This window comes from Eleutherodactylus coqui, chromosome 5 (assembly GCF_035609145.1).
Source record: "Eleutherodactylus coqui strain aEleCoq1 chromosome 5, aEleCoq1.hap1, whole genome shotgun sequence".
Taxonomy (NCBI): Eukaryota; Metazoa; Chordata; class Amphibia; order Anura; family Eleutherodactylidae; genus Eleutherodactylus; species Eleutherodactylus coqui.
The window spans coordinates 243,331,789-243,620,146 of NC_089841.1; the positions used below are offsets into that span (position 1 = coordinate 243,331,789).

General features: G+C 46.0%; 4 protein-coding genes across 8 annotated transcripts; 2 read left to right on the forward strand and 2 right to left on the reverse strand.

The window, feature by feature from the left end:
* The first annotated feature begins 10,072 nt into the window (after positions 1 to 10,072).
* Positions 10,073 to 79,309, forward strand: TMOD1 (tropomodulin 1). Of its 3 annotated transcripts, XM_066604400.1 has the most exons (11): positions 10,073 to 10,184; positions 35,695 to 35,857; positions 36,190 to 36,346; positions 39,008 to 39,127; positions 56,851 to 56,940; positions 57,845 to 57,975; positions 65,984 to 66,091; positions 69,657 to 69,800; positions 70,768 to 70,912; positions 72,076 to 72,134; positions 74,463 to 79,309. In XM_066604400.1, exons 2-11 carry the CDS (start codon positions 35,738 to 35,740, stop codon positions 74,463 to 74,465), a joined length of 1,077 nt encoding a protein of 358 aa, XP_066460497.1. In that variant the 5' UTR covers positions 10,073 to 10,184; positions 35,695 to 35,737; the 3' UTR covers positions 74,466 to 79,309. The 3 variants fall into 3 exon arrangements, with proteins under 3 accessions (XP_066460497.1, XP_066460495.1, XP_066460496.1); XM_066604398.1 differs by lacking the exon at positions 72,076 to 72,134; XM_066604399.1 differs by lacking the exon at positions 74,463 to 79,309 and having other exon boundaries at positions 72,076 to 72,140.
* A 7,551-nt stretch (positions 79,310 to 86,860) lies between these two features.
* TSTD2 (thiosulfate sulfurtransferase like domain containing 2) lies at positions 86,861 to 113,100 on the reverse strand. The gene is made up of 9 exons (XM_066604401.1): positions 112,478 to 113,100; positions 106,802 to 107,121; positions 102,419 to 102,527; positions 99,265 to 99,387; positions 97,634 to 97,739; positions 95,369 to 95,484; positions 94,081 to 94,239; positions 90,341 to 90,479; positions 86,861 to 89,376 (listed from the first exon to the last, which is right to left on the reverse strand). The coding sequence occupies exons 1-9, from the start codon at positions 112,655 to 112,657 to the stop codon at positions 89,147 to 89,149; spliced, it is 1,482 nt and encodes a 493-aa protein (XP_066460498.1). The 5' UTR covers positions 112,658 to 113,100; the 3' UTR covers positions 86,861 to 89,146.
* A 1,928-nt stretch (positions 113,101 to 115,028) lies between these two features.
* On the forward strand, positions 115,029 to 142,622 carry NCBP1 (nuclear cap binding protein subunit 1). 2 transcript variants are annotated; one of them, XM_066604402.1, is made up of 23 exons: positions 115,029 to 115,140; positions 117,048 to 117,136; positions 117,802 to 117,902; positions 120,370 to 120,529; positions 122,156 to 122,263; positions 123,242 to 123,363; positions 123,907 to 123,976; positions 124,085 to 124,300; positions 125,268 to 125,365; positions 127,281 to 127,344; positions 128,965 to 129,075; positions 129,372 to 129,436; positions 130,788 to 130,850; positions 132,035 to 132,109; positions 135,107 to 135,210; positions 135,908 to 136,030; positions 136,141 to 136,243; positions 136,732 to 136,825; positions 136,975 to 137,078; positions 139,146 to 139,260; positions 140,193 to 140,315; positions 140,404 to 140,517; positions 140,601 to 142,622. In XM_066604402.1, the coding sequence occupies exons 1-23, from the start codon at positions 115,107 to 115,109 to the stop codon at positions 140,712 to 140,714; spliced, it is 2,370 nt and encodes a 789-aa protein (XP_066460499.1). In that variant the 5' UTR covers positions 115,029 to 115,106; the 3' UTR covers positions 140,715 to 142,622. The 2 variants fall into 2 exon arrangements, with proteins under 2 accessions (XP_066460499.1, XP_066460500.1); XM_066604403.1 differs by having other exon boundaries at positions 120,373 to 120,529.
* A 34,988-nt stretch (positions 142,623 to 177,610) lies between these two features.
* XPA (XPA, DNA damage recognition and repair factor) lies at positions 177,611 to 192,469 on the reverse strand. 2 transcript variants are annotated; one of them, XM_066604404.1, is made up of 7 exons: positions 192,391 to 192,469; positions 188,392 to 188,652; positions 187,326 to 187,436; positions 185,015 to 185,120; positions 183,964 to 184,129; positions 182,222 to 182,339; positions 177,611 to 177,812 (listed from the first exon to the last, which is right to left on the reverse strand). In XM_066604404.1, the coding sequence occupies exons 2-7, from the start codon at positions 188,573 to 188,575 to the stop codon at positions 177,664 to 177,666; spliced, it is 834 nt and encodes a 277-aa protein (XP_066460501.1). In that variant the 5' UTR covers positions 188,576 to 188,652; positions 192,391 to 192,469; the 3' UTR covers positions 177,611 to 177,663. The 2 variants fall into 2 exon arrangements, with proteins under 2 accessions (XP_066460501.1, XP_066460502.1); XM_066604405.1 differs by lacking the exon at positions 192,391 to 192,469 and adding an exon at positions 192,129 to 192,381.
* Positions 192,470 to 288,358: the final 95,889 nt, after the last annotated feature.

Genomic DNA, 288,358 nt, shown 5'->3' on the forward strand with positions numbered 1-288,358 from the left:
GATCGGCTTAGATACATCAGCTCGGCAGACAGTATCACACATGCTAGTTGCCCCCACTAGTAATAGTGACCCCCCCCCCCCAGTTTTTCCAGCAGTAATAATGACCCCCCCACAGTTGCCCCAGCAGTAATACTATTGGAGGTCGGTATTACTGCTGGGGCAACTGTTGGGGGCTAGTATTACTGCTGGGGAAACTGTTGGGGGTCACAATTACTGCTGGGGCAACTGTGGGGGGGGGGGTCAGTATTACTGCTGGCTGCTGAGGCAACTGTGGGGGGGGGTGAGTATTACTGTTAGGGCAACTGTGAGAGGTCAGTATTACTGCTAGGGCAACTGTGGGGGGCCACTATTACTGCTGGGGGTACCTAGTATGTGTGATACTGTCTGCTGAGCTGATGTATCTAAGCCGATCCTGTGTGATACATCTGCTCAGCTGACATACCACACAGGATCTGCTTAGATACAGCAGCTCTGCAGACATATACAAGCCGACCATTTGTGATACATCTGCAGTGCTGCTGTATCACACATGATCCACCTCTATTGAACTAGTAGACAGTCTCTCCTGGCCCCGCCGAGGTCCCATCTCCTCTAAGCTCACTCTACAGCAGGAGAACATCCTGTACTGTAGAGTGAACTTAGTCTCTCCTGGCCCACCTCCTCTGTCTATTAGTTCAATGGAGGTGGGCGGGAGCTGTGCGAGGTCGGAACTACCCTCATCGGGAGTTCGCATACAGAGGGGGGAGGCGCAGGGCATTGCAGCACAACGGCGCCATCATACTACTTTCAACATCAGTTTACAAAGTAAGAAACAGACATTATAGCTAATATTCCTGGTGTTTTGAGCCCCTGTATGCTGTGCTTCACAATGGTTAGTGAAAGGAAAGCATTACTAATATAAACCAATTTCCTCCTGTGTGACCGGACAACCCCTTTAAACGTAAACCTCACAGACCACCAGGCACCTTTATGTATATGCCTGATTACCCGCAGTCGATTGCAAATGAAAACGCTCATGAAATCGCGTCATCCAATGTTAAGTCTGAATATGTTTCTAATGACGGGTCTACCATTGCTCCTAAAGGAATGTCATGTCCAGTTGCACCCTTCAAGTCTTTAACTAAAGACAATCGAGACGCTTATTGCCTCTTTTGCTAGTTTATCTATTGCATCTGTTACTACTAGATTTACCACCACAGTTTCTGCAGCTATTCCAGAATTCCGGCTAAACAATGGGGAAATGCGTCTCTCCCTATACAAAATAATACGCCATAAGAACCTTCTTACTAGCCACTAGGCATCCATCCTTCTTTACCCCTCAAACCTAAGAAGGGAATATTTCAACAAACTGACACGCGAGACAACTGTGCCACCACAGACGGAAGGAGCGTCTTATTACCAATCATTATTTCTGGGGACAGTAGGTGCATTCCATGTGGAAAAAAGCTATGGGTTCATCCAGGAACAAGAACTTCATATTTTGTCTTTGTAGACTGAACAGATGTAAAAAGATCTGAAATTTCAGCCTGTCTCCACAATTTACAAAAAGGTGAGCTGCTGGATTACCAAAAAACGGAAAGCGCAAAAGGTCCCTGGGCCGCCAGTGTCATTGCACGTGTTCTGATAGTACTGCTAACTGTTCAGGAAACGGTCTACCTCTAAGTAACGTAATGTAACTCTGAAATACGCTTTAAAGTGAAGTAACTCTAGAACTGCACTGAAAAGCCGAAGTCTGTTCTCATTGTAAGAAAATAGACTGTTCCATGTTTTCACCGTTAATTCAGCCTCCTTCCCACCATTTAACATCTGCACTGAGGTACCGCACTGCACTTCAGGGGAAAGAAATGTTTAATATTTTTCCCATTTTTGTTTTATTATTTTGTCCGGCACTGGCCTTGGTCTGTATACAGACTGACATCACAAACTTGACAACTGCCCTTTTTTCCAGTGGAGAACCGCACCGGAATCACATTTTTTCCTGGGAGGAGAGCAGCACCATGACAACCAGCTGCTTTTCCGCTACTCCCTATCCTAGGTCAGGTCTGGTTTGCTGCAAAATTATCCCAGACAGATGTCTGTCCAGCCTTTGTTTGAAGACTTCTATTGAAGAAGAACTCGCCACCTCCCATGGCAACCTGTTCCACTCATTGATCACCCTCATAGAATTGTAGAGTTGGAAGGGACCTCTATTGGATGTTCTGTAATGCTTAATTTCCCCTGCAGCAAAATACACATTTTCCACCTTTCCATAGCAATAATGATTGATCATAGAGTTCTGGCAGTATAATGTAAGTAGGGGTTGTCCATGTCACACAATCCCTTTCAGGTTTACTGCGAGTAATGTGCCTGTACTTATCAATAGCCATGACATGGCTGTATAAGATTGGTATGGAGTCTAGAGATGAGCGAGCGTACTCGGCCACGCCCCTTTGTCGCCACGAGCACCGCGATTTTCGAGTACTTCTGTACTCGGGTGAAAAGATTCGGGGGGCGCCGTGGGTGAGTGGGGGGTTGCAGCGGGGAGTGGGGGGGAGAGGGAGAGAGAGAGGGCTCCCCCCTGTTCCCCGCTCCTACCCCCCGCGCCGCCACGCCTCCCCCCGGCGCCCCCCGAATCTTTTCACCTGAGTACTGAAGTACTCAAAAATCGCGGTGCTCGATCGAGTAATTACTTGAAACGAGTATGTTCGCTCATCTCTAGTATGGACAAATATATTTCTGTAACAAAGTTAGGAAAATGTTCACATTGCTAATAAAACTTTTCAACTTTGTTAATTTTTGATTGAAAAAAAATATTGCGCAGTTAAAAAATGTTCTTGATGCTGTTTTTATTTCCAAATACTGTTCATATCCGCTGATTGTTATGCTTCGTACTGAATACAGTCGCTTCTATTACAAGCTGCGTTCTTTTATTTTTCCAATAGGTGGCATCATTGAACAATGTAGAGAAGGTCAGAGTCCGGTCTGTTCAGAGGATGAACGCTCCATCCGTTTCTTGTGAATAACACATAAAATGTATATCCTTAGGCTACTTTTACACGGCTGAGCGTGATATTGGGCCGAGAAACCCTATATAATATCGCGCTTGTCAACATGCATTTTACCCACAGATGCAAGGGATTTTTCATGTAAAAATGCCACGCATCACTTCTGTGAAATTCCGATCCTCCGGCGCTGGTTTCACGCACGTCGGAGGAATGTGAAGTGCTTCCCATTGATTTCAGTGGGAAACATCACACAGCATACAATGTGTTTGATTGCCCCCATTAAAAATAATAGGCAACGCGTTGCAAGGGGCTCGAAACAATAGGACAGACAGCGATTTTTTTTTTTTTGGCCAAAGGATGGGGACTGCAGACTGATTTATTACTGAATTCAACTGGATCTGTATACAAACCTATCCAGGGAGCTCCCTCTAGTGGCTGATGAACACATGGCATTTCGTTCATTTTACTGGATTTCTGAGTAAGGGTGCATTCACATGGGTGAGAAAGTTGTGCGAGTTTTGTGTGTTCGCATGAAAATACAAGCCATTACTTGTAGCGGGTGTATGTACACGGGCGATTTTTCTCTTGCAGCAACGCTGCGAGATGTAAATGCCACAGCATGTTCTTTTTTTGTGAAAAGAACACGCAGATGTGTAAGCACACGGACGGAGTGTCTATGTACTGTGCGAGTTGTGCCCGAGAATGTTAGGCGTGACTCGTTCTCACCGGTGTGAATGCATCCTAAGGGAAGCATAAGATTCATAGATCTATATCATAAAACAGAGCTCTGATCTCTATAAAGAATTCTGTTCTGGTGAGGACCCAGTGGTCAGGGTGCACATTAGCACCACTGACAAAGTTAGAGGTAGGTGGAAGGTTTTTAAGAACTATTTCAGGGACCTAAGCTATATGTTTAGAGCAAGGACCTCCAAAGTGGTATTTTCTGAAATACTATCTGTGCCACAGGGGCCGCAATAGGGGGTCACCTATTACTACCGGGGCCACAATAGTTTCTACCGAGGCCACTGTGGGGATCACCATTACTACTGGAACCAATATAGGGGGTTGCTATTAGTACTGGGGCCACCAATATAGGGGGTCGCTATTACTACTGGGGCCATCAATATAGGGGGTCGCTATTACTACTGGGGCCACTGTGGGGATCACCATTACTACTGGGACCAATATAGGGGGTCGCTATTACTACTGGGGCCACTAATATAAGGGGTTGCTATTAGTACTGGGGCCACCAATATAGGGGGTTGCTATTACTACTGGGGCCATCAATATAGGGGGTCGCTATGACTATTGGGGCCACCAATATAGGGGATCGCTATTACTACTGGGGCCACTGTGGGGATCACCATTACTACTGGGACCAATATAGGGGGTCGCTATTACTACTGGGGCCACTAATATAAGGGGTTGCTATTAGTACTGGGGCCACCAATATAGGGGGTCGCTATTATTACTGGGGCCATCAATATAGGGGGTCGCTATTACTACTGGGGCCATCAATATAGGGGGTCGCTATTACTATTGGGGCCACCAATATAGGGGGTTGCTATGACTACTGGGGCCACCAACATGGGTGGGGTTGCTATTACTATATGGGGTGGATTAGTTGTGGAATTTATAGTAGCTGTAGCAGCAAAGTGAATCATTCACATGGTGTGGAAACAATCTGTACAAAACCCCTGTGGATATTGACATGTGGTGCCAGATTTAATTCCACAACATGTTCATTTTAAATATAATGTATATCAATAGCCCATCCAGCGCTCCTGAGTTCCTCCCTGTGTGTTTTTAAACAGCCCTGTCCTATTTATAACGATGGAGGTAAAAATCATATGTTGTAATAAGCCACACCCCTGACCACACCCTCTTTTGGTAGGGGTGTCGCACCGTAATAATTTTTTCCCAGGGGTGTCCCAAGGCTGAAAAGGTTGGGAAACACTGCCCTAAGGGCTCAGAACAGTGAAGCACATTTATATAATAGACAGAATTAGGGAATTTAGAAATGAATAGAGTTTGCAGGACAGCCTTGCATATCTATATTACACCATGCAGGACAGAGCTGCGGAGCTGCACTGTCCTGCATAGTGTAATAGAGATCTGCAGAACAGCCTCAGACATTGGAGCTGTGCTGCCCTGCCTAGTGTTAGAAATGTGTCAGATCTCGCCCAACATCAGAGCTATGCAGGAAGATATGAATGTGGATTGGAAAGGGTTAAGGCTGGGTTCACGCGGGGCAGACATTCCACAGCAGACCCGCAGCATAAGGCATCTTTCACACGGGCTACAAAGTCATCGCTGCAAATCGCATGTATGTGAGGCTGATGGATTCCAATGGGTTCTTTCAGGCTACAAAGCATCTTATGTGAAGGAACCCGTGAGCCTCACATACATGTGATGTTGCATCACTACACAATCGTGTGATTCTGTAGTCCGTGTGAAACACCTAAAGTCTGAGTCAAAACTCCCATCATTTGGTGCAGGTTTTAATGCGGATTTTGGTGCAGAATTCACCCCCTCATTGGGAAGAGGTAAATTCTACAATTAAATGCCGCACCGCATGTCAGTTTCTGCGCCGGTCTTGTGAGGAGGTTTTCTGTAGCGTGCGGCTGCGGTTCTCAAAATCTCATCCGCTTAATTTCCGTGTGGAGGGTTCACATTGAAGACCCATGGCAGATCCGCCACGTGTGCCCCCGGCCTAGGGGTCCATTTAGACGAGGGTCCATGCAGCCGATTTATACAGGCAGATACATCGTTGGCTCGTTCAGGCGAGAAATAGTTCCGTTGTTCACAATCACGGTATGAATGAATGAATGAACGATTGCTATTTTAACTGAATGATAAGTGAACGAGCCAACAACGTTTTTTAGTCCTGCATAGGAAGAACGACAAACAAAACATGAGGGGGAATAGTAGAGGGCACCATCCAGTCAGCACACCATCAGGGGGTATAGTAGAGGGCACCATCCAGTCAGCACACCATGAGGGGGTATAGTAGAGGGCACCATCCAGTCAGCACACCATGAGGGGCTGTAATAGAGGGCACCATCCAGTCAGCACACCATGAGGGGGTAGAGTAGAGGGCACCATCCAGTCAGTACACCAGGAGGGGGTAGAGTAGAGGGCACCATCCAGTCAGCACACCATGAGGGGCTGTAACAGAGGGCACCATCCAGTCAGCACACCATGAGGGGGTAGAGTAGAGGGCACCATCCAGTCAGCACACCATGAGAGGGTATAGTAGAGGGCGCCATCCAGTCAGTGCATGGTTTGGGGGTATAGTATAGGGCACCTTCCAGTCAGTGCATGGTTAGGGGGTATAGTAGAGGGCACCTTCCAGTCAGTGCATGGTTAGGGGGTATAGTAGAGGGCACTATCCAGTCAGTACACCATGAGGGGGTATAGTATAGGGCCCCATCCAGTCAGTACACCATGAGGGGGTATAGTATAGGGCACCATCCAGTCAGTACACCATGAGGGGGTATAGTAGAGGGCACCATGCAGTTAGTACACCAGGAGGTGGTATAGTAGAGGGCACCATGCAGTTAGTACACCATGAGGGGGTATAGTAGAGGGCACCATCCAGTCAGTACACCATGAGGGTGTATAGTAGAGGGCACCATCCAGTCAGTACACCAGGAGGGGGTATAGTAGAGGGCACCATCCAGTCACTACACCAGGAGGGGGTATAGTAGAGGGCACCATGCAGTCAGTACACCATGAGGGTGTATAGTAGAGGGCACCATGCAGTCAGTACACCATGAGGGTGTATAGTAGAGGGCACCATCCAGTCAGTGCATGGTTAGGGGGTATAGTAGAGGGCACCTTCCAGTTAGTGCATGGTTAGGGGGTATAGTAGAGGGCACCTTCCAGTTAGTGCATGGTTAGGGGGTATAGTAGAGGGCACTATCCAGTCAGTACATCATGAGGGGGTATAGTAAAGGGCAGAATCCAGTCAGTACACCATGAGGGGGTATAGTAGAGGGCAGAATCCAGTCAGTACACCATGAGGGGGTATAGTATAGGGCACCATCCAGTCAGTACACCATGCGGGGGTATAGTATAGGGCACCATCCAGTCAGTACACCATGAGGGGGTATAGTAGAGAGCACCATGCAGTTGGTACACCAGGAGGGGGTATAGTAGAGGGCACCATGCAGTCAGTACACCATGAGGGGGTATAGTAGAGGGCACCATGCAGTTAGTACACCAGGAGGGGGTATAGTAGAGGGCACCATGCAGTCAGTACACCATGAGGGTTTATAGTAGAGGGCACCATCCAGTCAGTACACCATGATGGGGTATAGTAGAGGGCACCATCCAGTTAGTACACCGTGAGGGGGTATAGTAGAGGGCACCTTCCAGTCAGTGCATGGTTAGGGGGTAGAGTAGAGGGCACCAGCCAGTTAGTACACCATGAGGGGGTATAGTAGAGGGCGCCATCCAGTCAGTACACCATGATGGGGTATAGTAGAGGGCACCATCCAGTCAGTACACCATAAGTGTATAGAAGAGGGCACCATGCAGTCAGTACACCATGAGGGGGTATAGTAGAGGGCACCATGCAGTCAGTACACCATGGGGGGGTATAGTAGAGGGCACCATGCAGTCAGTACACCATGAGGGGTATAGTAGAGGGCACCATCCAGTCAGTACACCATGATGGGGTATAGTAGAGGGCACCTTCCAGTCAGTGCATGGTTAGGGGGTACAGTAGAGGACACCAGCCAGTTAGTACACCATGAGGGGGTATAGTAGAGGGCACCATCCAGTCAGTACACCATGATGGGGTATAGTAGAGGGCACCATGCAGTCAGTACGCCATAAGGGGGTATAGTAGAGGGCACCATGCAGTCAGCACACCATGAGGGGGTATAGTAGAGGGCACTATCCAGTCAGTACGCCATAAGGGGGTATAGTAGAGGGCACCATGCAGTCAGCACACCATGAGGGGGTATAGTAGAGGGCACCATCCAGTCAGTGTACGGTTAGGGGGGTATAGTAGAGGTCTCCATCCAGTCGGTCAGTGCACGGTTAGGGGGGGTATAGTAGAGGGCACCATCCAGTTAGTACACCATAAGGGTGTATAGCAGAGGGCACCATCCAGTCAGTGCACAGTTAGGGGGTATAGTAGAGGGTACCATCCAGTCAGTGCACGGTTAGGGGGTATAGTAGAGGGCACCATCCAGTTAGTACACGGTTAGGGGGTATAGTAGAGGGCACCATCCAGTCTGTACACCATGAGGGGGTATAGTAGAGGGCACCATCCAGTCTGTACACCATGAGGGGGTATAGTAGAGGTCTCCATCCCGCACGGTTAGGGGGGTATAGTACAGGTCTCCATCCAGTCAGTGCACGGTTAGGGGGTATAGTAGAGGTCTCCATCCAGTCAGTGCACGGTTAGGGGGCATAGTACAGGTCTCCATCCAGTCAGTGCGAACGGTTAGGGGGTATAGTAGAGGTCTCCATCCAGTCAGTGCGCACAGTTAGGGGGTATAGTAGAGGTCTTCATCCAGTCAGTGCACAGTTACGGGGTATAGTAGAGGTCTCCATCCAGTCAGTGCGCACGGTTAGGGGGTATAGTAGAGGTCTCCATCCAGTCAGTGCACGGTTAGGGGGTATAGTAGAGGTCTCCATCCAGTCAGTGCACGGTTAGGGGGTATAGTAGAGGGCACCATCCAGTCTGTACACCATGAGGGGGTATAATAGAGGTCTCCATCCCGCACGGTTAGGGGGGTATAGTACAGGTCTCCATCCAGTCAGTGCACGGTTAGGGGGTATAGTAGAGGTCTCCATCCAGTCAGTGCACGGTTAGGGGGCATAGTAGAGGTCTCCATCCAGTCAGTGCGCACGGTTGGGGGTATAGTAGAGGTCTCCATCCAGTCAGTGCGCACGGTTAGGGGGGTATAGTACAGGTCTCCATCCAGTCAGTGCGCACGGTTAGGGGGTATAGTAGAGGTCTCCATCCAGTCAGTGCACGGTTAGGGGGTATAGTAGAGGTCTCCATCCAGTCAGTGCGCACGGTTAGGGGGTATAGTAGAGGTCTCCATCCAGTCAGTGCACGGTTAGGGGGTATAGTAGAGGGCACCATCCAGTCTGTACACCATGAGGGGGTATAGTAGAGGTCTCCATCCCGCACGGTTAGGGGGGTATAGTACAGGTCTCCATCCAGTCAGTGCGCACGGTTAGGGGGTATAGTAGAGGTCTTCATACAGTCAGTGCACGGTTAGGGGGTATAGCAGAGGGCACCATCCAGTCAGTGCACGGTTAGCGGGTATGGTAGAGGTCTCCATCCAGTCAGTGCACGGTTAGGGGGTATAGCAGAGGGCACCATCCAGTCAGTGCACGGTTAGGGGGTATAGTACAGGTCTCCATCCAGTTAGTGCACGGTTAGGGGGTATAGTACAGGTCTCCATCCTGCACGGTTAGGGGGTATAGTAGAGGTCTCCATCCAGTCAGTGCACGGTTACGGGGTATAGTAGAGGTCTCCATCCAGTCAGTGCACGGTTAGGGGGTATAGTAGAGGTCTCCATCCCGCACGGTTAGGGGGTATAGTAGAGGTCTCCATCCAGTCAGTGCACGGTTAGGGGGTATAGTAGAGGTCTCCATCCCGCACGGTTAGGGGGTATAGTAGAGGTCTCCATCCAGTCAGTGCACGGTTAGGGGGTATAGTAGAGGTCTCCATCCAGTCAGTGCACGGTTAGGGGGTATAGTAGAGGGCACCATCCAGTCTGTGCACGGTTAGGGGGTATAGTAGAGGTCTCCATCCAGTCAGTGCACGGTTAGGGGGTATAGTACAGGTCTCTATCCAGTCAGTGCACGGTTAGGGGGTATAGTAGACGGCCGGAGTTGATGTGACAGTACCGGCGGTGATGGAGCTCGGCCGGCAGTAGTTCGCCCCGCTCTCCTCACTACTACAGCCACAGCTTGTAGTTCATACACATCTCCATGCGGACACATGATAAGCGGCTCCGCCGCCGCCCCTCACATTCACCTGCCGGCAGCCGCCCCCAGCAGAGGAGCCGCGGCTGACGTCACGTGATTGGCAGCGCAGCGCCTCCTAGCCGGGCTCCCGCGGCAGCAGCTGCTGAGTTCTCTGTTGCATCTTCTCCTGGGCAGCAGCTCCTCACAAGACTTCGTCGGGACGAGTGCCGCCCGTCCGGTGCCCGCAGCCTTCTCCGCCGGGTAAGGAAACTCTCTTCTTACAAACTGCCGCCGCGTCTTGTGAAGTGCCGAGCAGGACCATATCTGGGCAAAGTATTCCTCTGTCACCAAAGGGGGGACTGCGGGCCCCCCTCTATAAATAGCCGGAGACAGAGGTCCACGGGGATGGAGACAATGCCCACTGGTCGGGATACTGCCCTGCGCTGGGTTCAGGGACTGCTGCCATCTCTATGCCAGCTGGGCATCAATATGTCCAATACTAGTATTCCTGAATCTTACTTTATGTATCACTCAAAAATACACTGGGGGGGGGGACTGTGACAATCCGCTGATACACTGGGGGGGGGGGGGGGGGGGGGGACTGTAACAATCCACTGATACACTGGGAGGGGGGGACTGTAACAATCCACTAATACACTGGGGGGGGGGGGGACTGTAACAATCCACTGATACACTGGGGGGGGGGGGGGACTGTAACAATCCACTGATACACTGGGGGGGGGGGACTGTAACAATCCACTGATAAACTGGCGGGGGGGGGGGCTGTAACAATCCACTGATACACTGGGGGGGGGGGGGGACTGTAACAATCCACTGATACACTGGGGGGGGGGGGACTGTAACAATCCACTGATACACTGGGGGGGGGGGACTGTAACAATCCACTGATACACTGGGGGGGGGGACTGTAACAATCCACTGATACACTGGGGGGGGGACTGTAACAATCCACTGATACACTGGGGGGGGGACTGTAACAATCCACTGATACACTGGGGGGGGGACTGTAACAATCCACTGATACACTGGGGGGGGGGGACTGTAACAATCCACTGATACACTGGGGGGGGGGACTGTAACAATCCACTGATACACTGGGGGGGGGGGGACTGTAACAATCCACTGATACACTGGGGGGGGGGGACTGTAACAATCCACTGATACACTGGGGAAGGGGGGGGGGACTGTAACAATCCACTGATACACTGGGGAAGGGGGGGCGGGGACTGTAACAATCCGCTGATACACTGGGGAAGGGGGGGGCGGGGACTGTAACAATCCGCTGATACACTGGGGAAGGGGGGGCGAGGACTGTAACAATCCGCTGATACACTGGGGAAGGGGGGGCGAGGACTGTAACAATCCGCTGATACACTGGGGAAGGGGGGGGCGGGGGACTGTAACAATCCACTGATACACTGGGAGGGGGGGACTGTAACAATCCACTGATACACTGGGGGGGGGGGGGGTCTGTAACGATCCACTGATACACTGGGGGGGGGGGGGACTGTAACAATCCACTGATACACTGGGGGGGGGGACTGTAACAATCCACTGATACACTGGCGGGGGGGGGGGCTGTAACAATCCACTGATACACTGGGGGGGGGGGGGGACTGTAACAATCCACTGATACACTGGGGGGGGGACTGTAACAATCCACTGATACACTGGGGGGGGGGACTGTAACAATCCACTGATACACTGGGGGGGGGACTGTAACAATCCACTGATACACTGGGGGGGGGGACTGTAACAATCCACTGATACACTGGGGGGGGGGACTGTAACAATCCACTGATACACTGGGGGGGGGGACTGTAACAATCCACTGATACACTGGGGGGGGGGGACTGTAACAATCCACTGATACACTGGGGGGGGGGGACTGTAACAATCCGCTGATACACTGGGGAAGGGGGGGCGGGGGCTGTAACAATCCGCTGATACACTGGGGAAGGGGGGGCGGGGGCTGTAACAATCCGCTGATACACTGGGGAAGGGGGGGCGAGGACTGTAACAATCCGCTGATACACTAGGGAAGGGGGGGCGAGGACTGTAACAATCCGCTGATACACTAGGGAAGGGGGGGCGAGGACTGTAACAATCCGCTGATACACTGGGGAAGGGGGGGGCGAGGACTGTAACAATCCGCTGATACCCTGGGGAGCTGTGACGATCCGCTGATACCCTGGGGGGGGGGGGGCTGTGACGATCCGCTGATACCCTGGGGGGGAGGGGGCTGTGACGATCCGCTGATACCCTGGGGGGGAGGGGGCTGTGACGATCCGCTGATACCCTGGAGGGGGGGGGGGGCTGTGACGATCCGCTGATACCCTGGAGGGGGGGGGGGGCTGTGACGATCCGCTGATACCCTGGAGGGGGGGGGGGGCTGTGACGATCCGCTGATACCCTGGAGGGGGGGGGGGCTGTGACGATCCGCTGATACCCTGGAGGGGGGGGGGCTGTGACGATCCGCTGATACCCTGGAGGGGGGGGGGCTGTGACGATCCGCTGATACCCTGGAGGGGGGGGGGGCTGTGACGATCCGCTGATACCCTGGAGGGGGGGGGGGCTGTGACGATCCGCTGATACCCTGGAGGGGGGGGGGGCTGTGACGATCCGCTGATACCCTGGAGGGGGGGGGGGCTGTGACGATCCGCTGATACCCTGGAGGGGGGGGGGGCTGTGACGATCCGCTGATACCCTGGAGGGGGGGGGGGCTGTGACGATCCGCTGATACCCTGGAGGGGGGGGGCTGTGACGATCCGCTGATACCCTGGAGGGGGGGGGGGCTGTGACGATCCGCTGATACCCTGGAGGGGGGGGGGGCTGTGACGATCCGCTGATACCCTGGAGAGGGGGGGGCTGTGACGATCCACTGATACCCTGGAGAGGGGGGGGGGCTGTGACGATCCGCTGATACAGTGGAGGGGGGGGGGCTGTGACGATCCGCTGATACCCTGGGGGACTTTTATCAATTCTTGTCCCGCAGATGCACCTTGCAGATTACTCATTGTTTCAGTGTATGTTATACAGCAGACACTATTAATACGCTGGGGCCGCAGTATGTAGAACCGCACAATGAACAGTTTGTAGGGGGCTTCATTGTTGGCAGTGTTGCTCAGAGGATTCGTCACGGGACAATGCCTTGGGGTTAAGTTATATAATATAATCCCATACCCAGAAGTTGTTTTGCTACAAAACCCGTCCTGCGGTTCCATCTCAGGCAGATATACAAATGAGGAGAGTTGTGGTGATTAGATGAACGGTCTTGTCACCGGAGACCTTAAGGCTGGATTCACACAGGGCGGATTTGCCACGGTTCTGCCGCAGCAGATCCGCCCTCGGCAAAACCGCCCGCAGCCGCTAATCTCGGGATTAGCCAGCCATGTGGACGAGGTTTCCCCGAAACCTCGTCCACACGGGACAGCTAATCCGCTGCGGTAAATCCGGTTGAAACCGCGGCTGCGGCGGCCACAGCCGCGGTTTCATAAGCAGCAGCATGTCTATTTACATTCGTTTTTTTGTTTATTTATGTTACGGCCGCGTTCTCCTCTATGGGAGAGCCGGCCGCAACGGAAATGCATGCGGCCGGGCCGCTTCAAAGCCGCCGCGGCTTAAACCGCGGCGGTTCTCCCGGCGGAAATCTTGCGGTTTTTGCTGCTGCCAAACCGCGAGATTTCCGACGAAAATACGCCCCGTGTGAACCCAGCCTAAAAGTGGTTCTGCCCTTGGCCAATAAAAGGCTCTCGGAGGCTCCTTGTGTGTAGTGACCTCTTCTTCCGCTTGTGTAGAGCTTGTTGACCACTAGACGCCTCTACGACGCAGAGAAGAGATTTCACCCCGTTACCAGAGTCAGAGAGGGGAACATTATTGGGATGTGAGAAGCTGGATGGTCGTATCCATGAATTGTCCCCCACCGGCTGTTCTAACCAGACTGTTAGGAGGTGTTGGCACCAGTGGATGTGTGAGGGCACACAAGGTGACCGGGCTCAGGACGCCCCCTACAGACCACCAGTAGAGAGGAGCGTCTGACCAGACTGTTAGGGAGTGTTGGCACCAGTGGATGTGTGAGGGCGCACAAGGTGACCGGGCTCAGGACGCCCCCTACAGACCACCAGTAGAGAGGAGCGTCTGACCAGACTGTTAGGGAGTGTTGGCACCAGTGGATGTGTGAGGGCACACAAGGTGACCGGGCTCAGGACGCCCCCTACAGACCACCAGTAGAGAGGAGCATCTGACCAGACTGTTAGGAGGTGTTGGGACCAGTGGATGTGTGAGGGCGCACAAGGTGACTGGGCTCAGGACGCTCCTACAGACCACCAGTAGAGAGGAGTGTCTGACCAGACTGTTAGGAGGTGTTGGACCAGTGGATGTGTGAGGGCACACAAGGTGACTGGGCTCAGGACGCCCCCTACAGAACACCAGTAGAGAGGAGCGTCTGACCAGACTGTTAGGGAGTGTTGGGACCGGTGGATGGGGGCACACAAGTTGACCGGGCTCAAGATGCGCCCTACAGACCACCAGTGCAGAGGAGCGTATAACCAGACTGTTAGAGGGTGTTGGGACCAGTGGGTGTGTGAGGGCACACAAGGTGACCAGGCTCAGGACCCCCGAAGGACCACCAGTAGAGAGGAGCGTCTGACCAGACTGTTAGGGAGTGTTGGGACCAGGGGATGTGTGAGGGCACACAAGGTGACCGGGCTCAGGAACCCCCCGACAAACCACCAGTGGAGAGGAGCGTCTGACCAGACTGTTAGAGGGTATTGGGACAAGTGGGTGTGTGAGGGCCCTACAGACCACCAATAGAGAGAAGCGTCTGACTTGACTGTTAGTAGGTGTTAAGACCAGTGGATGTATGAGGGTACACAAGGTGACCGGGCTCTGGACGCCCCCTACAGACCACCAGCAGGGAGGATCGCCTGATCGCCCGACAAGCACGATGTACTTTAACTGCTTCGTTGTCCGCCATTCAGAGACAGGTTGCGCCATCGTTACACTCCTGTGTCTGTTGGAACCATTTCAGGCACTTGGCTGAAGAAAAATTGGTCTCACGGTGCCCACTACATGTACGGCGTATGACGCCCACCGTCGCTGTTTGCAGTGGTGTCGTGAACGATGAAACTGGACTGCTACAGAGGGGAGCCGGGTTGTCTTCAGCGATGAGTCCAGGTTTATGTCTGTGTTCTTCTCTTGAGACCTCGGGGTGGGTGCCTTAATCTTGCTTTTGCTGTGGAGCAGCACACTGCCCCCTGCTGGTGTGATGGTCTGGGGGGCCATTGCATACGACAGTCGGTCACCCCTAGTAGCGGATCGGGGAACAATGACCGCTCAGCAATATGTTCCGGACATCCTGCAGCCACGTGTGTTCCTTTTATGGCGGCTTCCAAGAGGTGGCAGGATAATGCTCGGCCGCACAGACAAGGGGGTCACAGGAGCCCCCCTAACATTGTCACACTTCCGTGGCTGCCCGGGCGCCAGATTTTATTTAAAGATAGAGCATGTCTTTTTTTTTCCTTGGTGTATGCGCTTTTCACACGTCGTGTGAGAGGCACCGTTGGTAATGTAAAGTTAGTTACCGCATGTAATATGCAAAATTTGCGCATGTGATACACGGGAAAACCCCTAGTATAAGAGCAGCGTAAGTCCTCGTGTCCACGGGCAACCACGGATTCGGAGTGGGGAATCCCACAGCGGATTCCAGCTGTGCCTGCAGACATGAGGCAAAGAATACATTTACTCACCTGTCCGGACGTAGCGCGGGTCTGCTCCGTCGCAGACGGATCTTCTTTCTTTGGCACAGCAAATGCGCTCGGCACTCCGGCCGCCGTGCCATGCGCCGGGCCTTTTTACTTTTTAAAAATCTGCTCTTCCGCGGATCCGCCGCACTTCCGCAGTGTCAGCTGCAGCCGTGTCGCAGACCGGACAGCCTCCATTGACTTCAATGGAAGTCGTCCCCATGGGATCCGCAGAAAAATGAGGCATGTTGCGTTTTTTTTCCCGCGCGTGCGATCCCCACGCCGGGAAAAAAATGACATCCGCAGGTATTTAAACTGGCGCTACCATTGCTCTATTACCACTGAAGTGCCGTGGTAGGTGCCTTCTGACAAAATGTGTTCCCTTTGTTCTACATATAGACATTCTGCAATAATCCAACTGGATGCATTATATATCCACAGTTTCTTATCTATTGTTCTGTGTTATCAGCCATTCCAGGATGGGAAGAGTCTAAATAACTGTAATGGGAAGCTACAGATATCGGATAATATTACAATCTACTACAAGTTTTACTTTTATGAGACTTCTACTATAGATTTAGTGACCCTCCTGGACAGACGGGCATCTAATGAGCTCACAAAACCGAGACCGCCCGTGTCAGAATGACCTCTCTGTCCGTGAAGCGTCTGGTTTTGTAAATCACCTTTCATCATTGTATTTACTGAATGATCTGTGTCATTCTTATCGACTTTGGCGCATTGATGCCGCGATGACAAGTATTTTCCAGTAATACCCCCGCATTTACTGGCACACACGTAATCGCTCTGCCTTATTATGGGAAAGTCTTTCTGGGGTCTCAGAAGCCGGATATAATGTTACAGCATTTAGGACATTTTTATAATGTGATACGAATGAGGCTTCTCTTCTGTTGGAAAATGGAAGGTGCCGGTGCTGCCCGTTGGCCAGAGCGGAGAGCGGGTACAACGAGTGTCTCTTGCTCTGGAGCATGTCACACACAAGGCCGACCACCTCATTTTATGGAGCCCGCCGGCCGTGCAGCAACCTAAGGATACTCCACTCACCCAGCCTGCAGCGGTCTGAGGTGGCAGCACAGTCTGTGACCACTGACCTCTCCCCTCCCGGCTGCATGCTGAGGTGAGAGGTCAGCGGACATAGACTCAGCTGCTGCGTCCACTCCAAAGCTGCAGGCTGAGTGAGTGAAATGCTTATAAGGATGCTGCCCATCCACTAAGTGGGTCGCCATGGCTGCTGGGGCCACTAAGTGGGTCGCCATGGCTGCTGGGGCCACTAAGTGGGTCGCCATGGCTGCTGGGGCCACTAAGTGGGTCGCCATGGCTGCTGGGGCCACTAAGTGGGGCACTATTGCTATTGGGGCCACTATGGGGATCATTCACTACTGGGGCCAATATTATTACTAGGTTCATCTTAAATACTGGGGCAACCAATTAATAATAATGGGACACTTGGGGTGTCACCATTATTACCGGGGTCAATATTACTACTGTGTCCACTATGGGGGGGCACTATTAGTATTGTGTCCACTATGGGGGGGCACTATTAGTATTGTGTCCACTATGGGGGGGCACTATTAGTATTGTGTCCACTATGGGGGGGCACTATTAGTATTGTGTCCACTGTGGGGGGGCACTATTAGTATTGTGTCCACTGTGGGGGGGGGGGCACTATTAGTATTGTGTCCACTGTGGGGGGGGGGGCACTATTAGTATTGTGTCCACTGTGGGGGGGGGCACTATTAGTATTGTGTCCACTGTGGGGGGGGCACTATTAGTATTGTGTCCACTGTGGGGGGGGGGCACTATTAGTATTGTGTCCACTGTGGGGGGGGGCACTATTAGTATTGTGTCCACTGTGGGGGGGGGGCACTATTAGTATTGTGTCCACTGGGGGGGGGGCACTATTAGTATTGTGTCCACTATGGGGGGGGGCACTATTAGTACTGTAGCCACTGGGGGGGGCACTATTAGTATTGTCCACTATGGGGGGGGGCACTATTAGTATTGTGTCCACTGTGGGGGGGGGGGGCACTATTAGTATTGTGTCCACTGTGGGGGGGCACTATTAGTATTGTGTCCACTGTGGGGGGGGGGCACTATTAGTATTGTGTCCACTGTGGGGGGGGCACTATTAGTACTGTAGCCACTATGGGGGGGGGGCACTATTAGTATTGTGTCCACTATGGGGGGGGGGCACTATTAGTATTGTGTCCACTATGGGGGGGGGGCACTATTAGTACTGTAGCCACTATGGGGGGGGCACTATTAGTATTGTGGCCACTATGGGGGGGGGTCACTATTAGTATTGTGGCCACTATGGGGGGGGAAGTCACTATTAGTATTGTGGCCACTATGGGGGGGCACTATTAGTATTGTGGCCACTATGAGGGGGGCACTATTAATATTGTGGCCACTATGGGGGGGCACTATTAATATTGTGGCCACTATGGGGGGGGGCACTATTAGTATTGTGGCCACTATGGGGGGGGCACTATTAGTATTGTGGCCACTATGGAGGGGGGGGGCACTATTAGTATTGTGGCCACTTTGGGGGGGGGGCACTATTAGTATTGTGGCCACTATGAGGGGGGGGGCACTATTAGTATTGTGGCCACTATGGGGGGGGCACTATTAGTATTGTGGCCACTATGGGGGGGGGCACTATTAGTATTGTGGCCACTATGGGGGGGGCAATATTAATATTGTGGCCACTATGGGGGAGGGGCAATATTAATATTGTGGCCACTATGGGGGAGGGGCAATATTAATATTGTGGCCACTATGGGGGAGGGGCAATATTAATATTGTGGCCACTATGGGGGGGGGGGCACTATTAATATTGTGGCCACTATTAATATTGTGGCCACTATGGGGGGGGGGCACTATTAATATTGTGGCCACTATGGGGGGGGCACTATTAATATTGTGGCCACTATGGGGGGGGGGGCACTATTAATATTGTGGCCACTGTGGGGGGGCACTATTAGTATTGTGTCCACTGTGGGGGGGGGGCACTATTAGTATTGTGTCCACTGTGGGGGGGGGCACTATTAGTATTGTGTCCACTGTGGGGGGGGGCACTATTAGTATTGTGTCCACTGTGGGGGGGGGGCACTATTAGTATTGTGTCCACTGTGGGGGGGGGGCACTATTAGTATTGTGTCCACTGTGGGGGGGGGCACTATTAGTATTGTGTCCACTGTGGGGGGGGGCACTATTAGTATTGTGTCCACTGGGGGGGGGCACTATTAGTATTGTGTCCACTATGGGGGGGGGCACTATTAGTACTGTAGCCACTATGGGGGGGGGGGGCACTATTAGTATTGTGTCCACTATGGGGGGGGGCACTATTAGTACTGTAGCCACTATGGGGGGGGGCACTATTAGTATTGTGTCCACTATGGGGGGGGGCACTATTAGTATTGTGTCCACTATGGGGGGGGGGGCACTATTAGTATTGTGTCCACTGTGGGGGGGCACTATTAGTATTGTGTCCACTGTGGGGGGGGCACTATTAGTATTGTGTCCACTGTGGGGGGGGGGCACTATTAGTACTGTAGCCACTATGGGGGGGGCACTATTAGTATTGTGTCCACTATGGGGGGGGGGCACTATTAGTATTGTGTCCACTATGGGGGGGGGGCACTATTAGTACTGTAGCCACTATGGGGGGGGGCACTATTAGTATTGTGGCCACTATGGGGGGGGGCACTATTAGTATTGTGGCCACTATGGGGGGGGAAGTCACTATTAGTATTGTGGCCACTATGGGGGGGCACTATTAGTATTGTGGCCACTATGAGGGGGGCACTATTAATATTGTGGCCACTATGGGGGGGCACTATTAATATTGTGGCCACTATGGGGGGGGGGCACTATTAGTATTGTGGCCACTATGGGGGGGGCACTATTAGTATTGTGGCCACTAGGGGGGGGCACTATTAGTATTGTGGCCACTATGGGGGGGGCACTATTAGTATTGTGGCCACTATGGGGGGGGCACTATTAGTATTGTGGCCACTATGGGGGGGGGGGCAATATTAATATTGTGGCCACTATGGGGGAGGGGCAATATTAATATTGTGGCCACTATGGGGGAGGGGCAATATTAATATTGTGGCCACTATGGGGGAGGGGCAATATTAATATTGTGGCCACTATGGGGGGGGGCACTATTAATATTGTGGCCACTATTAATATTGTGGCCACTATGGGGGGGGGGGCACTATTAATATTGTGGCCACTATGGGGGGGGGGCACTATTAATATTGTGGCCACTATGGGGGGGGGCACTATTAATATTGTGGCCACTATGGGGGGGCACTATTAGTACTGTTGCCACTATGGGGGGGCACTATTAGTACTGTTGCCACTATGGAGCACACTATTACTGTACAGTTTCACAATTACAATTACTCCTTTGAAGGCAGCCATAAGGCTGATGTGGCCCTCAGTGTCAATGAGCTTGACTTCCCTGCTCGAGAGGACCTGCCCTGACGTTCACTACACAGTCAACCCACTGATTTGAATGGGCACTGTGTGAGGGTAATTTTACATGGAGCAAAGAAGTTTACAGTTTGCAGCGTTGGCAGCCAGTTTAAACACAGATAAATAGTTTATTTTTTACATGATTGTTCAGTCATTCATGATTGCGTACTCCTGACTTGATACAAGCCGTAGTTGGTAGTAGTGGCGATTCCCTTATAGTGTAACTGTAAGTGAGGCTGGCCTCAATTCAGACATTCGGTGTGCACACCATATAGATGCAGTTAATAACGGGCCTATTACATGGAAAAGTGCTACGTCAAAGGGACTTGGACTATTTAGCAAACTCCCAGCGGTCACAGTAACAAACTGGGATTTTAATAAAGGGTGCAAGTATATGTGATAGAGATACTTAGAGTGGGTCCATACGCTATACTCAGCTCGACCGTATTCATAGTAGTATTTATCTCGCCAAGGACTGTGTATTGTATCATGTGATCTGTATTTCTGTGCAATGGGACTAAATTTAGTGATATCGTTATCTCCTCTTGTGCACAAAGTATTATTCCCAGGGTCTAGCTGACCGTAGCTAGTGCCAGGCTGTTTAAAGGTAAGGCTGCCTGTCAACAGGCGAGTTTGAATTGCGTTCCCCGTGGCGATAATCCGGCCACGGGGAACGCAGGTCATGCTCTCCATAGCGTTGCTATGGCGGGCGCTTTCCCCCCCTGTCCACTAGTGGAGAATTATTGCTATTCTCCGTTTGCGGCCAGCATGCTGCGATTTGCCGCGATTCTCCGCGGTCAGCCTATCTATTAAATAAGGCTGACAGCGGAGATCCGTCTGCCGGATCCTGCTCCCGGGCGGTGGAGATCCGCCGCAGGATACCGCAACGCCTGTGGACAGGCAGCCTAAGGTTCATTGCTGAGTAATTATCATCATAACCTTGTTCACTTCCATTCCTTTGTTTGCAAATATTGTATATTCTTGTTACCCCAAATAGTAGTGCCAGCACAATAAAACAACAGTTACCCCTAACATTACGCATGGTTCATAGACTCATCCATAACACAGTGTAAGTAATATAAAACAACCCCAGTCACATTCAGTGCCCGCAGAATACAGCACTTATTATGGAGTAATCTGCCATCACAAGAATAGCCCATACAAATGTGCCAATCATAACAGGGCACATATTTGGCAGCCTCGGTGCCCCTTTAATCCACACTTATCTCCATGGTCGTGCTCTGCTCTCTACTTCTGTAATCGGAACTCACAATCAGCCACAATTTAAATGTAGCGATCAACTCCTGTGCCAGTCTGTGCAAAGATCACTGCTGGAGAAGACAGTTTGTGTCCTGGGTGAAATTCGCACAGAATCCTGTATGCCGGTATGACATGGGGCTAGGTCGATCTGTTAGGAGCCTTCTGAGACCTGTGAAGCTTGTTCACTCTTCTGATATTTCCTCTGCCCTACTTTTGCATATAAAAAAAACCCTAAAGCTATCTAAATGGACCCTGGGAAACTCACCTGCATCTTCTACAGTGTACACAAAAAGAGGGAAAACGGTATAAAAGAGGACTGATAAAGTCGGGGGAAACGGTAACCTAGAAATGGACACGGGGGAAGTAATGAGCAAGAAATGAAAAGGAGAACACAGTGTATGGGACGGGCCTAGCAGAGTGTATGGGACGGGCCCAGCCGAGTGTATGGGACGGGCCCAGCCGAGTGTATGGGACGGGCCCAGCCAAGTGTATGGGACGGGCCCAGCCGAGTGTATGGGACGGGCCCAGCCGAGTGTATGGGACGGGCCCAGCCGAGTGTATGGGACGGGCCCAGCCGAGTGTATGGGACGGGCCCAGCCGAGTGTATGGGACGGGCCCAGCCGAGTGTATGGGACGGGCCCAGCCGAGTGTATGGGACGGGCCCAGCCGAGTTTATGGGACGGGCCTAGCCGAGTGTATGGGACGGGCATAACTGTTTCTAATACCAGAAACTTTGTCACATTCCCACCTGCACTAGGATATTATGTATATTTTTAATGCTCTTTTCATTTCCTTTTTGTCTCTGACAGCTGGCACCTGCCGGCAACAGCTTCACAATTCTGAGAGCAGCATTTAAAGACCCTCAGCACCCCAATTCCCCTCAGTTCAATCATAAAAGCAAACAGTCACCAAAAACTGCACAATTGCAACTTTTTTCAGTGCATTTTATATAGCATGTTAAATGATACAATTCAAATGTACAACCTTTCTTTACGGAACAAGCCTTCATGTAGCTGTGTAACTGAGGAGGAAAAATAGGAGAAAACAAAGAAGGGCTGCAGCAGGAAGGAATTAATTCTGACTTGGAGCCTGTGAGGGGAATTAATGCTGAGTGGGGGTGTATATGCGATGATATTACTGAGTGAAGACTTATGAGGGACAAGTATTACTGAGTGGAGTCTGTATGGCCATTATTACTGAGTACAGGCCTATGAGGGACATTATTACTGAGTGGGACACTTTTACTGTGTGAGGCCTACAGGAAGCACATGATGGGGATACTATTACTGCGTGGACCACCACAGGTGCCATTATTAGTACCTACGGTACTGTGGCTAGGTAAATTGTGTAGACATTTGGCAAACAAAGACAGGTGGTTGGGAAATTGTCCAAGATGATTTATCAAATTCTGCAGAGACAAGTTGTAGCCAGAAGAAGTCATCATGGTGGTCTAGGCCAGATGGAGAAGAAAAGTGAAAGTAAACCATCCAGTCAGAGGGAATGTGACCTGTGAAAACTGGATATAACAGCTCTGTAATCACTTACACAGTCTGCTACGCACCTGTGTAGGGCTGGCATTTACCACTATATGGTCATTGTATGGGGAGGGGGTAATATTGGTCTTTGTATGGTGGTTTTCTTGTTTTTTTTTGTTTTCCAGCAACACTATGGTTGTATTATGTGGTCACAGTCTTGAGGTATTATTTGATGCTGATATAGTACTATTATCGCTCTTTGTAGTGGTCTTTATTTAATAAGAGTATGCTGGTACCAATCACTATCGGGTTGTTATTGGTGATCACAGTCTGACCCGGTGGACCCCCCCCCCCCCTCCCCCACTGCGAGTGTCTCGGCTGGCGCGCATGCGCAGTGCTGGGCTATAACGCGGATTCTTGCCATACTTCCACAGTGCTCACTGCGGAAGTGTCACTGTAAGCACGGCTTCCATTGACTGCAATGCAAGTCGTCCGTGGGATTTTTCGCACCAAATAGAACATGCTGCGATTCTCCCCCCGAGCGGTAAATCGCAGTTGATTTCCGCTCGTGGGCAGGTAAGAACCTTTTAACATAGCATGTCTATGGACGGACATTGCTGCGGAATTTGCAGTGGGCAAATTCCGCGGCGAAAATCTGTCCATGGGCATTGGCCTAAAGCTGGAAAGCAATCTATTAGCATGTGCTGAAAGCAAACAGCTACATCATGCCTGTAGGCCCTTCCTAGGCTTCTAGCTGCCTAGGTTACCCATCTGCATAATGCCATTGCATTGGTGGGGGGGCGATGGGGACAGAGGGAGCTCCCTCCCTCCGTCTAACCATGTAGATGCCATTGCCATTACTGACCACAGCATCCAGGAAGTTAAATGGCCGGGATCACTTCTCTCTAATCGTGGCCATTACATTGAGAGCCTGGCTGCTGATCATGTTGGGCACAAGACATTAATGTCTGTCATAGAGACTTGAAGGAGTTTTGTCGTTAAAACAAAACCCCGTCCCCCAGCTGATCCCTGCCTAAAATAAGACATAAAGGCATACTCACCTTTTAGTGTGTCCCCAGGATGCAGCTGACAGCCGGCGCTGGCATTGGCTGTGACTCCTGGATAGACAGGCTGGGTGGAAGCATGTGACCACTGTGGCTGATCTCAGGCCGCAGCGTTATGTGCCCAAACTCCTGGCATCATGGTAGCCAGGATATGAGCGCTAATGCCAGGAGCACTGACGGTGATGCTGCGGCTACTGATTGCCCACAGCGGTCATATGCTTCTACCCATATACTGCCCTGGCCAGAAAGTTAAATTGCTGTTTAGTGCAGTCACGTGACCTATCTGCAATTTCTGTCACTGGCTTACATCGAGGAGGCGGTGTACAGTTTAGGATTTCTACTGGGGAGCAAGAGGTAAGTTGGGAAACACTTCTTTACAGCGGGAAAACCCCTTTAGGGCACGCCAGGCTATGATGTTCATTTACTTCATGGAGGCTTAATAGGTTTAAAAAAATGGGGCCCCTTAATGTATACCTTCAGTCCAAATATGTTCTGCGCTTTGTAGAAAATCTGCTGCAGTGAGTTATGCAGGCCACATAGACTTCTTCCCTACTACCACCCTCATGGCTGCGCCTGGTAGTTGCCGATTCCTGTCAACTTGTGTTCGCCGCACTAGCTGCTGGTTTTGGCCCATCTACAACATGGGGCCACTTTGTAATTTTTTTTTACGGAGACTCATTGGGTTCCTAATCCACCCCCGGCGGTGATTATTCTGTCCTCACACATTTAGGTTAGAACAACGGCATCGGCACCGTGTAGAATATCCGCAGGGTGGCACCGTGTAGAATATCCGCAGGGTGGCACCATTGGGGACCTTGGCTGAGACATTATTGTCTGATGTTACGACCAGGGATGGCACTCGGGGAATATTGGGGTGGGAATTCCATGCAAAAAAACCCAAACAAACTGTAATCCAATTAAGCCAATAAAACTCTGACTTCACTATCTGTATAAGATTTTCCGATTTGTGTTCCCAAGACAACAGCCTCCACAAACATCACAATTTGTGCCTAAATTTGGTATTCTTCCAGTGGGTCAAATCCCACCTACAAAGCCTTTACTGGTGGATGAGGAGCCTGTGACTGTATCTCTGCCATGTACAATAACTGTCATCTACGTCTGACACACGTCGGCTCATATGTGAATGCCATTGTAAAGATTTTACTGATGCGCTCTGTAAACCTCCTTCAGCTCCAGCGCAGCGAACACTGATGTGAGGGGTGAAGACTGGGAGCTTACATACAGTAATGTCATCAAGGGTCTCCGAAATGCTTAGGTTTATATACAAAAATGACTCAATGAACGCTTTCAGGTATTATTAGAGATGAGCGAGCACCAAAATGCTCGGGTGCTCGTTACTCGAGTCGGACTTTCCGCGATGCTCGAGGGTTCGTTTCGAGTAACGAACCCCATTGAAGTCAATGGGCGACTCGAGCATTTTCCATGCAGACCCATGCTCGGTAGCTGCCTGCGTATCTCTCTCTCCCCCTCTCCCCCTCCGAGGTGCTCGAGTAACGAGTACTTGGAGTATGCTAATGCTCGGTGAGCATGCTCGCTCATCTCTAGGTATTATACAACTATATAAGGCATTGGGAAAGTATGTTGGGGCTTTCTGCAAATTTAAAAAAGGCAAGATTTCCCCATCTTTCTGCACTCAATACCTCATGATGGCAAAGTGAAAAACTGAATGTTAGAAATCTTTGTCATTTAAGGGAAAAAAAATGAACTAACACTTTTGCATTGACAGAAGTATTCACGCCCCGTACTCAGTACTTCGTTGAAGCACTTTTGGCAGTGATTCCAGCCTCCAGTCCTCTTGGGTCTGATGGCACAAGGTCTGCACCTCTGGATTTGGGGATTTACTGCCATTCTTCTCCGCAGATCGCCTCACACTTCTAGATAGATGAGTAACCGTTTACACGGACTGATTATCATCAAGTTTTTATAACTACAGAAAATGAATGACGAATGCTAAGCGAACGAATTATCATTCATCATTAATTCTTGACCGTATTTACGCCGATCGATTATGGTTTCCCACAATGCAATGATCACCTGAAAAATAATAGTTCTATGTAATAGAGCTCTAAAATCACAAAATTGATCACTCCGTTACACCGAATGCTGAGAATGGATACATTAGGGGCCATAAAGCAAAACAAGGACGTAAATTCTTCCACAAATGGTAAATATTTAGTAGTTTTTTTTAATAGACAGGAAGTAAAAGGTCATCTGAGGGCCGTTTCACATCTTTATCGGAACCTTCTTTTTTTTTTTCCCCATCCCAAAACCGGGCACTAATGACTAGGCTCTATTCTCTGTGTATTGCGTGTGAAGGAGCCTTAAGGGTGGTTTTACACGAGAGATAAAATCGCGAGAGTAAGTACAAACGCAGAATTATGAAACCGATCATTTCAATGGTTTCCCTCACATTTGCGATGTATTTAGTCATGTGATATTGCGATTTAAAAAAAAAAATTATAATAATAATCGCAGCATGGTTTTTCTTTTTTAATCTCTCATGTTTCCCTATGAGCCTCCTTGTTCTTACATTGCAACGCACAAATGTACGATTATCACGTGATGCGTTTTTAGCATTAGAAAGCCCTATTGACTTTCGCGATGGGAAAATCACAAGGTGCAATCGCCCTCCGGGACGAGGTTAGCAGAATGTTCTGCTGTATTCAGGTCTGCTCTCACTATAAAACACAATAAAAAATGTTTGGAGAAAAAAAAAAGGTGTAAATAAAGAAAAATGCGCTGCTATCATTCGCTCTCTTCCATTATAAGGGCGGCTTCACACGGACGTATTTGTGCCTGCAATACGCAGAGAATAGATCCAATTGATTTTCAATGTTTTTTTTTTTCTCATTTCCCCTTTTTTGGGGCAAACATAAAAATAGAACCTGCTCTATTTTGTGCACATTTAAGTACCAAAGGGCCCCAGAGAAGTCTTTAGGGGTGCACATATATATATTATACACAAACTAACATGTCTGCCTGCGGGGCCGAGCACGGACACGGGGAATGTAAACGAAGTGGAGGAGTCTTATGTCTAAGCTCTTCACTTGTCACTTTCCAGGGATTACTTTTACAAGGTGAGGGGAGAGTTAGCAGCATAGCTGGAGAGCCGTTACTGCCGCAGACCTGCCGGTGGGGGACACGTGCCAAGTCCAAGCTGTTATTAACAATTAATGGATACATTTCACCAAATACATTCTTCGACATTGAAATTGCAACACGGAGAAGGAAAAGCGGTAAGTCTATGCAAATCGAGGAAGCTGAAGGCGTCACTAAGATTTGTGAATGATCACATTTACAAGTACCGCGCTCCAATGTATCCAAGCCTGATTGAAAGCGATTTTGGGGCTTTTCAGCCATATGAAACCTCCAAAATCGGATAAAGTCTTGTGAGGCGGTTGTGTAACGCTTCCTGTTCTTCGAGTTATTGCCACTGGTTGTAAACTGAGAGGTACAGAATCCTTGAATTGGGAGACCTTGGTTTATGACTCCAGCAGATCGCTATACACGTAGGCCGAGATGACAATGATGTACAACATTCATGTCTGGGAGAAAAATGATGACGTAGAATGACAGCAAAAGGTGCACAAAGGCAAACCTGTTCATGGACGGCGCGTCAGATTAGGAGAATGGCGTGTGGTGATCCATTCTGTACTGCGAGTGAAATTAGAACTGGCATCCCAGCCTAAGGTGGCGAACAGTGTCCACACAAACCATCAGAAGGTGCTGGCACAGTAGAGGCCACGAGCCAGACATTCATGACAGTCTCTCTATTGACCTCACACCACCGTTCTCAAAGGCTAGCATGCTGACGGCAATGGAGGCTGGAATGGAGGTCTGTCCTCTTCAGCAAGAAGTTCCGCTTTTGTCTTGGATGCATTGTCCTATCAGTATGGCCCATATATGGCAGGAATCGGGTTACTCCCCTCATTGCAAAATAAAGTACTATCATATAATATCATATAAAAAAAACAAGCATCTAGAAGGAGTTTTTTGGAATCAAATTAAACTTTTTTTCTCTGTGTGATTGTAACATTGATATAAGTGAGTGATTACAATGTCAGAGCAAAACAACAATTTATTGCAGAAAACTTAACCCTTGAAGGGAGGCTCTACTACCCTGTTAAAGGGGTTGTCCCGCGCCGAAACGGGTTGTTGTTTTTTTCAATAGCCCCCCCGTTCGGCGCGAGACAAACCCGATGCAGGGGTTTAAAAAAAAAGACCGGATAGTACTTACCCGAATCCCCGCGCTCCGGTGACTTCTTACTTACCTTGCGAAGATGGCCGCCGGGATCTTCACCCACGGTGGACCGCAGGTCTTCTCCCATGGTACACCGTGGGTTCTGTGCGTTCCATTGCCGATTCCAGCCTCCTGATTGGCTGGAATCGGCACACGTGACGGGGCGGAGCTACGAGGACCAGCTCTCCGGCACGAACGGCCCCATTCAGAAGGGAGAAGACCGGACTGCACAAGCGCGTCTAATCAGGAGATTAGATGCTGAAATTAGACGGCACCATGGAGACGAGGACGCTAGCAACGGAGCAGGTAAGTGAATAACTTCTGTATGGCTCATAATTAATGCACGATGTATATTACAAAGTGCATTAATATGGCCATACAGAAGTGTATACCCCACTTGCTGCCGCGGGACAACCCCTTTAAGCTGCCTCTAGCTTGGATACAAGATGTGATATGGGCGGGCATGGAGGCTCTAGTACCCTGTTGTATTTACTCTAGCTTAGATACAAGTTTTTATACAGGGGGCATGGAGGCTCTAGTACCCTGTTGTAACGCCTCTAGAAGTGATATGGACAGACATGGAGGCTCTAGTACCCTGTTGTACCACCTCTAGCTTAGATACAAGATGTGATACAGGCAGGCATGGAGGCTCTAGTACCCTGTTGTAACGCCTCTAGCTTGGATACAAGATGTGATACAGGAGCACATGGAGGCTCTAGTACCCTGTTGTACCACCTCTAGATTGGATACAAGATGTGATATGGAAAGACATGGAGGCATACGTGTTCCATATGGTATCCTGCGGCATATCGCTCTACATTTGCGGTTACCGCGCCACTAGATTGTGCAAACTCATAGGCTGTCAAAGTTGGCGTCCCAGATGGTCCCATACATGTTCTATTGGTGATAAATCTGGTAACCAGGTAGCCACGAAGTGTGACAATGCTGTGGGGGCCCCTGTGACCCCCTTGTGTACAGCTGAGCATTATCCTGCTGGAAGCCACCATGAGAGGAACACGTGTGGCTGCAGGATGTCCTGAACATATTGCTGAGCTGTCATTGTTCCTTGTACCACTACTAGGGGGCCGACTGTTGTATGTGATGGTCCTCAGACCATCACACCAGCAGGGGGCAGTGTCCTTCAGTGCAAAGGCAGGATTGAGGCGCTCACCCCTAGCTGTCTAGAAATAAACAAGGCCGTTGTCAATGCGCAAACTAAACCTGTATTCGTTGCTGAAGACAATCCGTAGCAGTCTAGTTTCATCATTCACGCCACCACTGCAAGTGGAGGCAAAAGTTGGTGTCAAATTCAGTACACATAATAGACACTGTAAGTCCTTATAATGTAATTATAATAATTGGTCTCACAGTGCCAATTATGTGTAATAATAATTATCCTATTATAACTATTTCCAGACACTTGACTGAAGATAATTATCCTTCAGCCAAATGCCTAGAAATAGTTCTAACAGACACGGGAGTGTAACGTTTGGGCCACCTGCCTCTGGATGGTGGACAACAAAAGAGTTGGAGCTGCTCAGCTTGTTAGAAGATCGTATGATCTTTTCTACTGGTGGTCTGTCATGGGCGTCCTGAGCCTAGTCACCTTGTATGAGTGCCCTCGCACATCCACTGTTCCCAACACCTCCTAACATTCTGGTCAAAACGGTCGGTGGTGGGCAATTTGTTAATACAACCATCCAACTTCTCCCATCCCAATAATGCACCCCTCTGACTCTGGTAACGGGGTGAAATCTCATCTCTGCGTTGTAGAGGCGTCTAGTGGCCTACAAGCTCTACACAAGCGGAAGAAGAGGTCACTACACACAAGGAGCCTCCGAGAGCCTCTTATAGGCCAAAGGCGGAGCTGCTTTTAGTGCTTCAGGTGGCAAGACCGATCATCTAATTATACCACAACTCTCATAATTTGCCTATCTGCCTGAGATGTAACTGCATGCCAAGTTTTGTAGCAAAATGATAACTTCTTCCAGGGGATGTTTTTGTTTTTTTTTTTGTTTTTTTTACAAAGAGTGTACAATATATAACAAAAGGAGCTTCTATACAAAAATACATTTTGTACAATAGATACTTTTCCATTTAATGCATCTAGCAAAGAAAGACCCTTTTGTATTAATAACATAAATATGGTGTCTTAATAACCCTGGTTTTAGTGTATGTTGATGTGATAGGAGCTTCACATTGTTGCTTCTTCATTCTCATCCATCTCCCGAGTTTATACCGTTTCACAGAGAGTGGGCATTTGAACACAAGACATCATCCCTGTGTTACAAATCAGTCCAATAATAAAGCTGATCTGCTATAAAAAAAATAGCAAAGGCATTCAAAAGAAAGCTAAACAAGATGAAGTTGTTTTTGACTGAAGGATTACCCCAGCAGAAGGTGGGAACATTAGTCCCATACAGTAGCCGATATCAAGGATCAACCAGGACTTTACATCCTGCAGCTCAGAAACTGCTGTTTCCAGAGATCATTAAAGAGGCGATGGGGAATCTAGCAGAAATGCCAAAACACAAAAAGTACAGGAGCTGAGGAACTTCCAGAACTGAATATTAGAGAGCCAACGCATTGTGCACACAACCATCGCTTTCATCACAGGTGGAATCTGTTGAGAAGATATTTCAATATTTTTTCCCCCCAGATATTACATTGTAGAATCAATACCGATGAAATGGGAAAGATCTCAAGATTGGATGTATCAGGATTCTTTATTTGCTGGAGGGCTTTATCATGGCTGGGCTACCGGGCCCGGATACTTCCTTGATGTGTCACGTTTGTTAGCTCCTTGGTATGTTTTCAGTTGGCCAAATTCAAAGAGTTAACCCTTGAGCTCAAGGAAATCTTGCAAATCACATACAGGATTGAATGTGATAGGAAGTTATCTGTTTTATAAGTTAGTAAGCTGAAGAATTTATACAGTTTTTAGACAAAGACATTTGAAACGAGGCTAGAACACGCCTCACTTGTAAATGTGTAGAATTTCTTAGAATTCTCATTGGTTATTAAAAACTTAGCAAGAAGTGAAGTGACGTCTCTTTGAAGGCAGGACTTCTCTCAGGCCGATTGAAACTGTTTCTCATGAGACCTCTGTAAACGGCCTTGCATTCCTGTGATTATTTCTATCATAATATCTGAATTAGTGCTAAGGAAATATAGAGAAATAAAGAAGGGCAGGATAGAAGTCAAGACGGAGGATAGAAAACATTATGGCTTCTCTTACAGTTTCCTTAGTGCTTCACACACTTTTGAAAGAGGTGATGGGAGTTTTCAAAGGTAGTTTACAAACCTTATCCGTCTCTGAAGAGCTTGTACATTGTCTGTCTGGTTTTGGTACCTCTAACATTGCTCTGACTGTTTCTGGATCAGGATGCAGGTAAATGACCCAGGTATGGTACAGGAGATAGAGAGAGCATGGCTGAATTCAACAGAAAGTGGCTAAGTCCAATCAAATTCTGTAATGTCACCACAGCCATACACCAGAGTGTCATCTGCGATAACTTCCACTCCAGGCAGTCATTATTAATTGCACACACAAAATACATGCTTGGGAATGTACCCATTGAAATCAATGGGCTCTCCATGTTCTGCGTATTGCACACAGACGTATTTGCGCAGGCAAAATTGTGCAATACGCAGAACATAGAATTCATTGATTTCAGTGGGTTTGTTCAAAAAAACGCAGCATGTTCTATTTTCCTGGCCATTTGCTCAAGAAAGAACTCATTAAACTAATTAGCCATTTTTTTAGCGTACTAATTAGCGTTTCTTCCGCGCACTACTTGCACACTCAAAAAGTAGGGAAATGACAAAACACACGGAGAAACGCCACAAACATTCCACAAATGCATTGCAAGTACGCATGCGCTCGTGTGAATCCGGCATACGGCTCACTTACCTCGTTAGCCGCAGCTGGAGAGGCTTTAGTAAATACTATAATCTCAGGCTCCATCTATCAGCCGGACGACCATGGTTTCTCTTATTGCCTTGCTGGATAACATTCATGTTGAGCCGTTCTATTCTGTAACTCTTAATACTCTGCTGTGATCTACCTGCAGGAATACATGGAGAAACCTTTAGGGAGCTTTAGGAGGATTAAAGGGGTTGTCCCGAGGCAGCAAGTGGGTCTGTACACTTCTGCATGGCCATAATAATGCACTTTGTAATGTACATTGTGCATTAATTATGAGCCATGCAGAAGTTATAAAAAGTTTTATACTTACCTGTTCCGTTGCTGGCGTCCTCGTCTCCATGGTGCCGACTAATTTTCGCCCTCCGATGGCCAAATTAGCCGCGCTTGCGCAGTCCGGGTCTTCTGCAGTCTTCTATGGGGCTCCGTGTAGCTCCGTGTAGCTCCGCCCCGTCACGTGCCGATTCCAGCCAATCAGGAGGCTGGAATCGGCAATGGACCGCACAGAAGAGCTGCGGTCCACGGAGGAAGAGGCCATCTTCAGCGGTGAGTAGAGAAGTCACCGGAGCGCGGGGATTCAGGTAAGCGCTCCGGTGAGCTTTCTTTACCTCCCTGCATCGGGGTTGTCTCGCGCCGAACGGGGGGGGAGTTGAAAAAAAAAAAAAACCCGTTTCGGCGCGGGACAACCCCTTTAAGGTTATCGAGTGTGTCTTGTGGGCTGGTATTTTGGGAAGCATGCGCTCACCTTTCTTAAGTCCAGCTTCTATTACAAAGCCGAAGAATCAGTGTAAAGGTTAAAAGTCATCCGTGAAACTGAAGAAACAGGCAGGGATAACTGATGTTTGCATCGCTCTCCAAAGTTTGTTACACAAAGCTGTAAAGGGGTTTTCCAAGAATGTCAGCGTGTCGTATTAACAGACGGCATGATGATATAAAAGCCCCTGGTTGTGTGCAGACATAGATGACGGTTCAGAGCCAGGGGTTATTTAGGATGCAGTGACGTGGTCATGTAAGTACTGGATGTGACGTTACCTGTGGCAGTATGGTTTACATACAGACATGGGGATTTTATCACGTGCAGTAATGGTAGAATGGAAATTGCCCCTAGGGTGCAGCATATGATAGAGAGGGAGAAGTTGCACTTGAGGGGTACACAAATTGTTGGTGCTTGTTCCTGGGCTTTAATCCCACACTACAGAAGAAATATGGCATGGGATTAAAGCTCCTGCAATATAACAGGAGCAGATCGGGTCCTCAGCTGTAAGTCATAGCCGAGGACCCTAAGGAGAAGGCAAAAGCTGTTTTGAACTGCTCTTGCTTTCTCTCTTGCAGGCTACATTGCACTCAATGAGCGCTATGTAGTGACTAAAGAAAGTGGCCGTGATGCTCATGCTAGTCAACTCGGTGATCATGTGATCGCTGGGTGCCCCCTGCTACAGCAGAGCTGTGGGGTCTTAGCAGATGCAGATCAGCTCTGTTAGTGACTATTGTCACTACAACGAAATGTATTTCCCTGGAACTGGGGCTCTTATGGATGCGGCTCCTATGGATGCCTTAGCTACAGTGGAAAAGTGTGAAATTTAGAAAAAAGACAATGTCAATGACCCCCCGAAGTCTTATATGATGTCATGGGTAACATAGATGTAAAACAGATTTAGTTACAAAGACAAATTTAAAAAAAACTTAATAAAATAAAATTTTAAAAAAATTTATATATTACGAAGACAACCCACTGCTGACGCCAATCTAAACTGTTCCAATGCGCCCTGTAATCCAGGACTATGCAAATTATATAGCAAAATGTCCCCCCAAAAAATGAGGAACCCGTTCCTGTTCTTTATTTTAGCGTAAATATACTAATCTTAAAAAAATAAAAAAATTTATTTATAGTTACTTATTTTTTACTCCTAATAAAGCTAAAGCCCGGACGGAAAAAAGATCTGTGAAAGAAGATATTTAAAAAAATAGTTCTGATATGTCATGAAAATCGAAATGCAGCAAAAATAATCTTTGGTAGCTTGTGAAAAAAATTGGGCCAGAAAACCACCACATGGGTAAAATTTCTAAAAAAAAAAAAGGTATCTGGTCCTTTTTAGGATTGAAGCACCTTGGTCCTTACAGGGTTAATATCAACATTTCCTTTTTGTTAGCCATTAAGGGCACCATTACACAAGTGCTGGCGGCTGCCCCTAGCACGTCTGTCTTCCTGTTAATTGAAATTAGCGTTAACTTTTCTTGTGTAATAGTGTACTTACAGGCTATCAGATCTACACGACTTATGGCCCACTTAGACACAACGATTATCGCTCAAAATTCACTCAAAAGCCGTCTTTTGAGTGATAATCGTTGTGTGTAACTGTACTTGCATCGTGCAGTTTTCGTTCTCCCGTTGCTCATCGCTGTCTTTCAGCGTGCTGACAATGAGCCTTATCAGGGATTCACAGCAGGATACAGCTGATACTATTGTTTCAGCTGTATCCTGCTCCCTGATTACAGGCTGGGTATGAAGAACACAGCGGTCCAGCTCTGTTCTCCATACCGGGCACGGAGCGCTCAGGTGTATAACAGGCGGGCGCTCCGTGCAGAAAACAGCTGGATGCAGAAGACACCCCGCTTGTCTTCTGCATCCTCCGCTGGCAGCGCAAGGTGATGATCGCTCATCTTGAGCTGTAAATGACACAACGATCATCGCTCAAAAGTCGCTTGAGCGACATCTTTTGAGCGATAATCGTTGTCTAAATGGGCCTTAATTTGTTTGTCTTACAGAGAGTAATAGCAATTTTGTTTAGACCAGCTAACACACGACCAAAACTTGTTTCTTTAGAAAGTTTTTCACTTTAAATAGTCGTCTTATGTGCTAGTAGGTTTCCGTAGGTATTATTTCTGTTGATCTGAGTACTTGATCAGTACCAGATTGTCACAGTACTGCATTCAGTTTCACAGGGTGGGTCTAGCGCTGGTCACTAAAGATGAGCGTGCCTACTTGGTAAGGCAGTTACTCGAGCGAGCATCGCTCTTCTCGAGTAACTGCTTAGTGATCCGAGCAGGCTCGGGTGGGCTGCGGGGGGGGGAGCAGAGCGGGGGGAATGGAGAGAGAGAGATCTCTCTCATTCTTCCTCCTGCTCCGCTCCCCTCCGCAGCCCACCCGAGCCTGCTCGGATCACTAAGCAGTTACTCAAGAAGAGCGATGCTCGCTCGAGTAACTGCCTTACCAAGTAGGCTCGCTCATCTCTACTGGTCACCAACCCATCTCAGTGGGATTGACTATCACATTAATGTGTATGAAAGACCTGAATGGGGTTCCCGATCTGTTTAGACACTATTGTGAGGATTGATTGCAGCAGTTAAACAGTTAAACAGTGCTAATCTCATTGTGGCCATTGCCAGCGGTGGTCAGCTTGGCTTCTTGATAAAAAGTCATTTATGTAGCGCCAACATATTCCACGACTCTGTACACAAGTATATTGACTTCTAGCGGTTTAATAGCAGATTGTATAATATAATTAACGCTCTCATTACAGCTCCAATTTTTACTGAAAAACAATCTTACAAAAAGTCAAGAAAATGATCCGCAGAACCGACTTGGAGAAATATCGGGATGTGGATGAGGAGGCGATCTTAAACAAGCTAACGGAGGAAGAAATAATCGCTCTGGAAGGAGAACTAGCAGAATTAGATCCAGATGTAAGTATCACTACTTCTATCCTGATATACTTCATCTGCAGATACAGACATCATTTCAGGATATAACCCGGCACATATCACACATGGTTATTGTATTGTTGTACTATTAGTCAGCGCTTCACATTCTATGAACGAATTGTGCGCAATAATCGCCCCATGTAAATGGCCCCAGACTGGAGCATTCACTGAGGTGGACTGGACACAGAAAGGCTCTTCAATAGAAACAGCAGGTGGCGCTATTGTAACATCAGTTCTGGAATATTTAGAGAGAGAAACTTTAATAAATGTTTTTTTTAGTACGGGAGAAAATGTTTTTTTTTCTTTCTTTTTAGAATATGTTATTGCCTGTTGGCTTAAGACAAAAGAACCAGACAGACAAAACACCAACGGGACCCTTCCAGCGAGAAGCTCTGCTGGGCCATTTAGAAAAACAAGCTAAGGAAATGAAAGACAGAGATGATTTGGTGCCTTATACTGGAGAAAAGCGAGGTATGTGTTGTGTCTGCTGGCAGCCTTGGTGACAGCTATGTGAAGAGGAAGATGAAATAGAACCCAGCGCTTCTATTAAAAGTCATTGTGTAGACACTGTTGGGCTCTTTACAGGGCAGTGCAAGGAATAACTCCACCATACTGTCTGTCCTACGGTCAAGCAAAGTCATGACAGCCAAATGTTGCATATGTGAGAGGAGGATGAACCGTCCCTGCAGCTGTTTAACCCTAATCAGATTAAGGGAGCTTTCACACCGGACGGAATAGGTCGCACGACGCACCACAAGCCGCGGTAAATTCTGCAGGCTACCTGCGGGTTTTGATGCAGAATTGAAAATGGCTTAAAACCTGCCTGCAATCCCACATCAAAATCCACTGTTACACCTGCGGGTTTTGGTGTGGAATTCCACAGGTGCGGATTTGGCTGCGTCCTGCGGCGTAAACCTGTCCCGTATGAAAGGTCCCTGGGGCTCATTCACACCTGCTTTGATTTCCGTTTTGGATTTCTGTCTCTTTTATCCATTTTTGGAGCAGAGACAGAATTAAACAGTCCTGTTTTTTACCCCATTGATTTCAATGGAGTTTTGTAAGGAGAAAAAAAAAAAACGGAAATACTTTCATTTCCGTTTTTTTAAACTGAACATACAGCACTGCAGGCTGCACTATTTTTTATTAAAAAAAAAAAAAAAACGGCAATGAAGGAAACTGAATTATTTCCTTATTTTTAAAAATTGAAATCAATTGTATAAAAAATGGAACCATTTAATTCTGTCTTAATGCTGCAAAAACTGAGAACAGAAATCCAAAGCGGAAATAAAAGCAGTTGAGAAACGAGCCTTTAATAAAATGTTGAAGCTGTGAAGAAGTTAACTTCATCCCTGCAGGTTATATTTGGCCTTGGTGAATGGCTGTCGGTGACAGAACTGGACTGTCCCTTTTGTTCCCTTGTCTGGCAATCGCTGGGGCTCCAGTAACTCCTCCTTAGAACAAGCCAGAAATAGACACTATGTAACATTCCAGTCTTTGTGCTCTGCATATGTGTCGTCTCCGGAGGACCTCATAGAATATGTGGCTCTTATCTTACTTTTAAAGGTTTCTAAAACTTCTTCAGACCCTCAGCATTTTTTTATGTCTGTAAAATTAATGATTTAAGGACCTCCGAGGGTTCCCAGGCTTTACAGAGAATCTAATTCGGGGGAATGGGGGTATATATTTTATAACACAAACCGATAGCATTCAAAAAATGTTCTTTCCAAAACATAACTATTAAAAGAGTAAAAACCAAATAAAGAAAAACGAGACAACTCCACTCAGAAGTCGGGGCCAACTCTCCGGGTGCAGTTTTTATCATGCCCGGTGCTATATAAATGCTATATAGAGCGCTGCTTCTAGCATGGCTGTGAGCTCTCGCTGCTGGATGGGAGCTGCTCTCTCGTCGGCCCATTTACACAAGCAGCACATACACTTAACATCCATCTCTATTTTTTTTGTCCTTTTACATTTTATTAGTAGTTATAGTTTGGGAAATCTATATCCAGTGACTATCGTCACTACAGGGGATGTTTCCCCTGTAACTCAGGCTCCTATGGATGCCCCAGCTACAGTGGGAAAGTGTCAAATAAAAAAAAACACATATGAATGTCCCCCAGGAGGTCTTATATGATGTCATGGGGGACATGGATAGTACAAAACATAATTACATACATGAGTAGATAAAAATTACACAATAAGAGAACAAATCTATACAGAAGAAAAAAAATAGCCCCAAACCGACGCTATAAGCGCCCTGTAATCCAAAACCATATGTACTATATAGCAAGATGTCCGAAGCAAAATAAGGAACCCGATCCTGTACTTTATTTAAGCATAAGTATACAAATTAAAAAGATAACTATAAGGCTGCATTCAGACGAACATATATCGGCTCGGTTTTCACGCCGAGCCGATTATACGTTGACCTCGTGTGCAGGGGGGGGGGGGGGGGGATAGAAGAGCCAGGAGCAGGAACTGAGCTCCCGCCCCCTCTCTGCCTCCTCTCCGCCCCTCTGCAATATTTGCAATAAGGAGAGGCGAGGCTAAGTTCAGAGAATTAGCCTGCCCCATTCCGCCTCTCCCCACTGCAAATAGTGCAGAGAGGCGGCAGAGAGGGGGCGGGAGCTCAGTTCCTGCTCCTGGCTCTTCCATTCCCCCCCCCCTGCACACGAGGACAACGTATATCGGCTCGGCGTTAAAACCGAGCCGATATACGTTCGTGGGAATGCAGCCTCAATGTTAAAAAAAACTTTTCTTTAGGTTTTTACCCCCAATAAAACTAAAAAAATGGGGAAAAAAGTCAGTGAAAAAGAGATAAAAAAAAAATAGCCCTATATGTCACAGAAACAAACGCAGCAAAAATAATTTTGGTAGCTGAAGGGGAAAAAAGGGCAGTAAAATCACCACATGGGTAAAATCCCTAAAAAGTGTCTGGTCCTTTAGGGCCAAAACACCCTGGTCCTTAAGGGGTTAATAAATCTTCTGAATTAGTTCAAGAGCATGTTTCAATTAGTAAATGAATCCAGCTTTGCACATGATTGGGTGTTCTAATTGTAATTAGTTGCCCTGATAATCGTTAGACATGTAGGGTACGACATATACATATAACAGCTGGTTCATTTTTTCCAGGAAAACCTTGGATTCCCAAGATTAAGCCAGTAGATCCGGTTTTAGAAAATGTAACTCTTGAGCCAGAACTGGAGGAAGCTTTGGCTAATGCCTCCGATGCTGAGCTATGTGATATTGCAGGTGAGTATGAGCCTAACCAGAAGAAGAACTATTCAATCTATTGTATTTACTTTAGTGCTTTAGTGTCTGCTGTAGGAGTTAAGTCATGTGAGTGGCCACTAGGTGGCTTAAGGGCCGACCCCTTAAAGGGGTTGTCCAGGGTTAGAAAAACATGGCTGCTTTTTTACAAATATAGCGCCATCATTGTTCATTGGGTTGTGTGTAGTATTGCAGCTCAGCTCCATTGAAGTGAAAGGGAGCAATACCTGAGCTGCAATACCAGGCACAACGTACGGACAAGGGAGGCGCTGTGTTTAGAAGAAAGCAACCATGTTTTTCTAACCATGGACAACCCCTTCAAAGAAATGACTGTCAGAAAAGGGTCCCTTCTGCCCATTAATCAGGAGATACTTGTCTAGGTGTGTTTCCAGGAGAGAAAACTTTCAGAGCTTTTGTGCCTGAAGTCCATTTGCTGACAGGGAAGGACGCCCCTAGACTGATACCCTTGAGGATATGATTAATGGATACTTTGCTAATGTTATGTTAAGGCATTAGGCCGATTGTTACGTTGGATTCAAGATCCTGTTTTAAGGCCCTTTTACACGTAACGATTATCGTTCAAAAAAATCATTGGTTCATACGAATTTGAACAATAATCATTCAGTGTAAACATGGTCAACAATTGAATGGCGAAGAAGAATTTGTTCGCTTTTCATTCATCATTCATTTTATGTAGGCATGAAAATACCATAAATACTCGAGTATAGGCCGAGTTTTTCAGCATATTTTTTTTGGTGCTGAAAAAGCCCCCTCTGCTTAAACTCAAGTCAGGGAAGGGTTAAAAAAAATCTCCATACACTCCTCCCAGCCGGCATCTGTGTTCCCCATGACAGAAAGCTGCTTCAATTTCTGTGTTTCCTGCTGCAGTGCAGCAAGCTGCTTGAATTTTTCTCACTGTCACCTCCCCCCCTTCCCCCGCCATCCTTTTTGCTCAGCTCTGTCATCCCCCGCCATAAGCTCTGTGATTGGATCGAGCTCCGGCTTTGATTGGCTGGCGCTCGATCCAATCACAGCGCTTACTTACACAGTGCTGACGGCGGAGGATTTAAAAGCTGAGCAGGAAGATAAATGGAAATCTCCATTCTAAAGCAGCTTGCTGCACCGCCGCCGGGGACACAGACGCCGGCTGGGAGGCGAGTATGGAGGTTTGTTGTTTTTTTTACCCAGTATATACTGTAGTATAGCTCGGCTTATACTCGAGTCAATAAGTTTTTACTAGTTTTTTGTGGTAAAACTTACTGACTCAGGTTATACTCGGGTCGGCTAATACTTGAGTACATACAGTAATCTTTCGCACATGGTGTGCGTGAACCGTATTCTGTCAGTCATTCACATTCAGTGGTACAGTGAACAATGGGCGAACACAATTGTGAATGATTTTTCTGCCTGTAAAAACAAGCTGCACGAGTGAACTTTGTCGTCATTCGCTCACGCGAACGGTTTATCGCTTCATGTAAAAGGAGCCTTAGTCAGAGGCCAGGCGGCCAGGTATTGTTTTGTTGGCTTCTGCGCTGTGATGCCTCTAACAGTGTGATTACTGATGAACTAGTGTAATAAAAGCCTAGTATATCCATCTTTTACTAAAGTTACGCTTTGGATGTGACTTTCTGATGTGTTGCCACCCATCTGATGGAGGAAAGATGGCGCTCCCCGGAGCCAATAACCTCCAACTTATCACACTAATGTATAAATATTCTTGGCTATGAACAGGAAAAGAAAAAGCTGTAGGATAGCCTAGACAGATAATGAGAATAACTGGGTGTAATCTTCCATCTGATCTATAGCCGCACTTAAGGGCCCATTACCATGATGATCAGCCGTTTAAAAAGTCATTGCAAAGCAGAAGCTGCCGGCGTAACGGATCAGAAAATAATTGACCAGTGCAAGCGGAGCTTTAGTCAACTGCTTAAATGACTAATTAAGAAACAGTACAGGCAGTAGTGTGCCACTACAGATATGCTTCCAATATGCTCTATTGCAATCAGTACCATTCAGTAGGACGTATTCGATATATATAAAACAATATTATCTGGTCCAAATCTATGTAATACTGTTTATTATAGGAAGATCTAAAACATATTAACGTTTACATGCAAAGTTTGTGTGTGCCATTGATCTATACCCAGTCTGGTCCTCTCTGCGGCAATCCATGCCATACTGACCTTTATGCATACCAATACATCTGGACTCGTTTAAGACAAAGCGCCAATTGAATATCTGATTGTTCTATACATTTATCTATTATTCCTTGTACACTAGTTTTCTGGTGTCCTAAAGTCGCATTATTGGCGCACACCCCCAGCTTCAGATTTACTGCATTGTATGCCAGAAACGGGTCTACATTATAGCAGAAACCTTTGCCAGCTGGGAGCTGGCGTAGGTTGCCATGTGGCGCACAGAGGTGCCACCAGTTGAGACAAATGTATTTAAGAGGCTGTTGCGTCTTTCAAACGTCCAAACTCAGGAATTCAGACAGAACTCAGACGGCATTGCAGAACTCAGACAGAATACAGACGCTGAGAATCAGACTTCATGGACAGACTTTAATGCTTGCCGACAGGCGAACTCAGACGGAACCTCAGACAGAACTGCAGGATGGAGAGATGGACTACATACTCGCGGATAAGTGCACAAAACACTCACCTGCACACCTAGCCAGATGGAGTAGCTATAGAATGTACAAGGTATGCGTTCGTATTTTGGCCAAGATACTTAAGCCCACAAGCCCGCTTCAAGAGTCCTCATCTCGTGGGTCCCTACTCTAACAATACAACTAACCCCAGGAAACCTGTCTGCATGTGGGGCCCCTAGGACCCCACGCTGGAACTTGGGGTTCTGCCTGCATCATAGATGAAGGATCCACCGCAGGACACAGTTCACACTACACCTACGGAAACCTAGAGACACGCAGGAACATGACACTGATCAAATCAAAACGCACACTGAACATGCCCGCTCACACCTCATGTTCGGCACCCTGTTCAGACACGCAGGAACATGACACTGTTCATACTGAACATAATGAACAAACAGAGGAAAGACCAATAGCCAACAGCAGAGGAGCTGGTATATATGAGCAGCAGACCTAAGGGATTGACTGATTGGGGAAATCCACACCCAGCCCAATCAATCCCTCCTGTGAAACTGAGCTGCTGAAAGACCCTGTAGAACAACAGATCTCAGCAGAACGCTCTAACAGCTTTTGCCTCTTAATACATTTGTGGCTCATAAACTGGTATATGAAACCCTGGCCACAGTAAATGTGCCCCTTTTGATTTTAATCCCTTAGAGACCAGACTATTTTATGCTTTAAGTACCAAACTATTTTCATCGTCGCATTGCAAGAGCCATAACCCATTGACATAAGCGTACTTTAAAAAGAAAATTGATGACATCCATCAGGAAATAAGTTCCAAATTCCAGACTAGCCCTGACCCTAGTCTTGTCAGCATGGCATATGGCTCCTGCTTACTGTCTGTACTCAGACCAACGACAGAGGAAGAAGTCTCCAAATTGATTTCCTCTGCTCGCCCCACCCCCCTGTGCTAGCTACCCTCTCCCCTCACACCTCCTCCGATCCCTCTCCCCAGTGGTCATCCCCCATCTCACCACTATATTCAACCTCTCTGACCTCTGGCATCTTTCCCTCTTCTTTCAAACACGCCATCATATCCCCACTGCTAAAGAAGCCGACTCTTGATGCAACTGACGCTGCCAACTACCGACCCATCTCTAATCTCCCCTTCATCTCCAAACTACTACAACGCCTAGTTTACTCCTGCCTTGTAAGCTATCTATCAGAGCACTCTCTCCTAGACCCCCTACAGTCTGGCTTCCGACCCCAACACTCGACAGAAACTGCCCTTACAAGGGTATCAAACGACCTCCTGACAGCCAAATCGAGGGTCGATTACTCCCTACTGATCCTCCTTGACCTCTCCGCAGCATTCACCACTGTTTACCACAAACTCCTCCTCAGAATGCTTCGTTCCATCTCCTGGTTTTCCTCCTACCTATCTGACTGCTCATTCAGCTTCTCCTTTGCTGGCTTCACTTCCCCTCCTCTTCCCCTCGCTGTTGGGGTCCCCCAGGGCTCGGTCTTCGGCCCCCTCCTTTTCTCTATCCACACAGCCCCTATTGGACAGACCAGCAGGAGATTTGGCATCCAATACCACCTCTACACTAATGACACCCAGCTATACACCTCTTCCTGTGACATCTCTGCACGTTTCCTCCAAAACATCACCGACTGTCTGTCCGCTGTCTCTAACACTATGTCCTCTCTCTACCTAAAACTAAACCTCTCTAAAACTGACTTACTGGTATTTCCACCCTCCACTAACGCCACCATAACTCCTAGACAACATGCCCGCTGCCTTGGGGTCATATTCGACTCTGATCTCTCTTTTACCCCCTACATCCAATCTCTGTCCCGAACATGTCAGCTGCACCTCAAGAACATCGCAAGAATCCGCTCTTTTCTCACTGTGGACACGCTAAAAACGCTTACTGTTGTCCTCATCCACTCTTGGCTCGATTATTGCAACTCGCTGCTGATCGGCCTCCCCTGCACCAGACTCTACCCTCTCCAATCCATCCTGAATGCGGCAGCCAGGCTCATCTTCCTGTCCAGCCGATACTCGGACGTCTCTGCCCTGAGCCAGTCACTGCACTGGCTGCCCGTCTAATACAGAATTCAATTTAAACTCGCTACCTTCATCCACAAAGCCCTCCACAGTGCAGCGCCCCCTATATTGCCTCCCTCATCTCAATCCATCAACCAGCCGGGGCTCTCCGCTCTGCTAATGAAACCAGACTGAGCGCCCCTCTAATTCGAACTTCTCATTCCCGCCTCCAAGATTTCTCCAGAGCAGCACCGGTCCAATACAATTGGAGCTGCTCATGCTTGTCGGACAGTCAGACGCTCCTCTCTACTGGTGGTCTGTAGGGGGCGTCCTGAGCCCAGTCACCTTGTGTGCCCTCACACATCCACTGGTCCCAACACCTCCTAACAGTCTGGTCAAAACGGCCCAGATGACAGGCAGTTCATCGATACGACCATTCAGCTTTTCCAATGCTGTGCCCCCTCTCTAGTAATCAACAAGCTCTACACAAGCGGAAGAAGAGGTCCCTACACACAAGGAGCCTCTGAGAGCCTTTTATAGGCCAAGGGCGGAACCACTTTTAGGACCTCATGTGACAAGACCGTCCATCTAATCACCACAATTCATCATTTATAGATCTGCCTGAGGTGTAACTGCATGCCACATTTTGCAGCAAAATGACGACAACTTCTAGGGATTGGAGTTTTTTTTATATCAAATAGTGTATATATACGCTCAGTTTAGCTGAGCATGTCTTTTGCATGTAGCGAAGGGAGAAAGCCTTTGCCGGACACCACTAGCGTAGCAGCAGGTTATCTCTGCAAGACTAAAAAGGATCGAGCAAGTTGAAATCCAACTGCCTGAGACTTACTTTCCCCAACGTCTGCCATTGGGGGAGAGTTGGGAGGCCGCCATACACATTAGATATGTGTAACATCTTTTGTCAAATATATTGTAGCTGGGCTTGAAGGACTACAAAATAATACAATTTTTCACTGTTTGTCTGTACAATGGCCTAAATTTTGGGCACTAAAATGGGTTTATACTTTGGGGCAATGAGTACAACCGCATTATAGAATTATTATTAGAGGCTTTTTGCAGATAAGATATGCCCTTAAGGGTGGTTTCATATCTGCGCTGGAGACTCAGGGAAAGGGAATCCCCACAGAGGAACGGCTCTGTCTCAGGATGGAACCAAACTATTCTGGATGGACTCCATTGACTATAATGTGGTTCGCCCGCTTTCCACCCAGCTGCCCCGATTTGGGACATGTAGCGCTTTTTCTTCCAGTATTTTCAGCCATGTCTGTGATGGAACATCCGAACGGCGATTCCAACGCAGATGTGAAACCCCCCTAATACAATGAGAATAGTTGTGTAGGATTGTTATTAATGTTTATATTGTGCTTTATTAGGTGTATTAGGTGCTATTTTACGGTTTTCCTATGTGAACAGTAAAGCTGTGACAAATAATGGCCATTGTATCATCGGGATGCTACAATAAGGTAACCTCCCCGTCAGAGAGGTTTGATCTCAGCAAGGCTCTTCTTAGTTTTGCAGACCTAGAGAAGCTTTAGAGTGTTATTGCCAAAATCCTAATGGATCTTTAATGTGATACTCCAGTTTAATTACATTAGCAGAAGTGGACTATTATCTCATGCTGGAACATTGCGGCCGGTGTTTATCGAGCTTTGCTGTGTCTCACTGGGGGTCAGATGTCTCACCGTGAGAAATGAGTTTTCTTCTAGGGTTCAGTAACTCTTACCTCCTGTGAATAGCCAACTTTGCCTTGGTGTCTTGGTATTTTAAGAGCAGGGGATATACTGTACTATCTGATGGCCACTGAAAAACATTGTAGGGCTTCTTGTGGAAGTGGTGGAGCCTCTAAGGAGTTGGCACAGAGGAACCACTGTACAGCGCCCCAGCACTGGGGTTTGGGGGTACAGTTTGCTGTCGCTGCAGTCATTGTGAAATGGACTTGAGTTTGGTGTTTGAGAAAAATGACGCTTAGATCATTAGATGTCCAATTAGTAGACCGGTAAAACGCACTGCACTCGCCATTTCAACGTCTTGCAAGCTTCTTACGTGGCCATTAAATGCAACTTTAAGCAAATTGCTTTGCGGTTTCACATTTTTGAGCTGTAAGGATCCATTTTTTTTTATTTTTATGGACAGGCAGCAAGTCTTTTTGGCTCGGTTGTTGGGACTTGTCCGTCCCCTAGAGATCTATGTATACATCTGACCAGGAACAGTACCTACGTGTCGTTTGTATGGTTTTTTTGTGTTTTTGTGAGTTTCCCATGCAATATCAGGTTTTCTTACGATACTTCAAAAAGACTTCTAGGCTACATGGCTTTCTTTTGAATTCATTCCTAATGTGTCATTACGTTGTGAGCCCCTCTGGGCCCAGGACTGGCTAACCAATGAGAAATAATTACCTTCTATGGGAACCTCTGTATGTTCTATTTTCCTTCTTTGCCTGACCGAAATGTGTGCGCAAAATACGGAAATTTGACTTAACACATTAAAATCAATGGGTTTTATTCTTTGCATATAGCGTGCAAATTCGCCCGTGTGAAGCCGGCCTTAGAGCGCATTCTCACTGGTCCAAACAGTGTAGCAGAGAGCTACACTGTGTAGCAGCACAGGAACGATTAATGTTGGGACAACCTGTCGGGCATCTGATGTCCGACAGATCATCCCATGTAACACACCCTTAGGCCACATTCAGATAAGCCTATTTTAGCTCCATATTTGGTCTGTGTTTTGCAGTCCAGAATACGGAGTTAGTCTTACTCTATGAATCTACTCAAATGGCTGTATTCTTCACATCCGTTTATTAAAAGTGCAGCATCAGCTATTTTTTGTGTTTTTTGCCTCTCTATTGCTATTCTTTTCTATTTGGCAACTGCAGATCAGTCTTTTCCAAGTAGAAAATAACATATCCGGAGGCAAACACAGATCGGATAGTGATAAAACCCTGATGACACGGGGGACTGATATCATCTATAACTTATCCGTAATACGGATCCATATTACGGACGGCTTACAATAGGCTCGCCTGAAAGCGGCCTTATAGAGTAAGAATTCCGTGCCACTAGATGCGGCGTATCCTATAATCCTCCAACAGGTGCGATACATTTTTACTCGTCCGACCGCTATGTCGTGTCTACTTTCTGAGGATTTCAGGACACAAACCTGACAAGCGATGGTCCGTCCTTACTGCTGTAGGTGACTTGGTCGTGAGTCACGGTTGTTATGTGAGCTCTATTGATTTGCTGCTATTTTTGCTAGTAGTGAATTAGTTTTGTCTATTCCTGTTCACGGCAATTAGTGGATATGTGATACTATGGTGATTGCCTTAGAGTTGGCGTGTTATCTCCTATCAAATGTTTTATTCACACTTTTTTGACCCATTTTTCGTGTGTGTGTGTGATATATATAGCTAGCTGTACGCCTAAAGATATTCCTTTTTGATTGGATGAGTTTTTCAGAATTTTTTTTTTTTATTTTTCAATTAAGGCTAAATCTAGAAAGGGTCAAAAATGAATAGAGGCTAGGGGGCCTTATGCATGGACGGGTTTCTGCTTTTTGAACGATCATCGCTGTAGGAGCCATTTAAATTAGCCTTTTTTACATGCACCAATATTCTTGATCACCGCTCATCAAAAGGCTTGTTTAACCCTTTCCAATCCGTCTGAAGACATTTTGATTGAAGACTGTACAGCTCCGATGTTGGAGGACATCCGGCAGGGTATTCTTACTGTAGATTACGGGCCACTCTGTTGTCGGGGGGCCTCTCCAGCATGTCCTATACCGCAGTACTGGCTCTAGCCAGCAGATGGCGCCATTGTATAATGGCAGAAAGAGAAAGCCCCCTAGGAAACCCTGAATCCAAAATTGGATTGCAAAGGGTTAAATGGACTTCACACAAGACAATGCTGGTTGTATGGGGGAAAAACTATCCTTCATATGACCATTTATCCCCTATACACTTTCATCACTGTTGGCACACCTCTCGTTAACATGGGGAGATATGCTGCCGATGATTGCAGCGCTGATCAGCCGCCACACGAGCATTGACACATTCATTGGTTGATCACATGGCCCGATGCTTGGTCAAATGGCTATTCCAAGAGGATGTATGCCTTATCGAGGGACTGTGTAGAAGTACCTTAAGGCTTTTAGTGACATTAGCGTTCCGACCTCCATGTTGACATGAACAAGATGGATATAACAAATCCTTTTCATCATTTGTGAAGATACATTATTGCATTGTCATGGATCAGTTCTTTTATTGCCCCCCCCCTCCCCCCTCCATTGACTTCCATCAGGTTTTCGTTCGTAGTTTTCTTTAACTGTATAGAATATAAGAGCACTCAAGGCTATTCGGACTATTCAAAAGCAACAAGTCTTAACTAGAAAGAAAACTGCAATTTGTAAACAAAACCTAATAAAAGTTGTTGGACTTTTTGTTGACTTCAGATGCTAAAAACTTGACAGATTGCTATTGTGTTTTGTGTCCCTTGAGAATGTTAACGAGCCAATTAGCAGTTTGTGAGCAGATTTCTCCCTCTTATATAGCAGATTTTCCAGTTCACTTCTTAACAACCTCCATTTCTTGGAAGTCGCAGTGGGGCTTGTAAGACAATGCTTATAATACACCATGTTGATTATTCTTTGTTATGTCCTTTTCCAAAAATAAGATCACAGACCTCTTGGTGTCTTCTGTTGCTATGATGGAACAACATTAGTCTAAGTGAGTTTGTCCATGCTGTACATATTATAGCCTGCAGTTGTTACACAGCCACATAACAATCCTCCTCCTCATGTTAGCTGGTGCCAATAAACAAGTACACAAGGTTCTGGTATTAGTGATGTGAAGGCAAGAAGGTGACATTCTGGGGTACAGTTAAGAACATTCCTACAGGAATGTGATTGTGGACATGGCCTTCTCAATAATCTCCATTCAAGGTTTTTAATCATTTCTGTTTTTGGCAATTTCTTAGGTATATTTCTTCTAATTATGAAACTAATATATTTTGTAACTTACCTGTAAAATGCTCCTCCAGTCTCCCATCCCCAGCCTTTACAAGTCCTAGATGTTCCAGTGTTATGACCTGGACAGGATGACGTTGTGTCTATAGCAGGGGTGCACAACTACGTCTGCTCTTAGAGCCACATTGCCATATGGAACCACTACCAAGGGCCACATGGGTATTCCCATGGTACATCCTGAGTATATGCCATCATAAATTGAAGTAAGTCCCACTTCTAGGACTCCCAACCTATTAAGCGAATGGGGGCTACCTTCCCCCTCAATTAGCAATACAGAGAGTAGGATACAATGCATGGATGATGGATATCAAGGTAACGGCCCGGCATTTCTTAAGTCCTATAAACTACAATGGAAAGAGCTGCCTGCATATGCAATACCTCATATACTCACTTATGGATGCCAAACGTGTAAAGAGACTTTGTTTTACTAATATACAATACGTCCTTAGTACTCGTCCTAATATATAGGGGACCCAGACATGGCTACACAGTGCACCCTTAGTACTTGTCCTAATATATAGGGGACCCAGACATGGCTACACAGGGCACCCTTAATACTTGTCCTAATATATAGGGGACCCAGACATGACTACACAGTGCACCCTTAGTATTGTCCTAATATATAGGGGACCCAGACATGACTACACAGGGCACCCTTAGTGCTTGTCCTAATATATAGGGGACCCAGACATGGTTACACAGTGCACCCTTAGTACTTGTCCTAATATATAGGGGACCCAGACATGGCTACACAGTGCAACCTTAGTACTTGTACTAATATATAGGGGACCCAGACATGGTTACACAGTGCACCCTTAGTACTTGTCCTAATATATAGGGGACCCAAACATGACTACACAGTGCACCCTTAGTATTGTCCTAATATATAGGGACCCAGACACGGCTACACAGTACACCCTTAGTACTTGTCCTAATCTATAGGGGACCCAGACATGTCTACACAATGTATCCTTAGTACTTGTACTAATATATAGGGGACCCAGACACGACTACACAGGGCACCCTTAGTACTTGTCCTAATATATAGGAGACCCAGACATGACTACACAATGTATGCTTAGTACTTGTCCTAGTATATAGGGGACCTATATATGGCTACACAGTGCACAGTTAGTACTTGTCCTAATATATAGTGGACCGAAACATGACTACATAGTGCACCCTTAGTATTGTCCTAATATATAAAGGGCCCAGACATGAATACACACTGCACGCTTAGTACTTGTCCTAATATATAGGGGACCCAGACATGGCTACACAGTGCACCCTTAGTACTTGTACTAATATATGGGGGACCCAAACATGACTACAAAGTGTACCCTTAGTACTTGTCCTAATATGTAGAGGACCAGACATGACTATACAGTGCACCCTTAGTACTTGTCCTAATATATAGGGGACCCAGACATGGCTACACAGTGCACCCTTAGTATTGTCATTGTCCTAGTATATAGAGGACCCAGACATGACTACACAATGTATCCTTAGTACTTGTCCTAATATATAGGGGACCCAGACATGACTACATAGTGCACCCTTAGTACTTGTCCTAATATATAGGAGACCAGACATGAATACACACTGCACCCTTAGTGCTTGTCCTAATATATAGGAGACCTAGATATGACTACACAGTGCATCCCTAGTACTTATCCTAATATATAGGAGACCCAGACATGGCTACACAGTGCTCCCTTAGTACTTGTCCTAATATATAGGAGACCCAGACATGACTACACAGGACTCCCTTAGTACTTGTCCAAAAATATAGGGGACCCAGACATAGCTACACAATGTATGCTTAGTACTTGTACTAATATATAGGGGGCCCAGACATGGCTACACAGGGCACCCTTAGTACTTGTCCCAATATATAGGGGACGCAGACATGACTACACAGTGCACCCTTGGTACTTGTCCTAATAAATAGGCGACCCAGACATGGTTACACTGTGCAACCTTAGTACTTGTCTTAACATATAGGGGACCCAGACATGGCTACACAGTGCTCCCTTAGTACTTGTCCTAATATATAGGGGACCCAGACATGGCTACACAGTGCACCCTTAGTACTTGTACTAATATATAGAGGGCCAGACATGGTTACATAGTGCACCCTTAGTACTTGTCCTAATTCATAGGGGACCCAGACATGGCTACACAATGAATGCTTAGTACTTGTCCTAATATATAGGGGACCCAGACATGACTACACAGTGCACCCTTAGTACTTGTCCTAATATATAGGGGACCCAGACATGGCTACACAGGACACCCTTAGTACTTGTCCTAATATATAGGAGACACAGACATGGCTACACAGGGCACCCTTAGGACTTGTCCTAATATATAGGAGACCCAGACGTGACTACACAGTGCACCCTTAGTACTTGTCCTAATATATAGAGGACCTATATATGGCTACACAGGGCACCCTTAGTACTTGTCCTAATATATAGAGGACCTATATATGGCTACACAGGGCACCCTTAGTACTTGTTCTAATATATAGGTGGCCCAGACATGGCTACACAGTGCACCCTTAGTACTTGTCCTAATATATAGGGGACCCAGACATGGCTACACAGTGCACCCTTAGTACTTGTCCTAATTCATAGGGGACCCAGACATGGCTACACAATGTATTCTTAGTACTTGTCCTAATATATAGGGGACCCAGACATGACTACACAGTGCACCCTTAGTACTTGTCCTAATATATAGGGGACCCAGACATGGCTACACAGGACACCCTTAGTACTTGTCCTAATATATAGGAGACACAGACATGGCTACACAGGGCACCCTTAGTACTTGTCCTAATATATAGGAGACCCAGACATGGCTACACAGTGCACCCTTAGTACTTGTACTACTATATAGGGGGCCCAGACATGGTTACATAGTGCACCCTTAGTACCTGTCCTAATATATAGGGGACCCAGACATGACTACACAGTGCACCCTTAGTATTGTCCTAATATATAGGGGACCCAGACATGACTACACAGTGCACCCTTAGTATTGTCATTTTCCTAGTATATAGAGGACCCAGACATGACTACACAATGTATCCCTAGTACTTATCCTAATATATAGGAGACCCAGACATGGCTACACAGTGCTCCCTTAGTACTTGTCCTAATATATAGGAGACCCAGACATGACTACACAGGACTCCCTTAGTACTTGTCCAAAAATATAGGGGACCCAGACATGGCTACACAATGTATGCTTAGTACTTGTACTAATATATAGGGGGCCCAGACATGGCTACACAGGGCACCCTTAGTACTTGTCCCAATATATAGGGGACCCAGACATGGTTACACTGTGCAACCTTAGTACTTGTACTAATAGATGGGGGACCCAAACATGACTACACAGTGTACCCTTAGTATTGTCCTAATATATAAGGGGCCCAGACATGGCTGCACAGTGCACCCTTAGTATTGTCCTAGTATATAGGGGACCTATATATGGCTACACAGTGCACAGTTAGTACTTGTCCTAATATATAGGGGACCCAGACATGGCTACACAGTGCACCCTTAGTACTTGTCCTATTATATAGGAGACCCAGACATGACTACACAGGACTCCCTTAGTACTTGTCCAAAAATATAGGGGACCCAGACGTGACTACACAGTGCACCCTTAGTACTTGTCCTAATATATAGAGGACCTATATATGGCTACACAGGGCACCCTTAGTACTTGTCCTAATATATAGAGGACCTATATATGGCTACACAGGGCACCCTTAGTACTTGTTCTAATATATAGGTGGCCCAGACATGTCTACACAGTGCACCCTTAGTACTTGTCCTAATATATAGGCGACCCAGACATGGTTACACTGTGCAACCTTAGTACTTGTCCTAATATATAGGGGACCCAGACATGACTACACAGTGCACCCTTAGTATTGCCCTAATATATAGGGGGCCCAGACATGACTACACAATGCACCCTTAGTACTTGCACTAATATATAGGGGGCCAAGACATGGTTACATAGTGCACCCTTAGTACTTGTCCTAATATATAGGGGACCCAGACCTGGCTACACAATGTATGCTTAGTACTTGTCCTAATATATAGGGGACCCAGACATGGCTACACAATGTATGCTTAGTACTTGTCCTAATATATAGGGGACCCAGACATGACTACACAGGGCACCCTTAGTACTTGTCCTAATATATATGGGACCCAGACATGGCTACACAGTGCACCCTTAGTATTGTCCTAATATAGGGGACCCAGACATGACTACACAATGTATGCTTAGTTCTTGTCCTAATTTATTGGGGACCCAGACATGGCTACACAATGTATGCTTAGTACTTGTCCTAATATATAGGGGACCCAGACATGACTACACAGGGCACCCTTAGTACTTGTCCTAATATATATGGGACCCAGACATGGCTACACAGTGCACCCTTAGTATTGTCCTAATATAGGGGACCCAGACATGACTACACAATGTATGCTTAGTTCTTGTCCTAATTTATAGGGGACCCAGACATGGCTGCACAGGGCACCCTTAGTACTTGTACTAATATATAGGAGACCCAGACATGACTACACAGTGCACCCTTAGTATTGTTCTAGTATATAGAGGACCCAGACATGACTACACTGTGTATCTTTAGTTCTTGTCTTAATATATAGGGGACCTATATATGGCTACACAGTGCACAGTTAGTACTTGTCCTAATCTAATATATAGGAGACCCAGACATGACTACACAGTGCACCCTTAGTACTTGTCCTAATATATAGGGACCAGACATGGCTACACAGTGCACCCCTAGTACTTGTCCTAATATATAGTGGACCCAAACATGACTACACAGTGCACCCTTACTACTTGTCTTAATATATAGGGGACCCAGACATGGCTACACAGTGCTCCCTTAGTACTTGTCCTAATATATAGGGGACCTAGACATGGCTACACAGTGCACCCTTAGTACTTGTCCTATTATATAGGAGACCCAGACATGACTACACAGGACTCCCTTAGTACTTGTCCAAAAATATAGGGGACCCAGACGTGACTACACAGTGCACCCTTAGTACTTGTCCTAATATATAGAGGACCTATATATGGCTACACAGGGCACCCTTAGTACTTGTCCTAATATATAGAGGACCTATATATGGCTACACAGGGCACCCTTAGTACTTGTTCTAATATATAGGTGGCCCAGACATGGCTACACAGTGCACCCTTAGTACTTGTCCTAATATATAGGCGACCCAGACATGGTTACACTGTGCAACCTTAGTACTTGTCCTAATATATAGGGGACCCAGACATGACTACACAGTGCACCCTTAGTATTGCCCTAATATATAGGGGGCCCAGACATGACTACACAATGCACCCTTAGTACTTGCACTAATATATAGGGGGCCAAGACATGGTTACATAGTGCACCCTTAGTACTTGTCCTAATATATAGGGGACCCAGACCTGGCTACACAATGTATGCTTAGTACTTGTCCTAATATATAGGGGACCCAGACATGGCTACACAATGTATGCTTAGTACTTGTCCTAATATATAGGGGACCCAGACATGACTACACAGGGCACCCTTAGTACTTGTCCTAATATATATGGGACCCAGACATGGCTACACAGTGCACCCTTAGTATTGTCCTAATATAGGGGACCCAGACATGACTACACAATGTATGCTTAGTTCTTGTCCTAATTTATAGGGGACCCAGACATGGCTGCACAGGGCACCCTTAGTACTTGTACTAATATATAGGAGACCAAGACATGACTACACAGTGCACCCTTAGTATTGTTCTAGTATATAGAGGACCCAGACATGACTACACTGTGTATCTTTAGTTCTTGTCTTAATATATAGGGGACCTATATATGGCTACACAGTGCACAGTTAGTACTTGTCCTAATCTAATATATAGGAGACCCAGACATGACTACACAGTGCACCCTTAGTACTTGTCCTAATATATAGGGACCAGACATGGCTACACAGTGCACCCCTAGTACTTGTCCTAATATATAGTGGACCCAAACATGACTACACAGTGCACCCTTACTACTTGTCTTAATATATAGGGGACCCAGACATGGCTACACAGTGCTCCCTTAGTACTTGTCCTAATATATAGGGGACCTAGACATGGCTACACAGTGCTCCCTTAGTACTTGTCCTAATATATAGGAGACCCAGACATGACTACACTGTGCACCCCTAGTACTTGTCCTGATATATAGGGGACCCAGACATGGCTACACACTGCACCCTTAGTACTTGTCCTAATATATAGAGGACCCAAACATGACTACAAAATGTATCCTTAGTACTTGTCCTAATATATAGGAGACCCAGTCATGACTACACAGTGCACCCTTAGTACTTGTCCTAATATATAGGGGACCCAGACATGGCTACACAATGTATGCTTAGTACTTGTCCTAATATATAGGGGACCCAGACATGACTACACAGTGCACCCTTAGTACTTGTCCTAATATATAGAAGCCCTATATATGGCTACACAGGGCACAGTTAGTACTTGTACTAATATATAGGGGACGCAGACATGACTACACAGTGCACCCTTAGTATTGTCCTAATATATAGGGGGCGCAGACATGACTACAAAATGTATCCTTAGTACTTGTCCTAATATATAGGGGACCCAGGCATAGCTACACAGGGCCCCCATAGTACTTGTCCTAATATATAGGGGACCCAGACATGGCTACACAATGTATGCTTAGTACTTGTCCTAATATATAGGGGACCCAGACATGACTACACAGTGCACCCTTAGTACTTGTCCTAATATATACGTGACTCAGACATGGCTACACAGTGTACCCTTAGTACTTGTCCTGATATATAGGGAACCCAGACGTGGCTACACAGTGCACCCTTAGTACTTGTCCTGATATATAGGGGACCTAGATATGGCTATACAGTCTGGATCACCGATATAAAGGTTGCAAGATGTTTTTCATTCAACAATTCTTTTTTTTTTTTGTGAATGCCATGCAGCGTCTTTGAAGGTGCCATTAAAAACAATGGGTGAGGTATTCCGTGGGTACACCAAAAGATAGAACACGTTGCGATTTTCATCCTTGCATCATCGCTGTAAGGAAAAAAAGTGCTTATGTCTGTGAATAATTCCATTCCAAAGAATGGCAGTCATATCCGTGCGAGCTCTGTGCTTCTTCCAACATACAAAACTCACGCAAGATTTGCCCTTGTAAATGTAGCCTAACACAGGAAAGGGCCAGCTCTACCAGGGCAACGGGCAGCCTTTGTTAGAGGCTCTCCACTGTGAGGTCTATATACCCTTATTAAAGGATGTATATATACACAGGTCGAGGATGGCCTGAACAAACGGCCGCACCAACAGCTGTTACTACTTGCAGTCTTTCTTGTGGTCATTCATTTCCATGTTTCTGGCAGCCCATCCATTATACACAAAGGGATGTGCTGCCGACTAGTTTGGATTTTTATGCCTACATAAGTGACTTGCTGAGTGGACAAACTTTTTTTCGTTTGTCAGCTGATCGAGGGAATATTTACACAAAGTAAAGGTTGAAAGTTTGAATGATCATCCTTCTGTGATAAGGGGTATTTAACGTGCAGATGAGGTTAATCAGGTATAAGATGAATATCAGGATCCAAAGATGTTTGACGCACTAAGTGTGGGAACAATCTCACCTAGCTGCACATCGGGACTAAAAATATCCATCCCGCTGTTTAGCAAAAGGAAAAAAGTTATAGCTCTCCTGGAAAGACCTGAAAATCATAAGATTCTTGGTACCTTGCATCAGTGCTATGGGGATTCCTGGTGAACTTGCATCCCGGGGAAGCCCCAAGTATACACCTGCTATTATGCAGATTTATTTATACTAGAGGGAAGGATGGCAAATATTAACTGTGTATGCGTTTGTATATATTATTTCATATTCCATCTGTCTCCCTTTCAGCTATCCTAGGAATGCATACTCTGATGAGTAACCAACAGTATTATGAAGCCCTTGCAAGCAGCAATATAGTCAACAAAGAAGGACTAAACAGTGAGTTTGCTTCAGTATTAAAGGGCCTTCATGTCTTTTGCTATAATCTGTCAGCTTTGAAGGCAGTTTATTATTGTACTGAACATCTTGTGCTCCTCTACCAGAGAGGGTTGACACTATTATCACAAAAAAAATACTAGCAAAGGTAACCAGGGCATGGCTTATCACAACTTATTTTTTTACCTCCTTTATTCTTGCAGGAACTAGTAATATTGGTCCCAATTGTAACAGTACCCCCAGTAGTGGTTCCAGTAGTAATAGGGCACCGAATACTGGCTCCAGTAGTAATAGGGTCCCCTCCCCATTGTAATACTGTGGCCAGGCAGCCCCCATAGCATCAAGTATGTTACTCATTCTGTCTATCTCCCATCCAGCTGCTCTCCTGGAATCAGAGACTGTAACCCCTGGCCTCTCCTCCCGGTGTCTGCGATGCGTACAGAACACAGATGCCGGGAGGAAAGGCCAGGGGTTACAGTTTCTGATTCCAGCAGAGCAGCTGGATGGGAGCTAAACAGAGTGAGTAACATACTCGATGTGGTGGGGCTGTCGCCCGGCCCTACTTGCAGACAGCAATTACTTTTTTTTAACCAGCCATTAATATATCAGTAAAAAATAAATCGTGCCCTTTATGGCCTTTTCATTTAATTCCCGACCGAGCTGATTAGTTACCCACCAGGCGGTAACCCTACTTTCAGGTAGTTTCTTTGATACGGTTTCCTATTGTCCATATACAATTTGTATTATAGATACTGTTCGTTTACAAGGCCTCTCTTGGCCCTGCACTAGTTTTTGCATCAAATGAAGCGTAATGAAAGTAGTAACTTACCTGCAGGTATGGAGTTGTAAAAACACAGTTTAAATAATGCTATAGTCACAGTCTTCCACTATTTTACCCTTTATTTAGGTGTGATTAAGCCAACGCAGTATAAGCCAGTTCCTGATGAAGAACCCAATTCTACAGATGTGGATGAAACATTGGAACGAGTAAAGAACAACGATCCTGACCTAGAAGATGTTAATCTGAACAATATAGGGGTACGTATGTAGTCGTCAGGTAAAGTGTACCTTATACAACTATAGTATGTCCTAAAGTAACTGCTGGAAACACCACTACATTAAAGGGGTTGTCCCGCGGCAGCAAGTGGGTCTATACACTTCTGCATGGCCATAATAATGCACTTTGTAATGTACATTGTGCATTAATTATGAGCCATACAGAAGTTATAAAAAGTTTTTTACTTACCTGCTCCGTTGGTGGCGTCCTCGTTCCCATGGAGCCGACTAATTTTCGCCCTCCGATGGCCAAATTAGCCGCGCTTGCGCAGTCCGGGTCTTCTGCTGTTCTCTATGGGGCTCCGTGTAGCTCCGCCCCGTCACGTGCCGATTCCAGCCAATCAGGAGGCTGGAATCGGCAATGGACCGCACAGAAGAGCTGCGGTCCACGGAGGTAGAGGATCCCGGCGGCCATCTTCACCGGTAAGTATAGAAGTCACCGGAGCGCCGGGATTCAGGTAAGCGCTGTGCTGTTCTTTTTTTCAGTCCCTGCATCGGGGTTGTCTCGCGCCGAGCGGGGGGGGGGGTTGAAAAAAAAAAAACCCGTTTCGGCGCGGGACAACCCCTTTAAAGGTTAACCCCACTGCAGTGACTGCATATACAGTATGATGATTAGTGTTGTGTACCTATGAATAATCTATATGTGTTTTATTCAAACAGACCCTGTCACCTACTTTTAGTCCTATGAGGTAAGCTTATGCGCTGAAAGTAGGTGACCCGTTGCGTCCGGGGATGTAAGGGTTATACTTGCCTTCTATGTCATACCCACGGTCTCTATGTCATTCCCACACTGGAAACTTCTGCTCATCGTATTAAGCGGCACTATTAAGTATTCCACCCACTATAAAATTAGAACGGGCGGACTACTTGGTGCGCCACGCAATACATTGAGCGACTGCTTCCAGCGCTGACACCGGAGGAACAATAGGGAGACTAGTATAACACCTAAATAAGATTCTGCGGGTCACCTATTTTTAACCCATAAGCTTACCTTATAGGCCTAAACGTAGTTGACAGATTCCCTTTAACCCCTTGAGTGGCGGGTTTCCTACCACCCTGTCGTGCCGACCAGGGCAGGTTTTTTAAAATGGTCAAATCATTGAATTTCAACTAATTTTGCAGTTGCGTCTCAAGAGCCATAACTTTTTCATTTTTCCATTGACATGGCCATATAAGGGCTTGTTTTTTGCGGGACAAGTTGTGATTTTTTTAAACAGGGGGGAGGAAAAAAAGAAATGGGGGAAAAAAGAAAAAAAGGGGCCATGTCATTAAGGGGTTAAATAATGTATTAACTTCCTTCTCTGGGTCATTACGACGCATGGATACCACATGTGTGATTGTATTTTTGATTTTTTACAAAGTAAAGGGAGACAAGTGTTTTTATAATTTTTTTATAATTTTTTCTTTTTTTTAATTTTTATTTAATTTCTTTTTTTTTTTGTCCCTTTAGGGGACTTCCACAGGGACCCATCAGGACCCCCTGATCACATTCCGGGGGTCCGATGGTGACAGCCCTTTACATGCTGCAGTGACAGCCCTTTACATGCTGCAGTCACATAGACTGCAGCATGTAAAGGGTTAACATAGCAGAGATCGGAGGTTTTCTCTGATCTCTGCTGTAAGAGCTGGTACCTATCTGTCCTCTGACAGCCAAGCACCAGCTCTTCCTGCCACAGAGATCATCGGCTTGCTTCTGACAAGCCGATGGTCTCTATGGCAACCTGTAAACAAAGCAGGAGATTGCCGGCAGATTGGTAATATCTTCTGCTGGTTTTTCAAAGCCCTTGCTTTGTTCTCTGTGGGACTGTGCAGGCAGAGCACACTGTCACAGCTTGTGGCATTGTGCTCTGCAGCTCCCATAGTGATACATAGCCCGGAAATCTTCCGGGCTGTATCGCTATGAGCAGTGGAGCTCGTCCCGGAAAATTTCCGGGCGTGCCACTCAAGGGATTAATATCCACCCTTAAGTAACCATCACTCTGTGTCAATTCAAACTGCCAAGCAACCAATTTTCATTCAGTCTAGGTGACCGAATGAAATATACCAGTTAATCAGCCATAACATTTAAACCACCTGTCTAATAGTAACATAGTATGTTAGGCTGAATGAAGACAATGTCTATCTAGTTCAGCCTGTTTCAGCTCACTCCCCCCCCCCCCCCCCTTTGGTCCAGTGGAAGGCAAAAAAAAAAAACCGACCAATCAATTTAGCTCATTTGGAGGAAAACAAATTCCCTCCTGACTCCAAAATGGCAGTCAGAGTAAGCCCTGGATCACCATTTGAGATCAACAACCCCGTTGGTCACCTAATGTCTATATCCTGTAATATCATAGCGTTCTAGAAAGGCATTTAGTCCCCTCCTAAACTCCTCTATGGATTTTGCCATCAGGCAGAGAGTTCCATAGTCTCACTGCTCTTACAGTAAAGAACCCCCTTCTGTGTTGGTGATGAAACCTTTCCTCTAGACGTAGCGGATGTCCTCTTGTTACCGTTGCAGTCCTGGTATAAACAGATCATGGGAGAGATCCTTGTATTGTCCCCTCATGTATTTATACATAGTTATTTTCCAGGGTGATGAATCCCAATTTTGATAGCCTCTCTGGGTATTCCAGTCTTCCCATTCCGTTTATTAAATTACTTTCCCTTCTTTGAAACCCCTCCAGCACTGTAACATCTTTCCTGAGCACTGTTGTCCAGAACTGTACACAGTATTCCATGTGAGGCCTGACAAGTGCCTTATATAGTGGGAGGATAATGTTCTCATCCCTCGCTCCTATCCCTCTTTTAATCCCCCCTTAAGACTTTATTAGCTTTTGCAGCAGCTGACTGGCATTGATTGCTCTAGTTAAATCTACAGTCAACTAGTACCCCCAGGTCTCTTTCCATATTACTTTTTCCTAGCAGATCCCCATTTAGTGTATATTGGTGACATCCATTTGATATTTTGCTGTGCAGTCCCTCTATCAGGTCATTGATAAATATATTGAACAGAATGGGGTCTAATACTGAACCCTGTGGCACCCCGCTACCAATGTTGTGCAGGTCCGCCTCGTGTTACCTAAACCACTCTGACTTGTCAAGGCATGGACTCTGCGAGGCCTCTGAAGGTGTTCTGTGGTATCTGGCACCAAGGCAGATACCCCAAGAGTAGTTTTACTTCTGTGGCACTTGACAAGTCAGGAGTACTGCAGTGCAGTAGCAGAAGAACAGGTAGAGACCTATTGGATATACAAAGCCAAGATCAGGACGAGTGGAGTTCTTACACACCAATAAGACAGGCAGTGCTTCAGGGCAGGCAACAGACAAATATACTGTGGTGGAAGTACAGGCCAGCGGGCGCGTGTAAAAATGCCTACGCCCGTGTGAAAGAGCCTTTAAATAGAGAAAGTAACAGAAAGACGCATAAGAAATTGGCCAATTGATGAAAAGTGCAGGAATATGTAAGACACTCCGTGTACTGGGAGGCGGGCTGCAATGTCTTCAGATGCCAAAGCCTCTTTGCTATAGATATAAGCTAATACATTGCCTCCTTTCAGAGGAAACTCTGAACGTGAGAGCTCTGTCTAATGGAACTGAAGTACCTTAAAGGGGTGGTCTCGCGAAACCAAGTGGGGTTATACACTTCCGTATGGCCATATTAATGCACTTTGTAATGTACATTGTGCATTAAATATGAGCCATACAGAAGTTATACACTTACCTGCTCCGTTGCTAGCGTCCCCGTCTCCATGGTTCCGTCTAAATTCGCCGGCAGCTTGCTTTTTTAGACGCGCTTGCGCAGTCCGGTCTTCTCCTTTCAGCACGAGCCGCTTCAGTGTGCTCCCCGCTACAGCTCTTCTGCGCATGCGCAGATGAGCTGTCACTGCTCGGGAGCGCGCTGGAGCGGCCATTCTGTACCATCCTCTGTTAGAGGAAGGTGCAGAGCCGCCCAGCTGTCCGGAGAAGCCGCCCAGCTGTCCTGCCGTCCAGCTGTCCTGCCGTCCAGGTAAGTGATGGGCCGGGGGGGGCTGTCGCTGCGCCGGGGGGGGGCTGTCGCTGCGCCGGGGGGGGGGGGGGCTGCCGCTACGATGGGGGGGGGCTGTCGCTAGGCCGGGGGAACTAGCGCTGGGCCAGGGGGGTAAGTGATGGGTCGGGGGTGATGTTCACTGACAGGTGAAGGCCCCGGAGCCCAGCGCTGGGCTCCGGGGCCTTCACCTGGGCTCCGGAACCTAGCGCTGGACTCCGGGGCCTTCACCTGGGCTGAGGGTCTAGCGCTGGGGAGCTGGGAGCGTAGCGCTGGGGAGCCGGGGGCTAGCGCCGGTTACCTGCTGCCTGGCGGTGGGTGACTGGTCGGCGGCTGCGGGGCGTCTGGTCGGCGGCTGCGGGGCGTCCGGTTGCCATGGAGACACAGCTGGCAGCGTCTCGGGAGCGCGCACGTTGGGCTGCAGCGAGCGACGGGGAAAGAGCCGGCGGCCATCTTGGGGAAACTTTTATAAGTTGCTGAAACGCTGGAACGGTAAGTACGAACCAGCTAGAAATGTCATTTACAGGGGTAATTAGTAATGTATGTTTAATTAGGGGGACTGGGCAAAAAAAAAAAATCACTGCTTCCTCGAGACATCTCCTTTAATGGATTCCCTTAAGTTATTATGGCGTCTCTGTGCAGTGGAGACGCTAAGGGCTGCCAAAGAGAACTGTGAAACCTCAAACATTGGGGCAGATTCAGTAGTGCAAATAGCACAAGTTTTTTTCCTCAAAAAGTCTTCCATACCTTGCACCGCATTATGGAAGGCTGTCAGTCACTGATTGGACCGCCCACTGGACTCCTCAGTGTGTCAGGAACTGGGATTTAAATAAAAATGCCAGTAAGGGTTTATTCCAGCGTGCATATATCAGCTGGGTATTCACGCCGGCCGATATACACTGTCCCTCTCTGCAGGGGGAGGAGGCGGGCCGGGCCGGAAGCAGTGCACTGAGCTCCCGCCCCCTCTCAGCCCCTCCCCACTGTTTGCAATGGGAGGGGCAGGATGGGGGCGGGGCTATCACGTTCTATTGACCCTAATAGCTGAATGTTCACGCTGCAGAATTCCAACGCGAAATTCCACAACATAAAATAAACCGCAGAATGTACTATTTGCCGCGGAAATATGCGCGGCCCGCTTCCATTGTAGTCAGGCGGGCTGCGCACAGCGGATCCAGGAGGTAAGTATGGGGTCCTTGCAGAGCGCCGTGACAGACTCCGCTGTGAAATTCCGCTGGCGGAGTCCATCACGGCCGTGGGCATGGGCCCTTAGGGTGCGTGCACACAGGCTTTTTTCTGTTTTTTGGACTGACAAAGCTGTCTAAAAAAATTTGACCCAAATGGCACCAAATGATTGCAGTGACCATACGCAGATGGACGGTGCGTCCGAGTACTAAACAAACATCACTGCATGTCCTACTCTTGTCTAGTTTGCAGAAGACCATATCACATGTCAGTGTGCGGTCTTTTGGGTGCAACTTTTAAATCGCCCACGTGTATGTACCCTTATACTGAATCTTTGCCCAAAGACTATATAACAATCTGTGCAGCTCTGCCTATTCTACACCGCACGGCTCACAGATTGTACTCACAGCTCTGTGACAAGTTACCTGTATATGATCTGCTGCTAACAGCTCGGTGCAGAGAGTACAGGATACCTTTATAGCTCTTGTGGAATCTATACCTTAATGTCCAGAGAGCTTTTGGCAGCATGAGGACTTAGGACTTAGCATGGCGATATTAGAAGGTTTTAATGCTATAGCTGATCAGTGGCTGTCTACCTTTGAACACTTAAAACTGACACTCTGGCAAAAACACATTTTCCCATCTCTGCCCCTCTCATCTGATTGCCTGTCACACTCTGCCCAAGGTATATTGCAGCCACTTCCATGCAGTGCAGCCCCCTGTCTGATGCTTATCAGGCACCATCTTGAGAGTGCGATTTTTATTTTTTATTTTTTTTTACTTTCAGTTTCACATTATTCCATAGCAATTAGCTGAGGCTATACCATTTCTGGCTGCTGGGAGGGGGAGAGTTTAATTATCATTACCTTCTATAGTCACCTAAATAAGCTACAGCCCATAAGTATGCAGTCGGGAGGATGAGCTAGGATCTCCCCTATTATACCTGTGTGATCATCATCAGTAACTGTGACATCAGTGTATGTGTCCCCCCTCTATGCAGGTTCTGTGGTAGATCCATGTAACAGCATTACACACACTAAGAATTTGAGTAGAAAATGAATACATAACCCCAAGTAGATCGGAGCTGGTCAGAATTAAGATCACATAACCAGCTGAGGTAAAAGAGCCCGGGAGATTCAGACAGAAGGAAATAACTAACTAAGGTAACACTAGCCAACTTACATATATACTGGAGGATACTAAAACATCATGAATGAATTAAAAAAATCAGCGGGTGGCCCTCTAAACAATTTCATAATCCTCTTCTATTAAAGTAAAACCCGTAGCAACCAATCACAGGACAGCTCTTATTTCATATTCTGGGCTTGCAATATGTAAGCTGCACTGTGGTTGGTCCTTATGGGAAACAAAGACTGTTTTACTTTTAGACAGTCTGATTGTTAGAGTTTATAATAACATTTATTTGCACATATTTAAGAAATACAGTTGTAATAAATAGAATAGCGCCACCTGCTGTTCATATACTGGATTTATTATTCTACCATGAGCCCTAGGATATCTGGGGATAGAAACTGTGTTAGTGGTGTAAATACAATAAACTGTTTACAATTGTGGGCTGAGTTTGGTGGCACAACCCCTTTAACCCCTTAAGGACATGGCCTATTTTGGGCTTAAGGACGCAACGATTTTTGGCGGATTTTAATCTCTATTTTTCAAAAGCCATAACTTTTTTATTTTTCTGTCTACACGGTCGTGTAAGGGCTTGTTTTTTGCGTGGCAAACTAGTTTTTTGGGGTACATAAACCTATATTGTAAACTTTTTTTTTTTATGATCGTAGGGAGAGAAAACATCAATTTTTGCCTAGGATAAAAAGCATGTTTAACCTATTGTACGTGTCGTTACGGACACGACCATACCAAATATGTGGGAGTTTTTTTATGCTAATATGAGAAAAAGCCAAAATGAGGTGTTTTTTTTTACAACAGACTATAGTTTTAAGAGGTTTTTCAGGATTCCTGCTTCGTACACGACACAAGGAATCCTTCCAACAAATGTTTCCAAGCAGATCATTTGAGTTATGATTCACTATATACAGGTGTGGCGACTGCCTTATTGTGTGAAGCTTGTGGAAGGCTACCCAAAATGTTCGCCCCAAGTTAAGGCCCATTTACACGGGCCGATGATCACTAAAAGATTGCTCATAGGACAGTCTGAGTGACAGCTTTGAGCGATCATTTTGCATAAACTAATTAAGTGTGCAAATGAAGCCCTAGCTGAAAGCAGTAATTAGCCCGATGGCTCTTATCTGCAGTCAGATCCTTTGTTCTCCAGTGGTAAACAATGCTATCAGCACTCTCCGTGGAGAACTACTGATAAGGCTGAATGACGATTTTTAGGTTGGACTGAATTTAAGGATCAGCTAGCAGTGCCCAAAAAGCGCACGATGGGCGCACATTTAGACGCAACGATTATCGCTAAAACGATCGCTGATTAGCGCTTTCTTTTTTTTAAGCAATCATCGGCTGGTGTAAATGGGCCTTGAGACAATTTAGCGGCATTGCTATCAAGTACCAACCACGTGTATGTAAACTGGGAATGTGATGAAGGAGATGAAAGCTGAAATATATCGCGGTCTAGTTGTATTCAGATATTTGACATTCTTGTAATATAGCAGTGACTCTAACTGACCTGCGAGAGGCGATGTGGACTAGGATTACATGCCAGGAAATGTGAAAAACGGAGTTTTAATGAAAGTGTCTGAACTGTATGTAAACTTCAGGCTTCGCTGCACCCGGCTATAAATAGTCATTATTTATTTCTTCTAACTTGTATTCCATTTCTAGAACATTCCTATACTGGTATTAAAGGAGTATGCCGAAGCAATGAAAAGTAATACGCATGTGAAGAAATTCAGCATTGTGGGAACCAGGAGCAACGATCCTGTGGCATTTGTAAGTAATGCAAGATTCCTACAGAACAGTGTCAACGCCTAGTGGACTCGATTCCACAATGGATTGCTGCACTTCTGAAGGCCAAAGTAGCACGTCCTATGTGCTACTAAATAGGCGTCTCTAATAAAGTGGCATTCACGATATGTCTCCTATAGAGCTTTCCTTTTAAAGTGGAGCGGATTGGAATATATGCAAGAACTGCATAAGTAGCCTTTCCAAAATATCCTAGATGCTTTCTTTAACCATAGGAATGACTTAAAAATTACCCACAGCGGATATCTGTGTTCTGTTGGTCAATCAATGGGCCGCACATTGTCTACAGGAGGTTAATAGTAGAAGGGAAACTTTTGTGACAAAATGTAACTTTTTTCCAGTAACCACGTTAGAAAACTACCATAGCCGCAGGCACCTTGCTTCTTGCAGCATTCAGTTGCACTTTGGTCATTCACTTAAAGGAGGTTATCCCGCCGCCCAAACTGAATTTTGTTTTTTCCCATTAATACCCCGTGGAGTAAAAGTATCACACACTACAGCATTACACATAAAAATCATATTCTGCTAACCTTTTTATTCCTTTTCTTCCCCTTATAAAGCTGGACTGAAGAATTTTTTAAAGATGGCGCCGCTGGGTAGTTCCCATGATGCACTGCTGCCTCTCTCTCCTCAGCGTGCACGCTCCCGATGACACCGGTCACATAACTGGAAGACCGGCGTCGTCATAGGAGACGCACGCTGACATGGTGAGAGCGATATCGGGCTGTGATTGACGGCCCGATATAGCTCTCTCCCTCCGCAAGTCCCTTCACTGCTTTGAATGGAGCCGGCAGCCGTCCGGCTCCATTCAAAGCAATGGGAGAACAGGGAGAGCAGTGTGAGCTCCTGCTACTGCTCTGACAGCTGTAGTAAGAGATTTCTTCATCTCCCCAGCATGTCCCCTCATCACTGGACATTGGGACAATGATGTGACAGTGTCCAGTGATGAGGGGACATGCCGGGGAGATAAAAGAATCTCCTGCTACAGCTGTCAGAACAGTAGCAGAAGATCGTGATCTCTAGCAGCACTTACAATAGCAGGGGATCAAGATCCTCTGCCCTTGTAAGTAAGTGAAAGTAACACCAAACATGCAAAAAGTAACACCACACACGTGCCCCCAGTGCCCCCCCCCCAGTGTCTCCTTTCACAGTGCCCCCATACAACCCCCCTACCACACAGTGCCCCCCCCCCCCCACACACAGTGACAGCACTCAACAGGGACAAGTCTATGTGACAGCACCCAGCGACGACAAGTCTATGTGACAAGTGACAGCACACCCCACAGCGACAAGTCTATGTAACAGCACCCCCACCCCCGACAACAAGTGTATGTTACCGCACCCCACAGTGACAAGTGTATATGACAACACCCCACAGTGACAAGTCTATGTGACAGCACCCCACGGCGACAAGTCTGTGACAGAAATTTCCTCCCTGGCAAGTGTAGTGTGCCAGCAACCCCCCCCCTCCCAAAGCCTAGTGTTATGTGACAGCACAAACCCCCCACTAGTGTAAAGTGATAGCAGTCCCTAACACACACACACACACCCGCCAAGTGTAATGTGACAGCACCCCCCCCCCTCAAAGCCTAGTGTAATGTGACAGCACCCCCCCTTCCTGCCGCTAGTGTAATGCGACAGCAACCCCTCCCCCCCCACACACACCTGCCAAGTGTAATGTGGCAGAACAAAACTCCCCCTACGAAATGTAACGCGACAGCACCCCCCCACCCACAAAGCCTAGTATAATGTGACAGCCCCTCCCCACCCCACCGCTAGTGTAATGTGACAGCACCCCCCACCACTAGTGTAAAGTAACAGCACCCCCTAACACTCCCCCCGCTGCTAGTGTAATGTGACAACACCTCCCCTCCCCACACCCGCTAAGTGTAATGTGACAGCACAAAACAACCTCCACCCCTACCAGATGTAATGTGACAGCACCCTCTAACACCCCCCCCCCCCCCCCCGTTGCTAGCGTGACAGCACCTCCCCCCCCCCCACACACACCCGCCAAGTGTAATGTGACAGCACAAAATACCCCCCACCAAATGTAATGTAACAGTAACCCCCCACAAGCGTAGTGTAATGTGACAGCACCCCCCCCCCCCCCTCAGAAGACAGACAGAAATTTGTCGTAACCAGGGACGGCGTAAAGGTAAGCATAGGGAGGGGGGAAACTCTGCTAGGTAAGTATATATCTTCTGTTTGGCTCATTTAGAATGCATGTTGTATATTACAAAGTGCATTGTAATGGCCCTACAGAAGTATATAGATACACTTGCTATGGTCGGACAACCCCTTTAATTGCAGACCTGAACGCCCAACAGACCACACACTCTTCCAGTTCGGCCCTTTTCTCCTTCCACAGAAACGGCCCCTCTGTAGGTAACGTAAAAGAATAACAGAAGAGTGCAGCGCTTCATACAACGTTGTACACAGTGAGCAGGTAAACGGCAGCGCTCTCACCTGGTCAGATTGTGCAGTACACCATACCGCTGAAAGCTTTTAGATATAAAACATTCCTCTGTTTCCCCGCCTGCTGACCGGAGCCGTAAGAGAAACCTCCAGAACCTATTGATAGACAGCGAAGGATAGCGGGTCCGGCTCTGTAATGCACAGTATCAATAAATGTATTCATCGAACCAGGCTGCTGTCAACCCACTTTCATCAGCGGCTGAAGTATCTGCTGGCTTATTATTCTCCAGCATCCCCCTTCTATAGGTTACAGAACCGCAGCCTTAAACAGTTAGACTTTCTTAGGTTTAAAGTGAATATCCACCTTTCATCACAATCATGGTATAATAACATAAGTTTAGTGCTGCACAACTTAGTATGTAACTTTATGGTGATCAGAACTTTGTTTTTCTGATACAGAGCTTCAAATCCCCTGCATAGATGTAGATGTTCCCTTCAGCCGCCACTAGAAGGAGCTAACTGCATAATGCTTGTCAAAAAACCATCCCTCCCCTAGAAGGAGTTGTTGGATCGGTGACACAGAACGTCTGTCCCCTCAGTGTCAGTGTATTCTTGCACCTGCAAAAGATAGAACATATGGGTGGCAATGGACCCAGTCGCGCAATTTTTCTACATGCAAAGTTTGATTTTATATATCACCCCCCCCACACACACACACGCTTAAAATTCGTTCGTGTGACTGCACCCCGATTCTACATCAGAATATGCATTTAGACATGAAGAGTTTGGTAAGTAATTCCGCAATGCCAAATTCTGCAACGCTCATGTGGAATTATAGCGTTCATGTGAAAGCACCCTTATAACTGCAGCTATTTATTGTGCAGACGTCCCTATTATATCGCTACTCTCCTGGTCCCTTATATAAGTTTGAAGCACTCTGTATATGGGTAGGACATACAAGGAGGCCAGACCATGGTGCGCAGGGAATGATCGCTGCCATTCTAGCAGTAGATTATTAGACTGTTATTTCTAGTCACGTGTAATTACTGCCTGGGTGTAACAGGGGGCAGTTGTGAGTACTCTATGCTGATCTAGGGCTTTTTCTCTGTTGAAGGCTTTTGCAAATATGCTGAAGGTCAATGCTACACTAAAGAGCTTAAATGTGGAGTCTAATTTCATCAGTGGAAGGGGAATCTTAGCCCTTGTCGAGTCACTCCAGAAGAACACATCTTTGGTGGAGCTGAAGATAGACAATCAGGTACGGGGAGAAGTGTTCATATCGATGCTTTACAGTAATTAGTCTGTATCTTCCCATGAGCCGCTCTTCTTTATAGAACAAGATAAAGATGTTTCTGAGTAAATTCCAGCCACAATTGATATATCATGACCGCTTTTCCATTTGAAAAACCCACGCTAAATTCAAAATGGCAGAGTTCAGATGACCGCTGAAAGTCTCCTCTACCAAAAAATAAAGCCTCCCTTCCAATTAATACTTTCACAATTTTTCTTATAATTACACCAGTTATACAGGTGTGTCCAGACTTTTGCCTCACCCTGCAATAAGACGTTACGTTAAAGGGCTTGTGCCAGGTTTGAAGTTTATTCCCTATTCACAGAATAGAGGAAAACATTCAGATCTGTGAGGGTCTGACCACTGAGACCCCATTGATCCTGAGAATGGGCTCCAGCATGTGCACAAGCTCTCTGATTTTCTCAGCAGGTGGCGCTGATGGTATTCTTTCAGCTGGTATCCCAGGAGGACACCCGCTGAAAGCTCTGAGAACAATGCAGCTGTTTGCATATACAAAACAGCTGCTTTGTTCTCTGACTTATCAGCGGTGTCCCACTCTGCCTGCATTAGCTCTTAAGTAGCTAATTAGCTACTTGAGTTATGCAAAGATGATCGCTCAGAACTGTCACTCAAACTGTCATGTGAGTGATTTATCTTTCAGTGTAAATGGGCCTTTAGAGGCCGACTAGCGGTCTGCAGCACCTACTTTTATGTTGATAAGCTGCATTGCAGTCAAAAAGCAGTGAGGAAAGACGCTCAGTGCTCTACTAGGGGTTCTTGGATTCATTAAGTCTCATTTTTAACTTTAGTCGCCTATATTGAAGTTCTGATTTGCAGTATAAGGATATAGGACTAGTATAAGGAATAGCTGTGCAAACAGAATATCCTAACTATTTCCACACAGTAGTAATTATTTTTGACAACTTTCTTCTAGAGCCAACCGCTTGGTAATAAAGTGGAAATGGAAATTGCAAGTATGTTAGAAAAAAATTCAACACTCCTCAAATTTGGTTATCACTTCACTCAGCAAGGACCGAGACTGCGAGCGTCTAACGCCATGATGAACAATAACGACCTCGGTAAGATGACCTGTGACCCCATGCAGTACAGTGTATTACTGCATAACGTATCTGACATATGTGCTAAATGTTTGCAGTGTTTACATTTTTGCTTTCTTCTGCAATGCAGACCTGTTTTGCTGAAGGTCTTGAAGACCCCTTCAACGCCAAGTATTCTTATAGAAGATCTTAATATATTTAGCGCTTACCACTAGCTAATTACCAAATTAACTTCCCGATTGTTCGTACAGAAAATAGAAATCAAAAGTTTAACAACATATAGTTTATGGGGATGCGCTGACCCTCTTTCTATCAATGCATCGGTAATAATAACCCATTTTTATAAACTGGCCCCAAAGTTCTCCTAAAAACACACATTTTACTAGAATGAACATTATCTTGAGCTCCAGTTATTAGGTTTTGCTGTTATTATCATTAGTAATGATGCTGTTAGACACCCAGCTCTGCATTGTAATAGTGGTTGTGGATAACAGAATGAAGGATTGCATTTAAGAAGGTTTTCCAGGCAGCGCCGTGGTCAGAGCGGAAGCTGCTGCTCCGACCTCTGTGTAGTGGCCGGCACTTGTAATTACAGGCATAGCTCTCTCTCATTGACATCAAAGGGAGCTGTGCATGTAATTGCAGGCTGGGGTCCCATTGATTTCAGCAACAGCTGAGCCTGCGATCAGGAACGCCGCCACTACACAGGGGTCAGAGCTGCAGGCTCCACGCTGATCCCGGCACTGACAGGCAGCACTGCCTGGAAAACCCCATCAAGGGCCTTTTACTCAGGGTGATAATCGGCTGAACCCATCATTGTTCAGTGTAACCATGTTCAGCAGTTGAACGACAAACGATACTTTTGGTAGTTTGTTCATCATTGTATCTTTTAGGAAAACCTAAAATACTGTTTTTCGACAGCATATAGCCTCCTCTGGACAGAGGATGTGCTGCCAAGAGTAATGTAACTGTATGAGAGGGGGAAGAAGCCAAAGGTTTCTTGATAATTACAAGATATAAATGGAATTAAACCAACTTCGCTCAACTTCCTCTATCAGGAGGTGCTTATTAAGGGCAATTTATCTGCCGGTGTAAAAGGACCCTTTAGAACATGTGACCTGTATACTTGCATCATGTCTGTGTATATTACAAATGGGTCAGTGTGATCTGCTTCTTGTTTGCAGCTCGTAGACATAGATCTGATGGGCCGTGGCATAACTTTTCAGCTCTGGACCTGGAGGATGTATAAGTATAGATAGAACCTCTAGCCCTTCCTCTTGGCATACCTTCATGATCTGTTCTCTGGTCTGCCACCCTCCGGCTCTTCACAGCATTGCTGTAACTTTGCCTTCTTCATTTCACCACAATGCTTTTTCTTCTGCTCAGAACTTCATTCATTTGACCTTTCTCTGTACTTATTTTTACATGATTCTCAATCATTTGAATTGCCATTGCATTGTTTAAATACTAAAGTCTAGCTGGCATCTATAGGTCCTATGATACATCGCCTCTGCTCCTTGTAGACTCAGGTAGAATCCTGCTACTACTTATAGCCAAACTCAGTAGAAAGGCAACAAGAGTCCTAATAGGTCAGTGTGAGGCTACATGCACACAAGCGGGAATCTTGCACAAATTTTGTGCGTTTGCAAGACGTTGTGCGTGAAGCCACCCTAAGTGCTGCTTTACAGGGACGTATTTGCAGTGAATAGAAGCCATCGATTTCAATGGGTTCGTTCAAATGAGCTTATTTTATGCGGGCATTTTCGGCTGCGCAAAAAAAAAGAGCATGCTTTATCTTTTTGTGTATTTGCAAATCAAAGCTACACTTAGTAGGCAATGAGGGGTGTGCAAATGCACAGGAAGGGGATGCGTGAAACACTGCGCAATTCTGCTGGAAAGGGAACTCCTCTGGAACTCCCTAGATTAATTGAGCATTTCAAGCAGTGCGTGTTTGGGCCCTGCGTGCAGAGGAGCATGCCCTGCGGGCAGAAAAGATACAGCGGGCTATGCTGACACGAGTGCAAAAGAGCCTAGCTCATAGTTCCAAAAAGTTGTGCTACTGCGTGTGAAGCCGGCCTGAGAGAACAGGGTAGGAGTACTTTAAAAAATGTCTGCCCTTCTTCCTCCCCGCACACACCTAGATTACTGGGCACATAAGACATGGCGTGATGACCGCAATAGTTGTATTCCACCTGTGCTGAAGTTGTTGACGTGCGGAGTTTAATTTGTCCGTGTTCTTGACTTCTGCTTACTTTAAAAGTAGAATTTTATTTTAAAAAGCAGCCCAATAGAGTGATATATTTAATAATTCAGCATGTTGCTAGATGTTAAGTAAAGGATCTTTAACCCTTTGCAATCCAATTTTGGATTCAGGGTTTCCTAGGGGGCTTTCTCTTTCTGCCATTATACAATGGCGCCACCTGCTGGCTAGAGCCAGTACCGCGATATGGGACATGCTGGAGAGGCCCCCAACAACAGAGGGGCCAGTAATATACAGTAAGAATACCCTGCCGGACGTCTTCTGACATCAGAGCTGTACAGCTTTCAATCAGAATGTCATACAGTGGATTGGAGAGGGTTAATATAGTGAGACTACAAGGCCATGTTTACATGGGGCAGACTTGCCACATTTTCCGTGCGGACCTTCAGTAGCATCAAAGTGGGTGGGATTTTCAAAATTGTGTCTATATGCCAAGGAAAAAAATCTGCACCAAACCTGTGTGGAAATTGACACGAGGGGCGGAATTTAACTCTGTAGAATGTCAATTCTAGCACAGAATCCACCTCTTATAATGAGAGGGTGAAGTCCGCATCAAAATCTGCAGCAAATGGTGCAATTATTGATGCACACTTTCTGCTGCGGGTCTACTGTGGACATTTCACAGCAAATTCATCCCAAGTGGCCATAAGCTAGAGATTATTAGGATGGAACTAGCAATCGTCTTATTACTTTATGTAGAACGGAATATTTTACCATTGTCTTCCACACAGTCTGATATATGTATTTTGGCAATGAACTGCTAGCATTTTCTAATTTTATTTCTACTATTTTTTTTCTTCCCCCTATAGGAAATTTGCACTAGTGATTGGTCAATCAATTATATAATTGACTGCAATACTTCAGTATTGCAGTCCATTCTATAGCTGCAGGCAATCTATTAGGCCATCTTACAGGCACGGCTTAATAGGCTGAAATACATGGCTGCCCTGTGGGTCTCCCCAAGGCTCCAGACTTCCATGACACCTGAATCCTGAATGGCAGGCGAGCTGTTCAGGTGACAGCGGCAGCCCCCTCTGTTGGGATTTTTTTTAACCGCCGCTATAATAACTAGGTTTATAAAGGATTAACTACTGCAGTCAGAGTTATCCCCAATCCCAACAGTTGCGGCCGAGTCACAGCTGTCAAAGACAGCTGACACCCACCATGTATGGAGCGGGCTCAGCTCCCCAAGCCTGCTCTCTGCCTGTACGTCACAAGTCATTATAAAGGAGGGGTTAAAATAGAGAATTTTGTTAATGAAAGTACAGAAACGTGACTGTCTGTAACATTATAATGTGTTTTTCTTATCAGTGAGGAAGAGAAGGCTGGCCGACCTGGATGGCCCAATTTTTCCAAAATGCCGAAGTGGGGTGTAAAGTGAAGGTGAAGAGAGCAGCACACCGCCGGACCCTTTCCATGGGAGTTTATGGCGGGGTGCAGAATCCTAATACCAGAGTGAAAGCCCAACAACTGTGTTTCATACCTCAGTACTCCGCAGTGCCTGATCGTAAGCACCGTGCAATCAGATGTCACCAAGGAGCAGAAGTATACAACCACCATCCAGAACTTCTGCTGCCTCTTAATGGCAGACCAGCCTGATATTGTGACGCATTCTATTGTTGGTGTTTCTTGTATATTTGGGATCAACACATTGGTTAGTCACATAGATACAGCTCGGTACGTAGCATTGCATATGATTGGCCGGTGAACAACCCCCATTGATTATACCTATAAACAAACATACATTGTGCTTCGCCACTAGAAACCCGCACAAGCTGTTAGAGGATTGACCCAACTCCAATCACAGCAAATCAATATTTGTATGACCGATGGTCTAGAATATTCCTGATATTACTGAACACATCTTCAGTATGAGACCCTTGTAAAGGTAACATTCCTTTACACAAATTTAGATATATTTTCAGAATGATCCCCCTCAATACTAATTCTTTTTTCCACATTCCACATATTTTAAGAGTCAAAATTGACACTTCATTTTACGGAATGTAATAATGTATTCTTCACACGGCATAACGTTCTAAAAATGTATATACACACAGTTAGATGTAAAATCAGGATATCAGTTTACGACTCGCCATTAGGTCTGTAGAAGCAATGCGACAATCACAATGTATTTACATATACCATCATGTGGCCATATGGATCAGTAAGCTGATAAAGTAAATAGGCCACAATGCCCAAATCAGGATAAATGCAGCCATTTACTGTCTGCCCTATTTCTATTAGAAGATATCCAGCAGCTATAATAAACAGTAACTCTAGGATTAACCCCTTAATGTCACAAGATGTACGTTTACGTCCTGATTGGGTGGCCCTTAACACAACAGGAGTAAACTTGTGTCATGGGGATGGTACACACTCAAAACTGAGCCTGTGTCATCATAGAACGTGACCCGGTTGTGACTAACAGCCGATCTCCTACTGCAACAGCGGGGATCGGTGAGAACACCAATGTCCCCTGTTAACCACTTAGATGCCTCAATTAATGTAGATCGCATTACATGAAGGATTCACAGAGGGAGCGCGCTCCCTCTGACGTCATTGGCCCTCCACTATGTAATCATAGAGGACTGATGGGTCGACATGGCAACCACACCCCAGACAATGGCATCAGACAATGTGATCGCTATCGTAAGCTATAATGCATTGCAGTACAGAAGTACCGCAGTGTATTATGAGAGTGATCATAGCTTTTCTGTTTCGAGTCCCCTGTAGAGTCATAAAAAAAGTTTAAAAAAAACAAAACTTTTTTGTGCATTTTCCCCTCTTTACATATACATATGTAAAAAATTAAAAATTCCACATGTTTGGTATCATCATATCCTATACAATAAATTAAACACCCTGTTTATTCTGCACGGAAAAGAAAAACGGAGCAAAAATACTTATTTTGGTAATTTCTCTTCTAAAAAAAAAAGCAATAAGTGATCAAATAAGCTGTATGTACCCCAATATGGTAACAACAAAACTACAGTTCTTTTGCCAAAATCAAGCCCTCATATGGTCCTTTTTACAGAAAAATAAAAAAACGATGAAAATCCACCCCAAAAATCATTCCATCCTTATGGCCATGTTCTTAAGGGGTTAAAGAGATTACCTGATAGGACCAGCACCTTCCATAGTGTATGAGGGTCATAGAGGAGACCCTTCTCTCCATTAGTAACGTGGGAAAGCCACTGCAAAGACCAACTCCCTCTATGGAGGACTCAACAGGATTATGGATGACAAGGGGCTCATTCATATGATCTGTAATCCAGAATCATGCTGATATAAAATGTATGGCTCCCCGCAGCGCCCCCCTATGGATAAAGACATGGGGGGTTCAGGCTTGCAAGTGGAGGGCTTAGTCAGAAAATGACATTAAATCAGGTTTTTACTATACACTTTTAATTTTGATGGGGTTTCTTTCACTCTTTGACTATTGGCAGTAAGAGATTATATTTGAGATTTCTCAACCAATCCAGTGCCATTCATTTCACCTGCTATAAAGCGCACACCCTGCTGCACTGACTATAGAGGAAGGAAGTGTGTGTCTCCAATGTAGGCACCCAGGGAAGGTATACATGGCTACAACATAAAGACCAGACACATTTATCATCTATATACCTAAATCTAACAAAACTAGAATCCCTTTAACATTTGATGATGCCCAGCCTGCCACATATCAATATACCACAAGGCGGCAGCAACCTCAAACCAAGCAGTGAGAGAATTAAAGGGGTTGTCCAAGATAGTATATATTTTATTAACACCAGGTCCTATACGCAAAAAGTAACAAACCAGCTAATACCTCTTCCAGCTCCCCATCGGCAGCTCCAGGTTTCCTCTCTGACTTATTGTTTTCAGGCTGCAGCAGCCTGTATACAAGACCATTACTGTGCTCTGTTATTAGCTGCAGCAGCCTGTATACAAGACCTTCCCTATGCTTTGTCATTAGCTTCAGTAGCCTGTATACAGAACAATCACTGAGCTCTATAATTGGCTGCAGCAGCCTGTATACAGGACCATCACTGACTTGTTTATTGGCTGCACCAGCCTGTATACAGGACCATCACTGAGCGGTTATTGGCTGCAGCAGCCTGTATACAGGACCATCTCTGAGCTCTCTCATTGGCTGCAGCAGCCTGTATACAGGACCATCACTGAGCTCTGTTATTAGTCCTGTATAAAGGCTGCTGCAGCCAATAACAGAGCTCAGTGATGGTCCTGTATACAGGCTGCTGCAGCCATCACTGAGCTCTGTCATTGGCTGCAGGAGCCTGTATACAGAACAATCACTGAGCTCTGTCATTGGCTTCAGCAGCCTGTATACAGAACCATCTCTGACTTGTTTATTGGCTGCACCAGCCTGTATACAGGACCATCACTGAGCTCTGTTATTAGTCCTGTATAAAGGCTGCTGCAGCCAATAACAGAGCTCAGTGATGGTCCTGTATACAGGCTGCTGCAGCCATCACTGAGCTCTGTCATTGGCTTCAGCAGCCTGTATACAGAACCATCTCTGAGCTCTGCCATTGGCTGCAGCAGCCTATCCAGTAGAGAAGCAAATGGCAGCATCAATGGTGTAGCAAAAGAATATAAAGTATTATTGCTCCATGCAGCAGGCTTGGTCTCTGCATTTTTTTGTGCATACGGAGGTGTGCTGTGGGACTCTCCTTTTGTTACATTGGCTGCAGCAGCCTGTGATGTCCCGTACACAGGCTGACTGCAGCACGTAAACAGTACATTAGAGGAGACCCGGACCTGCTGAATAGGGAATTGTGGGGAGTCGGGAGAGGGGAGTAGTAGCTCGTTTGTTATTATTTTTTTACCATGGAGGACTTAGTTTTAACAAAAAATATTATTTTGGACAACCCCTTTAATGCCTACGCATATATCATCATGACAGGTAATCAAACCGTAGTGTTACACGCCAGCGGTGCCGGCCAATGTGCTGTTTCCATATATATAATACTTGAGTACAATGTGTTGAGGTTTTCCTCTATTCCATGATGTGCCTTTAAATTTATTGTTCTGTTATTTATGGAACAAAACCAGATTTGGAGATAATACTGTAATTAATAAGCGTTCCATCCAAGAATGAAGACTATCATTGCTGAGCAATGCCTTACTATTGCTATGTACTTTCATCTGCCAGTCGTTATTTCGAGGCTTCTGTTTGCTTACAATGTATTTAATTCAGCGGCTGTTTTTAATGTACACAAGAATATGTTACACTGTAGTAAATAAAATTTAAAGGTGTTTTCCAGTCAGCGCCAGGCTACATCAGGGTTGGAGCAGAAGCCGCTGCTCCGACTCCTGTGTAGTGGCGGGCACTTGTAATTGTAGGCGCAGCTCTCACTGAAATCAATGGGACCCAAGCCTGCAATTTACAAGCACAGATCCCATTTAGTTGCAATGAGATCTGTACCTGCAATTACGAGCGCCGGCCACTACACAAGGGTTGGAGCAGTGGCTTCTGTTTCAACTCCAGTGTAGCCGGAACTGACAGCCAGCACTGTACTGCGGATGCCATTTCCTTGTCACTTAGTAGTCCCCATGTCACTTGAGTACTGTATGATTTATATGTACCATCATGACGGTCAGGCAGTCTATTTAAAAGCAATCTGTCATCAGGATTTTAGGTCTGAAACTGCCAACAGAGTGCTCATCATTGGTAAATCATTCCAGAGTCTAAAAACATACATCTAACCCTTAGCGCCTTCTATGATAAGGACCTACCTCAAGTCACGGGGTGGTCCGCTGGAGCCCTGAGTCACTGGCCTCTCTCAGCAGAATCGTCGCCTTCCCTGGCCGCTGATGTCAGCACATGCTGTACGGCTCCGTATTTACACATGTGCAATAGGCTGAGATGTCTACCCCTTAAGTTCAGAGGTACACTGCACATGCGCCGGCAGGCAAAAGTGAATGGTTCTCACACCTGACGGCCGGGGAGGCAGCAATTGGCAGAAAGAGGGCATCCATAAAGTGGTGACTCAAGGCTCCAGTGGCCCACCCCGTGATGAGTCACTAGTAGAGATGAGCGAGTATACTCACTAAGGGCAGTTGCTCGAGCGAGTATCTCCCCGCTTAAGACAAAAGGTTCGGCTACCGGCGCGGGTGAGCGGTGAGTTGCGGCAGTCAGCAAGGGGGGGGGGGGGGGGAGAGAGAGATCTCCCCTCCGTTCCTCCCTGCTCTCCCCCGCAGCTCCCTGCCCGCCGCCGGCACCCGAACCTTTTCTCTCGATCGGGCAGGTACTTGCTAAGGGCAATGCTCGCTCGAGCAATTGCCCTTAGCGAGTATACTTGCTCATCACTAGTCATTAGCATAGAAGGCATCAAAGAGTTACGTTTTTTTAAGGTTCAGGAGTGATTTTCCTATTTTACACATAGAGGTGTCTTTGGGGTGTCATGGCTGCTAGCGCTCAGATAGCAGTTTCAGACCAAATATTCTGATGGCGTTCGTGATATGTTGGCTTTCCCCAAGTAATAGGCACAGAGTTGGACTGAAAAGCCTTAAAATGAAAAGTATAAATTACCCCTTAAAACACCCTTTAACGACCGCATTAAGGAAGGTGAAGGAGTTGCACCAGTAATGACGAATTTCCCCCATATGTCAATCTTTCCAAGTTTGAAGAGGTCATCCGTGTCCTATGTAAAAACCATGACCTTACTATTGTGTGCCGTGTTGAGTGGTTGCCAGTGTTCATGTACCAAAGCCTCAGTATCCTTTGATTGTACAATAAACTGTATGCCGATACCGCTTCGTCATCTTTATGTTACTGATTAGGCACTGCGCATTCTATCGCTATGACGCACCGTTAAAGACGCACTCCAGGGGGATTTATTTTCGTTCTTTACAAACTTAAGTGTAATGACCAGAGTAAGGCCTCCGTCACACGGGCGACACAATATCATCGTGAGAAAAATCACAGCGGTATCGCATCGGTGCTCCGCCATTTTGTGGCGTAGCACCACGTACGAGGATTTTCAGGGGAGGGTTTGAAATATAAGCCCTACCTCAAAAATAAGCCCCATCCACATAAAAAAAGAAAACCTATATAAAAAAACACATCACCTCTCCGGCGCTGTCAGGCTCCGCTGCATTTTCTCCCCGGCCCCCGAAACTGTTCTTCAGCAATTTTTTTGTGGCCGGGGATTGGAAAATCCCTGCACTACCTCTAATTGGCTAAGCTCTGTGACGCTCAGCCAGCCAGTGCCAGTGCTCAATGAACCAACCACAGTCATTTATTGATTTTCCAACGCCCGGTCAGAAGAGATGCTGAAGAACAGTGCCGGGGACTGGGTAGATGATGTAGCGGAGCCTGACAGTACCGAAAAGGGGTGATGTATGTGTTTTGTTTTTTTTCTATGCAGCTAGGGCTTAGTTTAGGGCTTTGACAGTAGGATTTCCTACGGCCAGGAAAGGATTTCCTACTGTCAAAGTTGCATCGCACAAAAATCGCGTTTTCATGCGATGCAACAGAAAGGAAGGCTCCATAGGGAAACATGGGCTACAAAACTTTGCATATATCACGCGCATATCGCAAAACCCCCGGGGCTTTTGACTCGCAATGTCGCATGCTACAAAACATAGCAAACGTGAAGGAACACATGGGAAAGCACGGGCTTCACATAGATGCAAGTTGTAGCATTATCGCAAGAAAATCACGTGACTTTGTCTCCCGTGTGAAGGAGGCCTTAAGGTCGGTTAAGGGTGCATTCATACGGGTGAGTTGCATGTGCGAGGTCCATCCGATAGCGATGTGGACGGAATTCGTGCTGGTTAATAACACATTGATTTCAATGTGTTTATTCACATGAGCGATTTTTTTTTTTTTTTTTTTTTTGCTCACAACAGTGCTGCAAGATTGAAAGAAAAAAAAAATCACTGCATTTTCTATTTTGGGTGATTCCTCATAAGGAATCATCCATCATTTCCTATGGGATCTTGAAAAAAAAAAGAAAAAGCACATGGCACTCGCAATAAACTTGACAAGCCTCGTAATAATGACTGGGAAGCCTAAGCCACGAGTGTTGCAAGGCTTGTTAAAAGGTCTGACATTGACTTGCAGGAATGCTGCCTACCAATAGGTGGTGCTGTAGAGGCATTGTTCTATCTTTCCAACTACCTCCTTACATCCAACAGATCACTTTGTGGATGTTTCCTCACATCTACATATTTTTACTTACCCCACATGATCTTCACAAGATGCAGTATCCGTATTTCTCCAGGAAATACCATTTAGGGAAGATTTTTCATTGTACCCATTCAGTAGGGTTGCTTCCTGTACTCATGTATGAACATGGAGTGGGGAAACGCCCTTTGCTGTCATGGTTTTGTGCTAAGAAATTGGCATCAGAATTGAGTGTTTTTCTTGCAAACGGGAGGTCATAATTATTGGTTTCCTTGCTGTAAAGCACCATATCGGATGATGCCCAAAAGCATGAAAGTGTTGGCTGCTTGCTTCCACCACTAGGGGCTGATCAGTGTATGGCACACTTTTAGGTCAAGAGGAGACAAATTCAGATGTGTAGACTGGCCACTTATTGGTAAAGACAAACTACTAAGATTTTTACAAGTTGGGGAATTGGTGAGCAGTGATCTGCAATAATGCATTGCACACAGACAACTATTGGCTGGATGCTCATTAGGCTGACAGCTATTTCTCCCAACTTCCCCAACACACATGGACATGGGGCTTGCGGCTTGGGGCATGCGGAGAGGGAGGGGGGGTTAAGCTGCTGGTAGACCCCTCCGGCAGCACCTTCTCTCCTCCCTTGTGAACAAAATGGTTGGGCAAGTTAAAATCTAACACTCCTGACCCTACCTTCCCCTGATATCTGCCACTAAGGGATAGTTGGAATATCTCCGACACATTAGATGACCAGCCAGCTTCAGCCGATGTTCAACTAACGTAAAGTCCAGCTCAAAAGGGGTTTTCCAGGCAACGCCTGCTGTCACAGCTGGGATACACAGCGGTCAGAGCGGAAGCCGCTGCTCCGAACCCTGTGTAGTGGCTGACGCTCATAATTGCAGGCGCAGCTCTCATTGAAATCAATGGGAGCTGCAGTTGTAATCACAGGCTGGGATCCCAGTGATTTCATTGAAAGCAGCGCTGGTCATTACACAGGGTTCGGAGCAGCAGCAGCTTCCGCTCCAACCCTGGTGTATCCCGATTGTGATAGCAGGCACAAAACCCCTATGCAAAAAAATGCTCTGGATTATGTATCCGCCTGCTTTTCTAGTTAAAAATTATGATAGGCACATTATAAACTACAAACCTGCACCAATATTGTTACGGTATCCTACCCGGTGATACGCCAGCCTGAAGGGACAAAAGGTTTTAATAAAGATTTATGGAAAACCCTGTGCACCCTCCTTGTAGCTGGCAAACCCAGTTCATAGGCGAGAGGATTCACTACACGTGATGACAAAGGGCCCCACGTAACGCGGCGCCAGCTTCAAGGATGGGACCCTTAATTTGAGATTTTTAGAAGACAGGTATACCTTCTATCCCACCCTGTAAGGTTCAGATACTGACAGACTCCTCCCACTACGCAACTGCATACGAGCCCCTGTTGCTTCCAGGTTCTTCTGTACTTCTTTCCATACCCCCTGCAGCGCATCTGTGGCGACGACAGCTGCAGGACAGCCAGACGGAGTAGAAATAGCTGTAAGGAAGCAAGGGTGCTAACCATATACGCAAAGGAATGGAGATACCCCAGTGGAAGAACAAGTAAATTTGTTTAGCGCGAACTCTGCCAACGGCAGGAATTCTGCCCACTGATGAGCCTTTTCGCTAGCAAACAACCGTAAATATTGCACTAAATGCTGGTTCTTCCGCTCAGTCTGACCATTAGTCTGCGGGTTGAATGCTGACAAGGAAAGCGACGTTCCCAGGTTTCTGCAGAAGGCTCGCCAAAACTGCGCAACAAACTGAACCCCGCAGTCAGATACAATGTTTTCGGGAACCCCATGTAGGCGAATGATGTCTTTTACAAAAATCTTGGCAAATTCTATTGCCGAAGGTAGCTTCTTTAACGCCACGAAATGTGCCATCTTTGAGAAGCGGTCGACAACCACTAAGATAGTGGTGAACTTCTGAGACTCAGGTAGATTGGTGATAAAATCTACCGATAAATGCGACCGCGGTCGAGAAGGTACCGGTAACGGTCTCAAAGGCTCCTCCGGACGACAATGACTTTTATTGCGAGCACAGACAGAGGATCCCTTAACAAAGTTGCGGATCTCTCAAGACATGCCTGGCCACCAGTAGTGTCTAGTACAAAGATCCAAAGTTCCCTGAACCCCGGATGGCCTGCGAAAACAGACGTATGAGATTCTTCAATGACTCTAAGACGTAAGGTCTTTGGCACAAACCATCTGCCCTCCGGCACCCTCGAAGGAGCATCCTGCTGACAGTTCTGTGGTTGAGGGACGAGGTTAGATTCTACAGCTGCCACCACCACCCCAGGTGCCAAGATATTCTCAGGAGTCACTGTCTCACTTTCTGGCAACCCGAAATTCCGTGACAGGGCGTCTGCCTTCATGTTCATCTCTCCCGGAATATAAGTCGCAACAAAATTAAACCTGGCGAAAAACAACGCCCACCTGGCCTGACGAGCTGGGACTCTTTTAGCATTGGCGAGATATACCAAATTCTTGTTATCGGTATACATGGTAATAGGGTGTCTAGCCCCCTCAAGATGGTGTCGCCACTCTTCTAGAGCCCACTTAATCGCCAATAACTCATGATTACCCATGTCGTAGTTACGTTCTGCCGAACTAAACTTCCATGAAAAGAACGCACAAGGATAATACCCAGATCTCCCGCTGACTTCCTGAGACAATACAGCCCCCGCCCCAACTTCAGACGCATCAACCTCAATAAAAAATGGTCGCCGCGCGTTTGGTTGTACTAACACTGGGGTAGTAGTAAATGCTCTTTTTAGATGACTAAAAGCCTCTAGGGCCGCAGGCGACCATCTTACCAAGTCGGCCCCCTTCTTAGTAAGATCGGTCAAGGGTTGAGCAATAACTGAGTAATTGTTAATGAATTTACGGTAAAAATTTGCGAAACCCAAAAACCACTGGAGAGCCTTAAGGTTGTCTGGTCTGACCCATTGGGAGATTGCTGCTACTTTATCAGACTCCATCCGAATCTCCATGGGTGAAATCACATAACCCAGGAAAGATACTTGTTTAGTACCAAATAAACATTTCTCCAACTTGACAAAAAGTTGGTACTCACGCAAACGGGTCAGAACCAACCTCAGGTGCCGCAGAAGTGAATCCCAGTCTGGAGAATACACCAGAATGTCATCGAGATATATGACCAGAAATACCCCCAGGAAGTCGAGGAAGACCACGTTCATAAAACCCTGGAACACAGCGGGGGCGTTACAAAGTCCGAAGCACATGACCAGACATTTAAAATGTCCTAACGGGGTGTTTAACGCGGTCTTCCATTTATCTCCTTCTCGAATGTGAATTAAATTGTAAGCCCCCCTTAAGTCCAGTTTGGAGAACCAGTGGGCCACTACCACCTGATTCAACAAGTCCGGAATCAGGGGCAAGGAGCACTGGTCCTTCACTGTAATTTTATTCAAAGTCCGATAATCCACACAAGGCCTCAATGTCCCATCCTCCTTCTCCACAAAGAAGAGACCTGCCCCGGCAGGGGACCTGGATGGCCAGATATGTCGTTTGGCCAGAGACTCTGAGATATAGGACTTAAGGGCTTTGTGCTCACGCCCCGACAGATTGAAAATGGCTCCCTTAGGGATGGGACTGTCGGGAATCAGATCAATACCACAGTCCCACTCCCTATGGGGAGGCAAAGTCTCAGACAGTTTTTTAGAGAATACGTCCTGAAAATCCGACAAATACTCCGGGACAAGCACGGCATCTGCTGAGCACATGGCTATAGTAGTTAAGTGATTATGACAGGACGACCCCCAATGTGTCAATTCCCGTGTGGACCAATCAAATTGGGGGTTGTGCAGTGCCAACCAGGGCATACCAAGCACCACATCAACAGACATCTTTTCCAGAAAGACAGATTCTCAGAAAGGACAACACCCACAGTGAACTGTAGGATGGGAGTCCTCCATTGGACAACACCTGCGGAGAGAGGAGTCGAATCAATACTGGTGAAGCGTATGGGGGGCTTTAGCGTAAATAAAATTCGGTCATCAGAGGTCTGACAAAATTTAAATTAATCAGATTGGCGGCAGCACCTGAATCAATAAAGGCTTGACTGGACCGAATAAAATTCCGGAAGCTAACCTGACAAGGCACCAAAAACTTAGGGAGTACCTGTGATCCTAGGCGATCCTCCCGACAATCTCCTAGGATCTGTAGTTTTCCGGCGGTTCAGACTGATTTTGCCGTTGCTTCTGTGGACAGGTTGCTACCCGATGTCCGGCTTCCCCACAGTAGAGGCAAAGACGGTGAGTCATCCGGAACCGTCGCCGTTCCTCCGGACTTAGCTGGTCCACTTCTATAGGCTCAGCACCAGGAGTTGGCATGGGAGAAGTAGGAGCGGGTCTGCAGGACTCCCTAGTTTTACAGGCCTGACGTTCCTTTTTTCTAGATCTCAGTCTTCTGTCAGCTTTTATTGCCAATTCCATCGCCTCATTAAGTGTTCAGGGAGCGGGATGGGAAATAATTAGATCCTTGACAGCATCAGAAAGACCCAACAAAAACACATCTTTGAGGGCACCATCATTCCAGGAGGTTTCACCGTCATACTGTCTAAACTTAGAGCAATAGTCTTCAGCACACTGCTGCCCCTGACGCAAAGCCATGAAGTGAGATACTGCTAACCCCGCCTGGTCCAGTCCATCAAGAATACCTCCTAGTTCCCGAAAAAACGAATCAACAGAATGCAGGCAAGCCGAGCTCTCAGGTAAGGAGTAGGCCCATGTCTGGGGGGGGGGACCCCGCAGTAGGGACATGTCCTAGAACTTACCCGCAGCCCCTGTCCCTGCCTACTTGCCTCCACTCCTGACTAGCCCCAGGCGGGCAACTGGGCGGCGTTCCCTGCTCTCACTAGGGACCGAGAGGGGGGACTGGCGTACCATGATGGAACAGGTAGAATACCGACAGGAAGGGCAGATGAAGAAAACCAACAGGAAATACACGCAGACGGAGGTAGATGGAGTAACCTGGCAGAAATAGCAAAAGCTGAAAAAAACAGGAGACTGACAGAGGCAGGATGCTACCACGCTGAACAGAAACCAATAACTGGCAGTGAATGGACCTCACTGCCAGCCTTATAAACAGAAGCCTCCGCCCAGGGGCGGAGAGGTGGAGGCGACTACCACCTAACACAATCTCATAAACAAGAGCTCGTGCATGGAGCTGCACTCACAGGCACGCACGCGCATGTCGCCGCCCAGACCCTCGAGCGCACGTACTGTGCGAGCAGCCACCCACGCCGACAGCCGGACAACCAGCCGGGGGGGACGCGCCCCGACCGCGGGACCCAGCGCCCCGCGAGGACCCGCAGCCGCTGCATGGTGACAAATATTTTGCTAGGATTAAGTTGACACTGGATTTGTCTTGTGTAGGACAATAACGAGGGCACATTAAAAAAAAGTCTACATTTTTCAGACAATCTTGACACAAGTTATTATTGAGCACATCAGAGAGTTGCATGTTTGTTAATGGTTCATGGAACAAAGTAATTGGATGTCCAGAGGCACATAGAACTTGGGCTTTATTGTTTTATCATGGGGTTGATTAATACAAAACAACTCAAGTTATGTAGGAAGGCCAATCAGATGCATGGCGGGAAGTAGGACTGCAGCATTTACGGTAGGTGCTGCATATCTTCGCACATTCCATATTCTGAAGCTTCATCGCCCCCGTCATTTGCTGGTGACATTAAAAGGCCTTGTTTCAATCTGTCATCAGTATAACTTAAGGTGCTTTTACAAGGAACCATTACCATTCGGATTCCTGCGGTCCAGTGAGAATCTAAACTATTATAATCGTTTAGTGTAAATGTATGCGCCGAATGAGAAGTCATTTACTTCTCGGTCGTCATCCAGTTTTCGCATGCAGAAAACTAAACAATGTATCATCTGATGTAACTGGAGTGGGGCAAGCCAGAATGATTCCCGACTCGCTCACCTCCATTCAGTCAGCAATGCTCACCCCTGTCTAAAACCACAGAAATGATTATCGCTCCGACAAACTGTTGCCAGACTAGAGATGAGCGAGTATACTCGCTAAGGCACATTACTCGAGCGAGTAGTGCCTTAGCAGAGTATCTCCCCGGGGGGCCGGCTGGGGAGAGCAAGGAGGAACGGAGGGGAGATCTCTCTCTCCCTCTCTTCTCCCCGCTCCCCGCCGCAACTCACCTGTCACCGGCGCCGGCCCCCGAATCTTTAGAGACGAGCGGGAAGATACTCTGCTAAGGCACTACTCGCTCGAGTAATGTGCCTTAGCGAGTATACTCGCTCATCTCTATGCCCGACAGATCGTCCCGTGTTCAAGCACCTTAAAGACTTTTTTTTTGCCTGGTCTCCTCGGATCCTACTAAGAATTGCAGGAATTACACTTTTTTGTTGTTGAATGAAATTCTAAGCTGGTGCCATCATTATATGCAGTCCTGAGATTAAGAGGCACCAGCTCGTTACTGAATAGATCTGCTGATATACTGTGATGGACTGATATGCATCCTCCATGTGTGGATGAACAAGGTTACAGAATGCATTGTTAACTGGAAACACATTTCCTTCATTTTAATTCCTACATATTGTAATAAACCTGATCTCGTTATTTATGGCTTGCTAAATGTATTAATACAGTAGGATACTGTTCTACAATTTAGAGGGGTTTACGGGCTTTTTTCATTGATGTCCTATTTTAAGGCCCTTTTACACGCAATGATTATTGCTGAAAATTCTTCCAACTGGCCAAAAATGAGCGTTAATCGTTACATGTAAACGCAGCTTTGTGCACTTCTTGTTTGAACAATGGATTTTAGCTCTGTGTAAAATCCATCCTTCAGCCTCTGCATTTTGCTCATTTTTCAAAAGACTGCAGGATACACAGTGTACTCATCGGGTTTTGCTTTGCATACATAAGGAGTACACTGTGTACTCTGCGGGGAGAACAATGGAATCTGCTGCAGATGTTTACAAGGCTAGGCATGTCATTAAACACACGCCCAGCTGAGCAAACAACTCCTGAAAGGAAATAGATTTTTAAAGGTCCTTTTACATGCAAATTAAGATTATTAAAGTGTTAATGGCCATTAACACTTTATGCAAATACAGTGTTAAATCTTCCAATCTTTAAGCCAGTTGAAGGATTATTTTGGCATGTCAAAGGACCTTTATTTTAGGTCATCAATAACAATGATCCGCTCAGGTGTACCACTTGGGACCCCAGCTGTTTGGGAAGCCATTGTCATTGGAAAAACATAGGGTAAGAGCGAAAGCAGGAAGCTCAGACCCCTGTGTAGTGACCGGCGCAGCTTCTATTAAAATCTGTCAGCTGCACCTGCAATTACCAGCACCGGCCACTACACGTGTGTCGGAGCCATGTGCTTTCACTCCATGCTGTGTGGTTTGCTGGTAATAGAGGACGTCTGAACAGCTGATCGATCCGGGTTCCAAGCAATGCACCCCAGCCAATCAAATATTGATGACCTATCCTGAAGATAGGTAAGCAATAAAAATAGCCCAGAAAACCCCCTTTAAATATTCTAAAAATAGTGTAAACCTGTAATAGCACTTCTATTCGTTTTTAAGCATCGACAGTGCTTAGATTTTAATTAGATCGACTGATTATATTTCTATTTCTTCGCATTATAAATGCAATAAAGGCATGTGAATATTTATGCAATACATGTAGAGAACCATTGGACAAAGAAGCAGAAGCTTCATAAATCCGCCCCTGCAACTTCGTCGTCTTGGCTGGCGTTTCATTTTTGTACAAAACATTGTCCTGAAAACACGGTAATTAGACAATTCTAGCTAAACCTTCTCTATGGGAATCTTGGTTCTCTGTTCCGTACATTCACATTCTTCTTTGAATTGTTGCTGGCACAAGTCAGTCTGTGGCTGGAGCCCTTTCTCTTGGCAGGCAGGGCAGCATGCAGTATGGCCTCCCTCATGGCATGTCAAGCAGGTCAAGACCAACTGGCAGCACCGAAGAGTAGAGCATAACTTGTACTTGTCCCATGCAGCGCCACAGTAGCGACAGGCTAAGCAGACAAAAATGACAAAAAGACAAGATTTAGCTCTATTTTAAAGGAGTATTCCCAACTTAAGACACTTATGACATATTTGCAGGACATGTCATTTAGGCCCCCTTCACACGGGTGACAAAGTCGCACGATTTTGTCGTGTTGCTACAATCGCATGTATGTGAAGTCCATGCTGTCCTATGGGTTCCTTCACACATGCGATGTTTTGTAGCATGCAACAACCCGACACAAAAACCTCACGGGTCCGGCAATATGTACGTGACTTATGAAGTTTTGTAGCTCATGTTTCCCCTATGGAGCCTTCCTCTCTGTTGCATCGCATCGCACGAAAATGCGATTTTCGTGCAGTGGAATGCAACTTTGACAGTAGGAAATCCTAATGTCAAAGCCAAAAATACACATACATAACCTTAGAAGCGCTCTCCGATGCCGCAGCAGCTTCTCCCCTGGTCCCGTCACGGTTTCTCTTCTTCATCTTGTGGCCGGGGATTGAAAAATCCCTGCCTCCTGAAAATGCTGGCTGTGATTGGTTGACGCTTAGCCAATCACAGCCATTCATCAAGCACTGGCTGTGAATGGCTAAGCGTCAGCCAATCACAGCCAGTGCTTCCAGGAGGCATAGATTTTTCAATGCCCAGCCAGAAGATGAAGAAGAGAAACAGTGAGGGGACCGGGGGAGAAGCTGCCTCAGCGCCCTGGACAGTGCGGGAGAGGTGATGTATACTTTTTTTTTTCTTCTTCTTCTCCAGCTTATTTTCAGGGTAGGGCTTATAATCCCCCCCCCCCCCCACACCTGAAAATCCTCGCATGTGATGCTACAAAGTCACGCAAAATCACATTATTGCTGCGAGAAGACGCAGCGAAATCGCATGGACCGGCGATGCGATATCGATTCTCACGGCAATGCCATGTCACTCGTATGAAGGAGGCCTAATACCCAACATATATGGGTCCTACTTACTAGATATGATGTCATCATTAGAAGATATTGTGAAGCGTCCATCAAACACAAACAGTTTCCCTCGGAAGAATCCATCTGGGAATTGTTCTAGGTATTTGTGAATGCCTCCTTTAAGTTGGTAGATTTCTTTGCACACAGCCTATTATAAAAATAAAAAACAATGAGACGTACTGGAAGCCAATCAGGTTGTAGCATGCCGTTCAAGGTTTCTGCATTATGCATAAGAGGCACGCATTAAAGGAAGATATTTATAAGGACGTTTCCGTGGCTAATGTGGAATGGGATCTGAAGCCACTGCTCCGGACCCTGTGTAGTGGTCGGCGATTGTAATTGCAGGCTGGGATTTCATTGATTTCCATGAGAGCTAAGTCTGCAATTACGAGTGCCGGCCATTACACAGAGCTCGAAGCAGCGGTGTCCGCGCCAACCGTGGTGTAACCAGACACTGACAGACGGTACTGCCTGGAAAAACCCTCTACCATAACCCCCACTGGTGCATGATGAGCCTAAATGTATGAAGAGGTGTATGTCTCCTTATACGTTAGGTACTTCTCAGACCATCTATGTACAGTACCTACATGAAAATCTACGTGCGGGGGGAAATTTCTGGTCAAATTTACACCAGTTGCTGCCGTAAATGACACATAAATCGGTTGGGCCGGTGTGGCCCCACCCCCTCCCAACATAACACACTCTCTTTAAAGAAAAAGTAGCGTACAATGGGGGGAAAATAAAGTCACCACATTTTCTTGCAAGTAATGCACCAATTTTTGCTACAGTTTTATCCAAGTTTATGCTTTAGTAATACCCCCTTCACATTTTTCTACAAGATACAGATGCAGTCTGATTCTATTAATGCCAACAAGATGCCCATAAACATGCGGGGAAGCAGCAGGATTGGGATATTAGAGAGTTCAGTTGTAAATAGTTATCGCTTACAGCAGCAAATATCAAAACAGGCGCTCATACATAGTAGAGCCTAAACATGGGAACGTACTTCGAGAACAAAGTAGTATTTTTGTTACTATTTGGCAACATTTTAATCTCTATAGGAAAAACAATGGTGTAGATTTACTAAACTAAATGGGCCACAAACTGCTGTAGATGCCTTGGCAGATTACTTGGTAGATGTCTTGGCCAGATTACATGTTCTAGACATTTCTTTGTGCTTTACTGGGCAGTTCTAAAAAGGGTCTATAAAAAGTAGTGACTAAGGAGGAGGCTGAAAATGTGACAAAGTACACCAAAATTGTGGGGCAAAATACTGGTCTAAAGAAAGCCATCCAAAAGTGGCCCAAGGAAAAGTGTCCAATGAGTAGTATGTGCTACATTGGTAGATCTAACATAGTATGTAAGGCCGAATGAAGACAATGTCCATCTCGTCCAGCCTGTTTATCCTCCTGTGTTGTTGATCCAGAGGAAGGCAAAAAACCCCAAGAGGCAGGAGCCAATTAGCCCTTTTGGGGGAAATTCCTTCTCGACTCCCTAATGGCAATCAGACTAATCCCTGGATCAACCCTTAATAGTTCCTACCTGCCTGTATACCCGGATTAACAATTAACCTAAGATTTATATCCTATAATATCCTTCTGCTCCAGAAAGACATCAAGTCCCCTTTTAAACTCCTCTATGGATTTTGCCATCACCACTTCCTCCGGCAGAGAGTTCCACAGTCTAACTGCTCTTACAGTAAAGAACCCTTTTCTATGTTGGCGATGAAACCTGCTTTCCATTAGATGTAGCGGATGCCCTCTTGTTACCGACGCAGTCCTGGGTATAAACAGATCCTGGGAGAGATCCTTGTATCATCCCCTCATGTATTTATCTGGCACATCTTCTGCCTGCATGGCTACATTTAAGGCAGTTAAAAATAAATTTCCCCCAACGCCTTTTAAGTCCTTTTTTTTTATATATACATATAAATAAATTCTTTATTTTTTAATTTTGGTAGAATGGGTAGGGGTTACAACAAAAATAAAGGTAAATCAGTGGATAATCACATTACAAATCAATCGATCCTGTAAGCAACAAAAAAACAGTGACAGCTCTGCTAAAAACACTAGAAACATCAGAAAAAAGAAAGCTACAACGCATAGAACACTTATGCATGGCGATCACATAGTAAAATGAAAACAATCCAATGGTTAGGGGGTATCAACAGGTTATGGTGGTGGGCCAGGGACTCCGTGTAGAAAAGTGAACCAGGGGTTCCAGAGATTTGTGAATTTCTCCAGGTCACCTTCACGTCTGGCTTTGACTTTCTCAAAGGAGCATATAATGTTCACCTCATTATACCACTCTAGCGTGGAGGGACTTGTGTGGTCTCTCCAGTATCTGGGGACAATATTTAACTAAGAGGCCTGGGATGCCCATGTTCAAGAGGACGATCTCAGGTTTAGGTCCTCTTTTAACCTCTTAAGGATCAGGGTGTATCAGTCCAGAAGAGCCAGAGACTTTAAGGCCGCTCTCTCGCAGGCGCTTGTAAGAACATGCGTTTTTGACAAGCTTTGACTGCGTTTTCAGCTCAGTTCTAAACGTAGCCGAGCAAGCCAATAATGTCAGAACTGAAAAAACACGGTCAAAACGTGGCGACCACATTCTGCCGCAGCGCTGACAACACCTCATTCATTTTGCATGAAGATAGAACAGACAGCGCTTGAAAAATGCAGTGTTAAAAACCCTGTGTTTTATGGCATGTCTGAGAAGCCCCATTGAAATCAATGGTAGTGTTTGACAGCGTTAACCTCCGCGCGAAAAAAAAAAGCAGCGTTAAACGCTCGAAAAAAAGTGAGTGACCTCAGGATTTTACCCATGTGGTGGTTTTACTGCCCTATTTGCTTTTTTTCAGCCAAAATTATTTTTGCGGCGTTTTTTTCCCCCATGAGATTTAGGGCTATTTTTTAAATACATTTTTTCATTGATTTTCATCATTTTTTTTAATTTTAATTTTTACTAGGAATAAAAAGTTGAAAAAAAAAGACCCCAAACGATTATTTAATTTATAGTTTTCTTTAAAATTAGTATATCTACACTAAAATAAAGGACAGGATCTGGTTCATTTTCTTTTGTATGTTTTGATATACAATTTGTATAGTCTGGGATTACAGGGTGTATATGGGTATATGGCGACAGTTTAAGTTGGAGTCGGTGGCGGGTCGTTTTCTATATATATATTTTTTTTTTTAATTCTGTAATTTATTTTTGTCACTATTTGTTCTAACATCTATGTCCCCCATGATGCCACATAACACCTTTGGGAGTCATTTACATTGTCCCTTTTTTTCTTTTTTATTTCACACTTTTCCACTGTAATTTAGGCATCCATAGGAGCCCCCGTTACAAAGAAAAACATCCCTCTGTAGTCACAGTAGTCACCAACAGAGCTGATCTGGGTCTGCTAGGACCCTGCAGCTCTGCTGTGGCAAGGGGTGACCCAGCAGTCATGTGTTCGCCAGGTTGAATAGCGGGAGTGACACTTTTACTTTCTCTATTCACTACACAGTGCTCATTGAGCCCTATGTAGCCTGCAAGAGAAAAGGCAGAAGAGGTTAAACACTTTTGCCTTCTCCTCTGGGTCCTGCTAAATTGCAGCAGCAGCTTTAATCCTGTGCCATATTTTTACTATTGGCCGAGGATTAAAGCCCAGGAACAAGCGCCGTAAATTTACAGTTCTAGCTCCTTAATGGGTTAAATTAGCAAAAGTTGAAATCAAGAAGAATTTAAGAAAAAGATGATATCACCTTTGACCTGAGATAAGCAGAACCCCGTTCGCAGCGAATTCCTCCGGTACAGTACATTAGCACAGTTTTATCTTTAAAGAAGTCCAAGTTTTGATCCACATAGTTTGGGAAGTAGCTGAATTTCCTGATGTCTGGAGCGAGGCAGTTCTGGAACTGTCCCTAAAAGGTGACATTAGTAAATGGAACATTTATTTAGAATTAGGACAGCAAGAAACATCCAGAACATTAGTTTACATGAACACATTATCGTCCAGGTCAAAGGATTTTATATAGAAATGGTGTAGCAGCACCAAGAATAGACCGACACGGGGATTTATCATCATGTTTTCTGGCAGCTTTCCTTCCTTTCTCCACCTCACAATAGGTTATGAATAGTTCATCGTCCGGGGTCTGTAGCTCAGGACCCCGACCGATCAGCTCAGTGGGCGCATGCTGTCAACGCCTACACAGGGGTCGGAGCGGAAGTCTTTACACCGACCTCTGTGTAGTAGCCGGCGCTTGTAACTGCAGGCACGGCTCTGATGGATTTCAATGAGAACCGTGCATGCAGTTACAAGCGCCGGCCACTACACAGAGGTTATCGTGGGGACTTCCGCTCCAACCTCTGTGTATTTGCAGAGCATGTGCCCACTCAGCTGATCGGTCGGGTTGCCGAACGATGGACCCCGAACAATGAACTATTGATAACTTATTGTGAGGATAGGTCATCAATAGTATTCTACCTGGAAAACCCCTTTAAAAAGTGCCATAAAAAGGTGTGTTGGCGGTCGTTAAAGGGTTACAGCATTTGCTCACCTTAAGGAGTGTGAAGCAGTTGAGCTATCCTTCCCTACTTGCCCTGCACATGCTCAGTATACTGAGCACCACGGGACACGCAGGGACATTTAGCCTACATTAAGTATTTTCTTACATTATTTTGTGGTCATCTGGTGAGGCAGAAGCTGCATGATGTTTGTATTAATCACGAATGGGCTTTTATGGTTTCCATTTATCACAGCTACACATTAAATAACCAGCGGAGTTGTTGATCCGGGTCTTAGAGTCAGGTAGGAACTTTCAAAACGTTGATCCAGCAATTATTCTGACTCCCTTTATGGAGTTGGGAAGGAATTTTTCCCCTAAATGGGCTAAATTGGCTTCTGCCTCATTGATTTTTTTGCCTTCCTCTGGATCAACAAGGTGGGGGGTGGACTAGGTGGACATTGTCTCCCTTCAGCCTGACATACTATGTTACAACAGTGTGGACATGTACTCAGGAAATCTCACCATTCCGGCTATGAATACATACTATTTTGCTCTCATAAAAGTTGCGGCAGTCCAATAAAACGGTGTCCTTTTCTTCTTGTGGGTCAGACAAATACCACTCCACTCTCTTATGGAACTCCTCCGGAGTCAGATGTGTGGCTGAGGCAATCAGAAGTTATGTTAATTTTTATAAAAATTGCATAAATACAGTAATATACAGTGTTTTTAGTGATGACCTTTCAGTTTATTCTACACATCTATATATATATATAAAGACGAAAGCCCTCACTGACTCACTGACTGACTCACTGACTGACTCACTGACTGACTCGCCAAAAGTTCTCCAACTTCCCAATGTCGTAGAAACATGAAATTTGGCAGAAGCATAGATTATCTCCAAAATAGGAAAAGTAATTGGGTCCCAACTCGATTATTCAATTCTAGCGCAAAAGAATTGGCGTTGAAATTTTACGTACGGAATCTAAATCTGTCACTTTCCAATGTCATAGAAACTTAAAATTTGGCACGAGCATTGATTATGTCATAAATGGGAAAAGTTAATGGGTCCCAACTCGATTATTCAATTCTATGCGCAAAAGAATTAGCGTCCTAAATTTTACATGCGGAATGTAATTTTTTCACTTTCCGGTGTCATAGAAACGGGAAATTTGGCGCGAGCATTGATTATGTCATAAATAGGAAAAGCTAATGAGTCCCAACTCCATTATTCAATTCTATGCGCAAAAGAATTAGCGTCCAAATTTTACGTACGGAATGTAATTTCTTCACTTTCCGGTGTCATAGAAACAGAAAATTTGGCACGAGCATTGATTATGTCATAAATAGGAAAAGCTAATGGGTCCCAACTCGATTATTCAATTCTAGCGCAAAAGAATTGTCGTCGAAATTTTACGTGCAGAATGTAATTTTTTCACTTTCCGGTGTCATAGAAACGGGAAATTTGGCACGAGCATTGATTATGTCATAAATAGGAAACGCTAATGGGTCCCAACTCCATTATTTAATTCTATGCGCAAAAGAATTAGCGTCCAAATTTTACGTACATAATCTAAATCTCTCACTTCCCAATGTAATAGAAACATGACATTTGGCACGAGCAGTTATTATGTCATAAATAGGAAAAGTTAATGTGTCCCAACTCGATTATTCAATTCTATTCGCAAAAGAATTAGCGTCCAAAATTTTACGTACGGAATCTAATTTTCTCACTTTCCGGTGTCATAGAAACGGGAAATTTGGCATGAGCATTGATTATGTCATAAATAGGAAAAGTTCATAGGTCCCAACTCGATTATTCAATTCTAGCGCAAAAGAATTAGCGTCCAAATTTTACGTGCGGAATGTAATTTTTTCACTTTCCGGTGTCATAGAAACGGGAAATTTGGCACAAGCATTGATTATGTCATAAATAGGAAAAGTTAATGGGTCCCAACTCGATTATTCAATTCTATGCGCAAAAGAATTAGCGTCCAAATTTTATGTACGTAATCTAATTCTCTCACTTCCTGATGTCATTTTATATAAAGTAAACGTCACATGGTTACCTCCACGTGGTGTTTCCTGGGTAACGCAGAGAACTATGCAAAATGGTGAACATATGTTTTTTCTCAGTATCTCTAAAGTAACCACGACTTCATAAGATTTTCCGTGTGAACACCAGATAAACACCAGTACCAAATTAACTCGGGCGAAGCCGGGTATATCAGCTAGTTCATATATAAAGGCATCCATACTTCCTGGAAGTCTTTATATGGAAATGGTAATGTTTTATAGGAAGGTTACTATAACATGAACCGTTGTAACTTCTGGAATTCGTCCACATTACTACATGTCCAACTTCAGTGGGGCACTTGGGGGCTTCCTGAGTATGTCCGTAAATGACCGCTATCAGTGCCATCACTATCCTAAACCAGCATATTAGGCCAAGCACAGAGTAAGCTACCGTTGATTCGCTTAGGCCACAGCACCTTCAGTGCCACAGGCCAGGCTCATGTGAGCATATTTGAATTGCCCATTACGCACGTGATGTACGAGTGTATAATACGCGGTACATCCTGGCACTTTAGCCTAGTATGGTGGTTTAGGATAGTGATGGTACTGGAGGTGGTCATTTAGGGCCGTACACAAAAAGCTTCCAAGTAGATGCAATGCTTTATAAAAGCCAAAATGCATCACGCTGGTACGCAGAATCGGAAATTTAAAGAGTGCAATATCGGTCATGATATCATGCTTGTCCGTGTGAATACACCCGTCATGGCAAAACATACAGGAGAACATACTCACATACCTGTTTCTTTATAACTGACTTTCTGTGGATCGACACCCATTGGCACAATTTCCCGGAAAACCCCAATGCGAAGATCAGGAAAGCAGTGGGCACCCCCATCACTCCTCTGCAAAAGCCACACGAAAATAATGAGACAAGTCACTAAAAAACGTATAGATTACAATTTTACACACAAATTAGAGGGACTCTTCATTCTCGAACCCAGTGGGGATTCCAGAATGTATATCTTAGGGCTTATTCACACGAGGGTATATCGGCCGGCCAATATACGCTACCATCTGATGCACTGGATTCTAATGCATCATATCACACGGTCGTATTCCTGTGGCGTAAAAGCGCTCGGCCGGGCCAACACAGCACCAGACTATTTTACGCCGGGCAGGAAAGATAGTCCTGGAACTATCTTTCCCAGCCAGAATACATCAGCCGCTGCATACATTCCCATGGGAGCCAATGACAGCGGCCAGAGAAGGGAGGTGCAGGGAGTTTATCAGAGTGACTGCTAAACTCCCTCCCTCTTCTCTTCTGCTCTCCGCCCCTTGCCGGCCGCTTGCAATGGAAGGGTGTGGTATGGGGGCGGAGTTAGTTGCTAAGCTCCGCCACTCTCATTACTAACTGCCGACAGGGGCGGAAAGGGGGAGCGAGCTTAGCAAACTAGCTTCCGCCCCATCTCCTCCCCTTGCCGAGAGCCAGCGAGGGGGAGGCAGAGTGAAACGGTCTTTCCCCGCCCAATGGCATTGCAGGCTCGGTGTATATGCGCCAGGCCCTTTAGATTTGTGTATGCGTTTTTACGTCACCGGCGGGCGAACGTAAAAACGCATATGCCCGTATGAGAGTGTCGTTATGCGCATTTAGCAGTAAAACCCTTTAAACATCCTATATATTTTAACCCTTTGGTGACGGGACTATTTTACGCGTTAATGACTTCCCGTATTTTCTTTATTTTTTTTTCATTGTCTAATCACGAGTGCCATAACTTTTCTTTTTTTTTCATTGACATAGCCGTATAAGGGCTTGTTCTTTGTGGGACAAGTTGTATATTTTAATGGAATCATTTGTATTTCAGATTTCATTCTTACGACGTTCAACATGCAGAATAAATAATTCGGTAATCGGCATGTAATAGGCGTTAAACAGCAGGAACTGTGAGTTTTTCCGGTTTCTGCCATTAGAGCAGGTGCCAGGTTGTCAAACTAAAGTGCTGATGAAAGCCGATCACTTAGCCAGAAATCGTGTGGATTGTCCACAAAAGGAAAACCTGCATCAAGTCCAAGACAAAAAAGGACGTTAAAATCTGTGCCACTGGGGCGAATTTCGACGCGGTTTTTGATGCAGATCTGCAGATTTCATCCCTTTAACTGAAAGAGTGAAATCTGCTGTGGATCAGTATAAAAAAACCACATCAAGATTTGCACCAATGGGGTGGATTTTGCCCCTTGGTCGTGGGTTTCATGCAGATAACTCGCCCCATTTTCTGCCGGGTGTGAACATTAACGCAAGTATGAAATTCTGGACATAAAAACTGAATGGCGTTCCAAGGTGGACAATGTCTACAAGTAATCCTTGGTTTACAGGTTCTCTGCTTAGATACATTTCGTCTACATAGAAGCCACCTAAATCTTGACTCTTACCTTAAAATCATCCAAGCACATCTGTTTAAACAAAGGGTGCGAGAGCATGGTGTCCATATAAAGCCTGGTGGACACTCGGTTTCCTCCTATTGTTCCATTAATTCCTTCCGAGGCGATGCGAATCTAAAAAGCAAAAAAATTAATCATAGCAAAATGAATGAAAGGCAGCCAGCCAGGATAAACATACGCAGGGTCTGCCGCCTCGGAATGTAGACGGGTTCGCTCTTAGGGTGCTTTTAGACGGAACGATTACGCTGCTCAACAGTATTTTTGCATCAGGTGTGCAATATATCACTTCTTATGGATTTTTGGGTGTAGAATCCGAATGTACCTTTAGAAATGATGCATCACGTAAGGTTTTTATGTAATTTAGATTTTTTTAAAAAGGATTTTGTGCTCATTTTCTTTATATAAAATAAAATCAGTGACTAAGCTAAACTCTTTATTGGATTGTAATACACAGTGGATGAAGTTCTAAAAATGGTCACTAGATGGCAGAACAATGTAGTTGAGCAGGAAGGTTACCGACATGAGCCTATCTGTACCGCTGTTTAGTGTTTGCTGTAATCTGCATGAAGCACTTCTCTTCATTCTTATCAATACTGTATTATGGTCTATGTAATAATAGTGCTACGTATCTCAGAAATGTGATGTGATAGATAGAATCTATCAGCACCCCAAAATTAGTCAAAATCAACCTGTTTCCAAACCAGATACAGAAACATTATTTTGATTTGTTGACCAGTGTAATTAGTCAAAAAAATCGTTTAAACGAGCAAAGGTGAATTCAATAGGAGCTGTGCCTGCAATACCAACCCGGGCCACTGTATATGGAGGTCGCTAAGAGCTTTTGACTCTGTCATCACTGACAACTGGATAATAGCTGATCATTAGGGGTCCCGAGCTGCGGACCCTCACCGATCAACTATTAATGACTCATCCTGAAAATACGCCATCAATTGTTTAGGCCCGGGAAAAAAAAAACTTTAAAAAGGTGCTTTCCCACGAAAAATATTGTTTATAGTTAAATGCAACCTGTAATGTTAAAGGGGCTGTCCCGCGCCGAAACGGGTTTATTTTTTTTCAATAGCCCCCCCGTTCGGCGCGAGACAAACCCGATGCAGAGATAAAAAAAACAAACCGGGTAGTACTTACCCGAATCCCCGCGCTCCGGTGACTTCTTACTTACCTTGTGAAGATGGCCGCCGGAATCTTCACCCTCAGTGGACCGCAGGTCTTCTGTGCGGTCCATTGCCGATTCCAGCCTCCTGATTGGCTGGAATCGGCACACATGACGGGGCGGAGCTACGAGGAGCCGCTCTCTGGCACGAGCGGCCCCATTCAGAAGACAGAAGACAGGACTGCGCAAGCGCGTCTAATCGGGCGATTAGACGCTGAAGATTAGACGGCACCATGGAGACGGGGACGCCAGCAACGGAGCAGGTAAGTGAATAACTTCTGTATGGCTCATATTTAATGCACGATGTATATTACAAAGTGCATTAATATGGCCATACAGAAGTGTATACCCCCACTTGCTTTCGCGGGACAACCCCTTTAAGCATTTTTTGTACATACACGTATTTTAAATGTTCCTATCCCAAATATTCCAGGACTGAAGGCCCTTTTAGACGGAACAATTAGTAAAAAAAAAAACGCTCAAACGAGCAAAAGTGAAGGATAATCATTCAATCTAAGCGCAGCCGACGACTCAACGGCGAACGATAAGCATTCATTTTTCATTCACCGTTTCGTTATGCCGATATAAAAATGGTTGGCTTGTTCGCTTATCATTCAGTTTAAGCAGCGCTCATTCTGTCCCTCTCATTCTCGTACACTGCGAATGTGATGAACTGAACGATTTCTCATTTAGCAAGCCGATGATGTATCTGTGGTATAAATAGGCCGCCTGGCTACGCTGCATTGTTCACTTGTACAAATGATAATTGTTTGGTGTAAAAGAGCACAAATGTTAGAATAGCGCCACCTGTAGTTTCTAATCTTGGTCCATCTAAGGTGGTCGCACATGCTCAGTCTTGCTTCTCTCTCCGCCCCACTGGGTACGTGGAGGGACCCCTTATAAGCAGAGCGGCAGCTTCTGAAGCTCCTGTGTCTTTTCAGATGTCTTTTCTGATGTCAAAGTCGACGTTGAGCGAGAGGTAAGTGAGACGTGAGCGTTACTGCGGAGAAGCAAGACTGAGTAGTGTGACCACCTTGGAACAATTAGTGAGGTGGCGCTATTCTAACGTTATTTCTGGAATATCTGGGAAAAGAAACACTTTTAATAAGTGTGTAAAAAAAAAATTTAAATGAAAGGGAAGCTGTCACCGGGTTCATGCGGCCCAAACTGCAGGAGGCATGAACCTGGGGTAGGAGTGCACTGTGCCCCTATGTAATTGTTAGGACAGGCTGACACAAGTGTAATGTAATAGCATATTATGCATGTGATGTACATGTGTATAGTACGCGGTGAATGGGGTCAATAAAAGGATATCGATCTAGTCACACTTCTGTATATTCATTGCATATAATACGCGCATAAAAAAACCCCCAAAAAACGCAGCATGTGCTATTGTTCCGTGTCTTAAGCATGATGGAGCCCTATTGTTCTCTCTGGGCGCCTAATAAAGGCATGTGTGCGGCATTTATACACAATGAAGCTAGGTGACAGTGCGTGAAATTTACATAAAAAAGAAACAAGTCAGGCTGCGCACAACAGCGTGCGTGAGAGACGCTGTCATGCGCAGTCAAAAATGGCTGCCATACACAGTGATAGGCCGGCTGCACAGTGGTAAAATGCTACGGCCCCAGTCTGAAACGCTGCAGTGTTTCAGAATAAACACATTTTAAAGTTTGAATTGGAACAGAGATCTTGAGTCAAAGAGGCGGGTTGTTGCACTGCTCTCCGCCCACCAGCAGCATATAGACTGACTGCTCTCTACCTACTTAGGGAGAAAGCTGTCAATCGGCATGACAGGTGTGGGGAGAGGCAGACGCACTCCCCTTCTTTGCATCAAGATTCTATTCCAAGTCAAAAACTTTAAAGTCTGCTTATTCTGAAAAATGGCAGCGTTTCAGAATACCGCTTCCGTGCGGCCATGGTGCTTGTTGATACACTTGCTGACAAGTTCCCTTTAAGTTAGAAAGCGCTTACCTTTCCTGTGAGATGCAGCAGCTCACACAAGGTCCTCTGCCAGTCACAGACCCACTGCGGGTCGCTGATATCACAGTAGCTGTAATAGAGGAGGACTTCCCCCGACTCACTGCGGAAGAGAAGGACAAACTTCATAGCAGGACAACATCCGGAGCTGCAACTAACAAGGAGGGCTCACCCTTCAGAAGAATCGCCAGCAGACCCAACTGAGGAGTAAACATTTAGTAACAAATATGCAACATTATGGGTGGATTTGGCGTTCGTACGGCGTGCAAATAGAATACGTTTCAGCGCAGCTTTACAATTAAAAGACGGTTTTCGTGAGATGCAACATGCAACTTTTACAGTAGCAAGTCCTACTGTAAAAGCCCTAAAATAAGCCCTAGCTGCATTAAAAAACACCATACATCACCTAACAGGCGCTGTCAGCTCCGCCGCGCATCTCCTCTGCTCCTCCGGCAGACTTGCTTGTAGTTTTTAGTCCGCGCTGCCTGGTTTAGAGGTTCAAAATCCCCGCCTCCAGGAACTGCTTTCTGCGATTGGTTCTCGAGTGCCGCGGCTCAGCCAATCATAGCCAGAGCTCGATTCAGCCAATCACTGCAGCGCTGGCTATGATTGGCTGAGCCGCGGTGCTGGAGAAACAATCACAGCCATCGCTTCCTGGAGGCGGGGATTTTAAACCTTTAAACCAGGCAGCTCTGACTGAAAACTGCAAGCAAGTCGACCGAAGGTGCAGAGGAGATGCGAGGCGGAGCTGACAGCGCCTGTTAGGTGTTGTATTGTGTTTTTTTTTATGCAGCCAGGGCTTATTTTTAGGGTATATTTCAATCCCGCCGAAAATCCTAATAAGAGAGCACTACAAAGTCGTGCAACTTTGTAGCGACACAAAAATCGCGATATCGCCGTGAGAAAATGCAGTGATATCGCACCGAACACAGATGCAATATTGCTGCAATTTTCTCGCTGTGATATCACTGTCGAGTAAGAGAGAAAAGTGGATTCCAGAGGAATGGGAAATATATAGTGTTGTAGTAATAATAATATAAATGTATTGTTGGTTATTTTTTTTGTTTTGTTTTTTAAATCAGCCTATGCAAACATATATATATTCATATATCCACCTTCATAGAAAATAGCTAGCAGTGAAATGGATAACTGGTTCAATACTGTACAGTGTGTGTGTTGCTTTCTTGTACTGGTATCTCCAACACACCCCTACACACATTTCTGTAGACAGTTTTAAGGCCTGAGATGTGTTTCTTATAAGAAAGGCCTGCAATGCCCACCGGTCATAGGGGGGGGGGGGGGGCTGCTCCTTATCTCCTCCCCTGGATTCCTTGGTCCAGATTGGAATATTAATAAAGTCTATGCTACTTGGGTATATAGGAATTACGTGTTCACATAGCAACATACACCTGGGGCGTAAGCATATGTTAATCATCAGCGTCGTTACATACTAGGCCTGAGTTGTTACGATGTTGGGAGGGGTATGCATGTAATTGGTGCGTCATATTCAGTATAACTGTATTGTACTTCCTTTCAATAAAGCAGAAGGGTATGGGGGCTGACGGAGAGCATCCGTGAGTTTAAATACATATATTCATGCATGAAGCTTCTCATTATAACCAATCTGAAGCAAACCAGTGAAATCTTCTGGAATATGATTTATTCCCATGACAATAGGAAGGACTTCTTGTTGGAACCACTTCTGGCTTTGGCTCAACATGTGGTCACAAAAATCTGTGTGTGAAACCATCCTTAGGCTACTTACACACAAGTGAGCGCTATGTCACGCCGAGAAACTTGGTCCAATATCACGCCGATAACTTCTGTGAAGTAGCGAACCTCCGCCACGGCTTGCAGGTGCATTAGAGGATCAACAAGTGTTTCCCATTGTTTTCACTCATGTGACAATCTCAGCCGTGTGAAACCGGTCTTAGGCCAGTGCATTAAACAGTGGATTCTATGCAGAATCCGCATCAAACCCTTTGCGAAATACAGGTCCTAAAGTTCCCAACTGCCTCCAATGGAAATCAATGCTGGAGTAGCAGTTCTAGACACGGAATCAGTGTCTGAAAATCTGCATGCGGATCCACAGCTGCGACACATGAAAATCTGGGGCAGAAATCCATGGCAACCATGCACATTGCTGATGCTGAATATCCTCTGGCTGTCTTCTTTGTGTTGCCATTTTATTTGTCACAAAATATTAAAAATAATTGCATGCATTTCTTTAAAAGTCATCTGTGCTTTTTTGGGTAGTGTTATTTGGTCAAACGTGCAAGATTTTTTGGTAATTTGTTACTGCATTGAGAAAACATCAGAAAATAAAGCGCCTGACCCCGGGGCATGCGGCCATTTTGGAAAAAAAAAACATGTACCCCCAAAAAATAAGAACAATGCCAATGCAAAAAAATTGCTGTTTGTCGTGTGTTTCGTAACCGCATACGAAATTACTGCTAACATCTAGGAGTGGGATTTTTTTTCTCCCAATTAAGCCCCCTGCACACAGGCGGAAATTCTGGAATATGAGGAAGTAGATATATTGGATTCATGAAGAATATATCTATATTTGTAGAAGAGCAAACAAAATGGAATAATACTGGCATTGGTATACAAAATGCCTAACTTTTATGAAAACAGGTCTCCTGTCCACTGTCCCGAAAATATAGATATGGCGGATACTCACTACATGAGTGCCGCGCTTGTCCCTGCAGGCAGCCTTAAGTAGCAAAAACTCCAAAAGTGGCACATTTTTGCTAAAAAGCCTAAGGTCACTCCCACACATACGCTATTTACTGCGATTTCAAACACCGCTGTAATCGCAGTACACCGCTCACATTGATTTCAATGGGGCCCTGCAGACCTGCGCTGAAACGCGGCATTTACTAACGCTGCGATTTTCGAGCCCTGTCTGCTCTATTTTGGTGCGTTTTCCTGCTTATTAACGCACCTCCTCACCCATCACAATGATGGGGGTGCATTAAAAAGCGCTTTGAAATCAGTAACCTGCGTTCGAAAGCAGTGGTAAGAATCACGGAAAAACAGCTAAATCAAAATCGCTGCGTTTTGCCAACGCCATGTGTGAGATCGGCCTAAGCGTGATGCCGACCTTACTGAGACAAATTAGGTGAGAGGAGGAGATGCTGGCTGGCTGGGTGGGTGGGGCTATCAAATTTTTAATGCATGAGCGGAGCGTTTTTTTGCAGAGTGAACCAGCCTTCTTTGCGCGCATCAGTGTATTTTACTGTACTTATTGCCCCCGCAAAGCATTTGCATTCGCGCGGCAAACAAAGACACAATTAAAGTGGCTGATTAGTCTTAATGGGTTTCAGATGTGATTTCTTTCCTGTGCAATTTTGCAGTGTTTTACGCATTTACGCACTTTTGTGCAACCCCCATTGACTTCTATGGGGAATTTTGGTGTACAAATACGCAGAAAAATAAAGCAATCTTCTATTTTTTTTTTGCACGACCGAAATAGTAATATATAGTATGTAAGGCCGAAAAAAGACATATGTTCACCCAGTTCAGCTTATTACCCTCCAATGAAATGTGTGCGCGAAATACAGAAATGTAAACGAACACATTGAAATCAATGGGTTCTATATCCTGCGTATTGCACACGCAAATACCGCCATGAAATGCCAGCCTTAATTCCACATATTTTTTTCTAATTTAAGAGACTAATTAACAGCTCCCTCACACGGGCATATTTGCGTGTGCAAAATTTACACGCACAATACACAAGGAGAATAGAGCCTATTGATTTCAATGGGTTCATTCTCAGGTGCGTATTTAACTGCGCTTTCAGTTGCGCAAGAAAAAATTACAACATGCTCTATTTTTCTGAGTATTTGGGCACCAAAGATCCCCACAGAAGTCAATGGGGTGAGCGCAATCCGCAAAGAGATGTGTGATACAGTGCGTAATTCCGCTGGACAAAGAACATCTGGAACTCATTAGCCTTTTCAATTGTTGTCCATTTTTTGGTGCGCGCTAATGAACACGCCTTGTGGGTGCAAAAAGTACAGTAAAATACGCCAATGGATGCGCAAAAAAGTATAGCATTCTGCTAAAGCGCACGCAAATACACATGGACTTGTGTGAAAGGGGCCTAAAGGCTAGCAGGAGTCTTCAAGAAATTGCGCTCTGCTTCTTCCGGCTGACACAGCGATTGACTTGTCTTGGCAGCAATTAAACAGCTCCATACACAACAACGCTGAAAGAAATCCAGAAAAGCTATACAGAATATCTCCGGACTCCCCCCTTCTAGACTATGCAACTTCACACAGGTAAGACATTGGCGTGGCAGACATTGGGACGGTCCACATGTCTCCGTACACATTAGGCACCGTTCACATACACCAAATGTTGCATTACCTGGTTGGCGCTTCTGTCTTGTAACACTTCATATCTGGTAACCAATCAGAAACCTTGTGATTGCTCCAAGACATGTGGGTTGAGGCATTCGTGTTATTATCTGAGTAGTCGCTGCGCGGCAGACTGGTAGCAGCGGATTCTTCTAAAAGGCTTCCAGTTTGCTGTAAAACTTCCGTTGCGTGTTGTGCGGCGACATGTTTGTGAATAGTTCTCAGGTCTCTAAACTCATGTCCGCAGCACTTCCACTTGGTAAACCCATCTCGGACAGTCGGAGGCGATGCACTTGGTGATCGTAAGTCTTTAACAAAAAGAGCGAATGCCTGTAGATGAAGAAGGCCGCAGGTTACTCACGCCGGTCACCAATGTGGTCTCATAAGGGTAACTTTTAGGGCTAATGCCCACGGACGGATTTCTGCCACGATTTACACGGCGAAAATCTGCAGTGTTGCCCCGCAGCTATTAGGTTCTATTAAACCTAATAGCTCAATGTTCACGTTGCGGAATTCCGCAGCATGAAATAAACCACGGCATGTTCTAAATGCCACGGGAGTCAATGGAAGCCGTCCGTCACACTATACTTCTGCTGTAGCACAGTGGAAGTATCGCGCTCCGTCTTCCGCATCATATGACACTGCCAGTGCGTCATGCATTGTACTGCGCATGTGTGCCGGCCCTCCATGTGGGATGCGTACAGCAGATCCGAAGTAGTAGCTATGGGGGTTTTGGGGGGGCACCGTGGCAGACTCCGCTGCGATATTCCGCTGGCAAAGTCCGTCAGGGCCGTGGACATGAGCCCTTACGTGGGACATCTGACAGCCGTCCAGGAGGAATGATCGCTCTTTGAATGGAGCTGGAGCGGATCGGAGATCTCTACTGGCTGCCCCCACCATTCAGAGTAAACAGGCAGCTGTACATAGATGAACGACTACCTGTTTATAGAGTACCATGGTCACTTGGATTTTGGGTGAGCAGAAAGCAACTCCGACAAGTATTTATATGGGACGACAGTCGACCGTAATCGCTCTCTTGAGCAATGACTTTGGGGACTATCGACCCATGAAGAAGTACCCTAAGAGGCGACAACCAAACAAGGACAATATAAGGGTACAGTCACCCAGGGTGGTAATGGCCCAGCAGAGAGTTGGCCCATGACGAAGAAAATAGCCCAAGCTCTGTACTCCACGGCATCCGTCTGCCTAGATGTTGAATGGAGCAGTGGGGTGCATGCCCAACCACTCCACACTATGGTCATGCAGTGAGGTGTAACAGGGGGTCCCACTGGTACGGCCCCCAATCATCAGACATTTCTTACCTGCCCTGTGAACCAGTGATACATGTCCACTGTGGGGAAAACCCCTTCAAAAAATATTTTAGAGAGGACCTGTCATATGTCCATGTCAGTGGGGCTGGCTGCAGAGCTTGGCCCGTGGCCCTGCGGACTATCGCTGCCTGTCTTTTGCAACCCATTTGCCTGTTCGGGCTCCTCTTAGATCTGGCTCTTGGTACAGTGAATCTGTCAAGTGGGTGGTCTCTTCCGCTCACAGTCAATGAGCGGCATAAGGTTTCCTCCACCTACTGACATCACCCATTGACAGTGAGCTGGGAAAACCAAACCATCCAGATATATGAAGCGTCTGCAAAGGACCTCCAGCTCATCGAGGGATCCAAACGTCAGAATCCCCCAAGTATGCTATCTATATAGTATGACTACAAGCTACTGCAGGGCTGATTTGCAGCAGATTGTCCGCAGCGGACAGCAAGTCTGCCACCAACCTGCGCCATTTAGTGTGGGCTCTGAAGCGGGTTTTAGCACGTATTCCTGTGCAGTATTCATACCATCATTGAGGAGAAGTGAGTTCCGCAGTGGAAACGGTGATAAAATTGAAATGCTGCGTATTTGAATTCCGCACATGTCAATTTCCGAATAGGTTTTGTGCAGAGTATTTCCATAGTTTGTGGACGAGATCCTCAAAATGTCATGCCCTTTGCTGCTACTGTAAATGCCTGACAATCTGCCGTGTGTGAGTATGCTGCTATTAAAATTCTGCGATTGTAGCAATATTGGATGCAGCGCTATTAACTGCAGAGCAATGGAACCACAGCTCCAACATCATGGCTGTCCAGGCTACAAGCTGCTGCAAGTCTGGCAATGAGCGGTCACAGCGCTCCTAGCTGGATTGGAGTGCGCATGTCAGATAGTCAGCTGAAGATTCCGGTGGACTTGTGTAGTTGGTCTGAAGAGCCATTTACACTGGACGATATCATGCAAATTCACAAATTATTATTCAAATGAACGAACATGTGCAATAATCGTTACATCTAAATGCACAACATCATTTACTATTTGTTTGTTGCTCCCTTTCAGCCAACATAAAAATCATCGCTGGCATCTTGCTGCATGCAAACTCTCTCCGCTCAGTGTATGGCCTCATGTCCACTGCACACGCAGATTCCGCCCGTGCCCGCGACCGCGACCCTGTGTACCTGTCCGTATCTTCTTTCTTCTGTACTGCGGATGGGTGCGGATGTGCCAGCTGGCACACATGCGCAGTACAGATTTTTTTTTTTTTTAAATCTCCTGCTCTTCCCGCGGAATCTGCGGGCCGTCTGCAGTGTCAACTGCTGACAGGCTGCGGGTCGGACGGCTTCTATTGACTTCAATGGAAGTCGTCCATGCAGGAACCGCAGTAAAATGGAGCATGCTGTGATTTTCATCGGCGAGTGGAAACCGCAATTGGTTTCCGCTTGTGTGCATGAAGAATCGTTTTTCCATAGACGGCTATGGAGGGTTATTGCTGCGGAATCCAGAGGCGGACGCCTGCTCTGAATTACGTAGCAAGAAGCCACCCGTGGAGACATGAGGCCTATTACATAGAATGGGAAGAGCTGAGAGAGAAGCCAGCGATACTCAGCGGTGATCTGCCTGCCTTAACCCTCTGCACGAGCGGCAGCAACTAGAGGGGACGTTGGCGCTCATGCAGTCGTTTAGCCGACAATCAAAAGGATTAGATTTGAGTACCCATATCCGTCGCACATCGATGCTGTATGGGCATTCGCAATAGCGTGTAGTAATACTATAGAGATATTGCGCACATGATTCTCTCGTGTGGGAGGCTTCTGACATTTGTTATATCCATCATTTTGTGCTTATGTAATGGCCTCATGTTGTGATGGTGACGGAGCTCGGTGTGGGATTACTTGATTTCCTCTGCTACGACTGCGGGCGGCTCACACAAGCGTTATACGCAGTGAATGGAGTCAGTGAAAGTACGTTGATTTCTATTGACCGCATCACACTAGCGGTTTTCATTGTGTATAATACGCACGTAAAAAAGAAGGCAGCCTGTTCTACTCTACAGCGTAATATGCGCGATAGAGCCCTACTGTTCTCTATGTGTGCGGAATAAACGCTATACAGACACAGTTACATTGCATATGTGCGGTGTTTATACGCAACGTTGCTAAGCAGCAGAGCAGGAAGTAAAAAATAAAAGAAACCAGGAAGACTTTTTTCTTCAGTCATGACAACGTGCATGAGATGCGCTGTCATGCCAATGTAAAATCGCTGCCCTAAGCAGCAATATGCCTGCACACCGCCGGCTCACACAGCGGTAAAACGCTGCGTTACATGTGTTCGTTTTTTGTCAGTGATGGTCGCCTTTTTCTATTTTTAATATGTATGAAATAAAAGTTTTTGTAACGATTTCCTGAGTCCCTGGATTGGCAGGAGGTCCTCTGCAAACGTCTCAGCTTAACAACACATCTACTTGACACAGTCATGAGTCCGGGCATGTATTCTTAGGGCTCCCACCCACTTGCCTTTTTTTTTCTTTTAAAGCTGCGATATCGTTCTATTTTTTTTCTTACGCGATTGCCAATGGGACTTTCTAATGTTAAAAACGCACTACACAAAAATCACAAAGCACAAACTTGCGATGCGTTTTTAACATTAGAAAGTCCCACTGACCATTGCATTAAAAAAAACGCAAGTGGGTAGGAGCCCTTATACTTACCTTCCCCGTCATTCCCCCGGGGTGTAAGCACTGGAAGCTGCTGCTGCATTGAGAATGTCGTAGAATTAAAGCGGGTGGACTATTTGAATTACGCGTCAGCCTTCAACGTTCACACTGGGGAGGTAAGTATAACACTTACATCCCAGGACTCAGGCGGTCACCTGCTCTCAGCCCATAAGCTTAGAGCTAAAAGTAGCTGACTGTCCCTTTAAATCCATGTGAACAAGGCCTTATAAATCTATCAAATAATACTCTACAACTAGAAGCCTTGTGAACAAAGTGTTATCGGTACTAGTCCTGTTACCAGGTCTGGGAGGACCTCACTGTAGCAAGGCCGGGTTCACATCCGTGCGGTAACCTCCGTTCGAAGGTTTTGTTGCCGATTCGGCACAAAAAAAAATGGAACAAATAGCATGCAGCGCTTTTTCTTCCGGTAAAATGCCTGGGCGGAAACCAAATGGACCCCATTATAGTCAATAGGGTCCGTTTGGCGCAGTTCGGTTCAGTTATAAGACGGACCCGTTCGGTCAGGGGATTCCCACCTTTCCTGCTCCCCAAACAGAAAAACGAAATCCCCACCACAGATGAGAACGCAGCCTTATCTGACCTTGTAATGCTATGGAAAAAAAACAACTTTAGGGCTCATGTCCACGGGCGTATGGATAAAACGCTGAGGGTCTCGCCACAGTGTTTTACCGATTTGTATATATCGGCTCTGCTTGCAGAGACTGCGTATGGCTGCATGTGCTCTGTGCATGCCCCCGTATCACACACACACACGGACATGCGCAGGGTGACTTTTGAAAAAAAATTCTCCACTCTGTTTCAGAGCAGCGATACATATGAAACCGCCACCCATATGCAATGTATTGTGTGTGGACAGCGTCTAAAGTGTACAGGGCTCAGGCTGCGAGGCACGCAGAGAAATAGAGCATGCGTTATTGATTTCTCTTGCGTATCGATACTCAGTGTCCACACGCCAGTGTGCATGGATCAACGAAAATCCACTGACCTTCAATAACTCCATTCACCGCGTCCGTGCAACGCCTGCGTAATAGACAGTGAAAACACGGTCGTGGACATGCGTCCTCAGGATGATAAATCTATCTGTAGAGGTTCTGTACACTAGACATTCTTTCATGTAGTATTAGGCCTCATGTCCATGGGCGGGTCGGATTCCGCGTATGGCAGTCCATAGAAGAATCTGATCCTGCCTGTGGCCGTGGCAGAGGACCCTGCTGTTTTGGCAGGCGGTGGCATCTGCACAGACCTCTGTACTTCTGAGTTTTCTGTACTGTGGACAGTTCGCACGGCTCGCCGTCGGATGCACGCACATTTTTTTTAAACCTCCTGCTTTCCCGCGGGATCCGCGGCCCGTCTGTAATCCAATTGCAGACAAGCCGCGGATCGGATGGCTTCCATTGACTTCGATGGAAGCCGTCCCGCCGGGATCCGCACTGAAATAGAGCATGCTGCGATTTTTTTTTCCGGACCAAAAGGTCTGCAAATCAAATCCGCACGCTTTTTTCCATTTGCGGACGACCATGTATTCTATTGGCAGCTTGATTTGCGGATGCCCCGCAAATCAAATCCACCGATGGACACTGGGCCTTACATATGAGAGAAGGACTTCCGCCACGTAGGCACAAATACAGCCACGTACCTTCTTTTTTGCGTACATGTACTTCTTCCTTGTCTTCACATCTAGTCCTGCTCTTAAGGTGCTCTCCGGCGTGGGCGCTGCAGATCCATTCAAGTCTACGTCAGGGAAGCCCAGGTCACAGCAGTCCGGCTCGGGGCGACAGAAGACATCTGCTCCGTGGTAGCAGGAAGACAGGGACATGGTCTTAGTAACAACACAGTAAAAAAACAACAAAAAGACAATATTGTGTCAATATAAAAGTATCTTCTGAAGGCACGGAGAGCGGACAACGGTTGGCTCGTTACATGAAAAAGACGAAAATCTAAAAAATATAAAAAGCTCTTTTTTCTGTGGCTGGGAGTCCACGAGGCAAGTTGTTTGCAGGAGTTTGTCAGTCCTGGTAAAGTTATCGGCCGTGGATGGGTAAGGCGCTGACGGAGCCAGGGCTGGGCTTGGGTGGTATCACAGTGTAGGGGGCCGCAGTGGCTGCATGCCCACCCTGCCTGCACTAAACTGTCAATGAAGCTGAGGAAAGCATGTCTGCAGCAGCGCCTGCCCTCCCCCCCAGGAAGTCCAGCAACTTAGGGATCAGCGGCAATTCCCATTTCTTCCGCTCATCCAGCCTGCTTGCACGGTCCCTTGCACTGATCTCCTTGCAGGATCCGATCTCAGCAACCCGGAAAGGACTAGAAGGACGGCTGCTCTTTTTTTTTTTTTGCACCACTTTCGATTGCCTGTTAATGAGATAAAAATAAAAGATTTTTAACTTTTTTGCACTTTTTATTTATTTACTTTCCACCAATCAAATCAAATGAAGCAGTATGCCGGCCTCGCACGGGCCTATCTGCACGCGAATAAAAGGGGTTCGTTCACATTTCCGTATTTTTCCTGCGCATTTCATTAAAAAAAAGTAGAACGTGCTTTATTTTTCTGCGTATTTGCGCGCCAAAAGTCCCCATAGAAGTCGACGGAGATGTGCGAATGTACGTGCAGTACACAAGGAGATGCGTGAAGCGCTGCGGAAATTGTGCCGGAAGTCATTAGCTATTTCAATCAATGAGTTTTTGTTTGCCGCACAAACGACGTGCCCGCTGCTGAGAAATACACTGATGCGCACGCAAAAAAAGCATCGTTCTTTACGCAATTACGCAGCGTTTGGCCGGCCTTAGTATTATAGAACAGGTCTTTACAGCTAGGGATCATTCACACGCATTTCATCCGTGCAAATATGCTGCGTGTTTATATGACTGAAATGAGCCCACATGTTCCGCCCGCCCTGGCACGTTTTTCTGTGCGCAAATGCGCATTGATTTTGTGGTAAATGCGCAGCGGCTCTGCAGGTTTCCCGAGGGGATACGCGCCCCCTTGGAGTTCAATGGGCTTCTACGGTGCATAATACGCAACAAGATGGGAAGGGCAGCGTGTTTTTCCGCGGTCGCACATCACATGCTAAATACGCGCATGCGAGCGAACCCCTTGAAATCAATGGGCTTTATTCTATGCGTATTACACAGGCAAATTTTGTGCGCACAAATACGCCCGTGTGAAGTCGGTCTTACGTGTATTTATGTGCGCTGCATTTTTCAACATGCATGTCCGCTTTTTACAGTATTTTGCGGGCGTGCATGTGCAAAAAACCCTGTGAACACGCGACCTATACTTCAGTGGCCAATTACATTTAATATGGGCTATAGGGCTAATTGATTTCAATGGGTTTGGTCACTTGTGTTTTCTTGCGTGACCGAAAAGTGCGCGCAAAATAACACACATGACCGGACCCATTGAAATTGGTTCTATTCACGGTTGTATTGCATGCGCAAATTTTGCACAGGTAATACTAGGTGCACATGGATCCGTGTGAACAGGCCCTGAGGGTTAATACGCAGCATATTATGTGCGTAATACGCAGTGAACCGAGACCAATGATTTCGCTGGGTTCATTCACGGCTGCGCACTTTTCATGTGACGTCAAAAAAAGTGCAGCATGTCCCATCTTGGTGCGCGCTACTTCCCGTAATAACCTATTGAAATCAATGGGTGACCGTAAATGCGCAGGAAATACGCCCGGAAAAACGCGTTTTCACTGCGTATTTACACGTAAGGCTACAACGTATTTCGCCCTGGGAATATGAACTGAAATCCGCATACGCCTGTGGGAATGCACCCGAAGATGGGGTATGCTGCGATCTTTTCCAACGCAAATAATTAATTTGTGGCCGAAAAAATGCGCAGTTGTGAGTGGCCGAATATGGGTCAAGGGGCTACTGGCATCATTTTTATATATATATACACACTAGTAAGTCCAGAATGCCGTAAACTGACACAGACAGCGCGCTTTACGGCCCCACCCCCAGAGCCCTCACGCCGGCAGCTCTTTCAGCACTTTTTCTACACTCCCTAAGCCCCCTGCCTTTCCGGAAGCCCACGCGCTCCAGCACCATAGACACCCCACTGTTTTGGCTAGAGCGTCTCCTCCGCCGTGTGGGATAGCGGAAGTGCTTGTACCCGGCTTCTCTCTGGTCCTACAGGAGTAGCTTCGAGAAGCCGCCGAGCCAATCACAGAGCGCGCCTGCGGAAGTCTCGCGAGATCTGCGCCTCACTGGCGAGTGCTCCGCACTGCTCAGTGTGAGGGAAGCGTTCGGCCGCTGCCATGTCCCGGAGGAGGCACAGCGACGAGAATGATGGTGAGAGTCCCTGCGGGGGGAGCGGAGCCGTTATTATCATGCTCTGTCATGGTCTCGGTAGATAGCCGGAGTACTACACGTACCAGCACGCCCTGTCTGCCGTCCGGCGCGGCGGCCGTGTGCTCTCCCGCTGCTCACTGATGCGGTCCCTACTAAGGACTCTTTCCCTGCTGGTCTGCAGCAGCCTATTGTTCTCTGTTAGCAGCCTCCTCAGGCTGGAGAGAGTCTCCTTTTGTCTCGGTCTCTTTTGAATGGGTTTTGGCCCAGAGAGGAGGCCGTTGGTTCTGGCTCGTGTTGCTGTGTGGCCCCTGCCTGCAGCCTTATCTTACACCGGTGATTTCTGGAATGTTCCGGGGCCCGTGCAGGGATCTGTGTTCTGTAATCCTGCCAGTTGTCACTGCAGGGGCCCCTGAGGGCCCGTAGATCTCAGGCATCCAGTACTGACCGTCAGCCTTGCCCCTTCTGCACGTGAACTCCATATCCTCTGCTCTGTAGATGGGGGATCTTCAAAGCCCCCACTGGTTTACGTTGAGGAACGTTTTTCCGAAATTGTTCCCCAATTGTTTTTACAGTTTTTCACAGACTGATGACCTCTGACCTTCGTTGCCTCTGAGAGACTCGGCCTCTCTACCATGCTCTTCTTATACAGTCATGTGACTTACTAGAACATTGACTCCCCCAGCTGTCTTCCATTAGTACCGCTTACTTCTGCGGTTTCCTATGCAGATGGCCGCGATTCGTCCGCGTGAAATCGCACGCGGAAACCAATCGCGGGATGCTCTATTTCTGTGCGGGTCTCGCAGAAGCCCGCACAGAAATGTCACCAGTGGTGGTCCGGCTCATCTCTGGCGGGCAGACAGCACCGAGAGGAGATGCCGGGAGCCGGTGAGCCGCAGGTCTCTGCAGTGGCATGGGACCGCAGCGGGATCCGACCCGGCCGTCTGCAGGCGGGCAGATCTACAAATCAGAGCATTCTTTTTTTATCCCTCCTACGCAGCACCCCCGACATTTTTGGAATTGCGGTTGTACAGCAGGCAGCTTTTAGGGCTCTGACGGATTTCTGCCGCATCTCGCTCGCTGGAAATCCGCGGCGTTATCCCGCAGCTATTGGGTTCTGTTGAACCTAATAGCTTTCTGCCTTTCAATGTTCTACCGCGGGATTCCGCAGTGTGAAAGAAATCGCGGCATGTTCTATTTGCCACAGAAAATACATGTGGCCGGCTTCCATTGACTACAATGGAAGCCATCCGTCACGCGATACTTCCACCGTGAGCACAGCGGAAGTATCGCGAGAATGTGTGTCACTGCCGGCACATGTGCACCAGAAGGGACTCTAGCGGCAGATCCGGAGAGGTGAGTATGGGGTCTTCGTGGGGCGCTGTGTCTGACTCTGCTGGTGTAATCCGCCCCGGCCGTGGGCAGGAGGCCTTAGAGCTTATTCACACAGACGTGTCTGCAGTAATAATCCGACCTCACGCAGATGACGTTCCCTGGAGAGCTGCACCCACATGTGTCCAGGCGGCCGCCGGCTCTTGTGAAGGCGACTCTTTAGAGTCCATAGGAGGTTTCCCATAGCAGATGATCAGCTGAGGATCTGCACCAGCTGCTGCGGGTTTCACCCACTCATTTGAAGAGATGGGATCGGCACTAACGCTGCCATAAATTAACAGAATGCAGATTTAAAATCCAAATCATTAGTTTTTCGCACTGATTTACTGCATATTTTTCTCTGCAGTGCGGACAAGACTTTACAAATCCCATCTAGATTGCTGTTACTCTAAATGCTGTGGGTTTCCCATGTGGAGGGTCCGCCCTGTGTGAGCACGGCCTTAGGAGATCCCATTATGTGTCACAGTAACACGTGTCTTAATCTGTTGTGACTGTATTACTGTTCTTGTTTCCCCTAGGAGGACAGCCGCATAAAAGGCGGAAAACCTCAGAACCGCTCGACATCGAAGATCGTCTTGAGTCGCTCATATGTAGAGTTGGGGAGAAGGTAAAGGTCCTCCTCTTGATGGCTTTGGGTGCGCACCGCCGTGTTGTGGGGATAACGATGCGCTCTGCTGCGCTATTTCTATAACTCCCAGTCAGATTGATGGGAGTTACAGAAACGACGTAGAGCTGCCACGGCAACCGTTTCCGTAGCATCCGGCGAGGTGGTCAGGAGACGGGCGCAGGTCTCTCATCTCAGCCAGGAGTGGAACCATTTTTAGAGTGGCAAGAAGGTTTATCGAATTGCATCACGACTCTCATCATTTGTATATCCGCCTGCGGTGTAAGTGCTTGCAGCAAAACGACAACTTCTAGGGGCGCAAATTTTTTTTACATTTTTTTTTTTTCCTGTGTGCGTGATTTGTTCCCCTACTGCCTCCAATGTTAGGGGTACATTCACCCGTTGCAGAAATGCCGCATATTTGTGTTATTTCCTCACCAGATCTGCAGCACAACCGCAGTTTAGTTACAGCAGAAATCCACAGTAATTTCTTTTCTTTTCCTCTACGTGATTTGCTTTTATCCCATTCACTTTAGTAGTAAACGTTTCCACTGTGTGGGGGTGGGGGACACTATATGTATGTCATGTACCTAAAATGATCTATTTAGTAGTGTGTTTGCTGAAATGCTCTGCACTGTTGAGTCATTTATGATTTGTTTTATCCTTAGAGTACATCATCACTGGAGAGCAACCTGGAAGGGCTGGCCGGCGTTCTGGAAGCTGACTTGCCAAACTACAAAAGCAAAATCTTGAGAATTCTTTGTTCGGTGTAAGTTTGTTTGTAGGGCAGACAGACATAGACACAGCTAGGTAGACTTTTGGAGCCAGTTACACCACTCCATGAATCAAGCTGAAACATAAAGTGTCGTAGCAATGATGCTTCCATAGATGACAGTAATGACTAGGCCAAATACATGGATGCATTAAATGCCTGGTTACCGAGATTTGTCATATGGCCCTTTTACACGGGACGAATAACGTTCAGAATCGTTAGTCGTTCCATGTAGAGGCCTGCAGCGACTGAACGAGATTTATGCAGTCGTTCAGCTTCTGCATGCAAAAAACTGAATGACGTACCGTTCAAAAGTGAACGTTTGCTGTTTACACTGAATAGCTGTATGTTTACTGTGAATGGAGATAGGCGGGGGGAGAGCGCTTCTCACTCCACCTCCATTCTGGCAGCGCTGTGAGCGATCTCAACAATACTCCTACTTGTATAACAGCACAGGAGCGAGTATTACTGGGACGCCCAACAGCACGTCCCATGTAAAAGCACCATTAGAGTATCTCCACTTTTAATTCTTATCACATACTGTGCAGAATCTCAAGAAGTATTGGTACCATTCCTTTGTAACCATTAAAACAGAGATTTCATTATCTGACTGAGATAGCTTTGTCTCAGACAGCTGGTTCGTTGACTCTATTAGAACTGTAACCTAAAAGGTCTTTGAGTGTGCCAGCAACACAGTGTGCAGAAGCTCAATGCCTCTGTTACACAGATTAAGAGTGTCAGCTCATGAGGCGCAGGTATAAACTTCTGAGATGCATAAAGGATGATTAGAAGTGGAGTTCGCCTTTATTCCCCTTAGCAACATTCGTACATGTAGGATGGATGTGCACAGGAATAACATGGCGCAGGCTCAGCCCACGGCCGTGGGCATGAGCCTTAAGAGTGCTATTGCAGGAATAGTTTGTCATCATCTCGGGACAACAAACAGAAATCCCATATAATTACAGAAAACAGTATATAGGGACTGACTCCTGCAGTGTAATATCCAAGATCCACCAGTCCTAGTGGAGACTCTCAGAGCAGCACCAACCGTCGTCTGTATAACCCACTCTAAGTAGCTGACAACATATGCCAGATAGTTAATGAAATCCATCTAGCACAGTTAAGATCCGTCCTATGAAGGAACTATTTTTATTTTATTTTTTTTTCTTGTTCCCATGATGGAATAGGAAAATGAAAAGCAAAACAGCAGAGCGAGCGAGGCCTAATTTAATTACTTTTTTAATAAAACACTCGGTGTGGGATTATTAGCATGATCTTCTAAATATTCAGATTTTACTTAAAGGGGTTGTCCCGCGAAACAAAGTTGGGGTATACACTTCTGTATGGCCATATTAATGCACTTTGTAATGTACATTGCGCATTAATTATGAGCCATACAGAAGTTATTCACTTACCTGTTCCGTTGCTAGCGTCCTCGTCTCCATGGTGCCGTCTAATTTTCAGCGTCTAATCGCCCGATTAGACGCGCTTGCGCAGTCCGGTCTTCTCCGTGTTGAATGGGGCCGCTCGTGCTGGAGAGCTGCTCCTCGTAGCTCCGCCCCGTCACGTGTGCCGATTCCAGCCAATCAGGAGGCTGGAATCGGCAATGGACCGCACAGAAGACCTGCGGTCCTCCGAGGGTGAAGATCCCGGCGGCCATCTTCGCAAGGTAAGTAAGAAGTCACCGGAGCGCGGGGATTTGGGTAAGTACTATCCGTTTTTTTTTTTTCAACACATGCATTGGGTTTGTCTCGCGCCGAACGGGGGGGCTATTGAAAAAAAAACAAAAACCCGTTTCGGCGCGGGACAACCCCTTTAAGAGATCGGAAAAGGGTGTGTTTGTAATATCCAGGGCTCCAAAACACACTTTTCACTTCTACTTTATTGCTTCTCTAATACACTGCAGTTTTTCTGCATTGCAGTGTATTGTGCCAATCGGCGTTGCCCTATTATGCTCTGTCTTACAAGAAATATCAGCCTATTGTGTCTGCTATAGTGACCAGTGAAAACCAGAATCGCTCAAGATTTTTTTTTTTTAGTTTGTGTGTCTTGTAATAAATGATTTAAAATAACCTGATTTTAAATGTAAAATGTTGACGTTAATGTGTGATTATTAGAGATGAGCGAGTAGTGCCTTAGCCGAGTATCTCCCCGCTCGTCTCTAAAGATTCGGGGGCCGGCGCGGGTGACAGGTGAGTTGCGGCGGGGAGAGAGGGAGAGGGAGATCTACCCGCTCTCCCCCACCGGCAACCGACTCTTTAGAGACGAGCGGGGAGATACTTGGCTAAGGCACTACTCACTCGCTCATCTCTAGTGATTATAGGAAATGTATCACAGTAGGCACACACACACACTTTGGATGTATCTTTAATCTGTAATTTGTATGCCTGCACTCTGTATAGACGTTATGGCTGGGCAATTATGAAATGGCTAATTATTTTATGTCGCTTCATCTCGTAAAAAGCAGCGCTCGTAATCTGCCTGAGAAAATGACGGTTTACACTACACTAGTGGGACTGCTGAATGCAAGAAACTACAATTTTGGTGGAGAGTTTGTAGAAGCCATGATCCGTCACCTGAAAGAAACCATCAAGTCCAACGCCTACATGGAGGCCACGTATCTTGTAAGATTCTCAGACTTGTTTTGTAGAACACTTTGACTAGCAATACCATTTGCGTGTCCCCAATGTAATCCTACCTTCGTTTGCATATGCACTTATAAATCACGGTTAAATAATCCACGGTGCCGCTGTTGAACAATCTTTATTTAGATGTGTTCAGTTAGCGGGCACCAGGAACTACTTGCTTTGTTGACCACGATGTCCTGTCGGCCTTTCCAGTGTTTCACGGACATGAGACGACAAACTGTCAGTGAATGCTGGAACCATAGATTTTAAAGGGGTTTTGCCATGGCTCAAAATTTCTTCACAATCACTCTGTCCTTCCTGGTTGCTGCTAACTAGAACATGTGACCGCTGCAGCCAGTGATTGGCTGCAGCAGTCACATGTTCTCGTCAGCTGCAACCAGGAAGGACAGAGTGGTTGTGAAGCAATTTTAAGGCCTAGGAAAACCACTCTAAAGAGGTTGTGTGGTTACCGGACGACATTCCCCCTATACCACCAACTGTGTTAAAATGAAAAAGAATTAGCTGTACATGCCATCCTCTGCCATAACGATCCAGTGCTGTGGCCCCGCCGCGGTCCTGGTGGGTGTTGTTGAAGATGATTTCATTATTCTATGTCTGCTGCAGCCAGTCGGTGGCCACAGCATCACCGTTCCAATCTCGTGGCATCATGGCTCCTGGGATGTGATTGCTGATGTCTGGAGAACCGGGTGGTGACGTTGCAGCAGCGGTTCTGTGATATCCTGTAATGACATTGACGACAAACATCAGGAGGACGGCAGGGCTACAGCGTTAGATTGTGGCAGCAGAGAACCGATAAATTCATCCGACTTTGTTAGCACATTTGTAGGAGGAATGTTGTACGGTAACCAGGCAACCCTTTAAATGAGTCCAAACTGAGACCAATTTGGTCTTTGACCCGGTTTCTATCAGTTTCTGGTGTTTTTGGAAACCACAAATATTCCTGACCACACCATTCTGTCCCCCAAGAATACTGAAGACGAGAGGAAGACTTCCCAAACGCAGGTCAGAGTGGTCAACACTTGACTGATTAAAGATCGTGATTGCCATTTTCTGCTATTCTGATGGAGGGCTGTGATGAAAAGGCCGGGCACACACAATAAATCTATGTGAACCCAGCCTAAGATCTGCTCATGGCAGAAGGACTTCTTGGGTGGTGGATGTGTTTGTGTGTTTCATTTTTTTTCTTTTTTTTTTTTTGTGTGTGTGTGTTTAGCGATTTGCTCAACAGTTCGCCAAAAACACAGTGGTTTGCCCCAATTTCAACAGAACCGTGTCAGAAATAACTATTCACTGGAAATCATTAGAATCTTGTGGTGTTTTTGTATAAAGCACAGCAAAACCACAGTTTATTTATTTTTTCTTTAATTCTGTTTAATGAAAACCTGTTATGTGAACCGATGACAAGTGAAAACCTGATGGTTCTCGCCTCTTTTCGGTTAAAAATATTGACTCCAATTCTGAACTGAACTCTGCCTATCTATGTTTGGGGAAAAAAAATGATATATTTGTAGTCTAAAGATTTCTGCAAGTTTCCAGTAATGGGTTGCATCTTTACTAAGAATCTTAACTTGTTTTTATTTTCCCCCTTGAACCAACATAAAGGTCCGCTTTTTGTCTGATCTGGTGAATTGCCATGTTATCGCAGCGCCCTCCATGGTAGCAATGTTTGAAAATTTTGTTGGAGTCACACAGGAAGAGGATATACCGCGGGTAAGAATTGTTTGAGTGCTGTGTACAAAAATGTGTCTCGACTCTTTGAGTAATCTTCGGTTACTAACATGTACTTGTGTGGTAAAGGCATAGTATCTCTCACCATCCATGTGGACAATGGCTCATATTGTGAGAGATCTCGCTCCTTTCGCTACATTAGTATGAAAAGAAAAATTGAGCGCAATTCTTGTTTTATCTGTTTTTTTTAATGGTGGTCGGGGAAGAACAAGCACCCTGTGGGGCCGCCTCTATTCAAAATGTAATAGCAGATTTGGGGATTTAATTACAAGCAAACTACAAAAGTCAGCTGCGCAATCTGCATAACGGCAAAAAGAGGAAGGTTCAAAGTTGTTGTTTTTTTGTTGTTTTTTTTTGCCCTACTTCAGGGCTAGGCTGAGGGTTTCATTTACAGTTTTATGGTCCTGTTATGCATGTACACATGTTTAACAAATTTTCTGCGCCACTCGTAAATTTGCTTGTGAAAAGGCCGCTAGTGATCGGAAGATTGTGGATTTGCAGATCACAGATAATAAATTACATATCGCCTGAATTGTTTCACATTCCCACCAGCTGTCTCATATCAGGATCTGTCATTACATCTCCAGCACACACATGTAGAATCCTTATACGTCTTTGCTAATCTACAAGGTACCACCTGTAGATTAGTTTCCTCTGATCATGTGAATGTTTGGAGCATTTGGATGGGTTTGGTGACTCCATCGGCTACAATATTAGTCTTGAGTTCCACCTCACAATATTATAAACAAGTTTCATATTTTGCTCAGCGATTGGTAGAACATCAGAGATGGTGCTCCAGTCGACAAAAAGTATAATCTGCCTTAATGTTTAGCCTTGGGGAGCCAAAGGCACCCAAAATATTTTTTTTCGTATTGTATATGTGCTTCTCTGGGGTCCCCAGAGTGCAATATTGCCTTATTGGGAGTTCACTTTAATTCTCCATATTTTGTTTTTTCTTAGGTGCGATCTGATTGGTACGTGTTTGCTGTTCTTTCTTCCTTGCCTTGGGTCGGGAAAGAATTATATGAGAAAAAGGATGTAGAGATGGACCGTATTTTATCACAAATTGAAAACTACCTCAAGTAAGTTTCAACTGTCTATTTTCTGGTCCTAGATCAACACACCAATAGTGAGCAGTTGGCACATGGTCTGCAATTACAAAATATATATCCTGTTGTTTCTGCAGGACATAAGGTATAAATATTCCCTTTATGATCTCGAATGGGTAACTCAACAAATATTCCTGTCATACAATTGTGCTATTAGGCCCCCTGTCCGCGGGCGGCGATAAATCACTGGCGAATCATGCTGTCTGAAGCTTTCCATAGCGTTGCTATGGAATGCGCAGCCACAGCGTCCATGAGCGGAGAATCATAGCGGTTCTCCTCTCGCAGGATTCAAATTGCAGCATGCTGTGATTTGCCGTGATTCTCCGCAGTGAGCCTAGCTGTCAGATGGGCTCAGTGCGGAGAACCGTTATCTGTCTCCTACTCCGCAGCGGAGATCTGCCACGGGATATCGCTACGCCCGTGGACAACCAGCCTTAAACATGGCTGCCAGAGGGTCAGATTTGGACAGTGTGGTGTTTCTTAATGAAAAGCTCATACAGTTTTTATCCTTTTTAGGCAACGTCAAAAAACCCATTTGCCTATGTTACAAGTATGGTCCGCAGATAAGCCTCACCCACAAGAAGAGGTAGAGTAACAAGTCGTTTTTTGTTTTTTTATCTAGCTTGGAATGATCAGTTAGTTGTTTGACGCCATAAATCGGGGTTTTCGTTTTTTTTCTTTCCCCTCTTTCCAGTACTTGGATTGTCTTTGGGCACAGATTCAAAAGTTGAAGACCGATCGCTGGCAGGAGAGACACATATTGCGCCCATACCTTGCTTTTGATAGCATATTGTGTGAAGCATTGCAACACAATTTGCCACCCTTCACCCCGCCACCTCACACAAAGGATTCTGTCTATCCCATTCCAAGGGTCATATTCAGAATGTTTGACTACACAGATGCTCCAGAGGTAACTTGTGGTACTTGCTTTGTTTTGATTCTATGTATATTTTCATTTTTATTGCTTAATTTACAATTACCCAAAAAACACAAGTAATTCATAAAACAACCATAGAATAAATTCATAAGTACAGTGAGATGTAGGTTATGAGACAAGGTAGAAACCAGCATAGCAATGTACAGTACATGGTTGACAGGAGTACATTGTAGCTGTGTAAGCTAAAGTTCATTGCCTTTCGGTAAGATTATAGTACTGCCTATGGCATGATGGATTAGTCAGTCATTAAAATACAGTTTTTAAAAAAAATATTTTTATTAACCATTGCAGGACCAGTGAATACATTTAAATGTCCCGTGGTCGTGAAGTTTGTATGGGACTGGCTCGGAATATTAGTCTGCTCCATACCTGGTGGCTGTTGCTTACAGCCCGCGATAATTGCTGCAATTAGCTCTAATCACAACATTTTAATTGTTTAGACGCTGCGGTCAAAGCTGACTGTGCTTCTAAGCAGTGGGAGGGTGGGACCCCTTCTCGCAACCCAATGACGGTACTGAGGGGCATGGCAGCCTGGAGTCTATTGAAGGCTCCCAGGCGTGCCATGCATAAATGCCTATCAAGCATGTCCCGTGTATGTGCTCTTGTATAGAAGTCTGATTTTCATACCACGCACCAACTTCACTGGGTGACGGAGCGGGCTAGTTTAACATAAAATGCATCGCCCAGTTTGTTGTCGCCTCCCCAACAGCACCGTAAACCCAGTTTATGGTGCTGTGGAGTAGTGACGGGTTCCCTTTTAAAATCAATTTAAATGTAATTCTTGGCATTGGTTTCACATGTGTTGCATAGTGCTATCACAGTGGTTTACCTGAAATCTTTTCAGTGCATGTAAATGAGTTAATTTATATTCTGTTCGTTTCTTGAAATGATGGTAATCTGCACTTTTTGTGTTTTTTGCTTTATTTTTCTTCACTTTTAGGGTCCAGTAATGCCTGGATCTCATTCTGTAGAGCGATTTGTTATAGAAGAAAATTTGCACTGCATCATTAAATCACACTGGAGAGAGAGGAAAACCTGGTAAATGAGGCTTTGAAACTTTCTGTGCAGTTGTTTTTGTGTATTTTTATAAAGGGTATCGATTTTGTATTAGTTTTTCTCATGCTGTATTTTATAGTAGAGACTGGGTGTAAGAAGCCATGTTTTTTTCCAGTGCAGTTTTGTAGCTATTTTAACTCTTTCTCTACTAATGATCTGTTTCATACATCCTTGCTAGTAATCTCTCTCAGTCTGCATCCCACTTAGAGCAGCGATCTTAGTCTTGTTTTAAAGTCAAGGTCACTGCTTTAGGTGGAATCTTGCCCAAGATAGAGCAAGTTGAAGTGCACTTCTAGGTGAAGGAGGAGAGGCACAGATCCTTAAATTATATTGGTGCCCAAAAGCGTGATCCAAGTAGAAATGTAGGTGCACAGTACTTCCTATAGTGTGTGTGTGTGTGTGTGTGTGTACAATGGTTCAGACGTCTACCTTCAAAAAGTATGTAGGCTTTGCAGGATTTCAAAAGTGGGAAAATCTTCCTGCCTACAAGAGGTGTAAAATGTTTGAAACCCCTTGGCAAAGACAGGGTTAAAGGGAACATGTCATGTTAAACATGCAGTCTGATCTATTGCCAGCATGTTCTGGAGCAGGAGACTGAGCAGATTGATTATATAGTTTTGTGGAGAAAGGTTCAGTAGAACTTGGGTTTTTGAAGCCCAGTGGGGGAGGTCCTACTCGGTCATTGACCACCTTCCTTGTATAAGTGTGCATTGAGAGATTGCCGCCAATCACTGATAGGACCGCCTAGCGGACTGGTAAGTATAGAAAGAACATTAAAAAAAATAAAACACAAGCTATACAGATTTTTTTTCCCCCATAAAACTATATATCCATCTGCTCAACTCATAGTAACATAGTATGTAAGGCCAAAAAGACATCTGTCCATCCACTTTAGCCCACTACCCCCCAATGTTGATCAAGAGGGAGGCAAAAAAAAGGTAGAAGCCAATTTTCCCCATTTAAGGGGAAAAAAGTTTCATCCTGCCTCCAATCTGGCAATCGGAATAATCTTTGGATCACAGACCCTTCTGAAGTTACTCCTTCTGCCCTGTAACTTGCTGACCACAGGGGGAGGAGATAATTTGCAAATACTGTGTATAGGTCAGACAAATAGAACAAACTTGGAGCAGACAGTATTAAAACATGCCATATATCACAGTGCCTCTCCTGGATGATAAATATGGTGTTTTTTTTTTTGTTTTGTTGTTTTTTTTGACTGTTTAGTCTTAAGTTTATACTACCTATTAGATGGTTAAGTTATTCAATGTATTTTGGCAGTTAAAATAAGCCACGCCCCCTTTTCCACGATTGGTGAAAAATTATCCATCATTAATGTGCTGCATTTTTGTGACGGTTTTCAGACACAATATCCTTGAAAAAACTGGCACATTTTCAGTAGTTAATCTGCGCATTTGTAGTTGAAGGGAATCTGTTGCCATATTTATGCTGCCATGTCTGAGGGCAGCATTAACCGGTGACTTGGAACCAGTGGACTCCAGTAACCCTGTTTGCTGTACTTCTCATAAAACCAGAATTTTTGTGCCGCAGTTCATGAACTGCATCACTCTGGGCGAAGAGGGGCTTCATCCACAAGGGAATGTATTGTCTGCAGCACATCTGTAAAACTTGCAATGAATCTTGCCAGACATAAGGGAAGTCAGGTACTAAGAGACGGCCATTTAGATGAATGGGAATCCTTGTAATCCCAGGACGGCTCAAAAGACTGGCAAAACTGCAGCTGCTCTTATTGAGCCTATACAGGGGGTCCTGAGTGAGCTACCCCATATTGATGGTCATATGAACAGGAGTTGTGTTCTTTGCGCAGCCCCTTTAATCCTGGTGTACAATGTTCTTTGTGGCTGCTTTCCTAACACTTGCTTTTGTAATCTTATTTCAGTGCTGCACAGCTTCTTAGCTACCCTGGGAAGAATAAGATCCCCTTGAATTACCATATTGTTGAGGTATGTCTTACAGAAGAAACCTTTTTATTTATTTTGGTCCTTTCAGTATACACATGTTGGTGAATAAAAAGCCACAAAAACATAGTGTGAAGGCCCGTTTACATGGGATGACTAGCATTCAGAGTTGTTCAAATACCAACGCTTCCGCGGGTAATTGAACAATAGTCGTCTCATGTAAATGCATGCAGACACTGGACGAGAATCGTATAGTTTCTGCATGCAGAAACCTAAATCACAAGCCGTTCATTGTAAACAGTCGTTCAGTTCTGAACTACCGCCTGCTTGCAGTAAATGGAGGTGGGCGGAGGGAAAGTGTGCCCTGGCCGCCCCAACTCCATGCTGGCTACGCTCTAAGCGATCCCAGGAATGCTTGCTCCTGTGTAACAGGAAAGGAGCGAGCATCACTGGGACACGCTGTCGGGCATTGTTTGCCTGACAGTTTGTTCCCTGTAAATGGGCCTTGACACTAAAAAAAAAAAAAAACGCACACAAAAAACTGCCGATTACTATCCAAATTCAAAAAGACTTGTGTGTTACGTAAAGAACAAACAACAAAGCATATATATACAACTTAGTATTATGTAGAACTATCTTGCGATTCTGAGATGGCAGTAAGTGCATAAATGAGAGTCAAGTACAAAGTTGTAGGTATCCTTGGTGACCAATGTATAAATTGACTGGAACTTGGTAAAATGATCCAAATAAAGTTTTGCTTACCTTGTAGCAGTCCAGTTATAAACGCAGTACTTCAGAGCACTTAGAGTAATAGCAGTTGGTATAAACAGCTCAAAACATAATGTCACCTTTTAAGAAATGCACAACATGCAGGTGGCTCATCTGAAAGAGCCCTAAGAGTTCTGATGGTCATTTAAGGATGCCATTGAGCACAAAATAGGTAAGCGGCGAAGGGATCTCTGCAAGGAGACCTGAAGCTTAAGATAGTTGTGACCTGAAGCTAAGCAATACAAGCAACCAGTGGATAGACCAACTCTATCTATATTTTTCAGTCTGATGTAGATCCCACTCCAAAAAGATGGTATGCCTCCTGCTGGCCATCCCCATCCATGTAACAGTCTGTGCAACAGGATCATCTATAGAACCCTGATCCTTCCAAACCAGGAGAAATCCCCATGGCTCCAGGAGTCTAAATCTATATTACATACGACTGCCAAAGGGGGAAAATGAGTGGTAAATAGTTGAGAGATTAGAGGAAATTTTTATCCCAAAGTAGGTAACCCCATTAGTAGGCCAGACAAAAGGAAAACTGAAGTTTAATCTAGGTACAGATTGAGGCCTTAATGAGACCACTTACTTTTTTCCTAATTGGAAGCTATATTTAGAATTTGGTCCAGTCGCTGAACCAGCGGGATCCGCCCCTGCCGTCTGCAGGCGGCCCTAAGTAGAGGTTTGAGATAAAGCTACTGTTTAAGAAAATATGGGCCTCGTTGTTGCAAGGTTTGAGACCGGGAAGACCAGGAGATCCTGTCTAAGGCTTTTTTTTGGCCATTCCAGGACCTGATGATATGGTGGATTTGTTGAGATTGTAGCAATCTGTGTACTTGTTTGATCTTTGACTTTGCATTATACTAATATATGCGTTATTTTTATTTCTTGCTGTAGGTCATCTTTGGAGAATTGTTTCAGATTCCAGTTCCCCCACATATAGAAGTCATGTACACAACATTGTTAATTGAGCTTTGCAAGCTTCAACCAGGATCGTTGCCACAAGTGGTATCCTTTTTGAAGTATAAACAGTTAGCTGGGTAGCACTTAATTTGAGGCACCAACAAAAAGGGTCCGCAGGAGATGCAATGGACTGTCCAATATGAGTTGCATTTGTTTCGGGTTCTTATGGACCAAAATATATAGAAGGATTATATGTGAATACAGCTTGTCAGCTATCGCACTTTCTAAGTATATAGCAGACATATGCATCAGCTACCCTTTGTCTGTTTTATGAGCGGAGGCATTTAAAAGGTTTTTCATGTTTTACGATGCATCATCATTTTTCTTAATGACGAAAACAGCTCGCCCAAGCCACTGAAATGCTGTACACTCGCTTGGATACAATGAATGTAACTTGCATTGACAGGTAATTCACTCCTATATTGCAGCATGCAGTGACCGAATTATGGAGCATTCTTTACCCCCTTCATACCCCAGGGCTGGAATATAAGCCCTTTGTGGGAAGCAGTTTTTGCTAATGGGTGTCATTTACGTTCTATGGTTGGTGTGCCTCAAAAACAAAGCCCACACCATCCGGAGTCCGCTGTGACTGACAGCCATCCTTCCTCTTTAACAGGAACGCCGATTCCCGCTGTTAAGCTCTCTGTGATGTCATCGGCCCTTTGCTATATAATTGCAGAGGGCTGGTGGGTTGCTATGGCAATGGTACCAATAAAAATGACAACTAGTCGTGCAAAAACAAGCTTTATCCCAGCTCCGTCGATCAAAAAATATAAAAGTTATGGGACTTTGATGGATGCAGTAAATACTTTTTTTTTTTATTTTTATTGCGCATAAACAAAAATAACAAAAAATATGTATGTGATTGTAGTATTGTCGTAATCGTACCAACCCGCAGAAATTATCCTGTCATTAATTTATTCCATATGATTGACACTGTAAAAAAAACACAATTGCTGTTTTTCTTCACTGCTCTCCAAAAAATACCAATAAAAGCTACACTTCGCCATGCAAAAGCAATGCCTTATACGGCCATATCAATGGAACAATAAAAGTTATGGATTTGGAAAATTGGAGATAAAAATCCCCCCCAAAATCAGGCCCAAATGGGCCATCAAGGGGTTAATTGGTAAAAGCAATGCAGTTTGCTTCATCAATCTCTTTTGGAAAAACCATATAGGCCGGCCTCATACGAGAAAGTTTGAATTGAGGAATTTGCGATCGTCACCCACACGGACAATCTGTGGCATTCCACACGCATTCAAACAAATAGAGCATTCACATGTCCCTCACGAGTGGACAGCCACTGCGATTTCCGCTCAGAGAGAAAAAACAAAAAAATCGCTGAATGCTCTATTTTTGCATGGATTCCACACGGACGGCTTCCACTTAATTCAATGGAGGCCGTCCGACCCTTCCGCAATTGATCTTATGGACCATCCGCAGTACAGATTTTACAGGTACGCGCAGATGCCAGCCGGGCACAAGCTCTGATTCTGCTGTGGGCTCCCGCATGTGGAATCCGACTTGCTTGTGGTAGACCGGCCTTATTTACAATGATGGTAATATAACAAAACCCATGCACCTAAGTCACTTGCTTTTAATGATGGCATTCAGTTATGTCATCACCTTCAATGTCCAGGATATTGCAGCAGTAAGTGTGGTGTTGTATTAAAGTAAACCTGCTAGTTTTAATTGTGCATTAATTGTGTAAAATTATCCTGTAAATATAACTTTTTTTTCTGCTTCTCCTCTAGGTTCATAAATTGGCTTTCTCACCACTTGAGTAACTTTCAATTTAGATGGAATTGGGAAGATTGGTAAGTAAATTATGTCCAGTGATGCGTCCTGCCAAGTGCTGATCATATAGTCGGCCTGCAGGACGTTTAAACAATTATCTCACATATTCTGTCCTCCATAAACTGTACTGAAACACTGTAGGCTTTAGGCTGCCTGTCCACGGGCGTAGCGATATCTTGCCGCCCGGGAGCAGGGGAGAGATGACTGTTCTCCGCGGTGAGTCTATCTGACAGATAGGCTCACTGCGGAGAATCGTGGCAAGTTGAAGCTGCCCTTTTCATAGCAACGCTATGGAAAGCGTTCACTGCGTTCCCCGCAGCCGGATTATCGTCGCGGGAAACGCAAAGAAAATTCGCCCATGGACAGGGAGCCTTAGGTATAGCGAACCAGTTACCATTATCTCACCTATAAAACTGACTTCATTGGCTGGCGGGGGGTGAAAAATCAATCTCCTCTAATATCCTCCCTTTCTTTTTCTTTTATGAGCCCCTGTTCCTCTGCAAATAGGTTCCAGTGTCATTATATAGCTAATGGAAACTGGCTGAGAAGAGTCGTGCTGATTCCTTAGCTACTGGGAGATTCTTGGGAGCGCGATCTCCTATGTAACATAGGATGTGATAAGTTACCTGTCAAGAGAAAGGGGTGTGAACAGCTCAGCAGCTCATGAATCTGTTGGATTCTACCGTGTCAGATGACTCCTCATTTATATACAGCGCAAGATAACTTTGGGACCTAAATGCGGAGGAACATGGGCTCATTGGGGGGGGGGGAAAGCACATAGAAGCGACTGATTTTTTTTTTCATTCCCTGCAAGCTATTGAAGTTAATTTCTGGGCTGAGATGGTGGTGACTAGAGATGAGCGAGCGTACTCGCTAAGGCAAACTACTCGAGCGAGTAGTGCCTTATGCGAGTACCTGCCCGCTCGTCTCTAAAGATTCGGGTGCCGGTGGAGGAACGGGGGGGAGATCACTGTCTTCACCCCCCGCTCCTCCCTGCTCACTCCCACAACTCACCGCTCTTCCCCGCCGACACCTGAATGTTTAGAGACGAGTGGGCAGGTACTTGCTTGAGTAGTTTGCCTTAGCTCGTCTCTAGCGGTGACAGGTTCCCTTTAAAGTTTCGATTAAACAATCCCTTATACTATTGAGTACTTTCAAAAATGCTTATACTGTGGCTGATTATTAGTATCTCTCTGTGTTTTAGGGCAGATTGTCTTTCACAGGACTTGGATAGACCTAAACCCCAATTTGTTCGGGAGGTCTTGGAAAAATGCATGAGGTAATTGATAGTTCATCAGTATGTAAAAACTGGATTTTAATTACTTGCCTAAAATCCATTTCTGATCGCGATCCTTGGGGACACAGAAACCTACGGTATAGGTGCTGCCACTAGGGGGCGACCCTAAGTACACCAAGGCACTAAGCAAAGTCACTTTTGTACACATGCAGTAATATAAACGTAGATTAAAAAATTAGGTTAACGAATACAAACTGTACTTAGAAAACTGAATGTTACCCTGTAAAAACAGAAAAGTGAGGATCCATTTTGGGAAAGACTTCCAGATAGTGGAAGATGAAAAAGTTGGCTGCTTGCTGTGTCCCCAATGAATGTGAAAGGGAAATGGATTTCACGGTAGGTAATCTTATTAGTTTTCTTGTCTGTGTCATTGGGGATCATAGACTTTAGAATGTTCTAAAGCAGTACCCATGGGGTGGGATAAGAAAAGCTGAGTGTGGTCTGTGGTCCGTGACTTGCAAACACATATAATCGGGTGATTCAACAGAAGATGCAGGGAATGTATTCTCAGATTTAGAAAGTGTGACGAGAATACTAGTAATTGGCTCCCTGCTAGAAAGGTGGAGGTTCTGTGCTGAATTGTCCGGAAAGTGTCTGTCACTCTCTATAGCAGTGCTCCCCAACTGTAGTCCTCGGGGACCCCCCAACAGGTCATGTTTTCAGGATTTCAGGTAGTCTTCCTATGGAAAGGTTTTCAGCGGATGCCTCAGGTATCACAATCAACTTGGCAATGTGAGTCGCTCCAAATAACGAGTGCAATGTTGCAAAAGAAAAGACTTAAGATTTAAGCGGCTTGACAAGGTACAATTGGGGACCGAAATGTAGCCTGTATGGTGTTTTTTGTTTGTTATGGGAGAATAAAGGAAACTTCGTGACTTTTACACCCATGAATGCTGCCACATTTGCTTTCTACATTGGTGTGCGGATTCGGTCCAGATCTGGGTGGCTGGTGCATTATTGAGGGTCCCACCACAGGAGTGGTTGTTATATTGTACTTCTGGTAATAGCTGTACTTTGACAGTACAATAATAGCGCCTTATTGCTGTTTGTGCAGGAGAACACAATCCACTATGTCCATATGCCCTATGAAGTACACTCATAGTAGTGGACAAAAAAATAATAATCCGTCTCCTGGAGGTTCTCGGAATGGAATGAAAGGTTCTCTGTGTGATTGTAACGCTGATATAAGTAATTACAGTAACAGAGCAAAAGGAGAATTTATTGTGGGAAACTGACCCCTTTAAAGGGGGAGGCTCTAGTACCCTGTTGTACCGCCTCTAGTTTGGATACAAGATGTGATATGGGCTGGCATGGAGGCTCTAGTACCCTGTTGTGATGCCTCTAGCTTGGATACAAGATGTGATATGGGCTGGCATGGAGGCTCTAGTACCCTGTTGTGATGCCTCTAGCTTAGATACAAGTTGTGATATGGGTGGGCATGGAGGCTCCAGTACCCTGTTGTACCTCCTCTAGCTTGGATACAAGATGTGATATGGGCGGGCATGGAGGCTCTAGTACCCTGTTGTGCTGCCTCAAGGTTGGATACAAGATGTGATACGGGGGGCATGGAGGCTCTAGTAGTACCCTGTTGTGCTGCTTAGATACAAGATGTGATATGGGTGGGCATGGACGCTCTAGTATCCTGTTGTACCGCTTCTAGCTTGGATATTAGTTGTGATACTGGCAAGCATGGAGGCTCTAGTATCATGTTGTACTGCCTCTAGCTTGGATACAAGATGTGATAGTGGTCGACATGAAGGTTCTAGTACCCTGTTGTACCGCCTGTAGCTTGGATACAAAATGTGATACGGGCGAACATGGAGGCTCTAGTACCCCATTGTACCACTTGAAGCTTGGATGCAAGATGTGATACAGGTGGGCATGGAGGCTCTAGTACCCTGTTGTACCGCCTCTAGTTTGGATGTGAGATGTGATACGGCGGACATGGAGGGTGTGCCATACGTATCGCTGAGATGTCATTGTCCCTCATACCACTACTAGGGATGACCGACTGTTTGATAAAACTCCCTCCAGACCATCACACCAGCAGGGGGCGGTGTCCCGCTCTACAGCAAAGGCAGGAATGAGGCGCTCACCCAGAGGTCTCCAGACATGAAAACGTCCGTCAGTGCCAAAACTAAACCTGTATTTGTTGCAGAAGACAACCCAGTTCCACTCTGTAGCGTCCAGTTTTGTAGTTTGACACCACAGCAAACGGCGACGGTGGGTGTCAGAGGCCGTACACATAACTGGTGCCATGATCCCAAATGTCCTTCAGCCGAGCACTTGAAAATAGTTCCGACAGACACAGGAGCCTGTAACAATAGCGCCACCTGTGTGTGGATGGTGGACAACAAAACAGATGGAGCTGCTCATTTTTGTTAGACCACCAGATCATCTGATCATCCATCAGGGGGTCCTGAGCCCGGTCGCATAGTGTGCCCTCACGCATCCTCTCGCCCTAACACCTTCTAACAGTCTGGCCAGATGCTCCTCCCTACTGGTGGTCTATAGGGGGCTCCCTGAGCCCGGTCACCTTGTGTGCCCTCACACATCCACTGCTGCCAACACCTCCTAACAGTCTGGTTAGACACTCCTCCCTACTGGTGGTCTGTAGGGGGGCGTCCTGAGCCCGGTCACCTTGTGTGCCCTCACGCATCCTCTCGTCCTAACACCTTCTAACAGTCTGGCCAGATGCTCCTCCCTACTGGTGGTCTATAGGGGGCTCCCTAAGCCCGGTCACCTTGTGCGCCCTCACACATCCACTGGTCCCAACACCTCCTAACAGTCTGGTCAGAACGGCCGGTGGGGGCAATTCGTAGATACGACCATCCAGCTTCTTACATCCCAATAATAACTTTTTTTTTCTTTCTTTAAATGTGAACAAGTTTTTTTCATAAATGATCATTCACAAAGTGAAGCGTCAGCGCCGTGTGTACGTGGCCATGATATGTATGTTTTTATTTCTGTTTTTCTTAGACTTTCTTACTATCAGCGGATATTGGATATTGTACCTTCGTCCTTTTCTGCTTTGTACCCAGCTGAGCCAAAATGCATATTCAAGTATGGCGATGAGAGTAGCAGTAAGTTTACGTCTTTTATGTCTGCTTCTTGTATGTTTGTGCAGTTTATAACAATTTTTAATGTATTTTCTAAAGAATTTTGTGACGTAGGTCTGAAATGACCGTTTTTCAAGTTTATCTCCAACATTTTATACGCAATTCTAATTCCCTCACATACCTCACAGGAAAGTCCTAGATCAAACAGTAACTTATAATTAAATTCCATAAAAACAGATTTAATAGAAAATATTTTTCATCGTATGTGAGAAAAAAAAAAATATAATATGTATAACAGAGCTAAAACGTATGTACTCTCCTCTCCGATATCATCCACTAGTCGCAACTCAATGCTCCTCAAATGTAACCCAAACCACGGACGTTACCACGTGGCATGACTAGAATAGTTGGGGAGAGAGCTCGCTGCATCGTGGTGCCGTCTCATGTACAGTTATACAAATCATTGCACTTTGAATCATATGTATGCAAACTTCTACAGCATGCATCGTAGGGTTAAACGAGGTCCCATTGTAGCACTGCACTCCTTAGTGGCGTGACCTGTTGCGGCCAAAGTCGCCATGTAGCCCTTTCCTTACTCTTCAGTACCTTATTGAATCTATTGATGAGTCTTACCCCGTTGTTTCCATTATAACTTTCTGTAGAGAAGTCCTTACCGTCTTTTATTAATATGACTGCCTGCATTTTCTATACCCCTTTTTAGGCGCTCTACCTGGGTATGCGGTTGCGATTAACTTGACCAATGCCATCAAAAATAAGGCAGTCACTGAAGACATTTTTAGCATGTTAAAAGATGTGCAAAACCCCAACCAAGACGATGACGACGGTAACGTGTTTTCTCATCTGTTTTGTTTTCGGAACCTATGTGCATATATCCTAAAGTACCAACTAGGTTCTCTATGGGCAAACAAAGATTACATGTAGGTTTTCTTTCAGATGAAGGAATCAGCTTTAACCCGCTGAAGATAGAGGTGTTTGTCCAGTCCCTGCTCAACCTGGCCTCAAAATCATTCAGCTATTCATTCAGTGCGCTTGCAAAGTAAGTAAAATGACTTATTTTTCCTTTTATTCGGTAACCTCTAGTAGAACCGTACAGACGTAAAGGAATCCATCACCATCCTTGTTGCAGCCTGCTTTTAGTGTCGGTCACACTAATTTCAGTGATACGTCTGCCGTGTAGATCTGTGCAGTAATTTGGAAGAAACATATATTAGTAGTAGTCGCACACAGAGGGCTACAGAAAATAGTCCTCCATATAGATGAGCTGCGGCTAGTCCCCATGCACAGTAATAGGCAGACAGCTGCCGATCCGTGACCGGAGGCCTTAGGTGAGGATAGCTTCAGCTCAGAGGTACAGAGGACTAGTCTGCTGGTGATTACTAATTGAATGGAAGTCTCTCCCAAACTACAGCAGACCTATTACTGCAGTCTGTTGCTGCCCATGGAGAGCGTAAATGTGGTGATGGGTTCCCTTTAATAATCAGCTACATAACTAGCACTTATTTTACTTTTTTTTTTTTTTTTAAGGTTTCATGAGGTATTTAAAGCTTTGTCGGAGAGTGACGAAGGAAAGCTCCACATTCTAAGAGTGGTCTATGATGTCTGGAAGAATCATCCGCAGGTGGGAGTCCATAGATGGCCCCCTATTATCCCAATCCTCCTATACTAACTAGCCATTTAGAAGAGTAAAAAAGGGTAACAAGAAGTTCAGGTATAAAAGCAGCATCTTAATGTTTAATAAGTGGGGATTTCCCTTCTTCTCTTCTGCAGATGATTGCAATACTCGTGGATAAGATGATCCGGACTCAGATCGTTGATTGTGCTGCTGTGGCCAACTGGATCTTCTCCCCAGAGTTATCCCATGACTTTACAAGGTGACGCAACAAGAGATCATTTACTTGCAACTTCAAGTGGCTTTCTTTCAGAGTTCCCTTGTGCTTCAAATGAAAGGAAATCTTATTATAGCCTACGATAATCTGGAGAATGTGTGCCAATGTGGCTCCCTGCCAGCCTCTCCTTGCCTGGCTTGATTGATGGGTCTCTCGCTGTATGTAAATAGTCAGAGACCTGCTGATCTAGTGGGAAGCGGCCCGAATGACTTTTCCTCAACCTATTTTCACTTATCTTAATGGGAATTTGTCATATTTTACCACCTAACCCATTTAAAGCACAATATCACTCATGAAAAAGCCTTCTATACACAGTTCCATTAGTGCCCATTAGGTCTTCATATTTGCAGAACACAATTTAAAGACCATCTGATTGAAGGCTGTACAGCTCCGATGTTAGAAGATGTCCGGCAGGGTATTCTTACTGTATATTACTAGCTGCTCTGTTGTCGGGGGCCTCTCCAGCATGTCCCATACCGCAGTACTGGCTCTAGCCAGCAGATGGCACCATTGTATAATGGCAGAAAGAAAAAGCCCCCTAGAAAACCCTGAATCCAAAATGGGATTGCAAAGGATTAAACATCCTGCACTAACGACTCATCAGTCCAGTGGGCATGCCCACACTTTTCCAGCTGTCTAAAGGATTCTTTGAAACTCGGCACTCAAGGGCCATTTACAAGGGACGCTTATCGCTCAATATTAGTTCAAACAAACTAACTTGAGTGATAATCGTCCCATGTAAATGCAAAAAAAATCATTTACTATCCGTTCACTTCTCATTCTCACTGACTTTCAGTCGGTATATAAAATATCACTGGATTGCTGGCTTCTTGTTGCGTATAAACACTCCCTTCTTCACAAAGAAGGTGAAGCGCTGAGCAAGAGGCCCGCGATCCAGCAGTGATCTCTGCCTGTGTAGATGCTCTGCACGAGCGCTAACTACTGGCAGTGACATCAGCACTTGTGCAGTCGGTTCGATGACCGTCGTCTCGTCTAGATGGGACATTACCTTTTATTAAAAAAAGACCAAAGCTCTTTACCTTCTTCATCAGGCACACTTTCTTCGTGTGTTCTTGATGCAATAGATGCCCTGTCAGAGTGCTGCCATCTTGTGCCACAATATGCCCACTTAGTGCAACCCACAAACAACCAACCCCGTTCTCCATTTATGTACTTGCTGCCGACTTCATATCGGCTCTTAATCTTTTCCACAAAAAATAGTACCAACTGCTTCACCACTGTGTACAGATGGCAACATAAATCAGTGCTTTTATGTGTATGGGTGTGCTCACACAGTGCGTTTTTGATGCAGAATCTGCAGCAAATCCTCATCCCCTAACTTCATTGGGAATCCACACCATACTCTACAGGACATGGATTTTTTTTCACGTGCAGGAGAAAAAAAATGTGACATTTCAATTTTTGATGCAGATTCCACTCCTATTCCATTGAAAAGGGCTAAATACATATGCGGATTTGTTGCCAATTTGTTTAGACAGAATCCACAGCTCAGATGCAGATTTCTGCAGTAGTTTTTAGAGGCAGAATCTAGGTAGAAAAATTTGCGTCTGATTCCGCCGTGTGAAAATACAACAAAAGTAATTGGAAAGTCTTGGAAAAGTGGGGACTGTTTAAGCAGTAAAGCAGAGACCAACTCATAAATCCAGGGTCTGCTCTTGAGCACGCTCGGTAAGGTGAGCTACTTGAGAGAGCCTCACTCATCTCGACTAACTGCCTTCTACTCCGAGCATGCTCGGGGGCGGCGGCTGGGGGAGAGAGATCTCTCTCACTCTCTCCCTTGCTCCCCCCCTCATCCCTGAGCATGCTTGGAGGAGAAGGCAGTTAGTCGAGATGAGCGAGGCTCTCTCAAGTAACTCACCTTACCAAGCGTGCTCGCTCATCTCTAGTTATTGGGTGTCCATATACTGTACAAGGCTGTATATAATGCAGATGACCAAAGCATGAACTATAGGGGCTCATGAGACAAGTGCTGTTACTCTGATGTGCAAAACTCTTCATTCATGAAAGCTTTTGTGTTTCTTCCTTTCTTAGGTTATACATTTGGGAAACTTTGCATTCCACAATTAGAAAAATGAATAAACATGTCCAAAAAATCCAGAGAGAGTTGGAGGATGCGAAGCAACGGCTAGCCAAGCAGCACAAACGGGTGAGTAACCAAGACTGAGTGTAGCATGAAAGTGTGGCAGTCGCCACGATGGAGTCATTTCTTTAAAACGCTTAAATCCAAATGTCGACCTTAAACCATGGAGAGGGATCGTGTACGCAGCAGCTGTTACACGCTCACTGATGCTTCATTGAGTTTACATTTGTCAGGTTTATCGGTCTGCTTGAGGCCCTTTTACACAGAAGGATATTGTTCAAGAGCTTGTTAGCTCATTCACTAATCGTTCAGTTTAAATACCGATCGTCATTCATTCTCATTCACTAAGGCCAGATTCACACAGGCGAGCGCGATATTGGGCTAAGAAACTCATCCAAAAGTGCTTCGCATCAGTTCTGTGAAATTGCGACCCTCGGGTGCGTGATTCACACACGCCAGAGGATCGCCGCTGATTTTGCCCGTATGAATGTAGCCTAATACAGTGAATGTGAATGACTGAACAATGTCTCATTTGAAGAAGCCAACAATGTATCTGCCCAAGCAAACTGTAACATTGTCTACTTGTTCAAATGAGAAATTGGCAGGTCTAAACGGACTGTTACTCTAATGAGAAGATAAAATAACTTAAAGGGAACCTGTCACATTCCCACAGCACCATAAACTAAGTTATAGTGCTGTTAGCGGGCCTGACAGGAGGTTGGGTGGGGTATTTCTTACACCCGCCTGTGATCCAGTGGTGTCCACCTCTGAAGTCGGCGAGCAGCACGATTATCTGACTCTTCTTAGAGTCCCGTATATATGCCCTCCTGTACAAGTCTATGGGGAGCGCTCGCACAGGAACCTGAAGAGTGAGTAGTTTATGGTGCTGTGGGGGATGTGACGGGTTCCCTTTAAAGATGCAGATAACTGAAGTAGATCTTAAATCTCCTGTACCCTAAATACAAGATGTAAAGGGCAGATGTGTGGTCTGTTTTCAGAGAGACAATGATGACGACAGTGGAAGAGAGGACGGACCCCTGGAGGAGCAAATTGAGCGCTTACAGGAAAAAGTGGAGTCGGCGCAAAGTGAACAAAAAAATCTCTTCCTTGTAATTTTCCAGGTATTGTAAAGTTAAAATGATTTTTCCTAATTGCTGTCCTAATTCCTCCACCCACCTCCAGCCTGAAGGGTTTGTTTCTTCCTTGCAGCGTTTTATTATGATCCTCACAGAGCACTTAGTCCGTTGTGAAACAGGAGGCATTGATGTGATCACTCCATGGTATAAGAACTGCATAGAGAGACTTCAGCAGATCTTCTTACTGGTTGGTATATTGTTGATTGTAGGGCGTTGCATATATCCGACACGCACAGATTTCTCATACTCTGCTTTTCTCCTTTTGTTTAGCACCATCAGATAATCCAGCAGTACATGCTGACTTTGGAGAACCTCTTGTTCACGGGAGAACTGGACCATCACATTCTGACTGTCTTTCAGCAGTTCTGTGCGTTGCAGGGATAAGTGGTGGCCGACCCGGCTGCGGTGTCTCTGCAGTACAGAGGGGGGGGGAACGTGTAAGGAAGAGACTGTAGCAATGGTTTTATCGAGAGCGATGTCATTGATATGATGAGACAACTGGGTGCAGACGTCTGTAGTATTTAAATTATCTGGCTTGTTAGCGCTCTTAGATATACTGTGGGTGCCATATTAGGTGTGGTTGGTACGAGCTCGGAGGATCAAGCACACGTAACGCATCAGGCAAGGTGTTGCAGAAGCTGACTGTCTTTATTATTTGTTCACCCCTTTCTATATTATTTTGAGGAGATACAATCTCCCCCCCCCCCCCCCCTCACAGTCGGCCGGTCATATGAAATAGCAAGTTTTGTGATGACCTACAACCAGTTGTAACTTGTATTCGTATCAATCCGTTTAGCATTTCACCAATTAGCCCATTCTTCTTCTTCTTGGTGGTTCTCAGCAGATATTTTAACTCAAAGCTTTTATGTTTATCTGGCATGTGTTATGTTAAGGTCGGGGTCACACGGCGACCGTATGCGTAAAATACTGCGTCAGTCACTCAGTGTTTTACCGCTGTGGAGGCCCATCACCACATACGGCAGCGACTTTGTACTGCGTGTAACAGCGTATCTCTCACACGCTGCCATGCGCAGGCTAACTTTTTTCTTTGTTTGCTTAAATTTCCTACACTGACTCTAATTGCATATGGACAGCGTTGATTACGCACCCATAGAGCGCAATGGGCTCTTAATACACGGCAAAATATACGCGCGTACAAAAAGAACAAAGTGTGTTCTAACACACAATGAATATTCGCTAATGTGAACGGGACCAATGAAAATCAATGTACTTTCATTGACTCCGTTCACTGCGTATCACGCGGTAAACTTGCGCTCATGTGAGCTCGGCCTAATAGACCTATACATTACAGTGCTTACATAATAACTATGTAAGATAGTTTGAACTGACTTGTTATCCTTAAGGCCGGTCTGAAACGACTGGATTTGAACTGCATATTCCGCAATAGTATGATCCGTGGTCATACGCTGTACATTGGATTACACAATTTCACTCACATTAGCGGGTCGGAATGGCGTAATCCGCTCACGCAAAATAAAACCTAGCGTGTTCTATTTTACCCCGGAATGCGCGACCATAGAGCCCATTATGCTGTATGGGCACGGATATACCCGCAGCCCATATACGATAAGAGAAGGCGCGGGAAACGCAAATAGGAAAAGGTTGTACTGCGCATGACCACCTGCATGAGTACGCAGTTCATTACGCGGCTGTACGCAGAGACCCCATCAGGGCTTATAGGTGGAATCCAACCCGCTCGTGTGAGCCCGACCTCGCACCCGCTGAAGATACCTTGGTGCAGTCCAAGATCTTGCATTTCATGCTAACTTCTCTCTTTTCTCATTGGATAAGGAACAAAGACAAATCTGCATCCTTAGTGACAGGTCTGTGTCTGATCTGGGTCTTCTCTGCAGAGCTTTCCAACTGGTTCTCCTAAAATAGTTTCTATGTATCTGAACTGAACTTCTTCTTTTAAGGGATAAATAATAAGAATAAAGCAGCTGGAGACAAGGCAGAGAATACTTCATTTCTCCAACCGGATTCAGATTGGAACCCTATGAACTAGTCATAATGCCGTTTTGTTTTGGGACGGCCATGATGCTTTTAGCTCTCATGCTCCTCCCACCTCCACCTGTTTGTAGTTATTACCTATTTTATGTTGTGCTAGATCTCCTTGTTGTACGTCGATTAAGTAGATATTACAAGCCATTGTCCTGATTTGGATTTTATTTTCTTTTCTCTACAAATGTTATTTTTGCTTGCATTTTCTTCTCAAATGTATTTTTGTTGAAAGTGTCTCGATTTAAATACAAAAAGATACTTTTGTTTTTATTTGCTCTCTTCTGTGTTTCATTTAACTCTTTGAAATGGTGATTTAGGCCGCCTGCAGACGGCCGGGTCGGATCCCGCTGCGAGAATTCTCGCAGCGGGATCCGACCCGAGCCCCTGCAGGGACCAATATGTGGCACTCAACTTCTCCCCCGGCTCTGATGTGCGGGCTGCTGGCAAGCCGGCGCATGAGTGGAGCCGGTGGCCCGGGAGTAACGTTTCTGTGTGGGGCTCTGCCAGACCCGCACAGAAATAGAGCATGCCGCAATTTGTTTTCTGCGTGTGGTTTCACGCGGACAAATCGCGTCCGCCTGCATAGGATTGCGTATTGTAATGCAATCCTATGCAGGCGGGCAGTGGCGGAAATTCAGCGAGAAATCCCACCGCAGAATTTCCGCCCGTGTGCGGCGGCGTTACTCTGCCGAGAACAAAATGTGCTTTTAGACGGAGCGAATCGTTTGCTCTTTACCCATCTGTTTTTTGTTTTGTTTTGTTTTTTTAATGGAGGTATAAAGGTCGTTGTTTGTTCGTTCTCATCGTTCAGCCTTTCATATTCGTTTTTACAGCAAATGTGGAATACTGAATGATGCTTGTTTAAACGATCTGCCTGCCTAAACGGGCTGAACGAGAACAAACGAGCTAGTGGAGACGCCACTCGCTTGTTCAAATGAGAATAGTCTCGTGTAAAGGCAGCCTTACATCACAGGTAGGATTACGCTGAAGGGTAGAAGCCCGTATATAGCTAATGGCCCATTTACACGTAATGATTATCGCTTAGAATTCGTTCAAACAAACGGATTTGAGCACTAATCGTAAATGTGCAAAAATTGCTCACCGTTCAGTCAGCTTAAAATACCCCATTGACTCACTGGCTTCTTCTTTCATGTAAACGCTCAGCGCTTCACTTAGGCGTCGAAGCGCTGAGCGAGAAGCCCGCGATCCAGCGGAAAGTCTGTGTCAATGCTCTGCTCAAGCGCTGATGACCTTGGCGGTGATATTGCCAGTTGCTTGAAAGACTGTGGGCCCGTGTAAAAGGGCCATAACACAGGATCCAGCATTCACAATAGGTGATCAGCTGTGACTATATAGTCCTCTTCCGGCACAACGACCTCGGCGCAGATCAAAGCATGGCTAGAACAGTCTCCTATACAAGTCAATGGGTCCCCTGTCTATTGTATAAATGGCCCATGAAGCTGCCATAAAGCATATCTCTAAATGCTGTTAAATGTAGCTCAGGAAAGATGGATGCCCCCCTGGTAACAACCCTACAGTCAGAAATAAAAACAGATTAGAAAAAATGTAATGTGTTTCTTTATCTGGTTTTATTTAAAGAAAAATGTACTGATGTCCCTATAAAGCAACACGGACATGCGCTGACTGCGAGGCTGTTTTTTTTATCAAAGGGGTTTTCCAGGACCTAAAGGTTAAATGGGCTTAAAAACAAGAAAAATTAAATATTCTCCTATCCCAGCCGCTCTTTGTTCAGCGCTGCCGCCCGACACATGGAACTCGGAAGCAGCGGGCGCTCACGTGCCGTTCGTTGTGCATGTGACCACTCAGCCACTAATGGGACTTAGTAGTGATTCTTCCATGACTTTCACTGACTACAGCTGTAACGTGCGCAACGAACGACACATGACCGCACAACGCTTTTTCCAGGTTCCAAGTGGTAAGCACTAGACTGAGAGCAGATGGGATAGGTGAGGATTCAACGTTTCTTGGTTTTAAGCCTGTTAACTTTTTTTTTTCTCCTGGAAAACCCTTTTAATACAGGTTTAAGATTCTGCTACTTAATTTTTAATTATATTTTTTGATGACCGGTTTCCAAATTTCCTATTAGTTCAGTCTTTATGGCACATCAACTTCCTAATGTGCAGTTTTTGGCTCTGTAGGCGTATGAAGATCATAGTTTTCTTTCATATAGTGTCTCACAACACATCCATATGTCAAACAAGGTTCCAGGATTCGGTGAGACTGTCCCATATTGCCAGCACCCTTCTGCCCTTATTGATACACCCTTGTACTGCCAAAATAGCTCTGACCTGTTGCTTCAAGGACTTGTGAACTTCTGAAGGTGTTCTTTGGTATCTGACGCCAAACTCTTAGCTGATCTTCTACTCTCTATAAGCACCACAGTTGGGGTCTCTGTGGATCAGACTTGTTTATCCAACACGTGCCCAAGTCCATTGAGCTCTGGGGGACCTTGGCCATGTCAACACCTTGAACCTTGTCATATTCCTCAACACATTTTTCTGCAGTTTGGTAGGTAACATTATCTGGCTGAAAGAGGCCACTGCCATTAGAAAATACCCTTGGTCTGAAGGGGTGTACTTGGTCTGCAACAACGTTTAGGTAGGTGGTACGTGTCCGGGTAACGGTCACATGAAGGCCAGGCTCCACGGTTCCCGAGCATCAGGATGCCATATGATGCCATCTGTTCACCGGTTCAGTGATGCACATGTACCCAGATGTATACAGCATGCTAAAGACAATGTGATTCATCAGACCAGACTACTTTTATTTCTATTGCTCTGTGGTCTAATACTGGTCCTCTTGTGCCCATTGCCTCCTAGCAGTGGCCAGGGGTCAGCGTAGGTCCTCTGTTTGGAACAAGGTCTGATGGTCTTTGTATTTTGAAACCTTTTTTATCATTCGCACTCGCTCTGCTGTAGGATTGGTGTTTTTTTTTATCATCAGTGGAACTTTTTACACCAGTTTTCTAGCAGCCTTCTCCAACCTAAAGATGCAAGTTATTTGAAAAGTGGCATATTAACTCCATCTTTAAATATGTCTAGAGCTATGGAGTTACTTTGTACACCACCCACCTACTGGAGTGAAACTGGCAAATTTTGCGACTTAAGTTGCAAATGTTTTCAAGTTCTGACCAAGCAGTAAGCCATGCCTACTTTTCTAGACACTTCTTACTGTTGCCAAAAAGAACAGATATTTACACCTCTTGCTCCACTTATCAACAATGAATCTTTCTAAGGCCCATGTCCACGCGTAGGTCCGATTCCATATGCGGGAGTCCACTGCAGAATCCAACCCTGGGTCTTCACTGCAAATGTGTGCGAAAGCGCCAACACACACGCGCAGTACAGTTTTGTTTTTGTTTTTTAAATCTTTCTATGGATCGGATGTCTTCAATTGACTTCAATGGAAGCCGTCTGTGCAGGAACTGCAGCAAAATAGAGCATGCTGCGACTTGTTTACTGGACCAAAAGGTCTGGAAAGCAAAGCCACATGCTTTAATTCAGCTGCGGTCAGCCATGTTTTCCTATGTGTGGCGTGAAAAGCGGATCGTCCCCAAGGATCCTGCAGTTTAAATTTGCCCGTAGACATTGGGCCTAAATTGTGTAACGGAGTCCAGAATTCTGGGGCAATTTTTGACATCATATTTTATGATTCTTCTAATACATTACTATATCCCAATAGCGTAGTGCATTAGAAGGCCTACAAAGCTCAGCCATAGCGTGCGTCTCATAGGCCACTGTAGCTGGCGGACACAGGCTTTATTGAAGTCTATGGCTGCCATAACAACCCATCGAGACCCTCACGATTACAATTTTAAAAACTGTCAGAATTGCTGTTTTTGTGTCTGGTCGCCTCCCAAAACACATAATAAAAAGCAATCCAAAACTTACACGTGCTTTCTAAAAGGTAACAATGAAAACTACAACTCTTCCTGCAAAAAATAAGCCCTCACCAAGCTCTGCTGTCAGAAAAATGTTATGGGTCTTTAGCATGGGACAATGCAGACTTAATTGGTTTTCTTTAAAAAAAAGAAAAAGTTTAACTCTTATTGCAACATTTAGTACCCAGTGCGGGGAAGCAGAAATCCTAGACATAGTAACCTCAAAGCACACACCCGTAATGATAAAGCTACAAAATAAACACCCAAAGGGCACTGGTTTCACATGGAGATTCCCATCCTTCTTAACCTGAGACTAAAACTGCCTAGCAGCACTTCAAATGTGGTGCTAGATTACACGGACCGAAACAAGGAACACCTAGCAAACCCCACCCTATTCTGGCCAACGGCAAAAGCCTAATGGGATACATGTCCAATCTACGCAAAAAGATAAACTCACGCTATGATGAAGCGAGTCTCAAGCTACACAAAACATACATTTCTACAGCCAAAACAAAGAAAAATGGCAATTTCCTAAAGCTGATTTTGATCTCTGGCTAGATAGGAAAGAAAGTACGAAAAGCAGGCTGGCTTCTAGCAAGTAGTGAAAGGTCAGCATTAGCGAACGTACTCGGTGCGGGTGTTTTTAGACTCGAGCACCGCTTTTTGCCAAGTAACTGACTACTCGGACGAAAAGATTTGGGGGGCGCATGGAGGGAGAGAGAGAGCTCCCCCGTTCCCCACTGCTATCCACCACGCCGCCCCCCCGAATCTTTTTGTCCGAGTAGTCAATTACTCGGAAAAAGCGGTGCTCAAGTCCAAAAACACCCGAACCGAGTACGTTCGCTCATCTCTAGTCAGCACCCCAACACACATAATATTAATGGTAGATGAAAATGGTCAAACAAAAACACCTAGGGGGGAAATAAATGCAACACTATATAAGCCCCAGACAAGCAATATGGAACACAGGAAAGAAGTCCGAAAGAAGGTTTTGCTGCCCACCCTAAGTCAACCACAACGTGTGTCACTAAATGAAAAAGTAACAGAAGAGGTCAAACAGGTAATAACACAATTACCCAACAGTAAAGCACCAGGCTTGGATTGATACCATGGGGAAGTCCCTCTTAACCATAATCTCCCCCATACTAACAAATCTCTTCAACCAAATAATGCAAACTAGAAAACCATGACAAAGCCAACCTAGCGCACACAAAACTAATCCCAAAACCAAACAAAGTTGTGCAGCTCCCAGAATCATATCGCCCAATATCACTAATCAACAAGATGTCAAATTTATTGTCTAAAATCATGGCCGACAGCAAATATAACCTCACTAGTAAGCCTGGCACAGGTGGGTTTGGGAAAGAGCGGTCGGCAGTCACAAACATCCACAAAGACCTGGCAACACTCGACGCCATACAACAAGTGTGCCTAAATCATTTGACCCAATCTAAGAAGCACAACCCAATTCTATTAGCATTGGATGCAGAAAAAGCATTCAATAATGTAAGCTGGGACGGCCTGCACTTGGCGCTAAACAAAATGAACATTGAAGGAGCCTTTAGAACTTACATGGACAGCCTATACCGCAACCCCAGAGCGAGAATATACACACACCAGGTTTCCTGTCAACCCCATTTAAACTTCACAAGGGCACAAGACAGGGTTTCCCGCTATTCCCTCTACTATTCTATGTGGCACTAGAGCCACTTTGCAAAAGATTGACCGAGTCAGATATGTATAAGGGCACAAATATTGTCTCCCACGAATTGAAGCTTGCCCTATTCGCAGACGATATCCTAATGTTTCTAGAAGACCCAGAAATGCATCTGAAGCCACTATTAAAAATTATAACCGAATACGGGGCCTTCTCGGGCTATGAAATAAACCCCTGAAAAGTGAGATACTAGAACTAGGCTTGCCTTGTCCTACTACATTATGTACGTCACTCGGTTGGCAGACCACCATAGCAAAACCCTTTATCACGTATTTAGGCATCAAAATGAGAAAGACACAACATTGGGGGCGTGGCCTGGATGGAGACCGGAGCGGTTGCACTCCTCTGAGTTCCGAGAGAAACGGCCGTAAAAAGCTACTAAAAAGCGCATAGAGAGAGAAATCCTTTACCCTATAACCCTCCGGAGGACCCAGGAAAGTATGGCAACCAGGAGGAGAACAAAAACGGGACCGCAGCGTCTCACCTCATATTTTACAGCCCGAGCAGGAGAAGGAGGACGGGAGGTGAGAGAGACTGAGCCGCGGCGACCAGCCGGAGGGACAGAACGAGGAGATGCCTCACAGAACAACAGAGGTAAAAGCTCTCCCCCCGCTCCCCTGCACATGGGACCTCGCAAAAGCCCAGCACAGGGAACTGCAAACCCTGAAAACAGAGTAGCAGCGCTAGCAGGGTTAAACAAGATGGCGACTGCCTCCCCTACTGTAAACACGCTTCCCGCGCTCCAAGTGCCACAGCAACAAGAGACACTAGACCCTAACAGCCAAAATCCCATGTGTAACCAGGAGAGAGAGGGACAAAACACCCAAAGCCTGGAAACAGACACTCTGATAGATAACAGTGACGATCCGATAACGAGCATGAGCTGCTCAAACCAAGCTGCGTCAGAGCGATTTATAAAACAGATGATCTTAGCTCTGAGAGGCTAAGACCTACAAAAAGATCTACTATCGGTGTCAACAGCTCTAAACAACTCATTAGCAGAAATAGGAGTGAGAGTAGACCACATGGAGAACAAGTTTGCAGAATTTGCATCCTCGCACAATGATCTCATCGACGCACATTACAATGTTGAAGATGAGCTAGAAGCGCTAAAAAAACAAAGTAGCAGACCGAAGACAGAAACAGGCGCAACAACCTGAAAATCAGGGGAATTGCGGAAACAATAACCCAGCCTGAACTGAAAGAATACATCCAAAAGCTTATAAAACAAATCCTCCCAGATACAACCACAGAGGAGAGAATTATTGATAGAGCGCATAGACGGCCCCGCCCAAAATCAGCGCCTGACCACCTCTCAAGAGATGTTTTTGTGAGGATACATTTTTTTCATGTAAAAGAAGCCTTGCTATACACACTAAGTAAAGAAACAACCCTCCCGACTCCCTACGAACAAATTAAACTATTTACAGACCTCTCACAGATGACTATACAGGCCAGAAGAAAATTCAGAGATATCACACAAGCTCTGCGTGACAACAAAATCATGTACAAGTGGGGCTTCCCGCCTAAGCTAATCATAACGAGAAATGACAAAACCCACGTTATCCAAAACCCCGAACAAGGGCAGCAACTCATAACTAAATGGGGGGCCCTACCGAAACGGGGAAATGCCCCAACACACCTGGACACCGAGTGGAACAAAACGCCTAACCGCTGACCAGGAATAGGTCACGAACACCACAGCAGTCCCAGAATCTGGAGGCTGAAATATAAACAACCAAGATTCACTCCTCTCTTTAAGTTTATTATAAGAAAGGCCGGAATATCACAATGGCTGGACACTTTCCCCCCACCAGAAAGAGTGGCTACCCTATACGGGCGCTCATACGTCCAAAAAGGGAAACAGCCGCTCTAACATTTACAAGTTTGTTCTTACCCATTTATCTAGGTTATTTCTTCCCTTCAACCCTATCCACCCCAAGATGGAGGCGCACTTGACCTCTGGACTGATCCACACAACAAGAAAAGATGCCAGGGAAAAACATCTGAACGGGAGAACCCATCAACACCCCGAATGGAAAGGTCAGAAAAAGACAAACGAATCCACGAACTCAAAACAAGGTAAAAACACTAAACCATGGATACAAAATTGATGTCCCTTAATGTGAGGGGATTGAACTCCCCTTAGAAGAGACCCGCTGTGTGGAGAGATGCCCTGGCCGCTCACGTAGATATCCTATGTTTACAAGAGACTCATTTTGTAAAAGACAATCACCCGAAATTTTCTCATCCCAAATATCCGGTGATATTCATGTCTAACGATGAGAAAAAAAAAGCAGGAGTCCCCATAGCGATCAAAGACTCTATCGAATTTAAACTGCATAACTCTGTCATTGATGAAAGGGGCAGATTTATTATATTAGTATGCGAAATTGATGGGTTCTTAATAACGCTAGTCAATATATATGCACCGAATGCATCCCAGATAAGATTCCTTAACAAAATAATGCGGAAAGTTGGGAAGTGTCAAAAGTGTCAGCTTTTATTGTGTGGAGATTTTAATATAATCGCCGATAAAACTCTAGATACCAACAGCAGAGGAAGACTAAATGCTCCTACGTTATCCCCATGGCTCTTAAAAGAAGAGCTATATGATGCATTTAGATGCATAAACGCAAACACGAAAGAATACACTTTCTATTCCACAAGACACAAAACCTTCGCCAGAATTGATATGTTCCTAACAAACTTCTTTTTATTACCAAGAATAAAAAATGCCTCGATAGGCACAGCCTCTTGGTCAGACCACGCTCCAATTTTTGTATCACTGGGGCTATCAAAATCAGAGCATATCCCAAAAATATGGCGGAACAATATCTGCCTAATGAAGGCTGACCCTTACAGAACTCAAATCCGCTCTGCTATCCAGGAATATTTCGCAACTAACGACTCCCCTGACTTGGGCCCGTTCACATTATGGAACGCGCACAAGTCAGTCATAAGAAGTATAATGATTAAACAAGGATCCCACCACAAAAAAGAAAAAACAAAAAAATTGAATGGCCTCCTTACATAAATAAAAGAACTAGAAAAACAAGTACAACAAAACCCGACGGAAACAATACACAAAAAATTGTTAAACACAAGGCAACAAATAAGAGACCATCTATTGCTAGACCACGAGAAACTGCTAAGAGCATACAATACCACCTACTACTCAGACAATAATAAATTCAGTAGTTATATGGCCTGCAAAGTAAAGCAAAAACGCATTAAAGCTAGAATACCGTTCATCAAAGCACCAGACTCGGAACACAAAACCAGCAACCCAAAAGATATAGCGGAGGTATTCTCCAAATTCTACGCAAAATTATATAATCTAAAAAACGAAGACCTAACAATACAACCCAATGAAGAAAGAATTAAGGAATTCCTGAAAGACATAGACCTACCGAAGGTGGATATAAAACAATTGGAAACACTTAACGCCCCTATCTCCGTCCAGGAAACACTCAAAACAATTAAATCCCCCAAAAAAGACAATGCCCCGGGCCCTGATGGGTATTCTAACGAGTACTACCAAATATATGGGGAAGAGTTGGCCACGAATCTTACTAAAACCTTCAACAACGCCATGAGGCTTGGGGAGCTACCCACAGAAATGCTCCAAGCTGCAATAGTAACTATCCCAAAACCTGACAAAGACCATTCCTCACCGGCAAATTATAGGCCAATTTCCTTATTGAACAGTGACACGAAAATATATGCAAAAATCCTAGCCCAAAGATTAATGGGAATCATCCCAAGCCTGGTACACAGCGACCAGGTGGGCTTCACACTGGGCCGAAAGGCGTCGGACGGCACAAGAAGCATAATAGACCTCTTGGCCGCGGTGACGAAGCTGCGAACGCCTTCTCTGCTCCTAACCCTGGATGCGGAGAAGGCGTTCGACAGAATTCATTGGGGATACTCTTTTGCTGTACTAGAAAAATTTGGATTCAAGGGGGAGATATTCGGAGCTATACAGGCCCTATATTCATCCCCAACGGCAAAAGTACTGGCCAATGGTGTCCTGTCTAGTAGCTTCCACATCACTAACGGTACGCGCCAGGGATGCCCCCTCTCCCCCCTACTATTTGTACTTACGATAGAACCATTCGCAGAAAAAATCAGAACGGACCCGGAAATCAGAGGTATCCCACTTCCACTCCGCCAACACAAAATTGGCTTGTTCGCGGATGATGTCGCACTGATCATGACTCACCCTTTGACATCCCTCAGAGCAATTACAAAAAATATAAATGAATTCGGACAAGTATCATACTATAAAATAAACGCCCATAAATCCCAAATGTTAGGTATCAACATACCAAGAAAACAAAAAAAACCATCAAGGAAGAATTCCCATATTCGTGGGAATCAGAGGAAATCCCTTACTTAGGACTTAAACTTACATTACCCCTAAACAACATGCCGATAAGCAACCTAAACTCCTTACTAAGCTCTCTACAAAAAGACCTAGATAGGTTTGAAAATACAGAACCCTCGTGGTTAGGAAGAATGGTACTATATAAAATGATGGTACTACCAAAAATCCTTTATATATTTAGAACCATGATACTGCCTATTCCCCAAAAATATTTAAAACTCTTGCAAAACCAAATGTTAACATTCATCTGGAAAAAAAAGAAACCAAGAATGGCGGCCTCCATACTATTTGCCTCCAGAGGAAGAGGAGGAATGGGAGCCCCCAATATCACAGCTTATTATAGAGCCACCATAATCCAACAACTAAACGCCTGGTGCACCCCACAAAATAACATAAGCTGGCCAGAATTTGAAAAACAATTAAACGGAGGTGGTAGGCTCCGCACTTTACTGTTGTCGGCTGCAATTGACCCAAACACAACAATCTCAAATAACCCAACGATTAAAGCCTCACAAGAAGCATGGTTGACCATAATTGAAATCTCCAAATCCCACCTCCCGAAGAAACAAATACCACTCCCAATAGACGTACTAGGACGATTGATTCCCAACCTATCACTAAAAAACTGGAAACAAAGGGGAATTAAGTTACTGACAGATATCCAAAGCGACTCTAAACTTAAACCCTTTGAAATATTGTGTAAAGAAATAAAACTTACCAATTCAGACCTTCTACAATATCTATATATATAAAATTGAATGTATGTCTGTCTGCGTGCGTGTCTCAGTGTCTGTTTGTCCTTTATGCGCTACTACACCATTCATCCGATCGCCATGAAACTTTGGGAAGTTGTTGAGTACACTCCTGGGAAGATTATAGGCATAGTACAAATATCCTACGATAAATAGCGCGCGAGCGTCGTCGAAAGTTACGCCCCCCCCCCACGTAGATCGAATAAGTAAGCCACCTGCTATTGTGATGTCATCACTGATGTCATCAACATCGGACGCCCTTGAACATGCCCCAACATGTTCTATAAAGCTGCATTGTGATGTCATTAAGGCTGTATTATGACACGTACAGCTTGGAACCACTAGAGCACGCCAGCCAATTACCATTGGAGTTGGAAGTGGGTAAATAAGTACTAGGATATCTTCCTAAGAAGCCACAGCAGCCGGATAAATTGTATGTTCCACCCAACGGCTATTTTATTCAGCCCGCAAGGGGGAAGCAGCGGCCTACAAAATCTAATTCTCTCATTTCCTGATGTCATAGATAGATAGATAGATAGATAGATAGACTGTATGCAATAACCCTGATAGATAGATAGATAGATAGATAGATAGATAGATAGATAGATAGATAGATAGATAGATAGACCCCAGCGGTCCCCCAGCAGTAATAATGCCCGCTCCCCCCCCCAGCGGTTCCCCCAGCAGTCATAATACCCCCCCCAGTGGTCCACCAGCAGTCACAATGCCACCCCCAGCTGTCCGCCAGCAATAATAATGCCTCCCTCCCCCCAAGTGGTTCCCCCAGCAGTCATAATGGCTCCCCCCCAGCGGTTCTCCTGGCAGTCATCATGCCCCCCTTCCCCCACAGAGAATTTCCTGGCAGTCACCATGCCCCCCTCCCCCCAACGATTCTCCCAGCAGTCATGCCTCCGCTCCCCCGCCAGCGATTCTCCCAGCAGTCAGAATGTCTCCCATCCCCCCCCCAGCGATTCTCCCAGCAGTCAGAATGTCTCCGATCCCCCCAGCGATTCTCCCAGCAGTCAGAATGTCTCCCATCCCCCCCCAGCGATTCTCACAGCAGTCAGAATGTCTCCCATCCCCCCCCAGCGATTCTCCCAGCAGTCAGAATGTCTCCCATCCCCCCCAGCGATTATCCCAGCAGTCAGAATGTCTCCCATCCCCCCCCCAGCAATTCTCCCAGCAGTAAGAATGTCTCCCCCCCCCCCCAGCAATTCTCCCAGCAGTAAGAATGTCTCCCCCCCCAGCGATTCTCACACAACGGCTATTTTATTCAGCCTGGAAGGGGGAAGCAGCGGCCTACAAAACCTCAGTGGTCGCTGCTGCCGTCATCTAGATATATAAAAACGAAGTATGTATGTATGTCTGTCTTCGCAGCAACGCGCGACGGGTACGCTAGTGTTCTATAAAGCTGCATTGTGATGTCATTAAGGCTCTATTATGACACGTACAGCTTGGAACCACTAGAGCACGCCAGCCAATTACCATTGGAGTTGGAAGTGGGTAAACAAGTACTAGGATATCTTCCTAAGAAGCCACAGCAGCCGGATAAATTGTATGTTCCACCCAACGGCTATTTTATTCAGCCCGCAAGGGGGAAGCAGCGGCCTACAAAATCTCATTCAGGTAGGTAGGTTCAGTTCTTGGAGGTTGGGGAATGCTTATGGGCAAGGCCTTATGTCTCATCCCAACTCGATTATTCAATTCTAAGCGCAAAAGAATTAGCGTCCAAATTTTATGTACGGAATTTAATTCTCTCACTTCCCAATGTCATAGAAACTTGAAATTTGACACGAGCATTGATTATGTCATAAATAGGAAAAGTTAATGGGTCCCAACTCGATTATTCAATTCAAAGCGCCAAAGAATTAGCGTTCAAATTTTACGTACGGAATCTAATTCTCTCATTTCCTGATGTCATAGATAGATAGATAGATAGACTGTATACAATAACCCTGATAGATAGATAGATGGATAGATGGATAGATGGATAGATGGATAGATAGATAGATAGATAGATAGATAGATAGATAGATAGATAGATAGATAGATAGATAGATAGATAGATAGATAGATAGATAGATAGATAGATAGACTGTATGCAATGACACGTACAGCTTGAAACCATAAATACTAGAGCACGCCAGCCATTTACAGTCAGTCTCCATTGGAGTTGGAAGTGTACTAGGCTATCTTCCCAAGAAGCCACAGCAGCCGGATAAATTGGATGTTCCACACAACGGCTATTTTATTCAGCCTGCAAGGGGGAAGCAGCGGCCTACAAAACCTCAGTGGTCGCTGCTGCCGTCATCTAGATATATAAAAACGAATGTATGTATGTATGTCTGTCTTCGCAGCAACGCGCGATGGGTACGCTAGTAGGCAAATAAAAAGCTTCCTTTCAACCAACAAACAACTCTCGTTAACACTGCCTATATACCTATACAACTTACTCTATTTACAAAAGCCACTAAAGAACAAACTAAAACACTGGTATGAAATACTAAACGGAGAAGCCTCAGAAGAACCTAATAAACAGAAAAAAATTCACATACTTAATTGGGAAAAAGACCTAAAAATCTCATATAGTTTAGACTATTGGATCAAAACATGCAATTGGGCCCACAAATGCACTCTAAGCGCCAAGCTATTGGAAGTCCATCAAAAAACTCTCACGAGATGGTACTACTCTCCCCTGAGACTTGCACAACTATTTCCAGGGACCCCGGGAAACTGCTGGAGAGGCTGCAACGAAAAAGGTTCCCTCTTATATATATTCTGGGAATGCACCCACCTACGCCCACTATGGAACGCAATCCCCACAATTGCATATAAATTATGGGGGATCAAAATAAAACTTAAACCACAAACTGCCATCTTGCTGTTGAAGATGGAGAATCTCCCCCCTCGCTGCAGAAAATTCATGACCCAAATGCTGTTATGCGCCAAACTATTGATTACTAGAAATTGGAAATCTGCAAAAATACCAACAGCACAAAACATCACACAAATCTTATCCGACCACTGCACACTTGAAAAGTTATACGCAGTGAGACAAGACAGAATCACCAATTTTAAAGAAACATGGCAACCTTGGATAGAGGGGACCAAAAGAAACCTAATTCCATGGCAGACGAACTAATCCCGAAAAGGAACTAACAAGCAAAACATGCAGACAACAGACGATAATAGGGTTGCACCAACAACCTCCAAAAACCCAAGTTCTCAAAACTATTATATCCAATGCAGACGATCGCCCTACTGCTCAAACACCAAGACGTAACCCGCTTTAACTCGGAATTCACAAAATTTATTTGGGCAGGGAGAAGACCCCACATCTCACTCAATAAGCTAATGCTGGATAAAGGCAGAATGAACCTTCTAAATAGAAGAAGCTACAACATAGCCTGCCTAACCCGCCACATAGTAGATTGGATAAAAAAGACTGATGTGTTGAATCCAACCTAGCTGCACCCTGGGACTTAGTTGCTTGCCTACATACAGCCTGTGCAACCCTCCCAACAGATAGTAATAGTGACCCCCCCCACAGCAGCCCCAGTAGTAATGGTGACCCCCCCCCCCCCCACAGCGGCCCCAGTGGTAATGGTGACCCCCATAGCGGCCCCAGTAGTGATAGTGACTGCCCAGTGGCCCCAGCAGTAATAGTGACCCTCCCCCACCGCGTCCCCAGCAGTAACATTGACTCTCACAGTGGCTCCAGCAGTAATAGTGACCCCCACAGCGTCCCCAGCAGTAAAAATGACCCCCACAGTGGCCCCAGTGGTAACAGCATTACCACTGAGGCCGATATAGGGGACACTATTACTAATAGTATCCCCTATGTCAGCCCCAGTAGTAATAGCGCCTCCTGGGACCCATATATTTACCCCCACCTCCTCGTGGAAGTGCCGATGCTCCTCTGCTCGGAGTTGCTGCTGGCGCTGATCCCAGGTGAACACTGCAACATCAGTGTGCGTGTCCGGATGCCTCCTCCCTCTGCTCTTGCGGAAACAAGGAGGAGACATCAAGGGAGGGGGAGGAGGATCCCTGGTGCACACTGACATCACAGTGTACGCCGACATCAGTGCAGCTACCAGCGCCGCTGAGTGAATACCGGCAGATGAGCCGCGGCAACCCGGCAGGTATTCAATTCCGTGGTGAGCAGCTGCCAGCAGGGAGGGCTCTGCATGCCGCAGGTTCGCCACCACTGATCTAGAGCAATGGGTTGGTTTATTTACAGTGTACTGAAGAACCCTTTTACATGGGGGGACTTCTTGGGCAGAGTTGTTTGACAAGTTGTCCAAATGATAATTGTTCTTGTGCAGAAATTAGCATCGCTCAATAAATGGAGGCGGAGTGGGTCAGGGAGTCATTTATAAGTGAATGACAAACTGAATGACAAACAAGAGGCAAACGAGTTCTCGCTCCTTGTTCAGTCAAGGCATGCATTTACACTGAGCAATAAACATTCAGATTCTCGCTGGATGCAGGAATTTAAGCGATTTATTGGCCCGTGTAAAAGAGCCTAAAAGGGGTTTTGTTATTGGATTCAATACTTTCCTATTCCTCCCCAGCAGCTTTCTTACAGTATCTTCTTCCCACCCATCTTCTCCTGGTTTCTCCAGTCCCCTGGGTCACTTCACCTCCAGCGGGCCAGATTCTCTTCTTCTTCCACTACTGTTCTGCCTCTTCTTCATCCATTTGCTACAGTTCACTTCCTGCAGGTCAGTGCACCCAGTCACTAGTGACGTAGCATTCACTGCCCAGCAGGGAATGCCGAATCCTCGGCAGTCTGCTTTAGTGCGCAGCTGCGAGGTCTTGCCGTTAGTGTTCATATAGTATATGAACAGTCACGTCGAGACACCGCACATATGCAATTGCGGCGATAGCCTGGACGCAAAAGCAGGCTGCGAGGATTCGGCATTCCCTGCTAAGGCAGTGTACGCTACATCACTAGTGACTGAGTACACTGACCTGCAGGAAGCAGAATGCCGAGAATGGACGCTACATCACAGGAAATCGGCCGGATGGAGGTGTGGTGACCCGAGGGTCTGGAGGAGCCAGGAAAAGATCAGCGGGGAGAAGCTGCAGTAAGAAGATTGATGGGGGAGGAATAGGGAAGTCTGGAATTTTTTTTTTCTAATGACATAATCCCTTTAAGAAAGAATCTATCTATAACAATGGGTCTTAATGTTTGCATTACTGGCTTGTGACTTCTTCAGGTATCTGGCCAATATTTGAAGATGAGCCAACACAGATAGACAAATATTAAGATGAGTCAGCACGAATGAACAATAGAATATCTATGTGCACATGAGCATGGAGATTATTTTTGTAAATAGTATATAAGATAGGCTGAGAGTACGTGGGCAGGAAGATCGCCTATTGATCTGTTGAATGCCTGGAACCTGATTGTCCAGCTTGCTGTCAGTGCCGCATGCTGGACATTGTCATTGGTGGTCTGGGTCTGGGTCAGGGGTGTGGTGGGTGGCTTCATTCCCATTGAGATCAGTGAGAGTGATGCTTCCTATTACACTTCTGGATTCTCATTGCGGTCAGAGCCAGAGGGGTAATGGGATGCATTGCTTCTGTTGGTTTCGGTGGGGGTGAGACCATCCATTGCATTTCTGGCCTTGACCACCAATGACTATATCCAGCTCCACTGTACTGACAGTGGGCCGGAAGATAAACTAATGTAGCGGGATTCTGATCACCGCTGATCGACTGTTGATGGCCTATCCTGAGGATAGGTCATCAATAGTAAAACCATGGAATAACCCTTTAATTGCCAACATATTCCTTATATATACTTTTGAAGTATATATTCTGTATATATTGATATTTTATCAATGGCAGCGTCAACCAGGTAGTAAATGGTTGGCTATCTCTATCAGTGCCATTGAAATGCAGCCATGCTCACATATTGATAGTATAACTCCATTCACAAGGGGGCTAGGGGACTGCCATTCTCGTGATCACTGGAGGTCCTGGAGGTTGGTCTTCCAGCCTTGTACATTTATCTCCTAGTTTTACTGGTGGTTTAGGGTAGAAGAAAGAGTTCAAATGTATTTCCCTGGGAACTGTGAGGTGCCCCTAAGTTGTTTAGGGAGTTTTGACCGGTGATTATATGTTGCACAGGGCTTTCTGTGGGTTTGCAGTGTAGCAACAGAACTACCCTGTTCTTCTTTTAATGTTTTTATGGGATCAGGTGAGAAATTTTAAGATAAAGTAACTTTTAGAAAATTGTGGCATGGACTTCCATCGATAGCGAGGCCCAGACCTTACTATGTTATATCTAGTGAGCCACCAGTAGAAAAAGGTTGAAATGCTTTAATATGAAAAAACTAATTTGAACTCAACTTTCTGTATATAATGTTTATGGGCATCTCTACCACATCAGCTGAGGCCATGCGGACACACAACTGGGTACATAGAAGTGTCAGACAAAGCCTTAGAGCTCTCCTTACTGCTACATATGAAGTCTAGTTCTGGGCCCAGGGCCCTTAGAGGGGTTCTACCAAGATTATAACTTATCCCCTATACACAGGATGGGGAAATAAGTGTTTAATCGATGGAGCTTCAGTTGCTAGGACCCCCACTAATGAGGAGAATTGGGGTCCTTTGTTTTTCATGGATGGAGTTGCGGTCAAGCACACATATAGCTTCTTCTGTCATCCCTATGAAACTGCCAGAGATAGCGAGCATTTGTGCTGGGGAAGAGCTGTACCATGGGATTGATTGCCTAGTGGGAGTGGCCTAATTTAGGGGTGTGGCTACTTTTGAGGATTGTAGGACAATCGGGCATCTATGAAGCAACATGGTCTACAGGGACTCCTATGAAGTAATCAGGAACAGAGTAGGGGAGGATAAACAGTCTTTCCCATATTATAAGTTGGAACGTTTAAGCTTTTTTTAAGTTTCTGTACCACTGTTGACGGTTGTGTTTAGTAAAGTTGCGCTGTGCCCACTAAATGTGGTTGCAGTTGTTTTCTTAACCAGGAACTACTTGGGATTCATTGCCCTGCATGTTGCTAATCAGTGTATCTCTTCACATCAGGAAGGATGAAATGATGGGTTGGTTGGTTACACCCATGATCTGTGATCATCTCAAGTGTCTCTGATCCTGGGTTTACACATTAAAAATCTCCCCTGGGGTGTGCCGTAAGGCTGCACTGCAGTTTGTGGCTTACATGTTCATATCCATATCTTTGGATTCAATTCCATAAATTTTAAGAAATGGTTTATTTAGAAAATATTGTCTAAAATCAGCCTTGTACCAGAAATTAAACACCAGAAAATAAATTCTTACATGCTCCAAAATAAAAACTTAAGAGAAGTGTGAATTATAAAAGACATTCTTTATTGAAGGTTTTCAACATTTTAGTGTTATGGCTTCCCTAAGGTTACAGATCCAGAAGAAGGCGAAAAATCCCTGGACACTTTTAGCCAATTTGTGTCACGGGAAAAATTCCTTCTTGACCCCGGGAAAAGGCGATCAGTCCTAGAACCCTGGATCAGAGCCACTGATGATAGTGTGATGGTTGTGCGTATTGTACGTGTAGAGCTGGGGGGCGCGCTCGCTGTGTCGGTGTCCCGAATAAAGGTGCTCGGTGTGTGAGAGCTGGTGGGTGTACAGCTACGGAAGCGGGGGAGCGTCGCAAGAAAGGGTCGGTCCCGCCAAAGAACAAAAATAGGGATGCGGATGGAAGCAGGGGACTGTCGCCAGAAAGGGTCGGTCCCGCCAAAAAGCAAAAAAAGGGATGCGGACGGAAGCTGGGGACCGTCGCCAAAAAGGGCCGGTCCCGCCAAAAAGCAAAAAAGCGATGCGGACGGAAGCGGGGGACCGTCGCCAGAAAGGGCCGGTCCCGCCATAAAGCAAAGAAAGGGATGCGGACGGAAGCGGGGGACCGTCGCCAGAAAGGGCCGGTCCCGCCAAAAAGCAAAGAAAGGGATGCGGACGGAAGCGGGGGACTGTCGCCAGAAAGAGCCGGTCCCGCCAAAAAACAAAGAAAGGGATGCGGACGGAAACGGGGGACCGTCACCAGAAAGGGCCGGTCCTGCCAAAAAGCAAAGAAAGGGATGCGGACGGAAGCGAGGGACCGTCGCCAGAAAGCGCCGGTCCCGCCAAAAAGCAAAGAAAGGGATGCGGACGGAAGCGGGGGACCGTCGCCAGAAAGGGCCGGTCCCGCCAAAAGCAAAGAAAGGGATGCGGACGGAAGTGGGAGACTGTCGCCAAAATGGTCCGGTCCTGCCAAAAAGCAAAGAAAGGGATGCGGACGGAAGCGAGGGACCGTCGCCAGAAAGGGCCGGTCCCGCCAAAAAGCAAAGAAAGGGATGCGGACGGAAGCGGGGGACCGTCGCCAGAAAGGCCCGGTCCCGCCATAAAGCAAAGAAAGGGATGCGGACGAAAGCGGGGGACCGTCGCCAGAAAGAGCCAGTCCCGCCAAAGAACAAAAAAAGGGATGCGGACGGAAGTGGGAGACTGTCGCCAAAATGGTCCGGTCCTGTCAAAAAGCAAAGAAAGGGATGCGGACGGAAGCGGGGGACCGTCGCCAGAAAGGGCCGGTCCCGCCAAAAAGCAAAGAAAGGGATGCGGACGGAAGCGGGGGACTGTCGCCAGAAAGGGCCGGTCCCGCCAAAAAACAAAGAAAGGGATGCGGACGGAAACGGGGGACCGTCACCAGAAAGGGCCGGTCCCGCCAAAAGCAAAGAAAGGGATGCGGACGGAATCGGGGGACCATCGCCAGAAAGGGCCGGTCCCGCCAAAAAGCAAAGAAAGGGATGCGGACGGAAGCGAAGGACCGTCGCCAGAAAGGGCCGGTCCCGCCAAAAAGCAAAGAAAGGGATGCAGACGGAAGCGGGGGACCGTCGCCAGAAAGGGCCGGTCCCGCCATAAAGCAAAGAAAGGGATGCGGACGAAAGCGGGGGACCGTCGCCAGAAAGAGACGGTCCCGCCAAAGAACAAAAAAGGGGATGCGGACAGAAGTGGGAGACCGTCGCCAAAATGGTCCGGTCCTGTCAAAAAGCAAAGAAAGGGATGCGGACGGAAGCGGGGGACCGTCGCCAGAAAGGGCCGGTCCCGCCAAAAAGCAAAGAAAGGGATGCGGACGGAAGCGAGGGACTGTCGCCAGAAAGGGCCGGTCCCGCCAAAAAACAAAGAAAGGGATGCGGACGGAAACGGGGGACCGTCGCCAGAAAGGGCCGGTCCCGCCAGAAGCAAAGAAAGAGATGCGGCGGAAGCGGGGGACCGTCGCCAGAAAGGGCCGGTCCCGCCAAAAAGCAAAGAAAGGGATGCAGACGAAAGCGGGGGACCGTCGCCAGAAAGGGCCGGTCCCGCCAAAAACCAAAGAAAGGGATGTGGACGGAAACGGGGGACCGTCGCCAGAAAGGGCCGGTCCCGCCAAAAAACAAAGAAAGGGATGCGGACGGAAGCGGGGGGCCGTCGCCAAAAAGGGCCGGTCCCGCCAAAAAGCAAAGAAAGCGATGCGGACGTAAGCAGGGGACCGTCGCCAGAAAGGGCCGGTCCCGCCAAAAAGCAAAGAAAGGGATGCGGACGGAAGCAGGGGACCGTCGCCAGGAAGGGCCGGTCCCGCCAAAAAGCAAAGAAAGGGATGCGGACGGAAGCTGGAGACCGTCGCCAGAAAGGGCTGGTTCCGCCAAAAAACAAAGAAAGGCATGCGGACGAAGGCGGGGGAGCGTCGCCAGAAAGGGCCGGTCCCGCCAAAAAGCAAAGAAAGGGATGCGGACGGAAGCTGGGGACCGTCGCCAGAAAGGGCCGGTCCCGCCAAAAAGCAAAGAAAGGGATACGGAAGGAAGCGGGGGACCGTCGCCAGAAAGGGCCGGTCCCGCCAAACAGCGAAGAAAGGGATGCGGACGGAAGCGGGGGACCGTCGCCAGAAAGGGCCAGTCCCGCCAAAAAGCAAAGAAAGGGATGCGGACGGAAGCGGGGGACCGTCGTCAGAAAGGGCCGGTCCCGCCAAAAAGCAAAGAAAGGGATGCGGCCGGAAGCGGGGGACCGTCGCCAGAAAGGGCCGGTCCCGCCATAAAGCAAAGAAAGGCATGCGGACGGAAGCGGGGGACCGTCGCCAGAAAGAGGCGGTCCCGCCAAAGAACAAAAAAGGGGATGCGGACGGAAGCGGGAGACCGTCGCCAAAATGGTCCGATCCTGTCAAAAAGCAAAGAAAGGGATGCGGACGGAAGCAGGGGACCGTCGCCAGAAAGGGCCGGTCCCGCCAAAAAGCAGAGAAAGGGATGCGGACGGAAGCTGGGGACCGTCGCCAGAAAGGGCCGGTCCCGCCAAAAAGCAAAGAAAGGGATACGGAAGGAAGCGGGGGACCGTCGCCAGAAAGGGCCGGTCCCGCCAAACAGCGAAGAAAGGGATGCGGACGGAAGCGGGGGACCGTCGCCAGAAAGGGCCAGTCCCGCCAAAAAGCAAAGAAAGGGATGCGGACGGAAGCGGGGGACCGTCGTCAGAAAGGGCCGGTCCCGCCAAAAAGCAAAGAAAGGGATGCGGCCGGAAGCGGGGGACCGTCGCCAGAAAGGGCCGGTCCCGCCATAAAGCAAAGAAAGGCATGCGGACGGAAGCGGGGGACCGTCGCCAGAAAGAGGCGGTCCCGCCAAAGAACAAAAAAGGGGATGCGGACGGAAGCGGGAGACCGTCGCCAAAATGGTCCGATCCTGTCAAAAAGCAAAGAAAGGGATGCGGACGAAAGCAGGGGACCGTCGCCAGAAAGGGCCGGTCCCGCCAAAAAGCAGAGAAAGGCATGCGGACGGAAGCGGGGGACCGTCGCCAGAAAGGGCCGGTCCCGCCAAAAAGCAGAGAAAGGGATGCGGACGGAAGCGGGGGACTGTCGCCAGAAAGGGCTGGTCCCGCCAAAAAACAAAGAAAGGGATGCGGACGGAAACGGGGGACCGTCGCCAGAAAGGGCCGGTCCCGCCAAAAGCAAAGAAAGGGATGCGGATGGAAACGGGGGACCATCGCCAGAAAGGGCTGGTCCCGCCAGAAGCAAAGAAAGGGATGCGGACGGAAGCGGGGGACCGTCGCCAGAAAGGGCCGGTCCCGCCAAAAAGCAAAGAAAGGGATGCGGACGGAAGCGGGGGACCGTCGCCAGAAAGGGCCGGTCCCGCCAAAAACCAAAGAAAGGGATGCGGACGGAAACGGGGGACCGTCGACAAAAAGGGCCGGTCCCGCCAAAAAGTGAAGAAAGGGTGCGGATGGAAGCGGGGGACCGTCGCCAGAAAGGGCCGGTCCCGCCAAAAAGCAAAGAAAGGGATGCGGACGGAAGCAGGGGACCGTCGCGAGGAAGGGCCGGTCCCGCCAAAAAGCAAAGAAAGGGATGCGGACGGAAGCTGGAGACCGTCGCCAGAAAGGGCTGGTTCCGCCAAAAAACAAAGAAAGGCATGCGGACGAAGGCGGGGGACCGTCGCCAGAAAGGGCCGGTCCCGCCAAAAAGCAAAGAAAGGGATGCGGACGGAAGCTGGGGACCGTCGCCAGAAAGAGCCAGTCCCGCCAAAGAACAAAAAAAGGGATGCGGACGGAAGTGGGAGACTGTCGCCAAAATGGTCCGGTCCTGTCAAAAAGCAAAGAAAGGGATGCGGACGGAAGCGGGGGACCGTCGCCAGAAAGGGCCGGTCCCGCCAAAAAGCAAAGAAAGGGATGCGGACGGAAGCGGGGGACTGTCGCCAGAAAGGGCCGGTCCCGCCAAAAAACAAAGAAAGGGATGCGGACGGAAACGGGGGACCGTCACCAGAAAGGGCCGGTCCCGCCAAAAGCAAAGAAAGGGATGCGGACGGAATCGGGGGACCATCGCCAGAAAGGGCCGGTCCCGCCAAAAAGCAAAGAAAGGGATGCGGACGGAAGCGAAGGACCGTCGCCAGAAAGGGCCGGTCCCGCCAAAAAGCAAAGAAAGGGATGCGGACGGAAGCGGGGGACCGTCGCCAGAAAGGGCCGGTCCCGCCATAAAGCAAAGAAAGGGATGCGGACGAAAGCGGGGGACCGTCGCCAGAAAGAGACGGTCCCGCCAAAGAACAAAAAAGGGGATGCGGACAGAAGTGGGAGACCGTCGCCAAAATGGTCCGGTCCTGTCAAAAAGCAAAGAAAGGGATGCGGACGGAAGCGGGGGACCGTCGCCAGAAAGGGCCGGTCCCGCCAAAAAGCAAAGAAAGGGATGCGGACGGAAGCGGGGGACTGTCGCCAGAAAGGGCCGGTCCCGCCAAAAAACAAAGAAAGGGATGCGGACGGAAACGGGGGACCGTCGCCAGAAAGGGCCAGTCCCGCCAGAAGCAAAGAAAGAGATGCGGGCGGAAGCGGGGGACCGTCGCCAGAAAGGGCCGGTCCCGCCAAAAAGCAAAGAAAGGGATGCAGACGAAAGCGGGGGACCGTCGCCAGAAAGGGCCGGTCCCGCCAAAAAACAAAGAAAGGGATGCGGACGGAAGCGGGGGGCCGTCGCCAAAAAGGGCCGGTCCCGCCAAAAAGCAAAGAAAGCGATGCGGACGTAAGCGGGGGACCGTCGCCAGAAAGGGCCGGTCCCGCCAAAAAGCAAAGAAAGGGATGCGGACGGAAGCAGGGGACCGTCGCCAGGAAGGGCCGGTCCCGCCAAAAAGCAAAGAAAGGGATGCGGACGGAAGCTGGAGACCGTCGCCAGAAAGGGCTGGTTCCGCCAAAAAACAAAGAAAGGCATGCGGACGAAGGCGGGGGAGCGTCGCCAGAAAGGGCCGGTCCCGCCAAAAAGCAAAGAAAGGGATGCGGACGGAAGCTGGGGACCGTCGCCAGAAAGGGCCGGTCCCGCCAAAAAGCAAAGAAAGGGATACGGAAGGAAGCGGGGGACCGTCGCCAGAAAGGGCCGGTCCCGCCAAACAGCGAAGAAAGGGATGCGGACGGAAGCGGGGGACCGTCGCCAGAAAGGGCCAGTCCCGCCAAAAAGCAAAGAAAGGGATGCGGACGGAAGCGGGGGACCGTCGTCAGAAAGGGCCGGTCCCGCCAAAAAGCAAAGAAAGGGATGCGGCCGGAAGCGGGGGACCGTCGCCAGAAAGGGCCGGTCCCGCCATAAAGCAAAGAAAGGGATGCGGACGGAAGCGGGGGACCGTCGCCAGAAAGAGGCGGTCCCGCCAAAGAACAAAAAAGGGGATGCGGACGGAAGCGGGAGACCGTCGCCAAAATGGTTCGATCCTGTCAAAAAGCAAAGAAAGGGATGCGGACGGAAGCAGGGGACCGTCGCCAGAAAGGGCCGGTCCCGCCAAAAAGCAGAGAAAGGGATGCGGACGGAAGCGGGGGACCGTCGCCAGAAAGGGCCGGTCCCGCCAAAAAGCAGAGAAAGGGATGCGGACGGAAGCGGGGGACTGTCGCCAGAAAGGGCTGGTCCCGCCAAAAAACAAAGAAAGGGATGCGGACGGAAACGGGGGACCGTCGCCAGAAAGGGCCGGTCCCGCCAAAAGCAAAGAAAGGGATGCGGACGGAAACGGGGGACCATCGCCAGAAAGGGCTGGTCCCGCCAGAAGCAAAGAAAGGGATGCGGACGGAAGCGGGGGACCGTCGCCAGAAAGGGCCGGTCCCGCCAAAAAGCAAAGAAAGGGATGCGGACGGAAGCGGGGGACCGTCGCCAGAAAGGGCCGGTCCCGCCAAAAACCAAAGAAAGGGATGCGGACGGAAACGGGGGACCGTCGCCAGAAAGGGCCGGTCCCGCCAAAAAACAAAGAATGGAATGCGGACGGAAGTGGGGGACCGTCGACAAAAAGGGCCGGTCCCGCCAAAAAGTGAAGAAAGGGTGCGGATGGAAGCGGGGGACCGTCGCCAGAAAGGGCCGGTCCCGCCAAAAAGCAAAGAAAGGGATGCGGACGGAAGCAGGGGACCGTCGCGAGGAAGGGCCGGTCCCGCCAAAAAGCAAAGAAAGGGATGCGGACGGAAGCTGGAGACCGTCGCCAGAAAGGGCTGGTTCCGCCAAAAAACAAAGAAAGGCATGCGGACGAAGGCGGGGGACCGTCGCCAGAAAGGGCCGGTCCCGCCAAAAAGCAAAGAAAGGGATGCGGACGGAAGCTGGGGACCGTCGCCAGAAAGGGCTGGTTCCACCAAAAAACAAAGAAAGGCATGCGGACGAAGGCGGGGGACTGTCGCCAGAAAGGGCCGGTCCCGCCAAAAAGCAAAGAAAGGGATGCGGACGGAAGCTGGGGACCGTCGCCAGAAAGGGCTGGTTCCACCAAAAAAAAAGAAAGGCATGCGGACGAAGGCGGGGGACCGTCGCCAGAAAGGGCCGGTCCCGCCAAAAAACAAAGAAAGGGATGCGGACGGAAGCGGGGGACCGTCGCCAGAAAGGGCCGGTCCCGCCAAAAAGCAAAGAAAGGGATGCGGACGGAAGCTGGGGACCGTCGCCAGAAAGGGCTGGTTCCACCAAAAAAAAAGAAAGGCATGCGGACGAAGGCGGGGGACCGTCGCCAGAAAGGGCCGGTCCCGCCAAAAAACAAAGAAAGGGATGCGGACGGAAGCGGGGGACCGTCGCCAGAAAGGGCCGGTCCCGCCAAAAAGCAAAGAAAGGGATGAGGACGGAAGTGGAGGACCCGTGCCAGAAAGGGCCGGTCCCGCCAAAAAACAAAGAATGGGATACGGACGACAGCAAGGGATTGCAGGATGAGAGCGCTGTGTGGCTGGGTGCAGGGTGAGGGTGCTGTGTGGTGGGGTGCAGAATGAGGCAAGGCGCAGGGCGAGGACGTTGTGTGGCGGGGTGCAGGTTGGGGATATTGTGTGGCGGGGCGGATCAGTGAACCCCCTTCAGTGAACAGGCATGGGCTGGGCTACCCACAGATAGTCTATGCTTGGCGGGTTGGCAGTGTGTGATGTTGGGTCGTTCCGCAGATAGATAGACAGATAGATAGATGAGATAGATAGACAGATAGATAGATAGATGAGATAGATAGACAGATAGCTATATGGGATAGATAGATAGATAGATATATGGGATAGATAGATAGATAGATAGATAGATAGATAGATAGATAGATAGATAGATAGATAGATAGATAGATAGATAGATAGATAGATAGATAGATAGATAGATAGATAGATAGATAGATAGATACGGTGAGTCTGCTTCTGTGTCCTCTCTGCTCTTTCCCCTACCCCCTACTCTTCCCCTGTCTTCTCTTCAAGTCCTCCCCCTCCCTTCTCCTACTCTACTCTCTGGCTCGTGCTGTCGGCCGGCCGGACCGCACTAACTTAGCAAGCGGTGGCCAACAGCGCAAAGTGAAAGTAAAGCAGTACATGCTGGAGGGGGGCCCCTGGGCCCCCTCAAGCGCACCCCCTGCCAGTACATCTATGGTGGGGGTGCTGTGTGGCTGGGTGCAGGTTGGAGGTGCTGTGTGGCGGGGTGCAGGGTGAGGACGTTGTGTGGCGGGGTGCAGGTTGGGGATATTGTGTGTCGCGGTGCGGGATGGGGGCGCTGTGTGGCTGAGCGGAACAGTGGGCTACCCACAGATAGTCTATACTTGGTGGGTTGGCAGTGTGTGATGTTGGGTCGTTCTGCAATATCTCACGAAAGCTTTCACTGGATGCCATGAAGTCGGGTCTTGCTTCACGTCTGTCCAGGTTGGCCTGTTCCCTATGTGCATTGCCTGGTAGAGCGTCCCGTGTCCCAAGTGGATGTCCTTCATGTTCATCCTGAGCAGCGCCGGACTTGATATCCTGTGACAAGTTAAGAAATGAGCAGTAAGTTATGTGTTACTAGTATTCTAATATCACCATGGTTACCAATCCACGTGTTCTTTTGATGGATCCTCCTGTCTGCGGCTCTTGTCCTTCCTGGCCTGATAAGTGACCGAACTACAGCACATCCCATAATGATGCCAACAGTATTGTGATGTTACCGTGTGTTCTAGCTGATATATCCGGCTTCGCCCCAGTTAATTTGGTACTGGTGTTTATCTGGTGTTCACATGGAAAATCTTATAAAGTCATGGTTACTTTAGATAAATGCGTTTTGTTTTGCTGAGAAGATAACTGTCTCATATATTGCAGGGTACAGATATGTTATTAGTTACATAACATAGGTATGGTCATGCCAAATTTCAGGTTTGTGCAGTACAGATGTGTGTTATTAGTTACATTACATAGGGGGTCACTTACTTTTATGCATAGGATTGAATAATCAAGTTGCAACCCTTTAAATTTCCAATATTTAGTACGCAAAGAATGGTCGTGGCAAATTTCATATTTGTGCGGTAAAAATTTGTGTAATTATTTGTTGCATCGGGAAGTGAGAGAATTAGATTCCGTATGTAAAATTTGGGCACTAATTCTTTTGCGCATAGAATTGAATAATCGAGTTGGGACCCATTAGTTTTTCTATTTATGACATAATCTATGCTTTTGCCAAATTTCATGTTTCTACGACATCAGGAAGTTGGGGAATTAGTGGCCAGTGAGTCAGTGAGGGTTTTCGTCTTTATATATATATATTTGCTAAATAAGTCTCAACATCGCACGTCCACATGTAGCTAAATACGTTCCTACACTATATAGGGGGCGCGGGTCATTATACAGCAGACTTAGCGAATACCTTGATGTATAACAATATATCCCAGCAGAATGTACAATACAGAGCGATAGCGGATATACATACCAGACCCGATATATAGAAGGGGATGTATGAGAGTAGAAAAAACGTTTGCTTTTCTTTCCAGCGACACAATTGCCCGGTTGCTGTGCCTGATATTCACTCATTTGGTGCTGAGCTGTAATACCACACACAACCTACAGACAAGAGTAGCGCTATTTCAGGGGGGGAAAAGCATATCTGTTTTTCTCTCTGGTTTTGACCAAAACAATGAAAATAGTTATATTAATACATTACAGAAAACAGGTATTTCAGGAACATATATACAACTTCCAAGCATTTTAAACACATTGCAGGATCCGCCGTACATCAGCAGCTCTGCGACTTCCGGAAAGTGACAGTGTTACCTGCGATGCATCCTCGCCTCGTGATCTGAGCTCCAGGCTTTGTATGCTGCAAGTTAGGTTGGAATGCTGTGATGTCACAATGTTTAGAATTCTCTCATCCTATGATGTCACAATCGGTACTCCACAGGCTGATATTGCCAATGATGATCATGAAAGTGGCGGCATTACTACATGCAAAGTGGATGGGACCATAAAGGTCTCCTATCAGTCGCACACAACATTAATCCCTCAATGCTCCATGATGTACTGTTAAGTCATGGAGGTTTGGGGTTTGTATGGAATGGGTTCAGGGGCCGATCCTACTCCATACAATGCTGTCTGGTATAGCTGACACCTGCCTACAATATGTTAACCCTTTAAATGCTCCAATCGAAGTTTGGAGGTCCCTAACGGTTACAATGGCAGCTGGGGGCCTTCTGCAGACTCTCAGGGCTTCCATTGCAGATTGCCTATGACGTCACGCCTGGGATCTGTTCTCCTTATGAACACTCTGTATGATCATACAAGGGGTTGTCCCAAGTTTGCATTAATTGTAATTTGTGTCCCCCATACCCAAAGCATTGGTTTTCAATGTATTCCTTCAGATTTTTAGTCACATATAAAGGTTGCACCGGGATTAATAGGTCATCGGCGACTGAAAACAGCGACCAAGTTTATACGCAGCCAGAAGGCTGCAAAAAAAAGAGGGGGGGGGGGTAGTTTAGCAGCGTCCAACGCTGGAAAAGCTTACGACTGCCTATACTTAACTATTAGAAGTCATTCCGAGGATTTATGCTGAGCGAGGGATTTCCAGGCTGCAGCGTATTTTTTCGCTAATACATCGCACCTGGCCACGTGAATGGATGAGAAAACAGTAATTTGGGCTGTGACTCGAACAGGGCTTTTCTTCATTCATGTGATTTTACGGCGAATGCGGCCGACTGTAAATATGCATACACCTAAGGTGTTATTCCCATGAGCGTTTTCACGCCCGGCCGAAAAACACAACCATTGGATTCCAATTTTGCGCTGCGAACAAGCGTCCGGCATGGAGAAATAGAACATACACTGCCGATTCTGGGAAAGGTAGAACATACGCGCGCCGGAAAAGATAGTTCTGGTTTTATCTTTCGACCAATATATGCCGGCGGCTTCCATAGACTCCTATGGGAGCTGGAAAAATAGGGAGGGGGAGGGGGTTAGCAGGACCCAACACAGAGAAAAGCTTACAGCTGCCTATATTTCGGCATTTGAAGTCATTCCGAGGATTTATGCAGCGCGAGGGATTTCCGGGCTGCGGCGTATTTTCTTGCTAATACAATAGGTTGTGTGAATGGATGAGAAAACACTAATTAAGTTCGGGTCATGATCATGAGAAATTATCCATTCATGTGAATTAACGGCAGGATGAGCGAACGTAAAAACGCATACACTCGTGTGAAGGAGCCCTAATAGAGATAATCTCTGCTCTTCTGTGTTGCCTCGTTGGATGCAATCAACTGAAATCCTGGAAGTCATTAGGGGGCCCCTTATCTCGGGCCCTTTTTCCTCCGTATTGGGAGTTTTTTTCTTTAAATGACCTTGTTGCTTTCAGAAAATGATAATCTGCTGTGAAATGGAAGCCAATCGCCGGCCCAAATTCAATTAAAGGATGAGAGTAAAGCCGGCTGTGCCGTGCGGCCCACCGGTATATTGGGGCAACAGACGTATTACTAGTTATACACTATGGAAAAACATTACATTTTATATGGTGGTAATCATTGTGTCTTGTGAACCGGTGCCCGGATCCCCTATAGCAGTGATGGCGAACCTTTTAGGCCCAATGTCCATGGGCGGATATGATTTGCAGGAGATCCACAAAACAAGCCACCCATAGGGATGCATTAGGGTCTGCAAAGCAGTTAAAAGCATGTGGATGTGACTTTTTTCTGGAATGCAAATCGCAGCATGCTTCATTGTCCTGCGGATCCCGCATGGATGGCTTCCACTGAAGTCAGACAAAGCTGCCACTGTGGATGTGCCGCGGATCCGCGGGAAATCAGGAGACTTAAAAAAAAAAAAAAAGCACTGTGCATGCAGCGGACACGATGGCCAGCGCTCCGGGATGCATCCGCCATGCTGAAGGAGGAAGATCCAGCACGGTGGAGACCCACGCTGGATCCAAAGGCATAAGAAACTGTCTTTTTTATGTCCATAGCCATGGGCATTGGCGGATTCTGTGTGGGATTCCGCACTCAGAATCTGAGCTTGCCATGGACGGGATGCAGATTTTGACTATTTTTTGGAAGTGGAAATGCAGCAGCATTTCCGCCACATGTAAACATAACTAAGTAGTAATAGTGACCCCCACAGTGGCTTCTGTAGTAACAGTGTCCCCCAAAGTGGCCTCAGTAGTAAGTGATCCCCTCAGTAGTACCAGTGACCTCCAAAGTAGCCCCAGTAGTAATAGTGACCCCCCCCACAGTGGCATCAGTAGTAATAGTGTCACCCACAGTGGCCTCAGTAGTAATAGTCAGCCCCTTAGTAGAACTAGTGACCTGCACAGTAGCCCCAGCAGTAACAGTGTCCCCCAAAGTGGCCTCAGTAATAATAGAGACCCCCACAGTAGTTTTAGTAGTAATAGTGATCCCCAAAGTGGTCTCAGCATTAATAGTGACACAGACAGTGGCCCCAATAGTAATAGTGACCTCCATAGCAGCTCCAATAGTATTAGTAACCCCTGCAGTGTCCCCCGTAGTAATAGTGTCCCCTACTGTGGCCCCAGCAGTAATAATGACCTCCTCAGTAGTACTAGTGACCTCAACAGTAGCCCCAGTGGTAATAATGTCCCCCACAGCAGCCCTAGTAGTAATAGTGACTCCCACAGTGGCCCAACAGTAATACTGTTACTACTGTGGCCAATATAGAGGACACTATTACTAATAGTATCCCCTATATCAGCCCTAGTAATAATAGCACCACCCCGAGACCCATTTACATTACTTCCTTCTGCTCATAGAAACGCTGCTGCTCCTCTCCACGGCACTGCTGTGGACGTCAGTGTGTGCGTCCGGACGCCAATTCCCTCTCCTGTCGCAGAACTAAAGAGGAGACGTCAGAGGAGGAGGATCCCAGGAGCACACCGACGTCACAGTGTGCGCCCGGATCAGTGCCGCTGAGTGAATATCGACCAGGAAGTTGCAGCAACCTGGGTGGTATTCACTACTGTGGTGAGCAGCAGCCGATGGCTTGGCGTGCCATAGGTTCGACACCACTGCGCTATAGGAAACCCCTTTAGATATACAGAAGAGTACCTAATGGAGGAATTGAGGAGAGCGCTTGGTGGGCTAGCGGAGAGCAAGCAGGGGACAGGGAACCCTAACCATAAGGTAAAACACCTCTTGGTCTGTCTCATGTAGTAGATGTATTCTCTTACCTTTTTCCCAACCCTCCCTCATCCATACCCCCCCCTTCCCCACCTCCCCTCTTACCGGACCCTACTGGAGTGGGCCAAGGGCATTATGAGTCAAGACTGTTCTGAAACTACCTCATGATAAAGAGGACAAGATGCTACTGTTTCAGCCCCTAAAAAGACAAAGAATGTAGAAACGAAGTCAAGGAATGAAAAGTTGATGGCAGGAATACACTGTAAGAATTATCACTGACAATTGTCAAAGTAAGATGTTATTTTCCATGAGAATGATCCTGTGTGATATGTAAATTGTTGCAATTCGTTATTATGCTAATATTCTTGTATTCCATTAATTGATTGAAAAACTAATTTTAAAAAGTGTTTATTGTGCAAAAGTAAAAAATATAAAATAAAAATCTATACACACGTGGTATCACAGTAATTGTGCTGATTCAGATGGTTATTTTCTCGTCCGTATCATTGGGGAACACACTGGAAGACCGTAAGTATAGCTACTGCCACTAGAGGCCGGACCCTAAGCAGAAAAAGTGTTAGCTCCTCCTACTAGCTCTACGTTTCAATTTTAGCTTAGTGTCCGTAGGAGGCAGACCTGTGTTTTATACTAGTCTTCAACTACCATTTGGATTTGGGGAATACAGGGAGGCAGAACTCTGTTAACTCACTCAGGAGGATGAGCAGACTGGAATTAACAGTTTTGTCTGCCATTTCCTCAGAAGAAAAAGAGGCCCATTTACATTTTAACTTGAATGTGACCCGCTTTTTTTCCCCCTTTAATTTTTCTGGATGGGGAAGGGGGGGAGGGTGCTCTAATGGCACTCAGTGGTGAGAACTTGCTGCTCACTCCCCTAATCAGGGTACAGCACAACAAAGTTTCAGTGATCCTCTTGGCTGCTGCTGTTGCTCTTCATCATGGCCTGCCCTCATTCTATGATGAGATCAGTGAGGCACCACAACATCATTCTTCATAGAAGTATTGAGCCCATTCTACAGTTATCCATTGGTCCATCACTCCCCAAGACCAGTTCTGGCTTGGGTAAGCTCTTCTGCCTGGCAGCTAGCTCCCCTGCTATTTTGCCCCTCCTGCAATATTTTTTTTGTTTTTGCAGTAGTAGGGTACAACAGTTTTTTTTTACTAAGTAACTCTGTGGCATTTCCAGCCCCATAACCAACACCAGAGCAGAAGATTGCAGACAGGAATCAGCTAGAGCCACTCACTATACAGGCTCTTGCAAAACAAAATTTACATGCAGCACTTCGAGCCATTCTGCTCTAACTGTATTCCATTGTGGCAGGCGTCCAGAGTATCTACTACAGGCAGCCCTCCCACTTTGCCACCACTGACCAAGAATGGGCTTACTCCCTGTCACAGGAGGTCTTAGATCTTACCAGGGCGTCTAATGTAGTTTTAGACAAGTTGGTAGTGGCGAGTGCGCTCCAAGTAGTCAATCCGTGAGTAATCAGGGACAGAGGCAGGAATCGATAGGTATCGCCCCTCTCTCTCCGTGATAGTACTCACCATAGACACCAGTCTGTTTGTCTAGGGCACATGTGACAAGCACAAGGCCCGCTGCCTTGTTTTATGTAGTCCACAGTGTGCCGACAGCCGCTCACCACTGTAGCGATTACCGCTGGTAATCCCGCTGTTAGCGCTGATACCGTCACACATTCTTGACGTCAGTGTGCAGCCGGGATCCTCCTCCCGAGTCCCCTGCTCATCAGTTCCGCAGGAGAGGACTCAAGCGTTCTGGGCGCACACACTGATGTCAATGTGCACCCGGGCTCAGTGCGAGCAGAGGGGGAGCGGTGCTGACAGCAAGGAGGAGGTAAGTATATGGGTTGGGGGGTGGGGCGACTATTACTGGGGGGGGGGTTAATATTACAGGGATATTAATATTACTGAGGTGGGGTTAATATTACTGACGGGAATATTATTACTATGGGAGGTTAATATTGCTGAGGGGGGATAATATTACTACTGGGGCCACTGTGGGGGTCGCTATTACTACTGGGGCCACTGTGGGGGTCGCTATTACTAATTGGCCCACTGTGGGGTCGCTATTACTAATTGGCCCACTGTGGGGGTCGCTATTACTAATTGGCCCACTGTGGGGGTCGCTATTACTAATTGGCCCACTGTGGGGGTCGCTATTACTAATTGGCCCACTGTGGGGGTCGCTATTACTAATTGGCCCACTGTGGGGGTCGCTATTACTAATTGGCCCACTGTGGGGGTCGCTATTACTAATTGGCCCACTGTGGGAGTCGCTATTATTACTGGGGCCACTATGAGGGCCACTTTTTTACTGGCGCCACTATCAGAGTCACTATTACTACTGCGACCACTATAGGGGTCACTATTAGGGCTTGTTCACACGGGCGTAATTATATTTCAGTCGCACAAATACGCTGCGTATTTGCGCAATCGAAAAATCGCTTATGCCTGCATAGTTAGGCACGAAAAAAAGAACGCAGATGGGCCTACTGAAATGTGGCGCAAATATGCAGTGAATACATAGGTTTCCTGCGCGTTCACTACGTATTTGCGCGGTCCAATCACTTCAATGGGCTATTGCGGTGCGCAGTACGCAACAAAATAGGTCATGCTTTGTGAAAATATACTTCGTGTGAATGAACTCATTAAAATCAATGGCTTCTATTCACTGCATATTATGTACGCAAATACGCTTGTGTGAACGAGCCCTAACTATGCTGTCTTACAATCGACCCTTTGAAGGTCACCATAAGCCGGATGTGGCCCTGGTCTAGGGTTTACCAGTGTGTTTGGAAAAGTTCTATTTCTATGGTGCGAACAATGCAACTTTCATCCTATACATTTTTCTTTATCAAGCCTCCTGTTCTTACTACAGAAGGGTCTGGAAATGGGTTTGAGCCTTAGTTCCTTAAAAAGGACAAGTACATTCTATCCATACTTTACCAACGCCCACTAGCCTCCAAGTTAGCCATACGTACATTTCTACAAAGGGTCATTCACGTCACCCCTCCATGCCATTCTCCTGTGCTACCTTTGGACCTTAATCTTGTACTGGATGCACTACAGGCTCATCCATTTGAGCTGCTGAGGGAGGTTCCAGCTCCCCTTTTGACCTGGAAGGTGGCCTTCATCCGCTGGGTTTCCGAGCTTGCAGCATTGTCAAACCACCATTAACTATCTTATCAAGACAAGGTGGTCCTATGCCCGCTTCATTAATTTCTACCTAAGGAGGTATTGGCATTCCATCTCAATGAGGACATCGTTCTTTCTTCATTTTGCCTCTTTGTAGTTAACCCGAGAGAATGCGTTCTTCACAAACTAGATCTTGAGCGAGCCTTGCAGACCTCTTTCTCAGACTGCATCTTTCAGACACTCTCTGTTTGTGATTTCTGGCTGCCCAAGACGTGGTCTTGCAGCTTCCAAAGTGGTCATCTCTCCCTGGATCCAATCGGCGGTGGTAGAGGCCTACTGTGCCAAGGGGAGAGCACCCCCATTCTGTATTATGGCAATCTCTACTCGGGCAGTGGGGGTTTTGTGGGCGGTATGCAACAGTGCTTCCGCTACTCAAGTGCGTAAGGCTGCTACTTGGAACTATATGCACACCTTTGCTAAATTTTACCAGGTACATACTTTTGCATCAATGGACACCTTCCTTGTTCAAAGAGTTTTACAAATGGCATTAAACAGACCACGGTGTTGAAATTTATTTTTTGTCATGTTATTTGCGGTTTTTGTATCCTACTTGGCTGCTCCTACAGGCCTGCATACAAAGGGATTAGCTTGGTACCTGCAGGGGGGTATAGTTAGGAGGAGGAGCTAACACTTTCTGCTAAGTGTCTGCCTTCTAGTGGCAGTAGCTATACCCATGGTCTTCAGCTGTGTCCCCCAGTAAACAAGATGAGAGATTTTACAGTACGTACAAAAATCTTATGCTTTTAGTGAAAGGTAAACGCTGTAAAAACAAACCCACCAAAAATGGCAGAATTTCTGAGGAGGCTTTTTTCTTCTAACCCTCTCAAAAAAGGTAATAAAAGTTATACGGCACATTATATGTAACCCAAAGCCATACCGTTAAAAAATACAATTTGCCCCTGGAAAAACAAGCTGTCAATGAACAATGACAATCGCTTTGTCCTTAAAGCAAAATATAGGCTCGTCACAAAAAGGGTTAATGCAAGTTCTTATTTTATTTTAAATATAAAAGTTAAATTCTATTAAAGTCACATTTTCTCATAATTTAATTGATGACCACACGTTGTACACGTCTTCTTATACATGTCCTCTTCAACATGTTCCTCTGGACCATACTCGTGTTGATGGCCGCTGGCATCTTTTCTCCATAAGCTGCTCCTTACAGCACGACGGAGTTCTGTGGAACAGATGGGTTACGTCAATGAATAGCAACACTTAATTATACACAGTATTTCTTAGAAGATTATATGGAACAAGCTCCTAAAGGGTAGAGTTACACAGGACAGCTCAAGGTAAAAAAAAACAAAACACCAGAGTGATTTTCAGTGATAGTTGTCATGGGGGCTGACAGGTTACAGAGTGGGAAAACAGGAGTTCATCTTTGCATCTTTGAATGACTGTTTCCAGTAAGGGAGGCGGATGACCGGCGGTGATCTTTAGCGCACTCCACCTCCGCTCAGTGAATAACTATTGCTCCAGTGTGAAAGCCTAGGAGTGATAAGTCTTGGGCATTCATGCGCTCGACAGTCGTCCCAGAGTAACCCTAAGACTGATGACCTATCATCAGAATAGGTGATCAATATCAGAGCAGTAGGGGTCTGTCACTTAGGACCCCTACCGATCAGATGTCTGAAGAAGCCACAGCCTCTTCTCAGGTCTGTGAGGTTATGTTCATCGTCACACGGCTGGGGGGCAGCTCAGTCCTATTCAAGTGAATGGCATTGAACTGCTATGCAATATATGGTGCGGTGACGGGTATGCTCTGAAGCACTGCAGCGATTTCAAACAGTTGTTTAGCAGGCGGGCAAGCAGCGGACTCCCACTGATCTGATATCGGTGACCTTTCCTCAGGACAGGTCATCAATGTCTTAATCTTAGAAAAGTTTTTTCATCTTTAATTTAAAAGCTGTGAAAGCTGCTGACTTTATTTGTTAAACTACATCCATACAAGAGGATGCTAAAATTCTAAGATCCAAGAACATGGAGGGGGGGGCTAATCCACACAATACTGGCGTAGGATGCACTACTTGGATCCGATGTGGTTACTCGTTTGTGAGGTCGTGTAATTCCTACTTGGCACTAGCATCACTTGAGCACCTTCTTTCCCCCTCCATAGGGCAGAGCATTGTATCACCACACTCTCAGTACAAGTCTGCATAACAATCAGAGTCCAGACCCAGACAGACCCCGTGCCTGGCAACATTACCCTTTCAGAAAACATCATCCGGAGAATATACGGAGCTTCTGCAAAGGATTTTTTTATTTCCTTCAGCTGAAATGTCCGTAATGGATGGATTCCCCTCTTAGTTTTCCTTATGCATCTGCTATAGGTGGCAGATTGTGCAGAGGGTCGGTCATGCACAGCAATTGTCTCAGAGGAAGTCATTTCATAGTCGATATGGTATACATTTCTGGTTGGTGTCAATCGGCCACTTTACTCCAAGACCGTTGTTGTGCGGGTCATTGTGAGCATTGGGCTAGCTCTACAACCCCCCTGTTCAGTGAGGACTTGTGTTAGTTAGTTTCACATACTTCTTTCCCAAAGGGCAACGGTTGTCCCTCGGCAATTCCGTGAGCATCAAGTGTCTACAACTCTCCGGTTTTGCAAACTGACAATTCTTTCCCCAGATACCTTCTGTTTTTCTTCGGCTGCGCTGTCATGACTGGCAATTGCACAAACATCCAGGTAACATCTCCTTCTGTAGGTGAATTCCGATGTTGTGCAGCCTTTCTGCCTTCCTATGGTTTATTTCGGGCTTCGAATGTCTCAGGTCTTAACGTTGAAATGGTCAAAAGGTTTCCTTGGAAAAGGCTTATCCTGGGCACCAGTGCAACCCCAGTGCTCCCACTACTTACTGGAGATTGTGTTGATGCTGGACCGCACTGTCCGATATGTCTTGCGCCCCCCCCACCTATGAGCTTTTCATCCCAGGCCCTTCTTTTCCAAGTGTTCTGCTATTCTCACCCTGGACAGCACAATATGTGGCTCTGCAGGTTAAAGGATAACTTATTACTTATTTTACTTGACTGAAGACTCAACTCTGTTCTTTTCTGCACAGGCACTTCATTTGGACCAGGGTTCTCCTTCCCCAGGACAACAGAATATAAAAGTCTGTCTGGTAAAACCCATTTTCTTTTTTTCTGTTGCATGCACATCGGGTCAGATCGGCCTTCTTTATGCAGCGATCCATCCTCCTAACCCAAATGGCTATTGCCGAATGATACCTTGACACCACCGTCCCTCAATTGCCCCTCCAAATTGTTTTTTGTCAGGATGTTCCGGTTGAGATGTGGTTGCGGCCGAGTGGTGAAGATAAGCGACATGAAATCCACCCTCCCAGCTCTTGTTCTGTAATTAAGGCTGCCTGCAGACGGCCGGGTCGGATCCGGCTGCGAGAATTCTTGCAGCGGGACCCGACCCGAGCGTCTGCAGAGAGCAGTGCGGGCACTCACCTATTTCTTGAACGGCTTTTGTACAAACTGAGGCGTATGGTTGGTAGGAGGATCCAACACTTGTCTTGCTTAGTGGCTGCAGCTATACGCAATGTCTCGCCCCAAATGAAGGTCCCGAGACACAGATTTTACTGTACACAACAAATATCCAGTTATTCTGGCATTGTCTGTTTCCTTAAGGCATTCATCACGTGTCATGTGATATTTTGATATTTCGTATATTTTTTTTTACTACTTAAAAACTAGCCAAAGGAATGGGGGGGGGGGGGGGTGGGGGGGGGTGGATCACAAGTTCAAGTAATTTCTTATTTATTTTTTTAGCTCAAGTGTTAGGCCTCATTCACACGGGCAACAATTTTGCAGCGTTGCTACAAATCGCATGTATGTGAAGCCCATGCTTTTCTATGGGTTCTTTCACACATAAGATGTTTTGTAGCATGCTACAAAACGACACCCAAACCTCGCAGGTCCGCCGATCTGCCCGCGACACACGAGGTTTTGTAGGCCGTATTTCCCTATGGAGCCTTCCTCTCTGTTGCATCGCATCACACAAAAACAGGGTTTGCATGCAATGCAACTTTAACAGTAAGAAATGCTACTGTCAAAGCTATAATCTAAGCCCTAACTGCCGGGGAAAAAAAAAACAAACAAAAACAAAAAAACACACACATACATCACCTCTACCGCGCTGTCAGCCCGGCCGCATCTTCTCCCCAGGTCTCGGCACTGATCTTCTTCAGCTTCTGTCTGGGGACTGAAAAATCCCCGCCTCCTGGAAGCGCTGGCTGTGATTGGCTGACACTTAGCCAATCACAGCAAGTGCTCGATGAATGGCAGTGATTGAATCAATCACAGCCATTCTTCGAGCACTGGCTGTGATTGGCTAAGTGTCAGCAAATCACAGCCAGCGCTTTCAGCAGTCAGGGATTTTTCAATCCCCAGACAGAAGCTGAAGAAGATCAGTGCCGGGACCTGGGGAGAAGATGTGGTGGCGCCCCGGACAGCGCGGAAGAGGTGATATATACTTTTTTTTTTCTCCTTTAGTTACAGCTTATTTTCAGGGTAGGGCTTATATTTCAAGCCCTCCCCCGAAAATCCTTGCACGTGATGCTACAAAGTCACGTAATTTTGTAGCGTCACATGCGACTTTGTAGCGCTACAAAATCGCGGTATTGCTGTGAGAAAATCGCAGCGATATCGCACGGTGCAGCGATGCGATATTGCTGCGATTTTCTCACAGCGATGCGGTGTTGCCCGTGTGAAGGGACCCTAGCCTGTGTAATATACTGCAATACTACAGTATATTGTACTTTTACCACCAGTCTATACAGCCAGGTTTAATAGACTGTAATCCATAGCAGGCTTGGGAGTATTTACAAGATCGTTGCAACAGCAGTTTGTCAGCACCCTGCAATACAGGAAGTTTAATAGGACGCTGGAGGGGCCTCATCTGGTCAGCTGCTTAGACCTCACAAGAAGCTACGCTGTATGCATGAGCCAATATTCCACTGACCAATTTCAACACCTAGTAGACGCTATGCCACAATGAATGCTAGAGGGGGTCGAATGCATTGAAAGATGGGTGGCGCTAATTAAGTGTCCATTCAGTCATATATACCTCAAATGATGCCAATAAAAACAAGTCATCCTGCAAAAAATAAGCCCTCATACAGCTCTACTGACAGGAAAAATGAAAATGGAATGCTACCAAGTCTGACAAAGCATACTGGAGTAAAATCCTCCAAATGTATTAAGAGGTACAGCCCTTGTAGTAAATATGGCACAACTTTGGCTGTCCATCCGCAAGAAACTGAAATCCATGCCTGCTGTGAGCCGCTGTAAATCTGTTATAATTTATGCCACTTTCTGGTGTAATTTATCGTAAATCTGGCAGTCCAACGCCCCCCCCCCCCGCCCCCCCATTCCAACTTTCTGAAGTAACGAGAGAAGTAAGGTCACATTTTAGCACAAACATGGCATACAATAAAACTGACGTTCCTATGAGACAAAAACTAGCATAAATAGTTGAATCCTCCTCAAAGTCTCATCTCCATTAGATTCCTGATGCAAAGTTTCTAACAACCATAATGATTGTACTGTAGTAGTACGGATACAATGAGGCATCTTATTTACCTTTTACTTTCTTGTCAAATTTCTTTTGCTTCACCTTATCTCTATTGTCTTGCCGCTCCTCTTTGGCTTCTTCTAGAGCTTCTTCGGTTCCCCACACTTCTAAGGAGCGTTTAACGATCTAAATAATAGGAAGAGGACAAAACTATTTTTTAATGCATCACAGCAGACACTGCAAACCCAATACAAAGGTCCGTAACTAATGGGAATGACCACTACTTATACCTTTTCCAGTGGGTGTTCAAAGTCACCGCTGGCAGTCAATGAATGGGAATCTTCATTGTTTTACTTCAAAGATTGAGAATGTGTCCTAGTGATAAACACAAGCTCCAGCATGTGTATCAGAGCTCTGCAAGCGGCAAACTTATGTGCCCATCACATGGCCAGGGCGGATTTTCATACAGTGGAAGTAAACAATCAAGGTCCACGATTGACTGCAAGCAGAGAACTTGAAGCCTGTCAAGTGAATTTGCCCACACGGAGGAAATTTCTAAACTGCTGTCCGGCAACTTTATGGAACATTGCAAATTATGGCGCACACCATATTTCCTGTATTACTTGTAGCTTATTAGATTTCTCCACTTTTGAAGGATGGTCAGCTTTAGCTGGAGGGTGCGAAGCCTCCTGCAGACCGGCACACTTCACCTTAATTAGCCATGAAAAAGGCTTGACATGGAAAATTAGTATTTTATTTACCTATCTTTGGGTATATAAAATATATTTTGTACATTATATGTCCCTCAACAGACAGTAGCATCCACAGGAGTCTTATTTACAGGATTCACATCTACGTTGGAACCTCCGCTCGGAGATTCTGTCGCAGATCCGGCTCAGAATACCAGAAGAAGAAGTGCATGCAGAGCTTTTTCTTCCGTCCAAAAGCCGATCAGCTGAGTGGAAACCGAACGTACCCCCATTATAGTCAATGGGGTCTCTTTGGCACTGTTAGGTTCCATTATGAGATGCAACCGTTCGGCTGCAGATTCACCTTTCCTGCTTCTGTCACTGGCAGAGGCGATCTATGTCTGGGGAGACCCAGCAGCCACCATTCCAGGGAACACCCAACGATTATGTAATCGCTGGGTCAAACAGATGTAGCACTATGAGCATTGTGCATGGTAAAATAGAAAAGACAAAAGACGTAATTAACCACTTTTGTCTTCTCTTTAAGCCTCATGTCCACAGGCGGGTTGGACATGAGGAGCACGCAGCAGAATCCCACTCTGCCCACGGCAAGAGGATATTACTTACCCTTCTGGATCCTCCGCATGGCTGTGCGGGTCTTCCGGCTTTTCTTCTGTGGATGTGGGCGGGCGTGCCGCCGCACATGCGCAGTGGAGATTTTTTTTAATCTTCTGCTTTCCCGCGGTGACAACTGCGGGTGTGCCGCAGATTGGACAGCCCCCATTGACTTCAATGGAAGCCGTTCCTGCGAGATCCGTGGCATAATAGAGCATGCTGTGACTTGTTTACCAGACCAGAAGGTCCGCAAAACAAATTTCCATGCTTTAATTAAGCTGCGGACGCCCATGTCTCCCTCTGAGCAGCTTGAACTGCGGATCATCCGTGGATTACGCAATTCAAACCCGCCCTTGGACATGAGGCTTTTGGGTGTCAAGCTATCCTGCTGCTGCAGAAGTTTTTAACCCACGCTGTACATTTACAATGGTGCAGGTCTAAAGCCACTCCATTCAGCTGCACCACAGACTCCAAATGTTCTCAGTATGAAAACAAACGATACATACCTGCAGTTTCAAGTAGAGTTTCATGTCACCCCAATGAGAATTGTGAGGGTTTTTCTTTAAAATATACTTTAGCACAGGTTCCCTTTGATCGATATCGCAGTCCTTCAGTAAATACTCTTTCTTGGCTTCGGTCCTTGTGATGAGTTTATGTTTTTCGTCTGAATCTCTAAGCAATGAAAACAATAAAGAAGAATTATCTCACAGCTTACATGTAATGCTATTATAACCTGGAAGCAAGAATAGGGACAAGCTAATCCCGAAAACGTACTCTTTGTGGTGCCTTTTCTGCATATGCCTTAAAAACATTAATGGAATTGTCCAATGACCAATCTGATTGCAGCTATTATTTTTGTTGGGCAAGTTTTAGACTATAAGGGGTCACTTAAAGGGTTATTTTCCTCATATACTGATAATATATAGATAGGTTGGGTTCATATGCTGAGCTCCATAGAAATATGAATGGAGAGGATAAAGGTAGCTTTATACGAACTGATAGGTGCCCGTATAAATCACTCAAATGAGCAGTTATGGGCGACTGTTGGCCTGTGGACACAAGGAGCCCGACAGAGCGCTGAGCGACAAGATGATCAGTAGTCGCTAGTCGTTCAGTTTCAGTGAGCTGCAACAAAATGACTACTGAGCGACTTCTCCCGCAGTGTAAACAGAAGTCGCTCAATTTCTGAGTGACTGCCTGCTTGCAGTGAATGGAGACGGGCGGCCGGAAGAGATCTCTGGCTCGTCCTGCCTCCATTCTCTGCATGCAGCTCTTTTTTCTTCTGGTAAGATGCCGGGCAGCTGATCGTAAACTGAACCAACCCCATTATAGTCAATGGAGTCTGTTTAGCGCTGTTCGGTTCCGTCATAAGACGGACCCATTTGGCCTTTTTCCTGCTCCCATAACGGAACCCCGACTGCAGATGTGAAAGCAACTTTAGTATTTGGTTGTACAAGCTAAAAGCACAAATCGAAGCAGTCTCATAAAAATATGAATAATTTAGGGGTCCAAGCTAAAGAGTACGAAAAGTACAAAAAACAGCAAATGGTAATTTACCTGCATGCATCGCAAACAGCCAAATCAAAGTGATTGCTCAAGTAGGAATCCATAAAGTCTTTGCCGCACTCCTCACAAAACAGATAATCAAATTCTAGGACTGGACCTGCGGAAACAGATGATGTTCAGTCTAACGGACTTCACATTTCTTCTCCCCAGAATTCCACCATCGTATGGGGCATTACAATGATATTTTACTATGAAGTCTCCCTCACATGAGCGCTGTCCGCAGTGTATCTCGCACGCAGCAGTGTGCAATGCATTGTGTACCCCAGCAAATCCCCATACGCTATCTTGGTGTGTATGTGTGTGTAATAACGCCAAGATAGAGCATGACGCTTTCTTTTTTGCATGCGTGGGAGGAATCATTGAAAGTAAAGTAAAGTTTATTATAACCGCGTATTACACGTGCAAAACCCGCGAGAGTAATATGCGGTAAAAAGGATCACGTGGAAGAGCCCTTCGTAGGTTGTAAACACAAAAAGGTACAACCTGTGTCTTTAAAAAATGACCAGTATATCCATAATTAATCACAAATCAACCTGCAGGAATAACGATGGCGCCCGAGGTTCATTACCACTGAGATTTATTACTTATTAGCATTACAGCCATGAGAAACAAGGGGGGTGGGTACATGAGCTGCCCGATAAAGGAGCTCGGACCAAGACTTCCTGCTGGGGGAAAGGGAGAATGAATGGCCTCCGATTTTGGGCTTGAAGCAGGGCAAAGGCTTCGTGAATTACAGGAGAAATAGAAAGATGACCTGCACGTTTCTGCTTTGTTTTTTTTAAATTTACTTTAGGCTCCAAACACGTTCCCAAACAAGAGCACACGACTTGCACGAGTATTTCTTATATTTTAGATGGAGAGATTTTTTCTGTATTTACTTCATTATACCAAAAAAGGCATTAACCCCTTAGTGACCAAGCTGTTTGTGCCTTAATGACCAACTAATTTTTCAGTTTTTTTTTTTTTTTTATTGTCGCATACCAGAAGCCAGAACTTTTTTATTATCATAGCCGTATGAGGGCTTGTGTTTGCGAGACAGGTTGTAGTTTTTAATGAAATCATTTTGGGGTACACACTGCAGCAAAGACGACCCGATAATCATTGTGTAAACGGTGCCGGCGATCGAATAACAAACGATAAATCATTCGCTTTTCGTTCATCTTATGCAGGCTTAAAATCATCGTTGGCTCGTTCACTAATTGATCGCTAAGTCTTTCTCATTCGCTTATACAGCGAATGTGAACGACTAAATGTTTCCTCGCCATTTCTAGCTTAGTTAGTTTATATTCCAGGTCTAATTGTGCTTTAGTTCAGATCAGCTATTAACCCTTTCCAATCCACTGTCTGACGTTCAAAGACATTATGATTTAAGGCTGTACAGCTCCGATGTTGGAAGATGTCCGTCGGTGTGTACCTGTAATTTCTTTACTGTAGACCCTAGTCATTGGTCATGCACATTAGAGATTTTTCATTTTACTTTTTTTTTTTTTTATTTGTATTTCTCGTGCCCTTGCTAGGCGATGACGCAGGTACCCGTGGTCTATCAACAATGGCTGGGGGTCGGACGGCCTCCATTGACTTCAATGGAGGCTGTCCACGTTGAGTATGCAGCAAAATAGTGCATGCTGCGATTTTTCCTCTGCTCACGGAAACGAATTGCGAGTGTGAAGGAAAAAGCGAAAACACATACCTTTCAATGCATGCCTTTCGCTGCAGATCCTCCGTGTGGACGCTGGCCATGGATTTCGCAATGGAAATCCGGTCGTGTAAGACGGACCCTAGGAGAGGTTCACTGTGTCGCCATGTTAGGGAAGCTAGATTATAAGGGGTCACATTAAAATCGCCTAGAACAATGTTATGGCCAGACCACAGGTAAACTATATGGCGAGTAGAGTTGAATGGGGTTGTTTTAGTGGCAAGCACATAGATTTCTGTAATCCTTATCCAGATGATTGGGCGACAGTTCTAAAAATTTCTGTAGCAAATCTTACGCATGTGAATACATGCATACTCTCAGATTGTGCCGCTCAGTGTCCATCACACGGCCAGAACAGAGTTGTATCCCCGGGAGTAAACGATGAATGTTCCTACTCAATGTCTGCAAGAAGAGATCTAAAAGGTGCGAGTAACTGATACATAAAATATGGCGGAAGATTCTATATTTTGTGGTTATACGAAAAATAAGCCTTAGTTGTTGGAAATGTCAAACTACTTTATAAGTGTCTATTCAATACTAATAACTAGGATACCATACAGAGCCGTGAGTAATTTACAACATGACACAATCCTGACACAGTCTTACCAGGCTCATGTACGATATTCTCTACGGTTTTCTCTTCTGCTGCTTCTTCCTCTATAAAGAATCCTCCGCCTGAATCTACAATCTTCGGAAGCGCCTTCATAGCAGAAATCCCTAGAGAAACGTGGAAAGTTAGAGAGACAGCAACACAATCTACATTCCCTCCATGAATATGAATACATATGAGTGATGCGGCGAGGGGTGTAGGCAGCCTTACTCCACTTTGAAATGTATAAACTGACTTATATTGTGGCACTATGATCTGAAGTCCCTTATACTGAGGTGCCACTGCCTCCTGTATTGTGTTGGCAGCTACAGACACCCTCCAGTATTGGGGCACTGTTAAACGACGCCTTCATAACACTGCCGAGGTTATAATAACAGTGGCGCCGGCTGCTATTACTTGTCGAGTCCCATTCACTTCAATAGGACTCAGCGTGTAAAACCAGCCGGGCCACTGCACAACGTATGGAGCCATCTGCTGCTGGTTGTGACTGGCTCTGGGGCTGGGCGGTGGTGATCGCAAGCAACGGACCCCCAATGATCGGCTATGGATGACCTATTCTGAGGATAGATCATCAATAGTAAAAAGTGGAGCAACCCTTTTTAGGCATTTATATAAAAAAACAAAATCGACAATTCTGAGTAGAATACCAGTTTAAGGGATAAAAACCTATTAGAGCGGCTGTTCATTTATATTTCCTTTTGTTGTGTGCAGGAAAAAAAAACACAGCATGCTCTACTTTTGTGCACCAAAAGTCCCCATAGAAGTATGTAGGGGGAAGTGCCAACACAAGCGTGATACGCTGCGCAATTCCACGGGAAAGGAAACACATCTGGAACTCATCAGGCTAAACAGCCATTTAAACTGGAGCGTGGTTGTGTCCAGGGCCCCCCAAAAAAACCCACAGTGTGCGAAAACAGTACAGCAAAAAACTCATTCACGGTGCAAATACGATGCGCTGAGTCATGCACAAAACCGTACACACCCACGTGAAGCCGCCCTGCGAGTGTAACCGCCTTTACTAATATTAAAAGTAAATGAAATGAGTATTCACATTGTTTTCACCTTCACCAGTCGGGTACGGTCTGCTGGCAAGTCGGGCTTGTCTTAGCATCAATGCTCTTTGTCTGTTTCGCTCTATCCTCGCCCGAACAGCCGCTGGCAATTGCTTCTCTTCATCAGGCTGAGGGTCCGTCACTGGCTCGGGGGCCGTCACTGGTTCGGGGGCCGTCACTGGCTCGGCGTCCATCCTGCGGTATATATCCTTACGGCAGAGATTAGCACTAAAGTCCACAACAGGGAGTGTGAGGAACCAGTAAGGCGATGCTGCACAAGGAGACACAAGAAGTAGAGTATTTAGCCGAGACGAGCGTCTGACATCACCTTACGGGCAACGCAATTCTTAATAACCATCGCATACCTTACAAGCTTTACCAAGGTCTAATGTGACTTTTTGCAAACTATCTTTGACTAAAAACAGACTTTTATGCAGGTTATGCAATTAGAAACACGCAGAACGGACTTGAGCTTCAATACCAGGCACAGCCCACGGACGAGGGCGGCGCTGTTGCTGGAGGAAAGCAGTCATTAATCTCATAAAGTCCCTGTAATATAATGGGATTCAATAGCTGTGAGCAATAAAGAGGGGAGACGTTTTTTTTGTAGTAAGCAGATCACTACAGAAATGTAACGATCAGTTGGTCGCTATTAGTTTTCATAAATGATGCCGGAATGTCATGAAAACCCAAATACGAACCCTGCAGTCTGCGATGTACTACTTAAAGGGGTTGGCTGAAATTTGGAGAAAGCAGCCTAACAGAAGCAAATATGGCGTCCACAGCAGCCAATCACCAGCCTCAGCAGTCTTGTGCCATACATGCTGGCATCACCGCTGTGGCCGGTGATTGGCTGCAGTGGTCATGTGACTGTACGGCATGTCATGGATGTAGGAACAGTCACATGACCAGCAGTGAACAAAGCGACGGGGGATTTAGTAGGTGAGAAATGTTATTGGCTGCTGTTAAACCGCTCGTTTGGGTAAATTTACAAACAAATCACTTAAAACAAACGGATACTTACCGTCCTCCGCGCCAACGATGCAGCCCTGCAATTCTCCCAATCTTTGTTGACAGTGGAGGTCAGGTGACTGCTGCACCACCACCCCTTCTCCTGGCATCAGTGCTTATATTCTGGGTGCCATGATGCCAGGAGTTCAGAGCAGTGACACTGTGGCCTCTGACTGGCAGGCAGCGGTCACCTGACTTCTGCTGTCAACAGAGATGGGGAGAATCACAGGGCTACATAACTGCATTGCTGAGGACAGGTAAGTACTAGAGATGAGTGAGTAGTGCCTCAGTCGAGTATCTGCCCGCTCGTGTCTAAAGATTCGGGTGCCGGCGGCGGGGAACAGCGGGGAGGAACGGAGGGGAGATCCCTCTCTGCTCCCCGCTCCCACCTGCTCACTGCCGCAACTCACCTGTCACCCGCGCCGGCAGCCGAAACTTTAGACACGAGCGGGCAGATACTCGACTAAGGCACTACTCGCTCATCTCTAGTAAGTACCCATTTGTTTTAAACGATTTGGCTCTAAAAACTTAAAAAGCGATTTTCTAACCAGACAACCCCTTTAAGGTAATTTTTAAAATTCCAGACAAACCCTTTAACCCTTTCCAATCCACTGCGGGATATAACCACTGAAGCTTATACAGCTCCGATTTCACAAAACGTCAAACAATGCACATTCTGCCAGCAGCTCCACTGCTTGTGTTACTCCGTGTTCCATTACGTATTTAGTGGCTTTGGCCAGCAGATGGCGCTGTTGTTTAACGGCTGAAACGGCAAGCCCCCTAGGAAACCCTCAATCCAAAAATAGATCGAAAAGGGTTAAAGAGACCCTGTGACCATCCTTTTGCAGCCTTCACTGAGAGCACCACAGGGTAGTGTCTGTCGCACTGATATGTCTGCTTTGTGGATCTCTGCAGTAGTTTTGGAGAAACTTGAGTTTTATTAGCAGCAGCCAGACACAGAACTAGTCCTGCATATTCATGAGCTGCAGGCTAGCCACACCCACCCCACGGCCAATGATTGGAAGTCTGTCTCCACGCAGCGTAAGGCCTCAGGCACACGGGCGGATTTGTGCTGTGGAATCTGGAGCGGGCGTCCACCTCTGGATTCTGCAGCCATAACCCTCAATATATATACATAGCATGCTAGAGAAAAATAATTCTTCCTGCACACGAGCGGAAACTAATTGTGGTTCCCGCTTGCAGATGGGGCGGGGGGAAATCGCAGCACACTCCATTTTTGTATTTCGCGCGGACGGCTTCCATTAAAGTCAGTGGAAGCCGTCCGAATCGCGGATTCCGCGTCATCGATAGGTGATACCATAGAAAGGGGAGTTTAACAATATATGTATATCTGTACAGCACCGTGCGGACCATTCGCAGTACAGATGAAGATTCAAGAAGGCACGCACAGACGCCGCTGCTGCATCCGACACTGCCGTGTGCATGTGGCCTAATAGGCAGATCATTGGCTGGAGGGTGGGGTGGGTGTGGCTAGGCTGCAGCTCATGAATATGCAGGACTACTTCTAGAAGTCCTCTGCATGTGCTGCTACTGGTAACGGAAGTTTCTACAAAACTACTGCACAGATCCAGAAGGGGGCGGCCAGAAATAGCCAACAACTAAGATGCGTCTCTCCCCGTGTTCTCAGCTTTACACGAGCGCATACGTAAAAACGCTCACGGCAATGTACTTGTGCGTGAAAGAGGTAGGATGAGGTACATTTGCGCAGTCTGTACTTTTTACGTATGCAGCGCCGGTTCATACAAGCGCGACACACTCTGCCCGTAGATTAAAAAGCTATTTAGCCTAACGAGACCCAGGTGTGTTCACTTTTTACGGAGCGTATTTCCCCCTGTATATTCGCCATCTCCCACAGACTCCTGCGAGGGCCTTTGCTGCGCAAAACACTGGAAAATAAAGCAGCTCTTTCCGCGTGCAAAACGCGCTCGTGCGAGCGAATCAATGCGTTCTGTTCTCTATATTTTGCGCTTGCAAACACGATGGTGTGAAGGCGCCCTACGAGCGCGTTCACACGGGCGGAAGTGCATTTCAGTCGCGTAAACACGCCGAGCCTTTATATATCCATACACCCCGTACCGCCGCTCCTGCGAGTTCTTGTGCGCACAAATACACTGTATATTGGCTCGTGCAAAAAAACACGCAGAAGCGCCCCTCTGCTCGCTGCGCAGGGCTCCTGGGTATTCGCTGCATCTTCACGCCGGCCTGTTCTCTTCGATGGCTTACCGCGGTGCGCCATGCGTAAAACACCAGTCATTGACGGATCCATGGAGACGAGGACGCCAGCACCGGAGGGGGTAAGTGTATAACTTCTGTATGGCTCATAATTAATGCACGATGTATATTACAAAGTGCATTAATATGGCCATACAGAAGTGTATAGACCCACTTGCTGCCGCGGGACAACCCCTTTAAGTGTTTAGATATCCGAATGTCACTTACGTGCGCTCCTGCGGGCCCATACACTGCGTATTGGTGCGTGCCAAAATACACACAGCAGGGCTGTGCATTTGTACAGCAACTAATACGCAGCACACATACGCTCATACGAACGCGCCGCTGACGCATACGCTTTTTGTCATAAAATATCTTTTTTTTAAAAAACAGTAAATACAAAGTTTTATTAAAAAATAAGTTGACAGTTTCATTTCATAAACGGGTCAAAACGAACAATTTAAAAGCGTAAACAGATTCGCGCAGTTTAGGTCGTTCACGTACATTTCTCGCACACACGACCGCGCTGCTATGGCCGGACCCTAAACCAGAAGTCAGGACCATCCCTGAGCCACCAGGCTGCCCCTCCCGGCTGACAGCAGTAGTCTACAGCTCTCTGGCTCACAGCACACTTTCCTAAACAGGGGAGGCTATTCTGGACGTGCCGCAGTATCATCAGCTCCAGCGGTCCTATCAGTGGCCATCAGTCCCCCTAGACCGCCCTCACCCCCGCTACATCCTCCCAGACCAGGCCGCAGTCACATACCGAGCTGGGAGGGAAACGTCACCGCATGACCCGGATGTTGTGGAGCCGCCACTTCCGGGTTACATTCCAGCCGCGCCGACTAGGTCACGTGTCCCTATGGCGGTTGGCGCGCGTGACCGAGCTGCTGGTAATGGCGGGAAATGTCACCCCGCGTGCGGAGGGGCGGGGCCACGCCTATATGGCGGCGACTTGTCAGGATGTAATAACCTAATGTATTGCCCTGACCCGCGCGCATATTGTCAATTTTTGCTACTGCTCTGCCATATTCAGCAATTTCAGCAACCAGATTGCATATATCTATATTATACTCAAGCTCGGCACTAACAACCAATCAGGTTGAATCAGGGAACCCAAACAACCAATCAGGTTGCTGGAATAGTGAATCAGAACCAATGAGGTTGCTAGAATTGCTCCATACTGCCAAACTTAAGTGTATTATCCATATATGCAACCTGATTGGTTGTTGGGGGTTGGCTGATTTAACCTGATTGGTTCTTAGGGCAGAGGTGTAGCAGAAATTGATAATATCCCACCCCCGCTGTAGTTAGTGCAAAATCACCGCAGAACGGGACAACATTGCTTCCTTTTTTAATTCAGATCATTACCTGGCCAGAATTTTTTTTATTCTTTGAAAACCTTTTTTAGCTTCTTAATTTAAAAAAGTTAGTATTTTTATTTATTCCCCCCGTACCCCTTATCCCCTCCATTGTGATGTGGTCACTCATAAAATCTAAAAAGCCCGACAGACATTGCATTGGTTGTGTCATTATTCCACCAGGAGGTCTTAACAAATGTCATGTGCAGAAGAGATGTGGAAAGAACAGGGTGTATGTATATATATATATATATTCTTTATGGGGGAATTAACCTATCCCGCACATAGGGGCTGGCGGACACCAGCGTGATGTCATTGCGTATAACGTGCGCATATTACGTGGTGAATGGAATGAACGAAAGGACACGATTTTCATTGACCCAGTCACACTAGCGCAAAAGAGACCGCAGCCTGTTGTATTTTACCACGTATTACACGCGTGCAGCCTTACTCTTTATGGGCTACGTATTAAATGCTGTACATATGCAATACATTGCATATTTGCGGAATTTAAAGGGGTTGTCCCGCGCCGAAACAGGTTTTTTGTTTTTTTTCAACAGCCCCCCCCCCCCCCGTTCGGCGTGAGACAACCCCGATGCAGGGGTTAAAAAAGAACACCGGACAGTGCTTACCTGAATCCCTGCGCTCCGGTGACTTCTTACTTACCTGCTGAAGATGGCCGCCGGCATCTTCTCCCTCGGTGGACCGCAGGGCTTCTGTGCGGTCCATTGCCGATTCCAGCCTCCTGATTGGCTGGAATCGGCACGTGACGGAGCTACACGGAGCCCCATTGAGAGAAGGAGAAGACCCGGACTGCGCAAGCGCGTCTAATTTGGCCATTAGACGCTGAAAATTAGACGGCAACCATGGAGACGAGGACGCCAGCAACGGAACAGGTAAGTGAATAACTTTTGATAACTTCTGTATAGCTCATAATTAATGCACAATGTACATTACAAAGTGCATTAATATGGCCATACAGAAGTGTATAGACCCACTTGCTGCCACGGGACAACCCCTTTAATAAGCAACGCAGCTAAGAGACAGCAGGGAATTAAAAAAAACTAGTCAAACTGCTCATGACCGCGTGCGTGCGATACAGTCATATGCGGAGCACAATTGTTGCCCTACGCAGCGATAGTCGAGTCACACAGCGGTGAAATGCGGCATGATCACGTAGTGTTGTACGCATACGGCTGTGTGAATGAGCCCTTAACAACAAGTATGAGCAAAAATACCCATTAGTGAAGATGTAGGCCCCCTGCACACGGGCGGAAATTCCGTGGCGGGATTCCCCGCAGAATTTCCGCCGATGCCTGCTGCCATAGGATTGCATTAGATAACGCAATCTTATGCAGACGGCCGCGGTTTGTCCGCGTAAAAACACGCGCAGAAAACAAATCGCAGAATGTTCTATTTCTCACGGATGCCCCTACAGAACCGTCACGGCTGACACGCCGCCTCCGCTCTGCGCATGTGCCAGCTGGGTGGCAGGCGGCACATAGTGCAGAGAGAGAAGACGCCGGGAGTCGGTGAGCCGCAGAATTCTCACAGCGGGATCCAACCCGGCCATCTGCAGGCGGCCATAGTAGAAGGAAAGGCATAACAAATTTTATGTGCAAGTTAGATGAGGAATGAACACATATATGTATACATAAACATTTATATATATAGCGGAATGAACATATGGCGCACGTCAGCAGATACCTAATAGACGTAGAATGAGCGCGATATATCTGGAGTCTATAGTGGAACGAGTCAATATTCCTCAGAAATAGATGCCTTCTCATTTTTCTATGCTTAAGGCCGGCTGTCCACGGGCGTTGCAAAGTCCCGCGGCAGATCTACACTGCGGGAGCCGCCACCGAATCTCTGCCGGTCAGCCCTATCTGATAAATAGGCTGGCCCGGGGAGAATCGGGGCAATTTGCAGCATGCTGCGAATTGCCTGCCACGAGCGGAGAATCGCAATGATTCTCCGCTCGTGGACAGGGGCCGGCGCTTTCCATAGCAATGCTATACCGCCGGCGAATACACATCCGTGGGCAGGGGGCCTAAGGTCTCACACACACGGGCGGATTTGAATTGTGGAATTCGCGATCGGCACTTGCGCGGGAGATCGGCTGTTCAAGTCACTCATGAGAAAGCATGCAGCGTCCGCAGCTCCGCGCACATATGCAGATTTGATTTGTGGATCCTGCGAGCAGAAAATAAATCACTCCATTTTAGCGCTGATTCCGCGTGGACGGGCTCCATTGATCAAAGCCTTCGATCCGCTATGCATCCGCAATTACATTGCAGATGCATTGCGGATTTGTAGGCGGGTACTTCTCAGGTTGCGTGGAGACCATGCAGGAAGGTGGGGGGAGGCACCATTGGGCAGTTTTTTTTCTATGTGTGCATCTGCGCGGACCACGGTCGCCCGCAAGCATTTTAAATTACTTTCCGCCATGAATCGCAGGTCTTCCGCGGCAGAAATCACGTGGATTCACGTCTACGTTGGAACCTCTGATCGGAAGATAACGGAAGAAAAAGCGCTGCGTGTAGTGTGTAGTTCATAGTCGCATGAATAGATATTCCACATCAGTAGATACCTAGCAATATTCCAGTGCCTAAGGGTGGATTCAGACGTACATATTTGCGGAAGCATATCCACGTATATGGCAGCTCAAAAAAAAGGGAGGGAGGGTGAGGGGGGGTGACCCTGCCTACAACACAGGGAAGAGAAGACGACTCGCCCTAATTAGGCATTTAATTGCCATTCTATTCCACGGGAAGCGCATGATCTGGCATTTCATTACAAAACCTGATCTATCTGCTAGTACGGAAGTAGCAGCCGGCTTCTTGCCATCTCCTAACCTCATTCACGTGAAAATACATTCCGCATACGCTCGTCTGAAAACGCCCTAATAGACACGGAAAGAACAGGATATATGTGAAGAATATAGTGGAATGAACAGATATTCTACATAAGTAGATACTTATTAATTTTCATGTCACCTTCGGGGAGACTTGAAGGGGTCACCCGGCAGGTTACGGGTGGGTTCACACGGGACGAATTTGCAGCGGAACTTCCGTGCAGAATTTCTGTGCGTCAAATCTGCCGGCGGCTCCTAATCCCGGGATGAGCCATCCATGTGGATGAGATTTTGCAAAAATCTCATCCGCACACGGCGGCCAATCCATCGCGGCAAAGCCGGGCAGAACCGGTGATGCGGTGCGGAATCCCCTCTCTATGGGGAGAGAAAGCTGCAACGAAAGCCGACGGCCGAACTGCTCCAAAACCCAGCGCTGCTGCCGCCCCTTTGAAAGCAATGGGATGCAGGCAACTCCTGCAGTGATTTTCGGGGAAGGACTTGAAATATAAGCTTGAATTCAATGATTGGCTGAGTGCTGCCCCTGATTGGACACAGCGCTTAGCCAATCAAACCCAGCGCTTTCTGGAGGCGGGGATTTTTTAATTCCCCGGCCAGGAGAACATACTTCAGAAGAGTGTCGGGACGCCAGGGAGAAGACGCGCCGTAGCTTTATTTTTTCAAGCAGCTTGGGTTTATTTTCAGGAAAGGACTTATATTTCAAGCCCTTCCCCGAAAATCACTGCGGGGGTTGCCTGCATCCAATTGCTTCCAGTGCTGTCTCAGTGTTCAGTGATGAGGGGTCTCCTTGTAACATCACCTGATGTTACTTGCAGCACGGACCTTCCCGGTGCACGCATGTCCTAACCTTTGCAGGTGCGAGTATTTTGGGCCTGTAAAAAAGGACATGTGAACATATCATAGGAAACCAATGGTTCTAACAGACGTCATTTGTTGTGTGCACATAGGTGTGCGCAAAAATGCTGGTCTGACTTCGGCCTATGAGTGCATACAACATAGAAGAAGCATATTTCTTTTAGACTTTTTCCTTCCTTTAAGATGAATCAACTTTTTAACATTAAAGGAGATGTCTCGAGGAAGCAGTGAATTTTTTTTTTGCCCAGTCCCCCCCATTAAGCATACATTACTAAGCCCCCCTGTAAATGACATTTCTAGTTGGTTTGTACTTACCGTTCCAGCGTTTCAGCAACTTATAAAAGTTTCCCCAAGATGGTCGCCGGCTCTTTTCCCGTCGCTCGCTGCAGCCCGACGTGCGCGCTCCCGAGATGCTGCCAGCTGTGTCTCCATGACAACACGACGCCCTGCAGCCGCCGACCGGACCCACCGCAGCCGCCGACCAGTCACCCACCGCCAGGCAGCAGGTAACCGGCGCTAGCCCCCGGCTCCCCAGCGCTACGCTCCCGGCTCCCCAGCGCTACGCTCCCGGCTCCCCAGCGCTAGACCCTCAGCCCAGGTGAAGGCCCCGGAGCCCAGCGCTAGGCCCCGGAGCCCAGCGCTAGGCCCCGGAGCCCAGCGCTAGGTTCCGGAGCCCAGCGCTAGGTTCCGGAGCCCAGCGCTAGGCCCCGGAGCCCAGCGCTAGGTTCCGGAGCCCAGGTGAAGGCCCCGGAGCCCAGCGCTAGGTTCCGGAGCCCAGCGCTAGGCCCCGGAGCCCAGCGCTAGGTTCCGGAGCCCAGGTGAAGGCCCCGGAGCCCAGCGCTAGGTTCCGGAGCCTAGCGCTAGGTTCCGGAGCCCAGGTGAAGGCCCCGGAGCCCAGGTGAAGGCCCCGGAGCCCAGCGCTAGGTTCCGGAGCCCAGGTGAAGGCCCCGGAGCCCAGCGCTAGGTTCCGGAGCCCAGGTGAAGGCCCCAGAGCCCAGCGCTGGGCTCCGGGGCCTTCACCTGTCAGTGAACATCACCCCCGACCCATCACTTACCTGGGCGGCTTCTCGGGACAGCTGGACACCTGGGCGGCTTCTCAGGACGGCAGCTCCAGTTTCTGCACCTTCCTCTAACAGAGGATGGTACAGAATGGCCGCTCCAGCGCGCTCCCGAGCAGTGACAGCTCTTCTGCGCATGCGCAGAAGAGCTGTAGCGGGGAGCACACTGAAGCGGCTCGTGCTGAAAGGAGAAGACCGGACTGCGCAAGCGCGTCTAAAAAAGCAAGCTGCCAGCGATTTTAGACGGAACCATGGAGACGAGGACGCTAGCAACGGAACAGGTAAGTGGAATAACTTCTGTATGGCTCATATTTAATGCACGATGTACATTACAAAGTGCATTAATATAGCCATACGGAAGTGTATAACCCCACTTGGTTTCGCGAGACCACCCCTTTAAGCAAACGCCCAATCCTCAAAAAAAATCTTAATTTTAATAACTGCATCAACCTGCCCTGTGTGAATGGGGGCTAGGTCTGTTTGGTGCATTATTTTGTTCCCTTTTTCAGGTATAGAAATCTATGCTGAACATTCCCATAGGTTTATATAGAAAAATGTGACTATTTGTTTCTGTCATATTCAGTGCAGCCGGAATCAATTGATTCCTAGTAGTCACAACCGCTGGGATGGATGCTTGTAATATCCTTGGGCTAAGAGAACAGTAAAATGTCCTATAGTTTACAAATGTGTGATGGCATAATATGGCAATTATGGGTAGAGAGTTGCATAAGTTTGATGGCTCTTCTAGCATAAGGAAAAAGTATTTTTTCTTGTGTAAAATTCTACACTTTTGTCTACTTTCCAGTGCTAAATACTGTGTAGCGGATGTCTCTCTTTTCGTCGTTTTGCAGACGTTTTTTGAATGTTGCTTTAGATACGGTGTAGGAGCTGTATAGCATTTATCATCATGTCAGTCTTTCAGTAATGCCTGTCAGCGACTGCTGTAATGAACGCCCTAACGACATCCTCTAGTTACAGTGGAGCCGCAGGATGGACATGTCTGCATACCAGTCATCCATAACCCAAATGTACAATGGATATGAAAAGTCTACACACCCCTGTTAAAATGTCATGTTTCTGTCATGTTAAAAAATCTGACATAGATGAATCATTGCAGATTTTTTTCCACCTTTAGGCCTCCTGTCCACGGGGAAAATCAGGCCCACCGCGGATCCTTCATGCAGAATCCTGCAGCAGGTCCCTCCTTTCCCGCAGACATGAGGCCTCAAAATAAGCATTACTTACCTGTCCGGATGCTGCGTGTCTCCCCTCTGTCACGGCCAGATCTTCTTTCTACGGCCCAGTGGATATGCTCGGCAGGCCGGCAGCGTGCCACACGCATGCGCCGTGCACTCTTTTTCTTGAACTCCTGCTCTCCCGCGTCGGAGAGCAGGAATTCAGCTGCGGGTGTGCCGCGGATCCGTCTGGCTTCCATAGGGTTCAATAGAAGCCTGCGGGCGCTGTGCCCACAGGACACCCGCACTAAAATAGAGCATGCTATTGTTGTTTTCCCGCAGATGCAAACCGTGCCTGAAGGGAAAATTACATCCGCAGGTATTTAATTACCTGCGGGTGTCCAATGCATCCCTATGGGGCGCGGATCACGCGTGTTGCTGACCCGCTGCGGATCTGTCCCCATGGACATGAGGCCTTAATGTGACCCCTTATCTGTACAATTCCATTGAAAAATAAGCTGAAATCTTTTAGGCCGAGGTCAGACAAGCACGCACGGATACACAAAATGTGCGTGACTGAAGATCCGTGCTATTGAAGCAGCTTGTAGAAGCGCAGCTCCTCCACGAAGGTCCCCTTATCACTGAACACTGTGACAGCACTATCACAGTGTTCAGTGATGAGGAGACTGCAGTGGGGACGAAAGAATCCCCTGCCACAGCTGTCACAGGTGCTGCCGCCTAATTGAACGCATTGGGATGCAGGCAACCCCCGCAGTGGTTTTGGGGGAAGGGCTTAAAATATAAGCCCTTCCCTGAAAATAAGCCCAAGCTGAATAAAAAACAAAGACAAAAATTGGCTGAGCGCTGTGACCAATCAGAGGCAGCGCTTTCTGCAAGTGGGGATTTTTAAATCCCCGGCCTGAAGAAAATGCTGAAGAACACTGCCGGGGAGCCAGAGAGAAGAGGTGCTGGAGCTCTGACAGCGCTGGCCCCGTTGTAAGCAATGGGAGAACATTGCGCTCCTCTGTCACAGCTGTGACAGCTGTGGCAGGGGATTTTTTCGTCCCCGAGGGGAATCTTTACGCGCAGCACGGACCTTACCGGCGCACGCATGACCTATCTTTTGCAGGTGCAACTTTTTTTGCGCCTGATAAAAACGGACATGTGAACACATCATAGGAAACCAATGGTTCTAATAGACAATTGTCTGACCAAGCCCTTAGGGTAGAAAAATAAAAATAACAAGACTAAATTAAGGTAATTGCATAAGTGTTAACACCTTCTTATATTTTGGGGATGTGGTTGTTTTCAGAATTAGCCAATCACATTTAAACTCAAGATAAATAGTAGTGTTGCAGCCCAGCGGGTCCTGCATAACACTCACAGCACACTTGTCCTGTCATACCTGTCTATATGCCATCCATGGATGTAGAAGATGACATCTGCAGGAGAGACCCTGCGTCTCCCCTTCTTCTCTAAGCGTAGAACTTAGCCTGATGTCAGCTGCAGTCCCATTGGCTAATAGTCAGATTCAATTTCACTGGTGCAGAGTCCAAGGGCAGGAAAGCCACAAAACATGTCCTTATGCAAGAGTGGGAGGAGTCCAGAAAGTTCGGGAAAGAAACAGAGGAGAAAAAAGGGAGTGACAGTGAACAGACTCAGCCAGATGTGGGAGAATAGTTAGAGGAGGTGGAGATAGGAGCAGTCAGTCATGTCGGAGAGGAGGAGATACCCATACAAGACTAATCCAGCAGTGCAACATGTTTCATCCAAGGTCGAGTGAGTTGTAAACCCACTCCCTGGGCACCCCGCAGCAGAGGCAGAGGAGAACCTTTCTGAGGTTGGCCTTCTACAAACAGTGAGCTATAGCTACCTGGTGATGTCAAAACCAGGATTAGCCTTCAGCCACTTGTCTCTCTGCTCTATATACACTTCGCTAAACTTAAATCAACCCTTCACCTAAAGCAGCTAGTGGGGTAATTGTGTAATCAAACCAGTTCAGGAAAAAGGAAAAGGAGAGAGTGTTGAAGTCAGGTCTTAATCAAATCAATATCTTTGTATTTTCTCATTGTGTTCAATTGCCTGCTTAGTACTGCATCTACTTGTATCTGTTACAAGCACCTCACCGGAGAATTGTAAATTCATTCTTGTATTTCAAAAATATTAAAGTTAGTAAATCTGTACACTCCCAGATTTCTAAACTATTACTGCACTCGACTATGTTATTTCTTCGGCATACTATCCTGAGGGCCCAGTTGGAGTGTTGGCGTCACCGTGACAAAAAACTAGGCCTTCCAGCCACACGTGCTACAGTAAGTTCTTTGGGGCCGTCATAGTAGTCAGCACTCCGCTGCCATTATTTACAGTGATTGTGATTTACCCCATATAAAGTTCAGCTCTTCTAGTAGAATTTTCCTGAAAACCGCTTTAACAATATAATGAATGGCTTTGAGAAACATATGTTGATGTTACATTTTTAAAACTATAATGTGTGTAGCCTGAAAGGGTTAATTTTTTCAGCATTACATACAGTAAAGAGATATTGGTGTGTTTATGCACCAACTGTGAATATGGGAATGTGTGTATATGGAGAAAGACCGGGTGTAGTCAAAAACACTGCTTCAGCACTAGATCTCAATACTGGTATCCTATAGTGAAATAGCAATAATGTACTTGAGTAGGAATGCAAGGATGCACTACATAATGGTATGGCACACGGGCCCCTGCGGAGCTCGGGACATTGATTTCAATTTTGTGTTGTGGCCCCTGTAAGAGAGAGAGAGTAAAACCCAATTGTGATTTTTAGAGTAGGATGCGAGAAGCAGCAATCTGATTTCCGTGTCTTTCTAAGTCCTGTAGGACTGCGGCTAGGACTAAAGTAAGGAAAGTATCCTCAAAGCATACCCTACGCTGCATAGTCCTATTTAAAGTTGGGTACCAGTCCTGTTGTACCAACATACGGTAATATGCACAAGGAATACTAACAGAAAAGTGGTAATTAGAGATGAGTGAACGTACTCGTTTAGGGCGATTTCGCAATAGAGCACTGCTTTTTTCGAGTAACTGACTACTCGGGCGAAAAGATTTGGGGGGCGGCATGGTGGAGCGGGGGGTAGCAGTGGGGAACAGGGGGGAGCCCTCTCTCTCCCCCCACCCCCACTCCCCTCTGCAACTTCCCTGCTCACCCCCGGCGCCCCCTGAATCTTTTCACCTGAGTAGTCAGTTACTCAGAAAAAGCAGTGCTCGATTGCAAAATCGCCCTAAACGAGTACGTTCGCTCATCTCTAGTGGTAATGGATTAGGCTGCAGTTTTGTTCACGGATTCCATCCTAAGCCGATTGCTGCGGGTCCCAGCAGAGCAATAACCCGTGAAGAGCTTATTCCTAAAGACCATTCTAACAAAAAGAAATTCTATATACTGGATAATGCCTTTAATATGATATATTCTTCATGGCGTTATAACAACCTTTTGTTAGTGTGTTCAGAGATGCGGACGTTCGTGATATATAATTGCAGTGTTGATGTCTAACGCCATAATACATACGGTAGCACCACTTGCAATTCCGTAAAAAAATTCCAGTGTTAAAAGATTAGTCATTTTTTGCATTCTACCTAATTTTTGAACACTCACTCTCACAGTCCACCCCCCTTCAGGTAGCCATTTTATGTTAAGGTTACATAGAAAGCTGTGAAATTTGATTTTCTACTATATCTTGTGCAAATACTAACTGAACAATTTGTCAGCATGTTTGTGTTCGCGGCACCAATGTTCAGGTTGTACATTATGTATTTCTTATCTTATTGATATCACACTAGTAAACTCAGTATTGCTGCACAGATATTGTATTCATTTAACTGTCATTCCTCTAGTGTTCACAATCTAAGGGAGGTTGTACATCTGCATTGGGGATTCCATTTTTGTGCTCCATTCGGGGAGCAAGAAAGAGAAATCCCCGTCTTAGGACAGAACCAAACAGCATCGAACAGACCACTTTGACTATAATGGGGTCCATTCGCTACGCTGCGCAGTTTTTAGCCGGAAGAAATAGCGCTACATGCAGTGCTTTTTCTTCCGGTATTTTGTGCCAGATCTGCGACAGAACCCCCAACCAGAGGTTCCAACGCAGATGTGAAACCACTCTAAATCCTGCACTTTAAAACGCTGAGTAGGATTTTCGGAGCTGTAAAACAAGTTACAGTGGGAGACACCTACTTTACCAACTTGGATTTTCAGTCCCGTAACAGGCACTTCTATAGACTTGCCCAATGAATGGCCAAAACTATTGAACTTGCTTCACTAACAGCCATCTGAGTCATTAACCAGGCTTCTGTTGTCATATTTCACAACGCAATTACCAGTGATTATATGATGTCTAGGACAATGATGATGTCAAATTAAGTTACCGCTCCTCCAACAATCAGCTTATAATCATTTTTAATAAATATTGTTTAACATTGACTTGCAGGAATGCTGCCTTCCAATAGGTGGCGCTGCAGGCGTATTGTTCTATCTTCCTTATTTGAATAAATATTGTATTACATACTTTCTGATGAAAATCCGCTGTATCTCAGTGAGCTTGTCCCAGGGCACTCTTTTGGTCTCCGTCAAGTGAATGAGGCCTATGGAAATGTTTGATGCATAATGTGGCAAATATGTACACTGCAAGTTCAGTATGAAAGTAACCTTATGGCCCATTTATACACAAAAATGATCACTCAAAGGATGGCTTTTGAGCGATTATTTTGTATAAACTACTAATTGGTACTAATGCCAATTAGTAGCTTATTAATGCGTGGGAGCTATACTCAGAGGATGGTCTCTTCTCTGAATTACATTCCCTTTGTTCTGCCGCGGGGTTGACAGTTGAGGCAATGTAATCTGCTCTCCCCACATAGAACACAGCGTGAAGTCCCTGCTATCAGCTCTTCTGCCGAACGATGGATTTTATGCCGAACATAAAATCATCGTTCAGCAGAAAAGTGAAAGATGGGCACATTTACATGCAACGATTATCACTCAAATGATGGCTTTTGAGCGATATTCGTTGAGTGTAAAAGGGCCTTTAGTTTAGCCATACTACAGCATATTCACTCACAAAAGATGCCTAGTTGAAATCAGCATGCTTGTTACAAGTGCATGTTACTCCTTAATGGGACCGCATGCAGTTGGTAACAGATTCACCTTAAGCCCTCTGTGATATCATGCTAAGCTCCTCATGATGTCAGGTAGAGCTCCTGCTTGCTATGGCATTGTTAGAGAATTATGAGAGCTCACAAATATTGGCATAAAACGTTCTGGGATGAGATATATGGTTATTATTAGGATAAGGATTATGTTAAGAGCCAGATTTACAAGATCATCATCTAAATTAGGTGAAACTGTAAAAGAAATATTTTGTATACAAAGGGAACTTTATAGGATTACAGTGTTACGTTGTAGCAACTGTGCATCCTTGTGTTCCTGCAATACAGTTTGCAGCGGTTCATCTGGTCACGGGGTTTAAGGCATTAACAGGGCTTTTCCTTTGAACCCCCTTGCAGAGATATGGACTTAACAAACCTGGGAATTCCCTGTGCTTGAGACTGCATTGACCAGGATTGGTGGTACTGGTAGAAGTGGAGACAAAAGTGAAGTCAAGACCACCCCTTTAACTAAACCCAATTTTCTATGACAAATTTAAAAGTCCAATGTATTGGTCATCTTCTTCAAGAGGAGCAACTCTCTGGAAGACCATTTTTTATTTTGAGTGGTTGTATCACAGGATGTTGCTTTCTTTTTAGTTTAAGAGGCAAACTACAAATTTAGAGGTGCAGCTTGGATTAATGACGAACTTGGCGTGCGAATTCTGTGCTAGCTGTAGCAAGCAGGACGTCCAACGAGGAATAGTGGGCATGAGTACAGCCAAGAATACGAGGGGTGACTGAAAAGTTCTCGGCCCACCCAATAAAGGTTGTCAGTAGTCCAAATGTTTATGGTTACTTTTTAACTTAGTCCCCTTTTAGGGCCACACAGTTTTGCCACCGGTGCTGCAGGCCCATTATACCCTCCTTGTAGAACGTTTCTTTCTGCATGGCAAAAAAGTCCTCCACCGCAGCCATGATGTCATCATCATCTGATCGAAAATGGATTCCAGCTAGATTTTTCTTGTTGCTTAGGGAAGAAATGAAAGTCAGAGGGGGCCAAATCGGGTGAATAAGGTGGGTGCCAAAGCAGTTCGAAGCCACAGGACTCAATGGCAGACATCGCAATGGCAGATGTGTGCGCGGGCGCATTGTCCTGATGAAAGAGCACTCATTTGTCAACATCCTGACGCGTTTCACTTTGATGGCCTCCCTCAAACGCATTAGTTGAGCAGCATAATATGTTCCGTTCACTGTTTCAACTTTTTTGAGGTATTCAGCCAGAATAACACCCCTCGAATCCTAAAAAACAGAGACCATCACCTTGCCAGTCGATTGAACCTTGGTTTGGAGTTGAAAGTGGATCGTATGTTTTGCTTACAACTGTGGCTAGTTGCCATTGCAGTAGCCCCAAGATGACTATTGGAGTGCAGTGCATGGTGGCATTAAAATCTCACTTTCTCCCTCTTACCGTGTTTTGCCGAAAATAAGACAGTGTCTTATATTAATTTTTGTTCAAAAAGGTTTAACATTTTTACATGTATAGCTGCCTGGACACTTTGACTTTTTTGATTAACTGTTAGCAGGGCTTAATTTTGGAGTAGGGCTTATATTTCAAGCATCCCCAAAAAGCCTGAAAAATAATTTTGCATCCTCAAAAATTCTGGAAAATCATGCTATGTCTTATTTTCACGGTATGTCTTATTTTCAGGGAAACAGGGTACTACTGATTTTCAGAGTCACGTGTCTTAAAAGGTATTTACAAGAGCTATTACTTGAAGACATTAGTTTAATAATGAAAACTCTGGTGATATTTCTCTTTAAATACTATGCAGATTAGGGTGTAGTCACGCGGACTATATTTCCCCTGCAAGCTCTTTCCGATTCCAAGATGGACAGAACTAGCACGGGAAAAGAACCCATACATGTGATTTGTGTTTCGGACCGAAAGTCTAAGTTTGAAAAATTACTGCATGTCCTATTTTTTTGCGATTCTTTTCCAAGAATTGCCAGTTTTTTTCAATGGCAGCATAAAAAAAAACAGGTCGGAATCGCATACAATGGGAGGTGCATGTGACTCTAATTCATGTTAAACACATTAGTATAGGGACAACATAAAAAAAACAAAAACAGGAAGTGCACAGCATAGAAAAATGGGTGAAAAACATGAAAATAGCATGAAAATCTCAAGAAAAATGGTCAATAATGAGCATGCTCCTTTTTGGCAGGGAGTTGGTATTGCTCTTGAATTTTAGAATTCTGTTTACAATTAGATAGAATTTTTTTTTAAACCTAGCTGACCATAGAATTTTTTTTTATATTTACTCCATACTTGCTCTTAACTTGACCAAACATTTGACAGTATCTAACTAACTTTACTTACTGTAACTTTCTCTTTCACCATTTATGGAACTACCTGAAGAACAGACTGGTTGTGCTTCACATTGAGAAGAGATGCTCAGCTGATCATGGAAACAACAAATTCAATAGACTTCCTTTTGATCATACAAGTGCTCACTCTAAACGCTCTTGTATACAGATGTTATTCGGTTCGTAGAATTCAGGCAACCCAAACTTTAGCGATGAGTCAGCACTTTTCACCAGTAGGACATGCCAAGAACTAGCGATAGCGCCTGAAATATGGTGAAGAGCTGCATACATCAGTTCAAGCTTTTTAAAAATATTTTTGTTTAATCTCTACCTATATTAATAGAAATTCTTAAAATACTTAAACACCTCATACAATTTCAGTGGCAAGCCAGTCAATAGGTGGTTGTGTGTAGTGTAACTACAACATTAGGATCATGGCACCTAGGGAACTGCAGCAGGAGTCAGAGGCCTTAAAGGGGTTCTCCGACTTTCTAGCTGTTTTCAGACAGTGCTGTACATTGCACAGTGGTGTGGGATGGTACTGCAAGCTGAGTCCTATTGAAGTGAATTAGACTCGGCCTGCAGTACCAACACTGGCCACTGCACAATCTACAGAGCTGTCCGAAAACAGCTAGAAGTGGGAGAACCCCTTTAACGCCTTGTGTCCTGAGCTTCTCCTTCCTGTATATTACTCCTTAACCCCCGGGATTCAGGCAAAGCTTCTTCTCTACCTCAACCTTGCCTGAATTGTGAACCCCAAGTCTTTTGTAGATGATAGCGACTCCCCTGCTATTGGTTATTGCAATAAGACATTCTTATGAAAATGCAGTAGGTAGTGATTATTTTGGTTAAAGATTCCTTGTATAGCACTTGTAATGCTGTAACTGGACACCAGACTTTTTACACTTTGACAGTGACCCTTGTAGTGCAAGAGCAGGGGGAAGTCAGAAGCATCAAAACAAGGCATTTTGTCTGACAACTGAACTAAGCATGTGGCAGATGTGTTCTTCATGCCCGCGGGGGTCACGGCAGTGGTGGAGAGGTAAGTTTTTTCTTCTTTTTTTTTACACTAAAATGTTTCTTTTTCAGGGAAGAGCTTATATGTAAAGCCCTTCCCTGAAAAAGAATGCAGGGTGTCGGCAGAGCATTGTTTTCAATGGAGCCGCCGGCAGCAGCCGCGACTCCATTGAAAACAATGCGTGCATTCCCTGTTGTGCACGCATGTCCTATCTTTGCAGGTACGCACCTGTAAAACATGGACATGTGCACACACCATAGGGAATGCAATTTTGCAAATACAAGTGTATTTTTTTGCAGGTTGCTACAATTACGATACCAAAATTCCTGTATTTTTTTTTAGGTTTTTTTACTTTTCTGCAATACAAAAAACCCTTTTTTTGGAAATCTTTTTTTTTTAATCCCTTTTTTTGCGGTTTTTGGAAGGCAAAATGCTAAAACTTAGCATTTTGCCTTAGTTTTTAGTGTTTTTTTTTAACGCTTTTTGCCGTGCAGGACAAAAAGCATTTATTGTAAAACATGTATTGACAAAAACACTTATTGTACGTGTTGCTATTAGAGATGAGCGAGCACCCAAATGCTCGGGTCCACTCCCTCTGTGAACCCTTCTCATGCAGCGATCTACATAGATCACGGCAGGGGAGGGGTTAGCAGCGGGAGTCGCACCCCGGCTTTTGCAGCAGGAGGCTGGCTATCAGTGACAGCCAGCTCTCGCTGCCGGTTAGTGCGGGATCTCTTATGAGCTCGCTCTATCCACAGGACGTAAGTGTACACCCTATTGCAGGAAGTACCCCGCTGCCAGGACGTAAACTTTCACCCTGGAGCGGGAAGGGGTTAAAGGAGTTTTCCTGGATGCGGACAAATCTACTAAATCCATGGGCGTTGGTAAGTATTTTGACTGTTTCCTCTCCCATTCCCCAATGTATCATGGTTTGTTGGCAGCAGAGTTTCGTTGTAAGCCTTTATAAAGTCTCCATGTCTGTTTATTTAAGTGGGATGGGAGGGACAAGTATGTTTTATACAAAGGTGGGTCTCTAAGTTTGTCTTTGAACTGGGTTTGAAATTTTTTTGTGAATTGAAAGATATCCAGCCTCTCTAGATAAGTGAGTGGGCGTTTTTGTATAAAAGTCTCAACTTGGTCGGGGGTGTCGATTTTTATATTCTTAAGCATGTTATAAACTGTCATGGATTTAAAATTATTCCAAATTTTAGGTGTTTTCAAGAGTTTATTAAAGGGGTTGTCCCGCGATAGCAAGTGGGGTTATGCACTTCTGTATGGCCATATTAATGCACTTTGTAATATACATCGTGCATTAAATATGAGCCATACAGAAGTTATTCACTTACCTGCTCCATTGCTGGCGTCCCCGTTGCCATCGTGCCGTCTAACTTCAGCGTCTAATCGCCGGATTAGACGCGCTTGCGCAGATGGGTCTTTTCTCTTCGGCTTGGCTCGGCATCATCGGCGTTCTGGCTCCGCCCCCTTGTACGCGTAATCGCGTAGCTCCGCCCCGTCACATGTGCCGATTCCAGCCTCCTGATTGGCTGGAATCGGCACATGTGACGGGGGCGGAGCTACGCGATGACGCGTACAAGGGGGCGGAGCCAGAACGCCGATGATGCCGGAGGGAGCCGAAGAGGAAAGACCCATCTGCGCAAGCGCGTCTAATCCGGCGATTAGACGCTGAAGTTAGACGGCACGATGGCAACGGGGACGCCAGCAATGGAGCAGGTAAGTGAATAACTTCTGTATGGCTCATATTTAATGCACGATGTATATTACAAAGTGCATTAATATGGCCATACAGAAGTGTATAACCCCACTTGCTATCGCGGGACAACCCCTTTAAGATTGAGAGAATTAGGGAGCCTGGGGTCATAGGGGAAAGTTTGTGAGGGTCTGGTATTGCCTTGTGAATTCCCTGAAGGTTCATGATTGTGCCATAGGTGATAAAATCACAAAGATAAGAAAAAAATGTACAACGAAAACTCACAGAAAAAGGAGCCGGATACAAGATATATAGTACAGGGAAGGCTCAATCACCATGTACTCTAGGAGCATGCGGCAAGCCAGATTGCAAAAGTGTTCATACGCAGACTTATGAGCAGCCACTCAACTCAACCCAAGGTGGGGGTGACTGCTGACGAACCTAATCTGCACATATGAACTGATACCAGGATGACAGCCATAAATACGTGTGCCAGATTGTACAGGAGTAAAACCCCTACTGACAAAGCGGTGGATTGCCCTGTATTAACAAAGTGTGCCACAGCAGCATGCCATCCTGGGCTCCTCCAGCATCTATAGCTAACCGCATGCAAAACGTTGAGTCGTCTACTAACGAGAGCCATCTAGCAAGGTGATTCGCTTGATAGTAGTGGTAAATGCTAGAAAGGCTCAATCCTCCTTGTGGTTTCTTTTGAATGAAATAAGAATGGGCTATTTTCGGTTTATGGTGGTTCCAGATATATCGGTTAAAGAGGGTTTTAAGTTTGTTGAACAAGTGTTTGGGTACTGCTGTTGGTACTGCATATATGATGTATAGAATAGCTGGTAAGACATATGTGGATGTCAAGTTTTTCCGTTCCATCCATAAAAGAAAAAGGGTTAATTTAAGCTCTGCGATTGGTTTTGTATTTATGTATAAAGACTCCCTTTAATAAGAAAAGTCTGAATAACAATATCAGAAGTTGGCCTGTAGGGGGCAGACCATATTCACATTTTAAACATGGGCCGACAGGGCTTGTGGCTATATAGCCACTGAGACTAGGCTTCTAGGTGGTTAGAGGAAACTGCACAATCGGCTGTTTGCATCTCTGTATTTGTACATTCTTCACAATGCTTCTTTTTGTAGGTAAGAACCAGTGTGGCATCGCAAAAGGAATTACTAACTCATACTAAGATCTTACCCTGCACATTGTCCCCGTCATGGGATATGGTGCCGCTAGTGATTGATGGGCCTGTTGAGGTATTACTGACTGTTGGTTCCTCCAGGCTGTATTCAACCTGCTTGCATAAATCTATGTATTTGGTACAACTTTCTGTGTCATGAATAACATGAAAAATATTTGGAATTGCATGTGTATGAAGATGTTCTTTATCATTAACACAGTAGTAGGAGCCAAGAGATCCCTGGTCATGTGATCGCCGCTATCCAATGGATCACGTAATAGTAAAAAAAAAAGTTAAAGTTTCACCTCCCGTTATGGATCCGATCCGTGATGGGAGGTGAGATTACTTACCTAAGGCCTCCGGTGATGTCCCCCGACAAGATCTTTATCTGCGGACCTTTCCCCAGCTTCAAGCCCATGCACCCGTTGTTGAAATGGGGAGCTCCCGGGAAGTTTAAAATCTCCTTGCTCCTGGCTGTTAAGGGTAGCGGAGAGCCTGGAGCAGTGACCGATAATGGTTAATGGTGATCATGTAGAAGTTAAAAGACAGTTGAAGTTTAATGCTCTTTTCTGTTCGGGCCCCGTTGTGCATACGGTCATAAGATTAGTGCCACAATGGGTATTTTTCTGAACACAGAACAAACAGGGGGATCCATTTTTGGGTGCAAGTCTTCTTTTATATATGTGCTGTACAAAAAAATACAGTTTTTTAAATAACATAACTGCCAAAAACATGAAAATTGCATTTTTTCCTTCTGCTTTGCTTAGATTCATTCAAAAATGGTGGGGTCAAAATACGCCATATGGGTGCCTGCACACGAGCAGAATTTCAAGCGCGTGATTTTAGGCACATAATCCGCCCCAGACCGCAGCCAATATACTCCTATGAGGATCTGCAGTTGTCCCCAGACGGACGGATGTGTATCGCGTTTTTTCACGCGAGTGAAAAAATCCGCGACCTGTTCTAATTTTGGTCGGATCATGCGCGTGAAGCCTCCAATACAAGTGAATGGGTGCGTTTTTTCACGCAGTACATCCGGAGTGCAGCTGCGGATGGAGTCACTGGTTGCTATGACTACAGGAAGTAGACATGGTAGGAGACGTCCCAACACACAGCACAGAGCTTCACAGGCACATTTCAACTGCAGATCTGTCCTTTCAGTCCCCTCATCTACCAGAGAGCAGCCAGCAGACACCAGCCAGGGTGCACCCAGTACCTCCTTTTTTCCTGGGGCCTCTTCCTCCTCCGTTACCGCAGTACGTCCGAAAAAAGTTACATGGATCAACCATGCCCACAAAGACATCTGCTCACCGGGTGAAAGCATGTTGCCAGAATAATTTAACAGTGCTCACACAAGCAAGAGGGACAGAACGGAGTCTGGGTGTTGGTTTTTAAGCTGTTTTCCAGGGAATGGGCAGTTCTCTAGGGGTTGGGTTTACAATAAGGGCTCATGTCCACGGGCAAAATGTGATTTAAAATCCGCAGCGGATCTCCCGTGCGCGGATCCGCACCCCATAGGGATGCATTGACCACCCGCGGGTAGATAAATACCCGCGGATCGTCAATAAAAGGCATTTAAAAAAAAATGGAGCATGAAAAAATCTGGACCATGCTCCATTTTCGTGCGGGTCTCCCGCGGGGACGGCTCCCGCGGGCTTCTATTGAAGCCTATGGAAGCCGTCCGGATCCGCGGGAGACCTAAAATAGGAATTAAAAGCATTTACTCACCCGCAGCGGACCGCGAAGCTCTGCTCTTCCTCACGGCCGCATCTCCCTTGCTTCGGCTCGGCGGATGTGCCCGGCGCATGCGCGCGGCACGTCGACGACGTGCCGGCGACGTGCCGCCGGCGTCAGGAATTCATCCGCCGGCCGAAAATGAAGATCCGGCCGTGAGGAACAGCTGACCTTCGCCGCCCGCTACGGAAAGGTAAATGCTTTTAAATTTCTATTTTCAGCGCTCATGTCCGCGGGGCAGGAGGGACCCGCTGCAGATTCTCCATGTAGAATCTGCAGCGGATCTGATTTTCCCCGTGGACATGAGGCCTAAGGCCTCATGTCCACGGGGAAAATAATAATTAAAATCCGCAGCGGATCACCCGCGCGCGGATCCGCGCCCCATAGGAATGCATTGACCACCCGCGGGTAGCTAAATACCCGCGGATGGTCAATAAATGTGAATTAGAAAAATCATGGAGCATGAAAAAAAATGGACATGCTCCATTTAGGTGCGGATCACGCTCCGGATGGCCCCATTGATCTCTATGGGGTGCGGGAAATCCGCTGCGGGTGTTAAATGCCATTTATTTGGGTGCGTGAAATCTGCATGCGGATTACAAGTTTGGCTTCTTTTTCAGTGGCCTTGCATTTTTTTTCACGCGCAGATGCAAAAATGCCATCCGCGTGCATACACGCGTGAAAAAAAACGCATCCGCGTGTCATCCGCATGCAATAAAATACTATTTTAAGCTCATCCGCACTGCATCCGCGGCCCAAATCCGCGTTACAAATCCGGAGCGGATTTGATTTTCCCCGTGGACATGAGGCCTAAGGGTGTCTTCCGGATTTTTCTGCGCGTTTTTTTCCGCAACACATCCGCGTATATCCGCGCGTGATTTTTCACGCATCCGCACCTATCCGCAAGCACATTTAGGTACCATACGCGCGTGAAAATCCGCAAGTGGAATCCGGAACGCTCGTGTGCAGGCGGCCATACACCCCTAGATGAATTTGTTATGATACATGATAGCATCCCTAAATGATGCTTTAGCCACAGCAGGCCAGGGAAGAGCCAAAACTTTAAAAGATCGAGGTTAGGATCAAAGCTTAAGCGAGAGATAGCCATCAATGTCTAGAAAGGCTCCGTTTATTATATCTTCGGATTCACAGTTGGGTCAATCTTTTGGTTCAGAGGCATGGCTGAAGAGATAAACCTTCACGTATGAATCTTCTATCTCCTGCAGAAAACGAATCATAAGATACTATCACGCTGGTACTGAACAGCAGCATGCTTGCATGAGATTTACATCCAGTGCTTTGAGATGTGCTGTAGATGTGGGAATGAAGTTAGTACGCATTACATCCTTCCGGTAGAACTTTACTTTCACGGATGATCATAAAAGTGAAGCCCTGCAATATTTCTCTTAGGTCTATGTCACCAGGTAATATAGCCTCCCAAACAAAGGCATCCTTAATTTTTTTGTCTTCAGGCGGCCACATTAGTTATTCCCAGACACTATAAATCAAACTCTCCCTGACAAAAGGGCCCACAGAGTTCTGTAATATATAAAGAATGGAGGAATTACCGGACACTAACCGATTTCTTATCTCCTGGAGCCCCTGGATCTTGTTTAACTTATCTTCAGTCTTAGAAAATTGGCTTTTGGGTTAGACGGCTTTCATACAGCCGAGAAAATCACATTTGTGCATCACAAGACATCTTGCACAAATATGAGCCCCATTCTTTTGAATGGAGTCATATACATGAGTGTGGCATGTCTTATCGGTGGGCATTCCCTCGGAATGTGTCGCCCATTGTTTTCAATGGGGCCATAAAACACATCACACGCATGACAGTGTGATGCAAGGTTTTCTCATTGAAAACCATATAGGAAATACTCGACGATCCTCTGACCAGAACGTGTGACTGCTGCAGCCAATCACCAGCCACAACAGTACAGCCAGTGATTGGCTGCAGCAGTCACATGTTCTGGTCAACAGCAACCAGGAAGGACAAAGTGGTTGTGAAAGAATTTTAAATTGTGAGAAGACCCCTTTGATGACCAGCCTGTTTTTCAGTTTTTTCATTGTCACATTTCGAGAGCCATAACATTTTTGCTTATTTCTGAATGGCATCATTTTTGGGTACATGAATAACTTTTACATTTTTTTGTGTGTGTGTGTGTGTGGGGGGGGGGGGACATTAAATTTGTTTTTATGAGGTTCATCAGGCAGTATAAATAATACAACAGTGTTATTCTCTCGGTCAGCATGATTACAGCAATTTCAGATTTGTTTAGCTTTTTTTACACTACTTTTCAATCGATAGAATCATATGAGGGCTTGTTTTAGGAATTTTCATTATTTTTGGGAACATATGATATTTTGATAACGTTATGTTCCATTTTTCTTAAGCAAAATCAATCAAAAACTGCAATCCTGGCATTGATTTTTAATTTTTATTAATTTTTACAGCGTTCATCATACAGTATAAATAATATGCTGATTTAATGATGTGGGCCGGTGCAATTAAGTTGATACAAAAGTGTCCAAAAAATGTATACACACTTCAACATGAAAAATAACTGCCTAAAAGGTATTACTAGATTTATATAGAATCAAAGGATTTTGGACATCTACGATTATTGACCTCATTAGAGACAACATCTTATATTTATCCGTTTAGTCAGGCCGACTCTTGGACACTTTATGGATCAGCCCTCTCCACGCGGTTCTGTCTTTTTCGTAGGCTTCATTCACACGAGCGTACATTGGCCACGCTTTCACTCTCCGGCCGATATACACTGCCCATCTGATGCATTGGTTTACAATGCATGTGTTCAGATGGGTGTTTTGCCGCTGTGAAAAAATGCCCAGCCAGTCAAGATAGTGCATACGGTGCAAATTTTGGCCGGGCGCTTTTACTGCTGGAATATGGCGGCTGCTGCCATAGACTCCTATGGTAGCTGCCGGAGTCTGCTAAACTCCCACACCCTTTCCTGCTCCTCTCCGCCCCTTGCTGGCTATTTGCAATGTGATGGGGCTGGAGCTAGTTGTTAAGCTCCCGCCCCATCCTGCCCCCTACAATTGCTGGCAGCCGACAAGGAGCGGAGAGGGGGCAGTGGCTTAGCACACTAGCTCTCGCCCTTTCCAGCCCCCTCCCCTTGCCAAAAGCCGAAATGGGGGAGGCAGTTTAGCAGAGGAATTTTGAACGATTTGGAGTCCATCATTCTACAGTGAAAAAGATTATTCACAAATAGAAAACATTGAAGACAACTGATAATCTTCCCAAGAGTGGATGTTCCAACAATGAAAGTTATGCCTATATGTAGGTAACAGAGGGTTACACACATTAGGTGATGGGAACAACTGACCTCCTCCCCTCCCTGCACAATGACCCCTGCAATGAGTCATCTCCAGTTTACAGGTTCCAATGGTCCATGCTTTGAAGCATATCTCTAAATGCTCTTAACTCCCTCAACAGTTTACACTGAACTGTTTCTGGTCTTCAGGAAAAGGATCTAACAGTTGAGCCCAAGCACAGCTCAGACTACAAATTAAGCCCTGAAAAGGGGTTTCCTGGCAAATACTACTGATAACCTATCCTTAGGATAGGTCATCAATAGTTGATTAGCCGGGGTCCGCCGCTCGGGACCCTCACCAATCAGCTGAGTGGGCACATGCTGTCAGCATCGCTATAACAGAGGTCGGAGCAGAAGCCTCCACGCCGACCTGCTATGTAGTGGTGGCCCCTGGAAACTGCCGGCATGGCTCTCATTGAATTCTTTGTGCCACCAGAAACACTGGCGCTATTAATTTCCTAATAATTACTAGTACTTAAAAAAAAACATGTTTTTTTTATTTCCCTTTTGAATTAAACCAGAAGGGATGATATGCATGTATAGAGGTTGTAATATTTGCATGAATTTAGTTTCCAGCTGTGACTTGATAATTAGCTGTAATCTGCATTGTGTTATCCTGGACACATTTGAATATATTTGTTTGTACATAAGTGTTAATAATAAACTTTGAGAAAATTGCTTTAGGCTATGTACTAATATTAAAGCCTATGCTTTTCACTTAAATGCAGGTATTTTTGCAATAGAGCTTAATTTTAAAAATTTGCACTGTTTGTCTTCTGCAGCTTCTATATATCACTGTATATAGAAACTAAAGTCTATGTCTCAATAGGAGATTTATCAGTGAACCTGGGCGGACAGATTAGTTCGCCTCTGCTCTCTCTTCTCCTGCACCTTCAAAGTTTACCTTTTTAGTGGTCATAAAATAACTGGTAAGAACGTGCTGGAGAGAAGAGATAAGGGCTCAAAGCCAAGCCCTCAGACCATCCTCACCGACGGATCTCTTACCGAGACTTAAAACCTTTCACACAAGCCAATTATCTGGCCTAAATTTTCTCCGAACGCTCTTTTAACTAACAATTGGGCCGTGTAAAAAGGGACCACAGATCAGCTGTCAAATGAGTGAACACTAGAGATGAGCGAGTATACTCGCTAAGGCACATTACTCGAGCGAGTAGTGCCTTAGCCGAGTATCTCCCCACTCGTCTCTAAAAATTCGGGGGCCGGCAGGGGGAGAGCGGGGAGGAACGGAGGGGAGATCTCCCTCTCCCTCTCTCCCCCCTGCTTCCCGCCGCAACTCATCTGTCACCCGCACCGGCCCCCGAATCTTTAGAGACGAGCGGGGAGATACTCGGCTAAGGCACTACTCGCTCGAGTAATGTGCCTTAGCGAGTATACTCGCTCATCTCTAGTGAACACTTGTTCTTCGGCTGATCATTCAGTTCTAGCGAGCATAATAATGCTCAATGATAGGTGGTACACCTAGTTTAAACAGGTAAAAAAAATATAAAATAGGTCAGCACCACCAAATGGAAATATATCTCAATAGAAATCTATATGTGCATGTTAAACCATGGCTGCAACATAAAGTAGAAGCATACCTATAATCAATACTCTAACCACATTAAATAATGTAAGGTTCTTGGTATATAATTTGATCAAATTACATTGGCCCATCTACCAACATCCAGGTGACCGCGGTCTCAGATGGGTCCTAACTAGAGATGAGCGAGTATACTCGCTAAGGCACTTTACTCGAGCGCAGGGGAGATCTCTCTCTCCCTCTCTCCCCCCCGCTCCCCCCTGCTCCCTGCCGCAACTCTCCTGTCACCCGCGGCGGCCCCCGAATCTTTAGAGACGAACAGGGAGATACTCGGCTAAGGCACTACTTGCTCGAGTAAAGAGCCTTAGCGAGTATACTCGCTCATCTCTAGTCCGAACGCTAATACAAGGTGGTATAATCTCAACCTGGGAAAGCTGAGTTCCTATCTCTCTGAATGCTCCCCTCTTGGAACTAAGCCTGCAAATAAAACCAGGGAAGGTAGGATACTAGACATGAGCAAGCATACTCGCTAAGGGCAATTTCTCAAGCGAGCATTGCCCTTAGCGAGTACCTGCCCACTCGAGACAAAAGGTTCGGGTGCCGGCGCGGGGGAGCAGTGAGTAGCGGCAGTCAGCATGGGGGAGCGGGGGGGAGAGAGAGATCTCCATTACGTTCCTCCCCGCTCTCCCCCGCAGCTCCCTGCTCACTGCCGGCACCCAAACCTTGTCTCTCGAGCGGGCAGGTACTCGCTAAGGGCAATGCTCGCTCGAGAAATTGCCCTTAGCGAGTATGCTCGTTCATCACTATAGAATACCATTTGTATGCTCCAGTAGGAGGGACAAAAGGTAAATGGGCAGCAGGTGTACACGACCAAGTGAAGGCAGCCGAAACTCCACAATATTTGTACAAAAAAAGATAAAATAGGTCAGCACTACCTATGGAAATATATTTCAATAGAAATCTATAGGTGCACGTTAAGCCATGGCTGCAACATACATAATTATAATTATAGGTATGTATATCTCTGATAGTAAATTTATTTTGTGTGCTGTTGCCATTTTTGGTTTCTGTTTCTAGTTTAAACAATGAGATCTACAAGCAGCCCTATGGGACAAACAATCGTACTAGCGATCGTTTTCCCCGTAAGCCGATTTTTGGCCCCTGTAAAAGAAAAAGCATGTGATTTTGTGCACATTAAATACTTTGCACAAAAACATTAGTGTAAGAGCCCCCATTACAATAAATGGAGGTTTAGTGCTGCAGATTTTTCTTTGGTGAAAAATGCGGGTAATACGCATTAAAAAAAAAAAACACGTGTGTGAGAGTGGACTTGGACTGCAGTTTCTATATACAGTGAAATGTAGAAGCTGCAGAAGACAAAATGTTTAATCAAATCCTACTGCAATAACACTTGTCAGTCCAAAATACAAGTATTTAAGTGAGGGAAAAAATAGTTGCCGCACTAAGGGTGTCCGTAGACTTTAACCCTTTCCAATCCACTGTCTAACAGCTAAAGACATTCTGATTGAAGGCTGTACAGTTCGAATGTCGGAAGTCATCCGGCAGGGTATTCGTACTGCATATTACTGGCCGCTCTGTTGTCGGGTGCCTCTCCGGCATGTCACATACTGCAATACTGGCTCTAGCCAGCAGATGGCGCCATTGTAAAATGGCAGAAAGAGAAAGCCCCCCAGGAAACTCTGAATCCAAAATTGGATTGCAAAGGGTTAAAGCAAGTAAACAATGCATTTCATGAAAGTAATTAAGATTATCATTAGGATATCTACTATCCTTAATATTACTACTACTAATAGTAATAACCATAAAAGTAATTATTTAACAATTTGCCTTATTAGAAATTACTGAGAACGAGTTCCTAAAATATATACAATAAATGTGATCTGCTTATTAATAACTTATCTGCTTACAGAATCCATAGTTTCACTTCTTCAAAATAGAACAGCATCAATTTGAAAAATCCAATTTGTCACCATTACTTACAAGCATTATTTCCCAGACAGTAAAAACTGAGAAAACATCAACTTCTTATGTAGCTCATTGTTGAAGTGCATAACCTCCCCACTATGTGTGTGGTCTGAAGAGCCGTGACTGATGTTCCAGCATAAATCCCCAGTACAGAGAAGAAGTAGTGTTTGAATGCATGAAAATTCCAATCAAGTTTTATTTTCATGCCACGGTTCTATGTCTCAATAATCCGGGTACTTTGTTTTTTCAACTCCATCATTGTGTGCACATTCATTATGTGAGACAGATGAAAGATCCATACAAATGGATTCCAACATCGCCAGTGACTGGCACTTTCTCTACATTTGTAGTTCAATCAAATTTTTATTGACACAAATGTACATCAAGCACACTGCACAACAAAATACATACAAGAACTGGTGGAACTGTACTTACATAGTTCTAAACAAGAATCACAGAAGGGCATGCTGCATCATATAATAAAACATAACTTATTAATTCTCATAAAAAAACTATTTGCACAATAATCCATTCCAAGTACTAACCTGTAGATGATATAGCAGAGTGACTGCCCTGAAAAGGACGACCCTGCACAAGAGCCTAGCCCTACCTCACCCTAATTAGAAATGAGAAGGTGGGAGGTATATTATATCAATGATCAGGAAAAAAGAGATAGGGTCGTCCTTTTCAGGGCGATCACTCTGCTACATCATCTACAGGTTAGTGTTTGGGACGGATTAGGGTGCAAATAGATTTTTTTTAATGAGAATTAATAAAAGTTATGTTTTATTATATGATACAGCATGCCCTTTTGTCATTCTTAAATTGATTGTGTCTGTAATTAGACTATATTTGTCCAAAGGGGCATATATTCCTGGTAATTCCTGTGAGACATAGTTCTGAACAAACAACAAGGGGAACAGGACTCGGGAAGGAGCGTAGTAAAGGGAAAAATAGAGAAGAAAAAAATCCAAAATCAATAAAGCTGCCAGATTAATGGATAGGCTGAGGCTAGATTTACATGGCCGAGTGCGATATTGGGCTGTAAAACTCGGCTTAGTACCGCGCTCAGGGACGTGCGATGTACCTGAAGATGCGAGGCGTTTTTGTGTTAAAAACACCTCCCATCACTCCAGTACAGTTGCAATCTTCCTATGCAGCTTTCACCCGCGTTGGAGGATCGTCGAGTATTTCCTATATGGTTTGCAATTAAAAAAAACCTTGCATCACACTTTCAGGCGTGTGATGTTTTTTACGGCCCCATTGAAAACAATGGGCGAGGCATTCCAAGGGAACGCCCAAAGATAAGACATGCCACTCTCATGTATATGACCCCATTTAAAAGAATGGGGTTCATATTTGTGCAAGATTTGTGTGTCTATTTTCGGCTGTATGAAAGCCGTCTAACATAAAAGCCAATTTTCTAAGGCTGAGGATAAGTTAAACAAGATCCAGGGGCCCCAGGAGATAAGAAATCTGTTAGTGTCCAGTAATTCCTCCATTCTTCATATATTAGAGAACTCTGTGAGCCATTTTGTCAGGGAGAGTTTGATTTATAGTGTCTGGGAATAACTAATGTGGCCGCCTGAAGACAAAAAAAATTGAGGATGCCTTTGTTTGGGAGGCTATATTATTACCTGGTGACATAGACCTAAGAGAAATATTGCAGGGCTTCACTTTTATGATCATCCATGAAAGTAAGGTTCTACTAGAAGGATGTAATGCGTACTAACTTCATTCCCACATCTAAAGCACATCTTAAAGCACTGGATGTAAATCTCATGCAAGCGTGGTTAAGAACCACTTCTGCCTTCTCCTTCAGGTCCTTGGCTGTGACTGACAGCTGAGGACCTGATCTGCTCTTGCTACATTGCAGGAACAGGAGCTTTAAACCCTCACTATGATTTTGATATCGACCGGGATTAAAGCCCAGGACCAAGCGCCATAAATTTACTGTGCTTGATCCTTAAAGGGTTAAACCATTGAGTATAGTCAAAAATATCCTTGAAGTTTCTAAAGTTTCACAATAACTAGTCATATCAATTTTTACTGTAATTACACCCAAATAGCACAAACCAGTTTGATAACTTAGAAATATTATTGAAAAAAGGTCACGGTCGTATTAAGTATGTTACCCCAGACAACCTGATTATCTATCTTCTTCTTAGTCAGCTCATACTGTACATTTTCTAGCATTGTTCGCTTCACAATACATTAAGTATATTCCTGGTAATCTCCCATTACCTTACAGGTACAGTATACGCTTCACTTGGAATAGTGTCAGGTTCCCAGAATATTAGCTAGCTGAAAGCCGTGACAGCAGTACTTCTGATCATTATCAAAGAGTGATGAGCAGAACCAGGTGACTAACCTAATGTTAATCCTTCTTAAGCCTGTGTCAGAGATTGATGGTTATGTCCTAATAGATGCTGTTCTACAAGATAGCTTCTGGTGTAGATACACTTTTCAACCAGTCAGTCCTGTAGGGCATCAGTAAGGTGTTACTGTAGCTGCGCTAAAAAGAAAACGATAAACAGCCTATGCAAAAACAAAAATCCTCTACAGTGAAGGAAATAAGTATTTGATCCCTTGCTGATTTTGTAAGTTTGCCCGCTGTCAAGGGCATGAATAGTCTATAATTTTTAGGGTAGGTTAATTGTAACAGTGAGAGATAGAATATCCAAATAAAATCCAGAAAATCACATTGTCTACATTCTATATATTTATTTGCATTTTGCAGAGAAATAAGTATTTGATCCCTCTGGCAAACAAGACTTAATACTTGGTGGCAAAACCCTTGTTGCCAAGCACAGCAGTCGGATGTTTTTTGTAGTTGATGATGAGGTTTGCGCACATGTCAGAAGGAATTTTGGTCCACTCCTCTTTGCAGATCATCTCTAACTCATTAAGATTTCGAGGCTGTCGCTTGGCAACTCTGATCTTCGGCTCCCTCCATAGGTTTTCTATGGGAATAAGGTCTGGAGACTGACTAGGCCACTCCATGACCTTAATGTGCTTCTTTTTAAGCCACTCCTTTGTTGCCTTGGCTGTATGTTTTGGGTCATTGTCGTGCTGGAAGACCCAGCCACGACCCATTTTTAATGTCCTGCTGGAGGGAAGAGGTGGTCACTCAGGATTTTACGGTACATGGCTCCATCCATTCTCCCATTGATGCGGTGAAGTATTCCTCTGCCCTTAGCAGAGAAAAACCCCCAAAACATAATATTTCCACCTCCATGCTTGACAGTGAGGACGGTGTTTTTTGCATTTCTCTTCCTCCAAACACGGCGAATTGAGTTAATGCCAAAGAGCTCGATTCTTGTCTCATCCGACCACAACACCTTCTCCCAGTCACTCTCAGAATCATCCAGGTGTCGATTTGCAAACTTCAGATGGGCCTGCACATGTGCCTTTTTGAGCGGGGGGACCTTGCGGGCACCGCAGGATTTTAATCCATTACATGGTTTTCTTGGTGACTGTGGTCCCAGCTGCCTTCAGATCATTAACGAGTTCCCCCCATGTAGTTTTAGGCTGATCTCTCACCTTCCTCATGACCAAGGATACCCCACGAGGTGAGATTTTGCATGGAGCCCCAGATCAATGCCGATTGACAGTCATTTTGTATGTCTTCCATTTTCTTACTACTGCACCAACAGTTGTCTCCTTCTCACCCAACGTCTTACTTATAGTTTTGTGGCCCATTCCAGCCTTGTGCAGGTCTATGATCTTGTCCCTGAATCCTTAGAAAGCTCTTTGGTCTTGCCCATGTTGTAGAGGTTAGAATCTGACTGATTAATTGAGTCAGTGGACAGGAGTCTTTTATACAGGTGACCATTTAAGTCAGCTGTCTTTAATGCAGGTAACGAGTAGATTAGGAGCGTCTAACTGGTCTGGAGGAGCCGGAACTCTTAATGGTTGGTAGGGGATCAAATACTTATTTCTCTGTGCAAAATGCAAATAAATATATATAATTTAGACAATGTGATTTTCTGGATTTTTTTTGGGATATTCGATCTCTCACTGTTAAAATTAACCTACCCTAAAAATTATCGACTGTTCATGTCTTTGACAGTGGGCAAACATACAAAATCAGCAAGGAATCAAATACTTGTTTCCTTCACTGTAATATGCAAAAATCATATAAAGTTCCTCTTTGCTGGTGGTGGTTTCAAAATCTTTTTCTTCTCTGACTCATGGCCACCTAGAGAAGAATAGCCATTTTATTTAAAATACCTTCCCCTTTTACAATAGGAGTTTCCCGTATGGAAATTACCAATAGAGATGTTTAAAAGATGGACCGTGCACTATATCTGGGTGTTATAAGCATACAGTACAAGTGTTATACATTCACCAAGTGTTTCAGTGAAACGCTCCAACTGTTACACCAAATGTCCAAGATAGATTTCAGATAGTCAAAATGATCACAAACCCCCGTTCCTGATAACATCCAACCAGAAGGGCACCTGTAAAACATCCCAGTGGTGGTCTTGGTAAACATCTATAAGAACACAAAAACAAAAAAGTTCTGATGCTCAGGGTGTGGGATGCCACTAGGAAAAGGAAATTATAATGCAGTGTGGAATGACTTACTTCTAATGAAGGGTAAAGGAATTTCCAATTGAGCCCCTTCCGGGAATGCCCATCTAGTATTGCTCACCAATAAAGCTCAGAGTCAAGTGATGCCCAGCACAGGTTTTATTATGAATACAACAAGGCTGTGATATGTTTAGAGGTCCCAATTTGCCTCATTTTTCATGTGGGGTAAGAGTTTAAATAGATACATACAACTGTCCCATATTTGCGGCTCTGCTTGTGCGCACAGACATTTAACTGCGAGTGTGTGTAGGGTGTGCACTCTGTTGGCTGGAAGAATGTTCCAGCTGTTGGAAGTTTTGTGCGCTTCAGTTGGAACTATCCTTGCCATAGACTGGTGACAAATAATATGACGTGATGATCTCCCACTAGAGACAATGGATATAGGCAGATATCAGTACATATATTGCACTATGCACTATGTCCAATAACATATTTTCTGATATCTGCCTATATCTATTGGTATGGAGGTCTCCAGTATGAGACTGTCATGTCATATTGTTTTCCACTAGTCCGTGGAACGCAGGATAGTTCCAGCTGGTGGAACACACAACACTTTACAATGAAAAAACCAAGTGATATGAGTGAATTAGAGCAAGATGTGGTCATTGGCGGTAGACTCGCTGGGGCCAGTATTTCAAAAACTGACAGCTTTGAAGGGTTTTCTCATACAATGGTGTCGAGAGTATATGAAAAAGATGTGATCAAGAAAAAACATCCTGTAGAAGTAAACAACTCATTGATGAATGGGATCAGAGGAGGATCTAAAGAATGATGCTGATAAACAGGTGATGCGCAGTCAGACCTTGTTCATACGAGCGTGGTTTACACACTGCTGTAGCAGCGTGTAAACCACGCTCATATGAGCAAGGTCTGACTGTGCATCACCTGTTTATCAGCATGATTCTATAGCATCACCTGTTTATCAGTATGATTCTAAAGACTTCTATAGCAACCAGTAGGTTGCTATGTAAGCGCACACACAGAGCTTTTTTTTACCAGGGCAGAATCTGCACTGGTAAAAAAGATAGGACAGTGAGTGCCAACTCACCTGTCAGCTCCGTGCTGCAACGCTGTCCATGGTGCTGACCACAGGCTCCTATGGGAGCCGAGGCAGCACTCTGCTCACAGCACGCACATGGGATAAGAAACAGCTGACACCCGCGATGTATGGAGGGAGATATCAACACGATCTGCCTCCGTATATGTCTTGCAACGACAGGACGTAAAAACACGATAGGGTGGTCACTAAGGGGTTTACTCATGCCGTAATTTTACATAGGGCTGGGCTTTAAGCCTGGGACCAAGCGCCGTAAATTTACAGTGCTTGGTCCTTAATGGGTTAATAAACCTGTTACCAATAAATCTAAGTGCATCAAGCAATATTGCAAAAGTAGTCACAAGATGAGATTCAATGAACCAGCTTTCTATTGGTCAAGAACAATCGCCCTATCAGCTCAACGATCGTATAGTTATCATCAGATTTAGCTATGTGGGCTGTCTTGCTCTTCTAGTTTTTATGGTATAAAGGAATGTGAAGAAACCTTATGTGTATTGTACGACTTTGTATGATGTTCAAATGCAGCTTTACAGACAAAACATTATCTCTTCTTGAGGCAGGGCTGTTTTTAGGCCTGGTTGCAATACGGACAGTTTGTCATAGGAATGTCAAAGTGCTTAGGCAACGTGGGGTCACAGGCGTCGCTGAATATTGTACTTACACATGTCACGGGGGACAATATACACAATAGTTCCATTCCTGCATTGGCCAGGTATTGTGGAGTAAAGCAAGAATGACATAGTACATTGAGCTGCAAAGTCTAGAGGTATTGTGGCAAGAGTCACTAAAGTAGTCGTGTCCGAGTAAACAGGCAGGTATATACCTGCATGCTTAAGAGAAGCAGTAGAGTGACCTGAGTAGAGAGGTCTGTATACGGCCTAAGGGAACGCAGTGGCAAGACTACCACCACCTCAATTTGTAGGCTGGAAGGTCAGAGTTCATGGAAGACTTGTTGCTGTTGCGGTTTTGTTGCCCTCCATAAAGGAAGTGTCCTGCATAAAACCCAGATTGTTCTGTTTCCTTGTGCAACACCCTGTTGTACGGCTAGTGAACCATGTTAACATATACAAGGCTGGGCCTAGCTTTTTTGCTGCCTGAGACAAAAGTAAAATATTGCCTCCCCTACAGCCACATTTAGTAGCTGGAAAAGGGGGACTAGAACCTATATGCAGGCACATATTTGCTACTAGGTGAAGTGCTTAGGGTGGCTGATTTTTGGCCAGGGAGCACCTTGGCAACAGCAATAAACTTTTTACATTTTTTATTTTCCAACTTCCTCCTCCTCTGCTTTTTGTTGGATTGGTATCCTTGGGTGAGTAGCGGGTAATATGAACACTACACATCAGATACAGTAAGCAAAGACAGAGAATGTGGGGAAAACAAAACTCCTCCCTCCTCTCTGCAATGATGTTGAGCACTGCCCTGAGTGGTCCTCTGTTTGCAAGGGATGCAGAATTGGTCATAACTCTTATCCGGTGCCGACCTTAGATTAAATGGTACTCTATGCTGATTTTTTTTGGTGCCGCCATCATAATAAAAGAATGATATGTATTGCACTGATAGGCAGACTGCCTGTATTCTGCTTGTGCAGAAAGCAGCAAGATACCTGCATACCCACACCAGAACAGCTCAGGCAATAAATACTGTATCAGAACCAAGTTCATAACCTAAATACAGCACCCGAACCAAGCTTATAACATAAATACTGCAGAAACCTCTGTACACAGGTACAACACAAGAACTAAGCTCATAACAGAAATACAGCTCCAGAACCAAGCTCATAACATGAACACAGTAGCAGAACTAAGCAATTGTGTTTTGTGGACGCCCATAACGTTAGAGAGGAAGAGGCATATCCAGAAGGAGGATGATTAACTCCACAAGATACTGTCCTAAAGAAGATCATCTGGTCAGGCAGACCTAAGCCCCACCTGGTGCCCCCTACAGCCTGGTAGCCAGAGCCCTGTCTGACTACATGTCTTACACATAGCTAAGGCCGGCCATGCCCTTATTCTTGGAATCCCTTCTCACTAATAATGGGACCCTACTGTAGATACAAATATAGATGACTCAATCCAACTACTGGTAGTAAGAAACTTTTGGGGATGTTTGGGGAGTGTCCAGCCAAATCTGATTCTATGACTAGAGATTACCTTTGTCTGTATTTGTATTTTCTCGGAGTTTTGTTACAGTCCCCTTTAATACTTACATATGTGTTTTCTGTTCATTTATACCTTTGATCATCCTTTAATTTGTAACTAGTTTAAGTTTATTTTTCTCTGCAGTGTTCAAATATTTATCTTCATGTCTAGAAATGAACGGCAGGCGGGATTGTCCAGACAGCGGAATGAAGAGAAGCTGAAGCATAAACATGCAATTGTCAAGTGAGCTTAAAATATCTCAGAGGCAAAGCACCTGAACCGAAGCCAATCACCTGCATTGTGTGCAAGAGAGCACACAAAATATCAGCTCAGGGCCTTTATAGCCGGGTACATAAACTTCCTGCTACTGTTTTTCTGTGCCCATATGCCCGATAGTCAAACAACACATATCTGTTATGTATGTAATGAGTGGGCGCCATGACTGTGTGTTGCTGAGTATTTTTTTTCTCCCTCTTCCCCCAAGAACACATAAACAGATCCTATGGAGCACTACAGCGACTTTGTTTCAGGGGCCGATCAGACTGGTCAGATCGATCAGATTTCCTTAGGACAAAGAAAATGACAAACAGGTGAGGTGCTTGTCAGGAATGTTCAGGAGGGCCATGTGGAGCCCATAAGAAAAAAGTAGTAGTGGGGAGACTGAGATACTTAGGTTGGGATAGTTTGGGTGTAATGATTGGACACAAGACCGTAGAACTGGACTTCATTTATAGCAGTTGCCTTTCTAGGGTACTAACAATATCTCCATCTACTCAAATACTCAGGACTTACAGTTGGGCCAAATTAGGTAACAAATGGACAGTCAAATGAGCAATAATGTTTAGCACTGGTAGGTAACTAGAATGCAAAAATAGGAACTCACCAATAGATGACAGGAACAGATGATGACACAAGGATGATTATGGTATAAGATAATGTTGCAGATGATAAACAGGTAATAACAAACTGGCAATAACTGACTCTAAATCTAGCTTTCCCTACGTTTCCCCCTAATCTATTTCTGATGCTAATCTGAACAACTGTCCCTAAGTATCCCTAAACATATCCCTGATGGAAATCCTGTCTAAAACAATGAACTGACAAACACTACAAGGGCAGTAGGGACTGAACTGTGAAGTAAGGCAAGACAGATACAAACAAGAAGAGAGCAAACAAAAACTATACAAATAAGAAGCAAGGACTGGATTAGATAGAACCGCAGGAACAGGAATACACCGACAAGAAGCAAGCTAGATTAAGAATAAGATACAAGAAGGAAACAAGGAATACTGAATTTAAATAGACATGGCTTAAGCTACAATGAGCAACACATTACTATCTTCAGTATAAGGAAGAACTATGAAGTCCTGTGATGATATGGCCCCCACAGAGCCCGGATCTCAAAATCTAGTCTGTCTGAGATTACACGAAGAGACAGAAAGATTTGAGTAAGCCTACATTCACAGAAGATGTGTGGTTGGTTCTCCAAGATGTCTGAAACGACTTGCCTGCTGAGCCCCTTCAAAAACTGTGTGCAAGTGTACCTAGAAATACTGATGCTGTTTTGAAGTCAAAGGATGGTCACGCCAAATATTGATTTGATTTAGATTCCTCTTCTGTTCATTCATGTAGAATTTTGTTAATTGGCAAAAAAACTAGTAACACTGTACTGTGTGGCTTTCTGTTCTCACATATCGTGCTGCCCAGGTATTGTGGCTTATTTAGTTGTTGGGGGTGTTTGGGTCTATTTCTGTTTTATATTAACACAAAATAGGGAAACGGCAAATACATGAAGTGCATATCAGCAGGCTCAGATGTCGATCAAAGTCGCCAGTCCAGCCACTACAAATCATGCAGCTAGCAGAGGCATGGGGGGAATCCTATTACACTGCGCTAAACAAGGGACAGCCCACAAAGATACAAGCTGTACTCTGTGGCCTTCTGTTCTCACATATCATGCCTCCCAGGGATTCTGGCCTATTTAGTTGGCGTTTTTTTTGTTAATATAAAACAAAAAGAAATACAAACAGGGAAACAACAAATACATACAGTACGTGTCAGCAACCTAGGATGTCATTCAAAGTCGCCAGTCCAGCCACTATAAATTATTTGCTGGTCTTCGCAGTGGTTTTCTGCAAACTACAAAGTTAGCTGATAAGTAACATAAAACTACACAAAAAAAAAATGAATAAAAAAGGAAACATGAAAAAAGCAAGGGAAAACATGCTGCTAAACTCCCTCCTACTTTCATTTTCCCCGGCAGCTCCCATAGGAGTCTATGGGACGGCCTGCGTATTACGACTGTAAGATAGTTCTAGAACTATTTTTCCCGGATGCCATAAAAACAAATGCGTACGGCAGAAATAAGCACCTTATGCGCCATTTTTGCTGTCTGTCCGTTTTTATGCATTGGGAAGATGCCCATCTAACCTGATGCATTGGTTTTCAATGCATCAGATGGGGAGCGTATATTGGGTGGCCGTGACAATGCATCCAATATGTGCTTGTGTGAACAAGCCCTAAGGCTGGTTTTAGACAAGCATATTGTAACACATGCATAATACTGATCCAAGTGTATTTTCTGTCATCATTTTTATTTTCTACAGTGCAAATACTGATTCATATTTGTCCAATAGAAAATAGCAACATGGAGGCAAAAACTGAAAAAAAAAAATAGGTCATACTGCATCTTTAAAAAACGGACATGAAAAATACTGCCATGTAAATAGATACATAGAATTCCATTACATTTGTTCCATTTATGGTCTGCAAAACATGGACCAAATATGGAGCTAAAATACTCTTGTCTGAAAGTGGCCTAAAGGTCTGAGGTTTAGTGTTCTCCATAGTAAAGAAATGCTATTTGACCTGTTTGTCTTGAGTGACTCTTGAGGTAAACAGTGAAGAGCCCTTATAAACAAGGGACACCCATGTATATTTCATACTGTTCTAAACTCCCGGCCCCTACCAAAAGTCATCAGTGTATGGTATATTCTATCTGTGCTCATATATTATTTCACCATCATTTAGGGCCCTTTTAGACGAGCCGATTCTTGTTTGGCCGAGCGAGTGACGTCACCACTAGCTCGTTCGCTCTCGCGCAGCCTGTATAGACAGGCAGATACATCGTTGGCTCGTTCAAACGTGAATCGTTCAGTCTTTCACATTCGCTGTATATGTGAGAAGGAACTGAACGAGCGCTTTATAAATTGAACATTAAGTGAACGAGCCAATAAAATCAGCGACAAACGGAAAGTGAACGATTAGGATTGGCGCCGTTGACTGCGTGTAGACCAAACAATTATCATTCTCTTTCGCACATTTTGAATGCTAATCGTTCCGTCTACAATCACCTTACGGTCTCCTGAGCACACGTATGTACAGTTCAATGAACATACGTTGATGGAGCCCTGCTGATATCTCGCTTGCTCGTGTTTATAGATAACTGCTGCCATTCTCTATTTCCTTTGAGAACATTTATAAAAACAAGTTGGTAAAGTCTTCACTCACTTGCTTTACATATGGTAATAATCCGCTTTAGTACCCATGTAGTGTTTATCCTAAATGCTTCAATGTTTCAGATGATAAGTACACAAAGAACCCCTTTTCAAAACAGCCCTTTTGTATGTGGGCTGTGTTTATCCAGTATAGCATTACCACTCTTACTGCAGCCGTACAATAGTCTCTCAGCAGAGGGATTTGGAGGCATTGTTATTGGGAGTCCTTACAGAGTACATGTGCCGTATATAACTGAGAAAACAACAAGAATTTCCACATAAAACATGACTTTTACTTGCCAACTCTTAAACCGGACAATGTCAAAAGGACAACATCATAACTTTTAATAGTTGGTCAATAAAAGTTATGTTTTAGCAAAAATTATAGTTTTTTTTGCTCCCTCCGTTATGTACAGATGGGATAAATGTTACCTTGGTTGTGATAGCATGGTGCACAAAGTTCTGTTATCTCAATCCATTTAAAAACTATTTTTCTCTTATCTTAAAAGGGTTTTCCAGTGAAATACTATTGATGATCTATCATCAGGATAGGTCATCAGTAGTTGATCGGCTGGGGTCCGTCGCTCAGGACCCTGACCAATCAGCTGAACTTATGCACGCTGTCAGCACTGCAAAAACACAGAGGTCGGAGCTCAATGAGAGACGTACCTGCAGTTACAAGCGCCGGCCACTATACAGAGTTTGGCACAGAGGCTTCCACTCCAACCTCTCTGTATTTGGAGCAGAAGTCTCCGCGCCAACCTCCCATGAAATCAATGGGAGCCATGCCTGCAGTTACAAGCGCCGGCCACTACACAGAGGTCAGTGTGGAGGCTTCTGCTCCGACCACTGTGTATTTGCTGCTCTGACAACATGCATCCGCTCAGCTGATCAGTCGGGGTCCTGTGCAATGGACCCCAGCCGATCAACTATTGATGACCTATCCTGATCATAGGTCATCAATAGTATTTCACTGGAAAACCCCTTTAACACAACAAAATCCATTGAAAAGTAATACAAAATGTAAATAAACCCCCCTGATTGCATAGCGCACCGGGATATCACATAGCAATAAGCGTCAAGCTAAAGGCGCTTTTACACGGAACGATTATCATTTGGATTCCCGCGATCCAGTGAGAATAATGTAAATGCATGCACCGACTGAACGACAAACGAGAAGTCTTTCACTTCTCGTTCGGCGTTCAGTCTCTGCATGCAGAAAACTGAATGATGTATCATTCCGTATAAACAGGTAGTCATTCACTTACGAACAACTGCCTGTTCAGTGTGAATGGAGGCAGGTGGGTCTCCCTTCATTAGTGATCCTCGTTCGCTGAGACAGCCTGTTGGGCATCTGTTTCCTGACAGATCATCCCGTGTAAAAGAACCCTAGGCCTCATGCCCATGGCAGCGGAGTCCATCATGGTGCCCCCCAAGACCCTATACTAACCTCTCCAGATCCGCTGTGTGGGTCCCACCTGGCGAACCAGTGTGCATGCGCAGTACAGCACGTTACACACCGTCAGTGCGGGATGACACAGCTGGCGGTGGGCGGGGACGCGTAATCACGCGATACTTCCGCTGTTCTACAGCAGAAGTATAGTGTGACGTCCTAATAGAACCTAATAGCTGCAGCATAATGCCGCAGAAGTCCGCGACGTAAAACGCGGCAGAAATCCGACCGCGGGCATTAGCCCTAAAGAATAACTTTCGAATAACATGACTGTCTGATTATGGGTCCACATTGTTTTATATAGAAGCACTGATTCATAGGGAATCTATGAATTTTTCCCTTTCAAATTGTAATTTGCCTTATAAGCATTGGTGCCAGAGGGGAATATGATAGATTACAGAAACAGAGTATGGTAGCATTCAAAGTGTCTACAAAAATCTATAATTTGGATCCTTAATACCTCTGTGTGCCATGGATCCTATGGAAATTCACTGAAAAACTAATGTAAGGCAGCACTTGCCTGGCCCTTCTTCCCCCTTATATCTGCCATTGAGGGAGAGCCTGGCTACCCTACACTAAATGATCAGTTGTTCCTCTTGAATACAATGGGTTTGACCAACACTTACCTGATGGGTATGAGCACCTTAACTCCTAACTAATCTATAAACTGTTTTTACACAGCTCAATAGGATCCGGATGATACATGCTCATCAACGAGATTGGCGCTTGTTTAAATGGCATTTACATAGGCTGTGTCATACTGTAAGGGAGACGAATGATTACTTATATGATCGCCCCTCACCCATATATATACAACACTTTCATCAGTGTAAGCAGCATATCTCCTATTCACATCCGCAGATGTGGGGCTAAGAATGAGCATTTTCTCGGCACTACAAATAAGCTGATCAACCACCCACTTAGTTCAATAATAGCAACAGCCTTTGTCCAGTAATTAGTAGATGAGTAGGTGGTAACAACTTGTGTACAATAAGAAGTTGTTGAGTATAGCCTACAGCCTGGTTACAATCCCCGCGCCACACACCCAACCTCCACAATTTATTACAAACCACATTACTTTCTGAAAGAGATTTAAACACATTTTAAAAGAAACAGATACTGGCAGAATAGGTTTTTAATCTTTTGACTCACTTTACTTTTCTTCTCCATTTGGCCCAGACCGTCCTGGCAATTTCTCCAAAGACTGCAATGTTTCCTGCTGAGACTTCTTTGTCCAGATGAGACATCTTTATAGCTATAGTGGGTGCAAAAGTAGCTGGCTCACTCGGGCCCTGGAACCGAATGTGGCTCAAACACCTCTCTGTCACAAAGAAAAACACCAGTATTATAAATGGCACATGGAAATTGGGGGCGCCCTGTTTCAGATTTTGTGCTGGACCCCAGGTCAGATCCCCGTAATTAATAGACAGCTAAGGTCAGAGACACCTAGGACCCCATAATTAAAAAAGGTATGTGAAATTCCCAGGGATGTGAGGGAAAACAGCCTTGCATCACTTCAGGGATGCAGCTATCCTCCGGCGCAGCTGTCACAGCCACAGCAGAGGATCACAGAGTTTCTCCCATAGCTTTCAGAACAATGGGGCTGTGATGCAAGATCATGCAGCTAGATACAACATGCTGCAATTTGTTTCCCGCATTGCACATATCTCACGCGATTTTATCGCCCATGTAAAGCCGGCCTAAAGCAGCAAGCTTTGGTCTCTGTTTCAGAAGGTTTTCATTTGTTTCTGGCATTCTGGCTGTATTGGATCCACTTCATCAAGTTTCCATTGTTTTCTAGCACTTTGGCAAGGTGGCACCAAGGCGGTTGCCTACTCTTGCCTATCCTACGTCCTGGCCCTGTCTACAGCAACAGAATATTTCTATTCAGAAGCTGAAGAGACATCTCCTAAAATGCATTAATTAATAATACAGAATTTCACGTTTTCCCCTTTCAGCTTATTTCGCACTTGGCTTGCTAAGGTTTATCTATAAGAGAAGAATTTAGCTTAGATTGTTCGCACTCCACCCATATCAGTTTGACATGTAGTAGTGCCTCTTTCCAAGTCAAGTCACAGTGTTACAAAGTGTCCATTAGATTAACAACAGGTACTCAGATGTATCAGCCGCATTCATGCAGCCATGGGAAGCCCCATTTGGTATTGTAGAGGATTACTCCGAGTATTGTATTCTTAGAAATGTCACACAAAGGAAGAACTCAACCAACTGGGAAAGTCAGATTTGAGTTCATGTGGGCATCATGTCCTCCCTTCCACAGTTGTCTTTGTTCATGAGCAAAGAAAGAGTATGTCCCTTTTATACTTTAAATAAACCCAATATAATAATTGTGGTATGTTGTAAATATATTTCCTGTGAGCAATTTATTGCTTTTATCCCATCAACAATCAGTGAACTTTATGACTCTCGCCAACACAAAAGGCGGGTTTTATAAGGAAGCTCCCAGTAAAACAGGGAATCTACTTTGTATACAAATGTATGATTAGTCGACATAAAAGGATGTTTAGAAAAGTGAAGTATGGCACATAGAGGCAAGTGACGACAAGCTTACATAGGCTACCTCTCAATATATAGAAGAATACATGAAACAGCCCCATCTAAAGTATCTTTATAGAAGGATGCACACTCATTTGGAGGCGTGCTCCTGTAGAACATTCTACTGCCTACTAACTTCATGGACTTTAGGAAATCCGAATTGTTGCCAAATGAAATGTTCATTTAACCCCTTGAGTGGCGGGTTTCCTACCACACTGTCGTGCCCACCAGAGCAGGTTTTTTAAAATGGTCTAATCATTGAATTTCAACTAATTTTGCAGTTGCGTCTCAAGAGCCATAACTTTTTCATTTTTCCATTGACATGGCCATATAAGGGCTTGTCTTTTGCGGGACAAGTTGTGATTTTTTAAACAGGGGGGAGGAAAAAAAGAAATGGGGAAAAAAGAAAAAAAGGGGCCATGTCATTAAGGGGTTAAATAATGTATTAACTTCCTTCTCTGGGTCATTACGACGCATGGATACCACATGTGTGATTATATTTTTGATTTTTTACAAAGTAAAGGGAGACAAGTGTTTTTATTATTTTTTTAATAATTTTTTTCCTTTTTTTTTTTTCTTTTGTCCCTTTAGGGGACTTCCACAGGGACCCATCAGGACCCCCTGATCACATTCCGGGGGTCCGATGGTGACAGCCCTTTACATGCTGCAGTGACAGCCCTTTACATGCTGCAGTCACATAGACTGCAGCATGTAAAGGGTTAACACAGCAGAGATCGGAGGTTTTCTCTGATCTCTGCTGTAAGAGCTAGAACCTAGCTGTCCTCTGACAGCTACCAACCAGCTCTCCCTGCCACAGAGACCATCGGCTTGCTTCTGACAAGCCAATGGTCTCTATGGCAACCTGTAAACAAAGCAGGAGGTTGCCGGCATATCGGCAATATCTTCTGCTGGTTTTTCAAAGCCCTTGCACTGCTCTGTGTGGGTCTGTGCAGGCAGAGCACACTGTCACAGCTTGTGGCATTGTGCTCTGCAGCTCCCATAGTGATACATAGCCCGGAAATCTTCCGGGCTATGTTGCTATGAGCAGTGGAGCTCGTCCCGGAAAATTTCCAGGCGTGCCAGTCAAGGGGTTAAGGGTACTTTTAGATGGAACGACTACCGTTCAAAAAAATAATTCAAACTCGCGAAAGTGATATAATTGTTTGGTCTGAACAAGAGCCAACGACCGAATGATGAACAATCACAGATATGCAAGGTTTTTTTGTTTTGAAATGAAGAGGTGCATCGGAATGTATCTGCAGATTCTGAAAATGACCTTCAAATTTTCATATCACGTCAGTTTTTTTTTTTTTTAAATCACAAAAATGTGAATATTACAAAAAAAACCTAATTTTTTAATGACATTCAAATATGACATTTGTAAAATGTGTGAAAATGCAAACATACCGAACATTTACCACTTGGCTCCCCATGAAATTTCCTCTTTTTGGACGAGAATGCAGTTACTCGAGAAGAGCGATGCCTGATTGAGTAACTGCCTTATCCGAGCGCGCTCGCTCATCTCTAATGCAGTCCATGCTCACAATTCACACTCACTCATGGTTTTCTTGAATATGTTGTCCGCCATTAATTTTTGTATTTGTGGGCCTATAAAAATGCCAGCTTTGATTCTTTTTTAGAATTGATTGATGGAAACTTAACACCAAGGTACTAAAAGCATTTACTGTCTCTGCTTAAAGGGGTTGTCCCGCGGCAGCAAGTGGGTCTATACACTTCTGTATGGTCATATTAATGCACTTTGTAATGTACATTAATTATGAGCCATACAGAAGTTATAAAAAGTTTTTCACTTACCTGCTCCGTTGCTGGCGTCCTCGTCTCCATGGTTGCCGTCTAATTTTCGCCGTCTAATGGCCAAATTAGACGCGCTTGCGCAGTCCGGGTCTTCTTATCTTCTCAATGGGGCTCCGTGTAGCTCCGCCCCATCACGTGCCGATTCCAGCCAATCAGGAGGCTGGAATCGGCAATGGACCGCACAGAAGCCCTGCGGTCCACGGAGGGAGAAGATGCCGGCGGCCATCTTCACCGGGTAAGTAAGAAGTCACCGGACCGCGGGGATCCAGGTAAGCGCTGTCCGGTGATCTTTTTTAACCCCTGCATCGGGGTTGTCTCGCGCCGAACGGGGGGGGGGGGGGGGGGGGGTTGGAAAAAAAAAAAACCCGTTTCGGCGCGGGACAACCCCTTTAAGGGTGGCTTCGCACGAGTGTGTTTTTGCGCGTACATAGGTGCGCACCTATGTGCGAGCAAAAACACATGTGTATGCAGCTGCGTGCATTGTTTTCAAAAGAGCCGCGGCTGCTGTTGGCATCTCCATTGAAAACAATGCTCTGCCGGAACCCCTGCATTCTTTTTTCCTAAAAAATGAAACATTTTAGTGTAAAAAGAAAGAAAAAAATTACCTACCTCTCCGCAGTGACCCTCGCGGGGATGAAGAACATGTCTGCCGCATGCGGTAGATGTTTCCTTCACCCCCGCTAGTTAAAAGAATTCCCTGCTGCTACATCTGCCACATCTGTGGTAGATGTAGCAGAGGAATTCTTCAATTCTCTACCGCAGATGTCACACATGTCTGCTGCAGTAGAGGATTCTGCTGCTAATTGATTTCAGGGAAGGGCAATAAATATAAGCCCTCCCCTGAAAATCAAGTAAAAGTACTCTAAAAACACAAAAAAAACAATACTTACTTCCCTTCGGTTGGTGGGCTCAGCCGCGTCTTTTCCTGGCTGTCCCCGGCTTTCTAGTTCTGAGCTATCAGCAGACGGGGATTTAAAATCCCCCCCTGCTGGTAGCTCTGATTGTGATTGGCTTAGCGTTTCAGCCAACTACCAGCAGGCGGGAATTTTAAATCCTCGGCTGCTGATAGCTCAGCACAGCATTGCAGAGTCGGGGACAGCGCGAGTAGTCATTGACGGCTGCCGGGGCTTAGCGGCGACTTCTGCTGCTGTCCCTGACTCTGCACTGCTGTGCTGAGCTATCAGCAACTGGAGATTTAAAATCCCCCTCTGCTGGTAGCTCTGATTGTGATTGGCTGAAGCGCTCAGCCAATCACAATCAGAGCTACCAGCAGGCGGGGATTTTAAATCCCCGGCTGCTGATAGCTCAGAACTAGAAAGCCGGGAACAGCCAAGAGAAGACGCAACTGAGCCTGGCAGCCGGAGGGAGGTAAGTATGTTTTTTTGTGTGCTTTTAGAGTACTTTTACTTGATTTTCAGGGAAGGGCTTATATTTAATGCCCTTCCCTGAAATCAGTTAGCAGCAGAATCCTCTACCGCAGCTGGCATGCGTGACAGCTGCAGTAGAAAATTGAAGAATGTGGCAGATGTAGCAGCAGGGAATTCTTTTAACTAGCTGCGGTGAAGGAAACATATGTGGCAGACGTGTTCTTCATCCCCGCGGGGACATGGCAGCGGTGGAGAGGTAAGTATTTTTTTTTCTTTTCTTTACACTAAAATGTTTCTTTTTCAGGGAAGGGCTTCTATGTAAAGCTCTTCCCTGAAAAAGAATGCAGGGTGACGGCAGAGCATTGTTTTCAATGGAGCCACCGACAACAGCCGCAGCTCCATTGAAAACAATGTGTGCATTCCCAATGGTGCACGCATGTCCTATCTTTTCAGGCACGCACCTGCAAAGTACGGACATGTGCACACACCATTGGGAATGCAATGTTGCAAATACAAGCGTGTTTTTGTGCGTGCGTATGCACGGACAAAAACACGCTATTGTGAAGCCACCTTAAAGCTGTCACAAATTGCTTTATTAAGCCTAGTTTTATGTGTAATGGTGGCAGCAGTATTTTCAAGGGATCAACTAGTGGTAGTGAAACAATGTTTTTTTCGACAGGTATGAAGGTACTTCTGACTGGCCACTGCTTCCGAACCCAATGTTCAGCCCTTGCTCTGGAGTCCCATTCATGCAAAAAGCAAGGAAATTTTGTGTAGCCTGCTTGTTGGCCAAGCAATATTGCACCTTGAAATCCCCGCACACTGACCATTCATGTAGCTTGTACTGCACACTTTCCAGCAGAAATGTAAGGTTTCATGTCTCTTTCATAGTCACAGAATGTGCTGCTGGAATGGATGGATGGATCTTAGTACTGCGTAATAACACACCTTTTAAACTGGAATTGCTGACATCTATGACCAACCTCCACTCTCCTGAATTGTAATTAATGTTGAAGTATTTCATGACTGCTGGAATGTCTCGACAATATACGAATATAGCAAGTATAAACATAAAAAAACAGGTGTACTGTGCATGACCACCTGTGTGAATACAGGGTTATGGCCGGGTTCAAAGCTGTAATCCGCTGCGGGCCTCATAGTATGGAAAGGATAGTGGTAACTAAATACTAAAATATTCAACAAGAAAAACATTTTCAAAAGCTTCATAATATGTATACCAGATGTTGGAGATATTTGGAGATGCAGGAGTAATAAATGTGGTATAACCTTACAAAATGTACATTGCAATACTCATTTGGTGTCGTTGAGTATTTTGGAAATTGTGGTATAAATCTATATGCATTCATTTTCAGGGTGTTTTCAAAGGACACAACAAGTTTGTTTTCTTGAGCCAAAGTTGAGTGGCTACTAGAGATGAGCGAACCTACTCGGCCACGCCCCTTTTTCACCCCAGCCCCGATTTTCGAGTTCTTCTGTACTCGGTTGAAAAGATTCGGGGGGCGCCGTGAGTGAGTGGAGGGTTGCAGCGGGGAGTGGGGGGGAGAGGGAGAGAGAGAGGGCTCCCCCCTGTTCCCTGCTGCTACCCCCCCCCCGTTCCGCCACGCCTCCCCCCGGCGCTCCCCGAATCTTTTCACCCGAGTACGGAAGTACTCGAAAATCGCGGTGCTCGATTGAGTAATTTACTTGAAACGAGTATATTCGCTCATCTCTAGTGGCTACACTTTTTTTCAGTTTTGCTGCTCCCTTAGGAAGAAGCTACCATAAATCTGCTTCTAGTGTTGTGACATCATTTAACAATTTCTTAGTATAGTAAAGGTACTGATGCCCCATGGTGCCATGTAAGTACCGGATTATCTGATTTTCTAGAATTTCCTGAAAACATAGTCTTTCCCTCAATTTTTAAAGGTATTCTTCATGTAAGCCCTATACATATTTGGTAACTAAAGCACTTCCTAATTAACACTTCGGAACATCATTTTATAGTTAAATTCATCTTGAATAACTTTGAGGAAATTTACTTTACTCAAGTAATCTTTAAGTAAGATACTCTTACTTACCTTATACTTAGGTAAGTGCTTAAATATATATTGTGTTTTAGGTAATTCATATTCAAAGTATTATTAAAAATGTTTCTGATTGCTTCTTGCAATCTGGATGTGGCCTCTACAGACATTAATGTAACTTAACAGCTTAAGATTGTCTGAACCAACTGATTATGTCGGGACTGGCGAATAATGTAATACGTATGGCGGCCTCCTGACTTTCCCCCAACCACAACAACTCAGATGTTTGAGGACAAATGGATCAGGCAGTTGGATTTCAACTGCCTGTTTGTTTTTTTTGTAGTTGGGAGATAAGCCGCTGAAGAGGCGTCTGGCAGTGGTTTTTCAACCTTACCACATACCAAAAAAATATGCATGCTTGACACAGCCACGCATGCATGTGTATGAGGGGACCAGAGGACAAAGTTTTGGCTGAACAAGCGACTAGCTGACAGATGTCCAATATGTATGGGCAGCTCCCATAAGGCACTGCTTTCTTATAGCAAGAAACTAACAGAATATTGAATGTATCGTTGCAATTACTTAGCAGTGTAAGGTAAGTAAGTGCGGTTTCACACCTGCTTTAGGAGTTCCTTTTTCCTGCTCTGTTTGGGGAGCAGGAAAGGGGAATCTCCTGGCCAAATGGCTCCATCTTCGGATGGAATCGAACAGCACCGAATGGACCCTATTGACTGTATGGGGGTCCGTTTGGTCTCCGCCCTGTTGCCCAGCTTTTAGATTGAAAAAAAAGCGCAGCATGTAGCGCTTTTTCTTCTGGTATTTTGTGTCAGATCGGCGACAGATACTCCGGCAGGAGGTCCTAATGCGGGTATGAAACCACTCTGATGGAAAGTATTTGCAAAAATATTCAACCTTTTATTTAAACTGTGGAATATTGTAAATATGTCGTACAAAAGTGGAGTTTTCTGTAAGACGATTTGTCATGGATGCCATTATCTCAAGATTTTGGCTCCGTGGGATACTGGACTAAATGGAATTTGCTGTGTTGTAATATAAGTGGATTCTGTAGAAGCCATGGAGTGGAAACAGACTTTAAAGCTCCATTGATTTTAGTGTATGATGTGCAGTCTACCAGGAGGCAGAAGTAGCTATTAAAAACACAGATAGGTAGAAAACAATACTGTTTGGGCTCTGTATTCACCGGTACTACAGTATTCGTTTTCTGTCAGTCATTCTGGGGTTTTTTGCAGCAAGAATGGCATAGTCTAGAGAAGAGCTCTTGCAGTCAAGAATACCTGAAAAATACATGAACCCCAACGGAAACCTGATGGATCTAATTATAGGTCAGTATGGCTTTTCTGTCAGATTTTGTATGAATTCAACAGAAAACAATTGTGCCATGCTGCACTGAATATTTTATTACAAAGGTATTGTTTCTCTAATATCCTGTACTACACTCTGTCAAAAACATCAAGAACCTAGAAGGAGTTGTTGTTTTGCTGCAAAACTCATCCTGCAGTTCCATCTCAGGCAGATATACAAATGATGAGTTGTGGTGATTAGATGGACGGTCTTGCCCTTTGAGGCCCTAAAAGGAGTTCCCCCCTTGGCCTACAAAAGGCTCTCGGAGGCTCCTTGTGTGTGGTGTCCTCTTCTTCCGCTTGTGTAGAGCTTGTTGGCCACTAGACACCTCAATGATGCAGAGAAGAGATTTCACCCCGTTACCAAAATCTGAGAGGGTCGCATTATTAGAATGCCAGAAGCTGGATGGTTGCATAGACAAATTACCCGTTATCTGAGCTAATCTGACCAGATTGTTAGGTGGTGTTGGGACCAGTGAATGTGTGAGGGCACACAAGATGACTATGCCCAGGACGACCCCGAAAATCACCAGTAATGAGGAGTGTCTGATCATCCAACAACAATGAGAAGCTCCAACTGTTTCATTGTCCACCCTCTAGAGACAGGTGGTACCATTGTTACACCCCGGTGTCTGTCGGAACCATTTCCAGATGCTTCACTGAAGGACATTTGGTCCCACAGTGCCTATTATGTGTACTGCCTTTGACACCCACTGTCACCTCTGTTTGCATTGGTATCAGGAACAATGAAACTGGACGCTATTGAGTGCAACCGGATTGTTTGAGCTAAGAATTCAAGTTTAGTTTGGGTGCTGATAACGGCCGTGTTTGTGTCTGGAGCCCTTGGGGTGAGCGCCTGCTGGTGTGATGGTCTGGGGAGGTCATTGCATACGACAGTTGATAACTCGTAGTAGTGGTACGAGGGACAATGACAGCTCAGCAATATGTTCAGGACGTCCTGCAGCCACATGTGTTCCTCTCATGGCGGCTTCCAAGAGGCATCAGGATAATGCCCGGCCGCACACACAAGGGGGCAAAGGAATGTCTCCATAATATTGTCACACTTCCATGGCCTGACCGATCGCCAGATTTATCGCCAATAGAACATGTTTGGGAACATCCGGGACAACAACTTCATCAGCCTACAAGTTTGCACAATCTAGTGGCTCAGTTACAGCAAATGTGGAGCAATATGCAGTAGGATACCATATAGAACCTCTATACCTCCATGCCCACTTGTAACACGTCTTGTATCTAAGCTAGAGGCAGGACAACTGGACACTAGAATCTCCATGCCCGACTGTATCACATTTTGTATCTAAGCTAGAGGCGGTACAACTGGATACTAGAGCCTCCCTTCAAGTAGTCAACTTTCCTCAATAAATGATCCTTTTGCTCTAATATTGTAATCACTTGCTTATATCAGCTCTACAATCACACAGAGAAAGTTTCATTTGATTCTGACAACCCCTAGGTGCTTGTTTTTTTTAACGAGTGTATTTACAATATGGAGGCACCACACTTTGGCACAAATAATGCCTACAGCCTTCATATTGCTCAGTACAGTTTTACAATATTAAACACTTTTTGTAAAAAGGATAATATAAATATCTTTTCTGCTGAATTTATTCTGATATTGTTTAATGCTTTTTTTTACCTTAGTCCACTTTTTTCTGTAACAGTAGTTTGATGGAATGCCGCTCCTGCATTGTCACACTGCATTAAGTCTTAGAGATCTCACTTTACAGAGCTGGCTCCAGGCTGCAGAGTATTTGAGTAGTCTAGTGTACACCCAAGTGCATGAGGCCTTTAAGTGCATTTTGCCTTTTAATGGCACATAAAAGGAACATTTGGAGTATGGCAAGTCAGGGTAGAATTATTACTTTAGGCAGAACATACTAATTTATAAATAGTTTTGCTACCTTATATGGTGAAATTTAGAATTCTAGGTCTAAATCCACTGATCTTGTTTTAAAGCTTTGTTTTGGTTCACTTTTGTAGATGTACATCTATAAATGAATATTCGGTGGGATTAGGTAAGAGATAATATTCTTTAGGGCTAGTGAGGGAGATTTCTGAACTGTATGACCAACAAAAAGATAGTAATTGAAACATGGAGTCCCAATACTGCTGAAGAAAAGAGCAGTTCCACAAAATATGCAGTAATAATCTCTTGTCGACACAGTTACTCCAACAATCAGCCAAGCAATCAGAGTACATCTTAGATTATTTGCCCAAAAATAAGGCCTACCCCCCAAAATAAGCCCTAGCCTATTTTTCAGGATTTTCAGGGAGGCTTAAAAATATAAGTCCTACCCCAAAAATAAGCCCAAGTTACATTACATTAAAAAAAATAAAAAATAAAATTATATATATATAGGAATACGTTACCTAGCAGGCTTGATCCAGGTCCCTTCCGCTGCTCCCCAGAGCCCTATCGCAGTTCCCACAGTCCTCGGCCGCCCACACAAGATCACTTCCTGGTTACAGAATTTATAAATCCCACTTCCAAGAAGCAATAGCTCTTTGAGCACTGAATTAATTGGCTGAGCCGTGGCGATAAAAGAACCAATCACAGCCATCACGTTGTGGAGGTGGGATTTATGAATTGGCCGAGTCGCCAATTCATAAATCCCAGAAGGGTAACTATTAGTGCTTGTTGGTTTTCCATAGGAAACCACAAGTTGAAAGGTTTTGCAGAGGTGCGGGGATGGAATATTTTGAAAAGTCTTATCTGGGCCAGGTGATTTACCAACTGGTAGGGAGTTGATGTGTTTGAGCACTTCCATCACTGTGATTGCTGATTCCACAGTTTCCTTCTGCATTTTAGAGATGGTAGATAGATATTTTGCAGGAATTTTTGACTTTGATGTGTTGCACTTGGAAACCTAAAACGCTCATTTTTAAAATCATTAGATGTTGGGCTTTTAGGCGAGGCACAAGTAGCTTTCCAGATTTATTATTTTGCGAATAGTATTTAGCTTTAATATTTGTTAATTTCCTCTCAAAATTTTGTAGTAAGTAACTGTGAAATAGCTCTTCTGCCTTTTTGGATGTCTGTTTCAGTTTTTGCGTTTCAAGACCCTTTAAGTCATTTAGGGTTTTAGTCCTTTCTCTTTTTACATGGTGACTAGAAATGAGCGAACACGCTCGGTTAAGGCTGATGCTTGAGCGAGCATCGGTCTTTTCGAGTAACTGATTACTCGTCCGAGCAAATGCGGTGGGGCGGTGGGGGGAGGAACGGGGGAGAGTGTTACCATGCAGCACGGCGCGGGGTCCCGCGGTCAGCGCGCGCCGCTCTGGCTTTGGCTCCAGCGTCCTGGATCCGTGACGACAGGGCTCTCCTGGCGACGTGGGGCGGCCGGTGTGCGGCGGCGTGGGCGGGTCCGCCCGTAGGGCGCCGCCCGCACCCCTTCCTCTCTTTTGTACGGTGAGTGGGGGAGTTGGCTCCTCCCACTCTCCACCCCTAGGCGGAGCCTCGCAGTTATAAGGCTGGCAGTGACCGGAGCTCACTGCCAGTTATTGGTTCTGTCAGCTCGCTAGGTTGCTAGTCAATTCCCTTCTCAAGCTTTGTCTTTGCTCAGCATTTTCTGTTGGTACTCCATCTGCCTCCTTTGTCGGCACTCTGCCCCCGGTTAGGTAGTTCCATCTTGTGTAGTCGCCAGGTCCCTAGCCAGGGTAGGGACCGCCATCCAGTTGTCCACCTGGGGTTAGCCAGGGTCGAGGCAAGTAGGCAGGGACAGTGGGGTGCGGGAAGTTCAGGGCACCCCACCTGGCGCTCAGGGGGTCAGAGTGCCGTAACATAATAACTGGCCCTTTAAACTGTTTTTTCCATGGAGGCGATCAGCTTCCTCGCGAACCAGCTGCAAGCCCTGGTGCCGGTGGTCCAGGATTTATCCGCTCGCATGGCGGCCCAGGAGCAGCGGGGGTTGTCGCAGGGGCCAGACGCCTCAACCAGTCCAGAACCCAAGTGCCCTCTTCCCGAGGTGTTCTCTGGGGAGAGGAACAAGTTTTTTGTTTTCCAACAGGCGTGTCGCCTGTTTTTTCGGATGCGTCCCTGTTCTTCCGGGTCGGAGCCTCAAAGGGTCGGGCTGATAATGTCCCTGCTGTGGGGCTCTGCCCAGACCTGGGCTTTTTCCATCTCCGAGGGTTCCCCCTGCCTGCAGTCCGTGGACACATTTTTTCAGGAACTCGGGGGTATCTTCGACGAACCGGACCAAGCAGGGTTGGCGGTTTCTCGGCTGTTGGCGTTGCATCAGGGGTCGCTTTGTGTGGAGGATTATTGCTCCAACTTCAGACGCTATGCGGGTGATACGGCATGGAACGATAGCGCTCTGAAAGATGTTTTTCTGCAGGGCCTCTCGGACGCGGTTAAAGACCTGTTGACTTCCCATCCCGTTCCCGGCTCCTTAAAGGAGGCTATGGAGCTAGCGGTGAAGGCAGATAGGAGGCTCAGGTCTAGGAAGCAAGATAGACAGGCCCGTAGAGTCAGGGAGGTCGTTTGTCCTGTTCCCTCTTCTTCCTTACCAGTCTCTGTTCCCCAGTCTATGGAGGTGGACCCGCTGGACCCCAAGGAGCGACGCCGGATTCGTTTGTTGCATCATCTCTGCCTCTACTGCGGGAAAGCTGGACATCAGGTGATAACCTGCCCCCTGAGGCTTCAGCGCTCACAGTCTGAACTGGCGGAAAAACTCAGAGTCCTAGGCGATTGTAGGGAGGATCGCCTAGGACCTCAGGTACTTCCTAAGCTTCTGGTACCTTGGCAGGTTAGATTCCGGAATTTTTCCCCACCCAGGAAGGCGTTTATTGATTCCGGAGCAGCCGCTAACCTGATAAGCATGTGTTTCGTTAGACCTCTGTTGGCAGGATTGGTGGCGCTGAAGACGCCAATTCAGTTTACTAGTATTGATGCTACCCCTCTCTCTACGGGCCTGGTGCGGTGGAGGACCCCAGTGTTACAGTTCACGGTGAGGATTCTCCACTCGGAAGAAATATCATTCCTGGTGATGGGGAAAATGTCGGTAGGCATGGTACTAGCGATGCCGTGGTTGGCGTTGCACAACCCCCAATTCAATTGGACAACCCGGGAACTGATTCACTGGGGACCATCCTGCCATAGCCACCTTGCTCCCCTTCCTCTCTGCTCAGTAGATACCGCGCTCATTCCGGAATACTTGTCTGACTTCCGGGATGTGTTTTCTAAAAGTCTGTCAGAAACCCTGCCTCCTTACAGAGAGTGGGACTGTGGGATAGACCTGATTCCAAATAAGCCCATCCCTAAGGGAGCCATTTTTAACTTATCCGGGCGGGAGCACGAGGCCCTCAAGAGCTACATTAGGAGTCCCTGGCCAAACGTCATATTAGGCCATCCCGTTCCCCTGCCGGGGCGGGCCTTTTCTTTGTCGAGAAGAAGGATGGGACATTGAGGCCTTGTGTAGATTATCGGGCCTTAAATCAGATCACAGTCAAGAACCAGTGCTCTCTGCCTCTGATTCCCGACCTCCTGAATCAGGTGGTGGGAGCCCACTGGTTTTCTAAACTGGATTTAAGAGGGGCTTATAATTTGATCTGTATCCGCGAGGGGGATGAATGGAAGACAGCCTTCAATACCCCGTTGGGACACTTCGAATGTCTGGTGATGCCATTTGGCCTGTGTAATGCCCCTGCTGTCTTCCAGGGATTTATGAATACGGTCTTTCACGACATCCTGGGGGTGTTTTTAGTCGTTTACCTCGATGACATCCTGGTATACTCTCCTGACTGGGACGCTCATATGCAGCATCTTAGGTTGGTACTAACCCGGTTACGTGAATACCAGTTGATCGTCAAATAGGAGAAATGTCTGTTTGGCACTCAACAAGTGTCCTTTCTGGGGTACGTAATTTCTCCAACGTCCGTGCAAATGGAGTCGGATAAAGTGGCAGCTATCTCCCAGTGGGTCCGACCAGGTAATCTGAAAGCACTCCAACGTTTCTTAGGTTTGGCGAATTTCTATCGCAAGTTCATTAGAAACTACTCTGTCATCGCTCAACCGTTGACCGATCTGACCAGGAAGGGGGCTGACTTGGTAAGATGGTCACCTGAGGCCCTAGAGGCGTTTGATCGTCTCAAAAGGGCATTCTCGGCTGCCCCGGTGCTCGTTCAACCTGACCCGCAACGCCCCTTCTTCGTGGAGGTTGATGCATCCGAGGTGGGGGTGTGTGTTGTCTCAGCTGGTTAGCGGGAGGGCTGGCTACAGTCCATGTGCATTCTTTTTACGAAAGTTCAGTGCGGCAGAGCGTAATTACGATGTGGGCAATCGAGAGTTATTGGCAATCAAGTGGTCCTTAGAAGAGTGGCACCACCACCTTGAGGGCGCTCAGCATCCCGTCACAGTGTACACCGATCATAAGAACCTAGTATACCTCGCCAACGCTAAGCGACTCACTGCACGTCAGGGCAGGTGGGCACTGTTTTTCTCTAGGTTTAACCTCGTAGTGACGTATCTCCCGGGAGCTAAGAATGTAAAGGCTGATGCTCTCTCACGGAGTTTTGGATTGCCAGACTGTGAGTCGCTACCTCCCGAAAATATCCTGGAACCTGGGGTTGTGGTTGCGGCTGTGGACTCTGGTCTCATTCCCCGCCTTCAGAGGGCTCAGCAGGACGCTCCCCCAGGCCTCCCAGAGGGCAGGTGGTTTGTGCCAGAATCATTACGTCTCACGGTTATTGAAGAGTCCCACTCGTCAGTTTTCGCGGGTCATCCGGGAGGGCAAGGGACCCTAGATCTCTGCTCCAGGCTCTACTGGTGGCCTGGCATGTCTTGTCAGATACGTGACTTCGTAAGGGGGTGCTCTGTTTGCGCGCGCGGCAAGAGTCGCTGGCGGCGTCCAGAGGGGCCCCTGAGACCGTTGCCCGTGCCATCGCGCCCCTGGTCGCACCTTTCGGTAGATTTTGTTATTGACCTGCCAGAATCACAAGGGTTCACCACCGTTCTGGTGGTGGTGGACCGTTTCTCGAAGATGGCCCATTTTGTGGCGTTAGAGAAACTTCCTTCGGCGATTGAATTTGCCCAGGTTTTCATTAAAGAAATTGTCTGCCTCCATGGAGTTCCTGAGAACATTGTTTCCGATCGCGGGGTTCAGTTCGTGGCGCAGTTTTGGCGGGCCTTCTGCAGAAACCTTGGGACTTCGCTTTCGTTCTCGTCAGCATTCCACCCGCAGACTAATGGTCAAACTGAGCGGAAAAACCAGGATATGGTACAATATTTGAGGCTGTTTGCAAGCGAGAAGGCCCATCGGTGGGTTGAGTTTCTGCCGTTGGCTGAGTTTGCGCTGAACAACCGTACTAGTTTTTCCACTGGCGTTTCTCCGGTTTTTTGTGTTTATGGCCAGCATCCTCGTTTCCTTACTTCTCTTCCTACCCCGTCTACCTGTCCTGCAGCTGATGTCGACACTAATGTGCTGCAGGGGGTATGGAAGGAAGTACAGAAGAATCTGGGGGTAGTGGGGTCTCGCATGCAGTTGCGCAGTGGGAGAAGCCTCTCAGTTTCGGAACCTTACAGGGTGGGTCAGAAGGTGTATCTATCGTCCCGGAACCTAAGATTGAAGGTCCCGTCCTTAAAGCTTGCGCCGCGCTTTGTAGGTCCTTTTACCATCACGCGGGTAAATAACCTGCTCCCCTACGAACTTGAGCTGCCAGCCACGTGAAAGTGCATAGGGTGTTCCACAAGTCCTTGTTGAAACCCTTTGTCCCTTTGGTGAGCATTTGCTCAGCATTTTCTGTTGGTACTCCATCTGCCTCCTTTGTCGGCACTCTGCCCCCGGTTAGGTAGTTCCATCTTGTGTAGTCGCCAGGTCCCTAGCCAGGGTAGGGACCGCCGTCCAGTTGTCCGCCTGGGGTTAGTCAGGGTCGAGGCAAGTAGGCAGGGACAGTGGGGTGCGGGAAGTTCAGGGCACCCCACCTGGCGCTCAGGGGGTCAGAGTGCCGTAACAGAGAGAGTGAGAGACATTTCTCTCTCTCTGCCCCCCGCTCACCCCCCGCCTACCCCCACTTACCCCCTCCACCTCTTTTTCCTACCCAATTGAACAACAGAACAATACAGCTGCTTCGCATAAGAAAACAGTATTCTTCTCAGCACTGGCTGCAAGTGTCCCCCACTGTGAATTCACAGCAGGACACAGCCACAGAGAATCTTATCAGCGCAGCCCGCTGATAACAGCCTGCTCCACTGATTACAGCTGATCGCTCAATTCTAGCAAGCTAGAATTCAGTGATCAACGACTCCTGCACGAAATTTGCATGATATCCCTGATTTTAGACAGAACGAGAATCGCTCAAAAGATGGCTTTAGCGATTTTTGAGTGATTCTCGTTGTGTCTAAATGAGTATGATCATTTAAGTGAGTTTTGAGTGATTATCTTAAAGTGTAAATGGGGTCTAAGATACATGAATCATACTAAATGTTGGCCTGTGTCCTTCAGATGACATTTGATAGTTTTGCAGCTATTACTCATCAGTCTGATCCCAGCAATTAATCTCACATAATTTGTGTTCTTTAAAATCATTTACGCTCAGACAATTCATTTTTTCTTCACGTTTACACAGTTAAATGAGAATATTTGTCCAACATTAAAAAAAAGTGTATATATGGCCTAATTTCTAGGTTATGCAGACTAAACAAGACCTTCTGGAACCAAAGCAAAGAAAGAGAGAGAAGAAGTTCCTGTTGACTGATAGTAACCAGTCTGGTGGCACGGTGACAGCACATTGCTTTGTAAGGCAGTACGCGGTGGGAGGAGGAATCGATGCTTTCTGTTGCTCTTTATCTACTTTTGTCTGTCAGAAATAATCCCTAAATCCTAATCAGATCTCCCTTTCAAGTGTATTTTCTTTCTTTCTTTATTTTGGCGACGGATCATAGATTAGCCGGTAAATAATAAAATCATTTAGTGGAATATCATCGATGCCGCAGTAGATGGACCGAAAGGCATTCATAGAGCAAAAATAGTCTCCAGAGTTTCCCCCAGTATTGTGAAAGCACCAACTTTTATGAGAATGAAAGATCACACTCCACTTCTTTACAGGCAGGTATTAGGACCATGAAGCCACCTGTAATGGCAGCGTTAGGCGAAAGTTCTCACCACATTTAGGGTTAACGTTAAGCACCTAAAACCTATACACTTAGCCAAACATATGCCAAAAGCATATCCCTTTGGCACACCTTTGGCCGTATAACTTTGCCTCAATTGTATTAACCGCTTAATGACCAGGATGTTTTTGTCCTAAAGGACCGGACATTTTAGCAATTTTACGCTTTGGGTGGTTTTAATGCCCTATTTCTTTTTCTTCAGCTCCCCAAATAATTTTTGGAGCTTTGTTTTCCGTGACATTTAGGGCTCCTGTCCACGGGCAATAGTTCATTGCGTTATCCACAGCGATAATTCGGTCGCGGGTAATGCAGTGAACGCTTTCCATAGCATTGCTATGTAAAGCGCAGTCTCGACGTCCACGAGCGGAGAATCATAGCCATTCTCTGCTTGCAGGATTCACATCGCGGCATTGCACGATTTGCTGCGATTCTCCGCGGTGAACCTATCTGTCAGATAGGCTCAGCGCGGAGACCTGACAGCTCTCACCAGCTATTTTTTAATATCTTTTTTCACTGATTTTTTTTCAGATTTTTAGGTTTATTAGGGGTAAAAAGCTACAAAAAAACCCTTTTTTTAAACTTTATAGATGATTAATTTTAAAATTAGTATATTTACGCTAAAATAAAGTACAGAAATGGGTTGCTTATTTTGTTTCGGACATTTTGATATATAATTTGTATAGTCTCCGATTATAGGGCGCATATGGCGACGGTTTAGGTTGCTATCGGCAGCAGGTTGTTTTTTTAAAATATATATTTATATTATTTATTTTTTTATTTATTTTATGCTGTAATTTATTTTTCCTTATTTTTGTAAATCTGGGGGTCATTCACATTGTCTTTTTATAATTTCATACTTTTCCACTGTAACTGGAGCATCCATAGGATCCCTTTGTAGTCACCATAGTTACTAACAGAGCTGATCTAGGTCTGCCAAGACCCTACAGCTCTGTGATGACAGAGAGCACCCAGCAGTCACGTGATCGCGGGATCGAATAGCGGAAGTGACACCATATTTTTACTATTGTCTGAGATTAAAGCCCAGGACCAACTACCACAAATTCATGGTGCTTGGACCCTAATGGGTGAAAAAGCATGGTTGACTCCACTATATTTGTCCTGCACTGAAATATCGACATGTGTTAAACCGCTCTATTACTAATGTAATTAACCGCTACCAGTGCTGCTAACTACTGTCAATCACAATTTAATACAGGACACCTCTGAAAGCTTCTCAAATATTAGCTTTAACAAGAAAAAATACCACGAAGTCTACAACTGGGTTCTGTCACATGTGCTTATTTTACGCATGCATTTAGTTTTCGCAAAAAAAAATACGCTGCGTGTTCTATTTTCTTGCATATTATTTAACTCCTTAAACTTAATAGCCCATTCAAATCATTGGGAGCATGCTTGCGTGTTTTTTTTTTTTTGCACGTACATACGTACAGAACGTGCACAAAAGCGCGACACCCATTGTGCAAATACGCAGTGTAAATACGCTTACACCCGTGTGAAGCTGGCCTAAATCTGTCCGTCTGGGGTGGCCATACCCCCTTCTGAAAGCCCTACCCACTTTTCAAAAAAGAGGTGGGGCCGATGCAACAAAGGGGAGGAGCCACAGATTTTTAGGGCTTATTTAGACGACCGTATATCGGCTCTGTTTTCACACCGAGCCGAAATACGGTGTCCTTGTCTGCAGGGAGGGGAGGATGGAAGAGCCAGGAGCAGGAACTGAGCTCCCGCCCCTTCCCCGCCCCTCGCCACTATTTGCAATGGGAGGGGTGGGGCTAAGCGGCGGTACTTAGCTCCGCCCCCATCTCGCCCCCTCCTATTGCAAATAGTGGAGAGGGGTGGAGAGGGGGCGGGAGCTCAGTTCCTGCTCCTGGCTCTTCCATCCTCCTCCCCCTGCAGACAAGGACACTGTATATCGGCTCGGTGTGAAAACCGAGCCGATATATGGTCGTCTGAAATAGCCCTTAGGCAAATACTTGTTTGCGCAAAAATTTGCTACTTTTTTTGCACTACAAAAACCGTTTAAAATTTTTTGGGAAATGTGCCCATATGTGCTAAATAAACTAATAATGTGTCGTCATTTACTTTTACCTTCAGTGAAATTTCTCTAAAGCCACAAGATGTTCATCTGCGTTGTCTGCAGAGGGGACACAATTGTGGGACAGCAAACCAATTAGTAAAAAAGCTTGTTAATAGCCATTCAGAAAGGAGGATTACAGACCGCTACTTACTCTTTATGTGCGAGGGCCCATTAAGAGTCCTGAGGATACATTCCAGATGCCTACAGAATAAACAATATTTGTGTGTGAAGAAGAGGTAATATGGAATGGAAGCGGACAGAAAGAAGCCGGATTTGTAGGATTATAGCTGAGAGAAGACTAATTAGTTAAAATGAAAATAGATTTACGTACATGAAGCTTTTTTCTAGGTACAAATGCCAATACGGCTAGTTTATATTACAGGATGAAGCTAGAGTGGCACCACTGCTCTGAACCAGTCAGCACTCCAAAAATGTCCGTATTAGGTGGCGCTATACGGACGTACCTGCATGCGCAAAATTTGAGTGTGCAATATGTAGAGAAAAGAGCCCATTGATATCAATGGGTTTGTACACATCTCCGTTTTTGTATGTGCATTTTTCATGCACGAAAAAAAAAAAAAAGGACCTCCTCTATTTTTGTGCACATTTGCGCACCAGGGGTCCCCATGAAAGTCTACGGGAACTGCGTAAATGCAAGCACAAATGCGCAATTCCATGAAAAAAAGAACACATCTGGAGCTCATTAGGCTAAAGAGCCATTTAAATCGGGGTGTGGTAGTGACCCATGCACAAAAAAACGTAACCTGCATACTCAAAAAAGTACAGAAAAATGTGTCAGTACACACGAAAAAAAAGCCTCATACATAGTGCAAATAGGTTGAGCTGAAGTGAGCGCATACACTCGTGTCACGCAGCCCTTAGGTTGGATTTACACGAGCGTATGTGTTTTTGTGTGCACATGAGTATAGTATTCCTGCGGAACAAATTATGTGTCTACACGCTGGTCCAGTAGTGAACCCGACCCCTTATCACTCCGTGTTTAGAAACTGACTTAAATCGCACTAAATTCTGATGCACAGGGTCAATAAAAACATAGCACATCAACATTCATTGGCCCATATTTATAAAAACTTGTGTTCTTTATATCAGACTCAGTAAAAAAAGGGACGTTTTTTAACTGCCTGCAAATAGGAAATGAAAGCTGTAATTGCTACGACATTACAAGCGCCAAATGTTTTGCCTTTCCCTCCCATAATAAGTGTGGCCTAAACTATGGGTTTTTTTAGAGATTGTGCCCACTTTGCTAATCGATCACCAAATTGGGTGAACCACAAGAGAAGTCACAAATTCCACAACTAAAATGATGCAAGTCATCATCTGCAATATTTAATTGTGCATTTTATAGCAGAACCAAGTGTAAACTGCATAATAAATATGGACCCCTGGGGTGTCGGACTTTCCAAAATAGAAGTGTTAATAGTTTACTTTTGCCAATTAACAAAATGCAAAGTGAATGAACAAAAAAGAAAATCAATCGATATTTGCTGTAAACACCCTTTGCCTTCAAAATAACATCAATACTTCTAGGTACACTTGCACAAAGTCAGGGATTTTGTAGGATGACAGTCAGGCAAGGGCATAACTATAGGGTATGCAGGGGATGCGGTTGCACCCGGGCCCAGGAGCCTTAGGGGGCCCATAAGGTCTTTCTTTTCCATGTAGGGAGCTCAGTACTATGAATAAAGCATTATAGTTGGGGGCCCTGTTACAGGTTTCGCATTGGGGCCCAGAAGCTTCAAGTGACGCCTCTGCAGTCAAGTATATGATTAACCAATTATACTAACGAGATTGAAACAGTCATTAACTGAAAAATAAACAGCTGTTAAGGCTTTAAACTGTGTGAGGAACAGCCAAACTCTGCTACATAGGTGAGGTTGTGGAAGACAGTTCATACACATTGGCAAGACTGAGCACAGCAACAAGACACAAGGTAGTTATACTGCTTCTGTAAGGTCTCTCTTAGACAAAGATTTCAAAATAGACTAGCGTTTCAAGATTTGCTGTTCAAGCTCTTTGAAGAAGCGCAAAGAAATGGGCAACATTGAGGACGGTTGAGGCAGTGGTTGGGCAAGAAAACTTAGTGCAGCAGATGAAAGACGTAGCATGCTTACTTCCCTTTGAAATTGGAAGATGTCCGGCAGTGCCATCAGCTCAGAACTGGCAGAAACCAGTGAGACGCAGGTACAGCCATCTACTGTTTGGGGAAGTCTGTCTAGAAGTGGTCTTCATGGAAGAATTGCAACCAAAAAGCTGTACCTTCCACGTAGAAACAAGGTCAAGTGAGTCAACTGTGCATAAAAGCAGAGGAACTTGGGTGCAGAAAAATCGCAGCAGGTGTTCTGGACTGATGAGTTAAAATGTGAACTATTTGGCTGCAACAGAAGACAGTTTGCTCACGAAGGGCTGAAGAGCGGTACAATAATAAGTGTCTGTAGGCAACTGTGATGCATGATGGAGGTTCCTTGCTACTTTGGGGCAGCATTTCAGTAAATGAATTTGGGGATTTGGTCAGGAATAATGGTATCCTCAATGCTAAAAATACAGGCAGATAGTTTTCCATCATACAACACTATCAGGGAGGCATCTGATTGGCTCCACATTTATTCTACAGCTAGACAACTCCAAACATCCAGCCAACGTCATTAAGAACTATTTTCAGCATAAAGAAGGACAAGGAGTCCTGGAAGTGATGATATGGCCCAAAGAACTCTGATTTCATCATCTGTCTGGGATTACATGAAGAGATAGAAGGATTTGAGCTAGCCTAAATCCACAGAAGATGTATTATTAGTTATGCAAGATGTCTGGAACAATTTCCCTGCCAAGTTCCTTCAATAATGTAAGTGTACCTAGAAGAAATGATCTTGTTTTAACAGCAAAGGATGGTCACTAGAGATGAGCAAGCGTACTCGCTAAGGCAAACTACTCGAGCGAGTAGCACCTTATGTGAGTACCTGCCCGCTCATCTCAAAAGATTCAGGTGCCGGCGGGGGAGAGTGGGGAGGAACGGGGGGGGGGGGGGGGGGGGGGAGGGAAGATCTCTCTCTCCCCCCCCCTCCCCCGCTCCCCCCTGCTCACTTTCGCAACTCACCGCCGGCACCCGAATCTTTTGAGACGAGTGGGCAGGTATTCACATAAGGCACTACTCGCTCGAGTAGTTTGCCTTAGCGAGTACGCTTGCTCATCTCTAATGGTCACACCAAATATAATTTGATTTAGATTCTCTTTTGTTCATTTTGTTAATTGACAAAAATAAAACTATTGACACTTTAATTTTTTAAAGCATTCCTAAGGCGCATTTACACGGGGGCGAATGTCGGGCAAATGATGCCCGACACTTGTCCCTGCACATACTCGCTTCCATGCTTCTGCACAAGAGCGAGTATTGTTGGCTCACAGCAGGGCAGCAGGAGGAGATTTCTCTCCTCGCTCTCCCCCGCCCCTCTTCACTCTAACACAGCAGCCGTTCAGTACTGCTGCTATTTACACTGAGCGATCAGCATTCAGCTCATCGTCTATCGTTCATGCTGCATGGACGATGAGCGTTCAGTGAAAATAGCAGTTGTTTAGTACTGAACAGCCACTGTGTTAGGTGAATGGAGAGGGGTGGGGTAGAGCAGGGAGAAAAAACTCCTCCAGCCACCCCGCTGTGAGCCAACGATCTTGTGCATCAGGGAGGGAGTATGTGTAGGGGTGAGTGTCGGGCATTGTTTGCCCTACATTCATCCCATGTAAATGGGCCTTTACTTTTGCAGCATTTTTCCACCAATGCCTGAAACATTTGCACAGCATTGTATATAAATATAGAAAGAGAGCTTGTTTTCCCCCTTTTCTTCTTCACTATTGAAATCAAGACACTAGCTAGGGCAGAGGTACCAATATGCCTTTATTGCCCTTCACAAGGAACACACAGGTAGTTTTGTGTTCTCCTCATCAGATAACCTCCTGAAAGACTTTGTTATAGAAAGTGCTTTAAGTCATTCTGTTATTTGCCAGGATTAGCCTTGGCTGACATGCTAACTTTACAAAAGAGATCTCCACCCAGAGAAGTGGTGACACATTCATGAGCTATTATGATTCATCAGACAGTTCTTAGGAATTTTTTTTTGGCAAGTTTTTTTGGACCTTAGTAACATAAAGGAATACCTGGCACACAGGAACAAAAACCTGAAATGGAAAAAAAAATGGACTCTGCGAGCCATAGTGATACAAGCTTTTGTGTACCAGATTCCATATGAGTATTAGGTATGAAAGGACTGGCAATAAGGATACGATATGTAAAGTTAAATGACAGACTACAAAGCTTGTGGTTTGTTCAATGGTATTAAGAGAAAGTCTGCCAGGATGTAATCCCATGCTTTGTTTGCTAATGGAGAAACAGGTTCAAAAGAGGCTGGGAAAACCCGTAGGTGTAAGAGAAGGGAAAAACAATATGGGTATGGCTCAGTGATATAAAGGTGAACATTAAATTAAAAGGGAAGGTATACACCTTGTAAAAGGCAGCATGGTGTATGTGAACAAAATCGTATATAATACATTATGCATACATTTCTCATATGACACCGGCAGGTCTAGTGAGGATAATCTCCAAAAATTTAGGACATTCGATTTTTTTTTACTTACTGATGTTTATTGAACACATAAATGGGGAAAATGGTATGAATAGGTATAAAAGTATGGATAAGATCTGGAAAAACAAAGTTATAAACACTGCCACAAAATGCCAGATAGTCAACGCAATTATCTTCCCAATCACAACTTACAGCTGTGAAAAGTTCGACTCTAAAGAAAATGGACCGGGGGAGATTGATGCCTTCAAACTTTGGTGCTGGAGGAAACTCCTACAAATTCCTTGGACCGCCAAGATCATGAACAAAATAGTCCTGGGCCACATCAAAAGAAAGGCTTCGTTGGAGGGAAAAGTTCTGAAACTTCGGCCACATAATGCAAGCTAATGCTTTAGAAACATCAATAATGCTTGGAGTGGTCAGCGGCAAAAGAAGACCTGGACACCGGGTTCTCCACAGGCTGTCACGGCTCAAACCCACAACCTCTTGCATCACAGTCGGCAGCTCTCTCTCTGCTAGGCTATTCAGGACTTGGACAGTTCCCTTACTGGAAACCTAGCCTATTTTGTATTTCCCAGTTACTTAGTTCCTTCCTCCTAGTCTTGACCCCGCCCCTGTTCCTTATTGCACTTCCTATATAAGCCTAGCCCTGCCACTCCTTCACTCCCAGCCTGTAATCAAGCTCCACTGCCAACTGCTCCTCTGCTACTACAACTGTTACCACCTGCTAACAACCCAGCTTCTACTTCACTACGCTTCTTGCCTCATCCTCTGTACTGCAACTGGGATCACCTGCTTAAAAACCTGGCTTCCACTTGACTACGCTTCCTGTCTCATCCTCTGTACTGTAACTGTGATCACCTGCTAATGACCCAGCTTCCTCCTGACTACTCTCCAGTCTGGCTCAGTTACTACACCTGGGCTTTAATCCAGTGCCGGTAAGACCTTACACAAGTGCTCCAATATTAACAAACAAATAAGTAGAAAAAGGCTTCCAGGAAAACCACATAGGAGTGTGGTGGTGCGAACAATGTAAAATTGTAAGACACAGAAATGCTGCTGCAGCATCTAGATCTGGCGCACCTGTATCACATATCAGATGGCAATCCTGGTAAATCAGTTTCAGACTCAATAGGAAGTAAAAAGTGTTGTGTAGCAAGGAAGTGTCCAGAGGTGAAAAGAGCTATTGCTGGGTGAGTAGGAGTTTGTCATTTGTGGTAGAGTATTCCAGCTACCAACGATCCCCTAAGGTTTGTGATGACGTAGAGGTTGACGTATCAGCAAAACTGAGCAGCAACCCAGGAGAAAGGCTAGACTTATTCTGTAGGCTTCATCAGTGATAAAAGACAGTGTGAGTCTAACAGATCGAGGGCACCTGGAGTAAAAAGGGAATGATATTGATACTAATATCACTAATATACAGCCAAATGGACTTACTAGAGACCTTGCCATATTCTACGTTGCAGTATAGAGACACTGTTAAAGGCTATGTACACCATTGCACAGATGCCCCCCCCCCTCCTTACTCCTTTTTTTCCTTTGTATGTCTCATCTCTCCTCTCCCACCTCTTTTTTTTCCTCTTCTCTCATTTCGTTATTTCTTTTTCCTTATTTCCTCCAGATTGTAGGATCTTTACGAGAAAGCTATACGGAGGATTATGTTCTATTGTAAAACCTGCATAAGTTGTTGGGTAACCAGAGAGTATGAACGAAGCGGGGCAATGTTCATATGTCTTTATTGCAGTTATATGAACATTGTGGATACATTGCTGTTTAAGATGCAGTTAATAAAATACTTTCGAACCATAAAAAATCTTGATTGTTTGATTTCTATGCTTGTGTTGTTTTCCAAGGCACTACAGACCGGAGGATTGAACTCTTAGCAAATTCTATTAGTCAGAGTAAACTGACAGCTCCTCCCCTAGTCTTCTTCCCTGTTATGAATGTGCATTCACTGCCCTTCCACTGAGCTATTACAAAGCTATTACATATTACTGTATGACAGTGCCAAAAGAAGATCAGGAGGACAGAGAACAGATAAAGCTACTATTACAGAGGGCTGTACTTCACTCTGGGTGAATTCTCTGCTCTTAGCAGCGAGGGAGAAAGGGACCAACAGCTAATCAGAGAGAGAATGAGATAGCTGTGTAGTATTGAGTGAGTGTGGTTATGCTACTCAGCTTCTGAAAGAGGAGAGGGGAGAACAGTGCATGTTCATGAGAGAGACCACCTGATTAGTAAGAATCGTGCAAGTTTTGTGCATTGCGAGACTTCTTTTGAATGGGGTCATATACATGGGCGATCTTTTGCTCACATTGCATCCCCCATGTCCTATCTTTGGGCATTGCCTCGGCATGCATCACCCATTGTTTTCAATGGGGCTAAAAAACACATTGCACAGCAAGGGATGTGCATATGAGTGCGATGTGAGATTTCCCATAGGAAACACCTACCAATCCTCCAGGTGCGGCTTTTTCACCCCCCAAAAAAACAATCACACTAAATACGGAGGCAAACACCTGATCATATACGGATGAAATACTGATTTGTGGCTCAATATCACACTCATTAGTATGAATGTAGCTTGATACTGGCTTCCATGGCTATATCCCGCAGCTTTCATTCTTAGGCTACCTACACATGGGCGAGAAACTGGGCCCGATATCGCGCTCGTGAATGTGCGATTTACCTGTGGATGCGAGGCGATTTTCAGGCAAAAAAGCCTCGCATCTGTGAAATTCTGAACCTCTTGCACAATGATAGAGGATCGAAAGTGTTTCCCATTGATTTCAATGGGAAAATTAGCATCATACTCGCATGCACCCCACAAGGCATGCAAGATCCATATGATGCATTAATGGTCCCATTGAAATCAATGGGCGATGTGTTCCGAGAAACGGGAAGAGATAGGACATGCCACGATTTTTTTCCCCGCACTTCATTGCTCGTGTATATGACTTTGTTAAAAACAGTGGGGTTCATAATTGCGCAAGATTTGTGTGTCCCGCAATGCAAGAGTCTCACGCAAGTTTCTTGGCCATGTGAAAGTGACCTTAAAGTGAATAAATCAACGGAACTTCCTGCTTTTCCTTAGATTGTTTAGTAATATACCACATTTTGAATGTTTTTCGCATCTTTTAATAATGTACTTTCAATGAAGCTTGAACCACAAGTTTCTAATAACTCAGTTTACTCCTACTTCCCCTACTGGAGAAAGTCTGATTGTTGATTATCTGTCACTCTCTTTGACCATCCCTGTGCACATTTACCAGTATTTCCTTTCTATGCACTGCAGTGAAAGTTGAGTCATATTCCAGAATTAGCTCTTTCATAAAACACTTCATGTTGTCCAGGCAGGTTCTAGAAAAGTGACTTAGGAAACAAAAGAAGCCACACTATACATGACACTGGGATACAGTATAATGCCCCACTGACAGAATGACTTGGCGGAGACCACCCTGTATCCCGCAGTCATTGTCCTTTCTTAGTTTGACATTTAGATGTGCAAGGATATGCATTCATCTTTGAGTCCTGCTCTTTAACCCCTTCAGGACCAGGGGGTTTTGTTCCTAAAGGACTAGACACTTTTTCGGGATTTTCCCCATGGGGTGGTTTTACTGCCCTATTTTATTTTCTTCGGCTACCAAAATTATTTATTAGTTGCTTATTTTTAAAACTAGTATATTTACACTAAAACAAAGTACAGGAAGGGGTTCCTCATTTTGTTTCGGACGTTTTGATATATAATTTGTAGTCTCGAATTACAGGGCGCATATGGGGCAGTTTAGGTTGGCGTCAGCGATTGGTTATTTTTAGTGATGAGCGAGCATACTCGCTAAGGGCAATTGCTCGAGCGAGCATTGCCCTTAGCGAGTACCTGCCCGCTTGAGAGAAAAGTTTCGGGTGCCACGGCGGGTAGGGAGGTGCGGGGGAGAGCAGGGAGGAACGGAGGGGAGATCTCTCTCTCCCTCTCTCCCCCCCGCTCCCACCTGCTGATTGCCGCTGATTGCCGCAACTCACCGCTCCCCCGGGCCGGCAACCGAACCTTTTCTCTCGAGCAGGGCAGGTAGTCTCTAGGGGCAATGCTCGCTCGAGCAATTGCCCTTAGCGAGTATGCTCGCTCATCTCTAGTTATTTTATTTTTTACATATATTTTATTCTGTAATTTTTTAAAACTTATTTCTGTTTTATTATTTTTTTAACAACTATTTTACCCATGAATTCATATAAGACCTCTGGGGGGTTATTAACATTGTTTTTTGTTTTTTTTTAATTTCACACTTTTCCACTATAGCTGGGGAGACCATAGAAGCAGTATCCATAGGAGCCCCAGTTACAAGGAAACATCATCCCCCTGTATTGACAGCAGTCACTAAGAGAGCTGATCTGGGTCTGCCAAGACACAGCAGCTCTGCTGTGGCAGGGGGCACTCAATGGTCATGTGATTGCTAAGTATTATAGCAAAAGTGGCACTTCCACTTTCTCTCTTCGCTACATAGTGCTATGTAGTCTGCAAGAGGCTTAAAAAACATTTCTGCCTTTTTATCCAGGTCCTTGGCTGTGGCTATCAGCCGAGAAATCGAACTGCTCCTGCTGCATTGCAGGAGCTTTAATTTTGCACTGTATTTTACTATCAGCTAATATTAAAGCCCAGAACCAAGCGTCATAGATTTAAGATCATTGGTTCTTAAGGGGTTAAGTAACCAATAAAATTATTTTGGAACACTGTACAAATCTTTAACAAGGCCCCTACCATGTGCCACTTAAAATACTGGTGTCTTCTTATGTGGCAAAGGTACCTAATGGCACTGGTGGCTGGGTGCAACTGCTACCTCAGAACCCCTATGGATGCTTCCCTGACAACCACAATGGAGAGTAATAGTATAGCCCTCCATAGCAATTAATGTTCAATAACAAAAGTAAATTCAGTGCACCTCATTAATGGTGCAGGCGATCACGGCTAAACTCCCAAAGCTGTGCGGAGACCAAAGTTAGACGTGAAGACCGGCACACAATGTTTCTTCAATAATTCCTCTCTACTTGAAGATTGAACAAATTAGAGCAGCAACACTAGTGGTAATCGATCCTCTAGCTTTCACACTTCAGACACTCATAAGCAAGAGTGATCTCTAATCACTAGTATTACTGCTTGTATGCTTTAATCCCTTTCAGTCTCATAATATACAATCGCATCATAGGAACCATGCAGTTGCCACAATTTGAGATAATAATAATACCTCGTGGCGATCATGCGGGCGCAGATCACTTTGGGACTGTGGCTGTAACTGAGAGAAATGCGTGAGCAAGAGTGATCCACTACTACTAGTATTGCTGCTCATATGTTTTTAATCTTGGAAAAAAAGGAATTATTGAAGAAGCATTGAGTGCTGCTCTGCACTCCTCCATAAAAATGTCCTGGTCTTACAGAGTTAATGATTTATTACCCCACCTCTGATATCCATGATAACTATTTATGATGGTCCACTTGTTTGGTAATATTCCTGATAATCTACTGCTTTGTTATAATTCTTCTCTTTTCTGGTAGTCTTATGATTAACAAATAACATTCTTGGTCTAGAACTCACAAATCTAATTATCTATCTAATGGATTATTATTACATAGTGTGTGAAGCTGAAGGCGCCCAGGCTTCTCCTAAACTCTTTTATCAAGTTAGCCATCACCACATTCTAAGGCAGAGTTCATAGTCTCACTGCTCTTACAGTAAAGAACCTCCTTTTATGTCGGTGTAGAAACCCTCTTTCCTCTAGACGTAGAGCGCCCCCTTGTTACAGTCCTGAGTATAAATAGATGATGGGAGAGATCTCTGTACTGACCCCTGATACGTGGACTTTCGTAAACTACTAACTATTGACTAATGTCTGCACAGCCTGGCTAGGCTGCAGTCCCTAGTGGGGGAGCGACTGAGTTCGGTCGAGTCCAGGTCCGGGCCCCGTCCTCCTCCACACGGTAGCTGAAAATAAAATGTTAGGCATCCACACCTTTATTACTGATAAAAAGTCAGAAGTCAAGCAGGGCAGGGGAAACACAGAAAGATTCGTAGGAGACCCAGAGGGATCCCCCCAGCTGGGGGGGGGGGGGCAGATCAAGGAGTTGAAAAGGAGGCAGAGCAAAGAGAAAGAAAATGGGCTGAGCAGTTTGGAGTAGAGCGGTGTAAGGATGTATATTTCCAGTGGAGGTGGTTCCCTGTCCTCGGGTTGTTCCTCTACTCTGGAGATGGTCTTGCGATGCATCCTGATGTTTGGGCTTAACCGCCAGTCCTGTATGCTTGGAATTTTCCAATTTGTAAGAAATGACCCTAGCTTCTCAGGTCATATTGTCAGTGTCCGTGTTTCGGGCACTACTCTGCGCTCCTTCTCCTTTTTGGTGGGTGTGGGCCTTCTATGGATGGTCCTTGTTGTTTGGGTTTGGTCTTTTGTGATGGTCGTTCACCGGTGGCCATTGTCCCCTTGGGGGGGTTGGTGACGGGGTACTTGTTTTTTGCCACTCCGGTATGGAAACCATTGGTAGTTTGAGTCTAGTAAGAAAACTGGGGAGGTCCCCTAAGGATCTAAAGATGGCACTCTCTCTCCCCGAGCCCGCTACCAACTGGAAGGGATATCCCCAACGGTATGGGATCTCCCGCTCTTTCAACAGTGATAACAGTGGTTTGAGCGCTCGTCTTTGTTGAAGTGTCTTTCTGGAAAGATCTGGTAGGAATAGTAGATTTCTGTCTCTAAATTTAATCGGTCCCTTAGTTCTAATCTGGCGAAGGATCTCCTCTTTTTCTTTAAAGAAATGTATCCTACATATCACATCTCTTGGTCTCTCCGGGTCTGCAGATCTAGGACCTAGGGCCCTATGTATCCTGTCTATCTCTATTGGATCTTCTGGAGATCTATCCAGTAGGTCTCCAAAGCATTTCACTGCCCATGTCTCCAGGTGCTTATTTTCTATTTCTTCTCCCAGGCCCCGGATTCTTAAGTTGTTCCATCTATGAAGGTTTTCAATGTCATCTAGGTGATTAGCCAGTTCTGCTATTTGGACCGCGTGTTCCTTTAGGATATCGTGATGTTCATCTATATGCTGCAGCATTAGGTCCTGTGTCTCTTCTGTCTCTCTGAGACGATGCCCCATTTGTTGGATTTCCTTCTGTATGGATTCCAGCGCTGATTTTTGTGATGAAGCGAATCGGGCAAAGTGGTTGTCTAAATCTTCTTTAGTGGGGATTGATCTAAGGTGTTCCTTCCAATCCCAGCTTTCCATTGTGGTTTTGTTAATATTCTTGGGGCTCCCATTTTCTCCTTGTTCGTGTGTTTCTGGTGGGGCTTGTTTACTTGTTTTCTGTGCCCCTTGTGTGGATTTAGCTATTATGTTACCGCCAGCTCTCTTGTGGCATGCTGGTGACCGTGAAGCATTCCCAGTCGCTTTATCCCCTTCTGTTGTGTCACTGATCGGGGGGGTCTCTGCTTGTCCCCTATCTTATCTCTTTGCTCCTGGGGCCTGTTGATCTCTGCTCTTCTCCCCCTTTCAGGGGTCTAGGTGAGGGGTCTGGTGTGGCAGCCCACTCCTCCTCCCCCTCTAGCGTTATATCCCATGGTAAGGGTGGTGGAGGGTTATAGCAATCTCCCATCCAGTCTGCTGCCTCCCTCACTGGCCTAAACTGTCTCGGCCTGGCATCCCTGGGGGTGATGGGGCTGTATTGACCCCCCTCCGTTGTACCTGTTTCCTCTGTTACACTCTGCAGCGCTGCTGGGGCCCCTCAGTCTCCCTCCGTGTCCGCGGGCTTGCTGCCTCCTCCACATCCGGTACCTGTGTTGAAGAAGATGGCGGCTGGACCTTCACTTCCAGTCCGCCTTGTGGTTCCCGCGGCTGCCGCGCCCGTGTCTGGACCCGGTCCCCCAGTGGTAAGTGCTGTTCTGGGAGTGAGGGGGGGTCGGGGCTCTCCCTGCGGGGTTCTGGTTGTAGGTTTACTACCCTCGACGGCCGCGCGCTGTCCTCCGGCTCCCGTCCGCCGCCATCTTGTGTCTCTCCCGGCCTCCCTGCCACTGCCGCGGGGGGGCACGGGTATCGCTGAGCTCCGATCCTTTGGTGTAGGATTTGCCTCAGGAGCAGCACCGGTCGGGTTTCCGGGTCGAAGGCTCCCTTCTCCTCTTGCGGCCATCGGTTCCAGGGACGGCGGTTTCTGGCTCTCTCCTCCTTGCCCGTGTCGGCCTCCTCCGGTGGACATAAAGTGGTCCAGGGGTCCGGTATCTTCCTCCCGGGGATGCAGGAGCTGTTGGTTCCCTTCTTCTTTCCCATATCTGCTCGCTGTTGTTTTTAAGGTATGTGGATGCCTTTTTTTTAAAGGTTTTAGCCGTGTTGGAGCAGGAGCGCAGGCTCTGCACGTCCTAGCTCTTCATCAGTCAGGCCACTCCCCCCTCCCCCGATATATTTATACATAGCTATTAGGCTGTCTCTTAGCTGGCTTTTTTTTCTGGTGCCCAAAACTGTCCACAATATTCCATGTGTGGTCTGACCAGTGACTTGCAAAGAGGAAGAACAATGTACTTGTCATGTGCCCCTAGACCTCATTGAATGACAGCTGAGCGCTGCCTTTGATTGGTCACAGCGCTCAGCCAATCAGAAGCAGGGATTTTTCAATGCCCAGCCACCAGGATACAGATGAAGACTGACAGGGACAGGGAGAAGACAGTCAGTGCATAAAGAAGTAATGAGCAGCGCCAAAGGTGGTTAAATTTTCTTTAAAAGTGCATCAACAGATGCTTCTCTATTCGGTGCAAAAAATCCAGTAAAACGCACAACGTTTCGACCCAACAGAGGGTCTTTTTCAAGTGCACTTGAAATGTTGTGCGTTTTACTGGATTTTTTGCACCGAATAAAGAAGCATCTGTTGATGCACTTTTAAAGAAAATTTAACCACCTTTGCGCTGCTCATTACTTCTTTATGCACTGACTGTCTTCTGAAGATCCAAAAGAGTCGGGTCTTCATATATGAGCTTTTTACGCATCTTTTCCCTCCTCCCACTGAAGTGGTCGGATCTAACGGAGTGCTGCTGTAACTTCGATTACAGTGACAGGGAGAAGAGCCAGACTGTGCTTCTAGGTGAGTTACATTTTTTTTAACAGCTGGGTATGATTTTCAGGGAAGGACTTACATTTCAAGCCACCCTCGAAAATCATTGCTGCAGGGGGCGCCTTCATCCCATTGCTTTCCATGGGGTGGCAACAGCGCTGGCCCTATTGACAGCAATAGGATAGCATCACGCTCCTCTGCCACAGCTGTGACAGGGATTCTTTCTTGCCCACTGCAGACCCCTCATCACTGAATACCGTGACAGTGCTGCCACAGTGTTCAGTAAAGAGTGGACTACCCGCGGAGATTAATAGACATCACAAGATGTCTTTAGGCGCCGCACGGACCTTACCGGCGTGCATATGGGCACGCGTGTCCTATCTTTTGCAGGTATGAGACATTTGCGCCACTAAAAGACGGACATGTGAACACTTCATAGGTAACCAATGGTTCTAATAGGCGCGCAAAAAAAAAAATAGCTTGTCTGACCGCGGCCTTAGTTATGTAATGGTGACATGTATTTCCCTGCCTATGTGCAGAACCTTACATTTATCAGCGTTAGATCTCATTTGCCACTTTTCTGCCCAAGCCTCTGAATTACAGCTCGTTCACAACAGTGCTTTTGAGTTCTATTTTCCTGCTCTGCTATGGAGAAGGCAAAAAGAACCCAGTGTCAAAAGAAACCATCATATAATGGAAGTGAACGGCGCTGAACAAACCTCACTGACTATAATAGGGTCTGTATGATTTCTGGCTGAGCTTCCAGCATTTTGCAAGACACAATAGTGCAGCCTGATGTGCTACTTAGTCCTGTTTTTTAGCACAATGCAGCAACAGAGGGTCCGAACAGAACCTCCAGCGCTGATGTGAATGAGCCCTTATCCAGATCCATCTGTAACTGCATTCTGTCCTCTTGTATTAATTGCTTTACATAGTTTTGTATCATCTGCAAATATTGATATTTTACTGCACAATCCTTCTATGAGGTTAATGCATGTACTAAAAAGAAAAGGGAAAAAATGGTACCCCACTAGTAACAAAGAGCCATTTGGAATATGTAACCACCCTCTGCTTCCTATTGGTGTTAACAACAGGACTGATCCCTCATAGGCCTATGCTGATATAGAGTTACATGGCCTCCTTTGTTTTCCTTTTGCCCCCAATTTATTATTATGTTCTGTAAACAATGTTGATGGTATAAAAAAGCCCTGATCCCTGCAATGGACGCTGTTTTAGCGCAGTATAGGTGCATGAAAAGATTGAGCCTAGAAATGAGCGAGCACTAAAATTCTCGGGTTACTCGAGCCAAACTTTTTGTAATGCTCGAGAGCTCGTTTCGAGAAACGAACCCCATTGAAGTCAATAGGAGACTCAAGCATTTTCCATGCTGACCCATGCTCGGTAGCTGCCTGCATTTTTCTCTCTTTCTCACGAGTACTTCGAGTATGTTAATGCTCGAACGAGCATCAAGTTCGGACGAGCATGCTCGGTCATCTCTAATCGAGCCTCTACTGCACTAAAGATCGCGTGAACGGGTGAATTCCAGCTATTTAAGATCGCGTGAACGGGTGAATTCCAGCTATTTAACCCCTTAGTGACCAAGCCTGTTTGCGCCTTAATGACCAGGCCAAATTTTGCAAATCTGACATGTGTCACTTTAACATGGAAAAACACCAGAAAGGTTTTGCATATCCAAGCGATTCTGACATTGTTTTTTCGCCACGTTGTACTTCATTTAGGCGGAAAAAAAAAGACCGATAGAATTTGTGTTTATTTATTAAAAGCGCCAAAATTGGGAAAATTTTGAAAAAAATCATTTTTTCACATTTCCAACTGCAATATCTCAAATATGTGCAAACATAATGTAGAAATTTTTGCTAAGATATATATTTCCATCCGTTTACTTTATTTTGGGCACATATTGGAAAAACTTTCGTTTTTTTTTTTTAAACCATTTAGGAGACGTACAAATTTAACATTACTTTTCAGCATTTTGAGGAACACTTTGGTTTCCTACACCAAGCCAAGATTGGAAAGGCTCATAGGAATCAAAATGATAGATACCCCCACAAGTGACCCCATGTTAAAAACTACACCCCTTAACGTATTCACTGAGGGGTGTCATTAGTATTTTAACCCCACAGTTTTTTTTCAGGAGTCAATGCAATTTAGAAGAGAAAAACTAAAATTTCATATTTTTGCAAATATGTCATTTTAAAGACAGGACTTTTTTCTATAATACACATGAAAATGAGGATTTGCACCCCAGAATGGATACCCCTGTTTGTCCCGTGCTCAGAAACATACCCATTGTGGCCCTAATATTACGTCTGTACGCACAATTGGGCCCAAAATGAAAGGAGCAACCGGTGGCTTTCGGAACAGAAATTTTGCTTGAAGGAGATTTAGGCCCTATCGCACACTTGTAGAGCCATTGAGTGAGCAAAACGATGGAGAACCCCCACAAGTGACCCCATTTTGAAAAGTAGACCCCCTTAACGAATTTATCTAGGGGTACGATGACTTTGACTTCACAGTTTTTGAATGAATCTAAGCCAAGCAGAAGGAAAAAATTATGATTTTCATTTTTTTGGCAATTGTGTCAATTTAAGGGCGAGCACCCACTGGCGTTTGCGTTTTCCGCGGGAAAAAACCGCAGCGTTTTCGCCGCGTTTCCCGCGATTTTTCCGCGCGTTTTTCGCGGCGTTTTCGCGGCTTTTCCATTAATTTCCATTGACTTTCATGGGTGCATTAGGAGAAAAATAAGTACACATATGCAACTGACAGTTCCTATGTTAAAAACGCAACGCAAAAAAAACGCCAGTGGACAGGAACACATGTTATCTCTATGCCTGTGCAGGAAAAACGCAAAACGCAAAACGCAGGTAAAAAAACGCCAGTGGGTGCTCGCCCTCAAAACAGTTTTTTTGTACAGTGTACATAGGAATGAAGACGTTCACCCTAAAATGGATAGCCCTGTTTGTCCCGTGTTCAGTAACATACCCATTGCGGCCCTAATCTACGTAAAGGACACATGGCTAGGCCTATAATGGAAGGAGCACCCGTTGGATTTCAGGGTACAACGGAATAAATTCCAGGCCCCATTGCCCACTTGTAGAGTCATTGAGCGGCCAAAACGATAGAGAACCCCCACAAATGACCCCATTTTGAAAACTAGACCCCTTAACAAATTCATCTAGGGGTGTACTGCGTATTTTGACCCCACAGTATTTGAATGAATCTAAGCAAAGCAGAAGGAAAAAAATTACGATTTTCATTTTTTTGGCAATTTTGTCAATTTAAAAACAGGTTTTTTTTGTACAGTGTACATAGGAATGAAGGCTTTCACCCCAAAATGGATACCCCCGTTTGTCCCGTGCTCAGAAACATACCCATTGTGGCTCTAATCTACTTACAGGACACATGGCTAGGCCCATAATGGAGGGAATGCCCGCTGGATTTCAGGGTACAACTGATGCCATCCCCATTTTTTGGCATTCCCTAAATATTAGATAAAAGTAATAATATAAACTGCGTTTTATGTCCGAAGACAGGGGTAATTATGGAGGCTGGTTGGGATGGGCACATGGGGCAAGAAAACCGTGTATCCCCCCCCTCTCTCGCTTTTTTGGGGGTATTTCGTGACCTCAGTGGTGGGGATGGGGTGTAAAAAGTGGCTCTGTGAGGCTTTGTAATCTTGCTGAGGTGCGGCGGTCTCACATAGAAGGCGCTCAACAAGCTGCTCCTGGAACTGCATGAAGGCGAGCGTTCCCGGGGCCTCTTGTAAAATACGGATTACAGGTAGCGATCTAAATAATGCCAGGCTCTCACGGCCGTATGCAGAATCCGCTTACGGAGGCCTGCAGTGGACTCCAGCTGTGACCCTGTGTACAGGCACGTAATGTACTGCGCATAACTGCCTACTCACACAGGCGGTTTTTTGTTTGCATTTCCCGTGCCGTCGCTTAGAGATGACCCGGGTACCCGCAGCCCGTTCACAATGTGTTTGCATATGGGCTGCGAGTATATCCACGGTCATAGAGCACAATGGGCTCTAGGTCGCGGATATCCGCGGTAAAATATAACATGCTGTGTTCTGTTTTCGGCGAGTGGATTACGTAATTCCGACCCGCTAATTGGGGGGAATTGTGTAATCCAATGCATGCGATTGATCCGTGGATTACCGCTGATCAAGCGCATGCAGAACCCGTAATTCCTCTCCAGTCATGCGTAACCGGCCTAATGTTATATCGCTACTTTATCACGTGACCGGGGACCGCTCAGCGAGGCCACCGGTCACTGCTTCAAGCACTCAGCGACCGTTGGTCGCTGGGAGCAAGGAGATTTAAAATTTCCTGGGCTCCCCAGCTCCTGCGAATGTGTCCGCCATTTTGCCGGCGGGCGCATGCGCAGCAGCCGGAAGGGTCCATGGAGGATAATCGCATCTGGATTCAAATGCGGAAGCCTCCGAGAAGATGTTTCATCTCCTTTCTGATCGCATCGGTGAGGGGAGATGAAACTTCCACTTTTTTAAGAACTTTTACGTGATCGCCATTATGCATTGGATAACGGCGATCACGTGACCAGTAACCGCATACCGCGGCTCCCCGTGACATCTCCAGGCTCTTGGCTACCTTTGGTAGCCAGCACCAGGGAGATTTTAAATTTCTTGGGAAATCTTTCACTTTTGCGCATGCGTCCGCCATCATGCTGACGGGCGCATGCGCAGAAGCTGGGGTATGGTCCACGGATCAACATCCCACCAGGGAACAAATCCGGGACCTTGGGTATGTAATTTCATCTCCCCTTATGGATACGATCCGTAAGGGGAGATGAAACTGTAACTTTTTAAACTTTTTTTTAAGTTTTAACTTTTTTTTTTTTTTTTTTTTTAACTTTTTAACTTATATGATCATATGACTGGAAACCGCATACAGCGGTCCCCAGTCATATCTCCCTGCACTCGGCTATCTGTGACAGCCGGGTGCAGGGAGATTTTAAATTTGCCGGGCCCACCGGCCTTCTGCGCATGCGCGCCCCATCGGCGCATGCGCAGAAGCCAGCAGATGGACCCGACACCGGCCGGAGGACACGGAGGAAGGGGGGGTGAGTATTTTCACCTTCCTCATGGATCCGATCCATGAGGGGAGGTGAAGCTTTTCTTTCTTTTACCTTTTTCTCCACTTTTCCATGATCGCCGTTATCCATTGTATAACGGCGATCGCGGTACCGAGGACTGCTCACCGCTGTCCCCGCTGACATCTCCTGCCTCCCGGCTACCTACAGGAGCCGGGAGCCAGGAGATTTTAAAATTCCCGGGCCGCCAGGCCTTCTGCGCATGCGGCTGACGTAATGCCACCTGGCGCGCATGCGCAGAACGCCGGTTTCGGGACCCGGAGGACCAGGAGAGCGGGGAGCAGTGCGGCGGACCTCGGTGAGTAATTTCAGCTGCCCTGATGGATCGGATCCATCAGGGCAGCTGAATCTTTAACTTTTTTCAAACTTTCATTTACTTTTTTGGGATCGGCGCTATCCATTGGATAGCACCGATCGCATTGCCGAGGGGGGGGGGCCCGCAGCCCGGGATGACAGCTCCATGCTGTCGGCTACCTGCGGGCACCGACAGCATGGAGCTGTCACGTCCACAGCCCGAGGGGCTTTATTCTCTGCAGGAGACGTGTTTTTACGTCCTCAGAGAATAAAGCCCACTTCGGGAGGACGTAAAAACACTATGGCCCGGTCGTTAAGGGGTTAAATAACCCCTTTCACACAATCCGAGGTGCGTGTTATCCAGCTCCCGTAGGAGTTTGTGGAAAGCACACACCAAAGATAGGTCAGGTCCTAACTTTGCACGCACCACGGGGCTTAGATACGACCTTATCCTATCTTTCTTAGGTGTGAGGATTTTGTGCTTCTAACATTCACCTGAACGGTTATATAGGAAACCATTGGTTCTTGTAGAAGCGCGTTCTCTGCACGCCTCTAATGCACACAACCAGCACTCGTGTGAACGAGGCCTAATGGTGATGCGTGAATCATGTAACTTTAATAATAGCATTAACATATGAAGATATGTCCATGTGGAGCTGTCATGAAGGTTTGGCATCAACTAGTTGTACAGATGTTTTCCAGTGTCTACATTTCTATCTATTCTTATATAAGAAGCACGTAACTTCTATGCAATCAGTATAATAGCCAGCATCTACCCGCAGGTTATGGGCTGCAGGCAGGTGGTAGGGAGACGTTCGGGAACATTTGCATCTTGCATTCAGTCATTTTCCTACATGTTTACCATACCGGGATGATAGGTGAAATTAACACCAGGTCTAAACAAATCTGCTCTTAACCTTTTAGGTGACTAATGGAACTATCCCAAACAAAAGGTTTCTGGAAATGGAATGAACATTACTGTACAAGACAATACTATGAAACAACCAGATGGAGGCCTTTATAACAGCGAGGAAGTGCAGTACTACAATGTAGTGAATAATACTGTTTATTGGTTACACCATATGCATTTAGAGTTGATAAATATTATGTACACATTATGTACATTTACAACCCCAGTTCTAAAAAACTTGTGACGCTGTGTAAAATGAGAATAAATGTAAAGAAAAAAAAAAGCAATGATTTGGAAATCTCATATAAGCATATTTCATTCATAATAGAACATATCAGAGGGGAAGGGAAAGATTTTTCTATTTCATTAAAAAAATTAATTTAGAAATTGATGGCAGCAGCACATCTCACAAAAGTTGGGCGGAGCCGTGTCTACCATCGTGTAGCAACCCCTCTTCCTTACACAACAGTCTGTAAACGTCTGGGAAGGGAGAACAATTGCTGGAGTTTTGGGAGAGGAATGTTGTCCTATTCTTGTCTGATGGAGGATTCAAGCTGCTCCGCAGTCCTCGGTCGTCTTTGCCGTATCTTTTGTTTCATAATGCGCCAAATGTTTCCTATTGGTGGACGGTCTGGACTGCAGGCGGCCAGTTCAGCACCCGGACTCTTCTTCAGAGAAGCCATGCTGTTGTGATGGATGCAGTATGTGGTTTAGCATTGTGTTGCTGATATATACTAACCATACCTGAAAGAGACGTTATCTGGATGGGTATATGTTGTTCTAAAGCCTCTATATACTGCTCAGCATTGACTGTGCCTTCAGGATGTGTAAGCTGCCCATGCCATAGGCACTGATGCAACCCCATACCATCAGAGATGGAGGGTTTAGAACAGTGCTCTGATAACAAGCTGGATGGTCCCTCTCCTCTTCAGTTTACAGGACACGACGTTTGTGGTTTCCAAAACAAATTTGAAATTTTGATTCATCTGAGCAAAGAACAGTTTTCCATTTTGTCTGAGGCCCTTTTGAATGATCTTTGGCCCAGAGAAGATGCCAGCATTTCTGGATCGTGTTGATATATGGCTTCTTCTTTGCATGATACAGCCTTAACTTACACTAGTGGATTACACGGTGAACTGTGTTCACAGACAGTGATTCCTGGAAATATTCCTGAGCCCATGCAGGGATTTGCATCACAGAATCATGCCTGTATTTAATGCAGTGACACCTGAGAACCCGTGGATCTCGGACATCTAATATTGACCGTCAGCCTTGTCCCTTGTGCACATGAATTTCTCCAGATGACCTGAATCTTTGGATGATATTATGTACTGCAGATGGAGGGATATTCAAAGGCTTTGAAATTTTACATTGAGGAACATTTTTTCTAAAATTCACAAATCTTAGACACAGTTTTTCACAGATTAGTGAACCTTTGACTATCTTTGCTTCTGAGAGACTTAGTAGAAAATTGACCTTCCAGCTGTTTTTCATTAGTATCGCTTACTTGTCCAATCTTTTGTTAACCCTGTCCCAACTTTTATGAGATGTGTCGCTGCCATCAATTTCTAAATTAGTTACATTTTAAAATGAAATGAAAATCACTTTCACCTTTTGATATGTGTTCTATTATAAATAAAATATGGTTTTATGAGATTTCCACATCACGGCATCATTTTTTTCCACAACATTTGTTTACATTTAAACAGTGTCCCAGCTTTTATGGAATTGGGGGTTGTATCTAATATGCAAGTCCAGCTTAAGTTGAAGCTGTACAAAGAACGGATATTAAAAACTCATGTCTCCACAAATAGCCGAATTGTTATCTTTGCACTTAGTCTTGAGTAACAGACAACATTACTGGACGACTAGGATGTTTTATACTCCAATTATCATACTCTCGTTAGGTCCTTTTTACATAGCAGTATTTTGGTCAGCACTTTGCCTCAGCATTTGTAAGTCAACACTCAGAGTGGACCATACACAGAAACACTGCAATGATACAAAACTGCCCTCCTTCCATGCTTTGGATCCATTCCTGGTTTTGGTTTACAAATAATGATTCAAAATACTGACCAAACTATCAACCAAGCATTTTAATTGGCGGTCGTTCACTGCCGCTCACACATGGCAGATGATTACCTTTATGGGGAGGAATGATCATTACTATGATTGTCCCATACATCTATCAGTGGTCGGCTGCACATCTCTCTATTTTACATCGGAAGATTTGCAGCTGACCAGCAAACATCTTTATTAGAGGTGAGCGAAGGTGCTCGTTTAGGACAATTACTCGATCGAGCATCGCTTTTTTCGAGTAATGCCTACTCGGGCGAAAAGATTCGGGGGGCGCCGGGGTGGAGCAGGGGTTAGCAGGGGGGAACAGAGGGGAACTCTCTCCCCCCCCCCCTTCTCCCACACAACCCCCCGCTCACCCCCGGCGCCCCTGAATCTTTTCACCCAATTAGGCAGTTACTCGAAAAAAGCGATGCTCGATCGAGTAATTGCTCTAAACAAGCACCTTCGCTCACCTCTAATCTTTATGCTTGCAGACACAAGCAGATGGGACAAAAATATTCTGCATGCAGGACTTTTTGTTGTGCCGGATCTATGATGTAGGTTTCTATGCGCAGAGGAGTACATATAGGAGATGAAGGAAACCCCTGCCACAGCTGTTGTAGAAGTCAGTGATATACTCCCCGTTTTCAATGGGGTTAGCGCTGCTGCCTCTGGCCCCATTGAAAACACTGAGCGATATCGCAGATTTCTTCTCTGCAATGTGAAGCTCTACAGAAACATCGCAAGTGAGTGTGAAACCATTGAAAATCATTGGTTTCATAATCATCCCTCTCACTAGTGGGTAAAGCTCTTAGATTTCTGAGAAATTGGAATGTTTTGTTCCTTTTCATTACTGATGTTACAGTTATTGAAATTGTTGAACTGTTTAATAATGTTAGGTTTTTTGTATAATTAAGTAAACAATCTTAGAATCTTTATATATATATATATATATATATATATATATATATATATATATATATGTCATTTCTGCTGTTTGTTCTTGATACACGGCCAAACGACTGCAGCAAATTTGCCACTTGGGTAAGTCTGTTGCTTTGCTAATTTTTAGATCGGGTTTCAGCTTTCTAGGACCTACCGTTCACAACATAGTTACAAAAAAATGATAATACGGGCAAACGACGGGCCTAATGTGCAACTTGGTTATTTTGCACCAAATTCGCCACATATGTAGATCAGGTGGTGCAGAAGGTTTTAGACCAAGTTTCAGCTTTCTGTGACCCACTGTTCTTGACATATTCACAAAAAATCAGATGCTGTAAATTCCCCAGCAAACTGAGGCATGACTGCAGGCACACTCAAACAACAGTTACATGGGTTCCTCATTTCTTTCTGATTGTCTGTGACTCCTACTGTATGTCAGGATTTGCATACAGCCTTTGATTGGTTATGACTAGTGATGAGCGAGTATACTCGCTAAGGGCAATTGCCTTAGCGAGTACCTGCCCGCTCGAGACAAAAGGTTCGGCTGCCGTCGGCGGGCAGGGAGCTGCGGGGGAGAGCGGGGAGGAACGGAAGGGAGATCTCACTCTTCTTCTCTCCCCCCCCCCCCCGCTCCCCCCTGCTGACTGTCGCTACTCACCGCTCCCCCGCCGCCGGCACCCGAACCTTCTGTCTCGAGCGGGCAGGTACTCCCTAAGGGCAATGCTCGCTCGAGCAATTGCCCTTAGCGATTATACTCACTCATCTCTAGTTATGACCCTATCTGTGTACTGTAGTACTAAACCAGTCTGATAAGAACTGCTGCTTGGTAACTGTTCAGACCCTGCTGTCCCCCGCCTAACCATGACTGGCACAGGGGCGCTGTGTACTGCAGTAAACCAACACATCTAAACATGCACCTCACACACACACACACACACACATATATATATTTTTTTTATTAGGGGAGAATACACCTTACATATATGTGTATATACTGAGGAGATTATACCCTACATGTATACTGAGGAGAATATACCTCACATATATGTGTATATACTGAGGAGAATATACCTTACATATATGTGTATATACTGAGGAGAATATACCTTACATATATCTTTCTTTCTATATCTAAAAACGAATTTCAGTTGTTTATTCTTTATGCACGACCCAATGACTGGACCAAATCTGCATCCGATTTGCCACATAGAGGTTTCAGAAGGTTTTATTCCAGGTTTCAGCTCTCTAGGACCTACCAGTCTCAGCATATTTGCAAAAAATTGGAATACAATAGCAAATATGAGCTGAATCCGGGTCTAGAACCTTTGGAATCACCTGATTTAGCCACGTGGCTAATTTGGTGCTACAAAGATGTTGCCTTCATATCAGCAGCAAATTAAGTCTTTAACGACACACAAACAACAAACAGTTACGTGAAGTAGACCAGTGCCATGTCGGGTAATTCTGCTAGTAGCACTATGAAATACAGTATATACTGATCACTGCCACAAGACAGATTTATATGGACTGTAATCACCTATTGCATTAGCATTTTGCAGCCATTGTAAATACTACGATTTTATGATAAAATAAAATAACCAAGTACATCCTACTGCCCACTGATTGTAACTATTGCATCCAGTCTAGACAATTCTGTCTGAGTTTCTGGTGGACTTCCCTTTCAGGAGAGTCACTAGCTGAACATGATGTGCTGTTGGTCTGATAGGTACATAGGCATGTCTAGTGTCTTGGACCACCTCCAGACCAGCAGCTTTAGTATTGAGCCTAATCATTGATATAGGACAGTGGTGGTGAACCTATGGCACGCGTGCTAAAGGCGGCACGCAGAGCCATCCCTGCTGGCACGCGTGCCGTCGGTTGCTGCTCACCACGGTAGTGAATACCACCCGGGGTGCCGCAGCTTCCTGGTCAGTATTTACTCAGCGGCGCTGATCCCAGAGCACACTGTGATGTCAGTGTGCTCCTGGGATCCTCCTCCTCTGACGTCTCCTCCTTGGTTCTGCAAGAGCACAGGGAATTGGCGTCCGGATGCACACACTTACGTCCGCAGCAGCACGTGGCAGAGGAGCAGCAGTGCTTCTACGAGGAAGAGGAAGTATGTATATAGGTCTCAGGGGGGGTGCAATTATTACTGCGGCTGATATAGGGGATACTATTAGTAATAGTGTCCTCTATATTGGCCACAGAAGTAACAGTATTACTTTTAAGCCACTGTGGGAGTCACTATTAGTACTAGGGCCGCTGTGGGGGACATTACTACTACTGAGGCTACTGTGGAGGTCACTAATACTACTGAGGGGGTCATTATTACTGCTGGGGCCACTGTGGGGGGGCACTATTACTACTGGGGACACTGCAGGGGTTACTAGTACTACTGGGGCTGCTGTGGGGGGCACTATTACTGCTGGGGCTGTGGTCTGGGTCATTATTACTGTTGAGACCACTGTTGGGATCACTATTACTACTAAAACCACTGTGGGGGTCACTATTATTACTGTTGAGTCCACTGTGGGGGTCCTTATTACTGCTGGGGCTACTGTGGAGGTCACTAGTTCTACTAAGGGGGTCACTATTACTACTGAGGCCACTGTGAGTGTCACTATTACTACTGATGCCACTGTGGGGGTCACTATTACTGCTGGGGCTACTGTGGAGATCACTAGTTCTACTGAGGGGGTCACTATTACTACTGAGGCTACTGTGGAGGTCACTAGTACTACTGAGGGGATCACTATTACTACTGAGGCCACTTTGGGGGACACTATTATTACAGAAGGCACTGTGGGGGTCACTATTACTACTGAGTTATGTTTACACATGGAAGCCGTCCCTGTGGGATCTGCAGGAAAATGGAGCATGCTGCAATTTCTATCGCATGCTGGGAAAAGGTCACATCCACATGCTTTTAACTGCTTTGCAGCGCTAATGCATCACTATGGGTGGCTTGTTTTGTGGATCTTCTGCAAATCATATCCACTTATGGACATTGGGTCTAAAAGGTTCGCCATCACTGCTATAGGGGATCCGGGCACCGGTTCACAAGACACAATGATTACCACCATATAAAATGCAATGTTTTTCAATAGTGTATAACTAGTAATACGTCTGCAGGACGATCTGTTGTCCCAAATATACCGGTGGGCCGCACTCTCCTCCTTTACTCTGCTCCTTTAATTGAATTTGGTACGGCAATTGGCTTCCTTTTCACAGCAGATTATCATTTTCTGAAAGCAACAAAATCACATAAAGAAAAAAACTCCCAAAACGGAGGAAAAAGGGACGAGATGGTCTGTGTGAAAGACCTGTGTTGGCAGAGGTCCAGAACCTCACACCTCGTCTAGAAGGAGATCACCAGGAATACGGACCAAAATAAGAGGGATTTACTTCTTGTTACATCTCTCAACTAAAAGACAGGTACGAAGTAACGATTCCTTGAAGAACAAGGATGCAAATGCTTCCGTGCGGCTGCAGTACAAGCAAGAAAGGTATTTTCTGTCCAAGTACAGAAATGTATGGAATATACAAACTGCCATCTACTGCAGCAAATTCATAGTTACTAGAACTACTGAAAACTTGTAACAGTTATTGCAGCATCCCGAGGCTTTATTCATATGAGCGTTTTAATGCTATTTAACAGCGTTATCACGCTGGCCAAAGATCCCAATCGTCTGAGGCATTGGATTCCAATGCATTCGTTCACATAGGCGATTGCAATTACCGTATATACCGGCGTATAAGACGACTTTTGAACCCTGAAAAATCTGCTCTGAAGTCGGGGGTCGTCTTATACGCCGGTAATACAAAAAAAGAAAGTGTCAAAAAAAATAAAAAATCATTACTCACCTCCCCCGGAGTTCTGCGGCGCTGCTGCAGGCTGTCGCTCCCTCCTGGTCCCCGGCAGAGCATCGCTTTCTGGACGCAGGGCTTGAAATCCCCACCTCCAGAAAGCTAATACTGTGATTGGCTAACACACGCTGTCAGCCAATCACAGCCATTCAATGATGTCATTGAATGGCTGTGATTGGCTGAAGACACGTGTGTTTTAGCCAATCACAGCCATTCAATGATGTCATTGAATGGCTGTGATTGGCTGACGGCCCTGCGTCCAGAAAGCAATGCTCTGCCGGGGACCAGGAGGGAGCGACAGCCTGCAGCAGCGCCGCAGAACGCCGGGGAAGGTGAGTAATGATTTTTTCTTTTTGCTCCACTGTATTCCTGGCATATAGGGTGACAGTTGGGGGGGTCGTCTTATACGCCCCATCGCCTTATACACCGGAATATACGGTATATGCTGCCGGAAAAGATAGTTCTGGTTCTATCTTTCGACCGAAATACACTGGCGGCTCCCATAAACTCCTATGGGAGCTGGGGGGGAAAAAGGGAGGGGGGAGATATTTTAGCAGCACTCAATGCTGCACATGAGGTTCTTCCAAAGAGTCGTATGGAGCGTGTGAGGGAGTGAAAGCTAGCCAACTGTAGGCACCTTCAGCCTACAGGTACAGAAGAATGGAAGAAGCAGAGAGTTGGTCTAGATATTCATTCTTAGTAGAGATGAGCGAACGTACTCGTCCGAGCTTGATACTCGTTCGAGTATTAGCGTGTTCGAGATGCTCGTTACTCGTAACGAGTACCACGCGATCTTCGGGTTACTTTCACTTTCATCTCTGAGACGTTAGCGCGCTTTTCTGGCCAATTGAAAGATAGGGAAGGCATTACAACTTCCCCCTGTGACGTTCAAGCCCTATACCACCCCCCTGCAGTGAGTGGCTGGCGAGATCAGGTGTCACCCGAGTATAAAAATCGGCCCCTCCCGCGGCTCGCCTCAGATGCGTTCTGACAGAGATCAGGGACAGTGCTATCTTGTTGGAGCTGCTATAGGGAGAGTGTTAGGAGTATTTTAGGCTTCAAGAACCCCAACGGTCCTTCTTAGGGCCACATCTAAGTGTGTGCAGTACTGTGGAGGCTGCTTTTTGCAGTGTTGCACTTTTTTTTTTTTGGTATATCGGCCGTGCAGAGCATTGCGCCCTGCAGTAATACTCCAGGGCCAGAAGTGCTTAGGCAGGGACAGAAGACATATTATTGATTGAATATAGGCAGTGGGCCTTTGCAAAAAAATTTGTGGGAAAAAATCTATTTGGCCTGCCTGTCACTGTGCTCAGTGTTCTGGGTCTGTCTGTGCTGGGTGTAGTAGTTCTACAAAATCATACGCAGCCAGCTAAGTGTTACAGCAGGCTTGCGCCAAATTATTTCCTGGCGTTCCGTAAGCAAAGTCAGCCTCCAACCACAGACCAATAAGCGGCACATTTAATTACAGCGTTCTGTTTCTGCATTACTGGTAATACAGCATGCTGAGGGGTAGGGGTAGGCCTAGAGGACGTGTACGCGGCCGAGGACGCGGAGGCCCAAGTCAGGGTGTGGGCACAGGCCGAGCCAGTGCGGTGGCCAGGGGTAGAGGCAGGGCCAGACCGAATAATCCACCAACTGGTTCCCAAAGCGCCCCCTCGTGCCATGCCATCCTGCAGAGGTCAAGGTGCTCTACAGTGTGGCAGTTTTTCACAGAGACGCCTGACGACCGACGAACAGTGGTGTGCAACCTTTGTCGCGCCAAGATCAGCTGGGGAGGCACCACCACCAGCATGCGCAGGCATATGATGGCCAAGCACCCCACAAGGTGGGACGAAGGCCGTTCACCGCCTCCGGTTTGCACTACTGCCTCTCCCCCTGTGCCCCAACCTGCCACTGAGATCCAACCCCCCTCTCAGGACACAGGCACTACTGTCTCCTGGCCTGCACCCACACCATCACCTCCGCTGTCCTCGGCCCCATCCAGCAATGTCTCTCAGCGCAGCGTCCAGACGTCGCTAGCGCCACTGTTTGAGCGCGAGCGCAAGTATGCCGCCACGCACCCGCACGCTCAAGCGTTAAACGTGCACATTGCCAAATTCATCAGCCTGGAGATGCTGCCGTATAGGCTTGTGGAAACGGAGGCTTTCAAAAGCATGATGGCGGCGGCGGCCCCGCGCTACTCAGTTCCCAGTCGCCACTACTTTTCCCGATGTGCCGTCCCAGGCCTGCACGACCATGTCTCCCGCAACATTGTACGCGCCCTCACCAACGCGGTTACTGCCAAGGTCCACTTAACTACAGACATGTGGACAAGCACAGGCGGGCAGGGCCACTATATCTCCCTGACGGCACATTGGGTGAATTTAGTGGAGGCTGGGACAGAGTCAGAGCCTGGGACCGCTCACGTCCTACCCACCCCCAGAATTGCGTGCCCCAGCTCAGTGGTGGTATCTGCGGCGGTGTATGCTTCCTCCACTAAACCACCCTCCTCCTCCTCCTCCTACGCAACCTGTCTCACAATCAAGATGTGTCAGCAGCAGCACGTCGCCAGCAGTCGGTGTCGCGCGGCATGGCAGCTCAGCGGTGGGCAAGCATCAGTAGGCCGTGCTGAAGCTACTCAGCTTAGGAGATAAGAGGCACACGGCCCCCCAACTGCTGCAGGGTCTGACAGAGCAGACCGACCGCTGGCTTGCGCCGCTGAGCCTCCAACCGGGCATGGTCGTGTGTGACAACGGCCGTAACCTGGTGGCGGCTCTGCAGCTCGGTAGCCTCACGCACGTGCCATGCCTGGCCCATGTCTTTAATTTGGTGGTTCAGCGCTTTCTGAAAAGCTACCCACACTTGTCATACCTGCTCGGAAAGGTGCGCCAGCTTTGCGCACATTTCCGCAAGTCCCACACGCACGCTGCCACCCTGCGGAAACTGCAACATCAGTTTAATCTGCCAGTGCACCGACTGCTGTGCGACGTGCCCACACAGTGGAACTCTACGCTCCACATGTTGGCCAGGCTCTATGAGCAGCGTAGAGCTATTGCGGAATACCAACTCCAACATGGGCGGCGTAGTGGGAGTCAGCCTCCTCAATTATTTACAGAAGAGTGGGCCTGGTTGGCAGCCATCTGCCAGGTCCTTGGAAACTTTGAGGAGTCTACCCAGATGCTGAGTGGGGTTGCTGCAATCATTAGCGTCACCATTCCTCTGCTATGCCTCTTGAGAAGTTCCCTGCAAAGCATAAAGGCAGACGCTTTGGAATCGGAAACGGAGGCGGGGGAAGACAGTATGTCGCTGGATAGTCCGAGCACCCTCATGTCTATATCTCAGCGCGTTGAGGAGGAGGGGGAGGAGCATGAGGAGGAGGGGGAAGAGACAGTTTGGCCCACTGCTGAGGGGACAGATGCTGCTTGCCTGTCATCCTTTCAGCGTGTATGGCCAGAGGAGGAGGAGGAGGGGGAGGAGCATGAGAAGGAGGGGGAAGAGACAGCTTGGCCCACTGCTGAGGGTACAGATGCAGCTTGCCTGTCATCCTTTCAGCGTGTATGGCCTGAGGAGGAGGAGGAGGAGGAGGAGGAGGATCCTGAAAGTGATCTTCCGAGTGAGGACAGCCATGTGTTGCGTACAGGTACCCTGGCACACATGGCTGACTTCATGTTAGGATGCCTTTCTCGTGACCCTCGCGTTACACGCATTCTGGCCACTACGGATTACTGGGTGTACACACTGCTCGACCCACGGTATAAGGAGAGCCTTTCCACTCTCATTCCCGAAGAGGAAAGGGGTTCGAGAATGATGCTATACCACAGGGCGCTGGTGGACAAACTGCAGGGGAGGCGCAGAGATCAGGCAGCATGTACAGCGCAGGCAGGGGACCATTCTCCAAGGCCTTTGCCAGCTTTATGGCTCCCCAGCAAGACTGTGTCACCGGTCCCCAGTCAAGGCTGAGTTGGCGGGAGCACTGTAAAAGGATGGTGAGGGAGTACGTAGCCGATCGCACGACCGTCCTCGGTGACGCCTCTGCCCCCTACAACTACTGGGTGTGGAAGCTGGACACGTGGCCTGAACTCGCGCTGTATGCCCTGGAGGTGCTTGCTTGTCCTGCGGCTAGCGTCTTGTCAGAGAGGGTGTTTAGTGCGGCTGGGGGAATCATCACGGATAAGCATACCCGCCTGTCAACCGACAGTGCCGACAGGCTTACACTCATCAAGATGAACAAAGCCTGGATTTCCCCAGACTTCTCTTCTTCACTAGCGGACAGCAGCGATACCTAAACAATACGTAAGCTGCACCCGCGGATGGAAGCATCGTTCTCTATCACCATCCAAAACGGGGACCTTTTTGCTTCATCTATCTGTGTATAATATTCCTCCTCCTCCGCCTGCTCCTCCTCCTGAAACCTCACATAATCACACCGAACGGGCAATTTTTCTTAGGCCCACAAGGCTCAGTCATATAATTTTTCTAAACAATTTTTATACGTTTCAATGCTCATTAAAGCGTTGAAACTTTCACCTCAACCAATTTTTATTTTTACTGGGCTGCCTCCAGGCCTAGTTACCAATTAAGCCACAGTAAGCTAAGCGATTAATGGGTTTCACCTGCCCTCTTGGTTGGGCATGGGCAATTTTTCTCAGGTACATTAGTACTGTTGGTACACCAATTTTTGGGGGCCCTCGCCTACAGTGTAATCCAATTAATTTTTTGCCCACCTGCATTACAGCTGACGTAACATCAGCTGTGTTGGGTACTGCAATGGGATATATTAATGTACCGCCGGTGGCTTCCTGGCACCCACCCATGCTGTGGGTCCACAGGGAGTTGTAACTGCATGTGTCCACTTCTAAAGAACCCCGGTCTGACTGGGGCATGCAGTGTGGGCTGAAGCCCACCTGCATTAAACATGACATTACCTCAGCTGTGATGGGCAATGCAATGGGATATATTAATGTACCGCCGGTGGGTTCCAGGGAGCCACCCATGCTGTGGGTCCACAGGGAGTTGTAACTGCATGTGTCCACTTCTAAAGAACCCCGGTCTGACTGGGGCATGCAATGTGGGCCGAAGCCCACCTGCATTAAACATGACATTACCTCAGCTGTGATGGGCAATGCAATGGGATATATTTATGTACTGCCGGTGGGTTCCAGGGAGCCACCCATGCTGTGGGTCCACAGGGAGTTGTAACTGCATGTGTCCACTTCTAAAGAACCCCAGTCTTACTGGGGCATGCAGTGTGGGCCGAAGCCCACCTGCATTAAACATGACATTACCTCAGCTGTGATGGGCAATGCAATGGGATATATTTATGTACCGCCGGTGGCTTCCTGGCACCCACCCATGCTGTCGGTCCACAAGGAGTTGTAACTGCATGTGTCCACTTCTAAAGAACCCCAGTCTGACTGGGGCATGCAGTGTGGGCCGAAGCCCACCTGCATTAAGCACGACATTACCTCAGCTGTGATGGGCAATGCAATGGGATACATTTATGTACTGCCGGTGGGTTCCAGGGAGCCACCCATGCCGTGGGTCAACAGGGAGTTGTAACTGCATGTGTCCACTTCTAAAGAACCCCGGTCTGACTGGGGCATGCAGTGTGGGCCGAAGCCCACCTGCATTAAACATGACATTATTACCTCAGCTGTGATGGGCAATGCAATGGGATATATTTATGTACCGCCGGTGGCTTCCTGGCACCCACCCATGCTGTGGGTCCACAGGGAGTTGTAACTGCATGTGTCCACTTCTAAAGAACCCCGGTCTGACTGGTGCATGCAGTGTGGGCCGAAGCCCACCTGCATTAAGTACGACATTACCTCAGCTGTGATGGGCAATGCAATGGGATACATTTATGTACCGCTGGTGGGTTCCAGGGAGCCACCCATGCTGTGGGTGCACACGGAATTCCCATTGCGGAGTTGTACCTGCCTGTGACTATTTATAAAAAACCGCGGTCTGACTGGGGCATGCAGACACCTTGACAGAATGAATAGTGTGTGGCACATAGGTTCCCCATTGCTATGCCCACGTGTGCAGCTCCAGATGGAGGTGGCACAGGATTGGATTTCTCATTGCTTCTGTACAGCATTGTGGACTATCGCCCCGCCCCTTTTAAAGAGGGTCGCTGCCTAGCCGTGCCAACCCTCTGCAGTGTGTGCCTGCGGTTCCTCTGGCAGACGCACTTATAAATAGACATGAGGGTGGCGTGGCATGAGGGCAGCTGAAGGCTGGGCAGGGACAGTTTGGTGTGCGCTGTGGACACTGGGTCGTGGGGGGGGGGTGGGCAGCATGTTACCCAGGAGAAGTGGCAGCGGAGTGTCATGCAGGCAGTGATTGTGCTTTGTTGGAGGTAGTGTGGTGCTTAGCAAAGTTATGCATTGCTAATGAGGGCTTTTCAGAAGTAAAAGTTGTTGGGAGGCGGGGGGCCCACTCTTGCCGCTATTGTGGCTTAATAGTGGGACCTGTGAACTTGAGATGCAGCCCAACATGTAGCCCCTCGCCTGCCCTATCCGTTGCTGTGTCGTTCCCATCACTTTGTTGAATTGCCCAGATTTTCACAAACGAAAACCTTAGCGAGCATCGGCGATATACAAAAATGCTCGAGTCGCCCATTGACTTCAATGGGGTTCGTTATTCGAAATGAACTCTCGAGCATCGCGAAAAGTTCGTCTCGAGTAACGAGCACTCGAGCATTTTGGTGCTCGCTCATCTCTAATTCTTAGCCATCATTCCCCAAGCAACAAAAGAAGTTAGGAGTCCGCCGTGTAGAGCTACCTTCTACAAATTCTGAGTGAGTGTCAAAGGAGAGTTGTGTCAGTTCTCCGGAGTGATTTAGGCCCCCTGTCCACAGGTGTGATTTCACCGGTGATTAACGCTGTCTGATAGCGTTGCTATGGAAAGCGCCGACCCCCTGTCCATGAGCGGAGAATCACTGCGATTCTCCGCTCACGACCGGCAAGTCACAGCATGCCGGGTACAAGCTATGGTGAGAAGGAAGGGTGGCGTCACTCGTGACAACTTACAGTCTCCCATACTTACTCAGGTAACCGCCACCAGGCATTGCCTGGAAGCGGCTCAGCGGTGCCTCGACTGAGGTTCCGTGCGTTCCTCTGCGGAGGAGTCTAGTAGAGCGACCGTGACAAGTGCTACCTCTACCCCGCCAGCTCCTCAGCGTGGGCCTTGTTTCTTGGGATGTCACAGTTGCATATGCAAAATGATCGCTCAAAATGTCAATCAAACTATCTTTTGAACGAATTTTGAGCGATCATCTTTGCATGTAAATGGGCCTTTAGTCTGGCAGGCTTATCCACCCAAAGAGAGGGAGAGTTAAGGAATCAAAAACTGTTGTTACATGACTGTGTGAAGTACTGTTGAAGATCTCTACTGTTTGCTGACACTGCCAAGTAAACGCTATCTCTGTCTATTTGCAAGAGTCAGTAAAAACTGCGTGCCTCCGGTTTTACAAAAGCTCTTTGGTCCGAATCCTTTTTTTTCACCATTACACCATACTCAGAGGCACTGGCGTCACATTGAACTATTACCAATAGCTAACTTCAATCATCCTTGTGCAATCCATCTACTGCGCGGCCATCGTTCTATACAGAGTAGCCACCACCGTGACTAGGCCTGAGTTAGAAAACCCACTTGAATTACTCCTGCCCACTTCAGTTCATTGCACCACGCTGCGATGTATTTTTTTGCTAATACGTCGCACCCAGCTGAGTGAATGAATGAGACAACGCTAATTAAGCTCGTGACTTGATCATGTCATTTCTTCATTCACGCGATAGCCGAAAAAACGCATATGGAATAAGATAAAAAATCTAATTAATAAGGTAACACATTTAATAAATTGCCCCAAATGATTATCAGGATTTCAGTTGATTGCATCCAACGAGGCAATACAGAAGAGCAGAGATTATCTCTAATACGGCTCCTTCACACGAACGTATGCATTTTTACGTTCGCTCATGCTGCCCTTAATTCGCATGAATGGATAATTTCTCATGATTATGACCCGAACTTAATCAGCATTTCCTCATCCATTCACACAGTCGGGTGCGATGTATTAACGAAAAAATATGCCGCAGCCCGGAAATCCCTCGCACTGCATAAATGCTCGGAATGACTTTAAATGCCGAAATATAGGCAGCTGTAAGCTTTTCTCTGTGTTGGGTCCTGCTAACCCCCTCCCCCTCCCTATTTTTCCAGCTCCCATAGGAGTCTATGGAAGCCGCCAGCATATATTGGTCGAAAGATAGAACCAGAACTATCTTTTCCGGCGCGCGCATGTTCTACCTTTCCCAGAATCAGCAGCGTATGTTCTATTTCTCCATGCCGGACGCTTGTTCGCAGCGCAAAATTGGAATCCAATGGTTGTGTTTTTCGGCCGGGCGTGAAAACGCTCATGGGAATAACACCTTAGGTGTATGCATATTTACAGTCGGCCGCATTCGCCGTAAAATCACATGAATGAAGAAAAGCCCTGTTCGTGTCACAGCCGAAATTACTGTTTTCTCATCCATTCACGTGGCCAGGTGCGATGTATTAGCAAATAAATACACAGCAGCCTGGAAATCCCTCGCTCAGCATAAATCCTCGGAATGACTTCTAATAGTTAACTATAGGCAGTCGTAAGCTTTTCCAGCGTTGGACGCTGCTAAACTACCCCCCCCCCCCCCCTTTTTTTTTGCAGCATTCTGGCTGCGTATAAACTTGGTCGCTGTTTTCAGTCGCCGACGACCTATTAATCCCGGTGCAACCTTTATATGTGACTAAAATCTGAAGGAATACATTGAAAACCAATGCTTTGGGTATGGGGGACACAAATTACAATTAATGCAAACTTGGGACAACCCCTTGTATGATCATACAGAGTGTTCATAAGGAGAACAGATCCCAGGCGTGACGTCATAGGCAATCTGCAATGGAAGCCCTGAGAGTCTGCAGAAGGCCCCCAGCTGCCATTGTAACCGTTAGGGACCTCCAAACTTCGATTGGAGCATTTAAAGGGTTAACATATTGTAGGCAGGTGTCAGCTATACCAGACAGCATTGTATGGAGTAGGATCGGCCCCTGAACCCATTCCATACAAACCCCAAACCTCCATGACTTAACAGTACATCATGGAGCATTGAGGGAATAATGTTGTGTGCGACTGATATGAGACCTTTATGGTCCCATCCACTTTGCATGTAGTAATGCCGCCACTTTCATGATCATCATTTGCAATATCAGCCTGTGGAGTACCGATTGTGACATCATAGGATGAGAGAATTCTAAACATTGTGACATCACAGCATTCCAACCTAGCCTGCCGTGTGCAAAGCCTGGAGCTCAGATCACGAGGCGAGGATGCAGCGCAGGTAACACTGTCACTTTCCGGAAGTCGCAGAGCTGCTGATGTTCGGCGGATCCTGCAATGTGCTTAAAATGCTTGGAAGTTGTATATATGT

Bases quoted from the DNA above. Each gene is read 5' to 3' on its own strand.
- TMOD1 (XM_066604398.1), top strand. From the start codon at position 35,738: ATGATCCGCAGAACCGACTTGGAGAAATATCGGGATGTGGATGAGGAG. The intron at 39,128-56,850 runs GTGAGTATGAGC...TCTCCCTTTCAG, and splicing joins TGAGCTATGTGATATTGCAG to CTATCCTAGGAATGCATACT. The intron at 57,976-65,983 runs GTACGTATGTAG...TTCCATTTCTAG, and splicing joins TTAATCTGAACAATATAGGG to AACATTCCTATACTGGTATT.
- TSTD2 (XM_066604401.1), bottom strand. From the start codon at position 112,657: ATGTCCCTGTCTTCCTGCTACCACGGAGCAGATGTCTTCTGTCGCCCC. The intron at 107,122-112,477 runs GTACGTGGCTGT...CTTCATCTACAG, and splicing joins ACATGTACGCAAAAAAGAAG to GCATTCGCTCTTTTTGTTAA. The intron at 94,240-95,368 runs GTATGTATTCAT...GTCACCTTTTAG, and splicing joins ACTTTTATGAGAGCAAAATA to GGACAGTTCCAGAACTGCCT.
- NCBP1 (XM_066604402.1), top strand. From the start codon at position 115,107: ATGTCCCGGAGGAGGCACAGCGACGAGAATGATG. The intron at 122,264-123,241 runs GTAAGAATTGTT...GTTTTTTCTTAG, and splicing joins AGGAAGAGGATATACCGCGG to GTGCGATCTGATTGGTACGT. The intron at 140,316-140,403 runs GTATTGTAAAGT...TCTTCCTTGCAG, and splicing joins TCTTCCTTGTAATTTTCCAG to CGTTTTATTATGATCCTCAC.
- XPA (XM_066604404.1), bottom strand. From the start codon at position 188,575: ATGGACGCCGAGCCAGTGACGGCCCCCGAACCAGTGACGGCCCCCGAG. The intron at 185,121-187,325 runs GTAAGACTGTGT...CTGTTTCCGCAG, and splicing joins GAATATCGTACATGAGCCTG to GTCCAGTCCTAGAATTTGAT. The intron at 177,813-182,221 runs GTAAATAAGATG...TCTGTTCCACAG, and splicing joins ATTTGACAAGAAAGTAAAAG to AACTCCGTCGTGCTGTAAGG.